Source organism: Lepisosteus platostomus, chromosome 18 (genome assembly GCF_059453375.1).
Source record: "Lepisosteus platostomus isolate fLepPlt1 chromosome 18, fLepPlt1.hap1, whole genome shotgun sequence".
NCBI lineage: Eukaryota > Metazoa > Chordata > Actinopteri > Semionotiformes > Lepisosteidae > Lepisosteus > Lepisosteus platostomus.
In genome coordinates, this window is record NC_142628.1 from 1,274,417 (window position 1) to 1,534,825 (window position 260,409).

The 260,409-nt window shown below is 40.6% G+C and overlaps 6 protein-coding genes and 4 long non-coding RNA genes across 15 annotated transcripts; 7 read left to right on the top strand and 3 right to left on the bottom strand.

The window, feature by feature from the left end:
• The first annotated feature begins 6,659 nt into the window (after positions 1-6,659).
• Positions 6,660-68,047, top strand: LOC148645427 (uncharacterized). 4 transcript variants are annotated; one of them, XR_015928077.1, is made up of 9 exons: positions 6,660-6,912; positions 7,193-9,119; positions 14,372-14,488; positions 46,982-47,102; positions 57,768-57,849; positions 61,116-61,197; positions 63,403-63,475; positions 64,947-64,999; positions 67,614-68,047. It is a non-coding gene; the product is annotated as an uncharacterized LOC148645427 (long non-coding RNA). The 4 variants fall into 4 exon arrangements; XR_015928078.1 differs by having other exon boundaries at positions 67,742-68,047; XR_015928075.1 differs by lacking the exon at positions 63,403-63,475 and having other exon boundaries at positions 67,614-68,046.
• An 889-nt stretch (positions 68,048-68,936) lies between these two features.
• On the top strand, positions 68,937-119,009 carry hsd17b12a (hydroxysteroid (17-beta) dehydrogenase 12a). Its single transcript, XM_088611204.1, has 11 exons — positions 68,937-69,261; positions 90,392-90,438; positions 91,259-91,334; positions 99,953-100,063; positions 101,629-101,693; positions 102,361-102,405; positions 105,570-105,604; positions 111,798-111,879; positions 112,787-112,852; positions 114,483-114,632; positions 117,104-119,009. The coding sequence occupies exons 1-11, from the start codon at positions 69,087-69,089 to the stop codon at positions 117,209-117,211; spliced, it is 960 nt and encodes a 319-aa protein (XP_088467330.1). The 5' UTR covers positions 68,937-69,086; the 3' UTR covers positions 117,212-119,009.
• Positions 119,010-120,183: 1,174 nt separating this feature from the next.
• Positions 120,184-135,101, top strand: alkbh3 (alkB homolog 3, alpha-ketoglutarate dependent dioxygenase). 2 transcript variants are annotated; one of them, XM_088611122.1, is made up of 10 exons: positions 120,184-120,419; positions 121,489-121,581; positions 121,877-121,965; positions 123,445-123,479; positions 126,202-126,249; positions 126,534-126,637; positions 128,337-128,425; positions 129,979-130,188; positions 130,655-130,753; positions 134,743-135,101. In XM_088611122.1, exons 2-10 carry the CDS (start codon positions 121,491-121,493, stop codon positions 134,905-134,907), a joined length of 930 nt encoding a protein of 309 aa, XP_088467248.1. In that variant the 5' UTR covers positions 120,184-120,419; positions 121,489-121,490; the 3' UTR covers positions 134,908-135,101. The 2 variants fall into 2 exon arrangements, with proteins under 2 accessions (XP_088467248.1, XP_088467246.1); XM_088611120.1 differs by lacking the exon at positions 120,184-120,419 and adding an exon at positions 120,632-120,683.
• A 4,278-nt stretch (positions 135,102-139,379) lies between these two features.
• Positions 139,380-150,965, bottom strand: LOC148645430 (uncharacterized). The gene is made up of 3 exons (XR_015928080.1): positions 150,605-150,965; positions 145,656-145,733; positions 139,380-139,651 (listed from the first exon to the last, which is right to left on the bottom strand). It is a non-coding gene; the product is annotated as an uncharacterized LOC148645430 (long non-coding RNA).
• A 1,914-nt stretch (positions 150,966-152,879) lies between these two features.
• Positions 152,880-154,586, top strand: c18h11orf96 (chromosome 18 C11orf96 homolog). Its single transcript, XM_088611208.1, has one exon. The coding sequence runs from the start codon at positions 153,249-153,251 to the stop codon at positions 153,612-153,614; it is 366 nt and encodes a 121-aa protein (XP_088467334.1). The 5' UTR covers positions 152,880-153,248; the 3' UTR covers positions 153,615-154,586.
• A 2,111-nt stretch (positions 154,587-156,697) lies between these two features.
• On the bottom strand, positions 156,698-166,771 carry LOC148645432 (uncharacterized). Its single transcript, XR_015928079.1, has 2 exons — positions 166,633-166,771; positions 156,698-158,390 (listed from the first exon to the last, which is right to left on the bottom strand). It is a non-coding gene; the product is annotated as an uncharacterized LOC148645432 (long non-coding RNA).
• A 321-nt stretch (positions 166,772-167,092) lies between these two features.
• On the top strand, positions 167,093-184,692 carry accs (1-aminocyclopropane-1-carboxylate synthase homolog (inactive)). The gene is made up of 15 exons (XM_088611203.1): positions 167,093-167,750; positions 169,387-169,931; positions 170,634-170,693; positions 172,124-172,194; positions 174,569-174,638; positions 175,128-175,194; positions 176,199-176,296; positions 176,477-176,554; positions 177,256-177,356; positions 177,962-178,051; positions 179,655-179,700; positions 180,336-180,477; positions 181,088-181,230; positions 181,460-181,613; positions 182,532-184,692. The coding sequence occupies exons 1-15, from the start codon at positions 167,093-167,095 to the stop codon at positions 182,885-182,887; spliced, it is 2,679 nt and encodes an 892-aa protein (XP_088467329.1). The 3' UTR covers positions 182,888-184,692.
• Positions 184,693-187,335: 2,643 nt separating this feature from the next.
• LOC148645434 (uncharacterized) lies at positions 187,336-192,962 on the top strand. Of its 2 annotated transcripts, none has more exons than XM_088611207.1 (4): positions 187,336-187,727; positions 187,827-188,123; positions 190,914-191,105; positions 191,720-192,962. In XM_088611207.1, the coding sequence occupies exons 2-4, from the start codon at positions 187,913-187,915 to the stop codon at positions 192,022-192,024; spliced, it is 708 nt and encodes a 235-aa protein (XP_088467333.1). In that variant the 5' UTR covers positions 187,336-187,727; positions 187,827-187,912; the 3' UTR covers positions 192,025-192,962. The 2 variants fall into 2 exon arrangements, with proteins under 2 accessions (XP_088467333.1, XP_088467332.1); XM_088611206.1 differs by having other exon boundaries at positions 187,872-188,123.
• Positions 192,963-194,774: 1,812 nt separating this feature from the next.
• On the bottom strand, positions 194,775-198,612 carry LOC148645435 (uncharacterized). Its single transcript, XR_015928184.1, has 3 exons — positions 198,441-198,612; positions 198,043-198,067; positions 194,775-195,168 (listed from the first exon to the last, which is right to left on the bottom strand). It is a non-coding gene; the product is annotated as an uncharacterized LOC148645435 (long non-coding RNA).
• Positions 198,613-250,019: 51,407 nt separating this feature from the next.
• On the top strand, positions 250,020-255,033 carry rag1 (recombination activating 1). The gene is made up of 2 exons (XM_088611494.1): positions 250,020-251,417; positions 252,295-255,033. Exons 1-2 carry the CDS (start codon positions 250,028-250,030, stop codon positions 254,034-254,036), a joined length of 3,132 nt encoding a protein of 1,043 aa, XP_088467620.1. The 5' UTR covers positions 250,020-250,027; the 3' UTR covers positions 254,037-255,033.
• The last annotated feature ends 5,376 nt before the right edge of the window (positions 255,034-260,409 follow it).

Sequence of the window (260,409 nt, forward strand, 5' to 3'; positions counted from 1 at the left end):
TTACTGCACTAACATTCTAATGAGAATACTTCAAGTAAACCGCAACGCTAGTCTTTTATACGGAAAATGCCTCTTAGAAATCCGACGATGTGTATGCGAGAATGAATGTGCTGTTTGGGAATATGCTCTCGTCTTTTGTTTTCAAACTCACAGGCAAGCAAGGACATAGCAGAGAGACGCATTGGAATCGGTCAAAATGTAAAATGTTTTCCTCGCGTTTTTCAGCACGATCCAGCAGCGAGTTGTAACATTGCGTGGGTGTAATCAAGGACTGGGGTTCCTTTCCACACTGTTGTTAAGATGAGTATAAGAAATACTAGACACGAGCTTTTCTGGTATAATTTTATATGATATGGAAACCCTCTTCCTTTTGAGACACGACATGCCTTTTTTTGTAAAGCCCTGGTGTAGAGAAATCGTGTAACGAAGCTTACTGCTTTGGTCCCCACCTGTTGTGCTTTGAAGGATCTGCAATGGTTTGATTTCCCTTTCAAGAACAACACATCCATACGGCGCAACGCTGCAGATAACAGCGCATAACATCTCTCACCGTCAACCTCATCTCCTCGAATAGCTCCAGTATCACACGAAAGCCGGTTTTGTGGAAACAGGGGTGCTACAGTTTCCTTACAAAGAAACAAAAAGTTTTTGCTTTGCTGTATAGGGACTTCTTGGTGCTGTAACTTCAGCTATTTTACAGCAGAGCTTAACCTTCAGCACCGCGGACAGCGACTACCATTTAGCAGTAACTAGTTTGTCATAAATCCTAGGCAAAGACAAGTCATCTCAGGCCAGAGGGATTCCCTTAGCTCAGTCCAGTTATCCATGTAAAGAGAGTAAGTAAAGCTCTTTTTCTGTGATGATAGGTTATAGTGAGTCCAGACAAGAAAAGCATTCGTCTTAGGGACTCAATCCACCTTTTTTTTTTTACCAAGTTCTTTATCCTAGTTTCCTATTTAAACTTTGTTTAGCACAGAATAGAAGGCATATCTGACAGACGTGCAGCAATTGTAAGTGTTCTTATTCACCACACCAGAATTTATTTGATGTTTGTTAACAGGTAGTGGGTGTGAATCTGTAATAACTAAGTGTGAATATGTGCGGATATGTTCTTACTGGTCAGAGAGCATTCACAAAGTACTTGTTTAGTTTATCATTTCTAAGCACACATCTTGTCATGAGATTTAGATTGTTCTTCTTAAAGAGCAAATAAAACAGCTATATACATCTAGATATACAATCCACATATATTTGACCAGAAATCAGTGTATTCTTGAAGACGGAATAAAAGTCTTAGTCATATGCACGGCTTGAGAAACAGATTTTTTATCATCTCTCCTCCCAGTCAATGCACACACAAAGTGTCAGGCATTAGTGTGTTGTCATACTCAATAGTATATATCAATCTTTTAACCTCCCTTTTTCTGAGGTCCTTTCCATTCATTTATACATAATATATACTCAACATTCTAGTTTCATTTGGATGAATAAGGGCTACAAGGCACAGTTAGATATTTGGGACCTCAAAGCCACCCATCGATTTTCTAGTGGCTTTATTCAATACTGTGTCTCACAGAGGCTGGAGCCTGTCCAGACAGGCACAGGGGTGAAAGGCAGGATACACCCTGGATAGGACGCCAGTCCATCACAGTAGACACACAGACACGCACACTCACTCCAGGACCAACCTTCTCAAAAGCCAATTAACCTATCAGTATGTCTTTGGACCGTAGGAGGAAACCACGGTCACATGAACGCAGGAAGAACAAACAAACTCCACTCAACCCAGGGCCCAGGCTCTGCAAGGCTGCCACCACTGCACCACCATACCAACTCTGGGACATCAAATCACCAAGACTCATTCAAAGGTTCTTACCAGAGTTAGAATGTAAAAGCACAAGACAGAACAGGACATGATATGGATCCTTTATTGATCAATAGGATTGTTTAATGTTAATAGATCATCCCTACATATGAATGTCTTTGCTGCCTCCAACATTCATGACATCATTCCAGGTCTCCTGCCTTAACTCTAGTACTGCACACCAGTACTAGTCCCAGACTTTCGGGGACTGAAGTGTCTTCGGGTCCTGTGTCATACGCCAGTCAGCTCAGGTTTATTTTATCATCCGCACAGGAAACATAGTAACTCTGCGCTTCTGCTCGGAAAACGGTAAATGATCCACTCCTTTCCTCTCTTTGATCCAGGTGTGTACGATATATATCGGCAAGACTTTATTTTAAAAGTGGCCAGAATTCTCCGTTTCTAAAGTGAATTTTGTTGTTGCTGTTGCTCCCAATCTCAGGGTGTATTCGCAAGCTCAATTACCCTGGTGAGAGGAAGCCGGCGGGTATGCCGTTCATCTCTTCTCTGTACACTAACTCCTCTTTAGCGCTCAAATTCAGAAGAAATATCCCGTTCTGATCATGACGTTTTCCCATTAGCCTTCAGTTTGTTTTCATGCATTCAAAGGCGTTCGGGTTTTAGCAGGAAATATGAATGGGAGAGTAGGTGGTGGAGTTCAGTCTAACCTCGCGGGGTATTTGCCATTGGAAAAAGAAACAACCTTGTACAAGAGAACGAATTCCATTTTTTTTCATCTCATCACACAACGAGGAAATTGTATTTGGGTTTTACGTTTGTCTGTCACACCACCTGATATGCGCTCTTGGGAACAAACAGATCCCCCACAGAAAACAGAATGTCCACAAAAAAAGAACAAATAAGGTGAACACGTAATGTTTGATATCGAGTACTGAAAGAAGGAGCTTCAATGGGGGCAATACAACATCTATGTTATTGTGGTTATCGGAAAACGTTGTCGAATAAGGATAAAACAAATCAATTGTACAAAAGCCGAAATGGGCACAATGATTCAAAATTGCACTAAATGTCGTTTTTAATAGAAGATTATTATACATCTAAGCTTCCAAACCTGTATAATAATGAGAAGGAGATACATTGACAGCAGCAGTAATCAGGGGTGTGCTACTAATGTAAGTCTAGCTGGGCTTAGTGAGTGAATGACTGTAAAGTAAGCTACACACAGTACATTACAACGCCTAGTGCGTAATAACGTAAACTCGGAGTGAAGCCCGGGCAAGGGCTTCTGTTCCTGACGTCCATTAATTCACCCGGAGTCCCACGCCTGTCGATTTGCGCATATAACGCCTGATTTTCGACAAAGAAATGGCTTCTGAGTCAGTTTGGGGGGTTTGCTGTCTTTTGACCACAATTACACACCCAATGCACAGGAAAACCCACCTCATTTTACAAGAGGGCTACTTATCAAAAGAAGAAACCCGAGCAACTGGAATGAGGCTCATTTAATTCTTTGATTTTAGTAAAAAGAATTGCATATCTGTCGAAAGCATACTCGGTAATGGGACTTCAGACAATGTACTGGGTTCTTCACTCTGAAGCACCGTTTTCAAGGAAACACACCCATTGGAGATCCAAACAACCTCCTTTTAATAGGAATGCATTCTATTCTGTGCCCCATTAAAGCTCATTTGAGATTTGATTACATTAGGTCACATATGTACGATTAATGTATAACCCTGGGAGTCCTACGAGTGTTTATACGGTTTTCTCTAAGGTCGAATGTCAGGTTTCACTGGAGAGAAACGAAGAAATTACTCTTCTTTCATGCAGACTGATCTCCACGTTGGGCCTTTTTCAATAATACTCTTAGGCTTAAAACGCCATCTTTAGTTTGTAAAATATGTAAAATATCACCTTCCAGTTTTGATCAATACAACAGTATTGAAAGAAACCTTCTGAAGTCGAGTTTTTAAATGTTGTTAATAGGTTCAGCGCGCGGGAAGTGCTGGGAAAGACTTGAGTATACAGTAGCTTTTGGACGTGACGTTGTCACTTTACTTTCAATATATTTAAAGGTTTAATGGTTTATAGACATAAGATACACTACGAGATTATATGGTGTATCCTGTATATGATGCTCTGGGCAAGACTGATACAGATACAGACTGATGATTTTATGAAAGCGATTTTTAAGAACATGAAGTGCATTATGTTTTATTATTATTTTGACGTGTAATGTGCTTTTTTTTATTTTGGCACCTTCGCGGATTCAATGAAAATATTAATGATGTAAACAAGTCAAATTACAATGGTGTGGTTTCGTTTCCATTGTGTGATCGTGACAACTAAAATTGGATAAGGAATATCTCCCAGTTTATTTTTAGCTTTCTCCTGCCGATATCTCGCAGACGAGAACTGGCACGACTGACGCGATGGCATGATCTAGCAGCAAGATTTTCTGAAAGAACTATGCAATGTGACGTGTCGAATCTCCTGTAAACCCCCTAAGATAAAGCGATGTCTTGCCCTTCTGAAAAAACAGCCTTTTGCATTTGGAACTGTGTGCTGATCCAAACGCGACCGCCGCACGCTCAGAAAATACCCAGTTTCATTGTGAAAACTGGAGTACGGTTTCCGTGTGAATGGGAGATACTGCCTCTTTAAAAAGAATGCTCCTGCTGACATTTTCATTAATCCAAAGAAAGCTCCATTGAAACTCATAGAAGCTGTTGGGGATTTTCACTGAGTCTCCAGCTGCATCTGGCGACCCCATGCGATGAATTACCCTCATTGCAAGTACCGTAGGCGCCCCTCATTGATATTTGTTACCGCTGTTCTGACTGAAAGGTTCGCCACTGCAGTGTTAATGACACGCGGACCCAGACAGAAGGACGTCAAATGCACACATACCCTGTTCTTAACACAGCCGACCGTGAAGTCTATTCATCTGTTGCTCTTCATTAGAGGTTTCGTGAAGGTATCAAATAAGATATTGGGGGGGGAAACAACATTGGTATAATCGGCTGCCCGTTTGAGACAACGCCTTGTTAGATTTGCACGCTCCATAAAACTGGTCAAATACAGTATTTAGCAACTGGCAATTTATCTCGATATATCAACAATAATACATACATTAATTGAGTTTTCTTGGTTTATACTTTTTTCTACTAATACAAAGTAAAACACCGACGAAGATTTTCCAAACATTAGATACGTGTTTTATATTCATAATGATTAACAGCAGTGTAGCAATCTGATGTTATTCTTCTTTCAAACTATGCTCACTAGCAATTCTGATTTTTCTTCTCTGCCAGCGGTTGTGTGCATTCATTCAGCATTGTTCAGCCTGCAGAGCTGGGCATATAAAACAGTCGTGCATATACTGTAGGTTAAAAATAGCAACAACCTATTGCGACAGGCGCTGCCCTTTTTCTAAAACGTCTATTTCAAGAAAACGTTTTCCCCTGTGTGCAGAGAAATCGTGCTTTCTAAATAAAGTACTGTAATCACACTGCTCGTGACTGCCGAGGACGACTCGAAGAATGCAAATAGTGTAGAAATACAGACTATATTTGAAAAAAGGAGAATCTTCACTCAGGTTTCGTACATAGTTCTTGTGTGATATTTGGCCATTTTCTATGTAATCACCCGTAAGATACAAATAGTGATATCCAAATTGCTCATTATTATTATTATTATTATTATTATTATTATTATTGTTGTTGTTGTTGTTGCTGTTTCTATCTCCGATGCAATACGGATACTCTGTGGGAAGCTCTTCTGAGTCGATTCCGTGGGAGAGCGCGGCTCGTGCGTGGGCACAGGCAGCAGAAAAGCCAGTGCAATAGCTTCTTCTGTTATTGTCACTTCGGGAAACGAGACTCTTTGCCTGACAAATATACAGAATGAGCCCTAAGGTTTATCAATACCGCTTTGCCTTCGTGCAGAGAACAGCTGCCCAGACAGAGAGAAAACAGAGGGATGTGATCTCGCGTTCTTTCAGCTGTATAAGGCTTGGGGGAATAAACGTTGCATTCATAAATTAGAAAATAAACGCATTGTCTTAATTTTTATAATTACGCAGTGGAACAACATGTCAGTATGTACCGACCCTTGTCTTCTCGTTTCACCTGCAGTGTTTTGGGGGGCAAATTTCATAACAGCTGGAAAAGCAGCGAGTCCAGTAGAGACGTCTTTTATGATCAACTATAGGCTGTAAAGTGGGAGAATCTAAACGTGACGTCAATGCCTAGTAACTGACGCAGCCCTGAGCAGAAAAAGATCTTTTTTTTCCTAGGCAGCAAGCTTTAATTATTGCATTTTACTGAATCTTCTGTAAGCTAAATGTATCACGCCATAAAATGCACAATATAAACGGACACGTAACCGTACGATTTGAAATGACATTTCAAGATAAATGTATTATTGAAAAATACAAATAAAGGGTTTTGCGTGGGAATGTCTATTGTTGTTTTAACGTGTTCCTTGCAAACCAGCACAACAAAGGCTCCCTTATTCTCTTTCTCCCATACCGGTCTTATGCTCACTGAAGCGGCAACTGTTTAATCGTTTCGCGGTATGATTTCGGACGGGACAGCATCCAGACTTAAACCGGCAAAAAAGAGAGAGGACGAGATCACTGAAGTCAAGTAGTCTGGCTTGAGAAACGAGACCCAGAGTGAGAGAAAATAGAAGGCGTTCGGTTTAAAAAAATCTCTGCAATGATGCAACGAAGGGAAGTCAGATGCTGTAGTGCAGTTAGAGAAGGAAAATTAATGTACATTTAATGCTTTTCACGTAACGTTCCTGCGAGATGCCTTTGTGAGTGTTTTTTTTTCCCTGCGTACTAAAAATAGCACCAGGATTTGATCGTGGTCCAGAAATAGATAGAGGGTTGCACTTGTATAAAAGGAGCGCGACTCTAAGAAAACTTGGACAGGCATGCGATGTTTGCAACAGTAACAGGGGATGAATTGCTTACTTTTCACACACTCATATTTTCATACACATGCAGACATGCGTTCGCATACATATATGAGTTTATTATTTCTTGTGTTTTCCTGTTTGCAGCTCGTCTTCTCACACCGGTAAGTAATCCGTGCACGTGCAAGGTTCCTAGGAAATAATTTGAGTGTTTAGCGTTCTGCATGATCTCTCCGTCTCCTTCCTTTACCAGTGTGCGTGTTGTCGTGTTATGCATGTCTTTATTGGGGCGGTTGTTTTTATGCATGTGTATAAAATCAAACCAGCCTTTCTTGCAGATGGGGAATCACCATGACGGTAAATCCGTGAATCAATAGCGGCTGCAAACTCCTTTGTCTGTCGGCGCTGTTGAGTCCCTTTTCACATTTTTTTTTCCCCCGCAAGAATTTTAAAGCTTCCTCATGGAAACCCCTCTGATGGGCGCAAAAGAGCACTCGACCTTTTCAGTCCGAAACGGAACAGTAACATAACACGCAAAGCGCTGTCGGAAAAGGGGGAACACGCCAGCTTCGAATCAAGGGGGACCCGAGAGCTGTCCAGAGTGGAGGTGCTGAAAATAACTGAAACGGCGGGTAGTGATTCCGCGTAGTCCCCGCAGAACAACGCGTTTGGAAACTATCAAATTCCACTTCGGTGAAATTCCAAGGCTGCAATTCAATAGACTGTCACCAGAGGAGCTGTCCAGCGGCACAGTATTAGAAACTCCTTATTAACGGCTGTTAAACTGTGTCTACAAATTAAAAGTAGGCTTATCTTACGCTTAAAAGTCTGCTTTGCAGATTCTTCCCGCTTGCGTCTTTTTGAAGAGATTCTGCCTGGTGATGTTGATTTTCAAAAACAGGAGGCTATAGGCAGCACTGTTCGGATTAATCTCCCACCCACGTCATCATTTTTTGTTTTCTGTAAGTACTCCAATCTTTGGCATACCACAGCATTTTATATCCCTTTCGTTTGAAATTCTTAGTCATAGCCTTACTGCCTGAGTTGGTGGCGAGGTTAAACTGCCGTCTGTCCCTTTCATTCAGCGATGCTGTTGTTGTAGCTATGGAATTTGCTGTGTTAAATCGATAGTGCTACACTAAGAATGACCCTATGGTCTTCCTTAAACCAAGGACAATTTCCCCGATGAGCGAGAAACAACTGCATTTCTTTGAAAGTATATATATATAAATATATAATCATTAAGCAAGAAAAGTAATTGCACAATGTTCGCGGGAGAAAGAACAAATTCAACCAGTCTGTAGACCTCTTTATTATTAGTGTTTTGTGCACTGTGTGAACTGGTAACTTTATACTGAGTATTAGAGTACAGCAATGTAAAACAACACACGCAGGCAAATCACATCCGTGAGCTAGTTCCACATCTCAGCATTTATACTATAACAGCTACTGCATTAAAAAGCAGGGGCTGTGAAACAGCAGGATTTTAAAAGAAACGGAAACATCTATATCGATGTTGGTCTTAGAAATCAAATTCAATCTGTAATGCAGTGTGATCGTTTTTGTTCTGCTAAATGGAGACTGGTACGCTATCTTCGTAAAATTTGCTTTATGTATTTGCATTTTGCAATGTAAAAATGACCATTTCCCCCCGTGATATTTGCTTGTCTTTAATCCCGTGCTTCTTGGTCGTATTTACAGCCTCGTCAAATTAAGACAAGGGTGGGAATCTGTTGCTGTCGCTATTTTTCCACGTTCTCAAATCACAACAGTTGTCACAATCGTTATCTATGCCTTTTTTGTGTGTCCCAGTGGTGTTGTCGGTGCGTGCATTTTTGTGTGTTGACTGCGAAAATACATTTTTATCTGTTTTCACCTCTCATAAACTCCTTGCCATTCTGCCAAAACGCATAATCCAGACAGGGCAGGATCCTCTTAAATAATTCAATGCTGGCGGTGTAATTTTAGTGGAAACAGCGCGGATTTCCAAGTCGTGACTGCGAGAGTGAGTAATGCGCGTTGGCTGCTGCATCAGGGGCTCCAGTCACTGTACATTCGAAACAGAGGGGAAATCGTGACTTACTTGAGACGTCCGTAAATGAAAAGACCACCCAATCAAAACAACACCAGGGTGGTATCGGGGCTGGATCTTTTTTTTTCCTCTACTGCCCTTGCACCAAGTTGTAGAAGGGGAGTTGGGTGATCCAGAAATACAGAATTACCAAGATCGTGACCCTCCCACTCAGTACAGTAACTTATATACAATTCCAGAGAAAGGGATACCGGGCTTTGTAATGTTTTCTGACTAAAAGAAAACACAAAACTATAGCATGGCCTTGCAAGGAAAAGGACTAGGAAATGGATCAAAATGGTAAGTGGGATTTAAATAAAACCCTTTGACTCATTTGGAAGACGCGTATTAATTGTTCTGCGCCAACTTGGACGTGGGGTGCACTTTTGAAGGAGTTCATTGACGTTGAATGATTGCATTTTCGAAGTTTGGATTTGCTTCTAGGTTATCAGTATCCCAAAATTTACATTGTAATTTTCCTTATTGTTATTGTTATGGAAAACAAAACAAAAACAATAACATCTGTTTATAGTGATAAATGCAAACTCTTGTACCTAATGTAGTCACATTGCATCTCTTTATATCATATTATAGTTATTTTTTTTTTAAAAAACGAACTGTTGCATTGTCCTGTATTACCAGTCTCTTGTTCTTAATGAATCTTGGACAGGGATTTTGGACTTTTGACTGAGATGCTTCTGATGTAGTTTATATTTGTGTCTGAGCTTTGCGTAACGTTGCTATACATTCCTTTTAAGGTCGTTGTAAAGTAATCTCTTGGTTTATGAGCTCTGTATCCTTCTGTATGTCTATTATTACTGTTTTTTTTGTTGTGTTGGAAGACTGATGTATATGGTATGGCTTTCACAAGATGATTTGCATGGCGATGTAGAATAATCTGCACAGTCTCTCGTGGTCTTATTGGTGGGGATAAAAGTAAGAGAAATCAATTGGTCAACCGTAAATAATTTTATCTTTTTTCATATAATCAGTATCGCAAATTGTGGGATACAATTTAGTGTTTTTTTTTTCAAAAAGGGGGGTCCTGATGTGAGAAGGGCCCTGATTGGTGGGTGACGATTTTTTGTGTGAACCAATGAGACGCCGTGCTGGTCTCTATTTATTCAGTGTGGAAGGGGGGGCGCGTCTCTTCACGCAGAGCTCACAGGGCTGCAGCAGCAGCTCCTGCAGCCTCCAGCGACACATCAAGAGGATGTTATACTGAGATCAACTAGAACAGTGGTGTTCATTTTTTAAAAAAATCACTGTTAAAAAAAAGTCAAGCACTTTTAAAACGGCCGCATCGTCGTCCGTAACAAAATGAAAGAAACTAACGCGAAGGAGTAAAACACCGTGGACACCAGCGCTTAGTTACCGGGACTCGGATATGGCCTTTTTGGAAAACCCCTGTATCTAGTAGACCGCGCTGAGTTGGAGAAAGACTTGAGCGCAAAAAAAAGGCTCCAACATCTCACTTGCCGTTTGCTGGACAGAATGAAGTCTGGGGCGTTTGGAAGAATTCGGGACTCCCGTGCCCTCTGGATGTTTTGTGGGGGTTGACTGGATAAGGAATGTCAATGTCCTTCGCGAATCTTTTTGCGGTCTGGGCTTGCTGTTTATAACTATCAAGCCGGGAAGCCCTTACCCCAAAAAGCATTTGCGGAGGGCGCATTCGCCGACTCGAACGTGAAACCGAAGAGTGATCGCTTCGCTGGCTTCTTGGATTTTTTAACCCCTTCGTGTTGTTATTATTGTTAAACCCCTCAGATTTCCAATTTTTCCAAATTCCCCAAAACGATCCACTCTACCTTTTCCCCTCCCAGCCTCGAGTATCCGCCCGACTGCTTGTTTTTTTTTTAAGTTCCCAACTTTCTTAAGAGTCCACTTTGTATCCTCCTTTGAAAATTATGTTTCCAAATTGTCAAAAGAAAAGACGTAAATCCCGTACTTTCCTAAGAAAAATAAAATGTCAGAATTTAAAAAGCAACCATCACCACAACAACAATAATAAAAGTAATAGACACATACACAGATGACCCCACGCTGACGGGATGTTTCAGTTGCACATGGGAATACGGGAGATAGCCGGGGTGAGAGTGCTAAGACTCACTTTAGAAAACACAGCACAGCAAAAATAACACGGTTAAAGTTTGAGGCACGACAATCCAACAACTATGTTAGCCCAGCAAAAAAATATACATAGGAATAAACAATTCGACACGAGCCGTTAATCTCCATACATTCATATGCACACGACATTGACAATTTGATCTAAAATAAATGCTCAACAAGGCAAAGAAGCAGTTCCTCTTAATAATGTCGTACGAAGCAGACAGCGCAGTCACCTGCTGTGTGGCCACTGTCTGACACACACTATATTTCACTACACTACGGCATCTCCCCCTCACGCAGGTCTGTAGGCACATTTTCTATACCTACACGTGTCTTTCTTTCTCTCCTTTTCTGATGTGATTATTTCATCTATTTAATCGAGTTTCATTTCTTAGAATCTTCCACACTTAGGTTCTGGAAAACTTGCGCAGCTGACTCTCAAAAGCTGACGTTCAAACAGAACAGCAGTCAGCCGTGTGTGAAGAGGAGTATAACGGGGTAAACATGCTAATTGATTAGAAATACAAAACATATTTTTCCCTGTGCAAAAATAACGTCAGATCAAATGGTCAGGTATTTACTCCTCAATTTTCCAGCCCTGATGCATTTTTGTATTGTCACATCAACCTAGCCACGTAACACCCCCCTCTCCTGCAAAAGACAAAACAGATTGAAACTCAATTGAGGTACTGTTCAGAAGAGTAAAATGATAACAAGCTAATGACACTATATTTACCGCGAAAGCAAAAACAAGCCTTTTTTTTAAGAAAGGCAAAACACCATTCCACACTGAGCTGTGACTGACTACGTATGGAAACCTGTTAACGTTATGCTGATGTCTGCTTGTTTACTTTCTTGATCAATTATTTTATTTCAAGCAGAACTGTATATTTTTAATAAACCCACGAACAGCTTTAATACTTTTTCTTAGCATAATCATTGTATTAATAATCAATTTGTTGCTATTTATTAAACAAGAGGTAAGGAGCGTTAGGCCAGAAATAAATACGACTTCCATCGTAATATTAACTTATCTTTGAGTGTATCCAATCACACACACAAGCACACACAGTCACACACACAACCACACAGTGCTATATATAAGACCCTAACACTCTACACAATTGAAAAGTATGATGAGCATTACTGAAGTTTACACACACCCTAACATCAGCTCATACCCAGGGAAATATAAATAGAGACGTACTTAACTTCTATATGAATCTGAGGGGAAAAAACAGACTTGTACCGAGAAGCATAACTGGATCTGAGGATGGCACGTGTCATCAGGTTGTGACAATGAAAACTATAAATATTGTTACTTTGTTGGGAGGAAGAACGTATTTATTTGAAAGGAATACGTCTGTAAAAATTGACCTCCACAGAGGTGTGGTGTTTTCTTTTAAGTTATTTCATAGTGGATACAATTGAACACCACTGAATGGACAAACAGCCCGGTGGTCTACAAAGTAAAAGACGTCCCTTTAAAAGGCCCAGGTTGGTGGGGATTTTGAAATCCAGCATGCTAGTAGACACGCAACAGTGTGATCCTATTTAAATCATAACGTTCAAATCACTTAGTTCAAGCAGAGTTGAAAAACGTGAGTTTCATTTTATGACACTCCACGTTAGTCACAAAGGGTGATGACTGTGTTATTTAAAAACAACAAAGTGCATACATAATTTATGTGACTGACCGTTCCTCATCTTAAAAAAAATACAATAATAAAAATCTTTGAGGCTTCATAATAGTGACTTCCCCAAAAATACACAATTATTCTCCTAATTAATTAATTAGCCCCTACTCTCTTGTCCCCTCCCGACCCCCACACAACACGCAAGAGTTGCTGGGGAGAGCCGTAGCCTGTAACTGAAACTGGCCGAGTTAGTGACAAGCACTGTGGCACTGGACGTCAGTCTTCATAAGACCATACTCACTGACAGGAATAGAAATGATTATGATGTTATCAATAATAATAATTATAACAATAACCTCACAATAAATTACCTTCTGTAAATCAATCTCCACTGATCACCCACTGACTCAATTGCAGGGTTAATACTTGCAATTGTCCATAGCCTTTAACATGTTTTAGAATCACCAGTAACTCCATTATTATTATTATTTTTACAGTCTGTATACGGACTTCAGCATGTTCTTCTGATAGATCAACCGAAAAGTATTTTTTTCTCTCGAGTGGCGTAGATTCAATGGTAAAAAGATAACCCCCCCCCCCCCCCCCTTAAACCATTTAACAGGACATAAGGAATGCAAACTAACCTGTTTCCATTCCTCCTTTCCTCTACGTGCTCGGAAGAAATCCGATTTTGTTCTTTGGTTCACGAGAATAAAGATAACTTGTTTTAAATGTGGAGAAACGTAGGAAGAAACATAACTTTTGTCTAGGCTCACTTTTTATTTTTTCAGTTGAGTGATACATCACGATATTTAAGTTTAAAAAGATTACTTCAGTACCAAACCCTCAACTTTTATCGCTTACTATTTGCTCTTGTTCCCAAGTTGACTGGCCTCCTGCTGTTACCAATATCAGAAGCTATTCATACAGACGGGTCTAATCTTGAAAATTTAAATATGAGAGCTTAACTTCATGCCTACGAAGTGACTTTGTACGGAGTTAATTATAGGATATAGTGTGATGCTCGCAAAGATGTGTAAAGTATGATGATTCACATGTAACAAACAACCGGTCAGTTTTAATGGAAACAGAAATGTTAAACTGCGAATATTGAATTTGTTGATGTGAAACCCGACACAACGTGGAAGGAGGGTAAAACAACATACTTTTTTAGCATATAGGTGGAGAAAAAAACAATTACATTTTACCTGTTTCACTCTTTGTTTCGCCTTAAGAATATTAATTCCTAAAGCTATTGATATAAGTTGTGTGGTTCTGTTGTTGCTTTTATCTTTTTTTCTGGCTGTTAATGTAGTTTCCTCTTTTGTCATGCTGTGAAATTATTTCAGTGCCCCTTGTTGGGCAACTTTTTCTTGTTTTCTCCTCCAAGTATCACGTTGTGCAGTTTTTTTTTGTTTCCCAAAGGACTCAGTTCAGGGATCATTTGAGCAGGCAGATCTATAATGATGTACGCGAGTAGGCATTTTAGGAACCTGGAGCAGCGAGTTTTTAACCCTAGAGCCGCCGAGCTGTAGCACCTTTCCACGCGCTTTGTGCAGGTGTGCAGGACTTGTTACGGCGTGGGTGACTTTACGCGCTAGTCCTCAGCCGGTGAGTAGCTGGTTCCCCTAACCCGCAGAAGATAAACGTGTTACTTTACGAACTTTAGAGTCAGTTCTGGGCTGTTCAGGGTAACTATTTAAAAACGAAAAAGTACAGCATTTCCTCGCGAACGTATCGCTTCATCTCTTCGCGAGAAAAGCACGTTTTCAGATTTCTCACTTCACCCTTACTTTCCTTTAGGCTACAACAGCATTGCTGTTCGTGTGGTTGGTGTCCCCGGAGCTCCCCAGAAGTTCAGCGGTAAAGACAGAAAGGATTCCAGGATCCTATATATCCACAGCTTTCTCCAGGACACAGGTGAGTGCTCCCTCTAATGTTCTTTTCCAAGGACAGGCATTGTTGCAAAATTACTATAAAGGATAATGCTGTTTTAAGAGACCTTGTTTTTAATGTTTAAGTGAAGCGAATTTCTTTGGTCAGGTTTATCTAGATAAGCATAGATGAATTGAGATACACATGACTAAGCCTGTACTGTACATTCAGTGTGTGTACAGCTTTTCAAAAGTTAAGGACAGCAATCATAGGCTAACACAGACTAATCAAAGCCAACAGATTTACACATAACCAATGTTCTAAAGCCCGAAGGCTAGAAGCCCAAAAGCCAATCCTTAAAAACTGGCAAAGAGAAAGTACACAGAGAGAAACTCTTCAAAGTTAATTCAGCTTTTGTAGTTGTGCTATAATTTGAAGGAGACAAAGAGAGATTAATTGATTGATTTCTTGTGAAGGTGGCAGTGTTTTAAAGTGGTAAGTCAAAAATATATGTTTGCATTTCAAAGTGCAAGCATGAAATTGTAAATGAGCTCTTATTACGTTTCAGAAAAGATACCAAAAGTTATCTTCTACTCGTCCACTCAGATACGTTGCAAAACTGGAATGTGTTTTCCACCCAAAAAGTCCAGTGAGTGTTTCAAGGCAACTTCTTCAGTTTGGAACTTAGCTTTTGGTAAATCGCTCCTGTGAAATCACTGGCCATGTAGATGTTGAAAGTCTTCTATCTCGCTCGTAAAATTAGACTGAGTTCAGCTGTAATCATTGGAAACTAGGGCTGGAATTTGTGAATCTCTGCAAAAACGCTCCAAAGGATAGCAGCTATCTTTCATGACATGACTAATTAATTTATTTAATGTGCACTCAAAAGCAGAATTTTGACTTTTTATTTTGTTTCTAAGAAAATCCCACATGCCTTGAGCCTTAACGTTTCATTAGTAGGACAGGAGATTGAATGGTGGGCCTTCAGTACAAGAAGTGTGAAAGAGATTCAATCAGGCTCAAACTGATTTGTTTAGCAGCCACACATGCTGTTGGAAAATGTGTTATTTCTTGGATGCTAGAAACTGGAAGATGAAAATTGTTGGTGCAGATTGTTAATTGTGTTTTCTTCAGTGTGCATAGACTGCGTGTATTTGTGTATGGAGTAGGCTATAGGGCATTAATACTCGTTCTCTTCCTACTTTGTCTTCACTTACTTAACTTGTATCCGTTACGACAGGAGTTTCGTAGATTAGGCACAATAACGAGTACTAAATTTCAACCGTGTTACAAGCTACAGCATGAGATAAGACGATGAGTCACATTATGTCTCCCAAAGTATATATATAGAAGAGCTCTCATTCTGAGTCTACGTCTGCTCCAGATGGACTATAATTTCATATTAATGGCCAGTGTAAACAAAACCCTTAAATGACGAAAAGGAAATCAAAGACAGGGATCAACAATTTATCCCGCATATTTATATTGACAGTTAGTTTTTGACATTAATTTCCTCAGCAACAGAGGATTTATGTTTTCATGTGAAAACTAAGTAATACAAGTTTGTAGGCAACAAGTGTAACAACTCGAAGGATGTATTGAGTTTCCGCAAATTCCACCATACGATTTCAAGGCTCAGAGATGGAGTGATGATTAGGTTACTGAAGCAGATGGAGCTAAGATGCTACATCGCCACCTTACTGGGTCTAGTATAGAAATTCTCTAATTTGTGGCCTTCTGTTTAATGTTTGTGAGGAGCAGGCCCGTAGTGTACCACAGTGCTGAGGGGCATCAGTTTCACCAGTCTGGCATGGATTTCAGATGGTGTTTAAAGATGTGATTGTTACTCCTTGTTTTTGAAACTGGTACTCTGGCTTTTCAGGAAATAGCAGGATGAGGTCCTTGGATCAATTAAATACTAACTTGGAAAAGAGCTAGATAGGCCCAAGGGCCTCCTCTTGTTTGAAACCTTCAAAGCTGTGCTTAACGCAGGTGTTCTGGAAACTGACTCTGATTTTCTAGGTCTATGAGAGTTACACAGGACAGAGAACTTGGGCTGCTAAAAGACACATTAGTTTTTGGCAGGTTGAAGGTAGATTACAGAAATAAGGGTTTACAGAATAAGCACTTTCTTGCTGTCTAAGGTATAAACAACTTGCTTTTTAAGATGTGAAAGGCCGACAAATTTGTTCTGTTAAGTAATTATTCTATTGTAGTGAAATCCTGTGCAAGTCTTGTTGTGGTAAAACAGGCCTGCTTCTTCACTCTCTTTAGTGTCCCATATAAAGATAGTATAGAACATAAATATGTTTTTGAAAAAACAGTGAAAGGCATTCTAAAAACGATTAACTATTTTGTATTAGCATTGTAATCTACAGCTGCAAACAAAAGCTCTTGTTTTAAAAAATTACATTCATGGCATTTATATTGATAACATCCTTGTAATTTCCAGTGAATTTATTTTTTTTATCATTTCAAAATTAAAATGTATATTGCCAGTAACTTGCAAATATGGCTATTTTCAGATAAAATTAAAACAATAATTATGAAATCCGCTAATAATAACACCTTTAAAGTGAAATTCAGTCATAGTATCGTAGTAAAGGAGATATGTGGAAGGTAAATGTAGAATAGAAAAATTGGACTTTTATTTTTCTTGTTTATGGAGTCTCAAACCTTCTGTGAAACTAGAGGGTCCCTATTATACAAGCAAGTACTTTAAAATGTGAACAAAATAATGGAAGATAAGGTTGCTGCAATTAGCTTTTTTATTCTCCAGCATTTATTTTTCTAGTTTGTAAATAAATCTGCTTACTTAGAGGTAAAGAGCCGCTCCTACTACAGCATAAATTGCAATTAATAGAAACTGCCAGAAATGCAACAAAGGTGAAAATTGAAATCTAAACAAAAAGCAGAAACATAAAAAGCTAAAACTAGCAGGAGGAAGAATCCAAAAATATAATTTTCCTTGTGTTTATGTATATATAAATACATACATGTGCATTATATGTATTTGCCTTGTAGATTTACGTACGTTAATTTTTACCATTTCATTTACTATGTTTTAATATTAGCACTTTTCAGTACATATAAACACATAAAAATATTAAACTGAAGAACAAATCTTCAAGAAACTGCACAAAAGTAAAATGCTACCACATGTCCCAAGAGCACTGATCACACGTCACGTTCTGGCTGCTGTATCGGGAACACAGAGACACCTTTACTGCACCTTAGGTGGACACTTTAGGAGCAGAAATACCCCCAAATATTGAGGCAGACATACAGAAGCAGTTGACTGCTGAAAATAGCATTGAGCCATTGGCTGTCCAGAAATGCAAATGTGATAACTAACGTATTCCAAACTGTGCTTTAGAAACTAAATGCACATACGTCAAAATCGAAGAAAAAAAAATGCATGAAACAGGATGCACGTCTGAAGTGAAACAAAATAAATGTCACCAGTTTAGGGAAAAAATGTTGATAAAAAGACTGTAGTGCATGACTTACAGTTGTCTGTATTTTGTTTTTTACTCCTTACTGTTGCACTTGTATAGAGGAGCCACTATGCCAGTGCAGAAGCTGGTCATTTTTGGAGATCAGAGGGTGGGACCCCAGTATTCAATAAAAGAGCTGTTCCTGCAGGGAAGTCACTCACAGAATGCAAACAAAATTGATACATATCAGGCTCTCTCTGAGCACACGAGAAAAAGTAACATGGCCAGCTATAGATACCCTCTCGTCTAGAGCTGGCGAGTCACAGTATACATGTGGAACTTAACGTGTCTTTGTTTGAATTTTGTTTAACTTTTGCTTCAGTGCAGTTCTACATCTAGACAAAAAACATACTGTATGTGTTGTGATTCTATTCTCTTAATTTTAAATATCACGTTCGCAGCCTTAGATGGATTCTATCATTTGAGGGAGTGTAGGTGCTTCAGGGAGAGGTCTGGGTGGTGCAAAATGTTTAATTGTACTGTGTATAAATCCACTTGGTATTGTAGTTATTATTACTGTTGCTATTATATATTAATTAGCACTAATAAACATTACACTTAATAATACCATTTCATTGCATTTACTGTAGGTAAATTGGCACAAAGTAGTATATCAAAACCAGTATGTTACAGAGTGCAATACGAAGAAAAAGGATTTAACAATTTACCAGCTGCAGACAGAATTAAACATAATATAACAATATTCAGATATGGATTTCAGTAAGTTACACAGTGTTTTAGAAATGCAATGCAGGGTACAGTGCAGGTAGCTACGTTAGGTAAGATACTAGCCTGGTTTGCAATACAACACTATTACACTGCACTATAGAACAGAGTCATAAAACTGACAGGTGCTGAGACTGTTCTGCTAATTAAAAACCTATGGAATTTTAGGAACTATTTCTGTTTTATGCAGTATTTTCAAAAGCTTGTTACATGAAGCAAGTGCTGTTTTGATTGGGAAGTTGAAAGAGGTTTAATAGATTAATTGCACATTTGCACCTTGAAGATAGATAACAAAAATAAACTATGATGAAGTTTTGTTAAAGGTCTTTGAGGAAATGACAGACTTACATATTAGAAAAGGCTGTTTTGCCCAAAGAGCCATAAACTGCATCTGAGCAAAGGTGTTCATAGAGAACAGAGGCAGATGAGCTCTTTTGTTCAAAAACAGGTTTGTCAAAATGACATGAAAAAGCAAACTTAATAAATATCTTAACTGTAAATGTAGGAAGTTTTTAAATTTTGTTCTAAATGATGCTAACAGTAAGATGCATTAGAATGATACAACAGCCACTTATAGAATATACAGTATGTCATTTAATAACTGTTGTGACGTGTTAAAAAACATACTGTACAAACACAAAAGAATAGATTTGGAGTTCTGGCATTATATTTTTATAGTTTCTTTTTGGGGGGCTCAACACACGCATTAAAAATAATTGCTTGAAACTGCTTTAGTTATTTCCTTTAACATGTTAAAACACTACACTTAAACTAATGTAAGGTATTAAAATTAAAGTAAGGTAATGATAAAGGATTAACCAAAGGACATTTTGGAAGGTTTTCTTTAGTTTAATTTATACATTAATTCATCAACTGCTATGTATTTGGAAATACGGGTGTTAACTTTCCTTAACTGTCTGATACATTTTATTTAATATTTTAAAACCATTCATATATTTAAACATAATTTGATCAATAGTAAGAACAGTGTATATAGGTTTTGTATTTTATTTGTGTGTATTAATTGTAGGCTTGTCAGGGTTAAAAGTACGGTCAGCTCTGTGACCTCAATAGGCTTATGATCATTTTGCAACCTGTAACTTTTCTTAAGCTGATAGTCACCCAAAACTTAAATGCATCTCTGAGAGGGTCTAACTAGTCAAAGAAGGTGTTCACACCTACTTGCTAAAACACAGAATGAGGTACAAAACCTGTGTCCAATTGCACAGATAGAAAAAATATAATTTTGTGTATCTCTTCTGAGTTTTGGTGTTGTTTATCTCAAACTCTGTCTATGGGATCATGAGTTATACAGTATGTGGTCAGGGAGCTTTTTTCAACAAGTTGTAGCAAGAACATACAAAAAATGTTTTTTTTTTTTTATATGGAGAAATGTGTTTAAAACACATGTATTTGTGGGCTTCAAAAACTCTGGATGCTTTCTAAAGTATAAATTGTGGTTTTTCCTTCCATTAATCTTAAATTGTCCCTTTGGTCACGTTTTAAGAGTCTGAGTGAAAGCAACCTGTAATTTTAACTATTGTGCTCTGTCTTTTTATAATTTAGATTATAAAATGTCCCACAACTGTGAAGCAGTTACTAAGAGCACTATGGGTCCAAATTACAAAATGCTTTGTATTATTTTATTGGAAAAAAGCAAGAAAAAAAAGTTAGCATTTTATCTGAATAAATGTGTACATTTATGAAAATAAATAAAATATGACTGAAAATTGAAAATGAAGAAGCCAGAAATAAAGTGGAGGTTTAGACTAACAGACACCCTGTGAATCTGCCGTCAGTGTCATAGACCCACACACTCCGGGTTGTTGCCGTTGCTGTTGTGTGGGGAATTTCACAGTGACTCCTATTGTATATCTCAATGTACGACTTCTGGAGATGCACAAATCAAATTTCTTATGGTCTGGAGTTAGACAACTTGTATTACGGCACCTAAAAGAACTGAAAACTTAAACAAATGTTTTCTTAAATGAACTGCTTTTGAAGTTGAAATATCATTCAGTTATTGTTTTCTAGTATATTTTTCTTATATTTAGCAGAACCTGGTCACATGTTGCACATATACCATGTGTGACACAAATTACAGCCGACAGACTAAGAGCATTTTGCTCATTTCCTTCTCAGGGGGCTCCCTGTCCAGAGCCCCTCCACCTCTCTCAGGAACACTGCCCCGCAAGTTTAACACAAGCCCTTCACTCCGTGGGAAGGGCTTAATGCTCTCCCGATAAATTAGCTTATGTACGTTTTTTAGAAAATAGCAGATTGCACTAAGTAGGTGACCAGTCTGTGTAAATCTTTTATAATGAACATTTTTTTACGATTCCAGAAGTGTTCAACATTACTGACGCATTTGCTTTTAATATTAACCATCCACCCCATCTTCCCAAAAAAGTGTTTCTCAATTAAAAGGTGCTGTCATGAGTGATATCTGCACTGATAGGTCATTGAACATGTCTTACGCATTATGACATTAGCAATTTTAATTTGCTGTTTTTTTCTTAAATGTGATATAGTGATCTGGGAAGAAAAAACAAAATATAGCTTTTTAATAGTTAATTTGTCAGGAAACAGAAATAGTCTCCACAGTCGAACAGCTTGCACAGAAAAAGAGGTAGTTTCTGTTTAGTATTATTTGCAAGAGATTACAGTTCCTTTAGCATATTTGACTGAAGATTGTAATCTCTTAAAGGAATCCAGTGCATTTATTAAACCAGAAGGTGAGTGTATATTTTATTTCACAGAGTTCATCGTTATAATGCCTTCACACAACACTCTTTACTGAAACCAGTGCATGAACATTACAGATAAAACTGGTTCAGATCCTGCCAAAGACATTTGACAATGAAGGTATGACAGCTCGGGACAGGCTCTGTGGATCTCAACATTTTTTGCTTCATTCTTCTACTACTTTTGAGGTCCTCAAATGACTTATTACCAGTGTAGTTTACACTTTAAATATTATTGCTCACATGCAGTGATATTAGTGCAAGAACACATTATTATTTGTAGGGAACACGAAAGAGTCAAAAGGCTTTATATATCATTATCGACAGAAAGTCCACTTGCTCTGACAGCGGTGTAAGACCATGAGAGATAGATCTGATACAGCTTTTGCCCAAAAAAACTTTCAAAGCAGTCTTTTGTTTTTTTTTACTGAGAGATTAAAAAAAAAGATTTAATAAACAAATGTTGGGATTTCTGTGGCCAACACTGTGTTGCCAAGGCCAGCAGTGCTCTTCTGGTCTCCGATGTCGTTTTTTGGCGGAGTCTGCATGTTCTTCCTTTAATGGCATGGGTTTTCTTTGGAAGCTCCAGCTTCCTCCCGCCTCCCTAACACATGTTGGCAGCTGAGCTTGTCTCTTCCCCTGTGGCCCTGCGCTGGACTGCCCTGTTCAGGGAGCCCAGTTCCACCATGCGGCCCTTATTTCCAGGACAGCCTCCAGCTCGCCATCGCCCTCACAAGGACAAGCTGCCCTTGTGACAAAGGGGAGCTGGGTGGATTTATTTCCATGCACCTGTCTCTTAGTTCTTCTCATGACTAGTCAACTTTATTACTGCTGGTTGTGGTCATAGTGTAAAGATCATTGTCCCTTTGAAGCATTGACACGGGTAGATCAGGTGGACAGATTGAGGTGTTGCTGGCATCACTTTTCCCTTTTATAAACACTGGTCCCTGTATGAGGGACCCAAAGGCCTGCTGTCTATATCGATCGGCATGCGATAAAATGTTGAACAGACCTTACTGTGGATTTGCAAGCACAGAAAAGTGTTAGGATGACAAAAGAAAATGTTACAGGAACATTACTTAAAGAGCTGTGCTGGATGTATAATCCTGTTTTCTTTGCTCATTTTCTTTATGATCTGGAATTTGAGAATCATGGAAATGGAGTGAAGCAGTCGGGTACTCTAATTTTTTTTTGACCAATGTCCACAACTTGTCCTGGGTTGTTTATTGTCCTCAGTGTATGAAGCTCAAGACAGTGTTCGCTGTCAGACATTTTAGAAATACCATGTTATGCTATGTGATTTTTTTTTCAATTATATTTTCTGTAAATGGTACCAGTTATGTCCCGAAACCCTGTATTTCCATGAATCGCCATGGATGTAAGATCATTTAAAAAATAAGGGCATTTAGAAATTCTGTGTCAAAGATTTCCCTTATAAACTATACTAGGTAATTAAATTAAGTGGTGAGTAAAGAGCTAAAACAACAGCTATAAAACTTTCTCTCTGTGAAATCAAGCAGAAACATGTGGATTTCTGTTTTGACTGAGTGAGTCTTTCCCCATTCCTGGATGTGAGCGTTAAAGATTACAGGGAATATTGGTCATGGACCTTTACTGACTGAGCAAGGGGCAGTCCAGAAAGAGGCTTCCTTCTTCGTAGGACCTAGCCTGACTCCAGTTTGTGGTTTTGACTTTTAAAGTAGAGTCTGCTGAGAAAGAGGACTCACTTGTGCCCTGATATCTGTTCATCCCAGTGTTGGGTTTCGTAAGACCAGGCCTCTTTCTGTGTGATCATCTCATGGAGAAGAGTGTTCTGTGATAGGAGAAGCCTCCCTTGTTCACATTTGGTGTTTTCTTATCCTAAGAGAAATTATTTGAGTTGATAGGACAGCCCATCCTTCACACATATACAGAACATGTTTCCAAAAGACAGGCATGGAAATAAATAGTGACTCTACAGAAACACTCCACACCACAACTGCTTATAAAAAGAATGTTCACACAATTTGTTATTCTTGTCGGATATCTTTGTTTTGAGTGTCTTCATCATGTTGGACCATATTGCAATAGTACATTGTCCTTTAAGTTACCAAGTGAAAGGAACATGATTATTATTTATTATAGCATGACCTTACTGTAGTGTAACAGCTAAAACTGGCAGCACACACAATCATCTACATTTTAAGTTTCAGGCAAATAAAAAATACCCGCAGGCCAGCCTTTAGACAAAAAGTCACTTAGACAAAGAGTCGTCATAGAATCACAAGTAGTTATAATATTCTAAGTGTGCCAGTAAGAAAAAAAAACACTAGGTGACAAAGCTGTGACAAAATATCTGTCACATGGTCCATAAGACAAAGGCTTTGTTCTTGTCGACACAGTTCAACAACAAACGACCTTGCTGGACAGCTACAGGACAGGACTCCCGAAACCAGGACAGCCGCCTAGCAAAGAGGAGAGTGTAGCCTGTGTAATTTTGCCTCACGCCTTTAGAAATCAGATGCCAGTCATGAGGATGTATGTGAATGACTGTACAGATTTTTAATTAATAATTATATTAAGTTACTAGTATTTAATTAAACATTATTCTTAGTCCTCCTTGAAGAAGTGGTGTAGGTTTGTGCTGGCCTTTAGGGATACAGTGTATTTGGTTTCGTAGTGCTTCTAAGCAGTTAGATGTGCCAACAGCTCAGTGACTGCCTCTGTGGACTGTAACTCTACGTACAGTATATACAGTACTATGTGTATGTGTGAGAGAGCGAAGAGAAAGCAAGAGGTGGGTGAGACTTAATTAAGAGAGGTTGGGACTCCTGTGTGCTGGGGAGATTAAAACTAAATTCTCTCGTGTTCAGACTGCAGGAGAAGAGTCTAACTTTCCATGTTTGTGTCTTAGTTGTCTTTGCTGTAGCTCTATCTTATCATTAAGCATGTGTGAAACAAGAAAGCATTAAATCTAAGATAGGATGCAAAAAACTAAATTTGAAACATGGATTCCATACATCCGAAAAGCCAGACACACGTCAAATTATTTTCAGATTCCCTTGTTTTTGGTGGGAGTTTAACATGTCCGAAGCTGAGACAATACTGGGAAACATTCTAATGTGGGGGCAGGGACAGCACTTTCTTCAGCGGTCCTCAGGATTTGGGAAAGCAGGGGCTTTCTCCGTCTCTGGGGTTGAAACAGAGGAAGTTGAGGGAAAATGCCAGGATGCCTTTAATCACACTCACAGCAGAGGTCGTTCATCTTTTCCTACTTGATCAGAACATATTCATTCGAGAGTTGAAGCAAACTGTTCCTGACGTCCTGAAGAAAGATTACAGAACAACATTAAATTCTAGTTTTTAAAGTATAGTAGTTGTAAGTTAACGTAAAATGCTTATTGTGGTTAAAACTAACACCTGGATTTCAATCACACAATAATGACCTCGTGTGAGGAACAGAATACACGTCTGTTTTCAGTACATAAAACATTAGAAAACAAAGTAGATCCATATATGAGTCACCACATTCTGGAAAGCTCATTTATTTATTTTTGTTTGTGAAGTACTTATTATTTCCTTATTTCAAGTGCAATTTTATCTTTATGACGAACAGTATTACCATGTATGCTATACTGAAAATCAATTTGAGAAATAAGAAAGCATTAAAACAGATTGAGAAAAATCTAAATGTGATATGTAGGAAATAATTGTATTGTTTTGTGGTATGAATAATCCTCATTCTAAGAGCACTGCAAACTAAGATTACGGAAACCTTTTCAATCATTTACAAGTCGATTCTTTTCAGCTGTGCACTTAGACAAACTATATTTTTAAAAGTACATTGGTTTCTACTCAAACAATGTCTCCTTTATAGCTTGACCAGTTTGTAACATCTAATCACATTCAGGTTAACTTTATTAGTTAGTTTCACAGTTTCATCTGCAAAGTGTACAGTGCTATAGAAATTATGTATAATACTGTTCTTGTTTATATTGAAGGCAAGAAGTGCAGTTTTCTTAAAATTGAAATTGAAATGAAACTTACAGTTGATCTTTTTCTGTATTTTGTGTGATCGGCACATTTGAGCATTTTATGTTTAGTTGTGAACTCGTCGATGTGTCGCTAGTGTCTGTCTTTTGTCTTTGTGTCAGTTCAGCCCATTTTAACTTTGGAACATTTTGTTATCTATTTGGAAAACCTATACCCACTGTCATTTAAAAATAGCAAATTGCCTGAAATCGGTTAAATATTATTTAAAAGGTCTGTGTTTTTATTTAAAGTGATATGCTAAGTGTGTAGAATTGTGTGGATGAAAGATTTAAATTTAAAATTAATTTAATTTTTAATTTAAAGAACATTCCATGATTCTAAACAACATTGTTGCACATTTTTCCATTCTTATTACTGATTTTAATTAATGATAAAATCAATAGTATAGTGCCCTGGAAAAAAGATTCAAGGTTTTAACCATTGTGTGGAAAATTCAGTTTTAACAAAACAAGACACCTTTTAAGAAATTAAAAGTTATCATTACCTAGCTATACTTAAGACAAACATAAAGTTTTGCCCATAAATTAATGAACTGTTACTAATTGCAGAAAGGCAGGTTTTTAAGCAAGTGTCTTAGTTGCTATCAGTCTATATTTTCACAACTAAAACGTTTCTTTTATAAATAAGAATGACTTGGATTTAAAAAATATATATATACTGTACTCTGTTTTAAATGGTAAAGAGTAAGAGCTGAAAAGACATATCAAAGAATAGGTTCCAAGTTATCTTTATATAATTTATTGGCTAGGTAAGTTTAAATATTAACATAAAACACAAACTATCAATTGGAATTGTGTATGTATTTGGCATGCCTTTACTTATGTCATTTTGCTACTGAAAATATTCAATTGTTTCTTTTAAATGAGAAATTTTAATTAGTGACCTGTCTTGATCTTAAAAATCACAATCTTAATATATAATATTTCAATAGGGAAAATAAAGCTATTGTCCCATAATTTAGGTCTAAATTTTGAAAATAAGTGATTTGTGCTCCAAAAAAAGTACTAAATCAACATTTAAAAATAATTAAAAAAATGAAATAATAATTTCTAGCAGACTGGCTCAATTTTTTATTTTAAGTGAACAAAAATTCTCAACAGGCCAAATGTTTAAAAATACATTCTTGTCTAGTTTAAGCTCATCCAGAGCAGACATTCAGGGTTCAGATGTGTTTTTTTTAACACATTTACTCAATGGGTAGGATAAATTTCTGAATCCTACAGTACATAGCAATATCAGTATTCCTGGAATCTAAATATCAAGATGAGTTTCCTGACAGTAGCTTTTGCTGTTTAAACTCTCTAATTTCTGAATCATCACGTGATTAATTGGGTATCTAGACTTATAAGTCCGCAGTAACACGAAATGACTCATTTTACATTGCATTTAATTATTTTAAGTGGCATTAACCTTTGTGGTAACAGTCATGAACAGTTATAGCTTATAGTTCAAAGACTTTGTATTGGACCGTGGATCTGTGTTTTAGAATTTAGCTTCTCTCAGTTTGCTCCTCGCGGTTTCAAAAGGAGTGTTTGAGTGTGCACAATGCCTACTGAACTGCAACAGCTATTCGTAATGTCCACAGGATGAGAGGTCGGCCTGCACTCTCAGAGCTCTCGATGGAGGTGCCTGGCACAATACAAGTTTTACTGAGACTTGCTTAGCATATAACCATGTCCGATGATTCAGACTCAGTGAATGTCTTCACTTGCCAGCTGTCATGCTAGAAATTGTAACTGTTAGGTACTAAACCCTCTGTAAGGGATTGCGGGTCTCATGATGACTTGGCTTCATGGTATTTTCTTATATGCCTCTTAAGTGGAGATGGAAGAAGTCCTGAGAGTCCAGCGGGTTGGCATTGCTATGTAGAAATAGGGTAGAAATATGCATTACAGATGTAGGTCAGAACGTTCTGCAGCCAAAACAGACAATTAGATCCAGTAAATGAGATAAGTGTGATTGGGTGTTCACAACTGTACAAGTCTGTAAAATTAAATTCATGTTTTATAAAGTCTTAACTACTCATCATCAAAATGAACGAATCTATGACATGTACATATGATAAGTGCAGAAGAGATATCATTGACATACAAGTGTAGCTGAAGACACAGTATTTGTTCAACGTGGCCATGTGTTAAATTGTTTCTATTAATTTCCTGTGATCTAGTGAGAACAAAAAGAGGAATACTTTTCAATCTGGTGGAAAAGTCTAGCTGTAAGGCAGACAAACTAAACCTCAGTGTGGTTTTCATGAAAGTTCAAATGACAACGTAATAGTGGGATCCTGTAAACTGGGGGCATCTTCTCTATTACAATACAATATATTATAGCGAAACGCAGGATTGGATTTAGTGAGCTAAGATTTGGTTTTAATCTGTTCTCCAGTAACGGCAAATTTTTATTTTTATCTGCTCATTAAATGTCTTCTGTGTTTTCATTAATTTGAAGCTTTGTGGTGAAAAGCTTTATATAAATTTAGAATGCTGGTAAATAGTTACTTTTGTGAAAAATTGTTTCCTAGGTAGGTGTAGATGCCTATATTTACAAAATGAGAGAAATGTGGGAAGTTAGCAAAAGGTAACTACACTGTCCCAGAATGTTCTGTTTATTTTTTTAAAATTACTGTCTGGTTGTGTGTAATTGACAGTATTAGAGTCAAACACCTAAAATTGCCGGAAAAAGGCACTGGGAAAAATATAAGAATGTTTATATTAAGAGTTAGTGGAAGCATTTGGTTGGTAGTGACTTGTTTGGGACCCCAACACAAATCAGAATGGAATCTTTAAAAGCGTCTATATCAAGTTTGACTGGATTTTTCAGAAAACCACCACTTGCTCTTTTAAAACACATTGATTAACGGTAACGAAGGTATTTTTTCCTGCTGCTTATTTTCTTTCCTTAGAAGTTGTAAAACTCAAGTAGACATTGTGGTTCAATCTCTGATTTGTTGATTTCTGTTAGGTCATTCCCCTAACAATCGAATGATCTCAGGACAGAGTTGAAGTTAGTGAGTCTGGCGATATTATTGGTGCAAAAAGAAGTGCAAAATTGAAGTGCACTGCCAAAGCTCTTAACACTGAGGCCTGTGCAATCCATATGTTCCCATTTTGGTTCAGCACATTCCTTATTCTAAGAAAAATTAGCATCAAATAAACCATGTGCTTGGAGACTGTGTTGCTGGAGAATTATTTTTTCTGTTGTATGCTTTAAAACAATTGGAGAAACATTTAGACAGGACAGGCTCAAAATTATTAGTTATGTATTGGGTTGCATGCAGTCGCTAATCCTTTGGGTCCAAAGCAGTGATTTTACTTAATTCACATCACCTGCTTTTTAAATGCGGACTTTAAAAAAAATCAATATAATCAAGGTAACATAATCACAAAACTGTCTATAGTCCCGTTTCTGCTTGTCTGTGTTTTTCTTTATCATGAAGTCTCTTAAGGATGTTGTTTGTTTCACTGAGTAGTTCACTATATTTCTTTCAGCTTTGGACCTGTTTTCATCGGGTGTGGGGACCTAACATTGTCCTGGGGAAAATTTGAATGCAGTAATAGAGAAAAAAGGGGAATTCATTGAGAGATCAGCCAGTTCTAGTATGTCATGAGGGTTTAAGTGAACCGTGGAAACTTTAGGAAATTATATAACTGGTTGACAGTACTTAAATTAAAGACATACTAAAGAATAAGATTTTAATTGAGGGAGATTGTAGTGCATGTAAGTGCTTTTTACATGTTTATGTTGGTCAGCATCATTCATGATCATCATCAGTGTCATATTGGCCAAAGAACTTATTTTCGCAAAGACAGCGTCCAGAATGTCCACAATGATATGGAAATCTATACAGCCACCAACAGCTGTGACGTTAGGCCCTTAGCAGCGCAGAAGAGTTAGCCTGGCACTTAGGATATTGTCACAGAATTTTATGTTGCCACACTAACGTGTTTCAACATGTATGTTCTCCAAACTGACACAATGTACACCAGGTATATGAGACAAGCTGCTGTTTGTATGGGCTTAATTATGTGTGTTTTATAAGTGTTTTCAACACCCCAGGAGTGACCAGTGGTTTTTAGAACGATATCAGAATGAACATCCAAAATCCCCCGTTTTATTTTTTGAAAGACAGTTTCTGTCAACGGCATCTGTATATCACCTCATCTCACGAACGTGCTTCGCAAGAGAACCTGGTATTTTTACTCAACAAACTAACCTGTGGCGCCAATCACAAGTCACTGGGAAAGTCATTGTTTAACTTGACACAGTTTACTATATGGATACTCTAACTGACGTTAACTGCTTGGATCTTTAAAGCTGAAGGCCCGTCACCTGCTGCTCTCTGCCCCCTTGGTCTGGAGACATGTGTGTGTTGATGATTCTCAGCTGTCTTTTGGAGGACTTGCTCTGGACTAAGTGTAGAAGAGGGCAAATATCTAAACAAACACAAAGTTTTAAAAGTACGCTCCAAACTAGCCTGCATTTGGCTGTCCCCAGTTTCTTTCTGAAGCTCTGGAATGACAGTATTATGAGTCACATGTAACGCACTGACAGACACGTGCACAGAGAAGGATTTCTCCGTTGACTTGCCTTACATAATCAGCCTGCCTCTCTTTAGTGTAAAGGAGACTGCCTAGGCAGACCGATACATCAAATTAAAACAAAACAACAATTTAAAGAATTTGTACCCCTTTCCTTCTGAAGCAGTATGTCATGTAGATATAGAGTACTGTATTTTTTTCCTGTTTTGCACATATTAATGGATTAAAGAATTTGTCTTGATAAATTTAATAATGTCTTGAATTTTAAACATTTCTCAGCATATTTTAAAACTTGAATTTAATTGATTTTTACTGTAGCTCCCTATACCGTACTGTGTGTATTTTAACGTAAACATTTCTTTAATAGACACATTCGTAGTATACAAAAAAATTGTATTTTGGAATGAATATTCAATCAAAGTAATTTTTTTTTGCATGTGACTTCTGCTTGTAGTGTATTTCACAACAACTTTCAAAGTCTCTAAAATTCTTTCTGATGATTCTGTTTAAATGTGGAGAATGTCATACGTTGTTAATTTACGTTGTTGACTTATGATGGCTTTACTCTTCTGTAGTTTTAAGATGTTTTTTCAGCACAATGGCAAACAAGGAATATGTAAACCCAAAAGATTGTGTTAGTGGCCAATTAGGATGGAAACAAAAAATGTAAATGCAAGTGATTTAATTTTATAAGGGAGAGTGGTTACTTTTTGGGGAATCTTGCATTAAAAAAATCTGTTTGGATCTTTATAGAGCATTTTAATATTAGATTTTTAGATTAAATTGTAAAAACAATTGCAAATGATGATAAGACCAACAAGGAAATGCCAATAAAAATACAAATTATAAGAACAACCTGTACTGATCTACTACTTAAATTGTGCTTTATGTTACGGAAACCTATGTAATATTTTTGACAACACAAGGACATCTGTGAATTTGTTTATATCACAAATCTAATAGCGATGATCTTCTCAAGACGATGCAAGACAGTGCTGGAAGAAGAAATACACAAATGTTTTGTTTTCAGTTTCAGCATGGTGCATTTTCCACTCTGTAAGAGGAGAGGAAATTTTTGTTTTCGGGAAGAAAAGAATAATCAAGTTTAAACGGGAAATTTTCAAGATGATTCAGGAATGAATTAAACAAGAAGCTGCAAAAAAATGTTTGAGATTATGTACTCAGCAAGAAGAGCCCTCCAGATTATCAAAAATAAATAGCAGAAAATAAGTGAAACATAGTGTATCAATCTAAAACTATGTGCAAATACTTACACGCCCGTACAAAGGAGGACAAAAGCACGTGCAACATAATTGTAAGACTAAGAGTACGGTTTGTTTCTCCAAAAGAACAGAAAAGTGGAGGTAGCTGAAACTTTAATTACAGTATGTACACACACTAGTCACCAAGTTGTAATGACTGAGGCAACAGGTTGACACTTGACACTGTTCTGAGAAAAGCATTATAGTCTAGTGCAAATTAATATAAATTAAAAACATCCACAAAATATAAATGAGATTGATGTAGCAGCTATAGAGGCCAAGAGCCTATTTTGGATTTTAATAACAAATGACTCTGCTTCCCTTCTCTATTCCATATGAATTTGATGAGACAATATCACACTGATTGTTGATAAAAGTAAAAAATAACCAAAGTGATTTTCTGGAGTTTTATGCAAGATGCTTTTTTTAATATATATATAACTTTTTGATTGAAAGAAAGCTCTGTGTTGAGGATCGAAAGGGAATTCTAAAACATGGAATCTGGCTTTTTCATTTTAGAAAATATTACATGTATCAGTATCTTAACAGACAGTACCACAAAAATATTATTAAAATACTGTTACAGTATATACTAAAATACCATACTAGTCAATAAGAAAAAGCATGTTTCCACTCTCATTGTTTGATTATCATGCTTTTAGAGATGCTTAAATATGAAATGAGAATGGATCCTTTTGAAAAGTATCGAAAAGAATGTACTAGCATGTATATTAATAAACACACATTATTTTCTTTTAGAAAGAATAATGCAAATTCTGTTCAGGATGCATACATAATTGTAGCTCCTTTTCTTGTTATTTTTTATATCTTGTATCGAAAATGAAGGGCCATTTTCACAGGACAGTCATCTATGGATCTGAGCCCCTCATATTGCAAAAACTGCAGGAAATTTAAAACACTTCTGATTGTGGGGAATAGTAAGGAAAAGACAAGACAAGTCTTCATAATGACCAGGAACTTTAAGTATTTAATCACACATACTGTATTAACCCTTTGAATCCCATGGTTTTCTGTAGAGAGGTTGGAAAGGTGTAATTCAGTATCACAGCCTTTATACCTAGTTGTGAAATAAACAAATTGTACCTCCTTTCACTTTGACTTGGGCTTCATTCATTGCCCTTCCTGTCTCCACTTATGACCTTGAACACTGATTGGCCTTCTGAACTTTATCAGACTCCTGAGTGAGTCTGATAGATCAATAATTGAGTAAGAGTCAATATCTAAGAAAGAAAAGTTTGCAGATTTTTGTTGGCATTTAGACAATGGATAGTTAGCTAGTGCACACATGTAATCATAAAACCAACAGCAGATTTTAATTTATGGAACAATTTGTAATTCAAAATAATCTCTGTGTTAACTTTCTATTCTTTATTTTTCATTTAATATTTTGGATTTATCCTCAGCTCCTGAAATATGCAAGGTAATGCAGTCTTTTGGGCTTTTTAGACAGGGAGAGTAGTTGTACAGTATACTTATATGACCAGCTGTGCTATTTTTTTGGCAAAACATTTGATGTCACCGATTATTTTTATGCCATGATAATGTGGCATCGCTGTTTGTGTGTGGTTGGGTGTCACCACTGCAACGCCTGTACTGCACACAGGAGAAGGAGGCCTGTAGATTCACTCATCTGACTTGCCCACCAGCGTAGCCATTCATCTTCTGACATGCTGCAAGCTGCCAACTGGAGAAGCAGCACTGCATCTCTCAGCCTGCAGTCATGGCGTGAGCTGTGTGTGTCTCTGTCTGCTGGAAAGTCCAGGCTGCCCTCACCAGCTCAGGGATGGTCCACCTGAAATAATCCAAGCAAAGAGAAATGACTGCATTGACAACACATTATGTTTTCCAGCAACTTTAGCAATCTGTTTCTAGATATTGGCCTTGGAGCCTAGAAGTAACCATCAGAGAATGATGGGTGAGAGGATTACCAAGCAAAGCCACTTGTTTGGAGAGCATTTTATACCTCTAGAGCACATGGACCTCTATAGACTATTACTAATCCCAGTCCTGGTGACGCAGACCCTGGCTGGTGTTCATTCCATCCCACCATCATGAGATCATTGAAGCCTTACTTGATCTAAGAAGTTTCTTCAATCCAATATTTGCAATATTGTTTCATGTTACAGTTCAGGATTTTATTTCAAAATACAGTGGATAAAGCTCCAGCGTGTTTAAGAGCTGGAAACAAACAGTTCACATTTTTATTATTATTATTATTATTATTATTTTAAATCAATGATGGTTTTCATTGTATAACTGAGGCTGAAATTAAAAACAACAGGTGTGTGGCTCACCAAGACCAGGATTAGGAACTGCTGATGTGGAGCCTATAACCTCTAGACAGTACAGCTTTGAGCTTGGGTTATCCAGCAGGCAAACTGTGACAGATGTTCCCCAAAGGTTGAGACACAGTGTTGACTTGGGAAGACTAGAGTCACCCAGGTTATCCTGGCTTTGCAACAAAGACCCCTGCGATGTGCTGGCTGTCCTGCTGCGTTGTCACTGAGACATGGATGGCTCCTCCAGTCAGTACCAGTGATAGGCTGTAGGTCGTCTGTGTTTGTAATGGATGCCCCTGGCAGGTGAGCCTTTCCGAGGAAGCGTGGACAGACCTCACTGCCCTGAGGCCCATTTTAGCACCAGCACCAGCACCAGCACCAGCACCAGCACCAGCACCAGCACCAGCACCAGCACCAGCACCAGGCTGATTAACTAGAGGCAATTCCATACTGGAAAATTGGGGATACAAAAAAAAATAACAGATGATTGCACTTTTGTTTAAAGAAAGGTTAACTCCTGTTAAAATGGCTTAATATCATGATTGAGGTTGTACTGTGAAGAACAAGCTGCAGACAACTGCAGCAGAGAGGTAGAGGAAGCAATTCTTGATTGACCTAGCCCAAAGCAGCTAAACATGTCTAATGTTTCTAATCACATTTAATGCCAGGTGCATGAATCATAAAGATACCTCTTTTCTCTGAAATGGCATCAGAAACTTGTTTGCTCATGCATTTCTGTTGCTCTGTGACGCAGATCTCCTAGTTAGAGTCTGAGAAGAAACGGTTCATGTTTGGTCACAAGTGGCCTCGAGTCTGTGTGCACAGGTTTGGTGAATCTAAAAGGACAAATGTGCCCACCTTGTGGTGAGACCTGAGACTCTATCTCACGTCTCCTGTCTCAGGTCTTATCTCACTGGCTGTAATGGTCTTTTACCTCTAAAAACTAGTAAATAGCACTAGCAATCTCAAAACCTGCAGAAGAACTTGTGATTTTCTTTTTTTCACCCATGACTATGATGGGTTAATTACAATAGAGCTGGGATTTGGTTCAGAAAAAAGATTTCAGTTCAGTGTTGCTTTCTCTATCCAAGACCTGACTTATAAAACTCCTATATCCTGCAGAAGAATTGTGGGGCTGTATTATTTCTATCTTTTAGAAGAACAACAAAGCCATGATATACCTGAAGCTGCTGTATCTGTTCCATGCAAAATGCCATTGCGTTTCATATTGTAATATGAGCTTTATTTTCACGACAATTTATACTGTAATATGAGCTTTCTCAATATGTATTTATTTTTAAGGGAAACTAAATGCATGGATTGCGTTTACATCACATTGGAAGACATTGGAAGATTGTCACACTATGTAATACTTCTTTCTTTTCTTTTTGCTCTTCCCTGTACTACACACTTATCTGACAGTTAGTATTTGTATCTTTCTGCCCCTTCTGATCAAACGTTTCACAAGTTAACTACCTGATGACAAACTCTGCACTACTCTGCCTACTCAGATGTCAGTTATCAGGTGTGATAAATTTATCATCATGGAAAACATTATTAATAGAAAATATTGTACTGTGTATCAATTAATATGTTACCTAATATGAGGTGGACGTTTTGGTAGAATCATGAAGATGATGACAACTGCCCTTTCTCAAAGATCACAGCCGGCTTCATTCCTGTTAATTCAATCTGTGTGCTTTCACTGCTCTGTAAAGTCAAATCTGAGCAGAGCAAAGCAAAGCAAATGATCTCCAGCTCAAAAACGGCATGGTAATTCAGCACAATAAACTACTGACCCTTCATAAAATTATAACCAAAATACATGAAAAACTGACTGGAATTCAAAATGTTTTTATTTTTTACTCAATGTATTGCTTTAATTGCCAATTGAAAAGTGAAATTTGAAGGAATCCCACATGAGAAAATTGCTGAAAGAAATAGTACTAATACCAATGCTAATAATTACAGCAGTGATCATGTTAGAAGAGAGAAGAGTTTTAAAATGTGAATATCCTATGGTTGTCATATGATGATTGGGATGGAGATGATAAAATGGAAATCAATAACAAACTTTTGCATAGTCTAAGAGTAATGCCAGACGAATGTTTAACAAAGGAGAGGCAGCTTCAGCTCCTTTAACTATTCCTCCACCTTCAATTTGAACAGGAACTATAAAAATCAAACCCAGGACCGGTGCTGAACACCTCCAGCTGGCTTGGTCAAGACTACATGCTCACAGTTGTGTCAATGGAAATACGTGGCCTCATTGCAGTGATTTAAGCTACAAAAAGGCAGTTTTACTTTAAGTGGATGAATTGGGGATGGCACAGTGGTCAGCACTGCTGCCTTGCAGTGCTGGGCCCTGGGATCAGTTCCAGACCTGGGGATAGGGTGCTGTCTTGTGTGGAGGTTTGTACTTTCTCATCATATTGACATGGGTTTCTTCTGGATGCTCCTGTTTCCTCTCACAGTGCAAAAACATACTGGAAGGTTAGTTGGCTTTAAGGAAAGCTGGCCCTAGGTGTGGATGCATGCCTGTATGTGGTGTGCTGGGTGTACTCCTCCTTGTGCTTGTTGCTTGCCAGTTTAAGATCAAACTCCTCCCAATATCCTGCATTTGAAGAAGCAGTCAGAAAATAGATCGACAGACTACTTGGTACAATGTTAACTACGACTAGCCTATCTCCTTTTTAATTGTTTCCGCATATTAATCCTGCTCATGGTATTAAAACCAGTCTTGACATTGAACAGTTACTGTATTTGTACTAAAACCCAAGGTTTGGTCATAGTACGTTGTTCAGTCGTACAATATGGGGTCACAGATTGAGACAATTCTTTTGATCAATTTGACCCCTTCCCAAGGGTACAGAAGGGTAACGACAAATAGAATCAAAGGTTAGGTGTTTATATCTGCATTATTCTGTTTGGACTCTATCATAGATTTAAGCATTCATCTGCAATATGATGCTACAGTAACACTACTTGCTGTTCAAGAATTAAAGAAAGCAAATTTTAGAGATGCTGAAAGATTCATTCAGTTTTTGATTAAATTAATTGTGATTTTCAATAATTTAAAAAAATGTCTTATTTTAAGGCATTGAAGTACCATCCATTATTCAACAACTTGAAAACTCTTTGAAAGTATTGAAAACATCACATTGTTATTTAGAAATTTAGCATTGCAGTCAACTGTGAATACATTTTGTTCTTTTGTAGCTTTTTTCCGATCAGTTTTAATTCCTAAGCATTGTGCTGCTGTAAGCCAGTCACTGTTATTATTGGTGCATACATAGTGTAACAGGAGTTGGTCCAGGCTCCCGTGAAGCATAGTTCAGGACCCTATGCAGACAGTATAATCCGGAAGTAAGTGGAGAAGGACATCAGGGGAGGAGACGAAGAGGATCAGGACGGGTTGACAGACAGGGGGGCATGACTATGGTGATCCGGTGCTCGGGGTGCGTGGCGATGGCAAACAAGTTCAGGCAGTCCAAGGGGGGAGTCCGAGTCGCAGTCCAGAGTCCAAAACCGGGGGATCCATCCAAGACGATACAAACACAGTTAAAATCTTGAACGGTATCTGGGACAGGGACAGGGAATAAAACCAGGGTAACGAGGCCAGGCGCTCCGAGCCCCGGACTCAGACGATCAGGACGCAGTGATGAAGCCGATGCCGTCGGGTCTCTCCTGGACCCACTGGTAGGTGGGCTTCTGGGCGTCCATCTCCCAGTGCCAGGAACAGCAAGAGAGCCAGGCTTAAATAGTGAAACAAAACAGGAGGCAGGTGCACATAATCAACTAAAATACAAGAGTCGGAGCTCTCTTAAGAGGATGGAGATGGAGAGTGGCAGCACTCCTAACTCTTAAGAACAGTGTTGTAAACTAAATTTTACTTATGGAATAGTTATGTTTGTAGTAATTACAGCTTTAATACTGAGACAGACAAGATCATTAGCAGTGGTAGACCTTTTCTTCACTGTTTTATTATCTAGAACATTGAAATATCTTTCTATAGTGTAACTTTACAATTGCTTATTGTGTTCTCTACCGAAGGCTTGAAGGTCCAGTTCATTTAATACACCTACTGGTCCCATCTACAATGTACTATACGGGGAACTTCCATACTCAAGAATTAATGCATTGCAGTGTTTATTGACCATTTAGTCATTGTAAAATTTGATCAACCTGCTTGGCTGAGTGTCAGCCCCCTGACCATAGGAAACCTGTTTAAGCTTTTGGATGCCATGTTTGGTAGCTGTGACACAATAATATATTCATGTACATTTAAAAAACAGCAACACTGTTTTTCTTTTTTTATTAGATTTTCAGAGCATACGTAACCGAGCATAAAAATATACGTAATAGAGAAAAACCCGGAATTGAAAGACAAGGAGCGAGAGGAAAGAGACAAAGGAAATACGTTTTTTAAAAGGTGGCGTTTCAGAGGGGCTCTCAGCTGAAGTTGAAAATCACGCCATCCGAACTCCAGCCAGTCATCTCCTGGGTGTATGAGTCAGCTTCCACTCCAGAGAGCAGGCCCGCTCGCTCATCAGGCTTCTACCACTGCTGGCTCAGGCATTATGACTACACTGCAGCCTTCAGCTGAAGTGACGTTAAGCTGTGTCCCCCTTCAAGTGCACTTCACATGCATGAGAAACAGCCAAATACGTCCATCTTATTCCGTATGTATACAGTACCAATTTCCATGAATTCCTTAAAGATTAAGAGTGATCTGTTACAAAAAAAGAAAACAGCTTTTGAAAGAAATATTGCCATAATATTTGGTAATAAAAGATATCAGACAGCTAATGATAGGATTGATGTAAACAAGGTTCCTTTCATCTTTGATTCCAGTGTGCTGACTTCTCACAGAATCGCAGGACTATAGTACAATATTTTCCCACATCTTGAAATGGAGCTGCTGCTCCAAGACAGAGCTCATATCTGAACTCGAGTCCTCTAGGCTTCGGTGAATGCACTCCCACCCTGCCATACGAGCCCTGTTGATTATACTCCCCGATGGTGTCAGAGAGACCTCATGCTTGAGCTGTGCATCAGACCCTTCCCAGAGTTCCCTGACTCTGCCTGAAGGTTGCACATAGATGCATCGTGCTGCATGAGAGGCACTTGGTGCTTGTCCGTGCCACTACCGGTGCCCTCCAATAATCTGCATTGTGCTCTGAACAGGATCCAGACCCATGTCCTTCACACTTCAGGAAAAAAGTGCAGCTTCCAAAAGAGGCTGCGTTCTTTGGAAGCACTTGCTTTGAGCTCTATTTCCACAAGTCATCTTCGATTGGTGGTGTAGTTCTATGCTTTCACAGCTCTTTCCTGCTCTGTAAACTCTACCAGACCCACATACTGTATGACTCGGGTTCACTGTAAGCTGCGAGGGTCACACCCAGCCTAGTGCCCAGCAAATTTCCAACCTTTCCACTCAATGTTTTCAGCATGGCCTTGTGTATACCCTGTATAACTCTAGGATCTGCACTGCAGTTTGAAATGGTACATACTTGTAACTTTGAAGACATAAAATAAAAAGGTGTTCTGTATTAAAAGCTTAGTGCAGATCACGACAAACATGGATGCATTTTAGCCATATCTTCTATGTATTATTTTGTGAAGGTCCACTTTTTCACAGCACTCAATCAATTAGTTCCCAGATGTGTCCCATGACATTTATGTCAGCTTTAAGCCAATACATGAAACCAAAAAGTGGAGCTATGACACAGGCAAAATTATACAGATGTGAAGTGATGAGCACCACTCCCTGCCTTCATGTTTGATGTTGTTTTTGAGAGACTCAAGTGAAAAATTCAAAATGAAATGTTTTCTTAGGAGTTGTGGTGGCTAGAGTTTGAACCTGTAAATCCTGCAACTACATATTTTCATGGGAATGACATGGGAAACATATTGTTTCCTGTAGATAACAGCCACTTACATAAATCTATATGACTGCAGGGATGTCTCCATGGAGAGTACTGCATGTTATGTACTTGCTTTGTGATATATATATATAACAAGTATTTTAAGTGTGGGGTTACACAAAATAGAGAACAAGCAGGAAATTGATCAAGCATATTAGTCAATAATTAAAATAAATATTCATAACCCTTAACTTGAAAGAATTTTGTCCAAGAATATACCCAAGTGGTTGGTATAGTTAGAGGCATTTGAATTCTCTGGCACAGTTTTGGTAAAAATGGTAATAATTTAGGCACAATTGGTTAAACAAATATTTACTAACAATGACCATACGCACATTACATGAACATACAACACCTAGGTTTCCCTATGTACAGTACAAGTTTACAGACAAGGCATCCTAGAGACCTAATGTCCTAACCACCCAAAAAACTCCCAGACTCTTGCCAAGTATTCAACTCTTAATGCCTACAAAGGCCAGATTAAGGTAAAGCTGCTTTCTAAACTAAATTTTAACCTGTGGTTAAAACTCTCTCTCTACAAACCCAGATGCCACAAAATAAATGGGAGCCTATCTCCCTATTCTAAATGCACTCACTTACCAAAAGAGGTTGTTTTTAACCTAGGGATTCTTCACTCTGGAAATCAGAGTTCCCTAACAAACACAGAACAGTAGGCTTTCTTAGCGAGGCTCAAATAATTAGCTATAATCTGGTCTTTATGGATGTACCTCTTGCCTGGCACACACTTCATTTTATGTGTCCTTCTGTCTCTCTGCTCTCTCCTTGTCCTCTTTTCTGATCTCTCTGTCTCTGGCTACACGTTTGACACTCTTAATCATTTACCCAGAATTTAGCTAATTTAAACAAACTTTTTGATCAGTGTCTCACACCCAGCACAATTAAGTAAACATCCCTTAGTCTGAAGCTCTAAGAAGAGGAAATGTTATCACTAGTTAAAAGTTACCCATTGTCTCTAGATTCTTAGAGACACTTCTATAGTCACCTATCATAGCCTGTAACAGTGTATTAAAACACATGTACATATTTTGTCGAGGTCTACCTGAATATATTTTTTAAATGTTTTTCAAGATTTTGATTATTTTTTATTATACAAAATAATATTATCCACAGCCAAAACGTTGTGTTACTTTTCTTTTCAGCATGAGAAAACCTTTGCCTGTTCCTTATTTTGTATGATATTTTCTACAGTATTTTGTGAATTACAATGAAAAACTGCTTTAGGATATCACAAAGGGCCTTCCAGTTGTTATTTTGTTTTGTTTTGCTGTGTTGACCCCCAGTAGCTTCCTGCTTTTTTCACTCTTCACTGACACACAGGACTGTACATCCTACACCAGAATAACGAGGCATTTCGCCTGCAGCTCGGATGCTTCCTCCTCAGAACGCTGTCATCGCGCAGTTCCGTCGGTTTGTCGTCTTGGAGCATGTTGCTGTTGTTGTCAGTGAAGGGACCAGTGCTCCACAAACCAGTGTGTGCTTCAGAGCAGATGCAGGGGTCTGCTATTCACCTGTACATCAGTATTAGAGCCAATTAAATCACGCAATTAAACTGAGTGCTCCTGTGTCCCTGTTTACCTTCAAGCTTCAGCTGTTTCTACATGTACACTCCAGCTTTGAATATCAGTACTGATGCCCTTGTAGCTTGGAGACTCTTAACGTCAATAAGAGATTCTCCACAGGACAATGTATAGCCTTACCTAACCTTTTCAATTTGTGCTTCAGGCTTCTGATTACAAAAAACTCTTTTAATGATTTTCCTGCATTAGTCAAAAGCCAGCAAAAATTGGTACATTCCATTACCAAAATTATTTTCCAGATCGACATCTGCGTCCAGCCTCATGTAACATAAGTTTTTGCTATGTTACTAATGTTTTCATAAAACAGTTTGATGTTGGCCTGAAAGTACCCCAACACTTGTGAGATTCAGTTTGGGATTATTTTAAATTTGGTTTAGTTGTTCGAAACAGAACAACAACAAATGCAAAAACAAACACAAAGAAAGGCATACTGAAAAGGGAACTCACACTGGTGATGTAAGAATGTTTGGAAGAAAACAACAAAACAACAAAATGTGGGCATGCTGTTATAGTCTGTAGCAAAATGTAACCTAACTGTACATATTTCAAAAACTTTGCCAATGAAAGCCAACAAGCGTAAAAATATATCTAATTGATATTACAATAGGAGATCTCAATAACATGCACCATGTTATAGAACAAACTCCAACAGTATTAGGTAATTTTAGCATAATTCAAATAGTGTATCTTGAGGGGCTGGGTATTTATTTAGAGTTGTGCCCTGGTGATGTTTTTGCAAAGTTATTTAAACAGATGAGGAATGTTGTTCATGGAGTCCAGGTTAGGATATTTCCAGCACTCATTTAGACTAGAGACTTTTTCAGTGGGTAGGTTTTGTACCCACCTAAGAAGTGTAGAAGTGTGAGTAGAGGTTTTGAAAAAAGATATTGACCAGTTCAGAATCTGAGCATACAATATCCTTGGTCACCTCAAGTAGAAGCTAGACTCTTGTTTTGTTTTTCTCTTAGCCTCAGTAATTATTAGGGTTCTCAGCATGCTCATGGTAGAGCTGCCTTTTCTTTTTTATTAGTAGTTGTGCTCTAACATTAGTGAGGTTCTGAAATGTGCTTTTCAGAAAGGCCAGGTATCTCGCCTTGCTCTCTAGGAAGTTTCATGTGTTCAGTTACCAATTACAGAACTTGCAGTTTCTATCAGAGAAATCTATTTGTTATGGGTTTTTTTTGTCAGATTTGAAGCAAAAAAAAAATACAACAGTGCCTAATAGAGCATTTAATCATCTCCCATATGTAATGAAGGCTGGTTTACTTTTGTTCAGTTCTAAAATTATTTCTACTAAGCCAGAGACATGGTTTACAAAGTGGTGTTTTTGTTTCTAAACCAAAATGTAAAATAACACCCTCAGAGGCCCTTACGTCCAGGATGAATAAAATAAAAATGGCGCCACAAGAATTTCTCTAAAACAGGACATACTGTAATAGCACCCCTCTTCCACAGTACAAGGGAAACTCACACATGTCATTGAATCAGATCTGCTTTATAAGGAATCTGAATACACTATGACCACTGGACATGCCACTAAACACAGACAGGAAAAAAATGGATGTCACAGTGGGAGAGCAGGGGCAGTACTCAAGCTGGACATTGCTTTCGTGAAGCCCCCAGACACCGTGCACTGTCGTACAGACTGGGGTGAGTTCTGAAGAACATGGTAAAAACAGGCAGCTCCTCACACCAAGATGGTGAAGGGACTTCTGCATGGGGAGACGCTTTTTCCAACCTCTTCTCTGATAGCCTAAAGGATGAGGCGTCGGTTTTCAGAGAGGCTGTGAAGCAGACCTCAGGAAAATCCCTGGGTGCAGAGACCGGTGCCTCAGAGACCTTGGTAGTTCCTCTAGTGACTCATCACAGTAAAGCACAGTGTCTGTAATTGCATGCTGTGAGGTAAGAAGCGGATTCCTGTTTTCATCTCTTGGGTTTTGGGGGAGGGGGTTCTCTGTGGCCTGCGCAACAGAGAATAGCCATGAAAACTGCCCTCAGATGAGACCCAGTTTGATTTTTAAAATCCTATCAAATCAATCAGGTAAAGGGGTGCGGAGTGTGACAGCCTCTTGATTAAGCCACCAATCTGGCAGTGAGCCACCACCACTCCACGTTTTATTTTTGAAAGAAAAACACAATGTCTTTTAAATGACAATTTGACATGAGGCTTAATACTTTGATATCATGAAAAACAAACTCCTTGTCCTTTATGGTTGTTTTTCACCTGCCATATGCCGGGGCGGGAGTCTTTAACTCTCAGATTGGTACAAGACTGAGATGTAGCCAGATTCCCACCCACACGAGCATAAATAAGGAACAACAGTGCACTGGCAGCTACCTGATCGGCAGAAGTCACAGGGTCCTAGAGGCACAATAGCTGAGTATCATTATATGAGATGCTGCTGTAGCTTTCTTCTGCTCCTTCAGATCCACATTTTAAGTTCTGCAGTTCATGGAACGTTGACATTCGGATGACACGCAGATGACGTCAGATTGTCTGCACTGCAGATGGCAGACATTTATAATTCTGAGAGTAAAAAATGATACATTTGCAGTCATTGTTTCTACAAACCCAAGGTGCCACACATAGCCAATGTGTAATATGTGAGTACCCCAATATAACAAAGAATGTCAACAGTCACAAACAGTCACGGTCACAGACGTGGTGCAGCACCCAGGCAGGCTCTATCACAGGGTGTGACCCTGTGCTTCAGCAGAGTCCGAAGGCTTTTTCACTCCCTGTGTGGAGACTGGTCTTCAGTAGAATGAGAAGACTAAAATCATCAGATCTCTGATTAAGAGATCTGACGTACACTTGCAATAAGTTCTTAATATCCCTTCCTTAAATTCACTTTAAATTTTTCAAATCCTATTTGGTCATTTCTGGCAACCCAAGGTGCTCTGTTTAATGTGGTGAAATGCTACTTATAAGAGGTAAAGATGAAATATTATTAGTGTAAAGCAGCCTGTAAATTATTTCATGGTGAAGAGCAGTACTTGGTGTCATTTATGAAGAATAGTCAAAGCCACTTATTTGCTTTGCTCACCTTATGAAAGCAACTTGCATGAGTAAATGAGGACTGTATCTTCTGTCTCTGAGGAATGTCAGAGCTTAAACTCCACGGCAAACCACAGAGTACATTGAAGCTTTGAGGTGTTAACTATAATGACAATCAAAACTAAACAAAAAAAAAACTTTGGATTAACAGCAGTAGGTGGTGTTGCAGAGGCTGGATGGCATACGAAGGAGGTTCAGATATACCTGAAGCATTTGAAAGAAGTAGTGAAGTTTAGACTACATACAAATACCTTAGGGAACATAATCCCTTGGATGGCAGAGAGACTGATATCACTGTATGATGCTGCTTATAAAATCATCGGCACACCAGCTTGCATTCAGCTAATCAGTGTGTTCCCCATCACCCTTTTCAAATATCTCGGACCCGGTTTGTGCATGGTTTCCCCAAAACATTTTTTGACGTAGCAGGTTGACATTCTTAACACTCTGTGCATGTGGAATATGGTGATTCACAAATGGACTCTGTGTGGGATGCTTTTTCATCTTCATGTCAGGAAGTATTTTATTAAGAAATGCACCTTAATTTCTGTCAGAGTGAAGGCTGACGCAAGCTCTCGAGCTCAAGAGTAAACGAAGCTCAGGTCCAGCTCTCCGCTTTGCAGGACTCCAATTTGATGGAAACTCTTCAAGTATCTTCCTGATGATGTACCTAACGATTGCAGGTTCTCAAAGTAAATCAAGTTTTTCATCTACTCAGTTTTCATTCTGGAACTGGAGATGCTGTCAATGGTTCAGCCTCAGTTCTCTTTGTTTGCTCAATTCCTCTTCCTCAATGTTGTGCTTCATCGGTATTTGTCTCTCTGAGTGGAGAATCTGTTGGGAAACTTTGGTTGAAGGACGAATGACTTTTTTAGAAATCTATTTGTAACCTAAACTATTCTGATAGCCAGCAAAGCAAGTTTTTGTTTAATTGTTTGTCTGGAACTCTATGTAGACTGTCATTTTCTGAACGAGAAACCCCTGTTTTGGATGATGGCAAGCAAAGGCAGCTACACTTTTCTGTCCATCTGATCTCTTACAAGAGAACACGTCATGTTGGGGCATCCAAAATATTGGAGGTGGAAAGGTGTGTAAGAAACAATACAGCCTGATTTTTTAAAAAAAGAATTTGTTGTTGACAGAAGAAAGAATTGTTTTATTCATTCCAAGTTGAGAGATTGTTTTGTGGCTCATTTTTGTTGAGGTGCATTTGATTCCACTTGATGGGAGGCCACATACTGTATAAAGACAGTCAAAAGTGTTGAATTAGAAGTCGTGAAATGTATGTGTATTTTACGGAAACGCATCGCTGCCACCAAGGAAAAATAAATCCTCACCCTTATCTTGTAATTACAAGAAACGTATCACAGAATTATGAGGAAATTATCTCATAATTACAAGAAAATTATCTTGTAATTATGACTTAGTAATTCTCGCGTACTTTATGTGCTCACGCGATAGCACAATTGTTGTATAATACCTTTATCAAGTAGGGAGCTACTGTACTTCAGCATGCGTAGGCTGCAAGGAACACGTTAAAGGTTTATTCCATGATGAAAAGAGAAGAAAAGAAACAACGTTTTGGCTGTGAAGCCCTCACCCGGGTCCCCGGCGTCACTCAACAGGGAACAGGCCAGCTGAGCTAAAGGGAGATCTCCTCTCAGCCCGACGGCTGAGGTCCCTGCTATTCACAGGGAAGGGTGGTGACGTCACCGCGCTGGCAACTGGCTCGCACAACCTGTAATGTCGGCGGTGTCCGTTACAATACCTATATCACTATGTCCAGACTTTTTTAAGCAGTGGAAGTGATTGCACCTGTAACTGTTCATAACGGAACCATCATTGCTTTGAACTCTAAATCACACAATACTGGTCTTAATGCTTGTAATGAGATTTCATTATGACTAAACCCCAGTTGAAATCTGTACAAATTCTGCAGTGCTGGACACGATCATTAAACCGAAAGTGCCAGCCAAGTTCACCGTAGCTTCTACATGCGTTCAGTGCACAACGTAACAGGTTGTACATACACTGACGTAAGCTTTGCTATCTCGTAATCATGAGATAAGGGGGCAAATTGTTTTTTCCCCTTAGTGGCCATGCGCTTCCGTAGTATATATATACTTAACGTTATAAATTAGGTAATGCTTTTCTAAAGAGTGTGGGGTTCCTGAAAGAAAAGAAACATAATGATAAAACTCACTTAGCAGATGTGTGTTCCGGTGGAGATACTATATATACCCATTACTCAGAAACTCAGTACGTAATGTATATACCCATAACCAAACTCAGAAAGCAAACATATGCATAACATAGTGTTAAAAAATTCCAGAACTGCTAGCAATATAAAGACTAGTAAGGTATATTAAAATATATTTCAACATATCACAGCAGACTGCACATTCCCCCTTGCAAAGCTCTGCTCGCAGTCAGTGCATGTTATGTACAGAAGATTGTGTTTAACCCAACGATCTGTGAGCTGTGATCAGCGCCCACCCACGGGTGGAAGGTGCAGGGTGGGTTTTAAAACAGACCAGGGTATTTAACTTGTGTTTTGTCTGGTCCTGAATCAGATCGGTCTAATTTCACTGCTGTCCTCCGGTCTCCTGACTTCCAATGTGTTTAGCTGTTGTAGACCTCAGCAGACCGTGGCTGGGAATGATTCGGTATGACAAGACACTACAAAGGCTGTTGAGCTATGGTACATTATAATGTGTAATTTTCATACTCAAGACGTCTGTTTATTTTAAAAATAACTCCCTGCCTACACCCATACCCCTCCAATTAAAAAATGACATTTCTACAAAAACTATTTTGTGCTTGTTGGTATGCCTACACCTCTCTTATTCTTTGCAGGTAATCTGATCAGCTCTGGACATCACAGTGCAGTTCTCACCCTTGGCTGAATGAGAGGGTATTTCCTACTGACTTCCTGTCCTGCATGCTGGGATGACAAAAACAACAGACCCCATTGCAAGTAAGTTCCAGACTATTCTCAGATGTTATCCTGTTAAAATATCTGTATATCACATCAATTAAGACTAGAGGCATATACTGTAATCTATTTACTGAACAAAGTATCTGTTGAAGTTTGTCCTATTCTTTCAAGGTGAAGAGTTTCCTAGTGTAAGTTACTAAATGTCAGCTGTATGAATCTTATCCCCTTCCAAGACAAACCTGGTGACAAACCTGGTGAATAAATGGCATATAGTGCCTATTTGTTGGTTTTGTACAGTATATATCCTTAGTGCTTGATGCTTTCTACAGGAATTCCCCCTGTACTCTCAATAGCTGTAATCAAATATAGGAATGATTCCAATAATGATAGAGTGATAGGAGTTTAAAAATGTACCGTGTTGTTTCATTGGAAATGTGCAGTGCATGTATTTTTCTCATTAAATTCAAAGATTCATATTCGCATGTTGAAACACCATCAGGAAAAGATGTCTTGTCCACATATTACATTGTTTAATGAGAATGCCACACTTCTTTAGTGTTATTTTAGGGTACCACACCAGTATCTTTAGGGATACTTCACATTTCCTCAAGGAGTGTGAATGATCATCTATTTGAGAAAATCTGTATTATTTTCCATTCATTAAAAAACTTTTTCATTTTCTTTATTTGAATTGCAGCGTTCCAGTAAGTCTACACAGGAGGTTAATCATGTACTGTAGAATGAAATAAAAGATTATCCATAGATATGAGGGCCACAAAGATGTACAGTACACTGTTGCAAAGACATCCAGGTCAGGTTTTACATATCACATATTTTTTTTAAACAACAGTTTTTCACCTTTTCTTTCTGCATTGTTTTGTTTATGTAAACCACTGAAAGACACACACTTTTCTCACACTTTCTACCTTCAGTTCCTCGAAGGAAGTAGTATAGGAAAGGGCCTTCCAAACGACCACACACTGAGAGGAGGTTAATTCAGCTTCACTGCGAATGGTTTTTCTCTAATGACTTGGTGTTTAGGGTTACAATTTAGGCAAAGGTTTGTATGTTGAAATGGGTCTCTCTCTTGGTACCCAAAGTCAATTTTACGGGAGAGTTAAGATCTGAGAGGTTTGAAGGCCTGATTCTAGGTGACTCATCCCCTTCTCCTTCCTTGCTCTAGCCAGCTGCTCTCTGTGAGGTGTGACTGTGAGGAGATGAATCTTAGTCCCGAAACCAAAGTCAAAAGAACACAAGAGAGGTTACCAATGACATATCCCATAAGCCCCAGAAAGTATCCAGTGGAGTGATTCCAGAGCAGCAATTTATTTTCTGCACTGTAGAGGCCAAAACCAAGCACAGTATTCTAAATAAGGCTGTATGATAACACCCCTTAGTTGAAATTAATTTTAAGTCAAACACTTTGCCTTTTTAGCTGCTTCCACACATTGCCTGCATGATATTGATGACGCGTCGATATAAACACATACTGGATGCCAACATGTGCGATAACCCCAGGTTCAGACTCACAGAGCTGTTGGGCCAGAGCAAGCCTCAGCTAACAGCTCCTACAGTTACAGTACCACACGGAGGACTGGAGCCCTCCAAGCTGAAAGCGCTTGCTCTGGCCTGGTTCCCTCTAAATCACATTTAACTGGTTTCAAATTTTTACTTTTTTATTTTTCACCAGATTTTATCCAAAATATATATAAGTTTGGAGATTCTAAAATGACAACACCCCCCACCATCATTTTTTGCTCTGATATTCCAAAACTTTTCAATATATCCTGAAGACAATGTGGTATTCACGTAGTATTTAACAGGTACTTGTCACTTTCTTTGTTTCTTTGTGAAAATGGTGCTAATAACAGTGGAACACATTTTCTTCCCACACCAAATGAGTATCTCCCTTGCTGCTAGCATGGCATTCAGATAAAAATAAACCCTACAGAAAGAAAAATCAGGGCTACACTTCTGACAAGGTGTTTCAAACTTCAACGCACCGGTAATACTAGAAACTGTAGACTTAAATCCACACAGAGACCATTTAGATGTAACAAAATCAGTAAATGAACTGGAGTTTACCTGAGTAAACACAAGATTCCTGCTGCTTTTCAGTTAATTCATTCACCTGATTAAGAAGCAGACTATTTAAGAACTGATAAAAGGAGGCCGGTGAATCAATAGCATTTAACTCCAACATATAGGGGCTGCATGTGAAAAAAAGGTGTATCATAATGCAATAGTTGTACAATCTAGGCTGCTGTGTTGGGGAACACAATTGATACTACTATCCTATGAATACAGCAAATGTCTAAAATAGAGAGTGAAAACTTGTTAGTCTCTGGATTTTCAGATAGACTTAAGGGAGAATGAGGGGAAATTGTTTTTTTTTAATGCCACGTTGATTTAGATATGCAAGAACAATTAACGGGCAAAAACAGACAAAAAGATTCAACAGCTTGAAACAATTCTATGAGCAATACTATGCTCTTGTATGAGATTATGTTATAAATGGTTGTGTCAAAGAAAATGAAAATATTATCTAAGGTAAGTTGAGAGGCAAAAGACAGCACGTCCTGCCAACATTTTACTTCTCAGATGTTCAGAAGTACTTTAGAGAACGGGTTCTTCTGTGACCTGAGACTTGTACCTTAAAATATACAGTTTTTCTTATTTTTCTAACCTTAAACTGCAAAAGAGTTTGTGAATGTATTTTAGTTCAGTTGTCTTTCTGGCAGGTTGCTTCAGAACTGTTAATATTCTATTTGCATATTTAAATTTGATATTGTTTATGTTCAAGCATTTCCCTTGAAACTGGAAAGTTAAATGTTGTATTATTTTCAATGTGACAGAATTCATTCAATATTATTCTCTTGTTCCAGTTTCTGTTTTCCTAGCCTTCTTTAATTTACTGAGACTTTATTGTCTCTGTACTGTACATATCAAACATTGCTTTGTGAGGAAGGCATGTTGACAGTGACAGTACAGTGAATTCAGTTTTTTGCTTTTTATGATCTGCTAAATTCTATCTACTGTATATGCATCTTAAATGGTGAGGCTCTGTCATTTCAGCACATTATAAACATACTGTATGTTTTTGGATTCTCATTTATAAAAGCAGATTTTCAGGAATTCCCTAAGAAACATTCACAAAAATGTATAGATAAATGCTGAACGCCTAGACTATGTTTCAACACAAATTATTTTTTAAAGTTTTAAGGTTAAACAATTAATTATTAAGTGTAATTAGGATGGGATACTGAAATACAATATTAGTAGTTTAGAAACAACAAATTGTTTTAAAGGTGCTAGTGTTCTATCTTCTGTCTTATCTGCATCTTTAAGACTGATATTTTATATATTCCTTTTATATTTCAAATTATTTTCTGTGTGACAGAATTCATACAACATTGTTCTCTTGTTGCAGTTTCTGTTTTCTCAACCCTCTTTTAGAAACGCAGCTTAACATGGTGTCAGGTTTATTTTGATCTTTTTCTTCCTCTGTACATACGGAGCACTGCTTTGTTAGAAAAGGATGATGAAATTTTCAGTAAATTCATTTTTTTTCTTTTTATTATCTGCTTAATGCTATCTACTAAATGCATCATCACAAACTTCTGTTCCAATAACTATTTGTGGTTTCTCACTCATAAAAGTACATTTTCAGTCATTTACTAAGAAACATTCACAAAAATGTACAGATAAATGTTCAATGCCTAGACTACTAACACAGATATTTTTAAAGGTTTAAGGTTAAAAATTAATTTTTAAGTGTAAAAATTACGAGATGCTAAAAACAATGTAAGCAGGTTTCAAATGACAAGTTATTTTTAAACTGCTAAAATTCTTATTGTATATTTAAGCTTGGGATTGTATATGTTCAAGAATTATCCTTTAAACTGGAAATTATGTATATATTTTCTACAGTGTATGACAGAATTTATTCAGTATTATTCTCATGTTGCAGTTTCTGTTTTTTTAATACTCATTTCTGAAATTTAGCTTAAAATGGTGTCAGATCATATTTACTGAGACTTTTATTACTCTGTACATTTCAAACATTGTTTTTTTAGAAAGCATGGTGAAATGTACAGTCAATTCATTTTTTTGCCTTTTATTATATATTAAATTTTATCTACATGCGTCCAGAATGGTGAAGGCTCTGTCATTTCATCATTTTATAAACTTCTGTTTCAATGAACATTTTGGTTTCTCATTCATAAAAGGAAATTTCAGTAATTTACATTCACAAATATGTGTAGATAAATGCTTAATGCCTAGACTGTCAAAACAAATATTTACAAAAAAATCTGTGCTTAAAAATAAATTTTTAACGAAATAATGACAGGATACTTAAAATCCACAACTTCAGATGTAAGAATGATTAATAATAAGAACTAAAAATATATTTATGCCCGTAAAAGCTATTAATGTAATGGGGATTTATAATATATCATACTCACTTATTGCAAAACAAATTAAAATTACAAAGCTACAAATGAAAGCAAGGCAAACACAAAACATAAACATACAAAAGCTTCTGTAAAAGCAGGGTTTCAGAATAGTTTCAAATCTTTTTGGGATAGTGCACCAGAGCTTTGGGGTACAAGGTGTAGACAAATGTTGGGGCCACATGGCATGTCAGTATCAACAGAGCCATTTTTTGCTTGTTTACAAAAATCAGTCATTCAGATTTTAAGATCAAAACCTTAACCGCAAAAAGGATGTGGATCCTACTAGAAAGAAGAAGGATTTTTAAATGAACTGAAAGCCTCACGGGAAGCTGGTGCGAGGACTCCAGCACAGAAGTGATGTGATTGGCTGCATATGAATTAGGCAGGATCACAGCTGCTGAATTCCGAGCACACTACATGGTTACTTTTTTAAATGTAGCTCTTTTTAAAAGACTCCTGCAAATAGGGTGTTACATGAACCAATCTGTGAAAAATCAAATAAGAATCAGTTTTCCACTGTAGACACAGTCAACGTAGGACACAGACACAGTACTTCAAAGATGAAGAACTGGTACATTGACTTTGTCTGGCATTTGCGATCCGGGGTTGAAAAACACACCTGCAGTCCTGATTTTGGAAAGATGTGGATTACAGCTGTCTTTTAACGTAATGTTGTATTTGACAACAACAATATTAAATAATAATTGTAAAGAACCTCAAAGTTACATTAAAAACACTTAAATGTAGAAAAGAATTACCTTTCATTCAGAAAATTAATCTTGCATGAAAAACGCTCAGGCAATCATATGAAACATTAAAATATACTGTAGATAAGTGGAGTAAAAGTTGTTTCATGTTTTATTAAAGATTATCATTTCTTGCACATAAAGAAATTGTCAACACATTTCCTTGCCCCTTTCAAATGAAAAGTGGTGTTTTTATCTAAACCTTTACAAGTGGACTCAAAAACCATAGAAAAGGCACCAGAAAGAGTAAACCTCGTAGTTATTTTTTCAGAATTACTCAAATTGACATTTTTTCCTAGTCAGAATATGTTGTATGAAGAAGGCATTTTTATATTCCTCTCTTGAAAATATACAGATCAGGAGGAAAACAATCAGGTTCAGATTCTCTTAGTTCAGCAGCCTCCTGTTAACAGGAGACAAAATTAAACTTGTGGTCAATTTAGTTTCTGAACAAAAATATTCTGCAAAACTGTTCAAGTAAGAACCTGCATAAATCAGTTCAAGGTTATATTATTTGTTGACCACATATGGCTGAGACATTTCTGCTTCCTAAAAACAGAATTCTGAAACGGATGAAGGAAGAGGCAGTTCAGGTCTCGCCACACAACTGTCTAAGCAACAGGCACTACCTACACTGAGCAATAGTTAAAACCTTTACACTGCCATTTTAAACTCTGTCCTGCCCTTTACTAAACTAAATATACTTTGTCATTATTAAAAGTATGAAGGATTCCAGGTTGTGTTATTTTTTTAAATTAACAAGCCATTTTTCCATTTCAAATTAACACATTCAATATTCCAACAATTTATTAACTACAGTTAACACATTGTAGGAATGGAATGGTTGTACAGCATATGTACTACTGTATATACAGTATATGCAACGTCCAACTAAATGCTACACTGTACAATTCTAGTTGTATTTGCTTCTAGGGACTCTGAATACAACAGCAAACAGTGGATCAAACTGACGCTGATGAACTTTAACACAAGTACACCCAGTGTAAAAAACTCACGATACAAAATTGTTTAGTTTGATTTTAATTCCCATCGGGACATCTGCAGAACTATTGACCCTGTCCACAACCTGTTATTTTGGTTAGAATACGTTATATGTATTGATATGTCAAAATGTTAGAAACTAATGATCATTAAAATATCTCCTCCAAAATGTTTTTTGTGTACTACATAACAAGACCTCACTCCTTATAAATCTATCACACCCCCTGAGCTAAACCAGTCTCATCTCAGTTGAAGCATTTGTAGAAAAAAACTCCACCTGGGATTTGGATCTTCACAGTCAAAGCCATATAGTGAAATAACAGGGCATCAAATTCTGAAGTTATAACATTGTTCCCTTTTTGGTTACAGTCAGTTAAAGCGCTTATTTTGAATATTAAAGACTTTATTGAAAGATATTGCTGAGTAAAATATCCTACTCGTCCTGTTGTACCTGGGTAGGCATTTGGTCTTCAGAAATGTTCTTACAGGAACAGTGTCAATAGGCCCTCCTGAGGATTTCTATTATAATAATGTACAGTATGGAATGACTCAACTTCACCTGAGCACTTGAAGACAGAGTAAGGAATTGCTTTCAGTACACAAGTGCACAGTAAATATAGAACTTAAAGTATGTACAATAATTGTTAGCCTTTACCTGTTACCCACAAGAGCAAAGTTAAACAGTCTTAAATTTATTAGTAATATCACCTGCATCACTTTTTCAGAGAGCCATATATATATATTATGATGACAGAATAATATTCTAGGACTCAAGATGTCTTTTTTTCCTAAAAGATGTTAAGACTGTTTTGTCAAAATGCACTGCCACAATTGTTGTGTTTTTGTCTCTAAGCAGTAGAGCTCTTTGGTACTGTATCTTTCCATTCTCCTTTAATAAGACTTAGCTTAATCCAAATCATACTAATGTCTGTTGGACCTCCTGACCAGCTTGTGGCTTGTTACTGGGGACAGGGTTTGAGTGGGGAGTGTTGTGAAGATGGTGTTGTACAAGGATCTCAGATTCCAAATACTAAAATCAATTTCCACTATTGTAAGTGAAGGGTTTACAAATGTATATGTATATATTATTGTATCAACTTATCGATACAAAGAGATCTAATATGTTGTACCGCGGTCCATATTTCTCCCAGAGGGCATGTCTTTTTTTTTTCGGAATAATGGAATACAGTAACTGTGATGGATGTTTCAATGCTCTTTTTTCTCATCATTATTTTTTTCTCATTTTTTTTATTCATGATGATTCAATTTTAATTTAGCGGCGATGCAGGTTTTTTTTTGGTGCAGTGTTAAGCATTCAGCTTACAGGATGTTTGAAAATATGTTTATTTATCTAAAAATATTCTGCCTTTTTTTTCACGCTGTAAAAAGGAACACTATTTAAAGTGAAAAAAACCCTCCCTGACCCGTTAACCACTGAGGGGGGCTTGATGTGAATAATCTGAAGCACGGCAGCACATTAAATACTTGCTAAAGTTTTTCTGTACAAATGAAGGGGATAGCTAATGTGCAGAAGAAAAGATGGCATGGGCTTATTCTGAATGCTTATTTTCCTGTAACCCTTGATATAGGTAATTATTTTGGCAAGATTATTTTGCATTTAGATTTTTTATCATGTACCTTTTTAAAATAAAAATATAGTAGATTCAGTTTGTTTGTTTACAGTACTATACAGTATATCGCAAAGGAACAAGTAATAGGTTTATTCCATGCTGAAAAAAAGAAGAAAGAGAACACAACGTTTCGGCCGTGGAGCCTTCTTCAGGTGACAGATATACAGTATATCTATATATCTATTTATCCAGGGTATCTTAATGAATTGTAAATCGCAGTTTCTGGAGACACATGAGTTTGAAAACCGAAAAGGTATTGGATGTAATGTTTTAAAATGTTTTCTGTCCAGGTGAAAACTTTTGACATCGTCCCCACCGTATCAGATGCTAAACTAAATGTTTTTATCAATATTCTTCCAGAATCACGTTGTAGAGAGCTGACAGTCTCTCTCTCTCTCTCCCAGTTTTTTTAATGTTAAAACCAGGAAATAAAACTATTGAATGGAGTCAGTGATGTAAAGTCATAACACTGCTAGATCTACTGTAGTTTTTTTAACTTTAGTTATTACTTTCGCAACACATTAACATTAGTGTTAGTAAGATATGAGAGAACCAGTCTTTAACTGTTTAATTTCAGTATTATTTCTGCGATAAGGTATAATAAATAATGGAAACCTGAATATTTTCTGGACTATGACATTTCTGGAGGGAAAAAAACATAGAGATGTACAGTATATTTAATATATCTGGCTAATGTTCTGATCAGAGGCACTGAATTTGTGATAGTATATTGCCATGGGAAACCTTATGCTATGTATCTTCTACTACCATGTGAAAGAGCTTAATGTGAACACAGCAAGTAGAGTATATCCACTTACACAGTAATGAACAAATGAACAGTAATATGGAAATTAAGAACTGTTTACATAGTAAATAAAAGCTTGTAATATTGTTCTTTAATTCTGTTTATAACACAGTGTTAATTTTCACATAGAGTGGGCTGTTTGGTACACATTTATCAAGAAAGTCTGATATATACTGTACTGCTATATATGTAATTCACTATAATAATACTGTATTGAGAAGACTTAACAAAGCAACAGTGGATATTCAGAAATTTAGCTTTTTGTCATTTTGGAGATACTGTATGCGCTATCACATGCTTTTTTAATTCTATCTTTTAAACAATTTACTTCTAACATATTTTTATGAAGTACTGAGCTGCATCACATTCAGGGCTTTTAGTGCATGAACTAAATAGCGCATGTTTCTTGTCTGTCTCTGCCGACGAGCCCCACTCCAGGTACATGTTATGTTTTGCTTTTCATCAACATTGAAATCAGTTCTGAAATGGCTCGTTAATTACTAATCAGAGCTTTAACCAAGATTGCATGTAAGATGTTCGTTTGTACAGTAAATGCTCCCTTTTGTCCTATAAAGGTAAAAAACACTTAGGGTAGAATGTAGCTAAATGAACAAGCACGTCTGTTTTTTAAAAAATAAGCTCTTGTTTTTTAAAATAATGGTTTACTTATTATAGAGCCAATGATCAATAAAAACAGAAGGATGTATACTTTGTATACTGTCTGACTTAGGAAATCTTCATAAAGTGGACTAAAGCTGATCAAAATCACCAAGCTTTTTCCAATTCTTCTTTGTGTTTTAGTGTCTCTTTAATTTTGGCATTTTTCTGCTAAACATATCAAGAATCTGCTTTAAATTTGATAGAAAGGTTTCCATTTTTTATTTTGAGGCAAGATCATCTGTTGATCCTGCACATCAATTCCTTGCAATGAATACATTGACAATGGTATTTTAGAATTTGTGATTCAAGAAGTTGGGTAAAGAGAATGACAGTGTGTTGGAACATGAGAAGCTGTTGATCCTTACTAGGACTACAAGACACTGGAGACCAGATAAGTGAGTAAAATAACAATGACAAAAACAAGTTCACAGTCCAGCAGATTGCACCTTTCCTAAAGGGTATATCAGAGGATTCTTTGCACTTACCCACTTTTTAAAGCAATTAGATGTCAGGAAGAACATAATGTAAATTAAGAAGGAAAAGGCTACGACTTTGTCTGAATGCAGAAATATTCTTCCACACAACCAAGAAGATCTGTCTTAACCTTTTTTTTTTCAATGTGATGGACAAACTCCCTGACAAGGAGTGGGACTGGTACAGAGATCTAATGTACTCTTATTTAAATATAAGGTCACCTGTCGGGTAAGTATGAAAACAATCACACAACTTGTAAAACTGTGATAGTTCTGTCAATTTTGTCCCATCTTATTATAAATTCTGTTTATAATATTATTAATAATATATGTGTAGAATACAAATCATCTAAGCTTACACTATATATATATAATTTAGTTATAAAATAATTTGTATAAAAATAGGTAACCTTTTTAACAGTTGGAATTACATTGTATAGTTTTTTGATAGTGCATCTATCTTACATTTTCTAAAACATTTTACTCCTTACCTGCTAGGAATTTCTTTCAGCCAGTGTTAAAGTAAACTCAATTCATTTTACTCTGTGGTTCACCATGCAAAGCTGGGTGTTTACAAAGCTTGTCATTCAAAAGTGTCATTTAAACTCCTTTCTTTAGAAGAGAGTAAAGAGCACCCATTAAAGATAAAAAGAAAATGACAGTATAAAATCTGATGAAAGGCAATGATGGCTGATATCCATTTTCTTTGGGTTTTTTTCCAGGTCAATAACTTGTGTATTAACATGTCAAAATATGACAAGTGTCATTTTGGAAATTAAAAGTCTGTGTTAATCCTTCATTGCAACAGGCAAAGTATCATTTATATTTTATACAAATTAGTATTTGTCTTAAAATTGCAAATGTTCTTCTTATTAAGATTAAATCAATGAAAAGTATTTCTGACTTTTCTTGTCTCCACATATTTTTCAGTAGAAAGTTAGGAAGAGATCCTCACTGGCTTCGGGGACACCAGACTCCACCTGTCTGGAGAAAGGAGACTGCCATCTTGCAGGTAGTTTCAGTAACTTTGTTTCCTTATTGATTAAATAGGTAAATATAATGACAAAAATCTCTCTCTATATCCCCACATTATTGCTTTTTGTCTGTTCGCATGTATGATTTTTATTTGTATCTCCCAAACTATAAAAAGGGAAATGAGCAACAGGTCTTTCTAAAATTCTTAATGAAGCATCCCTATTGCAGGGACAGCATTGAAATTAATGCAATTCTAAATTGTTTTGAAATCTCTTCATTGAGGGCAGAACTTCAGGTATGATTCCCCTGCTGTAATGTTATTAATCTGGAAAAGCTGATGCACATAAATACTGACATTCAAATACAAAAATAAAAATAGGAAAAGACATTAATGTACAGTAGTAAATAAAATAGGGCATTTTTTCTTTGGGAATTACTAAAAACATATTTGTATTGCTTATTTTACCGTTTTATTCCCAATTTCACAACAAGGCATAAAAACATAAAAACACATAAGAACAAAGATTGTGAACAAGAAAGAGGAGGCCGCAGGCCTGTCTCGGCCCAGTCTAGTCTTTCAGGAGCTAAGTTAATCTTAAAACATCGGTCTGTCACTTCTTGAAGGAGATCTATTGTAGAAAATATAAATACAAAGAAATTCAACAGATAAATACACAAGAACCAGCAGACAAAATGTGTGATTTTCTTAAGCAACAAAGTATTTCAGAAGGCTGCTGGGCAAAGAATGAAAACCCTCCAGACCATAATAATGTTCTTCAAAGTGTAACATTATGGTTTTCTTTTCTTGATATTTCTGTCTCCAAGCTCCTTAAATGGCAAACAACCAAACAAAAAAACATGCTTCTATTATAACATTGCCAGAACATTGTCCTGTGTCCCAAGTTATTGTTTTGCTAAACTGAATTAAGAAAGGAGTTGTTCGGAACACTTAGCATTTATATGCTACTTAATGATAACGTCAGAAAGAGTGTACTGGTAGTTTCTCCAGCAAGGGACAGCTAATTTTAAACGCGAAAACAAAAATGACTGGCAGGAACTCTGCTGGCCAATAAAGAGGAATCTATTTATAGGGGACTAATGGTAAATTTAAGTTGTAAACAACTCTAATGATCAAATTATTGATGGTCCAAAGGATTGGGTGAGTAACCTTCTGTATATTAGGTAGAACTATAGAACATCTGGATTCAAGTTTAATTTACTAGCCAGTCATGAACAACAGGAAATGATTGTTAAGGTAGATAAACTACTCTTCATGTAAAATAACTGCATACCTTTTCTAGAATGTATATTTATTAAGATATTGCTTCAGTATAAAGCATTTTAAAGCTGTACTTAAAGGGTATTTCTGATGTACTGTATCAATACGTGTTAAATTTCTTTTGAAGTACTCTATTATGTGATATAATAATCCACTAAAAAATCAGAAATACTTTTACCCAATTTTTTATATGTGCAGATCTACAGTTTTGTGGAAAACTACAAATACCTCTGCAGGAGCATGTGAATCTTTAGTTTATTGTGAATAAATGATTTTTTATTAAATGTAAAAAACATGAATGAATAAAGTCTCACAGCGCAGCTGTGACTCAACCAGTGAATTGACAGGATTGAAGGAAAACGAAAACGGGCATTAATTAATAAACGAGAGAAACTTATTTTTCACTTCCTTCGCTAACTGATGAGTCAAATCAGTCTAGAGAACTGTAAGCTGGTTCCTTAGAGTAAACTTTTTAAACACAGACTGGTAGACCAAAAGACAGATGGAGTTTGTTGTTGCATTCTCCTCGAATAACGTGGGTAGGAACAGGAGAAAGTGCTGATACACAGCTGCAATCTGAGCAAGGTATTCCAAATCACAAAAATGTACAGTACTGTATGTGAGCATCTTAAAGCCTCTCTCCTGTTTAAAGGGAAATGATAAGTCTTCCGGTGGTGAGGACCTGTGTTGCAGTTTTTAAGATAGAAAGAGCCATTTTCCCCCCTACCAGAACCAATGCATCTGATGTGGTTTTAGTGAAGGCAGCAAAGGCTGAAGAGTCCAGTCCTGTCCCTGTTTGTGCTGCAACAGCACAGCTCCATCACAAAGGCTCAGTGACAGCAGGGCAGTGCCCACAGGGAGTGTAGCAAAGTGTGTTTAACTGAAAAATTCAGATCCAGGCACATGTACCAATCACTGCTGCCCTCGCCCTGCTGTCTCCTGCTGATTTTACACCTTAAAACATTTCTTTAAAATTTTAAAGGTGAAAAAAAAGCCAGAAGGGCCAGGAGCAATGAAAACAAAGACTGGATCTCAAAACATGTGATGGTACTCGACGCCAAATTGCAGATCTAGAGTCCTTAATTGAATCTGAATAAAATTGGCTCCTCTAAGCCAATATTCTGAAGTATGGCAAACAGGGGTGATACAATTCCAACTTCATTAAAGACCAATGTATTGTTAGAAATGGGGAAAAAGCAAACCATGCTCATGTTGAGAAAGACCTGCAGTTACTGAAACAGCCAGTGCAAAATGAACACGCAATTTTACAGTGTCTTAAAATACTACTGTAACTATTGGAGCAGCATGATCTCTGCCCACCTTATAGTCATTGTTTTGCACAGTGAGTTAAAATGTTTGAAATCCCATTAGGAGAAGGCCTGTCATGTTTTTTCATGTCTTAAAAAATACCTATGATTTTAAAAATGTATCTTAAATTGTCACCCTTGCAGTATTTCATTCACAGTTATGAAAAAATGTTTGGACCAAATTTCGAATACTTTAACAATAAAAATCATAAGAGCCGTCAGCTATCAGTCTGTGTTTGTTTTACACTGCAGCATATTTTGGTCGTGACCACCACATCGTGAGTATATGAAAGTGTTGTATGACAACAGAGGCGCTGTATGACAGCAGGCTACAATAGATCCTAGTCACTGCACAGCACTGGAGTAGCATATCACGAGTGATGTAACAAGCTATCAAGTTCAAGTCTTTAAATACTAGGAAAGACAACCAATTTGCATTTAGGCTATCAGCTATTGATCTGATATTGACAATATTGATATGACACTTATAATGCACTGAATTAAGAATTTCAATCATATGGTTATTCAATAACACCCTAGAATGTAGAATTTCAATACACTTCAATATACGTTAATACAAGTACAAAAAGTAATCTTTTTGAGCTCATTTAGTGTTTAGAAAAAATCTGTAAAACTTAAAGTGTTTAAGCTGAATTTTTGTACTTTCTTAAATGAAGGAGTAATTTTTTCTGGTCTTTGATTTCGTTTTGTTTGCAGGAGATGTATGTGGCCCAGTCAGGGGTTGAAAAGACAAAAACATGACACTCTCTGGTGAAATAAACCCAGATGCCAGCATCAGGTAAATAGCAAGGGGGAATTCTTCACGTTTCAGACAACAGGCCATGCTAAACATCTGACAACTATATGTGATTATATGTCAGTGCTGATATTGTCATTCTGGTTAAAATAATATATAATGTAATTATGATCTTCAATATGGTCTTCAATACTCCACTTCAAGTATTGTATGGTAGATGAAACAGGGTTCAAAATAGTATTTTCTCTTTTTGTGAAAGGTCTTTATAATTTGACAAATTAAGTCAAGTCACTTTTCTTCTAGAAGTTAAAGTTTTTACATAAAAAAAGATATTTGACATTTTAGGCAAAATGCCCTTTTTATCATGATTCCAATGAGAAAATAATAACATTTCATATGAAATAATTTGCCCCAATTTCCTAATGATAAGCAAATACTGAAGACATACCAAAGTAAATGCCCGGTGAATTATACATCTGTAAAGACTATTTGGTAAAGTGACTAAGAAAAGAAACAGAATAACTTTGCCATTAGGGAAAGGTAAGAATATACCCTATAACACAAACCTTTGGGTTTGCTCAGTATGTTGGGTAACTGATAACACATCTTCTCTTCTTTTAAAAAGACTTTACAATATTAAATGACTTATAGACAAGCTTGTTATTGAACAACTGAATGTGTTTTAAAAAAGACACAAAATATCTTTATAATTCGTATTGCCAGGAGTTCACTATAAGGTACCAAAATTGTGTTGATTACAGTAAAACTTTGGTGAACATCAAATAAATTCAAAAATGATAATCTTCTGTCAAAGATATAAGATTGTTTTGCATATTTAGCATGCCATCTCTGTAGTGATTCATCATAAAAAGACCTACATTTAGAAACGTTGTTCCGTATTAGGTAATGCAGACTTTCCACAATGCTTTCAGACAGAGTTCAAGTTCACAGGTACCACTGTAATAAGTAACAACCAGAAAAGCAGTCATAAAACTCTATAGTCTTAAATTTTCCATTAACAACATGCAGACAGAATATCCAGAGGGTGTGTAGTTTTCACTATGTTTCTGGGTTTTTGTGAAGACTGTTCAGTTGCTTTGTGTAGATGTTATTATTAATATTTAGATAATTTAGTTGTTTATATAGCTGTGGTCTTAACCAGATGGTGTCCATTCAAAACAATTACTGACATTTACAGCAATATTTACAAAGTGCAAAATGTATGTGCAGTAGTGGAAAATTAAAGTTTAAAATAAAACTAACATAAAAGTATTAAGAAAAACAATATGAAGTACAGTAATTATTTTAGTTAATTCAAACAAAACCTTCATAGTTCTTCACAGAGACACTTGGAGTAGATGGCATGCTTCTTCTTCAAATTAAAATGGTTTATTTTTGTTTTCTGCACATTTATTTGGAGAAAAGATGTCAGGATTATAGAGAATGCTGATACTGTACTTAGTGTATGTGATTTTGAACCCATTACAATATAACATTTTTGTTCTAATAAAAAATTGGATGGTACTGATGTCAGATATATTGATCTTACAACTATATATATCAGTCTCTATTTTTATTTTAAGTTATAAGAAAAAAACGTTACTGAGGATAATAGTTGCTCTTTTATATATAGTATTCTTTTAGCAGACAGAATTAATTTGCTTAAAACACTTTTTTTTAATTGCAGGGAAAAAAATCTCAAAAAAACAACCTTCAGTGTTGTTGGGATGATTTTATAAAGGAAAATAGATATTATAACTGTTTCTCTACAGCTCTCCTACTTCAAAAGTAACTTTTAACCACTTAAACACTAGGGACCATTAAAATTAGTGTCAGGTTATTATTTGTAACTTTGATGCTGGTAGTAGCTTCTATCCAGTCATGTAGCATTTGGGATATTCATATGCTGGATCTATTCTGGGGCCCTGCCTGTGGTGTTGGTACTGTACATGTTTAAACAGACATGTTACACAAGTTCTGCAAAACATTGAGATGAAACGAGCAGAATGGAACCCAGAGAAATTAACGGGCATGTTATATAAGTTTAAAACAAGAGTCACGGAAGGAGAGTGAAAAGTGGAGGCTGAGAAGTCCAGCAAATTGTGTACAGCTAGTTAGCAGAACCAGCTCTGCACAGCCACGTGTAAAATGCTCATTGATGGAGGGGTCTCAGTGCTTGTTTCTGGGTGCTTTTCATGTAGGAGGTGCTAGGGCTTCTAACACTAATTTCTTATTTCTTTGCATCAGTGTTTGTGCAGGAGGGCCTAGGACTGCTATGAACTGCAGTGAGAGGCACAGAGAGAGAAAGAAGCTGCAGAAGGTTTAGAACTATTCTTCAGCAAAAACTATGCAAACGCAGTTTACATGTCTTTCAGTATACTGTACTGTATGTAATTATTTTCTTATTTTGTTGATTTTGAAGAATACATTCAAGGGGTAACATAATTTAAGCATGCAGTAAAAGATTTTAGCATGAGAGCATTTTAATGTAGGCATATGAGACATGGCATCTCCTTTTTATTTTATTAATGGGATCCCTGTTGTTCAGATTTAGTCTGCAGCTGAATTACCTGACATGACATGAATTTTGTAAGGGGTGCTGTATATTTTCCGGCCTCCAAGTTCGGGCTGTAGTTAATGAAAGAAAAGCATGCAGTTGATATAGAGGGTTAGCCACGTGATAGACAAATGCATGAAGTGAAACATGGAAGATTTCACTTAGTGCATTACATTGTGTATTATTATGTGTGCATTTACAGTACATACAGTAAGTATGTTGTCATATACTGTACCATAAGGGGTTGATCCCTGGCCCAGCACAGTTGCTAAGCGGCACGTCTGATCAGATGAGCAGTTTGTAAAGACTTGGAACACATGGGTTTTGTTCTGCTTAATAAATTAATTGGTTTCATGTAAGTCGGAAATGGCCAGCTCTGGTCCTTGAAACCAAAGCTGGATCCCCCAAACTGCTTCATTGAACAAATAACCTCTTTCAGTGGTCAAAATGAACTTGCTCCTGGTGTTTCGAAGAGTGTAGTTTATGGGGGACCTGTGAAACGTGAGAGAGCAGGACTCTCCAGATCCAGAGTGGTCCAGCCCTCGTGTATATTAAATCACAGGGCTGGTAGAAAAGACAAGGGCAAAGTCCAGCATAAGGAAAGGACAGTAGGGCAGATATTTTCACCACTTAAAAGTAACCCCAATCTGAACCCTTAGAAACTTTTCATGGGTCATTCTTGTTTGTATGACTTTTACTGAATGGAGAGCTATAATGTCCATAGACAGTGCATTGTTTTATGTTTTGAAAATACCATAAATATGAAAACAATAGGTTTTTGCCTGAACCTTGTTGAAGTTACAATTCAAAATGAGACTTGTCCTAGTTAATATATGAATGATTTAAAAAAAAAGAACTGCATACAGACTAATCTACAGTCTACTTACCAATAATATTCAATATATATTTTTGAAAAGATATGTCTCCTGGTAGCTTTAGATACTTCTGCTCAAGTAAAAGTCTGTCGTTTTAATTAATAAGAAAAAGGGAGGGAATTAGGGGTTCAATTAATGTTCTGTTTCATGTTTATGCGAAAACTGGTACTGTGTTTAATGTATGCAATAAACGCTGTAGAAACATAACCCTTTAAAAATGACCTTACGTAAAAATTACTATACTGTATAATATATACATTTAAAAAATCAGATCTTAAATTAAAATGTGATATTTTGCCTTATAATTGTAATGTTTTTGAAAATTGTCCTATTACCAATACGTTATACTTTCCTTTCAGAGAAAACTTTCCAGCGATGCAGTCCTTATTGGAAGGTGATATCTGACTGTCAGGTAATTTTATTTTTACAGATTTATTTCAAAGGGTTTAACATTACAAAACAGTTTAATTGCTTCTTAGCTCCCTAGTCTGTTTCTTCAACTTACCTGAATCAGGTAGCGATATTATATACAGTATTTCCTCAATATAATATTTTTACAAAGACTTTACAAAAACATTAAATTACTGAATTGACAGGCTTGAATGAAAGAACAACTCCTAAAATAGAATTATTTTCTCTCAACAACACAATTCTAAAAAAAGACCGTCTCTTACGACAACAACCTTACAGTCTGTAAAGCAGGCCGACAAATTAAGAAAAATATGTGTCAGCTAAGGTACAGTAGCTACATTTTTAAGACTCTGTTTACAGTTAAAATAACTGTTGAATTAATTTGTTTCAGACAAACATTGGCTGTCATTTTTAAAATTTGAACGTATCCGCCTGCTTTAAAATCGCCTCAGAATGTGTAACTTGCCTGGATTCTTCAAATAAAAGTTGCTGTTTTAAAAGATTTTTTAATAGAAAAGGAAAGAGATTGAAGAGGGTAAAAAATTTATTTGAAAAATATATTGTTTAAGCGTAGACAAATAATACAGTTTGGTTTGACTTTATTATGCAGACATTTTAATTAAAGGAAAAAAATGTCGTATTGCTTACAGACGAGAAATAAGAAAGTAGAATAAAGATGGGCTGTAATGAATGTAGTTAAAACCACACACTGCAGAAGGTGGTCTGTCAAACTATATAAGAAAAAGCTTACTAAATAGTGCGCACATAAAGATAAGTTTTTTACCAGAATTTTGTTCGGGTTTCAGTAATGCTTTATTCAATTCTATTATACAATATACTATTTGTAATAACTGTGAGAGGGCTGTCTTACTAATCAAACCCGGATCATATAATTGCACGCACTGAAGACACTCGAATAAACGTCAGAGGTTGACGCCAAGTCATATCCACAACTTTGGGCTGTTTTGCTTTTCGTGTTGGAAGAACTTGTATCCCAGAAAAAGTGAAACATAATGAATTCGCTTTCCAGTGTGTGTGAGTGCTGATCCGACTACAGGACGGAGCGTCACAGAGCAACATCAATGCATCAATACTAATAGTGACGTGGATTTAAAAAATGGATCATTTACGTTGGAATCCACCGTCTGAATTTAGAAATGTCGATCTGTGGGGTCTTCTGGCCTGTTGTGGAATGGATGGCGAAAAAACATTGAAATCAAAAGTCTGACATGCTGTAACATGCGCCGACTTTAAAAAAAAAATCTATATATTTTGATTATATGCATAGTTTTGCCTTTCATTTTTAAATTTGTTCCTCTAAGGCTTTATTAGGTCTTGCATAAAACTGAATTTTATTGTCTCTAGTATGTTGGAGGAGTAGCTCAAAATGTTCAGTGCTAACAGGCTTTTGCAATTTTGAACGCAGAATGTTTTATTGAAAAAACGTTACTTTGGGAGTTCTTTACGTGTAATAAGTCTCATACCTATTCTGTAAAACTGTGAAAGAAATGTATTTTTTTGCAAAAGGGTGAATGTGTTGTTTGTGCATTTGGATTATTTTTCATGAATTCTAAAAAAAAAGACAAATGTTGGTTCCTGAAAAAGCGTTTACTGCCATGCTTCTCAAAATTAATAGCGAATTGCGATGTTCTATATTAAAATACAATTGTAAATGAATATAAAAGTGAAGTGAAGAAGTTTATTTAAAAAGTAAAATTATGCAACTGTTTGATTAAACATTAAGCATTTGAACAACATAGAATTGTACTAAGCATTGCTCGAGGCATTACATAAAAAGAGGTAAAATGTCGTTTTTACAATGTTAGGTTTAATTTAACCTTTATTAATACTAGATATCCTTTTCTACTATTTTAATATACAAATGCATTGTGCAAAATTATATTTGTGCTTTACAATACAGTTATGAAATGCTAAAAGAATGCAGGTGTAAGAAACTGAAAAATATATTTGACCAATATTTTGCTATTATTGTATTTGTGAAATCTTAATTCTTAATGCAGTGTTCTTCAATTATCCCTGTGTGAGAATGTAACCATCTAGGCAGAAAAACGAATAGCTTATGTATGAATACTAAAACCTATCTTGCAATAAATATTTACTCACAACATCCTAAAAACATGCATTTTGCTTTTTAAGAGGATTACACAATACACTGTACAGTTATGTTTTTAACATATTGCCTTTTTTCTGCATTAGACAGGCTGTAAAATTAGGTGTGTTCCTCGTGAATCAGAGCAGTGAGGAAACGTGTGCGGTGCTGTGTGAGTGTGTTCGAGTGTGTGTGTGTCTCTCTGTGTATATATGTAGTGCATATACAGTACATTGCATATTTTTAACTCGGATATTTTGGAAAAACGTGGTATACAATCTGAAGGCTTTAATTTAGTATTGAATTAAGTTCTGGACCTTTTCTGTGATCTTGATGACATATTAAAATTAAATCATACTGTAATACTCTGACATCGATTCAGCTAGGGCATCTTACTTCTTGTTGTTGTTGTTGTTGTTTTTTAAAAAAAAAACGTACATCATATATTCCAGATGAAGTATGTTGGGGGTAAAAGTAAAGTTCCTTAAATAAAGTTATTTTTCAGCTCTGATGAATTGTTACAGTCGAGGGAAGGATCTTCACGCTAACAGGCATAATTGTTCCAAGATCAAGCTCTCAAGACTGATGTTTGTTTTAATATGATGTATAAATTATCCGTCTGTCTTTTGACAGAAAGCAGCATCCTCGTGTGTTCTGGATCTGTCATGTTTGTTTGTATTGAAACAAGAAAATATGTGAACATTTCTTTGACAAAGTTGTTTTTTAAACTCAGCTATCAAGAATAAACGGCTCCATTGTGTTCTGGTTTTAAAATGACTTGTGGTTTGCCAATATTTTGTGTTTTAATTCCATGCACACTCTGGTCAGCTTGCTCGGTCAGGAATGGGTTAATGGCGTTGGTACTGTATACAGCTTGCACTCAGACAAAATTCTCAGACACCTTGCAGTTCTTAACAAGCGCCAATAAACCGAAATCATAGATTTGTTTGCTTTTTAATACATACAACACTATTTATTCCATATTCTCTGAATGCTGTTTATGTAACTACGATGCTTCCGCCTTTGAAACGTGTTGCTGTTTTCGCGAGAGTTTGAGAGAGACGGCACCAATCAGGCGATTTGGCTCTGCTTTATGGGAATTATAGTCTTTTTCCAGCCTTTTTTTTTTCAGAAGACGCAGCTACACCCGCTGACAGGAAAGGAATGCTTTAAAGGAGCGACACGGTAAGGTTTCGCAACAGAAACCGCAAGCCCTTCCATCTGTGTCGAAATGTGAGGTTTAGCAACAAAAACACACAGTGCAAACCATGAAACAGAAGGATATATTGTCCATGGGTGAAACTCACTTCTGTGGGCGGGACAAAGAGAGTGCCTGATCTCCACAGATCACACTGGTTGGCGGTGGCACCTCGGTCGTTAATGATTGGCGTGTCTGCGAGCCTGTAATCTCTTTGAAAAGGCGCGCAAGGGGGCGGGGATAGAGTGGACTTTCCGGGGACCAATCATATCAGCGTTCCATTAATGACAGCTCCCCATTCATAAAGTGGCGTGGGCAGAGCAGCACAGCGCGTGGGTTCGAAGGCTCAGTCCTGCGCTCTAGAACGGCTGGGGGGGGGAGCGCGGCCAATCGCGGGGCTGCGGCGCAGGCTGCTGTCATTGTCATCCAATCACCGGCCGCCCCAGCGCAGCCCTGCTCCCTCCCCTTCCCCGCTCTTGAAAGAGAACCGTATGAATGAGCGCGTCCTTTCGGAAATTGACAGTTGAGTCGAGCAATGTCCGGGCGGATTTCCTTGACGGACGTGCGGCTCGTCCAATCATAAGCGGAGGTGGGCGGGCCCGAAGTATAGGAGTAGGAGGGGGCGTAGCCTTGTCGCTTCTGCTAGACGGTGGAGAGAGAGAGTGTGTGTGTAGGTACTGCAACCTGCGCTTCGCTGGGTCTGGCCGCGGTTTTTCTTCCTGCTCCACGTTCCCCAGTCTGAATCCCTCCGGCACGGTAGTGGACCCCAGAGCCGCCGCCATGCAGTCCTCGCTGGAAGCCTTCCTGCGCCTGTCCGAGGCGCCCCTGTACTGGGTCGGGGCGCTGACCGCGGCCTGGGTGTCTCTGCGGCTCGCCTGCCGGTTGCTCGCCGGGTTCCGTGTGTGGGTGGTGGGCAACGGACAGCAGGTGGGGCCTCGGCTCGGGAAATGGGCAGGTGAGCGCCTTCCTTCGCGGGACCCCCCCCCCGTTCAACCCCCCTGCCCGCGTGTAGAGAAACAGGTAGAAGCGTGCCGCTGTGTTGCGCAGCAGCGGCTGTGGGCGCACCGAGTCGGCTTCTGTCCCTGCCGGTGAAGGGTGTTGGACACCGACGCGCCGGGGGGAGTGCCGCTGGTTCCGGGGCTTTTGAAATCCGGTGCCAGCTCATTACAGCAGCAGCAGCCGCCCCGGCGCGCAAGGCACTGGGTCAGAGGTGATGGTCTCAACGGCGAGTCGGGCGCGCTCCGGGCTGTGCGTGGACGCGCAGCCGGCCGAGGGCGGGGGCTCCTCTGCGGCCCGGGCCGGTGACCTGTGTGCCTCGGCTGATGCGGTGCCGACGCCGCTGTTCAGCTCTCGTCCGGCACGGCGGACTTCGCCGCTGAAACGCATGTGCTCGGGGGGGGTGGGTGCTGGTGGCCACTGACTGTTTTCCGCGGTGTTGAGAGCCGCTGGCAAGTATACCGTGTGAACTGCACGTCAGAAGCCGAAAGAGGACGGTCCAGCATGGGTTCGTGGCGGACGAGAGTGAAGTTAGACGAAGTTGGATAGTAAGCTGAGTTGTCTTCGCAGGGGGTGGACGGTGATCCGTCTGAAACGCCCGTGTGCTCAGTGCTTGGAAGGCAGGTTAGGTGGTGCCGGGGGTCGCCAGCCAGCCCCTGCGGTGTGGGAGCTGCTGGGGGCCCGTGTACAGCGCGCCAAACCCCGGGACCCTCCGCGTCCTTCTCGCTGAAGGAATGCGTGACGCAAATCCAGGCCAAGGAGTTCATCCCTTTCAAGCGCACCTCTGATTCACTGCTCAGGAAGCTCCCCAGCAGCGTGCTTGCTCAATATTGGGGGGGAGGGAAGTGACGTGAAGGGTGTGTTTTGTCTTGAGTGTCAGCCTTAGAAAGAGGTTAAGGGACATTCACCTGAAACTGCTTTCATGTTCCTGGTATCTCCTGGGGGGGGTCATGCAGAGGCCTGTGAAGTGTATAAGGTCTGACAAGGCAGGCGCGACCAATCTCAGACCTCTGGAGCTGCATTCTTGCAAGCGGCTTTGCTCCTAAAACTTTGAGTCCCTCCCTGTGGTCTCTTTTGTTTCTAGAAAGATTTCATTTCTAATGCGGCACTGCTATTTGTTAGGAAAGAACAGTATGAAACCGCCCAATCATTTCTTCTCCACATTCAAACAAAGTACAAGAAGAGCCCACCAGGCTGCCCTGAGACTTCAGTGTGTTCAAAGCCACTTACAATCGGCTGGTGTACTGCGTTTTGTAATGGGCTTGGCTCGCAGTGTGATTTGTCATCCTGCTCCAGCTTGTTGTGCCTGTCCTGGCTCAACTGGGCTGTTTGGTTTTTGGAATCAGTTGATAATTCTGCATTGCAAACCTGTACTGCAGAGAAATCGCAGCGTCTGAGGCAAGATGGAAACAGAATTTAGTTTTGGAATCAGCATAACATTACAAAAAAAAAAAAAGATTTGAGTGTCATCCTTAAGTTAATTCCAGGTTTAAAAAAAACTTATCGTGCCTTATAAGAAGGAAAACGGATCTTGCCGTAAGTCGTCGAGGATGATGTCACGAGCGTGCAGGGAGCCGCCCTCTGGAAGGGGCCTCTGCTGCAGCGGGGGGCAGGTGTGGCCGTCGCGCTCCGGGAGGACCTGAAGTTCCTGCAGCGCAGGTCCCTCTGGCTTGGGCAAGCGGAGAGGAACCCGATGGGACAAAGTGGCATCTGTGCGAACTATGGCAGGAATGCGGGAACTCATCTCGAGAAGAACCGTTCAAGGATATGGACACAGGTCGCCGCTGCCGGCTTTTCCAGCTTAGGAATGCCCCTCTTAAGAAATAGTTCTTGAATCTGGAGAAAGGACAAAGCCCTGATGCTCGTCCTGTTAAATCCTCTAGCCCACCTTTCTGTTTACTGTGCCTATACTGTATATGCAGTTGTATGCCAGTATGCAGCGTTGATGACGAGGGACGTTGTCATGTGGGCCTGTTGATCTCTTCAGGGCTCTGCAGTAAAACGAGCAGCTTTGGTACCAAGGTAGCGCCCCAAGCATGAAATGAAGCTGATAGTTCTGCCCGTCACTGTCCATTGACTGAAGCAGTTGTCAGAGGCAATGGGAATGTAGGATTGATGAGGGGAAAAGCTCAGTGGCTTTATACTTCCTTTGGCAGTTTGCTATGGCAGTGCCTTCGATCATGCATTTCGTAATCGGGAGTCTGGTTAGAGTTCACTGATCTCCAGGAGACCAGTGCCCAGTGAGTGCTAGTTGTGGCCGAGACCCCGACGCTGAACCCTGCTCCCCTGGAACACCGTAGTCTTCATTGCAGTCGCTTTCATGATGTAACACTCGCGTGAGGGTACAGAGTGCTTCTCAACTGATATCTCGCGGAAATAAAAATCCTAGTTTTTTTTTTAACAGGTAAATGGGTTATGAAGTGCAACAAACAGGAATATTGTATGGTATTGCATGGAATATCCTTATGGAAGGATAACTGATTATTTGTTGACTTTTTTTAAAACCTCCTAAAATAGAGCAATATCTTTCAAAGGCAGCCAGCTTGGCCTAGGAGTTTTCATTAGGCCCCAAGAGCTCTCTACCAAGCCTGTTCTTTCTCACATTCTTAGTCTCTGCTATCGAGAGTAGGTGTTTCCAGTCTTTGAAGATTGTGAAATGTCCTCATTCCTTTAATTCAGCTCTTAATTACTTCAGTTGTAAGCAGGTTCTGTCTGAAATTCAACTTTGAGTTTGAAAGAGCCTGCAGAGAGCCTCTGTTCTCCAGGGAGTTACCAGTCCCTCACTGAGCAAATGCAGGATTAACAAGCAAGCAAGACTCTAGAAGAACACTAAACACTAAACTGTTTTACTGTAGTTTAATTCAAGAACTAAATTTAAGTCTGTTTTCATATTTTTTGTGGCATTTCCAGTAGTAATCCTGAAGCGTTCATGCCTTAATTTTCCCATGTGTTTTGTAGTCCTTAACATGTTCAAACTGCAACAGTATCTTTTTATTTAATCATAACAGCTTTCAGTGTTTGAGTAAAGTCAGTAGACCTTTTATCTCTTCTCTTTCTCTCCCTGTGCCTGAAGACGTTCACAAATCGGAAAAGTCCCTAAAGGGGCGGAAAAAACAAAACTCTGCTATTGGGCACAGATGTTGAGAAACGGAAAAATTCATAGCATCATGGGAAAGGAGCTATAAATGGGAGTTCAACCTCGTGGCAATGGCTACTGTCCTGTGAGCATTGCTGAATGTGGGCACGCTCTTCAGAGCGATTGTCCTGTGGTTTTTGGCCTAGACGCGGGTGTAGTCTGGATCTGGATTGTAGGCCCGTGATCAATTTTGAAACTGGTTTGTTCCAAAATTTAACATTTTTGTTTTCAAGATTTTGTTTTTGCAAGCTTCAAGATGGTCTTGGTCCTGGGGTTGGAAACAGCTTGTGATTTTTCACGCGAACGTGAGCGTGGAGAGGGAAAGGGCAGTCTGCCTCCCTGCATGCGCGTGCAGTCGGAGTGCGCCTCTTTGCTCAAGCCTCGCTCGAACAGCTGTGTGAGGGTGCTGCTAAAGCAGTGGTTCTGCCGGGTGGGCGTGTCCCCAGCGCCTGGGACCGTGAAGGTTAGGAATGAGAGGAGGCCCTACAGCCCCTCTGGCCGGTTTGGTAGTTGGCAGTGAATTGATCTGAGTGTCTCATGCAGGCGTTGCTTGAGGAAACCGGGACAGGCTTGAACAGCATGGCTGGGTAGCCCGTTCCCTCAACCCACAGCCCTGTGGGTAACTTCCTCCCCCCCCACCAGCTTGCTGTGGGCATGTGAGGCAAATACGAGCGCTGCCGGACGTACTGTATACTGTTCTTCAAGTAGGTGTTTATTCAAGCTGTCTGTATGACTGGAGTAAGAGCCTGTCTTGAAGGTTGCTACATGACTGAAAGAATTCCTCCTGTTGAAAGGATAACTTTTTCCTTTTCAAAAAAAGGAGAGTGATGCTCCAGTCGTTGTCATGGTGCAGGTACTTCGGTATCCTGAGTGTCCTGACATCTCTGCCCTGGTGATTGCATTAAATCATCACGGAATTGGAACTTGTGATCTCCGCACCCTAGAACAAACAAATTAGCTGGTAGCTCTGTGAAATCATCCCAGAACACAAAAACCTTAGAGGCTGCATTCATTAAGGCAGGAGTCTATCCCACTTTGAATGGTGTTGACTGTGCAAAGACATCACCTGATCTGTGGTAGGAATAGCTGTGGGTTGGGGTTTAAATGCTGGAGAGTGCACTTAATAAAATAGGACAGAATTGATCAGGGACTCTAGGTTTCTTCACAGGCTGCTTCGGGTTGAAAGAAAAAATGGTTTGGGCACTTTTCTACCAATGGACACAGTATACTGTATGTGCTAACAATTCTAGGTCACTATTCCACTTTATTAGTGATCTTACAGATGTCTGTGTGCAGAAGAAGAAAAACAAAATCTCCAAGAATACAGGTTTGCGCACAAACTGTTAGAATTCAGTGGAGAGGAAAGATTTTAGTAACGGGATGGCCAGCCCTCATCTGGGATAGTCTCAATCCAGCTGGCTGCCTTAAACTTCAATTTCTGCGCACTGGCAGCAGCCTGGTTTCAAGCAGTAATGTGGCTGCATAGGTAGGTGATTTCTTCATTAAACAGCAAACACTCGAAATGAAAATCCCAGCACACTGTAGCTCTTGAGGTTCGGCCATTCCTGATTTAATTGAACTATCACACTAATTTGTTCACGTGATCCAAGTGTTTAAAAATTGATGATTCAACGAGTCACCCCTCATGGCGGCTCGGGCCCGAGGTGGACACCCCTGCTTCCTGCAGCTGGGTAACTGTGATGGTCTTTGCCCTGGTCTCCCTATATACAAGCTTCAGGTGATCTAAAACGTAGCTACTTGGCTTCTAATGCATTCAAGGCTCTTTTGCCACGTTACCCCAGTTCTGACGTCTTTGCTGGCTTCCCATTCCCCAGTGCCTTCACTTCAGAATCTTACTTTTAGCATCCAAAGGCCAAATCCCTCTGGCATGTCCTTGGTGTCCATGTGCTGAGGCACATCCTACAGGTACGGTAATTAAAAGGAACAGTAGTACCTTCTTATACAGTAGTACAGGCGTCTTTGGCTGTGTGCTTTCAGCTCCCTTGATCCACAGTTCCAGTGCTCCCTCCCTAGCGCTCGGAGAAGTGTGAACTCCTTTATATCTTTTAAATCGAGACTCAGGACACCTGTTTTGTCAGGTCTTTAATTAGTGTCTGCCTTTTCCCGCTTATATTTCTTTGTTTTAGTTTAACGTTATTTAGATTTTATTTTTCTCTAATAATACTAATCGACTAATAACTTCTCTCAAGTCACAGAAACTTGCTTATTTGTTTCCTTATTGTGTTTTCATTCTGTAAATTGTTATTGGTCTGTCTGGTCATCATGACCTGTATTTTAGCCAGATTAAGATTAATCCAGTTCTGGTTCACACAGAAAAGACTTTAGGATATTGCTTATTTTTATGTAGACACTAAACTAAACTAAATCCTTCATCTCTTCTGAATTACTCCCTGGTAATGAGTGCAAATTCACCAAACTTGAATTGATCTCTAGGAGCGGAAACAATCGCTAACGAGCTACTGTAGACACCTTTAGAGCTGTTGCTCTGAAGGAGTTGTTTTCAGAAATGAAGGATAAGGTTGACATGGTGGTCAGCACTGCTTCCTCATAGGTATTGAGTTCTGGATTTGACTTTGGGATGGGTCACTTTTTACATGAGGTTTACAGGTTGTTAGGGGCTCTACTTTCTTCTCTTCTTCCAAAGACCTGTTAGTCTACTGTTGTTCCTGCTCTCCGTGTGTTCCCAGCAGCGAGCGGGTGTTCAGTCGAGGGTGCAATCCTGCCTGTGCTCTGTGTGGGATGGTCTCTGTGTTGCTTCAGATTTTGTCAGGACAAAGTGCTTTGCAATAAAGGATGGGTGGATTTTGATTTAGAAACTTTGGAAATCACGGAGCTCTTTTTCTGATAAACTGAAATTTGTGTTTTTTCACTGACATTTTACGATAAGTAGGTTTCTCGTCTTGCCATTAATGGGTAAGTCCAGGTGTTGCATATATTTATAACAAACTATAATCTCAAAATGGGAAATGCAGAGCAAGAAGAGGCTACTTATGGGGGGGAAAAAGGCTTATATTTTTTAGACAATAGGGGGAAGCAATTATAGGCAAACAATATGAGGATATACAGTAAAGGACAGAGTTTAAATCAATTTATATTATGTTAAAACTGTAACTCCCTAACAGGGTCTTATTTAGAGCATTGTGTACAACTTGTCACCCTGTTATAGAAACAGTGTTGCTATTCTGCAGTCCGTCTGCCAAAGAGCAACCTAACACACATTCCAGGGCACAAGGAAGTGTCCTGTGCCGATGGGCAGGAGGAACTGTTCCTTGAACAGACAAGAGGGGACCCGGTCTGTCCCCGGACGGGACCCTGAGAGGGGGCTCAGCCTGCATGCATCTTCAACACCCACAGAAACAGTCTCCAGGAATATGCAGTACCAAAATGGATTTTTCTTTGCAGAATTCATTCCACATGTTTTGCAATCATTATTTTGGTAGAAGCTACACAGTGACAGAGTTTTTTCATGCTTTCAAAACCAGAAGGTAAATTAAGTAAAGATACTGGGGTTTGTTTTTTTGTAGGGTTTGTTTTTTCCCAAATTATTAATTTCTGCAGTATCTCGTTTAATTTGCTCAGTGGCTGTCCTGCACAGACACTTCTTCAGATAAAATATCAACTGCTTTTAATTATGATTTCATTTTCATATAGCTCATTAAACGACAAATCAAGTGAATCAAGTTTAATGAGGAGGTATTGTGTAGGACGTCTGCCACCTTGTAGACTTTCCTTCTTGAAAACTGAGCGCTTGGTTTTAAAGAGCAAGCAGTACCCCGAGGGGTCCTGCATTTTACATAGAACAGCAATCAGATTAACACCTGTGGTTTGGAGTTAGGAGTTTCAGCTGGATTTATAGAGCCTAAACTGTGGAGTAATGGCATTCCCCTTGGTACAGTACAAGAAACATCTCCTTGATGGAAGAAGCTTCTCTCGTTTAGCAATTAGAACTGTGGACAGTCATTCCCTAATTGACAATGACTCTGTTGATGGAGAACTGGTGATACGTGAAGGGAAAATCTAGACCATAAATAACAGGTGTTCTAAATTCAGAAGGGATAAAAACAGATAAAATTCAAATGGAGAACCCTCTTGCTTATCTGGTTGCTTACTGATCCCATCCTTCGGATGAGACGTAAAACGGAGGTCCTGACTCCTTGTGGTCAATAAACATCCTCAAAGTTTTCATGGGGTGTTACCCCGGCGTCCTGACCAAATTTCCCCCTGGCCTTTCCCAATCATGGCCTCCTAATAATCACCATGTATGAACTGGCTCCATTCCTCTGGTCTCCTCCCCACTGAGAGCTGGTGTGTGGTGAGCGTTCTGGCGCACTCTGGCTGCCGTCACATCATCCAGGTGGGGCTGCACATTGGTGGTGGTGGAGGGGATCCCCATTACCCAAGATAAGATCATTTTATTGGGCATATACAATTTCTTGTATTAGAAATTTATTTTCACATCTTTTTGCAAGGTTAAGGGCCTTGCTCAGGGGCCCAACGGAGTAGGATTCCTCTGCCGGCCGCGGAATACAAACCAGCAGCCTTCCAGCCACAGGTGCAGATCCTGAGCCACAGAGCCACCGCCCTGCCCCCCTTTACCTGTCAAGTGCTTTGAGTGGAGTGTTTCAGAAAAGCGCTTTGTAAGGGAGTCGGCTTCAACTGCATGGCCAGTTTGTTCTGTACCCCAACAACTCGTTGAGATGAGCTCACCCCTCACCACATCCCTGGTTAGATCTTTCAACCCACTTGTGCTCTTCAGTGGAGGCTTGTTTGAGTCATCTTCCTCAGCCAGCAAGTCCCGACAGTGATTTACTTTGGCGGGGCAGTCAAAGGTTTTGATTAATGTTGATCGTTGTGTGCTGAAAACGTCCTCTTCAGCTCCATTAGCGGTGGTGTGTCTTGTGTGTCCTGTCTTATCACACAGTGGGTCATGTTCAGGAAGGGCTGTTTACTGCCAGGAGGTAAGGCCTGTGTTCATGGAAGAGTGAAACATCGGTCAAAACGGAGTTCCTTAAGCCAGCATCCTGGCAAGTTTCGTGTGAAGCTTTACAGATCCATGCCTTGCAATGACCGTGTTGTGGTTCATGAGGAAGTGGAGATAAATCCCTGCGGTGGAATGTCACCCTGTCCAGGTCTTTCCCCGCCTTATGCATCTTGCTTGCTGGGATAGGCTCAGGCCCCCCCACGACCCTGAATTGGAAGAAGCAGTTAGATGGGTTTTTTTTTTACACAGCCCTCTATGTCTCTGATGCTCAAGTTCACATTTGTCAGACCAGCCATGTACAAGCATACAGAGGAGTGAGATATCGTTCTCCAGGTCTACTGTGCGAATACAGACAGATACTGACAAGGCAATGTAGATATAGACATTTCTGACAGGGTACAGGGTAAATAAAGTGCAATGTGCAGAGTACAATTTACTTTACGTACTGCTCTGGTGGTATTTGGTCAGTTTCTATCTAGTGATGTATCAAGACCTTAAAGTGCGTTGGATTGTGGGAGAAGTAAATGTTCACAACATGTAGGTTCTGCCCCCAGTCAGGTGCTGTACTAATTCTCACCCTGGTAATGCATTATCGCAGCAGATGGCCAAACTGCGTGTTCATCATGTTTCAGGACCAGCAGCTAACATTTATCACTGGTGGATATGGATTTACGTCCAAACAATATTCAGTCATAAAGACTTCACATGCCTTTGCTGAGCCATTCGCTTGCACAGTTTTGAACTCCAATTACCCGGTGTTGTCTAAAACATTGTAGTGTAAGAAGGATGTGCTTCGGTAGCAACTTGCTCGATGTTTTTCTCTACTTGTATACAGTCCTTTTTTCAAAACCATTTAATTCTCAAGAAGTGATGGTGAGACAGCAGGTCAGTGAATGAGCTAGACCAGTTCTGTATGGATGTTAACAGTAATCGCCCCACTAATCAATGCAGTTGATCGTATAGGTCGGGTACCCTCAAGGTCAAGCACCTTGTACTGCAGATACAGTAAGTAGACTTGCGACAGCTTTGTCCACAATCAACAAACCAGTTAGCCTTGGATGTGTTCGAGGGAAGGTTATTCTTGGATTTTAGGGTAGTTAGCTTTTTAGCATGATTGTGATTTTGTCACCTGAGGGATTTTTTTTATGGGCATCCACCAGTCCTATACATTTAAATAGAATGCAAACAAAAAAAAGGTAATGTGGTTTTCTGGTGTTTTGAAGTAAATTCACTGGAAAAAAATGCAGCAAACTTGAAACCTGTTGCACAAGCCTTTTGAGTATATAGATCATTACCCTTCTCTCATGCGCCCTGCTCCCTGCTCTTGTCTATGAGAGACACCTTCTGGAGAGCTGGGGTACTGCATCTATCACCTCCAGTTTTTTTTTTCTCAGTCCTAGTAGCGTTTTTCACCTCTTGATTTTAAGCTTTTAATTCATTTGAGACTGTCTTAATATTAGAGCAGCCGTGAAAACACTTCAAAGTAAATGCAAATCTCAAGCAACTGTTTAATTTAAAAATTGAATATTTAATTCTAAAGATCAATTGCATTTTGTGATTTTTGTGAGCTCGCAGAAAATACATTTCATTGCCAGCAACTACTACTGCACGCTGTACTGTTGTGCATTTGATAAATAAACTTTGATTTGATTTGAAATTACTTGACCACAATGCTAATTTTCCCATACATCTCTATTGTACTCCACTTTATTCTAGTGTTACCTCTATTTCTATATGAAAGCTGAAATTCTACAATAAAATTGTAGATTTGAATATTTCTAATCAGCTGTGCTTTATTCCCTGTGTTCCATTCTATGCTCTCGGATAAAGGAAGATCCTGTGTGTGATGTACTATGATGCTATTTAGGATGCCAACATCTGTTTCGATAACAAATGGCCAATTCTTTCAGGCCCACATGTGATTGAATGGAAATGGAACTTTACAGATTTTATCGCGGTCTTAAAACAAATCTTGGAATGGAAGAAATAATTCAGATTTATTAATCCGATTTATGGTTGGTGTTACTTTTGTAAAAATTATTTGATGTCTTTGGTCCTACATTTTGCACAGCTTGGATATATATTAAATCAAGAACATTGACCTTTTCTTCTCGGTCTCGGTGAACACTTAAGGTGGACTATTCCTCCTTCGTTAGCCCCTGTTGAAAGGCAGGATTATATAAGAGTGCCAGAGAGTGCTGTTGCATTGCTGCAGCTGATGTGTCTCCTTGTAGGGTGGGGGCTGGTTCTTGATGTTTCCCAAGGGCTGACCTCGTGTTCATTGGCGACTGTGCCCTTCCTTGCTCAGTGTTCAGTAATATAGCAAGTCTTTTGGATGAGGACAGACGAACAGGCACAGTGTAATGGTGATATTCAGTGATGCAGAAGGATAAAAGAACCCACACCGTGCCTTCACAGTCGATCTGGGACAGTGTCGTCCTCTTCAGGACACGGGGTTTGCTTTTCAGCAGGGTTGAATGTACCTCTGTGCCTTGGAGTGTGTTTTTCTTATTGCTAATGAACGTGAGGTTGGTGTAGTCAGGTTATTCACAAGCGCCCAGAACTTCCCATGAAAAATGTGTGCACCAAGGGGTTAATGCAGCTTTTCTTGCTTCGTCCCTTTGGAAAGAACGGCCTGTAGCCTTTCACAAACTTCTAGGGATGAACCGGGGATAGAGAGCCAGGAGGCACAGCTTGCACGGGGATTCAGTCATTCTTCTTGAGGTTTTTTTCCTTTTTATTTTGTGAATTAGTTGGGGAGTGCCATTCATGCGGAGCGGTTCAGTGGGATGAATGTAATGTGGCCCTGTGTGTGTGTGTGCGTGCGCGCCCCCTGCACTGTGAATGGTGTCGTGACGTGACTGGAGCTCCTCAGTGGGGCTGGGGGGGCGGGGGGTTAGATGCTGTTTTCCACGTGACGGAGACACGGTCTGGGACACGTGCCGTGTCTGGGCCTGCTAGATGGAGTGAATCGCTCACATCCGTCCCTTTCCCTCCGGCGATTCCTATCCCCTCTCCCCCTCCCCTCTCCCTCCTGTTTGTGTCACGACTCTCTTTATTTATTTTTTAAAAAATCTCCCATCGAGTCAATCCTCTTTCTCGTTCTCCTTTTTATATCTTCCCCTTGTAACTTAATCTATAGCTCAGGTTCCACTTTTCTCCCGTTTAAAAGGCCTCTTGCCTTCAATCTTTTATTTTTGCAGCTTTAGAAATTGCTATTCTGATGCCCTTTATTGTCACTGGAGCGGTACAGTCAGCTCAGGCTGGAATCAGCCAATCATGCTGTAAGCTCGCTCTTTATTTATTCCACAACAAGGGCATACGTGAAGCTCAGCTGTGTTAATGCCAGGCTACATATGCACAAATATTGCAAGCAGACCCAAGTCCTGTCTGAATGTGAAGGGAAATTAAATCACGCAGGTTAGTGTGCACTGTCATGATGTAGTCTGTTGATCAAGGTAAATGTCAACTATATTCCAGTCTCATTATGCAAGAAGGTGATTCTAAAGATTTTTCAGGGAACAAAAATCTTAAAATATTTCGGTGCTTCATTATTGTTGTTGCTGTACATGGGGTGTGCATATAGCAATACCTCTGATCTTAAACCAGCGGGGGCCTGCTGTGTACAAGAGTGATGTAGGGTGATTTTGCAAAACTGTTTCCTACTGGCTTGTCCAGATTCCATTGTAACTGGAACCACAGAGTTGGAGATGTTCTGTTCCTGAGCATCTCCTTGTCACAGCACACACACCTATTGAGTGCACACTTTCCTGGTTGTGCAATAATAAAGATAGGAAACAAGACTGAAGGTGGGTCAACGAACAAAATGTTTCTTCTCTCTGCTGGTAGAATTCACCCTGTATTTGTTCGAACATCAGAGCCTATTCTGCTTTTTCTGTCAGAAGTTGTTGGAAATAGACTAATTCACAGACTAAATATATTGTCTGGACATCTTGGTATGAACTGGCCGGTCATTAGTTTTTGTTTGTGTTCCTTAATAGCATATTTTTAGTTTCCCTGTATAATTCATAATAACACGATATAAGCATTCTATCACAGTGACAAGATCTTAAAAATGTGTAAACATTTTTCAAAGATCTTTTCTGCTCAATGTGAAGCGTTTTTTTCCTTTGGTGTTATTTTAAGTCATGCCTATAGAGGGCGATGTTTAATGGCATATCATGCTATATCTAGCCCTCCTGTATCTTTTTTTCAAGATCTGTTATGAATTAAAATTTTGCTGTCCAAATTGTTTTATATGGTTCTTCAAAGCATCCATCTTTGATTTTTCTGCTTGAGACTATGAAGTCCAGTCTTGTCCTTTTTGTCAGAACTTGCCGCGAGTGCAGTTCACTCGGACGTGTGGCTCGGCGTGCTGTATACAAGCCTAGTACTGTGCGATACTGTATAGTCATGTATAGAACGACTGCATCGGTCACACTCCAATTTCATGACACGTGACAACAGAATGCTCACGTTAAAGAAATATGGATAAAGTATTTGGATCCAACATCTCGTGACCTTATACATTTATTAATCCTTTTTTCTATGGAAAACATCTAGAAGTTTTCAATTCTAAATGTGTTGAGGCCTCTGAGGATACTTCCTTCATTACCCTGTCTCTTGTCTCTGGAGATAAGCAGGCATGGTCTCCAGTCCACCTCTGACGGGGCTCCTCCACTTGAGCCCTGTGTGGGGTGCGCTTAGCGGCAGGACAGTGGGACCACTCTTCTCTTCAGGTGGCAGACCCCAAACCTGCAGCTCACTGGGCCTTGCTGGGTGGTTGGGAGGCGGTGGGCGTCGCCTGGAAGATGCCGAGGTGAAACTGGATTGGCAGGAATGTGCAGCTAGTGCAGAAGCATAGAGGGAGGCAAGCTGAGTCTGAGGCTGTCGGCATGGTCTCCAGGGCTTCTCAGAGGGCTCCTGTCCCACGCCAGGAGCCCAGCCTTTCGGCACAGTGTGCAGGTCTCTTGCTTGAAACTCCTGGGAGACCGCACTTACAAACTGGGGATCTGACCACCCATGCATCAAGTCCTCAAGTCCTCCAACTGGCAGTTATGACAAAACCTGAATCTTTTCGGTAGATGGCGCAGTAAGAGTTGGCCAGTTTCACTGTGCCACAGGGCTCCTCGTTTCCGATCCTTCCTGTAGTTCTTTTTGTGTCTCCCAAAGTCTCACGCGCCGAACACACAACCATGTATCCGATCTAGGTATAAGCAGATTGTAGGATACTTCTCTGGGGTAGAAGAGCAGCCAGGCTGTTCCAGGACAGCACAGCACACATGGGCCTAAAACATCAGAGAAATGTAGGCGGCTTACTGTATGTATTTATTGGTCCTGAGTCTGTCAAAAAAGCAATCTATCCCTATTTTAAGGGGTGTCATAATAATTCAGTATTCATAAGCATACTGATTGTATGTACAAGTAATTATACTGGATGAACCAAAGTAAATCTCCCTAATTCACACTGCTAAAGGTTTCATCACTGAATTCATGGTTAGCATCCCACAGCTGAAGTCATTCTGGTTTAAGAAAATCTTGAAAAGGCTAGTGCAATCAGAAATGAGTACTGTTTTCAGAATGATGAGTTGGGTGGGTCATACCTGTGTATTTTAGAAGAATGTTTTTAAACTGAGCTGTGGTCAGGGCATTGCTGCATGCCTCTGGTTTAATTTTGACCACTAATTTGAACTGATTTGGTTCAGAAGTAATTTGACATGCTTTTTTAGGTATTGAATGTTTGATGATTGAAAAGTAATTCTTAAAGCCTTTAGAACCCACACCCTTGGAATTTAATCTGTTCCTGACATTGATGGGTTTGGAGGATTCAGATATTTTAGCGTGTTTTGTTAGCAGTGTAATTTAACCCTTTGTTTTAACGATAAATATAGAAAAACATCCCTTTCAAGTGTGGTTGGCCACAGATTTATGCAGCTTCTGGTTTCTACTGAGCAATAGTTGAAAAAGATTCTTAAACCATTATACAATGGCCATTTGTTTGGCTTACCACCTGTTTATTAGTATTTTCAGAGCCTAAATCTTTATTCAAACCAGACTCCCTGATGGCTACAATTGAAGGTTAAGTAAAGATAATTGCTTTGCTTGCCTTTTAATTGGGGGTAAAGGTAATTTCTTAAATTTAAGTACACCTGTAGAAATGACTTTTTATTTTGCTGTCTGAAGCTACTAGGAATTGAGGGGTGATACAATGGTTTCCTGTGGCATGTTAGTCTTAATTTCACTCCAGCTTTGCCTTTAATAGCAGTTAAGGCGGGGCGGGGAGGTTTGATGCCTTGTGTGTCTGCAGCAGACTGTATGGATCCCGTTTTCATTCTGAAATAAAAGCTGCATCTGTCTGAGCGGAGCCCTGCTCCTCCCGCAGGCAGCGCCATTGAGCGCCGTGCTTGTGTGCTCCTCTATGGCCGTTTCAGCAGAGCTTTGCTGAGGCGGTGCTTTGTGAAGCTCCTGAATGTTTAATGCCAGGAAGCTGAGTAGCTAGTTTGTATTCAAGTGCTGTAGCTGCACCAGACAAGACTGCAGCAGTGAGCTGCTATTTTTAATCTCTCCCATTCTTTTTTTAGCCCGTAGAATATTTAGTAGCAGAGTTTGTGGTGTCAGGATGTCAATATTTCTGAACGTGATGGTACACGCTTTTTTTTCTCCTTTCCAGTTCTTTTTTTTTTTAAACTTAAAAAAAAAACAACACACTTTGGGTTTGAGATTCGTGCGTCTGCCTGGCTCGATCCGTGGATCCTTCACGCAGCGTCTCATTCACGCGCTTGCTTACGCATCTGATTATCGTCGTGTGTCACGGGTACCTTGGCGTCACGCACGAGTAGGGATTAACCGTCGCTGCAGCGCGTGTGTCTGCGCGGGGAGGAGGGGACCCCCTCCACCTGCCTCCCACGCCATTAAACAGCAGGGATTAGGGGTCTTTTCCCCCCCAGTGCTCACTTTCGTGCCTTAGCGAGCTCTCGCACTCTACAGCACACACTGGTTTCTTCAGTCCCAGTTTAGTTGACCTGACCAACCAGCACCCCCCTGTCTTGGAGAGCTGCAGAATTGGGGTGTCCTGTCTCTGTGCCAGCTCGGATGGGAAGGGTGAAAGTACTGCAGTGTGTATAAATGCTTAGCTCCCTCCCCCCCCCCCAGTAGGATTTGTGACAGGATTGTAAAATGCCAACCCTGTCCACTTCATTGGCTGTGGGACAGTCCCAGAAGCCTGGACAGGTGTCGTGCGTTGAAGGCGTTGTTCTAAACTGCATTATGCGGCAGTGCAGACATTTCTGTTGAGCAGACAGTGGCTTCATTGGGGGGCTGACGCAAAGGGCTCGCGCGAGGCAGCTGGAGCGCCGTGCTGGCGATGGGCGTCCGGAGGGCGATCGGTGCACATAGACCAGCAAGCCCAGACAGGCACACCGAAACTGAGACCTGTGTCCGACACCTTTTCCAACTGGATAGAAGTATTAACTAGATGCCAAGTTGGTTGTTTGTAGGGTGACTTTTTTTTTTCCTCTCTTGGATAATGAACGGGACTTACACCTTACATGTGAACTTCACCAAATGGCTCTGCAAACTGTCAGCTGTTTTTTTTTATCCAGTTGTTGTGGTTGTGATGCCTTTGTTGCAGTACTTCCATTTTATCCTCCTCTGTAGTGATGGCCTCCATTTTGTGGTGGTGATGTCCTGGTATTTCCCAGTATTGCAGTATGTTTGTGTTATACAGAAAGCTGTTGATTATGAGCTTAGAGTATCAGGGCATACACTGTGGCATTGGTCGTCATTTTTTAAGTGTCAAGATTACCTTCCTGTGTGTTCAGGTTGCACGACCCCCTGACTCTCCAAGTAGAGCTGTTAGGCTCCTACATGGGAATGACTTTGCCAGTGCAAACTGGCTCAGAGCATGTTGGCAGTGAATAATTTATTTAACCAGTTTGTGGTCCATATTGCAGAATGTTTTGGTTGGGTGTGTGTGAGTCCTCTTGAAGGTTTTGTAAGCCCAGAGCAACACTTAAGACAAAAAGCATGGAGTCAGTGCAGTCGTCTTAGTGCATTGTGATCCTTCAGACCTTCATTCATGATTTCATGCTTTTGTCACTTTCCTTCTCTTATTTGTAAAGATTCATCTTTGTAAGACATTTTCTGTCTCAGTAGTGCCTGAAAGTGTTCTGTGATCTGAAGCTATGATTCCACAAACAGCAGTCTTTTGCAATACACTTTTGTAGTATCTTTTGAGGATATCCCTGATCTTTTTTTTTCTTCTGTGCAATAGTTGAAAATAAACCAATATATGGTGTTGATGTCCAAGTAGTGTTCATTCAGAACTAGTTTGTAGCATTCATCCATTAGAGGTGGGAGCTGAGAAAGGATGTTAATGACAGGCCCAACACCTGTGGGACTGTGCAATACCAGTAGGATTGTTTTTCCTTGGCTTTGAGAAAAAATGGAACTTGAAACTCTATTTGCATTCCTCGATTGTAGCAGCAGAAAAAGCAGTTGATTGTGCTTTAGGGCTTGACTGTGTTCTTTTCATCCCTTTCAGGCTGTCTTGGGGATTTGTAGTGGTAAATAGAGTTGAATAACAATGGCCAATCCCAAAAAACAAGGACGAAAATTCCACATTTCATAATCTGAACACTAAATCAGTCTCTGATCTGCTACGTGGTTGCAACTAAGCTGATCAGAGTCCAGAACTTGTGTTCAAGCCAGGTGAGGGAAAGACTGCTTGGCATTAATAACACCAAAATTTCCGCTTGTTTAGTTTGTCCACATGAGTAATTGTTTACTGCGTCCACAGGGTTTCGTGCAGATCTGCTATGGACAGATGTACATAATCAGAAGACCTTCAGTTTCAAATGAATATTTTTAGCTCTGTTCTAATTCATACTACAAGTTGAGCTGAAATGTGATGCATTGTAAACAGGCAAAAACAAGTAATCTCCTTGTCTTGCTTATCCTCCAACTTCAGCAGTGTTATTACCATCTGTTTACCAGTGAGTTTTGGATCCGTGCTCAACACGGAAGCGTTGAGGTTTTTCCAACTCTTTCCAGGCCTGTTCAAGGACCCAAGACCTTTGCCGTTTTCCTTTCTCTGGGACTGGGAATCGGTGGTAGTCTGCGTTCCTTGTGCACCCTGCCTCTCGCACAGCTCCACCCACTCCCTCTGCCTCATCAATATTCCCCCTCACGCGCTGCTCTCCCGCCCACGCGCACTCTGGGACCCGGGAGCATTTCTAAATAAAGCGCGCGGTGGCCCAGGTCCTGCTCCCTCTCCTGCTGGCCCTCTTTCCTCCCCACATCCTGTACGAGCTGCTGCTCACTGCCCGCGGCCAAAAGCGCAGCTCCCGCGATCTCGAAGAGCGGGCCGGCGGGCGATGCTCCGCTCACGAGTGTGCCAGTCCTGTGCCAGCGTGCGTGTTGGGTCGTAAGAAGAAAAGGAATTCTGTGAAAGAATCCAGAATGCAAAGCTGTAAGCCCGTTTCCCTGTTTCACATGGGATGCCTATTTATGTTGGGAGCTTCGACGTTGAGGGATACAGTCTGGAATTAGTTTAAGTCCTATAGCTTTTACATCGGGCTATCTTATCACGCACTAGAAGTCTCACGATTATCCTGGTGTGCGCAGGTGGTTCAGATATGTTTCAGCCGTTTTTCCGTCATCCATATCAGTCTGCTAATATTTTAGCCCTTTGCCTAGGAAAGTTAATGTGAGTATGGTTAAGGGCAATGTGGTTTAAAACCACTTGAACCTTCTTTGGTACAATTTCAAAATGTTGTTACCAAATCTTCTGAGCAGATCACAATTCAGAATTTGTGACCCGGAGGTGTTTTTTTTAAATGTTTTTAAAACGGCTGTATATAGAGCACTCTAAAGAAAGGAAACAGCCAGTATATGATGTCCACCATAGAGAGTCTTGGCTCCTGCTGTCCAGTGGGCAGCTGCTCAGCTCGAGGATCAGCACTGGTATAGCAATCCCAGCATGCCCTGGTTTTCACCTGTCCTGCCCCTGCTGTTCTTGCCTGCTTTCCAGCTGCCCAGGAGGGTCCTGCCAACATGGGTGTGAACTTTTCAAGCGTGGGAGGTCATCAGAGCCCGCTATTTTCCCTCTCAGCTGTTTAGTTTTCACCGCACTACTGGCCGTCGCAAAATACAGGTCTTAACCTAAAATGCTAAAAATGAGTTTTGTACAGCAAACATGCAGATATGCTTGAAGTAGGTTCAGCGTCAGCCATTAGAATTGTCTGGTTATTTGGTTGCAAAAGTGAATTCAGGCGTGTGGTGGGACACTAAATGATGGGGAGCACAAGGTGAGAGGAGGCCTGTCAGGAATTCAGTGGCAGGGCAGAAGAAAATGAGCTCCCGTTTTCCTATGGCTGTGAAGGGGTGGTGTCTTGCAGCAAAGCCGAATGAGGAGAGTGATCTCCTTGCCTAAAACACTGCTTGCCTCGCCTGCAGTGAACAACACGCTTTGTCATCTGTCCATAGAGGTTTTTAGGCAACCGATTCATTTTTTTGGGGGGGGATACATTTTTGATTTATTCTCTCTCATCTTCACTTCAAGCTTTCCCTCTGCTCACGGCTTGCCTTTCATTCTCCCCTTTCTATTTTTAGCCAACCTCAGGATTCTTGCTCACTCCCTTCAATCCTATTGTTCGTCACCAGCCCCCCCCCGCCCCCCGCCCCCCTCCAGCGCAGCTCCACTGCATTGTGACTGCTGATGTTAATCTTTAATCAGCACTGAGGCGAGCAGAGGTCAGGAGGGTCTGCCTTGAATACTGAGATGGGAGAGTGCAAGAAGAAAAGGCATTTTTTCCCCTTTCTTTCTATAAATACACGCCTGCTTCTGGCTCTCTATTTTTAGATGTGAGAACTGAAACGGGGGTGATTGGGTACTGGCTTAAAATAGCCTGCTGTCTTAGCAAGGTGAGGACAAACGAAGCAAGCACATCAGAAAGCAGCCGGGCAGGATGGAATCTACTTTAACCCTTTCAGTGAGGGGCATTTCTTGTGGGTTTAGTTTGTCATTCCCCTGCTTGCTGCTGCATAGCAGCTGCCTTTTTACTGGGGTGGCTCTTTTACCAGTCTGTGGTATACATCCTCACACTCCTGGTGACCACACCCCATCTCGTGGGCAGCTGGTCAGCTTTAAGGACAGAAGTGATCTTGCAGTCCAGCATGAGTTGGGACTAGTTTTTACTTGCCCAGTGTCTGCTGTTCTTGGCCAACATTGGTGTGAACTTTCAAATACGTGGGAGATCATCACAGCCCACCCTTTTATGCCCAACTGTGAAATATTAGCAACACTATTGACGTTTCTCCCAGTCACAGCTCTTTTTTTGGTCTTGGTGATGTGTAGGTGCCAGCCCTTCATGATTGCCAACAACTTTGTTTTTGCAGTCCCTATTAAATGAATACTAATAAGTCAATGTAATGGGCATCTTTCCAGTTTAAATGATTCTATTTCATAATTGAATCATTTAAGCAAAACCTAAATCTTGCAAAAAAGTGGGACTCATTGCTTAACAAATGTCTTGTCATGTGTGTTCTTTTGGGTGCCTTAGTAAAGGGGCAGGTCTAATGACTGTCCTGAATGCAGATCCTGACCAGTTATTGACCTTTAACAACTCCTATGTATCCTGAAAATGTCATTTACTTTTTTTAGAGATCTCCACAGGAGAGCAATTAGTGGAGTCAAGTTGCTGCATTTCCCCAGAACTAATTCTACACACTGCAGTTGGTGTCGCACTAATGTCCTGAAAATTTAAAACTCACTTTTGTGCATATGTTTGCCGCAGTATGGGATAGTGGAAGGACGTGTAGTTTTCAGTCGGAAGCACTTGAATGAGGGCAGCATGGTGATGGCACAAGGTCACCTTGCGCTACATTCAGTTCTGGACTGGGGCGTCTTCAGGATGCAACCGTTTGATTACAGAGGCTTTTAGCTCATAATAACGAGGTTTCACTTTCAGGAATTGAAGCCATAATATAAGTGTGAAAAAAAGATCGTGCCACTTTCACAGAAGAACACTTGGGACAGGGTCAGTGGACAAGCAGATATGATGAGTGCTTTTGTCCTTTTCCAGGATGGGTGTGAATTGGCTTGGTCGCGTCCTGTCGTATAGTACACCCACTGCGTTAAGGGCTCTCCGGCAGTCTTTGCCTCTGTAATGCGCAGAGCGAAGCTGTTTCATGAATGGTCTGTGCTCTCAGAAATGCTCTGCACTCGTGCTGTAAGAACCAATTTTTGTTTAGTGGCCTCAAAGATTTTTTGGATACCACAGAAAGAGCCTCATGTTCCTTCAGCTTCTACAAGTTCTAATACCCTTTAGCTGAAATTGTCTATGTAATCAGACTTATGTACTGTAGTTGTGAAGTTTTAACTGAGATGGGACTCCCACTGTAAAAGAGTTTGATCTGTTTCAGGTTTTTCAAGCTGCAGACTCTTGCATAAGTCAACAGCTGTTTAGACTTGTTACCTTGTTTTGACTCCGTCTGGCATAGACTGATGTTGGTATTTTCTATCGTGGAGCTGCTGAAATGGATCAAGCCGCATCGCAGTGGGAGTCTTGGTTTCTCCGCTTTAGTCAGGCGGTGTCCCTATTAATCGTGGCATTAGGAAGCCGCAGTGCTTTAATTATTCTCAGAAAATTCTGTATTTTAATATTCTCAAAACTATTATTCTCTTTCTACTAAAATTAACTGCTCATGGTTGATTAGGCACTTTAGCCACACTAAAATGGATTCCTGGCATTTGGAAGCTAATTCTACTACTTTGGCCTTAGATTATTCTGGTACACAAAACAAGCTCCTGTTTGATGATCCAGTGGATTTGCTTTTGATTTACTAAAGTGAAACTGTGCTAAATGTACTTATCTGGGCCCTTAAAGACGCAGTGTACTCCCCCTGTACTTTTCTGCACACTGACTCTTTTCTTTGTTGCCCCTGGTCTAGTTGTCACCGGAGCCACAGACGGAATAGGGAAAGCCTACGCGGAGGAGGTAGGACTTCACTGCTTTGCCCTCCAGTCACAAGGCTTACGGGGGTTTTAGTGCTCAGAGAGTCAAGGGTGGTGGGTGTCATAAGGGTGTTGTACATGGAAGCTATTTTTGTTTTAGAAGCATGGATCACTTAAGTTTCAGAAAATCCTGTGCCATTTGGGAATTACCCATTTTCTGTTAATCTGGAGTGTTCAATCCCTGATGTGCCTCAGATCTACTAACAGCAGAATCTGGGTGAGCATCCTTCCACCTCAACAGACAACAGGCCCCCCTCTGTCCTCTCCATCTTGGGCTGAGCTACTGCAATCCTGTTTCTACTCAGAGAACATTACCCCCGTGACTCAGAAGTTTAACCTGGGACAAGCTTGAAAATCCCAAGAGTGAAAACGGCAGTTAATTACATATTGTTGATAAGGTCCAAAATATGACATCCTAGATAGACATGTAGTTTCATGTGTTCAGATGGTCTTTAATATAATATTGGTGTATGAAACAATAAATTCAGTGATGGTAAATGGTGATTAAAAACACTGTTGCAGTATCAACAAGGATGTGCATTTCCAATTTAAAGAGTTTTGAAGTGTCCTGTATACAGTATATTGATGTTCCTTTTTATTAAGAACCTTTAGGGTTTTTTTGGTACTAAATCCTTCAGACACATATGATCAGTCTTTAACTGAAGAATACTGAATTTGATTTAACAGGACCTTGAGGAACATTGTTTAGAGGAGAAGTACCTCTATCTGAGTGTGCTGGTATTCTGTGTTCTATGACTGCTTTTGGCAACAGGCAAATAATCTTCTTGTGCTTTTTCTTTCAGCTGGCTCGACGGGGTTTTTTCATCTTTCTCATCAGTAGATCTCAGGAAAAACTGGACCTGGTTTCCAAATCTCTCGGTGAGTCTGAATCTTGTATGTAATCCTCTGGGTGAGGGCAGCACAGTGAGGGCTCACAGTCGCCTTGTGCTACATGCAGTCCTGGGTGGGGTTTGCTTGGGCTTTCTCCAGCTGCTTGTTTCTACCTTCCAAATTCCAAAGATAATGCTGGCTGGGTTTGTGTTTTTTACCTGTGCCCTGGGATAGCTCCTGGCTTGCCGTGTCTCTCCTTAGTGCAGCAGCTATGATGAATGAATAGTCAGTCTGTAGGATATAAAAGTCTTGGAATTCTTTATGAAGATTTGGGTTGCAATACGGGATAATGGATGAAAAGGTATTGAAGCATTTCTGTATATGTCAGACAAATTACTGACAGGTGTAAAGAACCCGGTTTACAATTTTAAACATTTAGAAGCATTTACAAACAAAACATTTAATTGCAAGAATTGTTTTCAAGTAGCTTCTCGTTGAAAGTGATTTGGTGTGGATAGTTATCTGAGAATAAAGCTCGATTGGAGGCTTTTTTAAAGGCTTGCAGCCAATCAGCCTCTTTCACATTGTGAGCTAGACTTTCAAAATGCCCCCAGCTTTATGAAGGCTTTCCCAGACTTTCTAGTAGTTAGCTACCATTTTATTTTCAGTTTGCATTTCTGGCAAGAATTCTGGACAGCTCTATTATGATCTCATCTTAAATCTCCTAACTTTTTCAGTCCGCGTTAGCTCTCCTTATTAAGATGGTTTGATTCTTTCACTTAATATTCCTCTTGGTTTACATGCAGATTTTGATACTTTCAATAGCAGCACCATGCTGGATCATGTGAGAAATTATACAAGAATGGCTGTTACTTCTCTTCGTTGGTTTGTCTACTGTTTGGGTAATGGGAGCTAATTCTGGATGTTTTAAATATCTAGTCCAACTCATCTTCCGCATAGTTCTGTGCTGAGACCCTAAGTGTTTGACTCTTAATCAGATTATATATGAAACTGCAGCAAGACTGTGGTCATGTTCACAGACATCCAACATCCACTTCAAGCTCCATGAATTCAGTGTTGCTGCTGATGGTTCTGAAATCAAGTCCTTGACAGAAGTTAGAAACTTTTGATCTTGTTGTCAGTCAAGCTGTCACATGAAGAACGTTATATTGCTCAGTAAAGGCTCTATCTGAGGTTACAATAATAGTCATGTATAAGTAAGCTCAGAGGGTTGCAACACCTTACTTACCCAGGAGTATCAGATAAGGCTAACGTCTTCTAACCTATTCAGGTTTTCAAACCATCGTCAATTACTGTGATAGATTATACACTGTCTGAAGACGAACATAAGATGTTTTTGTTGAATTTGTAGATCTCCTTTCAGTCTGCCTCTGAGAGGGAACAAACCTTAACAATCGACCTTCTTTTCATCCAGTTTAAAGATGAAACCCAGGGCTTGCAGTCTCATTAATTTGTAGGATCTTTAAATCACTCTATGTTTAGGTAATAACATGACCTAAAAATCTCTAGCTCCAGAATTTGAGAAAATGGGAGCAGAGTGCATTTTCTTCAATTTTCTGTTTTCAGAGTATCCAAGATGGTCAGACATGATGCAGCCTTTTCTTAAGAGGTGTGCAAATGAAGCCCCCTTATAAGCATGCTCTGAATTGTTCACAAATGTGTGGTTCCATTAATTAGACTCTGAAGGGCCGGGGCCTAGGAAGCTGTTAGGACGGTGGGTGTTCTGTTTTTGGCTGCAGCCTTTCTTCTGCCCTGGAGTGAAAGCTGGGAAGAAGCTTCTAGCAAAGAGATTTCCTCCCTGGCATTTACCTTTTGAAAGGCCCTTGCGGAGGCCTGGCTCGTGTGCGTGTGATCGAGTCGGCGAGCGTGTGCCCCGCGCGTCGTGATGCGACGGCACAGCGCTCGTGTGCGAGTCGGCTCCTGAATGAATGTCACTCAGGCTGATGCAAATGAGCCGCAGCTATTTTTAGCGCTGTTGAAAGGCAGGCGTTCAGCCAGCTGTGTATCCTGCCTGCCACAGGCCCGCTGGAGAGCGCAGAAGTGGTATTTCGGATCCAGAGCTCTGGGAGCGGCGTGCCGGCATGTCCGCACGCGTGCCGCGCCAGCAGTCACGACCGTTCCAGCGGGAGGCTGCTTCAGGAGTGCTGCCAAAATGCTGGACCACTAATAAAGGGAAAAATAAAACAAGTAGCATGCCTGTTACACGCCTGTTGTGTTTGCAGACGGTTGAATTCCAGACCTTTTTAAATGTCAGTTGTGATCTTTTAATACAGTTTGCCCTGTTTTTCATATAAAATCTTCGTTGTGCAGTTCCAGTCTCTTTGAAATCTTTTTAGAGGTATACAAAGGTGAAGGTTTTACTTCAGAGTGTAGTTAATTTTTTGGAAGCCGAAAAAAACTTCCATTGCTTAAAATCAGTTGAGTATTGGGGGAAAAAATAGATTTAAAAGGCCCAATTTGTTTGGTTAGAGGTGCAGTTTACATGTTAGCAGTGATGGAACGCAGAATTTCATCTAGTGACACGGGTGTGGTCATTCACGTCTCTTAACGGCTCATGCAGAGTCAGGATTTAGTTTTATTTTGGTATTAAACTGGAGGTTGCTGGTAGCCTCATAATATATGTTGGGTACATTAAATTAGCAATCCAGTTTTGATCAAAGCTGTATGAAAAAGGATTAGAAAAGACCGAAAAGATATTTGAACATCTTACGTCTGTGGTTATCATTTGCTGTGCATCTGAAATTATTTCGCTGTGAAAGAAATTGAATTATGTAGAAAATTAGACAAATGATTGTTGTTTTGTTGATTTAAGTGATATGCATACAATTTAAGAGGGCAATTCACAGCTGGAAATGGGTATAGTTGCCTATTGAGCTATACCATCAGACACGATTGTATTCTTACACCACTGATCCCAGTATTCAGTTTTCAGAAATGTCAAACTTCGTGTGCAAATGCATAATGAAACTTAGTCTTAGAAGTCTGTACTCTACAGGACCAAGGTTAATTAGGCAGCATTTCTCATTATAAGAATATTTTGACTTTATAGATTGTGGAAAAACCTATGACTTATATTGTAGTTTCCCCACTCATCCCAGTCTACAGCAGGTTCTGGTGTACAGGCACTTGCTTGTCCAGTTTCTTCAAGAGGAATAGGTCTGAATCCCTTAAGGCACATCATGGCTTGTGTGGCTTCCAGGGGTGGTCTCACACACTGCTTGCCTGGGGCTATCACAGTTGAGACAAGCAACACTGATCACAAATGTTAATGAAAATAAGGGCTCTACACAGGTCATGTGTAAATGTCATTGCATCTGCTACAAAGACAAAATGCAGCACAATCTCAATCACAAAAGTATTGTGGATATATAAATGCTATAAATAGTTTCTTCCGATGCTTAGTATGATTTAGGTTTGGATTTGCACTTGTTTGTAGACTGTTGACTTTTCTATTAATACAGTAAGTACTGCTGAGTGACAAGTGCAGCTCAACTGAGTCAAGTGCAGTTAGTTCTTAAGTTGTTTCTGGGTCACAACCAAGCATTAGAATCCTAGTGCTGTTCTGAATTGTGCAGCACCTGACTCAGGGGGAAGATTCTGCCTGGAGAGCAAACAGTAGAGGCCTGTGCTGCTGCTGCAGATCACTGGCGAGGGCAGTGAGGGAACACCCGGATTGAATCAGATCTCAATCACTTGATTTCACTCCTGCCTTTTCTGCTTCAGACATCAGACAATTGGATGAACAGTCTTAGTGACACAGGACCTGGAACTGTTACATGGCAAACGTCACTGTACACTCATGTCCCACAGACCTGCTGCTTGCCTGGCCATAGGTTAGGGGCGGGGCGGTGGCTCTGTGGCTCAGGATCTGCGCCTGTGGCTGGAAGGTTGTTGGTTCGTATCCAGCGGCCAGCAGAGGAATCCTACTCCGTTGGGCCCCTGAGTAAGGCCCTTAACCCCAACTGCTCCAGAGGCGCTGTACAATGGCTGACCCTGCGCTCTGACCCCAAGCTTCTCTCTGTCTGTGTGCCTCATGGAGAGCAAGTTGGGGTATGTGGAAAGACAAATTCCTAAAACAAGAAATTGTATACGGCCAATAAACTGATCTTATCTTAAGGGTTTCAGTGCATAGCTGGCCCACTCATGAAATTAGTGAAGGAAGCAAGCATTGGTGAGTCACCCAGGCCACTAAATTACTGCTTGATCAAAGCAGGTGTCTGAGGATCTGTCTGTATGGGCTGCTGGGTCCTTATTCATATAAGAGACAGAGTGCCCAGACCTGTCACAGCCAAGACATACTGTACACTTAGCCCTAATGCCACAGTGCTTGAAAGGCTTGGTATCTTTCTCTTTTCAGGTTCCTGCTAGGAACAAACTTCAAGCCATTTTGACTACATATTGTTTGCCTACACCCATTTAACTGCACTCTGTAAACAATCACAATGACCAGTTTCCAGGCACTTGAAAACAGACAGCCCTGTTGATGTGTAAACTTCCAGATGGAATCAACTGCTTTTTTTTCCCCCACTTTAAAATTTGGAATTGGTGTTAAAATCAACACATTTTGCAGGAATTTGATTTTGGAAAATCTGCCAATTTTACATTTTGTCGGCACAATATGAAATGACAGTGTGTTTATCAGTCTGAATACATCACGGCACATTATTCATCACATTTGACTGTTGTCCTTGAAAAGTGTTCGAATTACAATCTGCTGCTGTTTATTTGATTTTATGGTGCAATTAATGTTTTAGTAGGATTGTGCCCATTTCAGGTATCAAACAGTTTTGCTGAGAACTCCTGAAAACGCAATATTAAGAGAATCCTTTGACTGATTTCCAGTCCTGCCGTTGCCTGTTTGCAAACTGCAAAGCTATGCTCTCCTCCTTCACAGCTGCCCGCTGACGTGTTTGTGATTCCAGCCCTTAAAATCTAGTGGGTTTTAAATCATGGTGTTGGTACGAGTGCATCCTTAAATGGCATGAAAGTGTTGTCGATCGCCAGCAGGACTACATGTGCTCAGGCACGGTACACTGTGCTTTGAGCCAGGGATTTGTTCGTGCCAATCCCCCCCCCGCATAGAAGCTCAGAATCCCTCCGACGGTTTGATCGTCATGGAAAGACTTTGGTAAGAGGAGGATCTCGGCTCATTCCTCGCCGGGGGTTCAGTGTCGGAGGCCTTTCCCCCGAGGGGCGCGCTCGCCCGGAGCGAGAGAGGGCAAGGTGATGCGCTGAGATGGCCGTGTTTGCACGACTCGCTTTTTTTTTTCTCTCCGCCTGTGACATTTACGCCCCCCCCACCCCCCCCTCTTTTTTTTGTACGCAGCCACCTCCCCTCAGCCTTCTCCTTCCATTTACCTCCGCTTTCCCGGTTGTCATTCTCTCCCCCTCTGCCTCGCTTTGTCAGAAGCACCGCGCTCCCTGCTGGCTCCAGCAGTCTGCCTGAATGGGCACAGTGGGAAGGGGCTGCGGCGCTCGGTTTCCTCAATGGAGCAGGGGCTGCTGGGAAAGAAGCTTCTGGATCGCTTTTGCCATGAATGGGATTTTCCTTCTGCCTTCAGTGTCTCTTGTATGAACAGGAAGTAGTCCTTTATACGTTGTTGCTGCATTCTGCGGATAACTACAGGCCACTTTTAATCTATGCTAGTATCCAGGGAGCTTCTGTAATTACAGCTGATAAGGGATTTCATTTGTAGTCTGTGCTTCCTCTTCCCCCCCCCCCCCCCCTCAGTTTACTTTAAATAAGGAAACCTGGAAGCTGTGTGGTCAAATGTTAATAAAATGCTAATAACCGAGAGATGGACCAGTTGTGTAGAAAACAGGCATGAGAGAATTTCGGGGATGCTAGGTTGGTTGGAAATGGTGTGAATCAGGTTCAGTCACTGGCTTCTTCCTTGTTTCTTTGTGCGTTTGTAACTGAGAACAAAATGCACTTCTTAACGTAAAGGTTTATCGAACAAATTCCCTAGCTAAATCATTTAAGCCAGTACCCTGGCATCTTTTAAGAAATATCTGGATAAGATCCTTGGATCAGTTATCTGTTAACTACCAAACAGGCTGGATGTTTCCGAATGGCTGCTTCTCATATGTAACTTCCTATGGTATTATTTTGTAATTATTTCAACAAGTTTTGTTTTCAAGGAGAGAGGACTGTGCAAGTCGATACAATTAAGAAGCTTTCCATAAAACCGTCCCCTGTCACAGGAACCAAGCCATCTCAAACTATTACTCCCATGACAGTGACAAGGTTTATAATTGCACTGCAAGACAAATCTCCACAATAAACCGAGTCTAATTTATTGAGACATGTCGGAGATGCAGTGGAGTGGACAGTGTCAGCATATTCAAGAGCAGGAAGCTGCAGTTGTAATGAGTTTCTTATCCATATGTCCCCTTTGAGCATGGCTCTTTTTCCTGTGTAATATATCCGGGGTCTGTAGGGTTTCATGCATGTGTCATTATTAAAACTGCAGACCTGTTTGTTCCTTAGTCTAATGACCCACAAAATATCACATGCTTACTCAGAGGTTCCAAAGTCATATTAATCTGCAAGTTGTTTTTTTTTCTCCATTTTTCGTTCTCCTTTTAAAGCATTGTATAACCTCAGATTCTGATGAGCTGCTGGTGTTAGTCCACTGTGACATACAGAGGCATGAGCCATCATGGTGCTGCTTCCCACTAGTCAGTCCAGTCATTTCTGGCATTAAAAAGTTGAGCCTGTAGTCCTCCAGCCTCATGTCTCAGTACCGTATGTGTGCTGTAGCCAGAATCCATGTTCTGTTCACAGGTCTTTGCTCTGGACCTACATATTGGAAAGCTGCACATGGGCTTAATGGTCTAGTCATAAGGCATTTATGTGCCACAAACCAGCCCCCCCTGCTGGTCAATATAGGTAATTTTGTATCAAGGTTTAGCATCATCCAAGTCCCATCTTGTTGCAGGTTCATGTATATCATAACAGTTGCACATTAAGCAATTTCCTTTCCTCCCTGAGTGAAATGTTACGCTTCCTTATTAAACTATTGGTCAGACTGCCCCAGCATTTCATCAGTCAATGAATCAGAATCTTTTTTCAGGCCCATCGATGTGATTTGAATATTGAAGGAGCTAACGGCTTCCACATGTATTTTAGTATAGTGACTTTGTCCCCATATGGGCATCTTCACTTTGGTTTTAATTTTGAGTCTCTGTTTAGTCACCAATCTTGAGGGTACAGCAAAGAGTTCATGCGTTACTTTAATAAACAGATCAGTCATGGTTATGTAGGAAAGCAATCTCTGTAATGGGTTAGTGTTGGTTTTATACCTTACAAAACTGATGGGTGTGCAGCATTTCTCCTTTTTCCAAATGTATAGCCCAAATTGGGGAATGGGTAATAAAGGTAGAGAAGCCTTTTTTTCCCCACCAGCAGAAGTCTGTTGAATCCTCATTTGTATAACTGAGAAATGCTCCCAGTTCATGCAGTGTCATTAAGACACAAGGCTTCTAAAAATTGTAATTCCAGACAACACGCTGACGGGTCTGGACAGTGTTTGTGTGAAACACTGCCATCTACTGGAGGCTTGCCTGCATTCACTCCAGTGGCACTGCTCAAAACCTGAGCAGTATCATATACCCCCTGGTTTGAGGATCACTTGCCCCATGTTCAACTGGCTTTCTGCTGTTCTACATGCACAATCTCCTATGAGGCCAAACAGTCGCTAGACTGCAGGACCACAATGTTTGTAGTGTGCACACCAGCCTCTTTTAGATTTCCCGATCGAACTAAAAACAATTTCATCTGTAACTGCTGCACACGTTGGGAAGATTTTTAATGATCACATTTTCCTGTAATTAGTGAAAGGAACCTGCTTTAACTGCAAAACATTACAGAACTGGTCCCTATTTGTGTCACACAAGCAGTGCAACCTCTTTTCTTAAGTGAGGGACATTGGTGGAACAGTTCCCCTTCTGAGCTGCAGACGTCCTTCCCATGCAGTAATAACAGTTAGGGATATTCCAGTTTTATTTTTTTACCCAATTCTACGTTAATCAATGAATAATAAAATCTGTTTTGTTTTCTCCTTTGTCCTGAAGGTGTGTTGTCAAAGGGCAAACTTGTACATGAACTATTCTCAGAATTGCTATTTGGGTACAGAGGGTGTTTTTACTGCAAAACGAAGACTAATAACCCAGTAAGCATGGGTTAGTATAGGCCGCAGGTGCCTTAATGATCCTTACAGATGTGACCAAATAGAGCTGTCCACAACAAGACGCTGAAAGTTGACAAATAGTAAAGTCCTTAGAGTCTCAGTTTTTGTCTCCACTGTTGTCTTATTTTTATTTTGTATTGAGCTCATCAGGTTATATACAGTATATGTATAACAGATTAACTCCCTGGGAGCTACCTCAATTGACTATCATTTGTTTTGAAAGGCTTCTCCTTGTCTTTACCATGAATCTTTTAGACCAAGAACTAGAACTAGATCTAGTTTTTTTTAATGCTACTTTAAACCATATCAAAACTGTAACAGGCTACAATTGACTGGTTAACAGACCATTCAGTTGTACTTTCTCAGGGAGGAAATGTTAGACATCAGGCCAGGTTGCCAAGATGAGTTGACTTTCTGAGTGCTTACACCCTTTTGCTTTTATGGTTTTCTCAGAAAGCCAATTCGGCGTTGAGACGAAAACAATCGCTGTGGATTTTGGGGAAGGACGTGAGATTTACCGCAAGATTGAGCTGGGTCTGACTGGTTTGGACATCGGGGTGTTGGGTGAGTAAGACTCCTCATTGTGCAAAATGATTCAGAGACCATTTCATTACCTCACGTGTGTGGGAAATGGACAAATGGCAGATAGTAAAAAATGAAGAGTGAAATAGTTTTATACAGTAAATATTCATCTTTCTCATTAATTTCTATATTGATGCATGATCTTTTATGACTTATCAGCTGAATATATTTACTGTAAATACTATGTTTTGGAAATGTACAATAGAATCTAATCTGTGTCCTCAATTGATCTGATGCCCATTGGTAATGAAGAACATGCTCTTGATCTCAATGTATTGAAATGGTAGCACAATGTGGAAATTAAAACTCAAAACATTGTGTGGAGTAACATGAAACTTGTATAATTAGATTTCTGAGGAGGACACAATTACAATCACCCGGACTGACGGCACAAGTCGTTTTCATTGCGGTACTTGTCATTGGCAGAAGTTGGAAGGTGTTTTTTGCAGCATGTAAATATTCAAATACAGCAAGCATTATTTTTTATTAAGGTGGTTAATGGTTTGCCGTCTGTTTCACACCAGGTGACAATTTTTTTAAGAAGCCCGTCTTAAAATGGAATAAATAGCTCCTGCTTTCAATTTTTTTAGTAAAAATGTAATTCTTTCAATTTAAGACTAATGTGATGGGGTCTCTGTCTGTATCAGGAATAGCTAAGCCTTCTGTAATTAACTACGTGCTTTGTTACAAAAGGAGATACAATGAAAACCGATCTTTATTGAATTCTTTTTCTTTTGCATATTAATTGTAAAACAGTGTAAAAACATATTAAAATGCTTATTCTTTGCTGCTTAGGTGTGGTTTCCCTCTATGAAAACTAGTCTTGGTATAGGCAAAGGGAGTGTGGCGATTTCATACTTAATGCACTGGTGCCATCTTGTGGTTAAAAAAGGAGTCTACGTTTCTCAATATTTTTGGAAGGGGTCATTTACTGACGGCTAAAACAGAAGTTGTCAGTGCTGACCTTTAGGTTTTGAAAGTATAAGTCATTAAAACATTTCATTAAACAAGGATGTTGACAATGTAACTATTTTAGGTAATTGTAAATCTTTCAACACTACGCACTGCTTAGTAGTCCACTAGTGACAATCTAGAGATGCTTGTACTACACTTATATTCATGCACACTGCATTTTTTCTGCTGTCACCCATAAGAGTCCATAAGAATCCATTCTTTCTATACCAGAAAGTTATTACAAAAAAAGTGAGGAATAAAAATTCTAAAACATTCATCAGTGTCTTTCAAAATTAGATGCTTATTTTTATACCCCCCCTAAAAGTAGACCTTCTTACCCTTATCCTTCCCCAAGCAAACACCCAACAATTTCAATCCGCTTATCATAGAACCAGCTGCACCCAAGGGTGGGAGTTACCCGTCTAGCAGAACAAATTCTTGATGTTCCCGTCCTTCTGAAAAGAGATTTAGGGAGATGTGTAAGAAACACTAGATCATTGCTCTTCAGGACCAGAGTTGCCTTAGGAGCTGCCATAGCTTGGCATGACTTAATGTGCAATTATAGGATTGACTTGCTTTTCTCTCTTGGGCAGTAAATAATGTGGGCGTTTCCTACACTTATCCTGAATTCTTCCTCAACATCCCTGATGCAGAAAATGTAAGTGCTCTATTTGTTTTCCTACTTCAAAACTAAATAATTTGCTTAAAATGTCAAGATGCAGGTTTCAGAGCAGTGCTCATCCATCCTTTAATTTTTTATGCTGACGATCAGACCTTATAAAATCATTCCGCCTGCTTTTGTTTCAGAACAACCAGCAATGAGCTGAGGGGGTGAAGTTGGGATTCATACAAAGTTTAAGAAATTATTTATAATGGGTTCTGCGGTAAAAATACAAAAATATACTGCCTCTGGACAATGTGTGTTTTTTGAAGTTTAAAAGGACCGTCTGCAAATTCCCAATACAGTGGTACAACTTTGACTTCATCTGCATTAATGTAAAAAAACAAAGCAGTCTCGATTTTGTAAGAAAAGGCTATTTCTGTTTTCCTGTATTTATTCATATTATTCTGATTTTCTTATACAATATCAAATGACTGCTGATTAAATGCTTCACTGATCTTCAGAGGAAAAGCATGTCCTCAACCACTAGGAAAGTTATCTGAATCTGTGATATTTTGGTGTTACTCGAGTCTCTGACTGCTTGGAGTTAAGATTAAAAGTTCAGTTAATGAAAAGAATCGTCATCACCTGTTTTTCATGTGGTCTTTGTGGTGGTTGCTCTAAATCTAAATTCATAAACTGTTGGTTTCATTGTGTTTTTCAGGTCATCAACAAAATGATTAACGTCAATATTACGTCTGTTTGCCAGGTAATACACTGCATTTTTATTTGCAGTTGCTCAAAACATTTGTCCCCCCTTTATTTTTTTTTAGAAATGTAGAGGAAGTTCCACATACATAATAGTATTGGACAGATGAAGGCTCCGTATTGAAAATCTGTTCTCTTAGATGGGATGCCGTTCCAAGTGTGATGTGTTCTGTGATGGGGATTCCCAGCCCTGGTCTCTCATTCCAACTTTACTTCATTAAATCCTGAACTGACATCACTGTCAAATTCTAACACTTTCAAGGGTCTCTTCTCCTTAAAGGTTGGGGACTTTAACTGAATGGATAATAGTAAAATTAATAATTTGTTGCATTTATATATTGCTTTTTGTCCCCAAGAATGAGGTGCTGTGCCTATAGGAGAAGCCCTGCTGACATACGGCACCCACCTGGGTGATGCATGACGGCCGATATGCACCAACAGCCCCATTATATAACAGAGGAAGCAGAGAAGGGAGAAATTTTCACCTGCTGAATTAAGGGGGTCTTTGGGTAGGCCAGATTGTACAGGCCCGGCGTGACTTTAGCCAGATACCTGCCCGTGATATGTGTCCTGGGCTTTCTTAAAATCCGAAGGACAGCACGGCCCACCGCAATGTGTCCCTGATCTCCAGATCATGGCAACGGTTTGGAATTTCTGGTCCAGACGAAATAGTGCCACCTACAGGTCCACCAATGGGACTTGCACCCATAGCATTCAGTTTTTTCTTTAAAGCTCTCCCATTCCATCCCAGAATATTGTTGTAGTTATGGGCTTGGGTGGAAATCAACTGGTAATGGCATCATCAATAGCTTTTATTGTTCTTTGCGTGTGTCCACCCGCTAATCTCTAATAATGGAAGGAGAGGGGATTAGCGCCTGGTGAAACTTTCCTAACGCCTTTTGTGGTCGTCCTGCCAGATCTTTGACTGAACAATAAGCTCTGACACCCTGTGTAACGAGCCATCCCTCACTGAGAGCCCTTTCAGCAGGCACCTGAGCTCCTGGAATCTGTTATTGCTCGGTGCTGTGGCTGATTTTCGGATACGGGCACCTTTGTTTGCCAACGTGTTGCAGCGCTGATTCTCCCTTGCTGTCTGGCTTTACGTGGCTGGTGTCGCGTGCCGCTGGCTCGTGGGGAAAATTTGTGCTGGGAAGTTGGGGGCGGTTTGTGCTTTGCGCACGCGAGCCCGGCTGTGCGCCGGAGCGAGCACACGGACACGGAGAGGGAGGTGGGTGTCTCCGCTCCCCCCCTCCCCCGCACTTGCTATTGTACCTGCAGTTCCTGTGGTTCCCAGAGCAACAGTGAACTACACCCACGCTGTCTGTTCTTTGCCACCCACGCAGTCCCTCTCACTCCTGCTCTCGCTCTCCATTCCTCTTTTTCCCTCTCCCCTCTTGTCCACAAGTCCGCCCACTCCTCTGTGCTCCAACACCTGCAGTTCTTCAAACTTTATAACGAAGAAAGACCGGCCTGCACTGTCCTGCCTCGCTCCCTGCCACCTCCTAAATTTAATTCATGGATTTCTTCAGCTTCTTATAATGACAGCATTCATTTGTCAGACTGCAGAGAGGGACTCTTCTCCTTGCAGGTGTTGGCAGTTGAGGAGTGTGTGAAGGAGTCTGGCACTAGAGGCTTGGAGACGGGGTTGTAGTGATGTATTTGGATGCATCAGAGCTGGACAAGGTTTTGACTTGTTAGCGTAGGCTGCCCAATAGCATGGCCATAGGTGCTGGTGCTTTGTGACTCCGGGTGTTGGTCTGGGCCTGGTTTCTGTGGAGTTTGCATGTTCTGCTTGTTCTGATAAGGTTTTGCTGGATGCTCCAGTTTCCTCCTGCCTTCCGAAGAAGAGCCGTCTAGGTTTAGTCATCTGTTCCGTAGAATTCCTTTCTCCGTATCCATGGTGTCCCATCTAGGGGGGAGAGTGGCTGTGTTTTGTGCCCCCATGCTCCCATCTGGACTCGGGAATTTCTTTAGTTTGCCACAACACCTGTCAGGATCCAACCACTCTTTGATAGCAGATGGGTGGATGGTGACAACTGTGTGACATAATGTGAGGTCGAGGTACTGTAGTTGGATGACTGGGGAGACCATTTTTATCATTTTAGTGGTGTGGGAGTGAGGCTCACTACTTAATGATCACATTTTTCCCCGATTTATTTATTCCTTGTTTTCTTTAAAGCACAGGGCCATCTTCAAAAATGCCACTATTAAGTACCTTAAATGCCTAAATGGGAAAGCCTAATGCGTTTAGCCAGTGGTGTTCAACTTTATGAGCTCCCATGGGGTCTTGCTGGATGTCAGATGTCCTGTTAGTGATGCCTTCATGTCTGCTTGGACTTCTTATGCAGGACAGTTCCAGTGTGCATGTCAATTATTTTTAGCTGAAGCAAGCCATATATTTGGGCTATTTTCATTTCGAAATGAGAAGGTGCCAGGTTCACTTTGCTGCAAATCCTGAGAAGTCCACAGTTCTTATTGGCTGTTAGTTTCTGGTTCCCAGATTATATGAAGCTCAACTTGATAGAAAAGCTTTGGCATTTAATTTTTTATTTGCTGCTTATGTGAGAAGTTAATTTTACTCCCGCTTTTTAATTCTGATGAAGACGGTCATCAATGATCTCATATCTCATTGGCATAAAATTAAGAAAATTGCCATCTGCCACTGATGAGTTCAGAAGCATCCCATTGTATTTCTTTGTGGTGCTGGGAATTATTTGGGAACGCTGAGTCAAGTTTGTAGATGTACAATCCCCACACAAGGGAGAATTTTCAAGTTCAAGATTTAAACTTTTTGGCTTCAGTGTTTTTTACAGACCAAAGTAACTGTGTGAGGGGGATCCGTTCCAAATTAATCTTGCAACCCTTTTGTACAGAAAGTGTTAACAGGCATTTCGAAAATGCCACTAATACAGACTGTCAAACATATTTCTTGAGCTCTCTGGTGCCTTACCTGAAAAAGAAAGTTTTCCTATTTTCCACGAAAACAAAAAATGCAATTCATCTCTCAGAATACTGCTTATACAGCTGACTGATTGGAACTTAAATAGCAGGAAAAAGGCAGGTATAATATTCAAGCATATTCTCCTATTTTCTGTGACGCAGCGAGATTGTTGTGCATGGTGTCCATTAGCACTTGTCTAAACCTGTTTTGTTTTCTTCCCCCAGATGACGAGGCTGGTGCTCCCGGGTATGGTCGAAAGGTGAGATGCTCTTCCTGACACATACCTTGATTGCAGAACTGCAGGATTCAGGTTGCAACCTCCTCTCCATCTGGGAGTTTTTGTGCAAAATAAGACTGGTTCATGGCTGAAAGTCTTGTCGAAGGATTCAGTCAGTTTCTGTACATCACAATTTTGAGGTCTGTGCTTAAGTTTGTATGATCTTTTGGAAAATCATGTTCACTGGCTCTGAAGATTTTTACCTTTCTAGATTTGTCCACTCAACTGAAACAGACCATTTTTTATCAGTGTCAGTTTCCCCAGAAGCCCATCAAATTGGTCACCCAACACTGCTGCCATTCAAGAAATGTAGTTGTTACAGGTTATTGGTTTTCAATGGGCTCCATTACCAGGAGAGGGTGACAAGCAGCTGACTAACTTGGGGTAGGGAGTCATGTGGAATGGCTAGAGCATGAGGGGATATGTACTTAAAGGTCCAGCTTATAGGTACAGTATATGCAGTCCCAGTGCTTTACTGTCGACTCTTATGTGGTTCCAAGAACATCTTCAGGATCAGGGCAGACATGTTGGTCCAGATGGACAGCACAACAACGGCGGCTTTTTTAAAGCCTGGACATGTGTGGCAGGAGGCCAGGCCACTGAAGAGACACTTGCCATGACAAATGGAAATAGTTAAGTAAACCTTACGTGCAGAAGGCAACTTGCCATCCACAGAAAGGTCTCCAGGAAAATGCAAATTGGGGGGCATGGGTCAAGCTCACACTTATATGTGCGCCTGGTGTGTAGGGCTGGCCCTGGCACTCCAGAAGGAAAAACCCAGTTCTTCAGACAGACAGACCCTGTACAGAGGGCCAGACAGTCTTCTGCATGGGGGTGCCCTGCTCCAGAAGGTGCCGAACTGACAATCAGGCAGCTTCCACAGGCACTACGTTCCATGTGCCGGCAGGTGGACTGAGACCTTGTCCAGCCCAGCAGGGGCCCGCAGGTGTGCGGCAGGGTTTGCAGCCATATGCGGATGAGGACTTCACCCATTTCCATCCAGAGACACTCGTACAGTGCGTGTTGGAAGTAATGCCAGTGTTCTGGGTCTTCCTCTGTTTTACTAATGTAAGAGAGAGGCTTGTACTTGATTTTGGCTCTGCCTTTTTAAGACATGTGCAGACTTAATTTCTTTTGTCAGTGGAGCTTTCTTCCGGTCTTTATTCAGATTTTGGAATCACATCCTGTGTGCACTCAACCCAGCACAGCTTTCTTGAGGAGGAACTTAAACCAGCTGGTTTGAAATGCTAAGTTCAAGCAATCTCTGGACACCCCCACATCTCATTGCTTTGTTGACATGATCAAGGTTATACAGTATTTCCGTTCATCATCCACATGGCATCAGTTCAAGACTGCTGTAATGAAGCCTGCTGCAGCATGGTCTTCACTGGTTGAAGCGACCACCTCCACTGGTGGAATTATGGTAGACATTAACAAGATGTCTTGCAGTATCAGAGCTTTGGAAATCACGTCTCAGCCAGACCTGGGATTTTGTTACCTTTGTAGTCAAGAATGACAGACATACCCTGTCTCTCCTGGACTTCAGGGGCTCCTGAGGGGGTCGTCAGGATAGAACCCATAAGGGGGAGGTCATTATACTACAAGATACCTAACAATGATTTTGGCTTGGAAACAGGGTTGAGAGAACCTCATGCTATGATGTATAAAATATAAATTACAGTAAGGTAGAAGGCATTAGCACTCACCCCCAGAATACTGGAACAACACTTGTATTTGTTTCATGGAGATTCATGAACAATTTCAAGCACATTCTCGAACAGAACTGTCCGCAGAATAAAGAACAGTTTAAAAAAACATCCAGCGCTGCTGTAGAGCAGTAAAGTAGCAGGAGACAGCTAGACGTTGCACTGCTGTTCTGTAGGTCCAAGACTCCTCTTTGTGCTTCTTGTGGTATGAAAAATAGACTAGGCTGACCAGGTACAGCAGGAGGCACCACACCTGAAGTGGAAGTCCACTGGGGGGGCTTCCAGTGCAGCCAGTCCTCTGATCACCCGACGGATGAGGTGTTAACGTGCGCAGTGGAGAAACCTTAAGGTACAAGGCCTGATACTCCTTGCATTGGAACGGTCAGAAAAAACTTTCACTTAAAACAGGTGGGCCCTGAGTGTAGAGCTTTATTTTTTCATGTGGAGCTTCTTGGGGTGAGGCATTAGACAAAGTCCCCTTATGAAAAGGCTTCTGAGCACCAGTAAAGAAATTCATCCTTGTTTGAAATGGGCTAAGGCACAGTTTAACTCTGTTCTTCTATTTGTTTCTACTGCATTATGTATGCATTTTTTTTGTTTCTCACTGACAGAGCTTTTAGTGTTTTAATGCTGAAAACCTCTTTCAATAATAAATTTAATTTCAGTCTGCCTTACTGGTGTGAATATAAAAGGTTGAAAGTGTCCTTTATGGGTGAAAGCCCCCCATACTGCCCCCACTCAAGAGCTGCTCGATGTTGCACATTGAAGTCAGTCAGTCCTTGGGATGTACAGTATACAGTACAGCTGATTGTGAAGGGTAAAGTCCTGGCATTTTCTAAAGGATTGTGTAGAGAAACCTATTGTTAGGATTGAAAATGCGATTACTATAGGATCTGAAACTGTTAATGCACATTTTTCTTCAATAAATTCTGTACAGTATAGCAGTGGATTGTACAACACTAAATATCAGGATATACTCTGACAGAGAGCCATGTGGTAATTAGTAGGTAGCCCTGCCTTCTTAAAAAAGGGAAATATTTAAGTTTAAAGGCTTTATAGACAGTGTAGAAGGGCATGTCCTGACCACCCTTCAGAAATGATGCATGCAGTTTTTAAAATGCTGCCAGCGACTTACCAGTGCTTTTGGTGCAATTTTTTTACTCGGCGGTATCACGCCGTCGATCTCATGAGTCATCCTTGTGTGTGTATTATAAGGTGGCACTCCTACCAGAGAGCGTGAGGGGTGCTTTCCTGCACTGCGAGGGAGGGAGGGAGATCCTGGTCGAGCCCCTATGACTAACACTGTGTATGAGAGAGAGAGCATGCCATACAGAAGAGAGGTGGGAATGCCTTTGACTGGCGGCTGAATCATCCCTTGCACAGGTTCCCCTTGCCTGTGCTGCTTGCAGGCTCTTATGTAATGGAATTAAGAAGATTGTCGTTGAATCGTGGTGACTAACGCTCGGCCGAAGAAGGGGGTCGGTGGTGGTTGGGGGGGGGATTCTACCCATATCGTCCTCTTTCTGCCATCCTCTCCCAAGGAGGTCCGTGATGCTGGGGGCTGCCCTGTTCTTGCAGAGCATGGGCTGGAAAACCTACTGACTGGTCAGCCCTGGGTGATGGGTGTGTCAGCAGTACAGAGATCAAGGGAAGGCCACCTAGAGACGTGTGCTGAGCAGGCGCAGTGTGCGCGGCTGTAGATGAAGTGATGTGCTCCTGGGTGCTCTCACTGGCAGATCAATGGCTTTCTCCGTGTACAAATGAGAACTGCCAAAAGCTCTGTGGACTGTACTGCACATGTAGAAAAAAAAGATGTGCTGTAGGTTTGCTCCTAATTACAATGTAATCACAGTGGCCACTATTTTATTTCAAAGCGTTTAGGTTCTGTAAAATTAAGATATCTAGAATGAGCTACAGGTCCTCCAGGTGTTTTGTTCAATCTAATTGTCATCTTAAAAAAATTAGGACACTTTAAGTTTTTTTTTCCCCCGTTTGCTACTGTACATGTTGAGTAACGTTTTCCTTGGGAAGCTAGGATAACCATAGAAGATGTATAGGAATGATTGCAATAATTCCTGGTTTTTATTAAATTAGTCCACTAGTTTCCCCAATGGGGTTCCTCAGGATAGGGCTCATCTTGGGCAGTTGATCCCTGGTTAAGGATTGCAAATGTACTGTAATGTGGACGTTGGACGTCTTCTGCACAGTCAGTAGCTCTTCCTGATAAGCTTTCAGCAGCAGGTAGATGCAAATATCTCAAACTCTTTTTCACCTTCTTGGGAAGCGGTGTCTGTGCACTCCCTGTGTCATTCTTTCAATGCTATGAGCTAGTGTGCCTACCCCAAGAGATTTGTGTATTCATTTCAGCCACTCTGGTGCAGGAGAAGACATGGAAGATGTGAAAGAAATTACAGATCATGCACATACAAAAACATTTCTGTTGTGGAGACGCGTTCCCTGTGATGTACCTTTTGTCACAGCACACTTGAGGGAATCCTTTTGGAATTTTTTAAAGTGACTGTTAAACAACAAATTCCTAACATATTGAATTTCAAAGCGAGAAACTGTTATTGCATAAATTCTGTCCCTCACCTCACAAATGGCTTGAGATTAAGGCAATTTGTACTAAAGTTTCTTATATTAAAGCTAAAGGAATTTGATTATCTTGAACCCAGGGAGTTACCAAGAAAGCTTCAGTTCTTTAAGTTCCTTAAATGGCAAAACTAAGTGTCTTTCTAATTTCAACATTGTGGCGTTTAATAACTAAAATCACATAGCAACAGAACTTGTTGCAGTAATGCTTTTGAGGCAGACCCATACTGCTGCTCTAGGTAATATTCACTCTTGGCTGCAATTTGGGCTTGCTCAATTATTGCCTATTATAAAGATCCCTTTGAGATCGCCTAGTCAGAATGCTGGGCTCTCCAAAGTTCCACACGACGGAGACACCGAAAGCAAAGTGGTATCTGATTGGAACACTATAAATAGATTGTTCTCACCAATGTAATTGGTTCACTGGACTGATGAGAGAGGGATCTCTTTGTTTCTGTCCCTCTCTCTCTGTCTCTATGCTCTAACAGATATCTGATGCCTCAGAACCATATTCTGTAGGTCGTGCACGGGGAAGCGGTTGCCATAGTAACACAGAAGGTAGCTGCAATGAATAGAGCATGCTGTGCTGCTGTGTGTCAGCGTGGGTGGGTGTGTGCGTGCCAGTTTGGAGCCGCGTGTGCCTGTCATCACTGCTTGAAAGGGATTCTTTCAGACAGCTGAATATTCTAAATCTGTGCGTCACATTGAGCAAGACTTCATCGTTCATGGGTGCCAGGGAAGCAAACTTCATCTTTTGAATTTCAGACCTTTGTGGTGGGTTTTCTTTTGTTTTCCTTTGTTGGAGATAGTCAGGTGCAAAGATTAAAGCTAAATCACACTCTTAAAGTAGATGGCCAGTGTTACAATGGATAACAAGCACTTCTATTGTCCCAGACACCATCTTTCACTAGAAAAGGATGCTAAACTTTAACCCCAGTTATGACTTTTGGGTTCTTGGATGACCTCAACAGATGAGAAAAAGTTAGATTGAATCTTTTTTTTTACAACTGGATAGGGTAATTCTCAACAGACTTTTCTTGAATGAAAACCTTTCTGCCCTCCCCTTTGTACTCGGTTAAGCACTGCTTCAGTAGAGTTATTCAGTCAACGACTGGTCATCGTCTTGGAATAAGTGACATTTTGTTTAAGTAATGTGCTAGCATGCATGCATTTTCGAAACGGAATGAGAGAGGCTCGTCTGGATACACAATCTTTTCTTATACAATATTTCATTTTTGAAAGGGAAAATCCCACATTGTCGGTGGTATGGTGGCTCAGTGGTGAACATTGCTGCCTCACAATTCAGTTTCCAGAGTGCTGTGTGGAGTTTGTATGTTCTCCTCCTCTTGATGTGAGTTTGCGAACATCGTGTCCAAGTCTGTGTGCCCTGCGGTAGACTGACATCCTGTCCAGGGTGTACCCTGCCTTGTACCTGCTGCTTGATAGACTCCATCTCCCCATGACCCTCAACAGGAAAAAGTGGTTAGGAAATTGACAGATGAAAGTTGTTTACTTTTCCAGATTTTTTCAGTGTACAGCTGTTCGTGCATTTCAGTCCCAAACTCTCCTTTTAGAACTTGGTCTTGTTGCTTTGGTGGCATTTACACGCAGGGAACCTGGTCATCAGTCTCTGTGTGGGCAGTTGTGGAATGCATGCTTTGCTTTTTTTTTTTAAATTTGCAATTTTTTAAATAATATTCCTACCCATTTTGGGTTTCCTTGAAACTTGGCTTTACACATCCATCTTGTGCCGTGTGAGAGTAAATGACGTGGAGACGTTGCCAGAGACGCTGCAGACACCCTGGTCTCGCCCGCGACGCGACCGTCTGCCTGCTTCTGGGCCGGGGCGGCTCGTTAATGTACGTGTTGTTTTCCAGGTCAAAGGGTGTGATCCTGAACATCTCCTCAGCCAGTGGCATGTACCCTATCCCCTTGCTCACACTCTACTCTGCCACCAAGGTAGGTTCCCTTTCCTTCAGCTTGATCCTCTCTGGACCTTGAGCTGGGCACTGCTCTTGGCTGTGCTCTTCCCCTTGGTCCCATGTCTCCAATAGCTGAAGGCGGCAGACGATTCCAATGAGTGTGTTGACCTTGGAGGGGCACAGGCTTGTTGAGTCACCCAGGAAAAGCAGCGGAGTAACCCAGTATATACCCCCTGTGCTTTCATGCCCATGGCATAAATATCTGCCTACTGGCCCCACATGGCACACAGTGCAGTGGACATTTTGATTCAGCAGTCTTCATGATTGAAATGATTTTCATGTCAGGGAATTTTGGAGCACTGGATAAAATTAAAGGCCCAGCTGGTAAAGCCCAAGTGGAGACGTGGGTCTTGCAATATACAGAAAAAAGTTTGTGACTGTTGTAGGTGTGCTGTATTGCCGTCAAGCTGAACATGTTCCAGATCGTCTGTATCCTGGCTGCTTGTTTTAGTATTGCATCATTCTGTGAGAGATGGAGCCGTTGAAATACATTACATCTTATTGGCTTTATAAATGCTATAAATCTGACCTCGCAGGACATGGATTAGTTACATGTGCTCTTTTACAGTAGTATGAAACACTTTTCAGCCTCGTATACTGTGTTCACTGTGATGCAAAGCCTGTCCACTGTGGTGGTGTACAGAGTTTGCAGCGCTTCCACAGTACCTGCGTGTGCTATAGTAATGTCTTCGTGTGGGGAAAATTAGTTCCTGGTCCTCTTTAGGAAAAGAGGGTTAAAAACTGAAAAGAACCAGCTTGTTTCAAGTAGTGAGGGCTATTCATTTGAATATGCAGTACTGCTGTTTTGGGCTGTTAGCCGAAGTCCAAAATGTTTGCTTGCGGTCCGTTTAGTTAACGTTCTCATCATCTCCTGCTCTGTTCAGGCTTTTGTGGATTTCTTCTCTCGAGGGCTGCACGCGGAGTACAAGAGCCGGGGGATCATTGTTCAGGTAATGCACTGCTCTACCAGTAAAGAGCCCCGATCCTCCTCTCTCATTGTATATTGTTCCCATGGTAACCCTCCACCAGCCTAGCAACAGCATCCACTCGCACACACACACACACACACACACACACACACACACACACACACACACACACACACACCTAGGGCTGTGACGCCACTCGGCCTTAAAGGCACAGCCCGCTTCATCACGCTTCTCCCGTCTTGAGGGACGAATGCTGAAGTAGCTCTTGGAGACAAATTCACTGCCTTTCTAAGCTCAGCCGCTTAAAGCTGGCACATTCCTACCTATTCTAATGTTTGTTTTTTGACAGGACAATAATTATCTTCTAGTAATCATACCAAATTGTTCTGAGGTTATAGCTGGTGAAAAGCCTGCAGTTGACTGCAAAATTAATTGCAGATCTCTTTGTTGGTGCACTGTGAAATAAGTTAGTAAAGGATCGGATTGAAAACATATATCAAGGAAAGCTATGAATTTTGAACAGAATTGAAGGGAATGGTAAGGCTACAAGGATTTTTGATAAATGTGCTAAAGACTGGTTGAGGTCTTGGTTAAAAATACCCCAGTAGAAGCTCCAGGGTGTGCCTTGCGCTTTGTATCTGGAGTTCAGTGCAGCTCTGGGTGTTTTGTTGAGTTGTGTTATAGCCCCACCATGTGGCTATCTTGAACGATATAAGAATTCTTATTGTCTGACCTTCAGTGTTTCCCTTTTAAAACTTGGTGGCTGGTAGTCTGTAAATGTATTTTTTTTTTCAGTAAAACTCTTGTCACCTGGGGAAGCACCGGTCTTTCTGGTTTGGACCAGTGTGATGACGGTACTGACTTTGAATGTGTAACGTCAACGTCGGTACCGTCAAGGTATGCAGTCTTTGCTGTACCATATGTTACAGGCTGTTTCACTTATTTTCTCGTTTAAGTTTGTTGCACACAGTAAAAGAGAACATTCACCAAGTGCAATCAGTTGTGTTGCATAGTCACTCATGTTATGTAATGAAATGTATTGCTGCAGAAATATTTACATCACTGAACAAACAGCACTTCTGTGAAGTACAAAAATCCATTCAACAGTAAACATAACCTAATACAGAAGGTAAGAGTAGACATTTTGACATGCTGCAGGCTTAAAGACGGGTCCAAGGTTCTCTTTATGCCGGACAGTTTTTGCTCTGTGCAGCCAAACTGCAGGCTTAAAGACTTGGTGGTACACAGCCTAGGGCCACTGTTACAGTAACTAATGTTACAGGATGTGGACGCGTGTAAACTGTTGATTTCATAGTGTCCAAAGCACACCGATATTTCCTGCCTTCATCAAGGGTGATAAAATGTGTTGTGCTAGGTTGAAAAATGAGGGGTTTTCTTTAAAAAAATGGAGGTGTGGCCTGTACCATCTACTCGGCAAAATGTCCAGATATTTGGAACCTGAATGTTCTCCAGCTCAGCATGTGGAATTGCATTTACAGCAACGGGCTCAGATCTCCCTGTCACTCACACCCGGGACCTACAGTATAGCAGTTTTCACTTGGCCAGTGGAGTTCATTCCTTCCCCAACTTGTAAGACAACACTGTTTTTACAGTGGATTAATTGTTCAGTCTTTCTCTCCTTCACACCTAGAGCGTGTTGCCTTTCTTTGTGGCCACCAAGATGACTAAGATCCGCAAGCCCACCCTGGACAAGCCCAGTCCGGAGACCTACGTCAGGGCTGAGCTGAACACAGTGGGGCTGGAGGACCAGACCAATGGATATCTACCTCACGCAGTGATGGTGAGAGGGCAGGCGGTGCAGACTGCAGTCACAACCCTGTCTGGCTGATGGGCCAGTAACTCCGCCTTTGTGCTGGTCCCTTTTTCAAAACTTGTTCCTCTTCTGTTCAGAACTCCGAATTACTGTTTTTCTCTTCACATTTGAAACGAGTAACACCAGAGACCTAATCCTCTCTTCATCTGATTACGCTAATCATTCCCTATTTCTTCAAAAGTTGCCTTTTGGTAAAAAGTCAAAATGCCATGTCCTCATATTTAAAGCTTTAAAACATTAGGCCCGCTACACAGAGATTCTGCAAATCCCTAAAATTCCTATTTGTATTGCTACTTTTTTCATTCGTATTCCATGAGTTTGTCAGAGCCAATTCGTTGGACGTCGGGGGTGGAGTTCATTGTCTTTGATAGATGGTGCACGAGCACAGTTACATGTATGAGTGAGGGATCAGATATTTGGCTGCTAGCCCTTTCTTGCTCGGTCCTTTCTTGAGAGATCCCATGGCTTAATCGGTTTAATTAACATGGCTGATACTTTTTTCAGAAAACCTCAATCCTTTTTAATAGGTAGTCTCCTGTTATCAGAATCTAATGCACTTCCTCTTTTTCATGTTTCCCTGTCTTTTTTTTTACCTAGTGATCTGTTAATTTGATTTTAATCTATAACCCTTTTTTTGCAACTCTTTATCAATTAATTTAAACATTGAAGTTACCAGGATTTTTTGGCAGCAGGTGCACTGACATTATATTGAACAGTTGTGTTATAGCTAAGCTCATTGCGCTGATTGTCAACAACACAGTTGATCAACAATGAGTTAAGAGTGAATGTTACTCTGGGGTAGTAGTGTGTGGGACCACTGTTAGAAGCAATACTTGCTGTACATCTGTGTCACAAGCTTTGTTCTAGATTCCGTGCTGTCTGGTGGGATTCATGAGTTACCACATGATGTCCCAGCGTACCCTACAGATGTTCAGTGGGGCCTTCAAGCCATTTTATTACTCGAGCAGCCTGAAGATTTGTCATCTTGCTGGAATGTTGTCTCATCAGGATGCGCCTGATGGGCATTGTGTAAAATCCTGGGATTTTGATTAACATAGTGCTGTACAGTCTGCCACAGGTCACTACATGTGGAATTCTGTAACAGCTGAACACTCCTGACCACACCTTTACACTTAGACCACCACATCGATTGATTGGTCTTTTGTACACAACTAGAGTATAGTTCTACACATCTGTGCCGTGCTCAGTGATGTGCATCAATGTTGTGTAATGTAAAACCTTGATTCGTTGCTAAAGAGGCCATGTCTGGTGATATTACTCACTCCACCTCATACCGATGCACTGATGAACATTCATAAGCAGTGGGCTTCTGAGTGGTCGTCTTTTTTTCAAGCTGACTGTTGAGCTGTCTCCTCACAGGTGAATTGCTCGCACACGTGATGGCTCTTTACTGATTCTGGCGCAGTGGAGATGCTGGCAGTGCAAATAGGATCGGGATGATAGAGCATGATGTCAGGCTTGGTGTTATGATTCATGTTTTCCCAAATAGTGTAGCATCATGCCAGATTAGAAATTGTTAGCTGTGAAGAATCCAGATGGCAAGTGACAGTGCGTCAACTTAGCCCTCCAGCACAATGCCACAAAGGTGTTGTGCTCTTGATAAGTGAAGAGTAGTGTTTTTCTTCTTTCTTGCACTTCAGCAGGCTGGACGTTCAGCGGGTTAAAATACTTCATCACCTGTGCATATTGACTTCCTAAAGAAGTGATTTAGTGCTTTTGCAAAAGTTACTCACGAGCATTATGATCATTCATGAATGATCAAACCAAATGACGCCAAAAACATTTAATCAATATTAAGAATCTATTTACTTTTTCTACAAAACTTAATGCATCGAGGAAGAATTTTCTTTTGGTCTCCAGTAAGTGGAGGGTGCAATGTCTTTAATGTAATGAGAAAAGGTGTACACAAAGAATACTTTTAATTACTGCAATGTGTAACTTCATATTTCTTGTCTTAAATTTCATATTCCTTGTTTCAACACTTTCCTTGTTTCCACCCATCCATCCTTTTTCAGAGTCCTGCTCCTGGTGATGATTGAGGGAAATTCTACACTTGTCACAATATAACCTAGATTTACATCTATACGTGTACAGTACAGGAAAATAATTGTTCTCTAAAACTGTACAATACCAGAAATGGCTTAAAGCAGAATTAAAGTTAGAACTTGAGTTGCGGTGTGATCTTCAATACCATTTGCATAGGACGTTTTTAAGATCTTTAAATGGAACTGGACTGTGTTTGGCATCCTGCAAACTAAGTACAGCGTCAACCCTGCACGCTCCAGGTATAGACCCTACAAATCTGTGCACATTCAGGTAGCTTGAGTGACTTATTTTCCAGTGGTCCCATATGACAGAATGACTTCCAAACCGGGGCTGCGACACCGCTCTGACGTCTTTTGTTCTGGTTCCCTCAGGGCTGGGTGACCACGTGCCTGGTGCCCGTGCAGGTGGTGATCCACGTGTCCATGAACATGAACAAGAGGCTGCGCGCTCGCTACCTGAAGAGGCAGAAGGAGCAATAGAGGCAGAGCTGCATGTGGGAGCTCCTCCGGCCTTTTCGCTTGTCTAGGGGAGAGGCCTCAGGCAGGGGCAGGGGCCTTTCCTCTCTCCTGCTGGAGGAGCTCAGTCGAGGACCAAAGCTAGTCTGACACGCGTGGCTTCGAGAATTTTTTTTTTTAGTTTTTAACTATGCTTTGAGAACCTGTCTCTCGGTGTTTGAGAGCGTGCGTCTAGGGTGTGGGATTTGTTAGGGTAATGTCTTTGCACAAGTCTGGTACTATGATAGGGTTCTGTCTGAAGTACAGAGCACACAGGAGTTGCTTATTTAAATCCTCTAATGGACTTGCTGAAGTTATTGATGACAATGTAGAAGTGGAGGCTGCAATAATTGACTATAAGGTGTAATTCCTATCCATACAGAAATTTGTTAAATCAGCTGAAGTTTAGGGAAAAAATTGCATTAAGGTGAAATTAATCTTTACCATTTGCTTGAAGAAAAATGGTTCTTTGAATCCCATACTCCCTGCAGTCTGTCAAACATGAGGATTGAATGATTTTTCACTGATGGCCACTGGAATCAGGATTTGACATTTAGGTGATCAAATTGATTCCTGCTGAGTCTCAGCTTTCAGGTGACAGAATCCTGCCAGATTCTGGATTTGGCAGGGGGAAGGTGGTTAAGCAGCACATTGGCAGGGAGAGTTAGACAACCTCTTCTGTCAAGTTTAGAGTAAAATCAAATGTTATTCTTTTCTCAGATGGGCAAAACTAGGGTGGCTTTAGCCTAGAAGTACCTCTGTTTTTTTGTTAACTTCATGTCTGACCATAAAACTTCTGTAATGGGGTCAACTTTGGTGCCTTATCTTCAGTTCTGATGAGCATTGTACCTTCATAATAAGAACTTTGTCAGGTTGCTGAAGTATATGAAGGCTAACGTACCAGCAGTATTGCCGGGGTGCAAATACAGCACTATGCAGTCTTCTTGTGTATTAGACAGTGCTGCTCTGTGTACATACCGTATGTTGTCTGGAAGTCAAAGGCTGTCTTTGAATGTCGATATGGTGATTCTCAGAAGATTGTCTGCATGTGTTTGAGGTTAGAGAGAGAGGGATTGTAAGGCACATATAAACCTGGCATCTATTTAAATGTATTAGAAGCCATATTCAAAGTTCAGGTGAACTTAGGACCCATCTCATTCACAGTTAAACACTCAGTCCCAGTCCTACACTATGAATCATAAAAGTTTAAAAGTACTTGTCTAACTTGTAACTTGAAATAATGTAGGATTATTTCTTTAACGGTTTGAACTAAGATAAAATATTTTTTTACAACTTGCCGATACTGATATTCCATGTCTTTGAAATCAAATGACTACACATCTAAATGGACTGCAGCCACATGTTCCAACTTCACTTACCCCAACTGTGTGGAAAATACTGTTTGTAGGATGTTGTAGCCTTAAACTGAATTGTTAATCAAATGCGAGTCTTATTTCTTGCTAATTCTTTGTGCTCTGCTTCCTTCTTGTCCTGGTATAAATTAACTTTAAAAATTAAATTTAACTTTTGAAAAGAATGAAGTCCAGTGCTAATGATTTGCTTTGAAAACTCTAGTCTTCCCGTCCAGTTTTCTTTCCCAACAGGGAACCTTCACTGTGAAAAAGCAACATAACATTTGTTTAAGGTAATGAGCTGTTGATCTTTTTTAGCGATTGTTGGCTATCACAGGGACTACACCCATGGCCTGTGATGGTTTCTCATGACTTGATTTGACAAACTGGTGTCGACCTGAGTATTTCTAACAATAAAAGCCTCTACTAAAGACTGAGCCTGGTGTGTTTTTTCTTACTTTAACTTCACATTATTTTCATCATGTTTCTCAGAAAGTCATCTTTTAATTATTGTAAATCTGCAACAGGTTTTCAGAAGAAAAGGTCTGGCCCATTTTTCCTGCCTGTCGATTAATAGATAATTTCATTATGGAACTAAACCCTGAGATATAGAAAAGTCTTACAATAGCATTAAATAGAAAGTCGCCTACAATTCATATAGCGATTTTTTACTTCTAAAAATGTCTGGTTTTTAGCAGATGTAGACCTGGAAGTCACCAGCAATGAGTTTTAAGGAAGATTGACTTGGTCTGTTCACTGAAAGTATTACTTGTTCATGTTTCGGTTTCAAGCCATTGTGGAAAAAGACTTGGAGGAAGCATGAATTCAGCAGTTTGAATTCTCACACAGTAATATTTTATTCTTTAAGCATGCAGAATAAATGACATAGAAACAGAATAGAGAATGAAGAACACTAATAAGAATGTTCATCTTGTAAAGTAGATGTCTTTTTTTTTTCCACCCTGTTACCACTGTCTTGTAATGCACATTCTTAGAGCTTGTTCATGATTTTGAAAATCCTCACATTACATAAGGCAGGGTTACCTATTCTAATCAAAACAGAATTCTGTTAAACATGGGTACATGAGCATAGAAACGACTTGCTTTGGGGAAAGGACTGAAGCACCTGATTGTAGCTAAGCAACCTCCCTTTGCGAACTCTTGTATCAGCAACTATAAAAGCTCTTACACTTTTTCAAAGTCTTAAACTTGATCGTTGGTAATCAAAGGAGATCCTTAAAACATCCATAGTATGGTCCTCGATGACCAGAAATGTAGCCTTGTGTTGGAGTAGTTCCCATTCTCCTTAAGGACACACTGTACATTGCAGCCTGACTGCTGTGGTTCCTCCTAAGGCAAATGCAGACCAAAGCCCAACCATACGCGTCTCGGAAGCAGCCTGAGGAATTGCCCTGCTCTTCTGTAATGCATGTGGGGGAGTGGAGAACGGTCCTGCCACACAGGTGTCCTTTTCCCCTTTCCCTCAGCTGTGCGAGAGAGGTTTACCAGGTTTCTCGCAGGCTAAGCAGAGCTGGTGCTGGGAGACCTCCGTGAACAAGCAGCCTGTAAGCGGCGCTTTTGCTTGTGTCCCGAGTATCCAAACCAGCTCCACAGGCCGGTAACGGGACAAACTGCAGTGCTGAGTAGGATATACTGTAGGAGGTGCCATCTTCATGATAACTCTCTACCTGGTCCTTGCCGTAGCTCTATGTAAGAGTGGGAGTAACAGTCCTGGTGTCCTGACTACATTTCACCTCGGGCTAGTTTAGCCTCAAGTCTGGGAGAGCACGTTTATTCGTCGCAATAAACCAACGACTGAGCCACTCCCATTGTGCTAACTGGTAAACGGTGATTTTTTTATATTGTAAAAATTGAATTAAAATGACTCGAACAATATCAGGAAAGTATTATCAGTATCACGAATGTGAGACCATTTCGAACACGTCTATATTACTGCTATTGTGTATACATGAGTATTTACACGAACATGTAATAATTAGCCGGAATATATATTTATAGGTAGGAACCTTTGATTTGTGGGACTCGTTTTCCCTCCCGTATTGTTTCTTGCAACACCTCAATAACACGGCAATGTGATATTCCAGGTTTGAATACAAATCTTTGCTTTTTAGAAAAACATATTTACAATATCATTAGCGATGTTATCAAATGTATCATTTGAAATTTTATTTTCCGCACGTACCGCTCGTCGCGTCGTCATTATGTAAATTGCGCAAAAAAATACTCCAAATTAGCATGTCAAGCTTTAAAATAATTGGATACATATTTGTGGTGGGTATTTGTAGTGCTGTGATTGTTTAACACTGAAATAGACTCGGACTCTGCTGTTAGAAGCAGTTTTGCTTTCAGGTTCGTGTTCTTATCAGCTATGGGAATGAGTGCTTTCCATAATTGTAATGATTTCTTGATCGCTGATTATCTTGCCTTTGCCTTGCGCCTTGCTGTAGTTTCTACGGAGTGCACCCGAAGACTTTAAATCATTTCAGAACCAAGAAAATTTAAAACGAAGTGGGTCTGCTTCGGTACTTTATCTGTAGGTGTCAGTAAAAAGCTGTTACTGAACGACAGGCGTTGAAGCAGCTCTTTCGGTCTGAGATCCTGACCAGCGGCCAAGATGTATTGGTGTGACTTGTGCACTAATGTGGATCCGCAAGGTGTTTTCACAGACTACCTGCCTGAATGATGCTCGAATTGCCAGTAATTACTTTTAACCACCTTCTCTCGCACCGCCCAAACCTGTAATCACTTGTCTTTCTCAATCACTTTGCTGTGTGTCCATAAAAAACTCCCTCAGGAGACAATAAAATCTTTAATCAGGGTACCTTTACTACAACGACCATTTCTTGGGGGGTGGAATACCAGATCCATTTTTTTGTACTCCACTGGTAGCAATGATCAGCCAGAAGATGGGAGACAAGAGACAGCGTGCAAGAGTCCAAGGAGCCTGGGCCAGAGCTCTGCCAAAGGCCCCTAACCCTAGAGGTATGTGAAATTATCCAGTTACCTGTTTATTTGTTTTTCTGTTATCACTAAAATACATATCATCAGAAACCCTTGATCACTTCTAAATGTAAGGTGTTATTATAATAAATCAGAATATACTGTACGAACAGCCAGTAACTCAGCATGACTCACGACAGTAGGTGACCAAACCTACCACAGCACTAAAAGGCTAATTAAATGCATCTGTGGAACAAAGGATTTTTTGTTTTGTTTCAGAGGGATATCTTGTTAACCCCTTTGTTTTGTTTATTTAACATGTTGGGTGCTGTTTCAGAAACCCCAGGTGTAATAAGCTCGCCTTCTACAGCCCCAAATTGCTGGGGTCCGGAAGAGGCGAAATTTGAGTTCCAACAGCCAACACAGGTGAGAGCTGAGGAATGAATGTATCAGCAGGATAGTTCTTCGTGGGGATTTTTTGAGCACGTCCCAAAAATGAAAACCCTTAATATCTAAAAACTGTCAATGAAGAAACAATTGCAAGAAATATGTATGATGCACACAGGCTATTTGGCTCATTGGTCTCTTACACATTAAGTAGTTCTGTTATTAATAATTAGGCTCATTGTGCACCATTTAACCTTCTCTTCAAAATGTTTTGAGACCCTTAAATTCTGGGGTGTAACTGTAACTTGTTCTTCTCAGACCTGATCTAACACTTCAATCCACAGTTTGTTCCTGAGGCTACAGTTATCTGATTTATGCCACGAGAGACTATAGAGCAGGGTTTGCCGGAGCAGTCTGAGTAAGGGTCTTTAAAAGCACAGCAGTAGTGTCCCCACCTGGGATTGAATCCACAAGCAGGATTCCAGAGCCCCAGAGCCCTAACCACTATGCCACACTGGTGCCATTGCAGGGTCTGCTGTAGTTTTGAATGATCCCACAGTCAAAACCTTCATTGTGTAGCCTAGTGTATCTTCCAGTCATTATGTTTTCTGTCATAGGTGTGAAATTGATTGTAAATTTGTTTAGTCTGTGTACCACAACTTATTGGTCAGATGACTGCACTGTCCAGCAACAAAGCACAAGTTCTGCCTGGTGTGAATCAGACAGCAGGTGGTGCCAGATCACACATTAGAGCTGCTGGCCAGAGAACCTGAGATGACTTGTTGGGAACTGTAATAATCATCATCATCACTTTCAGTACCTGCTTATCCAATTCAGGGTCACAGTGGACCAGAGCCTATCCTGGGAAGAGCTGGGCACAAGGGGAGATACATCCCGGACAGGATGCCTATCTGTTGCTCAACACACATGGATATAGATACAGACACACACACTCCACTCCAGTTATACAGCAGCCAATTAACCTACCATATATTGTGGGAGGAAACCCCCATAAAGGGAACTGCAGTCTAAATCCTGCAGAAAGAGTTGAGTTAAAGTGGTACAGATTTCTTAATCTTCATCTTTATTTGGACATTCATTTAAAAAATAGGACAAACTTGATTTTACTGAGTAACTTTTGTGACATCAGATATATGAAAGTAACCTAACACCTAGTCCTCTGCAGGGTTGTTTTACAGTTAAAACGGGGCTTGTAACTGCATCGTAACCCTGAGAATTACAACAAAAACTAATGATTGTGTGGCAAATCATTGTGCACTGTTTTACCCTCTCTCTAAAACTAAAATGTTAGCACAGTTCTCTGACTGCTCAGTGAGGGGTCTATGGCAAGACATTGGCTGATACGGACTTGGACTAGGGATAAAAACAGTGACAGTGGTTTGCCACTTCTTTCTGAAAGGGATCAATTTGTGTCAAATTCTGAGTTCTGGAGTGTGACTTTATTGTGCTCTTCTAAGGATATAGGCCTGATCTAGTCTTTCTTCTCTCTGTCAACAGCTCAGGAGGGAAATCCCAGCAGAGAAAGTCATTGAGTGAGTATGCTTGGCTCATTTTTCCCTTTTTACATGTAAATCTTTTTACTTTTTGCTGCTGAGTAGTTAACAAGTGTACTGTGTTCAGATAGATTGAAAATTAATCAAAAAGACTGTAGTTATAGCAAACTAAGGGACACTAAGGAGCATTCCAGTGATGAACACCCTAGCAATAATTTTCAATACTTTATATATTTAAGGGTAAAAAAGTCTGTTTAGAGATGATGTTCCATTTTACAGTATCGAGTTTTGGAGTAACTTTTTTAAAGAATGTTTTAAATATGTTCAAAATCATTTATGTTGTGCTCTTGTCTAAAAGGGTCACACTCTTTTAGACTGTTAAGCAGTCAATCACATTGGTTAATAGTCAAAATTTATTTTTCTAAACTTCCTTTAACAGAGAGAAAAGATTGAATATACATGTAGTTGTTAGATAGACGTAGTACCAGGATCAGACTGCCTGCATCTGTTTTATACATTCAGCAATGGCATCAACATCTTCCGCAGTCATCAGAGATGTCAGCCTCTCCTGACCTAGATAGGTTGGAATGGGTTTGATTCCCAAGATCGTTTTCAGCACTATGAAAAAATCTCAGTGAACTCAAAACTCACATGATCTCCTGCTGTGAGCCAAAAGGCCCAAGTCTACTACACAAACCCTACATTGACAGAACCATGTTGAAAGAGGTGGATTAAAACCAACAGAATACTCTCTTCATAAGGAATGTAGTTAAGTGGGGTCAAAATCCATCATGATTTATGATTGTTTAATTGCCTTTACTGCAACATAAAGTATTTTTTTCTTACTTGTATCACACCGTCTGCAAGTACTTTCAGATGCGACACTGGCAATAAAAGTAATTTACACGCGTGTTCCTGCTTTTAATGCTTAAATTAAGTTAAGTATTATTTAATGTAACTTCTTTATTGCAGGCTAAATATAATTTAGAAAATGTTTTCATCTAATTTTCTGCGGGTGCTTTAGTCATTCTATCCTCATTCTGTATTAGCATTGTTTTTGTAAAACAATTTTTTTATTGCTGGGGGTCTTCAAGATTTTGTTCAAGATTACATTTAATGTTTTTTTTTGGGGGGGATAAGAAGACATGTCTGCACAACACTCATTGGTGTCAGAGTTTTTCACACATGTGAGGCTGTGTTGGCAATGTCTTTTAGCTTAATCTTAACCTTAAGAGCTCTCCAATCCTTTAAAACAGAAAGTTCAGGCATAAGCTGAGGCTGTTTATGTAATAGAGAGCCTATGTTTGTCATGAGAGAAGCACAGCCTGCTTGGCACAGTTCTCTGACTCTGCACAGTGAGGGTCTGTGGCAAGGAACTGGCTGATACACACCTGGACTAGGGATGTAGAGAGTGACAGTGGCTTTCAAGAGCTTATGGAGAAGAGGACTGGTGTGCCACTTCTTCCTGGAAAGGATCAATTTTTGTCAGTTCCTCGCTGCAAGTGAAGCATGAATCCTAGTTGAGATAAAATCTGAGTGTTCTAAATTCCTCAGATAACCACTGAGGCAAAAACAGACGTACTGTATTTGGCATTCTTACTATAAGTGGAATGAGAAGAAGACATTGTGAGTTTGGTTATATTCACATCTTGTTACAGTAGAAGTGTGAATAAAATTAAACCGAGAACAGTGTGTTGTAGTTAGTAAAGCAGTTCCTGGCATTTCTAAATCCATGCCACATTTGTCTGAACTGCGTTACATTGATTTAACTGTTTTATGCACCCGAAAATACAGCGCCTTGCAAAAGTACTCAGACCATATTCAGAGCCTTGCTGTAATGTTTGTTTTCATGACTTCTAAAGCTAAGATAGGTTACAGTAGGTGTCAGCCAAAACTAAAGAGAATGGAAATATGTGGTTTGCATCAGTATTCAGACACATGAACTGGAACTGGATATTCAGTGGCAACATCTTTAGAAGCAAGTGCAGCTGCAAGCCTGGAAAATCTAAGATAGAGGAGATTTTATTCTGCGATCATATGGATCACTGTTATTGCACACAAAGGCAACTTGGCTATCTCTGAAGCTTGTTGAGGTTATTTTGTGCACCTACATTATTTAGGTTTGCCACAGAAAACGGTTTGAATACTTATGCAGTAATGCTTTTCAATTTTGCCTTCATTGTATCATTTCTGTTATTTCATTGTTTTTTTTTTGCTGTGGGTGTGCAGCACCGTGTTTCAATCAAAGGAGCAATTTGCTATTTCCATTAACCATTTTCTGATTGCTTCATCTAACATAGACACACAGACACAAACACGCTCGCACTGACACCAGAGCCAGTTATCCCAGAAGCCCCCAGTGAACATACCAGTCTGTATTTGGTCTCTGGGAGGAAACTGGAACACAAGGAGGACACCCACACAAACACGGGGAGCACAAACTAACTCCATGCAGACAGCACCCCAGGTCCGGAGCTGCGAGGCAGCGAGGCAGCAGTGCTGAGGACTATGCCACCAGGCCCGTAACGCCCTGGTATCTGGTGAAGGTTACAGCCCCATCAGGAGCAGGAGCTCAAGGGCCTGGGACTGCAGTGCAGTGCCTCTGCAGTGCAGAGGGAGGAAGGTCTTCGCCTCTCTGGACTGCTGGTTGAAAGAAAAGGAGGCCACAGTTGATGCCCACAGTACGGTTTCATCCAGATAGTTTGCAGCAGGAGAGCGGGCCCGGTTTTGAGATATTTCTCTTTTTTCTGCCCATGCCCAGGAAAGAGGGAGAGTTTGTGATCAGCCAAGGCCCCACAGGCATTTCCAGGTGAGGACGAGGGCTATGTGAAGCTTCGCAGCCCAGTTTCTTGCTCTTGCTCACCACAGTGAGAACTGATGGTAAAGCTGGTAAAATGGATGGATGGAAGTATTGGGGTCTTTATACTTTCCAGAGACAGGAAAAATGCATAAAAACTATTCTTGGGTTATGTAACTGGTAAAAAAGTAAGGAACCTTTAGTATTTTAATTGGTCTGTTTCTTTAATGGGAGAAGACTTATGGAGCATCAGGCTTGCTTGGGGAGTTGCTCATTCATGTGGTTTGTGCCCACAGGCTGCGCCTGTTTCCCTCTTTCCTCTCTGTTGGTGAGGCTGACTGGATGTTCGCAAGACTCCTGGAGGAGCTTCCCTGGCAGCAGAAGTCCAACATGCATCAGGGTACGAAGTCTTCTCTTCCTGCACCTCGCTCTCCTGCCCTTGCAGGGAAACTGACGTGCAGTAACTCCCGTTCTGTGGCAGGATGTTCCATTTTGGGATTTGCCAGCTGCAGGCTTTTAAATGCTGGACCTTTCAAGTGTGTAATACCTTCAATTGGTTCCATTTGCACAGAGCAAGCAAATGAAAGAGGAACATAGCTCAGCAGATCTCTGACCAAGCCTGATAGGCAGATGTTGATGTGCTTTAATATTTTTTTTCTTTTAGAGTGTTGTACTAGTTTTTGTTTCTAAAATTGCCTTGGCAGATGAAAGCTCAAAATAATTTTGAAGTTTACTGCTGCCCTGCTTCATCATGCTGGAAAAAAAAAACAATTCATAGGCTGTGGATACTGGGTTTAAAATCCGGGGCATATATTTTAGCTTTTCATCTTTTATCGAAAGAAAATTCGGTGACTTTAGTTGGATCTCGTTACTCTGCGAGATGTCTGCTAGTATCCCAGCTTTCCTGTAGGCGCCAGCCTGTTCTTGCAGTTGTCCGTAATTGCTTTCCTGAATATGCAACAAATCCAACTGTAATGTGTACTTTGGAACCTTTGCCAGTCTGATGGGAGCTGTGGCTTTTTCCGTGATGCTTTGTTTATAGACTTGCGAATGTTTCGTTCCATAAAGTCTGTGCACTTCTTAATTTAAGAAGAGTACTTTGTGGCCGTTTTGGTCCATTTCATTTCAGCCTGTCAGGCTCTGATGCAGATGCCAACATGAGTGGGCAGCACTTTTTAGCAGCTATGTTAAATGGCAGAAATTTATCCAAAATGTGAAAAGGGGAACTGTGTATATTCTTCTTGCTTGCATTCTGTATTTATATATTTAGTGTCCACCAGATACCATGATATAATGATCACATTTAAATCACAAGGGTTCATGTTAAAAAAAAAACAATTTATTTTGTCAAAACAACTGAGTTTCACTAATCTGTGCTTATCAAAAACATGCATGCTTAGCAATTCACAGTGCTTGGCACCTTTTTAAAACTTGAAACACTGCCATAATGCATGAAGATTTGCAAATTAAGCATTTCCAGAAAATGTGAGAATTTGATGACTGACCCAGCTACAACCACTACAATAATTTTTTCACAGGCTAGTAAGACATCTCTCTCTACTACTAAAATAAACGATTTGTAGCAATTTTAGCATTTATATGGGAAAATTAGCACCTAAATCAGCTTAAACAGTGACAGAAACAAATGGTAAATGTAAAACAAAAAAACGAAAAAAAATATTTTCTAGACTCAAAAACTTCTATTAAATACTGCCTTCCACTTTGGTCAGTGGCTGATCGTTGTGCCTGAGTGTTTTCTGGTACTCTGCTTTAGCACACGTGAGAAACTGTTCATCTTATTTTTTTTATCTTCCCTATTTTTTACATTGAATTTGGAGAAGCTATTTATTATTCTCAGTATTTTTAGAGAGCTAGAATTTCACCTGTTCTTATGGCATCTGTCGGATGGCTTCTTTGACCATGCTGTGTAAGATCACTTTTGACCCAGTAATTGATCTCATCCTGCCTTAGATAATTGAATGGATAGTGTTGTTTTCCTGCGATTCAATTGACAGGTTAGACAGTGCCATTGTTTCGGTCACATGCGGAGGGGGCTGTCGGTGAACTGCGGCCTGAGTTTGTGCTCTGTGTGGTTGCAGGGGTTTTATATGATGAGCCCAGGCTGACGTGCTGGTTTGGAGAGCTGCCCTACACCTATTCAAATTCCACCCTGCAGGCAAACCCGGAGGTATAGTAGACTTCTGATCTGGGAACGTGGTGAGAGACCACTTTGGCTAACAAAAAACTTTTTCAGTGCAACACAATTTCTCGGTGCAAGAGCTCTGCCTCGCAGAACAGGAACCTCATATGCTCAGAGAATATCTGTTTCTCAATGCCAATCTTGGCCCAAAATGACATTGATTTGTAATTTGATACTATGACTCTATGACTGCTGCCAGCACCCAGGTTCTTAGGGCTGTGAGTGCTGGAGTGTTGCAGAACCTGGTGGCTCTGTTTCAATGTCCATCTATTAAGACTCTATCACACTTGTCTCTTAGTCTGTGGTAGGAGGGCTGGTAATGTTAGTGATGTTTGTTGTCTTGGTGATTCCTCAATAGCTGTCACAACAAGAAGGGACTAGAGCATTCATCTTAAACACCCATGCGACTAGAGCTTCAGCTTGAAAAGGGCAAGTTGGTGATGGAATAGTCAGATGAATACTAGGGAGACTATGGGTTGTGGTACTGAAGGCATTGTCATGGTCAAAGGCTTTCTCATTAACATTGACTTGCTCAGCAGAATACGGAGGTAGTCTTGGTTACAAAAGATATGACTTGAGTTTTTGAGGTTTGCTGCTGGCGGACTCCATGCCTTTTAACACCAGGGGAAGATATTTGCAGAGAGCTGTGTGGAATGTGATGTGTTTAGTGGTGAAACAGCAATGGTTTGGGGTACAATTAATACCCTGTTTCAACTTGAACTCATTTTTGTGCTTGGAAGTTTCAACATAGATGATTTATTGTGGCCAGGGCTCCTTTAATTAATTCCTGTAACTCTCCTAGGAGCCTGAGATTTTTTTCAGTTTTCAATATCTTAGCTCATCATCACTACAGCAGAAACATTATCCAGCACTCTTGAACACTGATTTTGGTAAAGAACTTGGCTTCTGAATTGTTTTTCTTTTTAATCTACTGTCTGTTTCATTTATTATTCTTGCAAAATAATGAGCTCTAGATATTTATTTTCTTCATGTTATGTGTAGAAATCTGTTCTGAGCCAAGTGCATCGCCTGCCTCTCGCGGGTTTGCTCTCATATGTGAAGAGCTCTGCCTGGTGCTTCCCCCCGTTTCTGTATCAGCGTAAGGAAAAAAGGCCTCCACTGCAAAACGGTTTCCTCCGTTCTGGATTATGGGCAGAATGTATGAAGTGAAGGGTATATGCATGTTTAATATTATTTTTAACTTCACATTCATGTGAGATGAAATGAGCCCAATGTAGCTGCAGATCGCTTTGCTTCACAATGGGAGACTTAGCTCGGAAACGGATGAATCAGGAAATCAAAGTCAGAGGCCGCCCCCGTTTTCAGAGTTATCCCCTTAAAAACACAAAGAGGGTGATTTTCTGTGGTGTGACCTGCAGGTGTCGCTCTTGCCGTCCCACTTTACTGCAGAGTAATGAACCTTTTGATAGGCGGCAGAGCTCATCGCGTGCCTGAATCCTGCTGTCGGTGTGGTTCTGGAGAGCAGGAGGAAGTCAGCGGAGACAACGGTGACGACTCTTTTGTTTGTGTGCTCACGGCAGTGGCACCCCGTCCTGCTGGAGCTGAAAGGGCAGGTGGAGCTGGCATCCGGTCACGCCTTCAACTCCCTGCTGTGCAATCTGTACCGGGACGGCAAGGACAGCATCGCCTGGCACAGCGACTCGGAGCCCTCCCTGGGGGCGCGGCCCACCATCGCCTCGCTCAGCCTCGGGGACACGCGCACCTTCCAGATGCGCAAGCAGCCCGCCGCGGTGAGAGAGAGCGCCTCCGCTGGCGCGTTTGACGCCACAGAGTGGGTTCCTTGGCATTACAGTGGGGGGCTCATCCTGCTGTCTCGCCCTGCAGCGCCGGCTGTGTCTGAGCCGGGCTGAACTGTGCTCAAACCAGAGAGGAAGTCTTTCACTTCTGCTGTGCAGACTCACTGTGGGCGAAGACAGCACCAGATCTCCTAAGATCTGCTCTAATCAGAAACCTCCTCCTCATGAGCTTTCTGATCTAACAAAACCAGAAAACTGCTTATTTCTGGCTATTCCTTTTTTGCATAAATTTGCATTTACAGCGTAGAAGTGCTTCTTAAAAACATTGGATTGGACAAGTGGAAATGGTTCAGACAGATGCGGAATCGTTTCTTCTGTCTGCTCCCTGCACCGAGCAGCCAGAGGAGCTAATGGGCCGTGGGACTAACCTGTCTTCTGCTCCCCCTGTGCTGTGTGGCAGGAGGATCGCGGTGACCACACGTATGTGGAGCGGCTCCGGGTTCCGCTGGCTCATGGGACGCTCCTGCTGATGGAGGGGGCGGTGCAGGAGGACTGGCAGGTAAATGCAGGCTCTTGCCTCTCCAGCCCACGCCATGTAGGCTGGCTGCCTGTGTGTTTTTACTCCCCCCCCGAGTCCTGCGGTGTGCTCTCCCGTTCGTCAGCATACCTGGCTGGCAGAGAAGAGGTCCCACAAACAAGGGATCTACAAGAACGCGAATGGGTTTCCCTTGTTCTTTCAACTCTAGATTTTCTTTTAAAAATCATCAGGTCTTTGGAAGGTGATTCCAGTGCCCTGGTCAACTCATTCCTCTTGTTTTTTGCCCCACTCAGTTGACTTTAAAAAATTGTAGTGTGTTGCTGTATTTTTAGCTAATATCCTGTTCATTTTTCCTTCTACGCAAACAGCATAAGCCAGTATTTTAAAAGAACCAGGATTTGAATGAGGCTCTGCTCTGTTTAACTGGTTTTGACTGCACTGAGCTGGTAGATCCAGTAAACAACTTTAGTTATTCTGTCCTTTTCTACTGCTATTTTGAGAAACAAAGGGCACTAGGGGAATGGCAGACCTATTTTTAGGAACATTTTTTCCACATGATCTATTAAAGGAGATTGGACCTTTCAGCCCCAAAATACACTGATTTGCTAAGGAGGAACAATGAGCAGCCTCTGTGAGGAATATCAAAATGAAAGAAATGACGCGTTTTTTAGGTCATCAAACTGTCGTATGCATGTCAAAACCCTCTCCAGTAAACAAGTTCTGCCAAAGGCATAGAGAATGGAGGATTCTGAATCCCTAATATTCTAGTCTTTCACGATCAGAAATGGCCATCAGGTAGAGCTCTTTTCCTTAGTTTAGAGGATTAAGTCTAAGCAAAGGATCCTTTGCAAAGATGCCAAGTGACAGGCATCTGACTATAGAAGTTGACAAGTGCGTCTTTGAAGATGTTTGTGCAGTTTTGTCCTTCTCTAATGCTACATAAAGATGCCTTCAGTTTCCAGGTGATACCCACATAAGAACAAAAAACTGTAGCAGCAGCAAAGCAGACTTGATGTTTGCTGTGGGCAGTGGAAGAGCATTACGTGCAGGGAGAGAAAACAAGTCTAGATCGAAAATGGGAAAACTGAGCTTGAAGAAGCTGTAGAACAGTCTTACTGTAGGTTTTTATGTTTGACTAATTTAGAAAAACAATGCTAGAACATAAAATGTCTATCAAAATTATGAATCCCCTTGGACTTTTTCCACGTTATTGGTACCATACGGAATCATGGTATGTTTAAGATTTCTTGCCATTGGTTGACAAAACACCCTATAATGTCGAAGTGAAAATAACTAATTGCATAAGTGTTCATTCCCCTTGAGTTATTTTTTTCACATTTCTTTGATGATTTAAATGATTTAATGATCTTTGCTTTATTTACTCCTCCAGCAATTTTTCCTTTTCTCCAAACTGTCACATCCCTGCTCCAATACATAAACATTTCACTTTATATAACATATGGTATTGATTTTAAACCCATGTAAGGTATGCTAAGGCTTTACAGCACACTAGTAGCACCTCATCTAGAATATATCTAATAGCTTTATAAGGCATGCAATGAAAAGCAATAAGAATGGTTTCTGGTCTCAGGGGGCAGCCATTTACAAACAGGTTAAGGGAGATAAATCTCTTCAGTCTAGAACAAAGCAGATGCAGAGGAAATTTTATTGAATATCCAAAATATTATGGAAATGCATAAGACCTTCCCAGGAGACTTTTTCATACTCAGCAGTGAAATAAGTACTGGGGGGCAGCATGATTGGAAACTTATAAAAACGCCTTTAAGATGGAGAACGGGAGACAATTCCTTACGCTGAGGGGCGTCTGTAACAGGTTTCACCAACCTGAGGCCCAAACTGTTGGATTGTTTAATAAAGGACTAGTTAAAATTAAATGTCACTTATCTGCTAAACTGTCAGTCATGCCAGATAAGCTAATGGCCTTCTTTTTTTTTATATCCTTTCCAAAAAGACAGTCAACTGTAATTGTCTGCTCATAAAGTGAAGTGAGTTCGAATGTCACAGAAACACGCAGCTTTCTTCAACACCTCGCAGAACCTTCCTGGAATTATAACAAAGCCTCTCTGAGAGCTTTACAATTGCATCTGTCAGGTCGCGGTGCAAATTGTCAAGTTCAGACCACATAAAAGTTGGGTCCAGGGTGTATCAAACTTTTAATGGCTTGTAGCTCATAGAACAATGCCTGATAATTACATTGCAACCATTTTAACATGTTTGAAAAGTTGTCAACATTAAAGGTGATCAAGGATTTTGGCAATTGATTTCATACAACATGAGCACACAAAAGTCTATGTATTGATTATTATGAAGTATTGATGTTGTACACAGTGGTAAAAGCAGCCATAAGTCACTGTGATCCAAAACATGTTCCTGCATTAACAGCCTTGTTGGGAAGTTTGATGACTGCATTTTTAGCCAAAAGGTTTTTGGCTAAAAATGATAGTTATGATTAAACAAGCCCCCACCTCCCCCCATTCAGAGTCATGTTGTTACATATTTGGTTCATTTTGATAATGTTTGAAAACGTCTGTGAATTCCATTAGTTATTTTTAGTCAAACTTGTTTTCTTTGGCTCCAAAAATTTAACAAACGAATGTTCCCTTTTGTGCAACCAATGCCTAATAAGGAAGATAAGATGTAATAAGTGTCAAGGTCTTATTTTCCTTAATTTTAAGAACAGACATTGTGCAAATATACACAACAGACAACAGTGCAAATATAGAAAAACTACGGTTTGTTGTAACTGTATTCTAAGCAAAGCTATATAGCTCCACCTTCTTTAAAAAAATAAGTATTTTCTTTCGTTTTATAAACAACCTTCCATCCCTCAGGACCAGAGGCTTCTACATCTATACACAGAATGTTTTAAGAGGAATCGTTGCTTCTTATAAAGCCGGAGGTCCTCTCCCTGGGGCTCCCGGTCCTGGTCTCCTGTTTTTAGTTGCAGCCGAGCTCTTAGACACACAGCTGTACCCTTAAATGATTAAGAGCATTAATAAGGATTTAATAACAAGACCAGTTTGAGCCGTTTGACTGTTTTCACCTCTTTAACATGTTGGAAGTTGCCTTTTAATTATTGCAAGTCAGAAGTAAAACAAAATCCCAGATGTCTGAGAAGGAAGAAAAAACTTTCAAATTTTTCAACCATGTGACTTGTTAGTTCACTCGTTAGGTTTCAGTAAGGTAACTGGGCCGGGCTGGAGTGAAAAGCAGCAGGGGTTCGAGCCCCTGCCCTGTGCAACAGCAGCCTGGCTCCATGAGCAGGGGCTCTGGCCCGGCCTGGCCTGTCACCAGGCTGGTGAGCTTCCCTAGAGCACATTCTGCTGCACCAAGGGCTGGTTCAGCCGTCCAATCCAACGTATCCGTGCCTTATGCCCAAGGGCAGCACACCCAAAGAATTAACATTAGAACGGTTCAATAAAAATGAACCTTTTGAAAATAAATACAATAAACATTGACTTAAAGCTTTTTAATATTTTTAATTTGTTTTTGGCTGATTGCCTATTTGTATTTTTATGCATCCACCAGATTTTGCAAGTTGACAAATTCCAGCGGTTCTATATTTCCAATCTTAGCTCTTTGAGACGCATAAGCAATTTTAACAGCAGTCAACCAATTCTGGTTTTACAGAAGCTCTTTAATTTGGAAACATGTCAAACAGTCTACAGTCACATTCTAAATCCCATTTTATTTTTCGTGCTCTGAAATATTTTTTTGTATACTCAATTTAACAAATACAAGCCTTAAAGGAACATATGAGATGTAAACTGTAAGTCAAATGACTTTGTACTGCAAGAAAAAAATGTTATGGTCTCTTACATGGAACATATTCAGGCAGATACTGCAAAATTCTTTCACTGGTCTTCTGTACTGTCGATGCCCAACCTGGCAAGTATCCCTGATCTGTGTTTCTGCTGCACTGGATCTTTGCTGGGCTAAGTACCCATTAATTACAGCAGAAAAACTGATTTTCTTAATTGCTTTGGCAGCACCGGGTTCCTAAAGAATACCACGACAGAGGTGCTCGAATCAATCTGACCTTCCGCACAGTCTACCCAGAGCCGGGCTTCGGCAGGCACAGATGGGCGGAGGGGAAGGCCCACAGAGCTTCTGTGCAGAAGAGGACCGGCTCTTCAAGAAACAGTCTGCATTGAAACTGACTGAACGCACATGCACTGCAAAAAATTTATTGCAGATTTTTTTTTTTCCTTTCTAACTGGGAGTCATTGTTGGACGTCTTAGTTTAAATCAATGTATGATAAATGTAAATACTGGTTAATTGTCAAATAATTAAATCAGGAGGGTGGTTTACTAAACACACAATAAAATGTTAGATCACCTCTACAAAGTGTGTCTGCGGAGCTCTCTTCGCCATGTTTTTGAAGGTTTAGTATGTTTTTTTGCTTTGTCTGTTTTATGAGAACAAGAAACCAATTACAAAACTTCCCCATGGTAATCTTTGAGTCCAGAGTGAGTGTCACAGTGCCATTAGAAAGAACCACAGTTTTCTTCTGCATTCAATGAAGATTTGAAGCTTCATTAGACATAAAGTCAACTTTATTTTAAATTAGCAGAAAAAATACTAGGGAGACATCCTCCTCAGATGAGGAGTGTTGACTGGATTTGGATGATCTGTGGTCATGACTGTGAATCACAGTGGTTTTCAATAGTGAACAACACACTCTGGACTTTCTCAAACTGAGTGATTCAGAGTCATGTGGTCTTTATTCTGCAGTATTATGTTATGATGGCATTCTGTCTTGTAGGCCTCGGAAATGTTTCACCTGCAAGACGACCAGTTACTTACAGTGTGTACTTGGTCCCTGCCTAGGAGGACCTTAGTTTACTGTGTATGTAGCTGCATTAAAGAAATACGAGTATAGACGAGCATTTAGAATGATGGGAATGATGTTTCACTTCATAATATGCCCTTCATTTTGAATGGATAAAAAAATACATTTTTAATTGCATATGAAAATGTCTCCGAAGCAGATTTGTCCTGAATGCTGTTTAAAGAATACATTAAAACGTAAATATAGAATATAGTGTGCACTGAAGATGGGATAATACAATTTTTCATCCTCTGTGATATGCATTAGAAAGCTGGAAGGTGAAGGCCAAAAACAAATGACATCCTGTATGTGACCTGAGAATCAGCTCCTATAGCGAAACAGTAATTGGTTCAGTAGCGATTCAAGATCTTAATCCTACAGGAACATTTAAATGAGATAAGCAGATAAAAGAGTAAAAGTCTCACACGATGGCCAGTACGGCTTGGAGTTCTTTTCCATTTCAGAGGAGCAAGTATCAGTTCCAACCAGAGAAATACCAAAGCCAAAAGGCAGGATTTACTAGGAAAAGAAGATGTTTTGCTTCATTATCTGTTGCATTAAGTGAATAATTGTGAACACCGTGTACTGGCGTGAGGTATGTACACGTTGGATTTCTCTCGGATGAAGAATGCTCTGCAATGCGTCAACGGGAGCACATGATCACCTTACTGAGAACTCGTTAGCAGTCGCAGTCTGCTCTGATATCTATTTTTAAATGTTTGTACGACACCTGATATTATACTTAAACTCGATCCCGGCATGCACACAAATACACTACTGTCCTCTTAGATACTCCATGAGGGACATCCTGGGGGAACCCCAAGGAGTTTTCTTGCTTGTCTCTGGCATTGAGGGTTTTGAGTCATGACCGTGGTCTGCCCAGCAGATGCTAGCTCTCAGGGTGTCCCCAAGACCTGACTGCTTACTGCAGGAGGCAGTGACCATGGAGTTGTTTTGCTGCAGTGCATTCTGGGCCCTAAGTCAGCATCTACTATAAATGTGGCGATCCGGTGTGGAAAGACTGGCTCACACAAGGGTCCTTTGCCCTATTGTATACTTGGTTTTGGGTAGACCTTGGTTTATTGTCCAACACCTTGTAAGTCTCATTATGAAAGATGTTGATGTTGAGCACTTTATGTGCATGGACAGATGGACAGAACATCTCAGAAAACTTGTGAGGAACCCAAAGAAACCTTAATTCCATACTGCAAGGTTTTTTTGTGCTTTAGGCTTTGTGTTATTAAAGGTCATAGATTTGAATAAGAATATTTACGGCATAAATATCACCAATCGACTTTCATAGGAGATGCGTCATGCCTTTTTGGACAGATGTTTTTAACACACTGTGTTGGCATGAGAGGTGGCTCCTTGAGGAAGTCACCATCTGGGCTGAAAACCTGGGCCGCCACAGAAGAAAGCAGCAGAGTAGACACCACGGAGCAAATCATCATGAACACTCTGGGTCATAAGAGCTGTATGAGCCACCTGAGAGAGGTAGAGGAGCACCATGAGAGTTTGGCAGACCTGCACAAAAGTCAGAGAGAAATTGGAGACAAGCCTGTAGGCCTCATCCATAGATGTGGACAGAATTTTTTTAGTTATAGGAAAGAAAGAAAAGCTAAACATCACACATGCTAAACAGTTTTATCATTGTACAGGCTTCAGTTTCAGTTAGCCTTTATGGCATGTAATTCAGCTGAGGACTTCATGGGACCGGTAATGATGCTGCTAAGGCTCTCTGGGAATCTATTTTTAAAGTTACTTTCAGAACAGCCACAAATATTTTTATTAGGCAGCGGGGAATCCTTCTGCATAACAATAAGTGCCTGACATCGTTAAAAAGAGAAATACAGTGTTTATTGATTGTCAGACGGATTTCCAAATCTCATCCTTCTGTAATCTTTAACTTTAATTAGGTGTTGTTAGTGCCACTGTGAGGGGGGAGATGTCATGATTTAGAGACGACCAGCTTTTCCATTTAAGACATTAAATTCAATTCCTTATCCTTATATTTAGCCAATATATCTTAATATTTATCAATGTGTACTTTTACACCAAAAATTACAATTAAATTAAATTGCAATCACTCTATGGCAGCCTAGCTTAAAATGGGGTTATATGTACTGCTGACCTTCCACTTGGGGCAGCTGTACAATCTCTGTTTCCTGTAAATAGTCACACTGGGTGTTCATAGGGTGATTTGATTAGATTAGTGGTGAAGGGTGATCTTGCACATTCCCACATAAGTGTAATTAGGCATGTGTTTCAGTACAGTGCTGTTTTCTGTATTGGAAATGACTGACAAGGTCTACAGCAAAGTCTCCTGGACTTTATTTCAGCCCTCATGAATTTCTGTTTGTGCAGATCCTTGGGACAGCTTTGGTTGAAGATAGGGGCTGTCACATATCCTGCCACAAAAGTCTTCAACAGTTTTATATGATCTGTGTTGCTTTTGAAAGAATGTTGTGTCCTGAGGTCAATCGTTTTGATTATATACAGTACCGTAGAAATGTATGTGATTTGCTCAAGAAAGTTATGCAGTGCCTTCAATACTTTGCATCTCAGGAGTACTCCTAATCTGTGCAAGCCAGAACACAGAGGACATTCAGTACAGCTGGCGTCTCTGCTGAGAGTTCAGTTGTCAAGGCCGATGTGGTGCATTTATACATTTATAAATCCAGAGCTGCCTCAGTCAGAGTTACAGATGATATTTAATTTATTTTGTCCAGGGAGAAGGGGGTGGCAAGACCTTTACATGAGAAGCTGCTCTAGGTATGCTTGACTCTGATTTCTGTTGCTACTCAATCCTCAGAAGAGGACAGAATGCCCTCATGATAAAGTTACGTAACCGGCTGTAACGCTGGGGCGTGCTGACTAATGCGTTGGAGTGGGAGTGCAGCCTGTAGCAGACACTCCTGCAGCCCTGTGCTCTGTGTTCTGAAATGTTCCTGCTCTGGCTGGGTCAGAGCCAGGACATTGGTTCCCTCTGGGGCACCTGTCAGTATTGAACACATGGCCGAGCTCTGCAGTGGCAATACTGGGAAGTTTACTCTGAATTTTACTGCCAAGCATTAAATCACAAGAAACAAACTCTCCCCCAAACAGAGGTAACAGTCATTTTTTCATAGCAGTACAGTGTCCAAATTGTGTACAAAATTGGACACAAATTAGCTAATTTGCTGAACTAGAACAGTTTGAGCTGACTTTTTATAGTTTGCCAGACAGTTTGTGTTTAGTTCTGCAGGATTCCCAGAAGAAACTTTTCTGTGAGATTTTTCTCTGTCATGCTGAAGTCAAGGGCTAGTGGACAGAAAGGCTCTTGAATATAGTGTTTTATTAAAATGTAAATGTATTATGCATTCTTTATCTCTGGTTTCTTCCCACAGTCCAAATACATGCTGGAAGATTAATTGGATATTGGGAAAACTGGCCCTGGTGTGTTTGGCTATGTTTGTGTGTGTCTTCCCTGTGATGGACTGGTGTCCTGTCCAGGGTGTGTGAGTGTGTGTGTCTGTGTGTGCCCTGTGATGGACTGGTGACCTCCCAGCTGAACAATCATTCCTCCCATCTGTCAGTCACTGGGCACGAGTGGAAGAGTTCATTTTAGCATGTTTATTATGCTGCCATTTGTGAAATTGGATGGAATGGTAAAAAATATTTTTTCCAAACTGATATTTTTTTATCTTTTATCTTTGCTCTACTTCCATGTAAGGAGAACATACCAGCTGAAGAGAGGAGGCCAGTGATTGTAGCTCCTTGGTGGCCAAATTCTCTGCAAAGCGTACACCACTTTTGTTTTGGTGTTGTTGAAAGCTCCTACAGGTAAACTCATTACTAATGTATCAGAAAGGCTGTGGTTCCCCTGTGACCCTTTATTGGATAAAGTGGTTAGAAAATGGATGGAGGAATGGATGCATCAGATAACTTATTCAGCTGAGGGAACGGTATACAGAAATGTTAAAAATAAGGTTTTTTCTTGTCGCTACTCTCTTCGGCCAGAGAGGGCAGTTTCCAGCCCCTGGCCCCTCTGGCTCCAGCAGAGTGCTGGGTTCGGTCCTTCACCGGCCTGCGAGAGTTGGAGGCCTTCAAGACTGCACTCAGTCCAGGCATTCAATCACATTGTAATATTTCTAAACCATCTGAGCACAGAATGTACCAAAGAGACAAGAACAGGAGCTTTTAAATCAGCTGAGGTACTTGATATGTTAGCAATAACATTTAGTTTCTTTGCAGTGTATCTGTAAGACTGAGCCAAGGTCAGGAGGACACCATTTCTCTCGTGAAGACCTCAGTTATGACAGCACCTTGCACTTCTTAAAATCCTATACTAGGCTCAACTTTCTAGCAAGAAAAGCTGGTTGAGCACAGGTGCCTCTGTTCTTTATTAACTATAGCACTGCTTGACATATTAAAAACATTACTTACTGCACTTTGCAGAAGGCATTTTAGTAACTCTACGTCAGTTTTATTATGATTAATCTAATTGGCTGTTGCCTTTCTCACAAATCACTTGCATTTCCCAGTCTCATCACGTGACATTGTATTGTCAGGATATAGATACAGTATGTTTAAAAATATGGTCAAAATGTCTAACAAATTGCAGAATAATTTGTTAGTGTCAGTGATATAGAAATCGAAGTGTAACATACATTATTCATGACCACAATAAGCTGGCACAGCTGTAAGTTCACATTGCTTATGTCATCTGGAAATCTTTTAGTTGTTCATTTAATCATCCTGACATCCCACCACCAGACTGCTACACTTAAATACTAACACAAAAAGCAGTCAGAATAGGGTAGTTGGCTTTAAATCATTGATTCTTTCCAAAATGCATACAGTAGTGTGCAAAATGTATACAAGTTTTGCTCTTTTTTCTCTTGTCAGATTTACAGCAGGTTTATGTTCTCAGGTGTTTATCTCTATAAACACCTTTGTGTAGATCCTGAATCAGTTTGTAGTGATTTTGTAAGCCTAGCACTCATGGTGATGAGCTATATACTATACTGTATGTCCTGCTGTCTGCCTGAAGGTTATATCTGGCATGAAAAACTCCTGAATAAGGCCTTGGACATCGAAACACCTACAGTACAGTACAATGTGGAGAGGAGTGTAAATGTAAAAAAGAGTTAAAGCTCTCATTATTTTTAATGGAATATACTGGATGTGCCCTTCTCGCATAATGGTGTTCTTGATTATTATTTTGCACAGATAAAATCACTCTAATATGTGCAGTTATTCAAGCCAACAGTCTGCTCAGAACATTGTGTTCATGATGTGTACTCCCAGCCAGTCCAGCTGCTAGTTTACTTCTTTCAGGTTGTATGTTCATCTAAATAAAGTGGAGAGCCTACTGGGCATAAGAAAGCACAATGAGTCTGTTGTCTGACATTTTAACTGCTATTGGAAAATGGCTGGCTTTCAAAACTCAGAGAGATTGAGAGTGCCAACAGTGTAGTGTAATTAAACCCCCAACTACAGACATGGAAGGATTCCCTCGTTTCGGCCCCCTGAAGTTAAACGATCAGTCCTCAGTGTAGGAATGTTGTACCAGTAGCTGCAGCAGTGAGAAGGATCCCATTCTAATGGTTTTTTGTGTATTTGTTCCATTTCTATCCTGCGGCATTCAGCTCCAGACTTGTTCCACAATGGTTTTATACAGGGATGCTGCAGCATCCCAGACATCTTCACTAAGGCTCACCAGTCTCCTTGGAAGAGCTCCCAAAATATCTGTGTCACCCTTTGGCAGACACCCAAAGTCAATCCATCACAGGCCTTTCAATATAGCCCAACTCATATGATAAATAATACTCAACTGAAATGGAAAAGCTTTTCTTTTTGACCATACTGGTTTGATTTATTAGTATGTTATTGTCCTAAAGAAAAGTATCCTTTTAACACACAGCACTTTAAATTTGTTTTTCAGCAAACACATTTTTAGTTGTTATGAAGGTGTACTTCTGCTATTTAAAATGACTTTACTTGCAATCAGTCTGTGGAAGCCCAGCTTAAGACGGGGCTATAATTACAGCTGACCTGCCACTATTAGTCAGTGCAACTCTCTGTTTCTTTTAAATACTCACACTGGGTGCTAATTGGTAATCTGATTAAATTAGTGGTGGTCACATTCTCACATGGGTGTAATTAGATATGTGTTCAGTATATTTTAAGTGTTGTTTTTTTAATTGAGAATATCTGCTAAGGTATAGAATAAAGCCTCCTGGACTTCACTTCAGCCATCAGGAGTGTATGTTGGTCCTTGGAACTGTCCTTGCTGAAAGTCTTACACTGTTCAGTGATGTGAGTTTGGGAGATTTTTATTCCAATTGAATTTTCTCTAGTGCTTGCTAGTGTGGATGAACTTGCTTTGGTTAATCCTAAATATCAAAAAATGGTTTCCAACTTCAACATACAGGGCTATATGCAACCTCTTTTCAACATCCTTTCTGATATTTCTAAGAAAATTGCTCTTACTAGTGGTTCAATTTATGATGGACTGCCATGTCCACAATGAGCATATTTTTTTCCTTCCGCAGAAACCTAAAATACAACAAAATGGACAACACCTGTATGAGGGCAGTTCTAAAACTCGGGTTTTGCACCTATTAAAATGTCAAATTGGATTTATAAAAGCTGAAAGCAAATCTCAGATTAGCCTATGATCTCAGCTGGAGCCAACACCACAAGACCCAGTGTTCCTCTAGGACCAGTACTGGGAACCACTGAAATTGTTTATTAAAATGATTTATTAGAAATTGTAGAAAAGCCAAGGCTATAGGGATTGAATGACATTAGTTTTCTGTAATAGCCTTGACCTATTGGGTAATGCTTTGATAAACCTTACCCAGTTTTAAAATTGTGCAGTAAGAGATTAAATGTGCATTTGAGTAAACTTTTCTGTGTTTTTGAAAGTACTTACTTGCATAAGCAAGTGCCCTTACATGAAGGTTGTCTTCAGGTCATGTGCTGCTAACTGGAGCAGAAGTGAGGTAATCAGATTAGCTGTACAATACTCTCCTCTCCCAATCCCAAGTGCAAATCAAATTCAAATCCCATAGAATGCAGAGATGCAGTAATTGTGTAAACCATGAGTTAAATCCAGAGACTAATCCAATTTTGCTTGAAATGTCCCATTTTGTAATAGTGCAGCATTACAATTTCTAACTGGGTTGGGGCTCATCAGCACAAATCTGTCCACATTGCCATGATGCTGTGACAGCAAGCAGTGTGTTGGCATTGTACCACATATAAAAGAGCTGGGGAGGCAAAAATATAGTTGCCTCTGGATTAAAAGTAAATTCTTTAACCACCTTGCTGAATTCTTATTAGAAAATCTACAGACCTGTTGGTGTGTTAAGATGAGACCCAAGTATATAGTGGGAGAAGGTTACCTGCATACGGTCAAGGAGGAATAAATGAGTTGAAGAATAAAGTACACTTTTATTAGCAGCTGCCGAGTGAGATAGGGAAAGGCTGACAGTGACAGAAATGAAATCTCGATGTTCTAAATGTCCTCTGACAGTATGCAGAGGAAGTTTATATTCAAACACTTTGGGCGAATCGCAGCCTACAGAAGAGCAGTCACCATATTTTCTGTGTGCCTGTTTGTTTTCAAGAATCCAGCAGATAATCTCGCTCAGTTTCCTCTAGGAATGCACAATGTGGATATTGATTGATTGGGAGCTGTGTGACCAATGATGCTTGGTTTGTTCACTTGAGGGCAGGTTCAATTTCAGTCTCAGTTGCTGAATAGTTGCCATCTGGCAGTTTAAGTCCTGTTGTTTCTCCATTGTATAACTGACATCATGAGCTGGGTGGCCATTTTAGTTGTTTTAGAAGAATCACATTCTTTGAGAAGGAAGAAGGCAGAAAACAAAACATGGCTTTGACCCCCCGATGTCTCAAATGGCTCACTAACAGAAAAAAATGATAAAATGCAAATTAGTGACAAGCAGCTAAAGTTCTCTGAACTGCTTTCCTGGCACACAGTCATGTGACTTCTCACGATTCTCCAGAACATTGTGGGGTGGATATGCCAGGCCTTTCCTGGGAAGGTGTTGCTGACATAGTACACAAGTACTGCGCTTAATTGGAACAGAACCGTGAAGCTAGATGGCTGATGCATTATTGATTTCAAGTAAACTTGGGAACGTCTGAAGCAGTTTTTTCCGTGGCAGTTTGTTCTTCTGTTTTAGTTAGGGTTTCTGCCCAGAATCCAAGGCAAAGTGCAGATAAAACTTGTATTTAAGAAAACTGAAAGCTGTGTTGATTCTACTGAAAGTGCATCAACAGATAACTCATTGTTTTTTCTACTAGGATTCTGGTTGATGGTTTTGAACGATCAATCTATGAGGCAATACAACATTCTGTTGTCAGATTTTACAGAGCTATCTCAGATTATTTCTGTACAGGACACCCATAACACAGCAGCTCTTGTTCTGTTTCCCCTCCTCTTTTTAAGGGAAGAAGAAAGCATTTTGCTCAAGTCCTGTTTCTCTTCTGCTGGCAGCTCCACCTGCTAGCACTCTGCATGGCTTTCAGGTCAGGCCACTCAGTCAGCAGAGCTTTCCTCCTAATGCAGCAGCACACACTTTCCTTTGGCAAGCTGCTGTACAAAAACCAGCTGAGTGGAACAGGTTTACCTCTATTTCAGTTTTGATCTACCAGGAGAAATCCTAAAGCTGTGAGATATAAGGACTTAGAGAGGATCTTGTTTCTTGTATGAAGGCACCAAGGAGATGGTGCTCTGATCACGCCTAATCCTCAGAAATCTTAATTCTGAATGAAAAATGTTAGAACTGTGAAAAACTGTGTATTTTTAAAAAATATTTTCCGATTCTTTCTCATGGGTTTTCAATATTGCACAATGACTTATTTCTATATAGCAGAAAGTAGGTGCTACTGTAGGGAATTAAATTATGTGATTATTAGTACAAGTTATTTTAAAAGTTATTAAACCTCGCTAGCATATTGGCAGAACGTCTTGATCTTGAAAGACATTGACAGTCCAAAAGAAGTAAACAGCGTTAAAAGTGCTACAGCTGGAGGAGTTGGATGGAACGAACATTTTAAAACTCCATTGCTAAACTTGTGAAGGAATAAAAAAGTTGTATATTCTATAGTTGCAATTACTTTCATGAGACACTGTAGTTTATTCACTCCTTTCCAGTGATATCCTATTTTGCTGAACTGGAATAATATCTACACTTTTTAAAGTGAATATTTTTAGAGCATGACTTGACTGGTCAAACTGAATACTTTTATAGTTTAAATGTCTTCCAACTTTGGATAAAAAATCTAAAATGTTGATTTGATCATTGTTTATCAAGCTTTTTTGATTAAGTCTACATGCTTCACACATCAAGACGGTACAATTTTCACCTATTTTTTTGCAAACTTGCTCAAGTTCTGTCAAGTCAGGTGGGGATTGATGATGGAGAGTTATGTACAAGTTTTGCCACAGATTTCTTTTTTTATTGGACTTTGCTTAGGCCACTTAGTTTAATTCTGTTCCTTTTTTATGTTCAAAGTTCTGAGACCATACTTTTTTCTCCTCTTTATCCCTCTTTGGAAACACACAGTATTTTGGAAACTAAGCATGCATTGTTCTACAGAGATTGACATTGGACTGAGTTCTCCCATTAAGGAGTGCACTTAGCTCTGACAAGAGTGTTTGGTATTTCAGTGGTATGAACATCCTGGTAGCTACAGTAACTGTGCTGAAATAGCAAGACTTGTCTGTCAGCATGCCCAGGAAGCCCTGTCATTTATATCCACAATACCAGTATGTCTGACTTTGTACCAAACAGCCCTGACGCAAGTTCCAGTCAATATGGGCACTGAACTCTCTTACCCTAGATTGGGTTTTTAGTCACCTCCGTCCACCCCTCTACTTTGCAAAAGAGGTTCAATTTATATTAGAATGTGGGAGATCTATATGATTTTTAATTGAAATGAAACATCAGTTATTATAGCCTTCGGATTTGGAATTGCCAGCTGTTATCAATTCCCCGTCCTGTGCATGAAGGGTGGTTAAAAGATGTGTTCATGCCCCTCTCTAACACGCTCACCTGGTTTGGTGTCACTTGTGGTTTTCACCGACTGTCATGGTGTTCTCGCAGGCATCTAAGGTGTCATAGGTGTCACTGCTGTACAAAAAGTAAAGAATTTTAAGCTGCAGTACTAAGGATCATGTGTCTTTGACACAGCTTGGCCAGTTGTGCACTACTCTTCTGAGTGTGTTTGAGCTCCGATTTGAAATATAATCGGATGATGCTGTGTTCCTAAGACTACAAAGTACACGTAAGCATACAGTGAGTCTGACAGGCATGTATAATAAAGTTAAGGAACTGGGCATGGAGGATAAGGTCATATTTTAGAAAAAGCATAACTACTATAATTCACCATATACTTCCACAGGGTTTTGGAGACGTTTCATTTAGGTGTTTGTAAATCATTCTGCACTTCTCTTTGAAGGCCACTGTACATAAGCAAAAGGTGCTCTGGATCTGAGGAAGAAAGGACCTTTGAATCCCTTTAGGGGATGGGGGATGGGGCTGGCGCTGTAAGACAGTGACAGGTACTTCAGGACTAGATGGCCACTTGGACTCCCATGAGCTTGCAGACCGGGGACGTCGCGAGAGGGTGACCCCTCCACCAGCCAGTAGAGCAAAATAGCAGTGCGTCTTCAGGGCTGTCTGAGTCCCTGTGAGCGACTGGGAAAATCCAGCTCTCCCTTGCAGGCGTGCTGCCAGGCAGTACGTGACTGACAAGTCTCTTGTTTACAGTGGCTGAGATGGTCTGAGGCAACCTCTTAGACAGACTCTAGACTAATGCTGGCTGTTTTAGGCTGAGGGTCCTATTCTTTGCTGCAGAGGATGGCAGATTTAGAGTGAAAAAATTTAGAGAAAAACACAAAGGTATTTGTGGGTTAGTCGGGATTAATGTGCATCATTTAATATCCAGGCATGGTTTTACTTGAACATGGATCCTCAGATTCAACATAAACACACAGGCTAATAGATCATTTGAACTGAGGTACTTGAACAGCAGATGTACCTAGAGTTGAGAGTAACAATGTTTAGTTGTTCCCCACAATATAAACATTTCTTATGTTTGTCTCTCTTTAGTTACATATTCTACTGCTTTTAAAAATTGCCTTGAGGGGTGTAGTGTTGACTGATCTGTAAATATGCAAATATATCAGTTTGGAAAAGTACTTACTGTATACAGAACACATTAACATCTGCAGAGCTCTGAGTGAGCCTCAGGACTGTGTTGTCTGGGAGGAGTACCAGTGTGGATGTGATGCTTAAGTCTCTTAATCTATTTCAGTGTTGACACTGCTCTCTTACTTTTCCTAAAACATATATACCTTCACACTTTTTAGTATTGAAAACTGTAACCCAGAAGAAAAAAAAATGTTTGCAACACACAATGGGAGATGAAAACATATTGAAATAAAACAAGACAAGTGAAAGTTCATTGGGTGTTCATGTTTGGGGGCGTGGGGCCCCTATAACAAAGTCCATGTTTTCGTTGAATTCATTGCTATTTATTTCTTTTGAAGAAGTGGACGGGGTGAGATTGATTCATATTTAAATTAATAGATTCAGATTTTTGTAACAACCTTTATTTATGTAACTTTATACTCGGCTCCCATGATCATCATACACCTCACTTTTTTATCTTTATTGCTTGTCTTGAAAACTCTTATCTGAAAGTCTCTTGCTCCCTATAAATAAAGATGTTCACCAACCGATTTGGAAGGAATTTTCTATGTATACAGTACAGTAAAGACCAAGCGAGATGCCCAGGCTATTTTTTGTGTTGTCTCGCCACAAAGCAACCTTATATGTGTATGTATTCTGTTTCCGTGTTTGTGTTTACAGATTGCAGTCTGAGAATTTTTTCTCTGACATTTCTGGTTGTTATGGCAACCCCTCCCCAGCTGGTGGGCAGGCCACTATTATCCCTGGATTAGCTCTTTTTCTGTTGCTGAAATATGTCAGTCTCTCATTGGTTGAATTCTTTTTGCTTCCCTAAAATAATGTTCTTTGTCCTTTGTAACATAAAAGCATAAGGTAACAGTGAAATGTCAGTAGTAATGTTCATTAGCTGCAAAGCCTTTTTTTTTCCTTTGCATTTTGTTTGTTCCATTTTAGCTTTGACTTGAGTACAAAGGCAGAGAAGCACATCTCCAAGTGCACAAACTGTTGTGCTCTCCCATAAAACTAAAAGCCTTATTAGATTGAATGAGGTGAGGCTGTATCAACAAACCTTTATTTTATAGTAATAAGATCAAGAGCAATGGAAAAGGCAATTTTATATAGTGCCTTTACTTTCCAACATCTCAAAGCACTTCACAGACCAGGACACAAGTCGTGGATGAATTGAGCTTGAATGCAGAATCTTTAGAATACAGTAGAGTACATTCCCAAAGTTTGGAGATTTGGCGATGGAGAATCTTATTGTTTATTGCTGCTGACAAAAATTTCATGTGCCGAGGTCCTGACTACTTACTCTTTGAAGATCCCATGAGGCTGTTTGAAGATGGGGTGTCCTGGCTGAATTGCACTCTAAGTCGGCACGATGGGTTCGACCTGTATATATTTGCTACTTAATTCCAGTTCTTAACTGATTTGCTGAGTCATAGTCGTCGTCGTGTGACGACAGCCCTGTCTCACACAGCTGTGGTGGATGAACATGGTGCCGTTCTGTATGTGCGGTGCTTTGGGATCCTAATGTGGGAAAAGTGCTATCTGAAATGATGCATAAACACCAGTTTCATTCTGTAGGGGATATTCTCTGTAACTGCGAAATGAGTTTTGCACCCTTTTAAGACTGTCTGAATTAGTACGTCCCTCCACTTCTACGCAAGTTATGGTTTTGTTTCTTTTGTAAACAGACCAAGAAAAGTCCTGATCCTTAAACTTGTATGGATCAACAGTACAAATTTAGAATGAATAGATCGATCTGATTGCAAATCAATGTTCCAGAAAATTATCGAGATTCTAGGCATTGACAAGGCCAACCCCCAGATCTTCTTCAGAACCGACAAACATAAGCACTAGTGGAAATTACACAGAAGTATATTGAGAATTGAGAACAGAGGACTTTTTTTTTTTCCCAAAGGCTTATGAGTCTCTCTGACAATGTACCCAGCTATGCTATCTGAGCTTATATCCAGATGTTTTTTATCAAGAAACGGCTGCATAAGAACATTAGCATACTGGTATTTTATTAATCCACAGTAGATTAACAGAATGGCCAGTTCTGGTTGGTAACCAATTTTTATTTCCTCTCAGGCAGGAGTTAAAAACTTTAGATTTTAAACAGTGTTTTTAAGCAAAGTTGCATTCAGTTTCCAGTCTTCAGACATGTTTAAATGAGACACATCTTAAATGAATTAAGTCTGAATGCATACAGGATCATCAGAAAACATCCCCAGAGTTTGCAGATTTTAGCAATGAAGGGTGTGATTGTTAATTTCTGTAGACATTTAAGTGGCATAATCACCAGTGTGATTATTAATCTTTTATTCAGGGATTTCAACCATAGGAACATGTGCCCAAGAGCAGATCCTGTTTGTAGATACAGAGGACTCTTACAGAGTGGCAAACTGGGCATATCAGGTACTTCAGGAAAAGAAGTACAGAGTGTTTAAAATCTGGACCAGAAAGTGTCCAACATTAACATTACTTAGAGCTGTTAAATATATAACTCGCATATTATATATTTGATTGTATATTGCAAAATGTTCACTTCATCATAATCATTTTTGTAGAAAATACAGTATAAACTGGTGAGCAGTCTGGGTCTTAAGCATACTTTGAATTGTTGTTTGTTTCTACTGTAGTAGTTTGTGGTGCCTACAAAAGGAAATGTGAGTTTATGGAAGTTCTGTAACTTGAACTCTTTTCCTTGGAATCCAGAATCCAGCAGTTTTCCATTAACGGCTCTTCATCTCAGAGTGTTAAACTGATTCAATTAAAATTTAACTGGACAGGTTTATCCCATCTTCGTTGCCTTAAGCTGCTGCTGATTTAAAGAGATGCGGTGAAGAATGAAATTTAATACTTGACACAGAAGATCCTTTCTGCAGCAGAAATCCCTGCTTGTTGCCATGTCTTACTAACCTCTAAATAGATGTGAAGTAATCACTCAAGACATTTTAGATGACAAACTTTGTGCAGCTATGAATGCCTCAGATTCTGACTTCATGAAGACATCACCTCCCATATACTGTAGGTCATCCTAACTTGTAATGCAGCAGAATGTATCACCAATAACTCCTCAACCCTATTAAAGGTTATGATTCAGCACTGACTATGCTGTTGGAGTTTAAGTGGACGTTCTTTGTTTCGAGACATTTCTATGTGATTTTGCTGTTTTCTAAGCATTCTAAGTGGTTTTTAGAAAATATATGGTCTTTTCTGTAAGTGTTGGGCTCCACGTAATACTAAATATTATACTATTATAATTTAGCAGGTTCATACAGTACTAAATCTTATATAAGTAATACATTTTTTTACACTTATGACTGATAAGTCTGACTTTTATTCGATACATTGTTGCTCCTCTCTGATTGTGACTCTATAGGTCCCCAAAACACATTGCTTGTCACAGTTTCTTGCTAAACTTGCTGTTTAATTCTTAGGGATTATGCTACCAAATTCTGACAAATTGGTAGTGAGGAGGGTAAATCAGTTGACTCAGAAAAGAGTGCTCATCGTTTGCCTTAGCTCTCCTCCTGTGATCAATTTAAAATGAGAAAGCCTTAAAACTGGCAGCTTTGTCACCGACATTAATATGTGTGCTACACAACACCGATCACAAAGTAGAGCAGACACCAACACAGCAGTATTCAGTAGCTTGGCCTTGTGCTACATTCTAGAGCTGATTTTGAATTGTATGACATTCTGCAGCTGAGATTGAAGAATACATGTTGTGCACAATCTGGCTGTACTTGCTAATGCTCTGCTCTTCAGGCCTGTTATATAATAACAATATAACTCACCCTGTGTCCTTGCCTGTCTCCCCCAATTAGATGAGAAAGAAACCTTGTGCTATTTGACCCAGGTAGTGATTCTTCCAGCTGCTTTACTTTCTCAATTCTGTGGTATCTGGGTTAGAATCTGACCCAGGTCATGTCAAATAAGACTGGTGGTCTCTGGTTACCTCATAATTGGTGAGCTAATTGAGGTGTTGCCTCTAACATTTAATGATCCCAAAACCACCTCAGCAACCGCTGAGTATAAAAACAGAATGTGTGAGGATTATCCTTTAAATATAGGACTTGTGAAGATGATTCCAGTCTCGCTAATCATAGCCTCTTTCTGTTGTTTAGCCGTCCCTTTTCTGTAAGGCTACATCAGCCTAAGCTGGGAAGCTGCGATGTGTTTGTGCCCGTTTTGTACCCAGAATAGAAGGGGCTGCGCCGCTGTCCTTGGCTCACGCCCAGGCCACCTGTTACCGAGTCGGGAAACCGAAACGAAATCGGCACGTCATGCGCTGACACACGAACCTGGAATGACGGAGAGACCCCGGTCCCAAATATAGAACAGATGATCTCCCCACCTAGGACTCCCTGCCCTAGCAACATGACTGCGGCTTGAGGAAAGGGGGTTTCTGAGGGTTTGATGAGTTTCTTAACGAAGAGTTCTGACGGGTTCAGTGGAGTGTGACCAGTCACTGGTCATCCGTTTTTTTTGTCAACCACTTTGTTTTGGTTGAAAAAGAGCTGATTTGTTGTAAAAAAAAAAAACAACAAAAAATCCTTCTGTGTAAAAACCTGAAATTCTAGCTTGACTGGGTCAGGGTGGATGTTCAATACACAGATGCTGTAGCTGTTTTTGTTTTGAACTTCTGCAAAGTGTTGACTACATGGATCTGCAATACTATATTCGGACTTCCAGTAAGTATCACATTAGGATAGGACAGATTGTGATGCAATTGAATCTGCGGTTGCTTTTGCCAAAGAGTATCAACAGTAGGTTTCAGATTGTGCTGTGTATTTAACAGTCTGTATTATTCCCTGTGAACTGAGGCTTTAGTATTTCTCCTCTATTCTGTTGTAATGAACACTACACAAATGCTGACTAAGTATTCAAGAACAAAAGTTAGTTTCTCAAATTACAGTACATGAACAATTTGTTCTGTAGACACTCACCTGATCCTGTAACCCTAAAACATCCCAATCATGAACCTCAGAACCATGTCTTCGATATTTTAAAACTGTTACTGTTAAAAAGCTGTTGATTTTAAGATTTTAATAAGCAGAAGTCTCCTAACAAATAACATCAGCTGCTTTTATTTAGTAGATTAACCCGTTCAATAACAGAAGTAACAATTAGGAGTTTGGATTACATGAAAGACAGAGCTCACTGGGATCAATAGGCCCCACTCCAAAAGCCCAGTTTTCCCAAGTTCTTGAGCACACAGTCTGAGATCTTCAATGTTCGCATTTCTCATGTCACTGCTGTCTGTGAGGCTTCCAGGTCTGGTCTTCAGCCAAATGTTTGTGTGCTTGAACCAGGCACCTGTGTATTCATTTGAAAACGATCACTGCATATAAAACACTCCAAAGTCCTCATTTTTATTTGAAGTATTTTGATTGAAAGATGGAAATGTTTTATATGTAGGGTGCTTCTGTGTACATTTGCATATGCAATTATCATGACAACCGTACTGTGGAGGATGAAGTTCAGTCAATATGCAAACAGGATGATGGGGGCATGAGAGCATGTCCTCAGTTTTCAGTAGACTGAGGAAGCAGCAGGTTCCCCAGCTGGGCAGCCTGTTGTGCACTCTCATCGTCCATGGAACCTGTGCACGATAGTCTCCTTTGTATGTGTGCACCCCTTACACAATATAGCTGTTTGAATAAGCCAGCTAACTTAGGAAACTCACTGCATTAAATCTTGTTTGCATCTTGACCGTGCTGGTGTGTGCTTCTTCAGTATTGGCTATAAGCATGCAGCTTCTCTCAGTTCCTTGGCTTTAGCCGGAAGTCAGCAGCTCCTGCTTCTTGAAGCAGCACACCCACGCCTCTCATCCGATTTCCCAGTTTGTCTGAAAGTGTGTGTGAGCTGGTGTATTCACGAGGGGAGTTTCTGCTGCAGTGCTGGGGGGTGACTCCTAGTCACGGTCTCTCAGCTCTCATCATCACAGCCGACTATTTCAGGGGCTGATTCCGGAGGATTGGTATGGAAGCCGGAACTGTGACTGCGGAGAGGGAGTGGCAAAGGGAGCCTGCTCTTGAGTGGGCAGCAGAGGGCTATATAAATCTCCTCTTGCCTGCCCGAGTTCAGAACGAGACGGAGACGGGGAGAGAGAGAGAGAGAGACAGACGGAGATCTGAGCCAGCAGCAATCTGATCTCACAACACATCCACAGTGCTTCAGCAGCGCAGCTGACAGACAAGCTCACGGAGAGGTGCTGCAGCCGGGAGAGGAGCTGATCCACGTGTGCCAGGACCTTCAAGTCGGAGCGCTGCCTGGGATTGGAATTTAAAACAGGGGCTGTCAGAATCCAAGCTCCTTTCTGCTGCAGGCCAGGCTGAACTGTCTCCTGCTTTCTCAGCTTGCGGATAGCTCTGGGTTCGGAGGAGCTCTGAAGCTGGTGAAGCTGTAACCGAGGAGTCTGAGCGTCCAGTACAGACCATGGCAACCAGGCACCTGGAAGTCGGCGGGTTCCAGACAATGATTCCCGCTCACCTGCTGGCAGCGACCATGGAGGAGTTCCCCCAGCAGCTGCCCGTGCCCAAAGCCCCAGCCCGGGGCAAGAGCCGCCTGCGGCGCCCCCGCCAGTCACGCTTCAAGACCCAGCCGGTGACGTTCGCGGAGATCGCCGAGGTGGAGGAGGAAGGCGCCTCGCCGCTGGAGGAGGAGAAGGCGCGCAAGTCCTTCCTGCAGTCGCTGGAGAGCCTGCGGCGCAGCACCCAGAACCTGCAGGGTGCGCGCGGCTGGGTGGCGGCCTCGGCCATGCAGGGCAGCCTGGACTCCAGCGACTCGGACTCCGCGCAGTGAAGCCCGGCCAGCGCCCCGTCTGGCCCTGGGGCTCACTGCTGCTTCATACTGAAGCCTGACTCCACTTGAACTTTTCTTTGCCAAATATCTAGAACAAAACTGCTCTATGTATGTATATGCATTCGTATTTATTTCTAATTTATATATATAAACACAATTATATATATGTAGCTCTGTATGCATTTGATGCATTATAAACTTCCTGAGGTTTAGTATAGGCTGGTAGAAAGCATAGGGAGCACAGTGTAGAGAATTGAACTCATGACAAAGTGCAGCACATCGCTATAGCATGGAGGAAGGACACTGCAAGCCTTTCTTTAATGGTGATGGGAAAGGTTTAATTCCATAGTTGCTTTCTTTTATAAGAGTTAAAGAAAAATGTCTTTTTTTATATGAAAGATAGTCACAGGACTGTCCAGCAGGATGCGTCCTGCGACGAGCAGTAGGTTGTTGAAGCCACTGGGAAGACTGAAGGAGTAGACGCCACACGAGCAAGTTATCAGTGGCCCAGAGGACTCGAGACTTGAATTGTGTAGTGTGTTTTAAGCAACGTCTTGCTTATTTATGAAGGGGTTTAATATAGGTTACAGCTGTTTAATGCTCAGAAAGCAGAGAGGGATACATGCCAGCAAGGCAAATTCAATCCTTCTAGGCAAAGGGACTTTCACTTCCAAACACAGAACAGAACTGGCAGGGGTCCAGCTCTCTGCAGCGAAGCGTTTAACCCCATCTCCTTATTTTTGTATCTGAGAGAAGAAAACTGAACTGCAAGTTTACTGTGTATGCTTGTCAAATTCTACAATTATTTATTTAATAGAGGAACTTTTTGATATGGAAATGGAAGAAATATCTTTTTTTGTTTCTAAATCACTTGTAGGTTAAGAACTTTTTACTGTTTTTCACAAATGAAATTCTGAGAGATTTGTAAAGCTGGAGCTTTCTTATTTACTGTAATAAATAACTGAAAACAAATGAAGTTGTCTGGCATATTGATTGTAGCTTGCTTTAACATTTTGTCTGGGTGAGGCTTGGTCACACAACCAAGTACTTGGTGATGAGACAGTATTGAAGTGAATGTGTCCATAAAAGAAGTATTTTCACTTTTCCTCTTGGGCAATTAAAGTTTTCTTAAATTTCAATAAAATTGTTTTAATACAAATAAATACAAAGTGCTTTACATTCACTTCCACACTCTGTTCTTGAGGTCTGGAAATTCTGGCCCTACACCGACCCTTCCAGTGTTTCGGGAGGGACGTGATACAGTAAATGCTGCATGTGGTACAAATAACATTCAACCACAAACTGGGAACATGATCAACTTTCTGTGTTCAGACAGACCCAGGAGAGACTGGTTGGTGGTGCTTTGTTTCTCTGTGGGGAAAAATGTGTATTTTTTTCAGTCTTTCTCTTAAACATCTCTGCCTCACATGTGGATCCTGAGGTTTACCATTTGTCAGTAACCTTGAGGGCTGCAGAACTTGAGAAATGAGTGAATGAATGCTCCTGACCTGCATTCCCCACAGCGCAGGCCTACAAATGAAATCTACAATGTTCATTGTTCTCTGTGGTGATCGATTAATCTCAAGTCCACCACGTCTTACAGAGAAGTGACTTTGAAATTTAAGAAGCTAAACTTTCTTGTGGTTTGGAGAAAGTTATTGCAAAATGCCTGCTGCAGTTTTTCTTGCATGTATCAAGTGAATACACACACCCATAGAGTAGATTACATTTTAAAATATTGAGCAATGTATTCAAATCAAAAGCAGTGTTGACAAATTTTGAGTATTATTAAATTTACTCTGAACCATAAAATATTTTTGGACTCTGTGTAAACAGGCTCATATTTTTAAAGTGCCAAGAGGTGCGAAAGTAAAAGATTTTCAGGCCTTTCCATAAGTTCCAATTTTCAGTTCCAGAGTATGAAATGCATTTAGAAATACATTTCTACAAAGTACTTTTATGTTCGGTATTTATCTTGCTAGAGGTAGGCCTTTCTGCATTTCATGTCCGTGTGTGAATCATGTTTTAATCCTCCGTTTTTAGTCCGTTTAGGCAGTTAGTCTCTCTCCCAGTCTGTGCCAGGCAGGGGAAGAAATAACAGAATAGAATACCTTAATGCCTCTGTGCTCGAGATTCTGGGGTAGGTAAGAATGGATTTCACCTCTTATCCTCTTGAGTGCTGCCACTGCTATCCATCACGGCCTAAAACACATTCGAGTTCTTTCTAGCTCACGTGTGAATCACTCTCCCTGAAATGGGAAGAGATAAACTACTGCCAATTGCCTAAAAGGAATGAAAGCATTTTAATGGAATCCAGATAATATTACCGATTGCCGTTCTCCAGGAGATTTGTGCCATTTGTCACCACTTGAAAACCCGTGCCTCATCCTTCTTTAAAAATTGCTCAAAATCATTATGTTCTGTAATTTCTTATTTCCCAAATCTCTGGGGTTTCACTGGAAAACATGTTTTAACCTATTTTTTATATTGTTGCCTTGGTAACTGCAGTCCTACAATCTGATTTTTTTTAGATTGTGTGGGTCAGAAACGCTTTTCTGACTTTCCTTTCATTCCTGGGTAGGGCTCAAAGTAGTGATGATGATGATGATGGTTATTAGTTTTTGAAACGGATGCTGTTACATGTCGTTTTGATTAACTCGGTCTCATTTAGCCCACCCTGGTGAGGAACGTGCTGATCTGAAGCCAGGTTGTTCCTTCCAAGTGGGAGTTTGGAGAAGTTAGCAGAATAAAGTGGTCTGAAACGCACACTGTACACTATTTTACAACACAATTAAAGACTACTTTACAGCTGTAGTTGAAAGAGAAGTAGAGCTACGTTTGGTTTTTCCTTTACATTTAAGTTTTTCAAGAGTTTTCAAACTTTAAAACAAATGGGAAATTATCCCATAAAGAAGCAGTGTATGAATAATGAATGCACAATTTAGGCATACTACAATAAATGTAAACATTTTAATCAAATTAATTTTCATCTTCACGTGTTTCAGGCAAATGTTGGTAGGTAACATGGCTTTAAATTCATCACATACTTTATTTTACTGTAGTATTAATAAATGCTTCAATGCTTTGTTTGTTTGTGATTTTGTTTAATTATATTAATAAAATACAATCCCATTAAGCACAGTTACCAACACACAATAAATAAACAAGCTGAGCTGTTTGCCGACAGAAGATTTTATTTTGTTTTGACCCAGCTGCTACGCACTTTTATTTAATATTCCCGTCCAAAATATTTGTTCACAATATTCAATGTGTCCAGTGGATATACAAAACAGCTGTGAGGACTTTGGTGAAGTATAGGAAGAAGAGCTGAAATAACATGTTGAATTTTTCCAGTCAACCTTTATACTCCCTTATAAGGAACCAGAGAGGTCAGAATACTTTCTCTTAAACTAGAAAAGGGAACTCGACAGTGTGGTAAAAGCACTAGGGTTCACTGCAATTTCTGGATAAGAGGGCTGTTACTTCTCAATTGCGAGCTTCCTGTTATTCCAAAACATAGAAAACAAAACAGCACAACAGTATGAAAAGCTCTGTAGATGCATAGTGGCTCAGAGCACCGAGGAGAAAATCTGCTATCTTGGAGACTGGGTGCCTGTACAGAGGGAAATGTTCAGGAAAATCTAGGTGGTTGCTATGAAATTTTCATTACATAAGTGAAACATGGCAAACAGGAAAAAAAATCTGGGATCCGTGTATCCATTATGAGAAAGCAGTTCGTTTCTGGTAGGGCTGATGACAACACTGAAACCTCTCCCGGAAAAACAGATCTCAGGAGAGGACTATAACCTGTAAAGAATGCCCAGCTGTTGCAGGGCATGCACAGGGACAATCTAGAGATGCCAGCACATCTCTGGGGGTGGGAGCAAACGGGAACACTGAGATAAAACCCATGAAGGGAACCTGTGAGCTCCACACGGAAGGACACCCCGTCTGGAATTCAGCCATGAGCTGTGAGGCTGCTGCACAAACCTACGCTCTACGCTTCAGTCATTAACTCCAGTCTTTGCTTTTATGAGCCTGCCAAACAGTGGCTACCCATAGTGATTGGAAAGACTTTTCTTTTACTTTCAAGTTAACCAAGATGGCCGTCCAGCCGCAACGCTCTTGTAATCTGACTCAAATTCTAGACCCAAGAGCTGTGAGACAGCAATGCGTCTGCCAAGCCACAGAAGGACCGTTGCAGGCCTGCTTATCCTACCTGCAGTGTCAATATGTCTATCGTGCTTTCAGCAATTTCACTTGTTATGGTTTTGCAAAAAAAGATTAGAGTCAGGAGGTGACACACAAAGACCGACTGCGAACCACCACTGAGAAATAGGTCAGAAAACTACAGTGACTATTCTCATTTAGCATGCTTGTCCAATTTCAATTAGTACAACTCATTAAGTAATGAGCAAAAATGAAAAGTAGAGAGGTAGTTTTTTTTTTGTCTGGTTTCTACTTTCATTCCTCTTTATATGTGCTGGAATCTGCAAAGCATTCACAGCAGCCCTATTTATAGAGACTGGAGTTATCAAGTCTATTAATTTAGTGCCATGGCCCTCAGGGATTCATACACTGCTGTTAAAATCTTTTAATTTATATGTTAATTTATCTGGAAAAAAAACCTCTTCATTAAGTCTCATAAGTAACTTCTTTGAGTGAAATCTGTATTGTTAGGTATTTTGATTTATTATCAGAAAGTCGCTTCTCTTGCTGAGGAGCGAGGCCTTGAGGACTTGGAGCACGGCACTGCTGTCACTCTGGGACATCAGCCTGTCACACAGACAGAGAGAAAGAGACCCGTTAGAATAGCCAGTCATACTTAGCCAGCATATCATTACGAGGTGCAAGGATCCAAGAGCACCAAAGCAAAACCCAGGCAGGCTCAGGAGGACATTCAAGCTCCACACAGAAGGCACTTCAGGGCAGGACCGAACACAGGACCCAAGAGCAGTGTGGCAGCAGCTCTTCCCTCCCTGTCACCCAGCGTGTGTTTTTTAAAATAAAATCTTCCAAGACTCCAAGCTGCTGAAGAGTCAAAGTAAAACATTAATTTCTGTGTAAGCATTTTGATATTCTAAACCATGTTATTCTAATAAATATTTTAGTTAGCTAGCTTGGCAAGTTAATCAAAATGAACTAATAATATAAGAGTTAATTACACCAACTCTTTTCTGTAAACAGCTCATTGAGAACTGAACTCACAACGACATAAATTCTGAGCTTGTATCTGAGATGAACTTTGAACTTTCCAGAGCTGATGGTACATTTTCATTCTCATCCAGGTCTGCTCATCCTAAATTGATCAGAAATGAACAGTTTTTTTTATTCAGAAATAAGTTGATATACAGTAATAATAAGAGAAAGCTCTTTATTAGCAAGTTAAGGAGAGACTGCATGAGGTATGTTGGACATGATGCACTTTTTAAACTAAGGACTAAGTGCAGAATATAAATTCTACAGAAGCAAGCAGATCAATTAGACATTTCAGTTAGCACCAGAAATTAAAGGTCCAGTTGGAACGAGACACAGCAGTCCCTCAGGACCAGAGCTGAGAGCCACAGCACTGAACATCTGTGAAGTAAAAGCACAGTTCTTTTTATTGTCAAGGGTCTCAGACTGTTACCATCGTAACAACATTTCCAATACATTGTTTTGGTTGCATTGGACACATTTTAGCAATAGATAAGGTACTTATCTACTTAAGGTAATTTCAAGCAGAAGGACATTGAGGTGTACCCTCTCGGTCTGTCGAGTCACCCTTTTTATTGAGACCCTGTAAAGAAGGCAGCAGGTAGAAAAGAAGACTATTTCATGAAAGCAGGAGACACAGGACAGAGCGGCTTTGTGTTTGGGCACTTGTAAAACACAGGATGTAAACAGAGTATGATGGAAAAACAAACTGTAGGGGGGAGTGTGACTAACAATTATAAATATCCATTCATTCCTCATAGCACACTAATGCCGAATCTCTGTGTGGTGTCCTAATTAACAATAAGACTGCAGACATTCAGGTTGTTTCAAAGGCCTTAATTAAAGGGGCCCATTAGAATCATTGTGTGAGCTGAAGGACAGGGGGCTTGACCAGGCCTTTTTGAAATGAAAATGATGGCACTCAGAATACAGACGAGGGCACTTCATCGCTGGGGGAGGTTTTTGTGTGGGCAATGGCCCTTTTTGTAAATTGCTCTGTACCTCTTCAGCTGAGCTGAGAACTGGTCAAAATGTATTTAATCGTGCATGGTAGGGCTCATTTTCATGTTCTGGTGTCTTCAAACAAAAGAATCAAGTAAGATCCTGGCTCTAGTCTTTATTATATAATTGGGCTGTATCATTACAAAAACACTCCTGTTCTAAAGACAGACTCTTCTGTTTGTTGTCTGAAAGTAACAGCTCAGAGTTTTGAAGACATCCATCCATCTTCTAACCACTTTACCCCGTACAGGGTCACAGAAGAGCTGGGGCCTATTCCAGCTCTCAGCAAGCAATGGGTCCAAGGCAGGATACACCCTGGACAGGACACCAGTCCATTGCAGGACACAAAGACAGACATGCATACGCTCACTCAAGCCAAGTGACCCAGTATGTTTTTGAACTGTAGGTCGAACCTAGAGCACCTGGCAAAACCCCACACAAACACAGGGAGAACAGGCAAGCTCCACGCAGACAGCAGCCCAGGTCTGGAATTGAACCCAGGGCCTCAGTGCTCTTTCTGATAAAGGATAGAGTTCTAGTGCTATCTGCCCCTTTTTGATACATCCGTCTTTTTCACCAAGTGACTTAACTTCAGACTATTTGAAGGTTTGCGACTGAAACATATGCTGATTCACTCTGAGGTGAGCAGGAAATGGAACAGAAAACATAAGCACATTTCAAAAGGTTACAGATGAGAGGCTGGGCACCTTATTTCATACTCCCACCACTGTTAGGGTAAAGATGTCCCCCTTGTTCCTTCTTTTACAGTAAATGCACTTCCACAAATTTTCCACCTTTGTGCTCTGAATGCATTCACAACTTCCTTTCCTTTATATTTTGCTTGTTTGCTGTAAACTCCCCCCACCGCCTGGCTGATCCTGTCCTCTCTGCTGCTGTGACTGGTGGTATTTTTACTGCAGCACTTTGTTAGGACAAACGCTTGGCTTCAATTCCTGTAACCCTCAGTAAATGTACGTCAAGCAACTTCTAAATCACTCTAGGAAACAATTTTGCTTAGATCTAAGGGTCAAGTGAACACAGACCATCTGTCTGTAAAAAGCAAAGTCTGTAAACTGAAATGCACGGGTCACTTTTTGAATTCAAAATATACACACAGTGTGTGCAACAGGGCACGTTGACACAAGCAAGGGTACAAACACAACCTAAAGCTGTTAATGTAGATTATACTCTTGACTCCTAACCTACAAGGCCTGCTTCATTTGATTTAGAGAGTTTTAAGTGTCATTTCATAGACAAATTATGAGGCCTTTAATTTAATGGGCTTAAGAGTATAAACTTTTCAACTTCCTTTTTTTGCTGTCTTTCTGGAGCAAGATAATGTTTTGGAAGGACTGGTCTGAGACAAAATTGACCAAAGCTACCATCAGTGCTAGGACTGAAAATAAGCAAATGCCAAAAATTGTTTCACATGATTAAATTTACTGATAGTTCGGCTTTCAGTTAAACCTGTGGTTCGGAACACAGTGTACAGTAGTTTTAAAGTCTTCTCCAACAGAGCACCTGAAGTTCATACTGACATATGATAACACTGGCTATTAAAAACGTAAATGTTAATCCGTCGAATTCCTCAGGTGTTGCAGGGAAATTGCCAGTGTCAAATGCCTGGGCATCTAAACTCCCCTGACACTCTGCATGACCTAGATTCTGGCAGGCAATAGATGCAATTTCCTACACATCAAGAAATTCTGGGAGATGTTGTCTGTGTGAGGACACCAACTTCTAATTCACACAGACCAACAGGGACACCTCTGTTAAGACACTAAATAAAGATGAAAAACCATAGGTCCCACACATGAGGCAAACCATTTTCACCTGTGTGCTCTTCTTAGCCCTTTCGAGTGGCCAAGCACTCTGCGTGGGTGGGAATTATAAATGACGCTGTTAAAAGGCATTTTATTGCGCTTTGTAAAGGGGTTTACGCTCACGATGAAGGGGGCTTTGGCAGACAGTCCAATTTGGCCCTGTCACAGTGGAAACTCTTAGTCCATGCATATCTGGTTCTTTAAGGGCTATTGGGGGTGGGAATTTATGTTTCAGTGTCGTAATGGAAAATGAGGAGGGCTCACTGCACTTCCCTAAACAGGAAATCAATGCTTTCTTGCTGTTTGCTCAGTCTGTATTTACTGATGGCCGGTCTGTAGCTGACAAGGAGAAAGGCAAACTGCAGTAAGGGACTGGGGTTGGGATGGATTCTAATTAACCTCCTTTCTTATGTAATTACAAAAACTTTTTTCTAAAGTTTTTCCTTACTGTTTAGGAAATGAGTGTGATGTATAGTGGGCAACCTGCTTCTTTCTCTGGTCATTAACAACAGAGTTTTCAAGCACAAAGTCAGATGTCTGTAAGTCAGTTTTAAGGGCTGGCCAGTTGTTGAATCTGGCCAGCTGGGAACAAGATGTAAGTCAGTTAGCACATGTCTCAGATTGCCTCTGGATCTGCAATTAAGCGCTAATGGATTTCAGAAGGGGAATTACAGTAAGAGTGGCAAGGAAATTATTCTAAGGTGTGATTTAAAACTAAAAAAGTTATAAAGACTGAAAGAAATGTGCATGTAATGTAAATGAGGGTCTGTCTTGTTTTCTCTCATTTATAATACTTTCTGTCAAAACAAAGCCAAAAACATGTTACAGCACAAGAAGTGGTGAATTTCTGCCACTCCAGTCACTGTTCTGCTCTGAGATGTAATTATTAAGAAACAGACAAGAACTCTTAATGAAGAATTCCCATAGATAGTTTTTCATTTCAACTCTCTTGTTTCAACTCTCAATGTGTTAAATCTCCTAGAATAATGGTGAAGAAGTTTGAAGTCATTAAAATTTATTCCAGTGAAGTATTCTGGAGAGGAAATTTGGTTCAGGCACTCATCGGATACACACCCTGAAGAGGAGATATGACCTATAATACTTTCATCAACCATCCATCCATTGTCTAACCTCTTTATCCTTTACAGGTGTGTCTACCCTGGCACACAGCAGGCACAAGGCAGGATTCCCCCTGGACTGGAGGCCAGTCCATCACAGGACACATAGAAACAAACACACACACACACATTACTCTCACATCAAGACCGCTTTCCGAGAGCCAGGTTACCTCCCAGCATGTCTTTGGACTTTGGGAGGGAAACCAGCATACCCAGAGCAAACCCACACGAACACTGGGAGAACATGAGAACTCCCAGCTCCGAGCTTGAACCCAGGGCCCAGTGCCGAGAGGCAGCGGTACTGCACTGTGCCGCCCTGCTAGGAACTCAACCAGGAGAGTTAAATAGCGAAAGGCTGCTCGATAGTTATAAAGTGGAGAGCAAAGCAAAGTCAAAGCAGCCAGGGTTACACAATACAGTCATTGTATACCTTTCTGTCAGGCCTGCAATGGTACCAATTTACTTGAAGCCCTTTAGTCTAGTTGAGCTGTTTTGGTAAAATGACTTGGCTGAGGATAGGAACATCTGTGTTTGCTTAAAAACATTCTGATGGAAAAACAAAACAGGCCTGAAGGGACACGTGTGGCTCCCCCACGCAGTCACGGGAGGGAATGGGGGGGAGTGTAGTGCTGGATTTGCTGTTTTCTGTGGTTTGATGCTTTGCTGTCAGACACTAAGCATTACTAAGTGGTTTGCAATCTCTTGAGATTGGGAACTAGTGTAATCCATAGGCTTTGAAAAGATGGACCTGTGGCTTGTTTAGCAGCAGTTACATAAACTCACACACAACCATCAAACAATCTGCTTTTCTGGGGGCACAAAGAATGAGTGTTCCTAATATTATGTGTTGGGTCTGTTGGGTAATATTTATTCTGCCAGGGTCTAGTGTTCATGGGGAAAAAGGGAACAGGGCGTCTCATCTTCTTCACTACCTAACAGTTAAACATTTCTGGTTCCCGTCTCTGTGGTGACGAGCAAAGGTTAAGGGACTGAACATGTGCATAAAAACAAGACTTTTTGTTGTAGTTCTGAGAGTATAACTTTGAGAATGCTAAATAAACAATTAAAGACAAATTGCATTTTGCAGTTGGCACCTTTTTTTCCCCAAGAGCATGGACTCCTTGCTAATCTGGGAGAAAAGGGAAGAGGTTTTTCTGAGCAGGAGAAGGCTGAGGCGCAGGGCAAGGCAGAGCTGCACTGCAGCCCTCACTGCGCCTCGCTGTGCTGCCCGCTCCTGTGCCAACGGCCCGGCCTCATGCGCCCCCGGCACAGCCCGAGGGCAGCCGAGTGTGGCTGACTGGACTCGACCAGAGCAGTCATGGAAAACTCCCGATTCTTCCACTGACACTGAGGCCTATTATCTGTTAATGCTGTTCACATTCTGGATTCATTTTAACACAGTTGAAGAGGATGCAGAACTGCAGACCTCGTCTCTCTGCTTACCCAGTGAGCTGTGAGGAGAATTATGAGGTGACTAGGTGAAGAATCCTCTTGGACCAGACTCGTTTGCCCTTTTTATTTTAGGCTCTTCTATGGTGAGCCTCATCTGGGAGACCTTAGCAAAATCAGTTCTTACAGGACAGGGATGTCTGGCTCCAGTCCCTCAGACCCACACTGTCCTTTAGGTTTTCGTTCCACCTCTGATCTTAAGGACTTAACTCATTGTGTTTTTAGGTCTTTAAACACCTGCTTTTGCCCTGATCTGCTGGTTTGGGAATCTGAATCTGAGGAGTAAGTCTTGTCAAACTATGTCAAAGGTCATTAACCCTATCCCAAGCCTGTAAGTTGTACAAAAGCATATTCCATCCTAAATAACTCATCGCACGCCTTGTTTAATGTATTCCAGTTTAAACATGAACGGCTTCAGGTTCTCATTTATGCCTTGGCCAGAACCCTGCTCAACAGCTGATACTCTTGCTCATGCTTATGTGTATTGTTTGTGTATTTGTCTTCAGTGTCTGCTGCTGTAAAACAAATTGCCTCTTGGGAATAATAAAGACATTCCCCGTCTCAAGTACAAGAATCTGGCCATGGGGAATGCAGCTACGCTTTCATGGTCCACAATAAAAGCGATATTTAGAACAGTCTGAACAAGGAAGAGCCAATACAAAGGTCTACAGCTCTGGTCCTAAAAAGCCATATTCTTGCAGAGTAGGCATCTGAAGAACATGGTCAAATCTTCTGATTAAGGCTGCAGAACCTGGCCCCATGAGAAAGAAAAGTCCATGTTAGGCTTGTCCAACACAGGTCTTTCGCCTGTGTCATCCAGCTAATGCAGCTCTTAATGACAGTAATCCGCTCATTGCTCGGATTTGTTTGGCCAATGCAACAGCTTCTTGCAGCTCTTCAGGTGCTGGTGCTTTAAAAGGAAGCCAGCAGACACATCGACTCTTCCAGGACCAGGACTGGACGCTCATGGTGTTCATTCAGATACAGAGACCCAGCAATAAGGATAAAAAAATTGCCTTTCTGTTGCACTCTGGTTATTTGTACAATGTGCACTGAAAAAAGGACAGAAACATGGCTCCCAGCGTTCCCACAAAAAGTCATTAGAGGATTCGCTTTTAATGCTTTATGTAAGACCATAATTATTTGTGTTTTTTACTCCTACTGTACAGTACTTTAGATTATTTTATATAAGCTGCTAGGCATGGGTCTAGGTAAAAATAAATAAAAGCATGTTTTTTAACTGAAAAGATTTTATTAAATGTACAATTCCTAGGTTTTGTTTGATTGTCAGTTCCTAAAGTTACTGATGATCTTGCTACAGTAGTTCATTACTCAGGAAACCGATAAGATGAACACAACAACAATATGAGGTTTGAATGGGTTTCCATAGGCATTTTAGTTTGATTTGTCCAGATGTGAGTGCATCTGATATGTGATTTATTTTTCCTGCCTCAAAAGTCTTACGGCTTTGGGACAGTTACTTAGGATTTTATTTCTATACTACCCATACAGTTAGCCTTTGATTAGTATGACTGTGTCTAACCTGGTCCTGGACATCTGGTTTCTATTCCTGTTAAACACTGTATTTTCAATGGCTTGATTGGATGTTTATGACTTGTATAATCAAGTAAAGGTTTATTCCAGGCTGAAAACAGAAGAAAAGAAACACAATGTTTTGGCTGTGGAGACTTCTTCAGGTGTGACACCCGAAGCATCACACCTGAAGAAGGCTCCACAGCTGAAACGCTGTTTTTTTTCTTCTGTTTTCAGCAGGAATAAACCTTTACTTGATCCTTTGCAGCCTACACATGATGACACAGCTCCCTACTTGAACTACTTGTATAAGCAGCATATTAGCTGTAATTAGTTCAGTCTAAGCTGTTAGTATTTAACCAGGTGATTACTGAGGTAGAAATGTTTAAAAAAGTATTTGGTCACTTGTTAAATAATTAACTACTTATTTATGTCCAAGTTATTTCTATTTTAAAAAAGTTTTGACTTTCTATTCACAACAGTCAACACTGTAAATTCTTCTGATTTAGGCTGCAGTTAGAGTTAGAGATAGTTAATTGATTCTGCAGAGCAAAGAAGTGTAATTTCTTCAGTTTATGTTTTTATTTAAATGCTGAAGAAGTCTACTGGCTTGCTGAGCTTGTCTGAGGTTGTCTGTGCTGTACTGAGCCCTTTCAGAGTATTCAATAGCACGCAGCTTCCACAAGAGGGCGCCGGCGGGCTGCGCTGCGGCTATCTCGCCTGCTGTCTCTGTTTTGCTCTTTTCCTGTGAAATGCCCCTTTGCTAGCTTGTGCAGAATGACTGACACGGACCAAAGTTATCCCGGAATAAGGACAGCACGCATGTGCCGTCAACCCGGATGTAAAATGTACGCTTCTTCCCCCATTTTATTGTGTGGCCAAAATAACCAGTCTTACCGTTTCGGGAGACTTGTCACCTCCAGCCCCTGCAAGCCGAGCGAGCTGTCCCGGGCCAGTCCGGGCCGGGGGCTCGCAGCTCGTAATAGGGAGTTCGGGCGACAGCCGCAACACCAGCAGTGCACAGACCTGCAGCGTTTCACTCGGGCTGAAATGAAACAGATAAGTGCTAAAGAAAACCCGGGGTAAATAATTGGCTATTCGTATAGCCCGATGCACACCAGCTGTAATTAGTTCAGTCTAAGTTGCTAGCATTTAACCAGGTGGTTACTGGGGTAGAAAAAAAAACCAGTAAGCGTTACGTTCTTGCAAAGAACGGGTTCCCCCCCTCTTAATACACTTGAAGAACTGGCCCTTGACACCGAACCAGTGTAGAGGCTGGCTGGTCAGAACCACCGGCCGGTTTGAAGTCCAGCTCGGTTCCGAGCGCAGACGGGTCCCTGGGCGGGCCGGGTCAGGGATGGATTTTCGGGGCAAGAAGTACGAGAGGGGCAGCAACTGGTCGGACCCCGAGGTGGTGGAGCTGCTGCAGCTCTGGGCGGACGAGTCGGTCCAAATGGAGCTGGAGAGCTGCCTCCGGAACCAGCACGTTTTCAACCGCATCGCCGAGGTGCTCCGGGACAAGGGCATCCACCGCACCGGGGACCAGTGTCGGGAGAAGATCAAGAAGATGAAGCTGGAGTACCGGCGCATCAAGGACAACCAGAAAACCGTGCGCGGGGGACGCACCTGGAAGTTTTACGAGGTGATGGACCGGGTGCTGACCAACCGGCCGTCCATCTCCTACGGCTCGCTGGGCGGCAGTGTGATCGCCCAGCAGGTGCTGCAGGGCGTGCCCGGCGTGGAGAGCGGCTACCACCTGCACGCCTTCGCCCCGCCCCCGCCCGGCGCCTTCATCTTTGGCCACCCCCCGAAGGCCGGCGAGCTGATGGAGATCAAGTGCGAGGAGGTGGACTCCGACGACCCCTGCCTGACCCCGGACCCGCCGCCTGAGATGCTGTATCCGATCGGCTCCGGGGACGAGCCGGAGGCGGACAGGCCGCTGGGGCTGGAGAGAGAGGGGTCGGTCGGGGGAGGGCGTGAGGACGGGCTCCTGGAGGCCAGCATCTCCCCCTCAGGTAATGCCGAACCCGGAGACCCGGGCCGCTGTCGTGGCCTCCCGGGGTGTCTCAGAAGTTACCAGGCAGGCTGTGCTCCGGGACCGGCACCTCTCGGACGCGTCTCTCTGGTGAGACAGCAGGAATGCATCCACCATGCATGTTTTTAAAGAAGCGTACTACACTTCAAATAGATGGTATTAAGCAGCTGTATCCCACTCCAATGCAGTTTGGCGACGGTACCGCGGAGTTCTGCGTAATAACGGGCAGCAGACCCCGGTCTAGCGGCTAGAGGGGAAGCAACACGTTATAATTTTCGAACATCTTACGTTTCTCATTTGTAGCATTGTAAAGTGCAAAGTTACGGTCGCCTGATTTCGAGGAAGTGAAAATCAGTTCGCGCAGATCTGCTTTTAGGCGTTCTGGTCAAAGCGAAGCTATGGAGCTGGCAGGTTAACGCCGATACTGGAAATGTAGGCGTTTAATAACTTGAAAATGCAGCAAGTATTACTTGTAGTTGGATTAAATATTTCCTCGTTCGCTTTGGAAAAGACGCTGCTCTCCAGAGCAAGATATCTGGCAGGCAGAGATACAGTATCTTCCCAGCTGTCCGAGTGCGCTTAGATCAGAGGTTTTCCCGGGACGATCAGATCAGATCACTTTTAGTTACAAAACTCATCCTTGTGGGAGAGAAACATGGGGGTTTTAGACATGTATTTTATTGTGAAAAATCGCAGAAAAAAAACAATTTGAAAACGCAGTGACATGTAAAATAACTGTTCTTTATTTAAACTGATATGGGGACACATCTGTATATTGGTAGCACACGGTTTCCTTTGGCGTTCATGTGACGATTATAATTTTTTAGATATCATTCTTCGCACAACGAGAGCTGCACATAACTAAAACCGAACAATATAACATTTATCAAAAGCAAAATCACCGGGCACTGTTTATCTGAACTCCTCAATTGATCACGAGGTTAACATGAATTGTTCACTGGTGTGTGCAAACACTGTGCATATACGAGTGCGTTTTAGAATTCATTTAATAATATTTTCAAATGCCTTTCATCTCTCCCTCCTAAGCCATCTTGTGTTTGTAACTATACATTTGTCTTTTATTTTGTTTTTAATATATTGACCCAATTTGGCTTACAGTGAAGACCCAGTCCACCCACAGCACTGAATATCTGCAGACGTGGAGTATAAGAGTATAACCGTTACCAGTGTATTGCTGAGAGTAATATGTTTTATTGAGAAGAATGAACCACATCTTTCCCTTTCGAGTATCTGAGAAGACCCTGCTGGGTTGTGTCATTCAGAATCATGCTTTGTGTTGCTGTGTACCTGGCCCCTGACACAATGCAGGATGTAGTTCCACATCCAGCACTGTATGTGCCAGAGTTTTCTACAGACACTGGCCTTGTGCACGGTAATGCCATCCACAAGCCTCTGGCTTCCTTCCAGGTTAACCGTTATACACTCATGCCTCACTATAGGAGCACAGTGGGTTCCAGCATTTCTGCTCATAGGCGAAAACACAAAAGTGACAAATTCTCAGTAAAACCCCTGTAATTGTAAACGGCTGAGCTGTGAGCTTGGAGCTCGTCTTAGTGTCTCCGTTACCCGCCTCAGCGCTGGTCTCTTTCTTCCAGGCTTCAGCGAGCAGAACGCGGCCTGCTCGTCGGGGACCGGGGGCTCGGGCGCGGCGGGGGACGCGGGGCGCCCGGCCGCCCGCTGCCCCTCCTCGCTGGGCGCGGCGCCGCGGCTGCGCAAGCGGCGCAAGGCGGGGCGCGGGCGGGAGTCCCTGGACGAGGCGCTGGTGCGCTTCCTGAGCTCGCAGCGGGCGGCGGAGGAGCGCTTCCTGGCGCTGGAGGAGTGCCGGCTGCAGCGGGAGGCCGAGGCGGAGCAGCGCCGGGCCCGGCTGGAGCAGCGGCGGGCCGAGCTGGAGCGCCAGCACGAGCTCCGCATGTTCGGCGTCTTCGCGGGCCTGGTGAGCGCCCTGCGGCCCGGGGGGGCCCCCACGTGCGCCGCCGGGGCCCCCGTGCCCGAGCCAGAGCCGGAGGGAAGCCCCCGCCCCCTCCGCGCCAGCCGCTACCTCTCCCGGCGCGGGAATCTCATCCGAGGCCACGACGGCATCCTGCAGGAGGGCTACGCCCAGTACCGTGCCGACAAGCACGACGAGGACGAGAACCCCCACGTACGTGCCCCCCGCCCCCACGCGCAGAGAGCGGGGTGACCTCTGGCCACTCCGAGCGCCGGCTTGCCGCCGATGAGGGAGGACAGGGGGTGTTTTGCTTAAGAGGACTCTGACCCCTCTTCTTCTCTTCCGGCTGCCATTTTCCCCACCTTGCAGGATTCTTCCTGCAAGGATTTGTAGTTGGGAGCCAAGCCTCTAATAAGGGGGTAGATCGGAGTGAGAGTTCGGAGTGAGTACCTGTGGCTAAAGGAGTGACGCTGTGCAGAAATAAGTGTGTGTGTGCCTTCGTACAGGTGTTGGGATTTACAAAAGAAAGTTGAAACCGCACAGGTGATCCTTTATCTTCTGCGCGGTTTCCTTGGCGACTTGGAAGGCAGGACGTCTAGCAGCAACGGAAAAGTTTCGCTCCTCAGCGCAGTGCTTGTCTTGGCTACACCCACGGCGTAGTTTCTTTTGGTTTCCGTCACCTTAAATGAGGGAGAGGTTTGGGCCTGTCTAGTACGTGATAAGAGCTTATTTATAGGAATCACAACATGCTTGAACAGCTAATGCTGTTTCAGTTGCATTCTTGCAGCTAAGGGACGCCAATTTATCAAATTGTCTCACTCCTTTAGCTGCTTTTGGGTAAGAGGAAGTTTGAAGTGGTTTGTGTTTCATTCAGCTGTTTGCACTACATCAATTTCCCTCTTTTTTACATTTCAGGGTATCATTAACTTTGGTGTCAGTGAGAACAAGCTATGCTTTGACCTGCTGTCCAAACGGGTAAGTAGGACTCGCTACTGCAGAGACACTGTGGTACAGAACTCAAACAACACCTCAGAGATACTTTAACTGCACTCCAGTTCGCCTGCCGCTTGGGTCCAGTGTCTGTCAAGGATGAACACGAGGCAAGTGTGACACCTGCAGGGCACCAGTGGCAGTGAAAAGACAGCATAGCTTTCAGCATAGGAAAACAAAAGGCATAGCAATAATAATTGCTTACACTTATATAACCCTTTTCTGGACACTCCACTCAAAGCGCTTTACAGGTAAAGCACCAGTGTGCAGCCCCACCTGGATGATGTGACGGCAGCCAAAGTGCGCCAGAACGCTCCCCACACACCAGCTCTCAGTGGGGATGAGAACAGAGTGATGAAGCCAGTTCAGAGATGGGGATTATTAGGAGGCCATGATTGGTAAAGGCCAATGGGAAATTGAGCCAGGATGCCAGGGTAACACTCCTACCATTTTTGAGAAACTCCTTGGGATTTTTAATGACCGTGGAGAGTCAGATGAGAGACGGTTTTACGTCTCATCCAAAGGATGGTGCCTTTTTACAGTATAGTGTCCCTGTCACTATACTGGGGCATTGGGACCAACACAGACTGCAGGGTGAGCGCCCCCTACTGGCCCCACTAACACCAGAGGCAACCTTAGTTTTTCCCAGGAGGTCTTCCATCCAGGTACTGGCTGGGCTCACACTGGCTGGGCTCCAGCGGGTTGTCAGTTGTGAGCTGCAGGATGACAAGCTGGTAGCAGGGTTGGACTCTGTTGTGAAGGTCTCAGATTGATATATATATAATATTATAAATTAATATATATCCAGTCCAGCAAGATTGATCAAGTCACGTCATGTCTGTCTCATTTGGAATAAAGAAGCTTCAGCTTTCAAGGACTAGTTTAACTGTACTTGAACAGATTAGGTGCTTATTGCATCAGTAACTTCCAAAACGTTTCAGATCTTCGGAATCAAGTGAGAGTTCTGCTCTACACAGCTGTAAGTTTAGTTATTTCTAGTCTTCGATTAGACATCAACATTTTATATCATATCCATTTAAATCAAGGGATGTCCATGGTCTTTTTATATCTTACTGTGCCAGTTTGTGTTTAGAGCTTTGAAATTCCAGCATTGGCACTTGGTTTAGGAATGTCCTTTCTAATCTGGCTGCGTACTTCATCTCCTGCGCCACCGCCGAGTCTTTGGAGCTGAACCAGGTCCTGATGAGTGTTGCTGACGTCAGCTCTTCATGTCAGTTTTCATAGTTCTAATATCTGATCCAGGGATGTTTCCCTGAGTGTGTTCCCACAGTTTGGGATGCATGTGCTCAGTTAGGCTTCTCCCGAATGTTTTTTGGAATTCGCTTTGATTGCAGCTCCCAGCTCAGCAGTGCAGTTTGTGGTTCTTACTTTCTCTGTTTCCGGTCACTCCTCAGCTCACGCAGTCGGACATGTTTCAGATCGACGCCCCTCTGCTGCGCTATCCTGACTGGAAAGGGCATCCCTTGTAAGTACCCACCTGGCGCTGGAGAAGCTGGGAGCACTGGGACACTGTGGGACTGGTGCTGGTTGGTATCTCTGGGAAGGAGACGTGCTAAGGTACCAATATGGTCCAAAACCGTGAACCCAATGTATTCACAATACAAGAAACCAGTTCACTTGGCACGCAGGTACAAAACAAAAGTCTAACAAAGGCCACGCCTGCATTGCAAATACTTAACCTTTATCATGGCGCAGTTCCTTGTGTTTGTGTGCAGCTGGAGATCTGGTCCCTTCTGCAGGCAGCAGTTCGCTGCAGGATGGGTTTGCTTGCTGGTTGTATTTGGCCACCTGACTGTTTGTTATTGCTGGGCAGGTGAGGGCGGATGGTAGGTCACCTCCCCCAAAAGGATTTGGGGGTTTCTAGCAGGGGCAAACCCCACTGTCTGGCTGCCTTACTGCCATGCTGCCAAGCAACATGACCAAGAAGTGCTTGATGCGTACTGTACATTAAGTCATCAGAGTTAATCAGGATAAACGGTGACGGCTCTTCCTGTGATACTGCTTTTCTGTGCTGCAGTGTGGTTTTGTATAATGTAGCATTTTAAAATGAAACTCCAGAAGGACTTCTGTTTGTGGTTTTATGCTAAAAAGCTTAACATCTGGCAGAAGATAAATTGTAGTCTACAGTTTCTGTCAGGTGCAGACCTGCAAAACTGGTCATCATCAAGGACCTGAGTTGTTTGGGGACTTGTGAGATTTGATCTCAGCTTCAACACGCTCCTTGCCCCAAAGATCTGTGGGGTTTCTAAGCTTGGGAATGGTTTCCAGAATTTTTCAAGGGGATTTATTTCATCTCTTTCAGGAGACTAGGATATGGCAGATCTCTGATAATGCTAAATTTTCTGAACTATAGCCTATGAAAATTTAAAAATAAAAGCAAGACCAAACAGCCTAGCCCATTCATTTGCTGCTAGTTTACAGATCGAAGAGTATCTTCCAGGGGGTGATAAGTGGTTCAAGACTTTTTGTTTTTGTTACGCTATCTCTGTCATTCCTGATAAACACAGTGTTGTGCAGCATCTTGGTTTAACATTGCTCGCACGTTCTTGTCCTTTATCATGCATGGAAAAGCTGAGTAGTACCAGATCAGGGATGAGTACAGAACAGCTTGTCCGAAACTCCATCCCATCTACAGACCCAGCCTGTGGCCACAGCCAATGCCATCTTATCTTGACAGCTGTTTACGTAGGAAGCTTTATCGTGTTGATATCATGGGTTTTGTACTCCAGCAGGATCATGCTGTACTGCTGACAAAGCCAGACGCTGAACGGGGGTTGTACAGTTTTCAGTGCCTCTTATCTGTAAAGTCGCTTAGTACAGTATTTTGCTTCAGATTGTATGACATTTCCAGGAACAAGGCACTTGATGCAGCAGCATTGAGGCCAGCAGGGGGAGCTGTTTATAATTTCCAGCCTGCAAGCACATTAGAAATTACTAAGTAATAGGTTTATTCCATGCTGAAAATAAGAAGAAAGAAAACACAACGTTTCGTTTCACCTGAAGAAGGCTCCATGGCCGAAACGTTGTGTTTTCTTTTTTTCAGCATCGAATAAACCTATTACTTGTTCCTTTGCAGCCTACGCATGCCTATGCAGCTACCCACCTGAACTACATTAGAAATTACTGTTCCATTTGCATATTGGATACAAGTTTGAGTATTTATCATCACATTATGCTGTTGGATTCCAGCTCCTCCCTTTTCTCTTTTAATGCAAGCATGCCTTATGGCTAAACCTTGAGGGAATTACCTGTGCTATTGTGGTTTTTTGCATGGCCAGCCTTTAAGTGAAGTATAACTATGTATTTAAAGAAAATAGTTATCAGATTACAGCTCTCATTTACAGAAAATCCGTAGACTTCTGAACAATGTTAGTTTAGTTATTTTGTGTCAGATATAGGGTGGCACCCTGTCTATACATACAGGATGGCTGTACAATGTCCCATCCAGTGTATGTGACCGCTTTGCAGCCTGCATCTGCCAAGCCTGGCTCTGGCTCACCATGGGCCTGTAGGGAATAAAGCCATTACTAAGACCGCTTCAATGTAAATAGGCACGCGGAGGGAGCTGCGTCGGCTGGTGTTGGCTGCAAAGCAACAAGTAAAGATTTAAAATTTACGATTTACGACAAGCCAGGCCTTGGCGTTAGTCGCACTGTAAAAGTTTGATGGATCCATTGTTTTTGAATCCCCCTTGTTAGAGTTTGGGCCTGTAAAAGGATCAAACCTGATCGTTTTGTGTTGACTTGATTCTCCGCAAGAGAGGTGTTGTTGTCAGCCGGGGCGGAGGGCTGCTGCTGGAGGGCCCTGCGGCCTGGTCTCTCACCCCCTTGTCTCCACAGCCTGCGGAAGGAGGTCGCCAGCTTCCTGTCCCGTTACTGCACGGCCCCCTCGCCTCTCAGTCCGGACAACGTGAGTCGCCTCGTGCGTGTGCCACAGGTGTCCAAGTCGCGGTGGGCTCCTCCCCGCCTGCCTTACCGCGAAACACAAGAGCTTGCGGGGCTTCTCGATGTAAACAGTGTCAAGTTCTCTTGTGTTCAACTCCTTTGATGATAATAAGACTGCGTAAGGACAGGCAGAAGCCTCAGAGCATTCTGATGTTGTGTGAAAGGCAAAAAGGCACACTACTTTACTCACGTAATACACACAAAATAAATGGCAATAATAAACAATAAAAATTCTGTGCATTTGGAAAATAGGGAAGCCCCTGAGGGCCAGGTCTTTCACTATTTATTGATAGCTGTAATCCATTGTTGTGGCCAACTTATTATTGCAGACACATGGTGGACCAAAGACTCAGAGCACTGCAGCTGCAGAGGAGTCGAGTATAAACGAGCTGTGTGCTGTTTCCCAGCTATTACATCCCAGGAAGGACGTGTTTCTGCTTTCCTCTCCCTTCAGGTGGTGGTGATGAACGGCTGTGGGTCCCTGTTCTCCTGTCTTGCTGCAGTGTTGTGTGATCATGAAGGTAAGCCAGCACATCGCTGGAAGGAGGCAACTCCAGAAAACCAGGCTGCTGGCATTAGTGTTGGTAATTAGAGATCCACTCTCGACGAACAACCAATGTAACGACAAAAACACTCCCAAAAACTACCATTCAGTGCATCTCATTTTTGTATCTGCAAAATCACACTGTTAAAAGCCAGTTAAAGAGCGATGGCTGAAAGTGCTGTCTGCTGCAGGTGTTGGAAACAACATGGGCGCTGGTGTTTTGGAAGCTCAGGACTGAGTGCAGAAACAAGTAAACCCTCAGTCTGAACATGCAGTCTGGTCAATAAGTCTCCCAGCGCTGGTGATTTAGAGTTTGTCTGGGACACACAGCAGACACAGTGGTGCCCTGGGAGTAGGGCTGGGAACCACCCTGTCAGACACGGTCAGTGCCACCAGCACAAGTGGTGCTGCAGCCGGCAGCCCCGCCTGACTGACTGCTGTGGTGAAATGGCAGGTGCAGTGACGAATAGTGGCCACAAGAGGCTGTCAGCTGTCAGGAAAGACCTGCAGCACGCACAGGCTGATAGGATAAAGCCTTTCTAAAACACTACAATGTCAGTGTCTGTATGCTTACAACTGGAGTTCATTATCAGGAAAGGCTTTCAGCTCCTGAAACACGCACAGAAGATGTCTGTGGCTCATTTGTCTTGTTTTAGACCAAATAAAACAATTTCCAGTTATTTGCTGAAGTCTCAGCTCCTCAGCGACAGCCCCTGGAAGAAATGAGGATGGGGAAGACTAGCATGCTCACCCAACTCTTCTTCCCTGCCGTTGTGCCTGTCTCCTCTTCAGTACTGTTGGCACCTAGTGACATCATTACAAGGCTGCAGGAAACTGCAGGAGTCACTGTTTGCCCGAAACCCAAGAGAATACTGGGAGAGTGATGCCAACTAGTTCTTAGCTTCATCGACATCTGTATTGCGCATGAGAACAGTGGGCAGTGTCCGGGTCAGTTTTGGCTCAGGCTGTGTGTGTTTTCAGATGCCATCCTCATTCCGACGCCCTTCTACGGAGTGATTACTGAAGACGTCAGGCTGTACAGCGGGGTCAGGATGGTCCACGCCCATCTCGACTGCCAGGTACCCGGTGCATAGGCCACTCGCGCTCTCTGACCAGGACAGCCCTCGCGTGACACCCTTCTTCCGTCCTGCTCGATCAGTTTCTGCAGATCGTCCTCTTTGTTCATTTACCTTTCGGGGTTAGTTAGCGTTTCCGCCGAGACCTGAGCTGAAGCGAGTCTCTTCTTGGTTGTGTCCCAGCCGAGGTACAGCGGAGACCGTCCCTTCCAGCTGACGGTGGAGAAGCTGGAGAAGGCCCTGGAGGAGGCCAGGCTGGAGGTGAGTGACCGCGTGCCTGGCAGACTCAAATTCGGCTTACTGACTCAACCACAGCTTGATGAGAGGACCTGGCTTCAGATAGAACAGTCATTTCCTTCCACAGAATAGTGCAGGACAGAGAGGGTTCACACGGAAGGCCAGTGTCATAATTAGAAGAGGCCTCCCAGCCTGGTCTGGGCCTGTTTTTAGATGACTGTTGGTATAACCAGCGAGTGCTACAGAAGTGACTTAGCAGTGCTGTGGGTGAATGGTCTTGGTGCTCACTCGACTTGTGATATGACAGTGTCCCCTGATGACTGGATGGGTGAGTGCGACACATTGGCCTTTGGTGTTGGCCCACAGCCTGAACAAAAGCCGACAGTGGGATGATACAAGATTTTCTTTTATTTGTTTCTCCAGTACCTACATGATTTTTGCATTGGTGAACCTGTTTGATCAGTAATAAGATCGTTAACCATTAACGGTTTACTATCTTGATTCCGAAATTTAAAATTGATATGGAAATTGGATATAAAGTGGATAATGGGAGCTGTACATTCATATCCTGTACCTGTCGTTTGTATTGTTCAATGGACTGCTTACACCTTGTGTATCTGTTTTTACTTCATGAACAGAAGATCATAAGACTGCTAATTCTTCACAGAATTTTGGAATGCTATAGCCTTGGGTTTCTGCTTAGTCTTTGTGTTCATACCGCACAGGGTATCAATGTCAGAGCACTTATCCTGGTCAACCCTCATAATCCCCTGGGAGACATCTACTCTCCAAGTGAGATGAAGGAATTCCTTGAATTTGCAAAGAGGTGGGTTATCGGCTTCTGAAGATCTGTGGTCTTCCATAATGGTTTCAAATGGATGAAACAGTCTCAATGGTAAATATATTCTCAACAAGAGGGAAGATTTGCCTCCCTAACTGATCTACTTGCAGGCCAAGATGTTAGAAATTACACGCCAGGACAAGATGACACGACTGAAACTGAAACAACTTCTTTATACTCTTAAGCATGGAATTAGCCTCTCTTGTTTCTTCCTTTGGGAAGTCTGATTCATGTTCTATGCTTTTCCATAATTATAAATATCAACCTGGCTCCTAAAGTAAAAAAAAAACAAACAAACAGTGAGTACTCCAAAAAATTGAAATCACATTCTCACCTGTGACATTTCTCCAGTATTTCAGTTGTATTTTAAAAACTCATTATGATGAGTAAATACATGTTCAACAAGAAGTTCATCTTGTCCACTCTTTGTTGCCTGGTCCTGTATCCCGTGGTCTCGAACCTTACAAAACATTAATTTGGAAATGAATTAATATTCGTGCTCCTGTGTGTGGCTCTATGATAGACCTGATGCCCTGCAAGCTGCTCATCTCGGACTCCCTGTCAGTGTCTCATTGTTGTCCCTCTTTCAGGCACGAGCTCCACAGCATTGTTGATGAAGTCTACATGCTTTCAGTGTTTGACGACAGTGTCAGCTTTCACAGTGTTCTCAGTTTCAGCAAGTAAGTTCAGCTCGTACCCCATGGGGCTTCAGCCAAACGTTCTCGAGTCTTCTGGTTGTTTTTGTCCAACAGTCCAGATCAGCCGAATGACTCAATCCCAGCTGTGTCCAAGGCTAGACTCCAGCTCAGTACTTCTCAAACTGTGGCCTCTCCAGTGCAGTATTTTCGTAAAGCCAGCTCCTTATGTGCTGTATTGATCCCACTGTTTATCCTTTAAATACTTATGAAGATGGTTGTTGTAGTATTTTTTTCCCCTGAAGTTGCTTCATGGATTAGTTTAGTGAGTCTTCCAGTTCTGTAACCCTGCTCTAGCTAAAGGGTGGAATTTTGACAGAAACAAAATTTGAGTTAAAAAATCCAAAGAAATTGAAAATTTGCTAAACTACATTTCCATGTTTTATTGCATTAAGTGTTTCATATTAAGTTGAACATCAAGCAGAAATGTACATGATCTGTTTTATAAATTAATGACATGACAGCAAATGAATGTGTGACAAATGAATGACCGCAAATCACTAAAACTTGGAACGTCTAGGAGCTGGATTGTGGCTTTGGGGTACAGTAAGTGGCACTGAGTGCCGGGCTCTGCTCAGAGTTTTTTGGGGGATTTTGATGTTTGCCACCATGCAGAAGAAACACTGTTTCTGGGCTGAGAAAGTCTACCTTCCACCACGTTCAGCTACTGATTTTCACAGATTGGGGGGATATTAGTAACGTGAAATTTAAAGCAATTGAGTCAGACTCCATGTGCAGGACAGTACCGTACTGTATTTAGCACCGTACTAATTTTCCACATTAAGAAGGAATGTTATTTTTGTCATAAATAAAAAAATGCACTGCTTAGAAATCCAGAAAAGCACTGTGCTTTTCATGTTTTAAGTTGATATCACCCTATGATAGGAAATGCTATTTAAGAGAGTTCTTAAATAGTCTTTTGACTTTTTAACTTGCTCCTTTTTAAATGTGGAAAATTAAAAGTTAATTGACACCCTTCTTATCTTATTATAAAGACTCATAGATCCAATCTAAATCATACTTATTACACTAATCATTTGGTATAGACTAAGCCAATTGTGTAACTTGCGAATTTGACATTATAATACATTATATTTCAGTACATCATAGACCCTCAAAGAACATTTGAATCAGAGCTTCAGTGACTTGCTTTTTCTTCTGCCTAAACGCACTTCATCCCTTTGAACCCATTTGCTAAATTGAGGAAATGCAAGGGCAGCACGGCTACCTTGCAGCACTGGAGCTCTGGGTTCAGTTCCAGACTTGGGGTTCTGTCTGTGTGGAGTGTATGTTCTCCCCATGTTCGTGTGGGTTTCCTCCAGGTGCTCCCACCAGACAGCTGGCCTTGGTGTATCTGTATCTGAGTCCTCCAAGCGATGGCATTCCATCCAGGTGTATCCCACATTGCTCCTTCTGCTGGCTGGGAAAGGCTTGAGATCCTCTGTGACCCTGAATTGGAAGAAGTGATTAGAAAATGGAGGGCGGATGGATTAAATCCAGTGTTGATTAAAACTTTCAAGGCGCTGTTGGAAAGATTGGAACTGTTGAGGGGGTACTCATGACTGAAAGGTCGCTTATGTGTTTCCAGACTGCCAGACCCGCAGAGGACTCATGTGCTGTGGGGGCTCAGTAAGGTAAGTTTCGCCTTTTCTGTGTACTTGGAGAAAGAAACCTGTCCTGCAGCTTTCAGGCTCTAGAAACGCAATACTGCTCACTTATGAGCTTCTGCTTGGTGATACATTTTATGTCATTCTTTGGACAGAAATTAAGCATAGAGTGTAGTAAAATCCCCCCTTTTCTTTTTTTGTGTTATAAGTGTGAGGAATTTACTGTTTTACATTGTGTTGGTACAAAAGGAAACGGCAGATCTGATTGCAGGCACGCGTAATAAAATGATAATAGTGGTTAGGAAGGTGCTGAACACAAGAGCGGTGATCAAAGTGAAATCAAGCGTACAGGTATGTCGGAGCAGTTCATGCAGGTACGCTGGTGACTGGTATTTCGCGTTTCCAGCTATTCAAGATTGGCAAGTGGATTGCTTTAAAAACATGTAGTCCTACAGCGTTGGAGCTACTGCGGGTGTACTGTAGGTGAGAGCCGAGTGGTGTTGAGCAGGTGTGGAGCGCTGGTCCCTGAGCTGTGAGAGGGGCTGGGCAGCGAGTGGGCTCGTTCTAATTCTGCATGACATGTTGCCTTACAAGAGTGGAGGTGTTTGGCAGCGGGACGTCTCCAACCTTCCGTGTTTCCTGTCTTGCTTCGTGTTGCGCAGGATTTCTCCGCGTCCGGGATCCGCGTGGGCACGCTGTACTCGGAGAACCGCGAGGTGGTGGAGGCTCTGGAGAAGCTGGCTAGTTTCCATGGTGTGCCGGGACCAACACAGCACCAGGTGGCCCGGCTCCTAAGCGACAGGGGTATACCTCTCCCAGGGCCCACAGCAGCCCCATGACACACGCCTGTCCCCCCCGCCTCACAGCGCCCCCAAATCTAGCCTCCCTTTGAGCAAACTAAACCCACTCAGCTGTCTTCCTTAAAGTACTGCTGCTGTGCAGTTTGTTTTGTCTTGAATTGCACTGGCTTCAGTTCAGTTCATCTTGACCAAAGTGCTGAGAAATGTTTTAAGGTCAAATTTACCAATCTTTGAAGTTTGTGAGTAAACACTTAATGAGGTTAGTCTCAAAGCTTTCTGCAGCAATACAATAATCAGCTTACAGTGCAGTCTTGAAACAGAATAATCAAATACAGATATGCAGGGAAGGTGGAACAGTGGGTACAAGGCAGGAGACACCTTGGACGGGACACCAGGGCGCACACGCACACACACCTCAGGGCCAGTTTTCCCAGAAGTCAGTTAACCTAGAAGCATGTCTTTGGACTGTGAGAGGAAACCCATGTGAACATGGGGAGAGCACACAAACTCCATGCAGAGAGCGTCCCTGCAAAAACAATCCCTGTGCAGATTGCACAGAAGCTGTGTGTCCAGACGAGGCCTTAAGAACTGTTAACCCTCCTGTTTCTCTGCAGACTGGATCGATCGGGTCTATCTGCAGGCCAATCGGACTCGTTTGAAGACTGCCCACCAGTACATAGTCAGTGAGCTGAAGGCCCTCAATGTTCCCTTTCTCAACCGATCAGCAGGGCTCTACATCTGGGTTGACTTCAGAAAGGTGGGCGTCGCCAGCGCTGTCTGTTTAACGATTCCAGCCCGCTGAGTTACTGATATCACCTTGTTGCCTTGTTGTCTGGTCTCTTGGGAAGCAGTTCAGTATTTTCCTGATCCTGACAAAACGATAGCTTGTAGATTAACCCATTCATTTCTCCATCCCAGGGGGTGATGAGATGGCATGTTGATTTCATGTTTTCACGGTTATTGGTCTGGTCTCGTTTTTTTTGTAGTACCTCAGAGAAGAGACGTTTGAGGAGGAGCTGACCCTCTGGCGTCAGTTTCTCAACAACAAGGTCTTGGTCAGCTGTGGGAAGGCTTTTCATTGCAGCACGCCGGGGTGGTTCAGAATTGTATTCGCTGACAAGACGCATCGGCTTCAGCTAGGTGAGTGTCTGCTCTGTCTTCTTCCATCCTCCCAGGTGTCAATGTGTCTCAGCCTTCCTACCATTAGAAACAATGGAGAAGCCCAGTCCCTCCCCAGTCAGCCATAGCAGGCCAGAGAGAAAGAGGCCTTCATCCAGTTCTACTGGTGGATCTTAATTTGGACACCCATATATTCTAGTTTCTGATACATTTGCATTTTTATTAACAGAGTTCACCAATTAAAAAGGAACTAGCAGAAATTGTCTGGTCCCAGAGTACAATGGAGAACAGTTCATTGTTGGCACTGAAAATTGGATGCATTCTGGCTATTACCCAGGGCAGTGTATTGGGAGCTGAACAGCCTTGATCAAAGTGCTCCCTGTTTCCTGTTCTTTTACTGTTCTTCTGAAAGGTTTGCACTTGTGACTTCACAGCTGTAAGCAGGTACTCTTTTCAAAATGGGATGCATACCTGAATAGAGACCCTTATGCGAACATCTGTTTATTATGAGTGTATTATAATAATACTATTAGATTATAATATCTAATTATTGATGATAAGCAATGATGCTGTATTATATTAATGTAATATTATTAATGATGTAAAAGTGGAATAAAAGTAACATATATTAAAATATAAAGAGTAATTTCCATTTATAAAGGTGTAATTCTGTAACATAAATGTAACCCTAAATGTAAATGTGATTGTGTGTTTTATAACAATAGTAACAGACTAATCAGATGTAATTTTGTTCAAGAATCAGACATTTAAATTAAATTAATTGTAAATAAATAATACGTTTCTATTATTTAACAGTTCAGTTTAAGAGCTGCAGCTTACAATTAAAGCTGAGAGGTGTAAAAGGCTAATTCGGTTATCATTTCTGGCTTTCGCGTGTCAGTGTGAGAGAATCTCGGTAACACTGCTGTTCCACTCCAGGAATGCAGAGACTTAGGAGAACCCTGGAAGAACTGGACCAAGGGACCGTGCTGGAGGACAGCAAGGCGAAACCTGGCACTTCTGGGGGCAGGACGAAGCTAGCCCAGTCGGAGCTGAGAAAGAGGCAGTCCTGTCCGGGTTCTGAAGTCTCACTGGGCCGTGATGCTGACGACGACGTCCAGGTCTCGCTACAGTCGGGCCCCCCGGCCTCAGGGTTGGACAGCTTGATCGGCGTCCTGTGGCAACAGATCCGCACCTCGGACTGGCTGGAGAAGAACACCCCAGAGTCATTTGCCCAGGAAAACCCCGAGGTGTTCGAAGTATTCAGTAAGCTGGTAGAGAGACCCAAGGAGTGATGGGAGATCCGGTTCTTAGATTCAGCAACTGCTACAAGAAACTCTTTGGTTCTTGAAGTGAAACGCCTCATTTTTCTCGTTTCATGTCGCTGGTACATACAGTATAGTACATGAATCTGCACAACCTCTCCACATAACAATCAGCCTTACTGGCATTTTGAAATTATATTTGATCATTACTAAAAGATCAACACTTGGGCAGCCCTCAATTTCAAGAACTGTACTCTTACTCTGTTTAGGTAAATGAATAAAGAACAATGAGATTTTCAAAAGTCGTGCTTAAAGAAAAAAAGCTAGTATTACTATTAACTGTATATACATATTTTCTTAACACAGAACATGACTGTGTTACAACCATGAATAAGAAGCAAAGGGATTTGTTTCACTTGGTTGTTTTAGTGACTGTAAGTTATCAGCAGGAGTCAGAGTTTTTCAGACTTCTGCTGTTTGCCAATGATATTTTGAGGTAGGAGGATCTGAAAATTCCCTTTCTTTTCAATTCGTTTTGAACTGACATTTGAGATTTCAGCTGTTACTGTTAATATAAGTCTTATATGTTCATCTATTTGCACTAAACTCTAAGTCCGTCTGATTTTGCAGTAGATTTCTTGACATTTGACAGACAGATTACATTATGAATGTAGAAAGTTTCTAATGAAAGAGGTATTATGGGTTTAATTAAAGGTATGGGATGGATTAAAAACACTGGGATTCAGACAGGAATTATTAAGCAATGCAAGCAAGAAGGGCTACTTCGACCCTACTATCCTACTCTTCTGTCTAGAAATGATATGTATTTTTTTTCTTCAGTTACTCTTGCACTTTTTAATATTAGTAGTCACCAAACTGTCAAATTCACATTTTTTTTCCATCTTTAAATTTATTTAAACTTGTGGGCATATTAGAATTGTAAATGTTCCGTCTGGTATTTCGTGTAAATTTATGTATTTATGGTAAAAAAATTTAAGCTTCCGAATCACTATATCACAGGAATGTAGGATACACAGCATACGTGACAGGGCTCAGTGGTGCTGGGCCTGTCACAGATGGTAATGTCAGCTCTTGGGGAGCTGGACAGCCCTGAATTCTCCACAGCAGGAGAGGCAGTATTGTGGTGTGTTGTGATGTAGCGACTTGCTCTACTGCCTGTGGACTGTTGGTTCAGAAACTGGGGTGAAAAATACATTCAGATATTTTAAAGTTCTTAGAATTGCTTTTTAAATAATGCCCTGCCATATTAAAGAAGCTATTTATTTTGAAGTTATTACAAAATCACAATTGCCATAACTTGTGAATTATTTCGTTGCGACAGTTGATATCAGATGTCTCCTTTTTGTGTTTTGTGTGGTCCGTAATATAGCTATTGAAAAGGACCTCGTGTTTCAGTGAAACTTTCAGTTTTACACAGAACTATTTTAAGGAACCCACACCCCTCACACACACTTGAACCAGGGCCAGGGCAAGACAGGGTCTTTACCAAAGATGAATGAGGTCATCGCGGACTGTTTTTCTCTCTGGGGTTGTAGCTGTTAGGGAAGTGAAACAGTGCAGCGATACAGGGGATTTTACATGGTAATACAGTTGTGTCAGAGAGAAGTGGAGGTTCATTTTGACATCCATCAGTCTAAGTCTGGAATGACTTGTTAGAAAATCACAGCCTTCTGTGGTAATGAGAAACCAGACCATCTGAAGGACACGGCTCTAGATAATGAACTATTCAAAATATTTTGAGACCGTGTTACTGGAGCCAGACATTTAAATTCTAGACTGTAAGCACTGACTTCAGCAAATCCTTTTAAATGAAGTATATATCGATATAGTATTCATAAAGTGACAAATGTGATGATTATCAGCTTCTGGTGTAGGTTAGTTGCAGGTTAGCAACAAACCCTAGTCCTGATCATACTGTATCTCGTAAATAGCCTTAACATACGTTATGGATTAATAATGTACATAACCGTATATGTACATATGATATATTTTTAGATTAAAAAAATGATGAATATATAAATGGGGGGGATGGAAGTTAAAAAAAGACTTTTCGACAGTGAAGAATTAACTGACAAGAATTATTGACCATCTGTTACAAATGAAAACAACATTGTTTAACTGGAACATTGAACCTCTCTAATTTAGGTGTGAGGGATGCCTTGTAATTTTCTCTTTTCTGCTTTGATGCATCTAGTTATTAACTGTAGTATTGGTTTCTTTCCTAAGTTGCCAACTAAAGAAAGTTTTGGGACATTCCTCATATCTAGCTCATTTGGTTTTTAGTACTTTTTAATAACTTTTTTTCAAGATTTCATCTAGCCTTTTTCCTGAAAGAAGTGAAGGTTTTAGCATCAAGACATGATGGGTTTGAGGTTGGAAAGACTCTGGCAAACCCTTTGGCTGGAAAAGTGCCTCCTGTTCTCTGTTCCCCTAAGCTTCTGTTTGTGTCCTGTGATTCGTGATTCTGATGTTTTCATGTTTTTGTTGAGGCTGAAGATATCCACTGGCTTATGTTTGTCAGTGTCTTTGAGGATTTTTGAGTACTTGAATTGGGTCTCCTTATCGTCTTCCCTGTTCAGGCTTCAAAAGATCTTGAACGTGTGCATGTACAGCATTCCTTTAATTCTGTAATGGTTCATGTAAACAGGTTACAGAAATCAAGATATTTTAACCTTATATCCCTTGATTTAAATTCTACAGTCCTTCTTGTGTATCAGCACTTTTTGCCCCTTTTCACTGCTTCCCCACAATATCTCCAAGATGAAACTTGTGTGTCATCATGAAACAAGGCAAAGCCCAGAGCACAGTGGCTCATACAGGTTACTAGAGTTTAAATGGATGGAGATCACATGACCCCACCCCCTTGGGGGGTTAGGAGACTGGTGGGTCTCGCAACTCCCCACCCACCAGTTATGACCCAGTTCTCTTCTTGTGCTCCCCCCAACATAAACCACCTACAGTAGGGCATTTTCACAGGCGTCTCAGTGTTTCTTATTTGTGCGTTTATAGTTTATACTGTATTTTTGCTAATTACATGTAACATCCTGTTGTTAACTACAATAAATGTCATCTGCCCAGTGTCTTGAATTGTATCTCCATCTTTTTCACCTAATTAAGCCATTTGGGTTGCTTTCTAGCTTTTCATTTAATTACTCTTGGAATGTATCATGTAGCTTCATGCAGAATGTTTAAAGCTGTTGTCATCCATCCTCTATGATTGTATGGATCCTATTTTAATACCTTTAAACTCTCTTTCGCAGTCTACTTTCCTACAATTCTAAACGGTTGTAGAGTTTCAAAATATCCTTAAAAATATAAAATTTGTATTCACGGTTCCCTACTGGTTTCATCAGCTCTGTTTTGCTCACTTTATCTTGATTACACAAGGACAATACAGTCAGTCCCTGTTGAAAGTATTCTGACAAGCTCAGTAAGTGTCCAACAATAGCCCTTGAGTATGTGCAATGCTGTAGTTTCATGTAGTTAACTTTAGTTTAAGTTGTTTGCCAGAATAATACATAACATCTCTTAACCTTCTTGTTATTTACATGTAAGAATGGATATCCAATAAACTATGAGTGATGTCATTATTCTTCTGCAACAGGAGGTGCCTACTGCCCTGTAATTTCACTTTAAGCAGTACTGAGCCTGTGGTAATTCATTTAGTCACTAATAAAGCAGGTTTTTTTTTCTTCCATCACATTTAAACTGGTTAAGAATTAGTAAGAAAATATATGGGATTAAATAGTTATTTGGTAGTTATAGTTAATTCACATGAATCCTCCACATCCTCCAGGTATTTTTCTGTTTGAATTCAGGGAAAACTTGCAAAGGAAAGGTAGTACAGTTAACAGCTTTTTATTACAAGACCTCTCTTCTGGCCGGCCAGTGCAAATCGCATCAGGATTTGTTCACAGGAGTGTGAAGTGCGCCGTCGGCATCACCTGTGGGAGGGCAATGAAATCTTGACTGCGTAGAAAATTCCGTTCCGAAGCCCACATGGTCACTGTGGCTGGAGAGAGGTTACTATGGCAGCCGCGCTCCATGTGGGCCTGGACAAGTCATCCTCGCCGCTAAATGCCAGCCCTCCAGTGAACTTTTAGTGTTGCTGAGGGGCTTCGCTAGAGCTGTTTTTTTCCAGCACGCGCGCGCGCCCCCTTCCTAGAGCTCCCCACACATGCCCCCCACTGCTGGTTTCCGACGTGCCGGGGGTTTCTGACGTGTCACCCTTCCCCTGACGGGGCCGTGAGAGTTTCCCTTCCACGGCGTTTGCGAGCTGCCATGTAGGGACTTCCTCGCTCGGCACTCTTTCACTTTCAGAGCAGTAGGCCGGTCTCTTTTCCTGCTGGGTCTTTTGCTTTTACTTGGTGAGCCAGTCATCAGCAGAACGTGCAGGGGGCTGGCTCTGCTGGCGGGAGGGGAGGGGGAGGTTAGCTGACGTTTGTGGGGGGGGGGGGGATTTTTTTGCTGTAGGGGTTTTCTGTCTCAGGGGTTAACTACTGTACAAAGAATGGAAAACAGTACTGCTCGCTCCTGTACACAGAGTGATAACGTACTGTACATCACCTAGAAGTCACTAGTGCTTTGTGCGGCACTCTGATTACGTGTCAGCGACAAACCTGAACTCTCTGTATATGGTGGTGTCTTTCTAGAAAACAACTTTTTATTCTCCCACTTCTGTGAAGAAACCAGAAACACGATTGAATCAGTCGGAATTTAGTTTCCTCCATAATTTTTTAACTGTCTCAAGCCAAAACGCTACTCTTTAACATTGTTTTTGTCCTTATCCTTTAACTGGAGAACGTGTGCCTGAATTGAAGGTTTTTCTGAAGTGAAAGAAGAAAAGCGGGTAAGCAAAGTGAATTTTCTCTCCCTCATCTCTTGTTCCGCTGCTTGATGTATTTGTCATCCTTGCCAGCTTCTTCTCATGAGTGTGTTTTTCTTTCAGCCGGCAGGGTTCCCTGCCTGCGCTCCACACCTCCCTCTCTCGCAGCTCGCAGCTCGTGTGCAGGTAGACGCCTTCCTCCACAGAAGATGACCGTGTTTGAGCTGGACATCCTAACCAGCAGATTTCGCTTCATCGAGTCCGTGCTGGGTCTCGCGGGCTGCGTGTGTGTGATGTACGCAGTGTGGACACCTGACTGGCTGGGGGGTGTGGGTCTCTGGACTGGAGAAGAAGAAAATGACACCAACTCAGACAGTTACCTCAGGGACATGGATTCCTCAGGAGTGCAAATCTTTAAAGGTGAGGCCGGCTTTCTTCACACGTGCCACGTTACTAGTCCTTCAAACTAGACACGGGGAATGACTTTGACCACAGTAAGCCCATCATCGAAGAAGCTTTTTTCTTTCTTTCATTCATTGATTCCCTGTTAAATGCAGTATATTCATTCTTTTTCTTCAACTACAATTTTTGCTTCCTCCAACTTCCGAGCTATAGATGGATCAGCTGACGTCAGGCTGCACAGAAAGATCAGGAGTATTGCTAGAACAGAGCTATTAATGGTCTTAGTCACATTGGTTCTCATTTCAGAACAACGGGGCAGGAAAAAAGGGGATTTTAATTAAAATGGGATTTTTCGTGCTTTAGATTAAAACTGATTACAGGCTGTAATGTGCCATTGTAGATTGTTGGTAATAAAAAGTGAAGTGAATGTAACTGTTACTTTTATCATTTCGACAGTTTAAAGATTCGGAAGATACAGTTTTATGTACTTCTGGGACCTGTCTGCCTTTTTTATTGCAAACTTATGTTTATCATTTTTATTCACCATTTCTATTTTTTAAATATCATATTATCATAATCTAATAACATTAGAGGTTAAGATATGATCTCTGAGTACAGGTATGTGTGTTTCTGTTCAGCAAGCTTTATTCTGAGAGTGGAGTCCAGGAAAGACTGAGAAAGCAGTGTGATAGATGAGGCTATGATGAATGTTTGCTGTGAGAATCGAGCACTGTGGCTGAGACTGTGGCTGCAAAGCACTTGGAGGTCTGTGTAAGCAAGTTCCATCATGCTTTCCAGCAGTGCACAGAGACATGACACCAGCTGCCGCTTCCAAATCTACTGTACGTGGAGTTCAGATCAATGAATGCAAACATACTTCATGATGGCATCAGTCACATACAGGAATAGCTTTCTGGTGATAAAATATTCTTCTTGTTTATAGAACACGAAAAGGCCTTGCAGAAGTACATGGCGGTCTTTTGGGTTTCAAATATCATCAAATATAGGCCACATGACCTGTTTTTCTGATGGTAGTTAAGAAAATCATATTTCTCCAAACCAGTGAAGGCTGTAATCTACTCCTAAAACATACTCATTGTCATTTAATCTCATCATAGCTCAGGACCACTTGACTTCAAGTCAGTCGTGTAAATATCAGACTACATCATCTCCTATTAGCATATTGGTGTCTCACTGTATTTTCTTTGCAAACTATCACATCCATCTTCACAGACCTTGCACTACCAATGTTATTTCTTTGTAACGAGTATTTCATAATTCTAAATATACAGTACCTTTAAAGTCCCCTTTAAGAATTGATAAATGCTGCTATGAAGTTTGTGACACTTGCTTTCATTTACTGTAAAACATTTAATCAGTGATAACTGTAACAGGCAAATATTTACACCTGTTTAAGAAATTAATAATAAAGAGAAAGATATTGAGCACAGGAAGGCTTTTATGTTGTGGTTTGATTCGTACAGTATATGTGGACAGTCCCTATATCCTTAACAAAAGAAAATGGGCATTCCAAAGAAATTTCGGTACTATATTATAAATAACAAATTGCAAAATATGTACAATAATTAAATAGTCGTTTTCCCCCACAATAAGAATGTTTTGCATAAAAAATAATGTGTTGTACTGTATGTTAGGGAGGAGAGAGTCTACATTTGAGATAATTGGATAATAATTCAAAATCTCTGTTCTGAACTGTTACTTACCGTTCACAAACTTTGATTTCAGTTACAGTGTAGTAAGTTTCACTGCATGGCTTAAATATAAATCCCTGAACTTTCCAGGGATATAATGTACAATCTGTTGCAAGGTTCTGGATTTTAAGGAATTCAGCTGTGGATGCCTTGGTTGCAGGTCTTGGCTTGTTAAAAATAACCAGCTTAGGGTGAAATTAAGCCTTGCTGTTGCGTGTTATAAAAGGTTTGTACTGTTTTTGTGTGGCTTTTTCATCTCATGTTTGTGTTTTCAATTAGTACTCTAGTTGTGAACATACTGTATAGATTTGTGTGAGTTTATAAATGTTGACAGATTTTTTGTTAAAGAGTGATGTGAAAGCTGTGGTAGAAAATATATTCACAGAAACATACTTGTTTTCCTCAGTTAAAGAAAATGTGTAAAATCTGATATTAGGATTCAAAACCACTGTAACAGGTCTTTTTTACTCCAAAGTAAAACCCTATTTTTTCTTCTTTGTGAAACTAAATGCAGAAACAGTAGTAAGAGGCTTGGGAGGCAGGTTCTGACTTGAAAATGTAACTGAGAATATGCTGCCCATGAATACAAATTTCCACTTTGTCAAGTTAAAAAAAAATCAATCCATCAACGTGTTTTATACTTAGGGGCACACACCACCTCAAATTCAAATTTTCCAAGACATGTTCATAAAACAGGGCATTGCTGTACTGTTTACATGAAATGCTGTGCAGAACGCTTCCTGAACCTGTATCTACAGTACTCTACAGGGCTGGCTGAGCAGAATGGTCAGCCTTGCTCTGGCTCTGGAGTGACCAGTTAATGTGAGGTTAAAATAGTGGTCATGTCTCTTTACCCCAAATTCCTATCCAGGCTGATTTTGCATGGTTTTATTGTGGTCTGCCAAGGTTCAGATTGTGAAATAGTTCTTCAGTTAAGCTTCTGTTTATTTTACCCAAGTGTTTGTGAAGTGTTCCTGAGGCTTGGCCACATAAGGCAGGAGGCTCCAGCAGGTAGCAAACGAATTCACTCAATCGGAGGAAGTGCACAAGGGGGGGAGGACGCCAGGTATTAACGCTGGCTGCCGTGTGCTTGCAGTGCTGGAGGTGGAGCGCGTGTTTGCAGTGCTGGCGTTTCTCATGGCCTTCAGCGGCGCCAGTCTCTGCCTCATCTTCACCTTCTGCTGGTCTTCCCGCACAACCCGCTCCTACGCCAACATCAGATCCCTCCTCTTGGCCGGGCAGGCTCTCTACCCCACCACCCTGCTGCTCGTCGTTCTCGTACCCACAGGTAGGGGAGTGCGGTTCCACGTCCTGCTCATGCTGGGGGGGGCTTTGGTGCTTCGGCACACTGTGATAGGCTGGCTAGGATAGGTATGGGGCATCATGGGATCGGACAGACCGTTCTCCATGTAAACCTTCAGTGCTCAGTGTTATAATACAGTACATCAGTCTGAGCCTGCATGAAACACAAGACCGAGGTCCAAGATACTATTCCCCAGATTCTCTCTTGATGTTGTTAATATACATTAACATTATTCTGTAGTTTATGAAATAGCAAATGTAATTTAAATCTGAAATGGATTAATTAATATGCTGTAAACCTGCAATAATTACATTGATGTTTTGGAAAATTTCTTGACTTGCAACAGATCTGATATTCCTCCCATATTCTCCCATAATCTCTGCAAACAAATAAACCATACTGGTTACCAGCACCAGGAAAAACTAGCAATGAAAAGGGAACAAAAAATTCCACTTTCATACTTTGCTGCCTACGTGGCACTTCACACACTTCAGTTATGCTTGTCTTGTTTTGAGAGAGGGTCTCAGCTTAAAGTCTTGCTGAACCTCATGATGATTGAACAGCCAGCCCAGTCACCCTCATGTCTCGCTCTCTTCCAGGGTTCTTCTTTGTCATGTGCTGGTCCTTCTTCACCAAGCACCATCTGGGCGAGATCAACAGTGACTTCTCCCGCCTGGGCTCCTCCTATTGGCTGGGGGCCCTGGGCTGGGTTCTACTCCTGGGGGTCCTGCCTCTGACTTTCGTTGTGGAGCAGTATGTCTGCCCTGACCTCATGGCAGATGTCAGCTCCTTGTTGAAGGAAACAGAAGCCATGCAGCACAAGACAGGGCTAGGCTCCTACAATGAAGGAATGGAGTACTCGGGCTCATTAAGCAGGGACATGAGCTACAGATCACTGCCCTAACAGGATTTCATTGTGAATGAAAGGAGAAATGCACACTACTGTAAAACACAACAATGCACCGAATACAACTAGTTGAAGACTACTTGATGCTTACCTACAAAAATGTTACTGCTTACAAACAGTTTCATAACCATCTCCCAGTAGACGGCAACCAATCTGTTCCTTTCTGTCGGGCCATGCTTGGAAACACAGGAACACCTTCGATGGATACAAAGGCTTTGTTCCCTTCCAATTAAAAAAAATTATCATGCAAAAGGAAAATTGGGAAGAAAGAGAACAAAAGACTGTGTGAAGAGCTTTAGCATGCCAAGGATTGTTTGAATACCTCACAAGAGGATCGTAAAGTCCAAACTGTGGATCAATTAAACTGTTTACAAACGTGATGTGTAAGCCAACTTTTAAGCACTGCTATTGAGTACTTAACTCATTGTAATTTTCCTAGCAGCAGTGCATGATTGTGGTTTAGATTTTATATAGTGCCCTGAACATGCAATGCATTTCACTTTCTGTCAGAGTTCGAAATGTGTTACACTATAATTATATTAGTATGTCATTTAAATAATGTACATTCTTGGAATAACTTTCAGAGATATTGGATATAACCATTACTGTTACAGTGACTTTTGACTTCCTGTAAAATGAAACTATAAGGAGCTGTAGGTGCTATACAGGTGACAACACTAATAGTTCTCAACAATAAGGCAGTAAGAAACAGGGTGATAGTAAACTATGTGCTTTTTAGAAAGGGTACAGTAGTGGAATGACCCACTGCACAAATCTCTTTATGGAAATACAGAATAAATATTCTGTAACACTGGAGTTTTAATTCTTCAGGACCATTGTATATTTTACACGATTAAGGCTTTATCTTATAGTGAATTATATAAAAACAATGCTACTATATTTGTAATAAAACACATTTTTTAAATGGGTAATAATTTAGGGTTTTTTTGCAATATTGATCTCTGTATATCGACATTTCCAATCATGGCAAGTTTTGTTTTGTGGAGACTGGTTTTCCTCAGAATTCATCTTTAAAGCTGTAAAAGCTTAAACATTTCTGAGTTTTAACTTGTCTAGTAATTGTCTAGTAGGAAGTCCTTTTAGAAGCTTGGACAAAGTGAATGGTCTTTCAAGGGAACACATTTTCATATATTTAAAAATGGACACCATTTCATCAGCCCCCACCTTTTATTTTTCACTGCCCTGGTGCAGGTGCAGAATCCAGAGTCTTGTTCTGAAGCACGGGCGAAAGGCACCCCAATGTGACCCCAGTCCGTCACAGAGCACTCACACATGCCTACAGGGACAGTACAGAGCCACCAGCCAACCCCACTAGCATGTCTATAGAAGCTGGGTGAAAACCAGGACATCTGGCAAAAACCCACATGAACACAAACGGCACACTCCAGTCCGGAGACAGCTGTTCTACTCTTCACACCACGGTAGAAGTTAGTACTTTTCAGCACAACATGTTATTCACGTCTGCTGAATAACGTTTGCTGATTAAGGAAAACCAAAACTGTCCTATTTTGCTTTCAAATTGCCAAGGTACCCTCTTACTATGAGCACAAGGAATACTGCTGCAAGCTTGAAAATGAGGTTTTCTTGTGCTTTCACATCTTTCACCGCTGGTGATAGAGTTAATGGTTTTCAAATCAATTTAAATCATTGTGGGGCAAGCTAATGAAAGTTTTTCTTATAGTCCAAGGGGGCACTAGGTAAAAACATGGTTCTGTTTAACACTTGCAATGCTATTTGTTCCAACAAAAGTGCACAGTGGCGTCCAGACTGGCCTGTTCCTGTTCAACAGGGTCCAGTCTGAAAAGGGTCCTCACAGTGGGACAGGAGAAAAAAATAAAACGAAGGAAAAACACAGCCTTAACGCTCTCCCGTTGCTGGAAGGTTCTCCCCTTGCGAGGAGGAGCTCAGTGTGCCTTAAAGGGCTCCACAACTGTAGCTCGTCCTTAATCAGCCAGGGTTGCTAAGGCAACATGTAGCCCTTGACCCAGGACTCCGCCTCCATACTGAACACGCCCCCGCATTATGCCACAAATAATAATTATGAGCAAATAGAGGTTAATTCTTTTTAAAGTAAAAAGAAAGATGAGAAATGCAAAAAATCTGCTGTAAAACTTCTTGTAGTGTGTGAGGGGAATGGGAGAACTGGAAATGAGCCTAAGCAGAACAAAAAAAGACAATTTGATCATGGGTAGAGATGGTTTCACTCTTTCTTTTGACTTTCAGTTTGGAATAAACCTCTGCTTGTTCCTTGCAACTCGTCAATTGAACTTCTTCGACATTGTTTCACAGCTTTGTCTACTACAGGATCCTAAAAGGTCTCATCCAAACCCACAGCTGAGGTGCAGTGGCCACAGAGGTGACATGCAGTAGACAATCTGCGCCTGCATCCTGACTGCGCAGGAGATCAGATGGATGAGCAGGACATTGCTTCAACAATTAAACTGATGCAGGAAGAACTTTTAGATAGGCTAGACTGTCCAGGCCTAGAGTGAACTGCAGCAGGAGAGCAGGGTTAACACCCGTCTTATGAACAGAGCCAAGAGGCCTGTAATGACCAAGCAGTCAGGACCTCAGTTTAAAAGCTGAAAGGATATGAAGAGCATTTCATGTTAAATGGCCTTGAACATCACATCCCTGTCACATGAATTAAAAGTAGCTTTTGGTATTCTTGAAAGTGAGTTTATTTTAATGCTTTTCAAATGGAAAAGAAGAACTAGACAACAAAGTATTTATTGCTGTTAATTTAATAGTTCACCTTTCCATTACATTCCATTCCAAGAACAATAAGGTTTTTTTAAGAAGAACAGGAAACATTTTGATAGAACAAAACATATTTTTAGAATAGCTCATTATGTGTTGCAAAGCATAATGCTTTGAATACAGTGAAAGAAACTGACCAAAACACGAAATGCGCCGAATTAGTTTTGTTGATGATGTAAGACAGTTTATCCAGCAGAAGGTCACTTGCTCTGACAGGGCAGGGGTGGGTGACGATGTGATGTCACTGACCCTTGGTTTTCACAGTTTTCGTGTTCGGAGGGACCACCTCCTCCATCAGGCCAAAGCCTGATGCTTCTTCAGCTTGCAGGAGGAGCCCTCCATCAGCTGAATATTCCTCTTCTGTGGAATTGAAAAAGGAATGGCATTAAATCTGTCTATATGTCAGTATAGATATTATAGTACTGAACCCCCTTTATAACATCTCCAGACAATTGTACTCTTTCCCATCATGAGTGTTGTGTGATTTGTGCTGCCGTATTGCAAGCTGATGCGAATTTGTACTGTACGTTTTAAATGGATTGTGTAGGAGTGGTGATGTTATAGACTAATGTAAAAGTTGGAGCATTAGTGGGACCCTTGAACTGGACTTGGGAACTACTGCTTTCCAGTCCTGATCAGGGATGGGCAGTCTAGCGAGTCCTGTAGGTCAGCCTCTAAATCACCAGCACCTGAAGAGCTGGGAAAAGCCGTTAAACTGGTCCAAATAATTGAATTGGGAAAACAACTGCTGCACTGGGTGGAAGCCTGAGAGCACAGCTTCCACCCAGGGAAGACCCTCTTCCGTCTTCCCTCCCATACTGACCTGGGGAGATGGGAGATGAACAGACTGGCCTGGGACTCACTGTTTCGATGGTCTCACCCTGTCCTGTCAACCACAATGAAAACAGGTGAGCTCACGTGGCTCGATGGTGGAGGCACCTGAACTTCACCACGGAAACAGAGAAGCCTAAAACCCAAAGGGCGGCCATGATTGGTCCACCCGGAGGTGTTGCTGTTCAAATGAACTAGTTGCCTTCTTGATTGGTCATGATTATGATCTGGACCAGGTCGTTATCAGGTGGCCAATATACAAACTGATGAAGCCTCAGGGGATGGAGGGTCTGGAGGTGCCATTCCTCTTAGCTCCTAGGCTAGGAAATGATCTCCCTGCCGATATCACAAGTCACTTTCACATCCCGTTAATTCTGTGGAATTCACAGTTTTAATGTGTGTGGATCTGTCTTATTTGTTTGATTGTCTTAACAGCTTTGTTAAGTGCCATGGGGCAACCTTGTGGTGCAAGGCGCTACATAAAAATAAATTGAACTAAATTGAATTGAATTATTAATTATAATATATTCAATGAGAAGAGGGTGTAAGCTGAAACCTAGTTCTTGAGCCAGACTCCAGAGATGGATAAAAAAAAAATAAGCTAAGAATCCACTTATGCTGTGTCATTGCCCTGCCCTGTTTTGTGTCTGACAGTGTCTGACACTGGAGATGAACTGCTTATTCTATTCTGATGAGTCTCTGCAGAAGTACCTTTTTTTTTTCAGGTAGGCTTTCAATTCCTAACCTTTAAGTTTGAATTCCGGCAAAGCCTTTTCTGTTGTTATTTATAACTGTGATGGGCAATTTGAGATAGTTTTTTGGACCAAAAGACTCATGGTTAATGTTTTTAATTCGAATATCCCATGAAAGAGCTACAGTGTTACTGAAAACTCCCATGTGGAAGGGCTGCAGGAGCCAGGGATCCTTTCTCGCCTGTGTGTGAATTTGACATTTTTGTATCAGCAGCGCCCTCTCCTGGACAAACGTACATTTACTGCTGAACTCAGGTTGTAAAACTCCTGTTCACTATTTTTGGACAGTTGAGAAGGCCTCACTGTAACATAACATAGTTGCTGGAAGTAGACTTTTGTCCTAAAAATCAAGATATGTGCTGCCGTCCATTGAGAATTTATTTGCCTGACGCATTTTCCCCCCTCAAAATCCCTTATATTCGTATCGATTCAACAGACGGAAATTTTCTGCGAGCTGTTGGAGAGAACTGCCTTTACTTAAGGGGATGACAGCACTGCCCCACCAGGATTTAAAACCACAGCCACCGCGGTCTTGCACGCTTCATATGCGCGTTTCTGCTCAAGTCTGCAAGGGCTCAGGGTGCCCCATTTCTGACTGTTTCACAAGGGTGCTGATGTGGCCCTCTCTGCAGTCCGCATCAGTGCCGACTGCGCTGGAGGGAATTACCCGCAGTTCCTCGCGGAACAGAGGTACCCCTTTCTAACCTATCAAAGTGGACAGAAGTTGGCATGGAGAATACAATATTCACGTGTTAGAAAAATGTTTTTTTTTACAGTTTTAAAACACATTTTATGTAAAAACAAAATTTCGTGAGATTCAAGTACTGTAGGTAGCTGCGTCTGCATGCGTAGTCTGCAAAGGAACAAGTAAAGGTTTATTATGTATTCTACATATGAGCCCCTGCCCGGTGTTTCACATTGTGGTTTGTAGCGCCTTTAGCATAAACCGGCTGTTCTGCTGCGAAAGTCGCCGTGCCTGCTCAGACAGTCTGGGAGATTGCACTAAAGATCAGTGTACACTTCACTGTGTCATTCCCAGGGGAAGCCTGGGTTTGACAGTCCAGTGTACCTGTTGGTTGCCTTGTGTGTGTCTATCCTACCCTGAGACGTTCCTGCGTAGGGCAACACACTGGCTGACACACCAGTGCAGTGGTCGTATGGATCACAGGTTTTAGGTCTGACATCCACCTTCCTCTAGTGCTTGAGTACAGTATGTCCTCCCATCTAGCTCCTCTGTACACATTTCCTGGACTGGAGAATATAGCACTGTAACTGCTGTGTATTGTCTCTGTAGTGTTACCATGGCACAGTCCTACGATATAACAATCAGCTACCTTTACACATCGAAAAGCTGATTCTTCTGGTCTGTTGCCTGTAACAGGCTGAAAACATGTCTTTATATAGCAAGTAACAATCCATTACTAACAGAGAAAGGCTTTCCCCAGTACATCTCGGTATAGAGCATACTGTATGTGCCCCTGTGTCCACTTGACAAGACAACATGAGATTGCATAATGCTTTTGTAGGCTGATGGAAATGAAAGAGGCTGATTTTGAATTGCTTTCATCCCGTTCACTGCAGAACCTGATAGAAAGACAAAGCAGCAAACTGCGCAAGTCTATTGGACAGAAAAGCAAAGATCAGAAATTACCTTGCAGGAGGCCAGTTGATGAGTCCTGGAAGAGAGAGAGAGCGATTCAATGATACTGGATCTCTTTTAACATTTTTTCTGTTTAAAGAATGCATCTAATAGTGTACATTGTGATGTGATTTGAAATGAAAATGCAGACAGAGAATGGTCAATTTGATTGCCAGTTGTAGTAAGAGTTTCTGTGCAATTGGAAAAGGTTTTAATGCTGTCCATGTATCATCCATTATATATTATTTAAAATAAGAAAATAAATGGAAGCAACTGTGTTTTCTTGAGTGCACTCTATCTACTCTGTTCTATCCAGATATCCATGTCTAGAATTGTGGAAATGTAATGCATGTTGTGGCTTGCTTAATCTTTCTTTCTTCTTCAGTATAAAGAACAGTTCTCATACTTACAGATGCTGCAGCACACAGGAGAAAGCTTGCAAAAACTACCCCTAGAAGCAGATGGAATTTCGTGGAGGGTCTTAAAGCTGTGGTTCTCATTTTGCCTGATACCAATGTGAGATCTTCGGGTCACATCAACTATTCCTTTACAAGTCAAGTAAAGGTAACCTGTAGGTAAGAGTATTTATACTTCTGTGCTCCATGTGAAGGCTATAAGAATACATTTGGTGTGAATGCATGCATGACTTCCTAAAGCACACCCCTTCTTTAAAGAGAGGGGCCCTGTGTTTGTTCTTAAGCTTTTGTGAAACCATTTAAACCAAAATGTGCACTTCAGTTCATAATATAAAGGCTTGTATACAGTATACACCCTGTTTCCATATACAGTACATCCTGTGTACACTTGTCATATTGTGCTAGGGTTACTTTTGCTGCATTTAGCATTAATGATCAGAGACTTCTTTTCTGTGTCATGTTTATCTTTAAATTGTCTCTAATCTTGGCCTATACCTGATTAATGCTACATAGCTATTACACAGTTTGAGGAAGAGGAGAATCAGCAACAAACATTGACTTCACTTAACCTCCTGGATTGATGAATGACTGACTCTAAGACACTTGGAACATTTTAAAATCACAGGCATTAAAACTGTTTAACCAACTGTGTGTTAGTTAACAATCTCAAAATGGAAATCTAGGTGCACTCGTTAATGCATTGTTGGTGGTATGGTGATCTGATTCTAATTTCTGTTTTTTTTCAGTAATAATTTTCTCAATAATTAAATAAGAGAGAGCAATAACCTATACTTATGAAGTTATTTTTTATACCTAAATGAAAATAATTAATTTGATATCAACTTTCTAATTAGGTATTAATTACAGGCTAGTTCCACCCCAATAGCAAATCTTAATTGAATTCATTATTAAATTTAATGAGAATTATTTTCAATTTATCAATAGTGCAGAGCTTAATTAGCAATCAAATGAGCTTTAGACCTTCTTGAAAGACATGTCAATAATCACCCTGAGCCAGGATGATAACAAAAAAGTCAAGTAATCCAGAGAAAGAACCTAACTTAACTTTTAAACAACTGGGGGCAAGCTAAACAATATTTAATTAGTCAATTGACCTAGACTAAAAGCTTGCTATGTTTTTATGTAAGAGATGACTATGGTGTTCATAACCACTGCTGTTACCCATCACTTCTTGACTACCATGAAAGTGAAGGCTACCATATCCCAGCAGGCTTTGCAATGTAAACCACAGGTCTTGGTTTCCTTAGCAGTTGTACCAAGACCCTTGAGCAACCTACCATTTCCATACTGTTAAACTGTAAACTAGGCTAGCCCCTACACACCCCTTCCAACCAAAACTAACATACTGAGCTACTCACTGTACAGTTCATCCAATCAGCTCCACTCCAGTACATTGATTCTGTTCATAAGCAATTGAATAATTAAGGAGTCAGATTTAGTAAAAGTATGTAAGGGAGCAGACTGGAGAAGTCCCAGGTTGAGTTACCCTATCCTAAACCTAGATAGGCTTCTTGATTGTCACATACAGTATCAGACAAATGGATGTAGAAAAGTCCCCAGTTCAATCGTACACAGTACCAGCGGTGCAGACCTTGACACGATCAGAGTGCAGTCCTGTATTCATGAGATGTGTTTTTTGCACTGCTGCACTGTCTACCTGATAGTGAGAACTGTGGCCCTGCTCAGCAAACAGTCGCTGTTATTTAAGACACAGTCCAGGGTATATTTTCACACAAGGCCTCTCCGTCTCTGCTCAATGCACTCTCCACAAGAGGCCATGGAGCCTCTGCATTGATCAGTGCAGCACTGTTGCTCAGATTCCTTTGCTATGGAGAATGCAGCACATTTACTTGTAACCCCTAAGGTTTGAACATTAGAGGCCTCATCTGCCTTTTATTCTCTCAGTCTGCAGTATCTTCCAATCCCTCTATTCCAGAAACACCGTTTCTGGGAGATCACAACCAGGATAACACCACATCAGTTTTTTAACCAAAACTCCAGATGAGTTAGAAACTCAGAAAGATATGGTCTCAGTTTTCTTAACAGAGACTTTATTCTGTTACTCGAGGGTTTACAGTTTAATTTGTGATTGTTAAGTGGATTGAAGTTTTACTTCCAACTCATTTCCGTAGTTGAATTACAGTATTTTGGTGTAAAATGCATCTTTAAAAAAATATTTTACCCCTGAAACATTGTGATTACCCCAGTAACGTAAAAACAGTGACGGATAAACTCTTGGAGTTTATAATAGTTTAATAAAAATAATAGTTTAATCAAAATAAGACAAGACCTAAAGAAACAGATTTCCACTTCAATTATGGGTTTAATTAAGAACGCAGTTGGGATGTACAGTAAATGAGTGTCTACTGAGGACTGGACTTTGGAAGTGGTGCTCTCACTTGTGGCTAAATGTGGTCTCTCTACCGAAGTTACATTGCAAAGCTGTCTCGGCTCGCGGTAAACAGAGCAAACGCCGGCACCTGACCTAATCAGCTGATCACACTCCTCGGTCACCACCACACCTCCCTGCTCCCAGTATATTTCATGGCTCCTCACTTTCCTCACGGTGTTCAGTATTTGGTATACCAGTGGAGCGCCTGCCCGCATTTCCCTTGCTACCAGACTACTGGTATATTCTCTGATCTCCCGGCTATCTGACCTGCGCTTTCCAACGACATTGTTTTGGGATCTGGCGGTTTGGCGAAGTACACCTGGCCTTCTCTTTTACTCATCAACTCCGTGCTTATTATCTGTTCAGCTACTGCATAGGGTCTAACTTCAATCTTGGCTCCATGCCATTAGAAAAGCTGTACATTTCTTTGTCATTAAGTATTTAGTCCCTTTGTCAGCCAGTTCCTAATCCCTAATTGCAAGACTGTACTCTCCCCCAGTTACTCAACATGAAGTAAACAGTGACTTGCCCGGATCTCTTCGCCTCAGCTGTGTGGTCTAGTACCTCCCCAAACATTCATGCATCTGTTTTCTCACAGCTTTATCCATTCGGCTGCAGATTGTTATTGCTATTATTTCAGTAAAGGCTCATGGAGCTGGAGCCCATCCCTGCAAGCAACTGGGGAAAGACAGGATACCCCCTGGGAGGGAAACCAGTCCACCACAGGGCACACACAAACACCGACACACACACTCACAAGGCCCAAGTTATTCCACCAGGTTGTCTTTGGATTGTGGGGGGAAACTAGAGGAGACCCATCTGAACATGGGGAGAACATACAAACTTCACACAGATAGCACCCCATAAATTAAAAACATTTCTCCAGCACTGTAAGGCAGCAATGCTAAATAAAAATTTAATTGTGTCCACCCTAGTACTGTATGTAAAATATCGGAAGGTAATAATAACATACTTAATATAAATGAATGCTCAATAAGAGTACATGTCGGCATAATTGCACTGCATTCCGGGAACTGCATGTAAATTGTTGCCAAAATTAATTTCCTTTAATCACATTGCACAACTGTACATTGGCAGCGCAGTTTAAAAAAGATAAAAATGAACAGCTTCGTATCATTTTAGCCTTTTGGTGGCACTGTTGTATCGCGTGCACGTTTTTTAACTTTCACGAAAAAAACTCAGTTAAGGTCTTACTTTCTCTTTTGCCTCCGCTTGATACCTGCAAGAAGCACGCAATGTAAAATAAACACCTGTCATGAGCGGTTATGTATGGATGTGTGTATTTCATTCTGTGACCCAGAGACAGTGGAACGGCAGATCTGAGCAGTCACTTTCTTTAAATCGCAAGCTGAAGAAAAACGGCAAAAAATAGCTAATAATAACTGGTGCTGAAACATCTTTCTGGGTATGGACACACAGCACTTCAGGAATTTCACAACTGAATTTTTAATTGCGTTTCCTATTGTGTACCGCGCAAAATGAGCTGTCAGTATTTTGTATTAAAGTAGCACAACAAAAGTATACGAGGATAACAGTACTAGAGCTCAGTTTGCTGTTTGTTTTCTGGTGATATTGTCCATTGGGAATTAAAATGAAAATATCTTTGCAAATTTGAGGGAGGCGAACCTGTCGTGTAAATCTTGCTGGCTGTATCTAGTTTAGGTGATATTCTCAGACAGCGTGATATTGGAATATCCATTCTGTTCATTCTTAAATATATTTATATACCATACTTTTACATTATGCAGTTCTGTTCTTGTCTTGATATTTGTGGTTACACAACAGATTGGCCAGAGATGTGCTTAGTTTCTAAAAAGGCCATGGAAAATGATTGTATTTAAAGCATGTTTTTGCTGTGCTCTCCAGAAGGGCCCGTCTATTAAATAAATGCATGTCAAAACTTCGCTGAACTTCTTTATAGTCTAGGTGAAAGATTGAAAGATACTGTATTTATGTATAGAGACATGAGCAGCCCAGTAGAATGCAGACTGTCTTCAGTATCCTGAGCTCTGGGTTCGAGTCCAGACAGAGGCACGCTGTGTGGAGTTTGCATGCTCTTCCTGGCCTCTTCAGAATGTATCCTGCCCTACGCCCTTTGTCTGCTGGGTTAGGCTCCAGCTCCCCACAACCTTATATTGGACTAAGTGATTTCTGAAAATGCAAGGATGAAAAAAGACAGAAATTCCCTGTATTATTCTTACAGGTTGAAGCGAACAGAGCTGGTTGTGCCTTAAGATCAAGGTGATCTTTTGAAAGTGGTCAGGATAACTTTTCCTTTAGTCCTGTCTATGTTTGCTGTTTCCATCTCCCTGGGCAACAGCTGGCATAGCTCCTTCTGAGGCAAGTGTCAACAGTTCTATTTTAAAAAGCTTTTGCATTTTCCTAATGAACCCAACTCTAAAATGCACATCTCATTTCTTCAAAGTGTTTTTTAACTGTAGTATAATGTCATAAATGGGACCAAGATACAGTACTTGTTGCATAGATGGTGCTAAGTGCTGGACTTTCTATGTGCTTGTGACTTTAGTATCAAGCATTTATGCACATAAAGTTAAATTAATATCAATTATCATGATGTTTTCGTAAATGTTTTATGTTTTGGTCAGCTTTTGTTAACCCCATATTAAAAAACATTTTTTAAATATAATGATTTAAAAAAAAACAAAAATGTTGTGTACTCCTGCATTATCTCCTGCTAGGCTTCAACCTTTACGTTTTGTGATTACTTTTATTGCATGCAACGAGTACTTAGAATTCAGCTTCACTGATGAAATTTGAATGGGATCCTGCAGTTTGTAAAAACTGAATTAGCTCAACAGTATTTTTACTCTGAAACAGAGAGTTTGCAAACATTTTCCTGCAAATTGTTACACTGGCAGTGATGTATGAGCAGTTTTCTCTGGCTGGAGTGCCAGCTGTGTGTGAGCTCTCACATGTTCAGTGGGATTGGACAGTGGTTTTTCACCAGGGGTTGGGCTGGAATTGAACCCAAGGCTCCAGTAGTGCAAAGAAACAATGCTAACCACTGCACCACTATTCCACCCTACTATACAGTATGTACATGCCTTACTCAAAAACAAGAGCATATTTCAGGAGAGAGCAACCTTCCTGCCCTTTCTCACTGCGACACAGTGCCCTGGGCTGCCTGAGGTCGGCCTTTTGCAGAGCCATCAGGCTGATGATGTGTTTGGTATTGGCCACTCAAGCACTACATTTGAGAGATCTTTAACGGTGCTTCCCTGTCACTTCTCATCACCAGCTGGGGCCCCTCAAGGGCATTGTTATTTTATTTCATCACAGCATTTATTCCACTAGCTCACACCCACTTAATTGTCATGTGTCAGGAAAGCTGCATTTTTACTTTCTTTGAGGTGTTCTCTGCACCAAAAACCAGTGACCATTCTGTTTACTTGCTTTAAATACCATACACGTACTGCACTTAGCCTTCAACATGAACACTGGGAACCGTGAAGCACAAGTGTTCTATCCTCATCAGTATGTGCCATGCAAGCAAATCTGGCCACAGTTGGTCCCTTTCAGCCCAGTGCCCACTGGGGAGCTGTGATTCTGTATCTTCATGTGCTCCCTGTGATCTCATTCTATGTGCGTTTAATTTATTTGCTCCGACTTGCACAATTTTCCCAATAGAAGTGTTTGAATAGGCCACCTTATTTCATCAGTGCATTGTATGGCAATGAATATCAATTAGCTCTGGTTGTTTCACAATGCTGAGAGGGTGGAGCCATCTAAATAGATTTCTAATTAATCTTTTTGCATATATAATGTCAAAATGAGCTGCCTTGGACAGCTGCTAAGAGCAGTTCCTTGGCTGCTCCCTTCAGCACTGTGAAACAACCAGAGCTATTTAATATTCATTCTCATTATTCATTATGACTGTGTGGTCTTAAAACACACCACAGACCTAAAAGGTCTGCTTCGATGATGCATAGTGTTAGCAGGAGCCTTATGTGTTTTTAGGTCACCTTTAATCATAAATCTAGAAGTTTTGGCAGAAACACAAGATTTTTTTTATGATTCAATCAGTAACGGTCGTTCCTTGTGCAGGAAGGCTGCAAGTCAGGCCAAGTAAGTAACTTGTCACACTCGTGTTCAAAATGACGGTGTTCCATGGATATGCCATGCATTATTGGTGCCACAAATTGAAAGTGTTACTAGATTTCAGAGGAATGGTTATAGGAAATCAGCCGTTGAGAGAATCTAAAAATAAATAGTCCAGTCAATAAGACATACTGTATGAGCTTAAATGAAGCAACTCAATAAGTATTAAGGGATTTGCTTTGAATAGGGCAATAACTTGACCCCATGTTGTTTAGACCTTTTTCTTGGAAACTTAGCAAGCAATACCAGACGTCCCTGAGACTGCTTTTCCTCACAGTAAAATCAGCTCTGAATTGTTGATGATGCTCGTAATGTTGCCTTGGCATCGCTTCAGCTCCCTTCAACTCAAATGAATGTATAAAAAGAAAATCCAGTGCAGTGTTAGTCCTTAATGGTCTTAATGGATACTCCTGGGGAATTTTAAATATCTGTTCTTCTTTGTTCTGTGCGCAGTGTATGGTTAGAGCAGGAATAATATGACTTTGACTGGAGATTGATAGACAGTGAGTGAGGGCTTGAATGAGTGACTGGTACGCTGCACAGATCTTTTCCTGGTGTGTCTTGTCAAGAAAGGGATTTATTAAAGTAATCCTTTGGTGCAGGGCGTATTTGTAAGACTCCACAGCACATCTTTCTTCTACAGAATGCCATGGTTCAACAATTGATCTTTATCAGCTATAAAATCCAACCTTCAGGCTTTTTAACAATTGCAACCTAAACTTCAAGCATGCTAACATGCATATTTAAAGCTATGCAGCTAACAGCAGAATGGGTTGTAAATCCAACTTGTTGTTGAAGAAATTTTCTCCCACAGCAAAATGAGAAAGAAGATTAACAAACAAATCATTGCATATCTTATGTCTGTATGTACAGTGTTCTGTGTGACAGAATACGGGGTAAAGTTATATGGACATAGTGAATAAAAAGTGGGTTGGTGGGTGGGTGTTTGTGAATCCTAAACAGAATAAGTAACAAGTTTGTTTTGGAGAGTGTTTTCTGAAGACTCAAAACAGGATGCTTTTTTCTGTTTCTGAGATTAAGATCTGTGGAAAAGTTAAGTTAAAACTTCAAATATAGTATTTTTCTGGGATTATTAGAGGTGTATTTTGTTTCAGGTGAGATTGTACCTGGGTTTGTGCTGGAGAAAAGTGCAGACGCTGACCAGCAACTCCCCCAAACTGTCACAACTGTCTGCATGTACAGATCTAAATGCTCTGAACTCTGAATAGCCAACATGATTGACAACTGGTAGCATGCAGAACTCTCTGTATTGTAATAAGATCGATTAAAACTCAGTGGTTAGCTCTGCATTAATGCAAACTTACAGCCCAAATCTACAGAGATTTGATACAGAAAGCTTATTCCTGTAAGAAGCCACCACCTACAGTACATTTGAGATGCGAGTCCTTTAAATAGTCATTTTGTGTGCTCTGAGGTCATGCTGGAAATCAAGGGCTTTGGTCCGTTTTGCTCTCTGCTTGTTTTCATACTATGGGGAATCTTTGTAACCCACTTGCTGCATATCCTTTTTTTTTCCTTCATTTATCACATCATTTATCACTACAGAAAACGGCATCAGCTAAAGATGCTTAAAGTAGTCAAATGGGTTTAGTCATTCCTAGCTTTCACTTGTCCCTAAATGACCATTCTGGCCCCGGGCAGCGGAGGCAGCCGATCTGCTTGGCTGGTATCTGCATCCGGCTGGCTGTGTCGTATCTGTGGAGCGCTGTCCTGCTGAAGGAGGGGTGCTGCCGAGATGCTCAAGTCATGGAGGTGCGGCGCTTTTTGTCAAGACAGCGTGATTCTAGTTTGGAGGTCCCTCGCCTAGTTGATGTCATTGTTTTGTTTTCATCCCAAACTGACCATATAAATGGTAAACATTTGTTTTTTTGAGTCTTTCACCCAGAAAGGATCTCAAAGTCCTTCAGCCACTGACACACAGCACTCACATGCACCAGCAGTCCTAATACACCACAAGAAGCAGTTCAGGGGGACAAAATATGCCACAGCCTGCAGGCCAATGCCAGCACACCAAGGATTAAAAGCCCCTGCTCTTAAGAGCAGTGCCACGGCACCTCATCAAGGATAGCACCTCCTACCACAGTGTCCACTGTCCTCAGATCTGAGGAAGAGTGCCACCTGCTGGTCTAACAGTGCTACTTACAGCAGCAACTTGGTTTTCCTTAGAAGTTTTGCATCCTAATACTGTCCATATTTAAAACAAATCAGTTACTACTGCTTCAGACCGCATTCTAGTGTACAGTTGTAAATGGTTCAGATTAAGTTTAGCTTTTGATGGCTGTTACTCTGAGCTCATCTTCAGGTACGTCTGTCTGTCAGGAGTGTGTCTGGAATCTGTGGAACTCAGTAGTGCCATCATGAGACTGGTCAGTACACTTCTGTGAGGTCTGTTTGATCTCCTTTGATCTCCTGCTACAAGCTTTTTTTAAGTATTTCTAATGACAATTCAGTGAGCACCCCTGTTATTTCTTCAGTTTCATTCTCATGACTGAAGCAATTGGAAATGTCGAAAAAGGCAAAGACACTTTGGTGCAAGAAACCCAATGTCCCTTTAGAGCTTTATTTTGCAAAACAAATAATTTCTGAATGCTCTTTGATCACACCATGAGCAAAAATTGATCTCCAAAAGTGATACTTGTGTTTTTTAAATGAGGGGCCTAATCAATTATAAACCTGCTCCAGCCCTGATCCTACCAGCCTGCACGTCCCTCGTCTGACTGCTGCTATTCAGAGTGTACGTACATCTGGATAGGAGCAACCCAAATAAGCCTTCTCACTGCTCTTATCATTTCTGTAACCTAGGAAATTAAATTACAAATGGAATCACACAGGACTGAAGTTACCTCAACTGCATGAATCTGCTTTGCATATAGAGTACATCAGTATTACAAAGATGTACAGCGTATAGTTACTTATCCCATTTTTAATAGGATCCACTTTTACATGTGAAAGAAATTCACACAAGCTTTCAGAATAACAATTGCAGCTTCAACTGGAAAAGAAGCCTACTATTGATGCCAAAGATTGTGTACATTTCATCTTTGTGTGCAAAAGACGGCTCACACACTGTACTCAGCAGCCATACTACCACGAAGCTGCATCTGTTTTTTAATTTCTAATATTAACAGAGATATTGCAACAAAATGGGGGCAATACAACTGGAAGAGCAAATATATTTTTTTCCCTGTCAGTTCCTGTTACTGATTTGTATAATTTTGAGTACACACAGCAAAATTAAAAATGCATGGAACACTTCTGTCACAGGTGGTCTTGGCTGCTGTGTTCTTCAGAAGGTAATCACACTGATCTTTTAAGTGGAGGTACATTAAAAAGAAAAGATAAGATCAAGATTATATTTTAGACATTTGAGAAAAATGATTATTGGTCATTGCTAATATATAAACATTTATATACAGTATAAATGTGAGGACATCAAATATTGATGAAGAGCAAACTCCGTCCCACTCCATCCTCCCAGAAGCTTTTTACAGATCATTTCACACTTTGGCACCTTTGGCCCCTAGTGCGACTGTATATGCCTGTTTCTAGAAACATTGTGTTGGAAGAAATAACATGAAATACCTACTGTACAGCTGATGATGATTAATGAATTCAGCGGTCTGTAATTAGATTTGCTTTGTTTTCTGCAGGGCTCTGACAAGTTGAGCTTCACATTGTTGTGATTTTCAGATGTAAATGATTTATTGACTTCTAGGGGGTGTCAAGCTTGATTGGTAAGATGATTATGTAGAGAGAAACAAACTGTTGTGCACATTGTGACTTTGCAACAAATGAAACAAAAGCAGCCTTTTGCTTATTTCATTGCTATTCAAAAATGTGGCTTGCATTAGCTGTGAACCCCAAGGTTTATGATTCAGAAATGGCTGTTACCCTCATTTCTACCTGTGCTGAGGATATCCTGAACATTCATGAAGCCCATTCATCCATTTCTTAACCACTTCATCCACGTCAGGGTTGCGGGAGACCCACAGCCTATCCTGACAAACTCTTTTTCATGGGAGAGGCGGGAGATCAGGCAAAGCAAAAGGCAGAGAGACCAAGTTGCTTCATGGCTCCTGTGTCTTTGTGCATCTCACCCCGGGTGGGGCAAAAGGAAAGGCTGTGCCCACTGACAGACAGAAGAAATCAGATCAGGACACTAGCTGGCGTGACCAGGGAAATGGAGGCTCGTGTGAGGAGGATCTGGTAAGTGATAGGATCACTCTTGAGCCTTCTAAACTGCCAAAGCAAAGCAGCACTCCTACACTTAATAGCAGCCTTTGGGTTCCCAGGTTTGCATAAGTGTTAACAAGTTAATGCTATTTTGAGTGTTTTTTTAAAAAGGTAGGTGGTGGCACAATACTGTTTGTCCTATAGAGTGAAAAGTACTGTACCTTAAGAAGGAAAAGCTTTTTTTTTTAGCCCTTTCAACACACACAAGTCACAATGAACAAGTCACTTCTGTATAGCTCAACAAATGCACTGTGAGCCAATCCTTCACTCATCTGTGTTAGCAAAATAAAGAATCTAAACATTATTTTGAAAGATGAATGGCAGAATAAATAGATCCATATTTCAGAGGTTTTTGTGCCAGTGCTTTTAAGTATATTAATGTGGACTTCGTGAATATAATGTGAATATAATCGTCCCAGGGGAGAATATGTTGTGTTCTGTGTGTTGGAAAAGCCTGTTTGCATAGAGGGATGAGTGTGAAGTCAGGCCATGGGAAAGACTCACCACCTCAGACATGAGATGTGACACCTGGGTTTCCGTTTAATTTTAGAAGCACCTTGATTTATATTGATTAAACGAGTAATGGTGAGGAGGAAGGATAAAAAATGGGTCTCCTCTAGGAAAATGACCTCCCACACTGTCTCACTGGCGTACTGTACATGATGATAAATAGCAGACAGTCGAGAGAGTTTTCTGCGAGTTGAATGACACTCAAATAAAACCTACAAACCTCTGAGCCCAGCCTGCTGTATGCTGTATGGATTTGTGATAATACAGAGGGGAACAGGGAGATAAATGAGAATAAGATCTGAGCTTGTGTTCTGAATTCCCCTCAACACTAAGAGTTATAGTTGCTATAGAAACTAAGGTGCTACTTGAACAGCCGTTAGAGAATCTGTCTATCTAATCTGTCTGTCTATCTAGTTTTGAAGGAGATTAAGCAGTGAGAAATTGGCAGGGAGCTTATTAATGCTTATTTATATTCATACCCATGGTTCCTGTCTGCCTGTCTGTCTATTTCATAATTTTTAAATGAGAAAAGTTCAGTTAACCTTCGTAATACTTTGGTTATATTACAATTTAACATAAAATATATAACCATATAATACATACCACTTTTCATTCCTTTTTATCAAAACGCTTTCCATTTAAAAACAAGCTGAATGAAAATATCCAAGCAGTTTATACTGTTAAACCATTTAGATCTCCCCAGAAAGTTGCTGTTGTAACATTATTAGTTTTGCATTTTTCAATGTATTTACATTCTTCCATTACACAAATGTTCATTGCAGCAATACCAGGTTTACTGCTAGTGTCTGTGCACTTCAAAGTTCAAAGTACAATCCAGATCGCAAAGTAGTTTTGAAGGTATCAAACCCAACACAACTAGTTTCACTTGCTCTCCCTATATGAAAACAATATTTTCAGAAGGAACCGCTCCTTTAAGATATCATCTTATTGACAATCTAATAAAGAAAACTTTAGAGGTGCTATTACCAACATTTTTGTGTGGGCTATGGAGATACAATCTTAAAAAGTCTGCCATGTGAAAGAATAAAGTAGACATAATCTAATCATGAGCAGAATCCCTATCTTAGAGGGAAAAGGTTACAAAACAAAAGCAGTTTTGTAAGAAGGAACCACTTTTGTGGAAAAGCTGAATACAATGTTGGGATCACCTGCATTGTTAGACTGAAAAAAATACTTTACCTTTGACAGAGAGAGTACAGGGAGCGACCAAGGAGCAAAGTGATAATACAGTGTTTTGTAGTGGACATTCTCTTTTTCATGTGCCCTGATACCAGTGGATTAGGCCTTTCCCTGTGATTGTGCTCTTTCAGATTTACTGTGGTAAGAAATTGATATTGTGGCTCTGAACATAATCCAAAGATTAGCTATTTAGTACATTACCTACACTCACAGAACAAAATCATTGAATCTCTTTAGTCTTGAACACAGAAGGCTATTAAAGGATATGATGCAAGTACCATATTCTATGTTTAATATTGACCAAATTGCTTAACACCTTCAGGATCACCAGTGAGCTACTGTACATGTCCAGACACTAATGGGAAAAGTAAGTGGAAATGTATGTTAGACTGGGAATTGTAGGCCTTGCTGTTTGGTAGAGGAACTTGTCTGGAACAAGCTTCCTAGGCTTTTCTGAAGCCAATACCTTGTCTTTCCTCAAGAAATGATTAAATGAAATGATATCTTATTAATTACCTACTAGCAACCATTGGTAAATCATATGCCATTCCCTCTTCTGTGACTTTTACTAATTTCATATGTTGAATAATGGACACTGTCATCCATTAGAGTTGATTTGAGATTAAGGAAACATTCTATCAGGCTGGTGCAACTGAGTTTTAGAGGTGAGAGATGGACAATGGTTCAATTACGTTTTCTATTATAAATTAAACTTTAAATGCAGTTCATCTGGTGCAATGAACGTTTCTAGATGGAAACCGTAAAATAACCAAAGATTTTTTTTCCTTTTCCTTTTATTTTTGCACTGTATTTTTCAACTCTTGGAGCTGGATGTTGAGAATGCTTCATACAATATCTACATTCTGTGTTCTAAAAGAAAATTCATGCATCTTTGGCTTTCAGTGCCTGACAGACACGGATGTCCTAGCTTAGACCCGACCACATAAAGAACACCCTGCTAATGAAGAGGCTGAGCGAGAGGCAAAAGGTCAGATGTGTCCATTAGAAGGAACAGTGCAGCGGCAAAAAAGGAGACTAAAAAAAAACATAAAAATGACAAGTAAAGGTTCTTTGCTGAAAAGTAGAAAGAAGAAACTGTTTTGGTTTCTGAGCCTTATTCTGGTGTCAGTGAACATGTACAGTAAGGGTTAATTCAATACTGAAACATGCTGTTTCAGCCAAAACATGTCTTCTTCTCCAGGTGTGCTTAAGATGAACTGCTGTTTCTTCTTACTTCTTAGCCTGGAATTAACCTGGTTTCTCTGCAGCTGACACAGCTCCCACTCGAGCCACACAGACTGGAGCACCATTAAACCGCAATCTAGTGGCTTTAGTTTTGCAGCTTGTACATGGCAGCTGCATTGTATTTTCATACAATAACATTTTCTTATAATTTCTGCTGCTATTGAGAGAGCGATGGCAACTAAGAAACTCACAGCTGAAGCAAGACTGTTCCTGTGAACTCAGGTGAGGAAGGGTGCTTGGTGCAGTGCTATCGGACCACTGCAGAAAGATTCAAAATAGACACACAGTGACCGTTATGCTAGGAGCCCCTATCCAAGTGAGTCAGGGGGATGCAACACATTGTTGGCTTGAAATGAAGGGGACTGCAAAAAGCCCTCAACATCAAATGTATTAACTACTGGTGGTTGCGAATTTAATATGAAGTCCATTCCCACATACCATTATCCTCATCACAACCGCAGCTGAAATCGATCTTCTGAGAAAAACAGGGTGGTACTGAACTAAAACCACAAGTTCAAAACCTTGTGGAAAATAATACTTGCCATGCTCGCAGATGTAGTACACGTTCGTAATATTTCAGTCACTGCAAGGAATTCCCAAAAGAAGACTAGCACCTGGTCAGGTGGATCCTGAGTTTGAACTTTTATAGAACATTGCTTTATCTGCCCCAGTTGCTTTACAGAGATCCCTGTTGGCTCTTTGGAACTGATATATGTGCCTGATTATAGGACCCAATGTGTAGATGACTTTTTGCAATCCTGGTTTCTGACGCTTAATGGTTGTTAATGGGTGCAGTGATCCTTTAATTATGCCATTTTATTCTCTTTTCCTTCTATGAGGTTTGTGATGGATTGCTGCACTTGCCTCTGGCTTGGCTGCATCAGTCACTATATTTTGTTATAGTGATTGTAGTTGGTAAGGTCTCCTGGAAACATTGTAAGATAAAGAGCCCTGCCTCTCTGAAATGAGTGGCGCTGCCTGAAGTACCTCAGGAGACAGAGCAATAAACACAAAAGAGAGGAGACATGAGCTCCCCTGAACTTGTGTCAGCCTTTGTAGTGTACACAGGGCCTGATGCTGATGGGGTGGTCACACAGAAGGCTGATATTTATACTACACGAACGGGTTTTGGGAAACTGCATAATTTGATCATGTGGGGTGACGTTGATATGGCAAGCGAGTGTTTTTCCTTTTTTTTATAACGAGGGATTTTCAAATGAATATAGTGTGTTGTAATTAGGTCCCGTTTTTCATTCAGATTTGATGGATTGTTGCTAAATGCAGGTCAGCATGAGATGCTAACAACAGGCGATGTTTTCAAGGAAGTTACAATGAACATGGGAGGGGAATGATTGCAGCCAAGCTCAATGTGCCTCAGCTGTCCCAAACTAGTCATTCCTGACATCATTACCTCAATTAAAACCCACTAAATACCAGGAGTAAACCCTCTCTTTCACATCCATCCTCCCCTTCACTTCTCACTCTGGGGTCCCAGCATCTGTCTTCTATAGTCAGGAGGATGACACTGAGCCATGTGGGTGATGTCATTTTTACCATGCCCTAATCATGCAATATTTTTATGCTTTATTATTAAATGATTTATGCTTAAATCTTTGATGTCTTTCCTCATGAACCCCATAACAGCTCTGCTGCAAGGTGAGTCTCTTTGTGCAAATACTCTGGGGTTCATTTTCTGGTATTTTAATGTGCATCCAATGCTCCGCATCTGCACTTTGGGAAGCAAAATCCCATGTTTCCTACCTGTAATTGCCTTTATTTCAACATGAACTGTACAGCACTTGTTGTTGTTCTGCTCAAGAGAGGATTAGATAATATTCAGATCAGCTGTAATTTATGCAAATATCTAACTCTACTGAATTTCTAATGCTAAAACTCCAGCAGCACTCATGGTGCACGTTCTTGTGGTCTCACTAAATTGAGACCCGAATGTTATTGAAGCAGGTTTCGTTGCAACATGCAGTCTCATTCTCTGTAGATCTGTTCTTTTTCACTTTGATTTTCAAGAACCTGAACTTATACACAAATATGGAATGTATTAATGGCTTCACTACACACAGGGGAAAAATGGAGATTGGATATACAGTGTAGGTAATTTATTTTGGGGAGAAAACATTTAAAAGCGTTCTTAAAAATTGTCTTTGAATATTTGAGCAACCATTTACTGCTGCGTTGCATGGCTGCCTCGTTTTAAAAAATATGAACAATGAATATAAATCTGGCAGCACTGACCCCTGAATTTCATATTGCCAGAAGAAAGATAAAGCATAACAATCACACAATAGGATCTCGGTTAGCATTTACTATATCCTACCTATTCACTTGGTGGGTGGAGGGCTGGCTGAGGTTCTCTTGCACCTTGTGGTTGATAAAAACTAGGCTGTTTGTTTTGAAAAAGGGCCAGAGAGCTGGAGGAAGCATATGGTCACATCCCTTCCCTGCCCCTCCTCAGGAGAGACATTACAGGTCAGACATGGAGACTTTTCAGGCAACTGTGGTGGTTTCTGTGGAGTAGTGGGTGTAGCTGCAAGTTTGTGGTCAGCAGAGTTTTGTCCTGTTCAACAACAGCAATGCTGCTAATGGCCAAGGAAGAGCAGATTATTCCTACAAGTGGTGTTGATGGCATTTTCCCTCCTGAACCAGGATTTCAGTTTATCCTTCAGATGAGATGTTAAGCCACTTGGAAACTGAAACTACAGGTCCCGTGGTACTGCTTGCAAGATTAAGGGCTTTTATCCTGGTGACTCGGCTAAATGCCTCTCACATGACAGTTTCTCACTTCTCTATGTGAGCTGCCAAGCAGTGGGGCTGCAGACACAGAATGGGTGCTGCAATTTGCTGGTGGAAGCAGTGCGTCCCCTCCTGTAATTTGGGCAATTTGTGATCCTTTGCGCTGAAAAGCACTACATAAATACAGTACATCATCATCACTCACTTTCAATCAGCACTTACCCAATTCCGGGTCACGGTGGCCCCGAGCTTATCCCAGGAAGCAACGAGCGCAAGGCAGGATGCTGTCAGTCTATCGCAGGACACACACACTCAGACACGGAGACATGCACACACTCACAATTCACCTACCGGTTCTCCACGGGGAGAACATACAAACTCCATGCAGACAGCACCCCAGGACTGTGAGGCAGGGATGCTAACCACTGTGCCACCGTGCTGCCCTACATAAATACAATTCAATATTGTTCTTTGTCATATTATTGAGTGATAGTTGTTTGTGCCAGTGTTGTCATCTTTTAATACATAGACATTTTATGCATTGCAGGCACAGAGATGTTGCTTCTAATTTCCTACTGCTGTGGCATCAGTATTTCAGATGAGCCTCACATTGAGATGTCGGCAATCTCTAACTTTTCATGGTTGGGAAGGAAAATGGGTTTTTATTAATGGCTCTTTGCTGCTCCACTGCACTTATTCCAACAAGCTATAATCTTCTCTGCAAAGAAAAGGACTGCAGAAGAGCAAATAGACTTTTCAATACTTTGCTGTCCTTCCTGTACTCTTGTGCAAGTAATAAAAGAAAGGCATTTTGTGCCATTTTTATACAGTTGTCATTTGTATCTCTCATTCTACGCTGCAAGTATTAACTGTTTCAGGGTCTTACATCTGATTATTATTTTTGGCCAAGAATATATAAATGTGAATATTCTCTCATGCACAACAGAATGAAAGTGGAACACGGTGGGGCACAGTGGTGCAGTGTAGGAGCCCTAGGTTCAGTTCCAGACTTGGGGTGCTGTCTGGGGGTGTGGAGCTTGTATGGTCTCCCCATGTTTGTGTGGGCTTCCTCCCACAATCCAAAGACATGCTGGTGGGTTAATTAGCTTCTGGAAAAGCTGTCCCTGGTGTGTGTGTGTCTGCCCTTTGACGGATGTCCCCTGCATTGTGCCTGTCGCTCCTGCTCTCCAGAGACCCTAAGGTGGATGATGTGGTTAGAAAAAGGATGGATGGATAATAGAATGAGTTCATGTCGGGACAATACAGATACAACACTGTGAAGAGAAAATGCTTGTTAGTCATGTTGCTTTTGACCTGACCCAGATGCAGATATGCTGCAACTGAGAGCACAACCCTTAGTACCTGCTCTGCTATTCCATGTTGCCCTGATTCAATTTACTGTTTTACCTTCAATCATCCTTTACATTATACTGCTTTTTGCACCCTTATTTCTGTCCTTAACAGAGAAGGTTTTAAAGTACTTGAGATTATACTGAAATTTAAATGCTCTTATATTAAATTAAGTTTATACTGTACATTTCCTTTCAACACAATGTTTATTTTTAAATTCACGTGATATATTTATCCTTGATATGTCTGACATGTAGCCCAGTGGAGTTGCGTCCAAGTGCACAGCTATTTCATTACAATAAAACTATAAAAATCAATCTCATTCTCGCACAGTAACTTAAATTATAGTTTTGCATGACCTTGCAGCTTTCTGCAGTAAACTTAATAAGCCTCCTTAAACCTTCTGCTCTCACTGCAAGTCTTCTGGGGCTCGTTTAGAGGTTTACTGTAGTGTTTATTATTTTTGAGGATGTGTGGTACAAAACTCAGCTGACCCAGCTTGACATATTTTTGTTAGTACTGTATAATAGAGAAGCAGAGGTGATTTACATAGGCAGCGACCACATTTGACATCAGAATATGGAGTGTGGACTGCAGATGTCACACCATTTAACCCGGATGTCAAACAGAAGCTCTTTTGCCTTCCCTTAAACATTCAAACTAACCGAGCGAAATCATCCTTTGAAAAAAGAAGAGACAGAAAGGAAGAAAGAGACAATTGGCTGGAGAGTTTCACCAGCGGTCAGTCTGCAAACAGAAGACGAGAAATAAATAGGGATAAAGCCTTGAAAGGGCTGTAATTCTGGGTAGGTGTTCAAATCTAAATACACAGGCAAAAAGGAAGAGATGCCAGGCGGAATGTTTTCTATAGATCAGGATACATTGTATTTCCTGTGAGCTACAGTAGATAACTGAAATTTTTTAAAAATGACATACATGTGGATAATGCTTATTTCTTTTGACAGTGCAATGGAATGGTAACCAGCTGTTGAATAGTGCATTAAGTATGCAGCTTTTATATTGCTAAAAAGTCTCAGAGGGATATTGCACCAGATGTAGGCTGTATAAATGCAGACAGGCCACATAAACTAGGAATGGATGAGAGCTCTTTTTCAATTCAGTCTTCAGTGTGCTAAGCTTAGCTAACTCTCTGCTCAGTTTGTACCCCTTAACCCTGAACAAAAGCCTCTAGTTCTACTCAATTAAAATAATTAAAACTAAGCACAGATTTAAAAATAACATTCATAGCTTTGTGACATTTACAGTATTTTTGCACATATACTGTACACAGATCTACTGAACATCAGGCAAAAGAGTATAAGTGCAAAATGACCACACATATAAAATGGAACAAGATTATGTAAGAATCCACTTATAGAACTCACCCTATTGTGTATTTTACTGGACACTGATTTCAAATGATGAGTGACAAGAAACCTGACAAGAGTATTTGGAGTAGTGAAGTGAAAATCTCAGACTTGTACATGGAGCAATCTGAGGCTAAGAACCAACTAAACATAACCTCTGATTTATTATATACAGTATATTTTGGTACATTTATGTTTCATATCCTGGTAGCTTTATGTAAGAAAAGGCAGTACTGTTTAAGTATTTGAACAAAAGAAATATTTGACTTAACAGTAACATATACAGTAGATGACAACAAGAGTGGAGCCAGTACAGACTCATGAGGCACACCAGTACAATTATTGTGGAAAAAGTACAATAACCGGGTGATACAAGTGTGTCCCACTACATAAATAAGACTCAAACCATTAGAGTGTGTCAGGAGTGCTGATCAGATCTATGGACATTTAAAGAGGATGTTGTGATTCATCATACAATATGGAGCTCTAAGAGCACGCAACATATGAATGACCAATAAACTATAATCATCAGCCATTAACAGATCATTTGCAACCCTAAAAAGGTTGTTTCTGTGCTGTAGGTTGAATGAAATGCAGATTGAAATATTTCCTGGAAATCACTTCTTGCTACATGCCTTTTGTGAATGGGTGACTGTAGACTGTAGAGGGATACGTCATGTAAGGGTTTAGCAATACTGTGCTTTAAAGCTGGAGGAATCACACCAGCAGACAAAGAAGTACTTATCACCCTTCAAAGAAAAGAGATGATACTCTCAGACTGTGAACATAGCAAACATTGTAGGTAGGGGATCAAAGCAAAGATTTGTTGACCTCAATAAAAACATTAAAATCAAACAACTCGGACTGAAATCCTAAAAAAAATGGTACCTGTATAATCACCAGGTTCTAAAGACATTTTCTCAAATTCAATAACAACATTATTTGATGGAAGGAATATTATGCTGAAAAAGGTTCATGACATCATTACATTTTCAGTTGTGTCTTTAGTAACATGAGCAGGAACAGAATGCTGACACCAGCTATTTACAATCTTGGATTGCTTGTGAGTTGTATGATCAAATACTGTACCTTACTGTATTTACTGTGTTGGGCACTTACCATTTTAACATTTATATTCTACCACTAGCCTCAGAACTGAACCATGTCTTATCCCCTACTGACATTTCATAAAAGATGTGCATCTTCAGACCTTATTTTTTTCACTGTACCTCAAAATAATATCCATCCTATGATGTCTCTCCCTTGCTACCTGCAAACAGCAAGAGTAATGCTCTAAAACACTTCCAATAGAGAAATGTCAAATCACATCTTTTTTATTCAACCGTGTTTTGCTTTGTTTATTGTACCTTACATACTGTGATCGTACTGTTCTTTCACAGCGTATCTATTTTACTTATCAATATATTGCTTTTGTGTTTTCACATTTCCTTGAGACCATATCATGATTTTTATTAAGAATTTTTATTGACAACTGTAAGTAAATATGGATAAAAGCATAATCTCACTTAAAGAATTACGTATATAAAACGTGATTCTGAATGACTACACAGAGCTTCAATATCTATTACTTTCATACAGCAACAAATCACACAGAGTTGGTTTTACATGGTTGTTGTAAGTCCAACACTGTAAAACAAATTGCCGTGCAAAATAAACTGCAGATACATTCCAAGACAGTGGATGACAGAAAATTTAAACAGATATTTTAAGGGGGAAATTAAATTAGCCATCTGTCCCAGTAGCAATGCAGCCTTTTGATTCAGGTACTGGGCTGCACAATACCATGTAGCAAAATATATTGATTTTAAACAACACTGCACAAGGAATATGAGCAGGCTGCCAGAAAACATAAAAGTGTTTTGCTGTTGGAAATGAATACTGTATCATGATGGCCTTCAATCTAAATTACGTAAACCGTAAAAAACTCAATTCTAGTTTTTCAGTTTTTCAGGAGGGACAAATCTATGTGCATGTTTGTACTGCTGTCCTGTTCAATGGTATTCTGATCCCAAGGGACTGCTTGGTTAAATAATTACACACTTTATTTAGTGCAAAAATTGATGACTAAAAAATAATCCTGGAACTGAAATTATCATCTCGTCCCATCATTTCACTACAGAGATCAGACTTAAGTTTGTTTTTAGGCACAAATGATTAATCTGTGCTGTAAAATGTTCATGCGTTGCTCAGATCACCAAAGTACCATTTCTATTGCACTGTGGTGGGAGTTTCTCAAATATCTCTTATCCAGACAGATTATATATCGTCATCAATTCACAAGCTATCTTGTCTTTGGGATGCAAGAGGAAACAGGAACACATGAAAAAACCCCGCAAGAAACACCCCTCCCCAGGGGACCACGCAAACTCCACATGTTTGAGGCTGTGAGGTCACTATGCTACTGAGCCACTTTCCCCAGAAAATCAAACATGTATCGGGTCCTTAAATATGTACTGTATGTCAGGTAGCAAATAGACAAAATTGGAGCATGAAAGAATGAAGTTTACTCATATTATGATGAGTCTCTCCATAGCTTTACAGCGGCTGGTCAAACATTGTAGAACAATATCCACTACATTGAGACCACTACATTGTCAGGATTTTGAACAACATACAGACAGGGAATGGCATGGGCAGGAGGTCTCTTTTGGCATCATGGTTTCATCCAGAGATTCGTGTTGAATCTTGTTCTTTTCGAACTCAGTCTGGGATCTCAGGGCTTGCCCTCGTTCCCAGGCTGGCCACCCAGCACAAAGTCATCATGCAGGTGATTCCACTCAGGTGTAAAGCTTTCATGTGGCTGAGAGACCCAGGTGCTACTGATTGTTCAGTTACCCCAGCCAGCAAGATCAGGAAAGAGAGCACATTACCAGAATCAAGTGATAGAAAAACAATAAACAACAAAAGCCTCAGAACTCAAAACACATTAGAAACAAATTAGGCCAAGACTTCAGTTTAACATTTTTTTACAAGCTTAGGCTGCAAGCGGCATTAAATGAAGATGCAGCGGAGCCAAAGTTGAAAAACCAAAAACTTACTTAAAAAATAATTAGCTTCCTAAAGTAAGCCGTTAAACTTACGGTTAAACCTGTGAGGTGCATTTTCCACAGCTTTTTTTCAGAAAAATGATAAAGCTCTTCTTTTCTCATGAGCTGCTGTCAAATCCATGTGCTCCCAAGGGCTAGACAAATCAAATCTGTTCATGCTACATTATTAAAGAATCTTATTGACTAAACAGTGGATTTTTTATCAAGTGGTTTGAGCGAGAGAGAATAAAAAGCCTTTTCTATTAGAAAGCTTTGTTCCCTTAGGGTCTGCTGGGAGATTGCAAGGGCAGGTTTATTCTGAGTAGCTCATTTGCAAACTGGTTTTTCAGTCTGCTTTATTCCTCCCCCCCAGTGTTTATTATTTATTTACCCACTCCATTTAGGATTGTATTATGAGTGCTCATTGATATTCCACAGCCCTGTCTCCTTGAGCAACATTTTCATCAAGGTCACGGCGCGGTTCAAGATGAACTCTGGGCTCCCATGTTGACACTCTTTCTCTACGTCTCTCCTTGGTTTGGATTTAGGTGACAGACCTGATCCCCTGTTCACTCCAGAGCTCCTGGAGGTTAATTTGCGGAGCTCTGCCACTGCCGGCTCTGGCTTGTGTTCAAGGACAGGATTACTGAATGAAGCTGGTTTCGTCTCTGCTGTTCACCCACAGTTATTGGCAAGCATGCACGCCCGTCCACAGCCCCCTCCCCCCTTCCCACTCTCATGAACACAATTTCACATGTACACGAGAGGTGTGTGCGCACATATACTGTATAATATTTAAATACATCAGAAATATTCAAGGGTGGCAGAGTGGCGCAGGGGTCAATATTGCTGCCTGGCAATGCCATGGCCCTGGGTTCAACTCCAGACTTGGGGTGATGTCTGTGTGGAGTTGGTATGGTCTCCCCATGTTTTTGTGGGTTTCCTCCTACAGTCCAAAGTCATACTGGTGGGTTAATTGGCTTCTGTAAAACTGGCGCTGGTGTGTGTGTCTGTCTATGCCCTGTGGAGGACTGGCATCCCATCCAGGGTGTGCCCACTGTTTTCTTGGACAGTCTCTGGCTGTATTGGAAAAAGTGGTTCGAGGATGAATTATATTATGACACTCCATTACATCACTGTTGACAATCTTCTTGTTTTTATACATATTCAGAATTCATTAACATTGTCTTTTTTTTAATTACTTGGCCTGATTTTTGTCTCCCCAGATTTCAAAACAGTTTCTCCTGGCTTTCAGATTTGGGAAACATTTTTGCTTCTTTGAGAAGTTTAACTGGGGTTTAATTCTAATGCAGCCTGCTTGTCTTCCTATAGTTTAAAAAAACTTCCACTTTTCTGAAGTTTCTTTCTGTGACAACACAAGTTTTTTACCTTGCACTGCATGGCACGCTGATAGCCTGTTTTTTAATAATTACATTTTCGATGATTTAAGGGTATGAGGCACTAAATCAGCTCTAAATCATCCAATATCAGAAAACCCATTGTCCTGTTACTGACAGCGACTTCACAGAGATATTATATTGGCGCTGCTAAAAGGGCACAGGCATCCTGGCATTTAAAATAATAGACTTTAGTTAAAGGACAAGTGAAAAAAACTAAATATTTGAAAAGGTCTGTTGTTTATCTTCACTGTACCCAGAGAGAAGGGGTGGGGAATTGACAGGGCTGTTGTCTGAACAGCATCTTTTCTTATTTTATTTATTCAAGTGCCATTACCTTATCCGATGACTTGACCCTCTCACCCCTGAGCAAGTGCCTTTGAAAGGTCAGAAATACGAGTTTGTCTTGTGCGTTTATGCCTTTATGTGATAACGTGCTGTGCTGTCCTGACTGGTAAGATTCCTGCTTCCACAGGACACAGTGTTTTTTTTTTTTTAACTTTTAAGAAACAAGGTAAAATCTAAGGACTGGTAGCTCTGCCGTTGAGCCCAGTATGACTTTAAGCAAGTTTGGTTTCACAAAAAACATTTATAGATACTGCAACAAAAGAAAGGAAGTCACAAATTCCAGCCCTGCCTTTTATGTGATTAGGGAGTGAGTTCCTGGTACATTAATTCTGAACATCACTCCTTGTTTTCTTTGTATTGTTTTTGATTTTGCTTTTCTATTCCTAAGTACTTAGAGGAAGGTGTTTCACATAATTGCATCTGTGATGTTGATTAATTATGCTCTTCAAACTAAGTACAGAACAGCGCTATGGCTACATTTCCCTTCACATAAAGCCTACAAAGCAGAAAATAGGAACCACTATAATACATGAGGGGGAAAGGACATTAGGGGGAAAATAAACACACTGCATATTAATTTCAGCATATCAACAGCCATCACATTTGTCCAAATTAATTTAGAAAGTAATAAAGACAGCCCCCATGTCTTCCATGAATGGGAGTTTAATCAAAAGTCTTACAGAAAGTTTTTGTCTAAGGCCTTTACAAAACCATTAAATTGTTATATTTCTAAAAGGTATGACTGTACTGTACATTAGGCAAATGCAGGGAGAAGCTACAGAGTCCCCAGAGACAGCACCCTATGTCTTGAATTGAACACAGGCCCCAGCGCTGTGAGTCAGCAATTCTAACTACTGCTCCACCATGCCAACCATAAATCCCCAAATCCCTAAAATAAATTTGTAACCAGGGATCTCAGCAATGCATGTCCTTATTCAGGAAAGACCGCTGACTCAGTCTTCTTGTCCCCAAGAAAGAGCCTTTGCAAGGTCAGAAAAGTGCTGTGTGACTGGCGAGTATCTCCAATGTGCAGTGTAATGTGGTGTCAAAACATCAGAACAATAACAAATCACCCATCTTGTCCGTTTAGTAGTTTGTAGTTAATTGAGGATTAATCCAACCGTGTCGTGAAAGATGCCAAGGTATTTGCTTCAATGGCATGACTGTATATCTTGTTCCCTACTTCCGCATCCCTTTGGGTAAAGAAGTGTTTCTTGTTCTCTGTACTTATTTCACTCTACATTGTTCAATAGTAGCCTATGTAGAGTGTATGTTGATGGCAGATGATGAACTGCAGCACAATTTGTGCAACGGAGAGTGGAGATGTGAGGGCAATCCTAGTGCTAGCAGTCTCAGAATGGATGTAAGGGAGACTGTGAAAGAAGAGATGTGGGTGAAAGAGACTGCTCTATGTCTGCATTGCTCTTGTTTTGTTTTTATTCTTTAACATTGCATGATTGTAATAACATTGATGCCGTGGTTAGCATTGCTGCCTCACAGCACTAGGGCTCTGGCTTCAGATCCTTGGGTGCTGTCTGTGTGCGTATTTGTATGTTGAAAATTGGCTCTGGGTGTGAGTGTGTGGCGTGTCTCTTTACTGTATGTGTCCTGCAATGGACTGGCACCTTGCCTTGTGCCCATTGCTTGCTGGGACAGACCCCGGTTCTCTGTGACCCTGAACTAGAAGTGGTGGTTAGAAAACGGATAGATGGACTATTCTGAATTCTTGTAATTTGCAGTTTGTTCATGCTGTAGCTCTCAGAGTTCAAACCATGGAACTTCTCCCACAATTAACCTCATTCTCAACTCTGCTCCATAAAAAAAAGTAATAAGTTGTCAAGAGCTAGGTAAATCTATTAAAAAGACATGTTGCAGAATGACATCCATAAAGACAGATTTCTACATATTGAAAAAAGGACAGAAATAAAAAGAAGTAACACAGGCGTTCAGCCTGGGGCTGTGGGAGGAATACAGGTGGGATATAAGTCATGAGCCTCATCCTTGGTGCTTGCTTTATTGAAATTGGTATCCATGTTTGCAATGAACCAGAAATTTCAATCACTTCTCGCTATTACTTCCTGTTGATAGTGAGAGATAAGAGGCAGGCAGGAGGATGTTGGCAGTGGTGAGACAATGAAGTATGGCAGATTGCTCCCTTCAAGGCTGATTCTCTCCCTGTCTCTACAGGCTGATCTGCGTTATGTATGCCAAGTGTTCTTATCATGGAATGTGTTTAAAGCAAGCATCACTGCTCAAGGACCTCTTAGGCAACTGCTGAAGCCTGAAGCCTGGACTCTTGTGATCTGAGAAGGTGAGACCGAGACTGTTTCATGTAGTGTCTGGGAGTCTTTTGGAAAATACTGTACTAGGTTTTCTGCTGGGTACATTTGGACCGGTGAAGATGCCATTATTTCCTTTGGTCTCGAAAATACAATCCAATATCACTGTACAGTGGCAGGAGGCTTTGCACTACAAAACTCAAAAAAAATTGTCAGTAGGGCATGTGGCATGTTTCTATGGTGTACCCCTTGACCACTTCTACAGACTAAGAATTACTTTTGGGATATTGATTTCACTGGTGCTTTTTTCCCCCAAAGTAACTATGATCACATACTGTAGTGATCAAATGTAATCCATGTTGTGATGCATAGAAGAGAAACATCAGAAGTCACAGAAGACAGAGAAAAAATATATCCATCCATTTTCTAAGCACTTTATCCAATCCAACACTGTGGAGGAGCTAGAGCCTTTCCAGGCAAGCAACAGGCGAAGGCAGGGTACACCCTGGACAGAATGCCAGTCCATAGCAGAACACACAAACACAGCAAGGCCGATTTTGCCAGGAGCCAATAGCTTACCAGAATGTCTTTAGACTATGGGAGGAAACCCACGCAGTCACTGGGAGAACATACAATCTCCAGGTAGCAATGCTCACCACTGTGCCACTGTGCTGCCCCGCAAAAATAGTGGTGCAATATTCCAGGTATGATGCAGCAGAAGCCTCTCACATGCAGATGAAAAGAGAATATAACACACATAAGAAAGATGATCAGCGGCAGTATCATAAAAACATGACCCAGCCCTGACAATTCTGACTTGAAAGGGAGAATGTGACTTACAACAGTGAAAGGCTCTACTCTACAGAATGCCAGTGTCCAGGGATTTTGTTTGGCTTTGGATTCTGTTTGTTTGGCATGTCTGGGGCTGCATTCACTTTGTTGCTTGAGGTTCAAATGATCAGTGACTTTCCAGCTGCTCATTATCTTCACTGTGTTCTGTGAAAGGAAGACTGTTGGGGCAGCCAGGCAAGCCCATTTCCAGGTCACACAGATCCATACTATTCTTACAGGAAATTGAGCAGCATGATTTACACTTGGCTTGTGAACTTCCAACCTTGGTAGAGATATACTGTATTCTAGTCTTTTTTTCTTCTCCTTTGCAACCCTGACAAGAACTGAAGTAGTGTGGGAGTTGTCTCTTGTGATTTTTCGCATATTCACAAATAACAGCCATCCTTCTTGTGCTTCGATTCTGCCTGCAGAGGAGCTCTTTTGTTTAGAGGGATCCAAGAGGGCTAATGGTGATACCAAGTATCATTTCAGAAGGGAAGCTCTGTTTGAATTGATGTGGCAGAATGAGCAACTGAGTTGGAAAGTGTTTGACATGGGTGATGAAAAATATGCAAAAGATGACAGTTTCAAAATCTTTTCTGCTTTTATAGCTATCAGAGCAGAGCCCATTTGTTAAACACATGTGGTTGTATTAGCAATAGTTTAGGTGACATATGTCAAAACACTCTGTTCCGCCCTCATTCCCTTAATTCTTCAAAATGTGATGGATTGTTTTCATAAAAGCTTTCCTGCTCTTCATCAGCTTTAAATAAAAAATGCACACAATAAAAAAGAAGAGAAGTGAACGTGTTTTTTGTGTTATTAGTTTTTGACAAATAGACACTGAATTAATGAATATTTCAGATCTGTTAGTAATGGGTTTTTAAATGTTTCCTACTCAGCTCTGAGCCTTGGCTTTTCAGATGAAACTGCAGACATCAGGCTTGATAGCAGGCAATTGCTAAAATACAGCCCTGATGCCATTACTGATAAAATGCATGCTTGTGAGTCTGGGCTACAGGGGAAAGCAACGGAAATGTATGTGTGGGGGGGTGTTACACTCCCATTAACCCCTGTTACAGTGAGTGTGTCAGAATTACAATAGCTTGCATTGAATTTTAGTACAGTACATTCAATTAATTCCTGCAAAGAAGAATGAAGTAGTGGATACAGGTGAGAGGACACTCTTTATGCCTAGATGAATACATGCTGCTGTGTGCGTTAATGCTACCCAGCTGCATCTGCACTTTAAATTTTATCTGTTGGCTTTTAGAATATTTATGCTTTTTATATTACCAAATTATGAAAGAAAGGTCTAGTCTATTTTAATGTTCTCCCAAGCTCCTGGCTTCCTCCATTTTTATGCTCCTTGTTTGCTAGCTGTGAGAAAATGAACCCCTGGAGAAAGACGCAAGTTGTGCACTGCTTCACGGTCCTGTTTCTGTACCGGTTGAGTCTGTATGTCTCTGTGAGGTTTACTTATCACACACTGCCACTGCCATGGCCTGGGCTTTTGCTGTGTGTTGCTCTTTTTCAACTTCCCTGTCACTCCCTGATGGACTGTAACCTTTTATTTTGTACGGTGAGCAGGGGAATTTCAAGTCGCATTATATATTTTTTTGTCTGTGCTTGTTAAATTCCAGATTAAAAAAATCCATCCTTGACAATGAATTATCTGAGAGGTATGCGTGAGAGGTCACTTTTGAGGTTCCAGATATACAACTTTTAAATCAAGATCTTAACAACACATACATTTTTTATGCTGTTTACATACTGTTCATCCAAATGATTAGTGTGGATGATAAAATGACTGGATTGGTTCTGTTTTAGGAACGCTACGTTTTTACAAACCACCTTTGGAATATAAGTATTGTTTCTTATGTCTCTGTTTCCTAATTTCTCCATCTCTCTGTTTTGCTCATGCCCTTTCTCTGTCCTCACTCTGTGTGACGCTTTGCTTTAAATTATTTCCAAATACCAATACACAAGATATGTATTGGAATGTGTCTTGTGAAAGTGACAGAATTTTGTACGTTTTCTTGATCGTTGTGATTTTGGATCAGAGCAGAGGTGGTCAGATTCCCATGAATCTCCCTATCCATGGACAGGATGCCAAGTCTTTGGAAAAAAGAATAATAGATTTTTACTGAAACATCAAAGTGACTGAAACATGGTGAGTATAATAACTGTGACTATAAAAGCAAATGTTGCACATTTACATTGCATTATCTGAAGGTAAAACTGGAGATTTTAAAACAAAAAAAGAAATAGATGAGCACAGTCAATCAGGCATTTTCTCTAGTATTATCTAGGGGGCTTGTCAAGTGACTGACTGACAAGGGTTGGGGAAAATGCGGCTGCCTGGGCTTTCCACGTTCTGCAGTTTCTCTTTCTAACTCCATGAAAGAGGGCTGGAAGGGCACGAATGCTGAATGACAGGCTATCAGCTCAGAGATCTGCAACACAGCGCCTACACATTCAGAGAGACTGGGAAGGAAGGAAACATTTATTTCCTGCTTTTTCTGAACAGATGAGTCTTGGTGATTCGTTTCTTTTACCTACAGTAGATATAATGGCACTAATGGCACTAGAGTAACAAGCTGTCCGTCAGAACAGCGCCCTGCTTGGCTGTCTTCAGCAGGTTTTCACAGCCTCAGCTTGGCTTTGTAATTAGGCTCCATTCAGAAATGGCTTGGAGCAGCTCTCCTGTTAATTGGCCAGTCAGTATGCTGATAAAATGGGGGCTGTTTCCCTTAGTTTTTCCAAGCACGCAGCCTGCAAATCTCTGCCTGTTTTTCACTTGCTTATCCAGTGGCTGGAAGACTATTCAGGTTACCCCTTCCCATAGCTAGTAGCTGTTAATTGTATTAGTGACTAGCCTCCACAGAGTGTACAGGATACCGTTGCATGTGGCACAGTACACGGGGGGGATGAAGAGGTTAAATAACGTGTTCGAGAGATTCTGTTTTTGCTTTCTCTTTCCTCAGAACTAGGTGTCAACCTTGTGAAATATGGTTCAATTACTCTTACCTTTTGCTTGTTCCAGTTTTGCCATGCATCACTTTTTCTCAGCCTTTTCCACCCCCTACAGTAATTTGCTTTCGCAAGCATGGGGCAGAGGCTGTAATTTAGGCACAAGGTTACCACTCTCTGGGGACTGGCGCCCAGAGAGAGCGGCAAGAGTTCTGTTCTTTATATGGGAGTGGAGGTGTTTTAAGACTTGGAGCTTCAATGATTCAGGTAAAGAGCTCTGTGACTGGAGACTCCATTTCCAGATCACCTGGCGCTCGTGAGGGATCCACATGTACAGGCAAATACGCAAGCAATTCACTATTTAAACAAAGGCAACAAATCTAGTTTCAAACAAACTTGAATTAATCTGGAATTCCAGCGATAGCTTTGCTTGCTTTGTGGGTGTACACAGAGAGTAAAGTAAGGTCGTTTACGTATGATCAAAACTCAACATTAACTCAAGCCAAACACCTGTTAACTTAGTTTTTATAAGTGAAATTAACTGAATGTATATGGATAAATTGGTGTTGAACTCACGTGTTTCTAATAAATGACTTGTTTTGTTTTCTTAATGGCAAAATGGTTCCCCCCCCCCCCCCCGCAACCTGCAGGACCCAAACCATGACAACAGGGGCTGGCTTAGAAGTGCCTGTTCCAGAGCTGCGTGGATCAATGTGAAAGAAAATACCATTCTGAGGCGGTAGTATTTTCTTTAAAATATTTGTGTGCATACACTGTAAAAGGATTAATGGCATTTTATTTTTGTTAATACTATGTTGTTAAATTTTGTATTTATTGGAGAAAGGTGTATATCAGAATTCTGATTATTATTTTGTAGATTTTTTGCTATGTAGTGGAATATTCTAGGGGGAGGAGTTTTACCTAGGAAAGGAGCTCTTCAGGAAAAGAGAGATAGGAGGAATTTTGTAACAGTGTAGAGTAGGAGCTGGCTACAATAATCTTTTTTTAAAAATCAATTAATATATATATATATTTGTACTTTAGTTTTGTGGGTTTTTTTTTTGCCTTTGGTTAGTTTGTATTCTCTGCAGTGTTTTTTTGGGTGTGGACTTTGGGAACACAGTTTCACACAATAAACACCTTTGCACTTCTTTGCAATTGTGTCTGTGCCATCATTATTGCTGTATCCCACCTGCGCTTCTAAACTTTTGAAGGGCGAGACTGTGACAAGCTCATTGCCAGGTGTTTCTCATTTAATGAATGTTTTTTTCACTGACTCTATGTGTGTTACCCTGGTCAAGTTGCTCCATTCCTGAAGTCTGATATTAAGTGATAGAAAATATAGAAATTGATTGAATGTTTTACCAACTATAGAAAATTGTTGATTGATTGATTGATACAGGTTGATTGTTGAGAGACACCAGATCATAATTTGATGATATTTTGTTTCTCCATGGTGTGACCATTGACAACACTTCATCATGATCGCATGTTAAACCTTAAGCTGAAAGCAGCTGATATTTGACAAAAATATGTTCACTGGTAAATGAGATTGATAATCTCTAGTGCCTTTTGAATTGTCACATTTTTCTTAATTTACCTGTTGATTGCTTACCCGTGTTGATCAAATTGTATACACTAACTTTGCACATTGAGCTGTGTTGATATTCTAAACATAAAAGAGATTAATCGTATACAGTGCAGTCGTCAACAGATAATTCCCAATAGTGTAGGCTTCTGAAAAAAGAGAACAGCATATGTCTTGATTAACAAACTACGATGGATTTAAATCTGTACTGCAGTTAGTTTGCTTGATCCATTTCACATCACATGTCACAAACTGTACAGGTAAAATACACAGCACTCTTGTAAATTTTTAGTTTTGCTGAGGTTGTCTGTGAAACCAGGACAATGTTCATCATGAACAACGTATTACAAAAATCAGTGTCCACAGGCATGAAAGACAATGATGAAGGGATTACATCGTGCCATCTCCTTGAACGCATCTTGTCAGAGGAAAGACTGTTTGTCCTTGCTCTCTCTGTAGTGTCAGAGATCAGAAGGGCTCTGGGCCATTGTCCTATTGCATTTTTCTTCATTTATAAGCTGTTGACCTACACTGTACCTCCAGCAATGCCAAGATCGATTTCAATAGATACATATCCCTACAATTAAGACAAGGAGGTTTATTAAAGAAAGTACACATCTGGGAGACTGAGAAAAAGCAGATTATTTCTCATCAGGTCTCCCTGTTCCCAATTGATTCATTTCCATTCCCTCTGAGCATCCTGAAGAGAGTGTGGAGTGATTAATGGCCATAATTGTTAAGCATCAAGGCTGCTTTGTAATGGTTATGTGAAGCCACATTGATTGAGCACTGTGTTTGTCTAATTACGTTTTTGAACTGAGCCTGATAATGATGGACGGGCTTTGTTATCCCGTTTTAAGAAATGCTCTCAGAGAAGGTTTAAATAAAAACACAGGGGCTGTGTGGTTGCAGGAGGGAGAGATGAGTTCTCTGGAGAGGGCTGCACAGTAGCCTGATTGGGGTAAGTGAGATTTAATTAACACTAAGTTATAGTGAATCATTATATTGATTTAAAAAGCAAAACTACTCCCCCTTATCCAGCCTTCCAAACCGTCTTGCTGGAATTTCATCAAGTCTGGGAGGTGTCATGTGTCCTGATTATCTAGTGTGAATTCTGTCATTTTATCCAACCACTTTCCCTCCTTTCCGCTTAGGAAAAGTGGCTGAACATACAGTACCTTAAAGATGGTGCTAAGCCTTGCAGATCAATATACTGGAAACTCTGTGATGAAATATCAGTAACAAGTTTGGGAGACATCTGCTTTGATTTAATTTATGATCAGACTGTGGCAAGATTTCATTACGTATTCAAAACCTTGATCCCCAAAGTCCTAGTTACTCCCACAAATCCACTCAACATACAGTGAAAGAGTAATCTCAGATATCATAAAAATGCTGATGTGCTCTAGCAGTTCTAAACATAATCTTTTGACACTGTTATCTGCTTTGTGAGCTTCGCTTCAAAAGCAAATCCAAAGCTAAGTTTGATATAAGCTTATTTCTGTACCTCCTTAATTATTTTGTAGATTAAACTGGCATCGAACCCTCAATAGAGTGGCAAATTATGTTCTGATTAATCCTTATTTTACAGATATTTTACAGACTGATGGCAGAGTCTTGTTTGAGTATAGTCTGTTTCTCGTTAATTTGCATCAACCAGACATTTCTTTGTGTATGTTCTTTTTACCCAGTTTTACCAACACTGCCTGGCTTTGATCCAACCCCATTCTTATAGGATGCTAAGATCTAAATTCATGACTCTAAGAACATAAGACCAGTTACAAGAGCCCATTTGGAGCATCTAGACCAGTTGCTAGTTGTTGATTGATCCAAGGATCTGATTCAGCTGTTTCTTGAAAGATGACAGGGTACCGGCTACAGTCTGGTTCATGTTTCATAGGTGTGTCTGAAGAAGTCGGCTAACACAGAATTCATCAATGCCTCTGAGGTTTTTAAATAATTCAAACATCTTATAGTTATCCCTGCTGAAGACTGTAATTGTAGGACCTTCGTTTTAAAACAGGTAACGTACAGTATCTGGTTGCTCTTTTCTATAGATCCAAGAAACTGCAATATTTGTTTTTGCAGTGTGGTAACCAAAACTGTACAATATATTTTACACTAAAGCTGCTTCAACATTAGTTAGCTTCACAGGAACACATAAAGGTTAGTACCACACTGAAAAATATAAAGGAGAAATTAGGTTCTAAGTTGGGTCTAACGAGTACACTATACAAATTTAATGTAGTAGCTCTTAATTTAAATTTCATGTCCTAGAATTAATTTCTGTTTTAGTACTTTCCAACAGTGTCAAGAGATGAAACTGATATCTCAGTGTGAACACATAAGTCTTTTTCATATTTACATGTTTTTTAGGGTCTTCTTCTGGCCAAAGCTCAGATACTAGAATTGTAATCACATCTTCATCCTACACACACTGGAGAGTGACTGGATAGTGATTGTGGAGTGCTGAGTTGCCCTAAAGCAAAGTAATATACTGTAAAATGGGTGATACTGTATAACCTTTAATAGTAAAGCATATAAACTGTAGAATGCCCTACCAATTACAGTTAGGGACTCGGGGTCTCCGTCAGTCTTTACAAGTTGTTTTAAAATACTTCTTTTTAAACCTCCTTTTCCTGATGTTTAGATTTGACTGAGGTCTCCAATTCTGGTGCTGGAGGCAGCTGAAAGTACTGTAATGGAGAGTTACTTACTACCTGAAGAGCTGTGAGCTGGTGTTGAACTGGAAAGTAACTGAGCTGCTTAACAGGAAGACCATAGCTGGACTGAACATCGACATACAACTTCACCAAACCCAGAGTCTAACACCACAGGATTAGACTGTGCTTAGATGTGTTTATTGTAGCTATCTTCAGTTTACTGCTTTCTTGTAAAGCATTTTGGAGTGTTTTAAAGTTGCCTTAAACTGTTTTTGTGAGGTTTACACTCACAAAAACAGTAATGAAGGGTCTGTACAGCAATAGTGATCAGCCTTGAGGTGATTTGGGGGCAGAATGTATCTTCCAAATAATATCATACCATGGACAGAAGTGCAAGGTGGAGCTTAAAACCTATTCAAGTAGACCATTCAGAAGACCAAAAGCACCACAATTTGTATCAAATTGCACTGTACATGATTATTAAATCAATGTAATTGATGACAAATTCTAAGCAGGTGGCATATGACTAATACCAAAAACACTTGTTACTTCAATATACTGTATTATATTTCAATACAGTAGCATACAAACACTTTTATGCTGCATGCTTAATTATGAGTTTCATGGGAAAAAATATAATGGCAATTTTTCATATGTAACCTTTTGTACTGTGCTGGATGGTGCATGGACATTTTTGTTCATTCCCTGGTGAATGTAGTCAATGAAATTGCCTGGTTGTTAATGTTTATGCCCCTTTTGTTTAATGTGTAAATATATTAGCTGTTTTCAATATGTTAAGCAAAATATGCCCACATAACTCAGGTTTAATGAGGGTGTATTATATTATTTTTTATTTCAATTTGATCCACATAAATAGCTGTTAAGGTGCTATTTAAGACAGATTAATATGGTTAGGATCTTTGCAAAAACAGCAAGTGAGTATATGACTGTATATCAAAGACCATAACCACCACATTTAAGACGGTGCATAATGAGTGAATATCTAGTCACTCATTATCCACCATTTTAAATGAGGTTCTACCAAAATCCTGGTTTCTAGATTTCAAGGTTTATGCAAAGTTATTATATTAAATGCAGGAAAGGTTTTGAATTCAGAAGTTGTTGAAATAATATTGGCAGATTATATTAACATCAGTTAAATAATCCTAAAACTGGGACTCTGTCACCAGTTTTTAAGTCTGTTAGATTTATTTGTATTACATTGTGTCTACCTGTCTCTGTTGGTTTAGCTTTGTCATTTTTTTTTTCTTTAAAGCACCTTGACACAGCTTTTTGCTATTTGTATAAGGGTTTCATGCTTCCTGCCTCCCATTCCCTGTACAGTAAATCATTGGAAACATTTAATGTTGCAGACAATAATATTCTGAAAAAGATTAAGTTCATTGAGCATTTAATACAATTATCTTAAGTCATAAAATGTGCCACGTGTTTTTCACTTGTGTAAAAGGCTGGTCGCTTTGATGGTATTTTGCTTTGTCAGGTTCTTTTGTCAGTAAAATTGTGACATTTCAATTTAGTTTTTGCCCTGGTCACAGGAATAAGATTTGCTCTTTGCCACACTCTCAGTGGCTTCAGTGGTAACCCACAGATTCTACTTAAATGAACAAGATCTCTGTGGGGTTTGCAGAAATGATCTGGGAAAGGATTTGTTTTGGTCCATTCAGCATCATTCTGTTTAATCAGGGTAACATACTGAATGTTTGCCTTGGCATACTACAGTAAGAGCAGTAAGCTGTAGGAAACAGACTCATGGCCAAGCATTGTGAGGTTATATGAACTGTGGGTAACAATGGCAAGATGAGCATGGTAAAAGAAAAATGTCAATTTTACAAGTGTGACATGTCTTGCTTTTGTTGTCATTTGTTTAGAGAGGTACAGATGTACACTATGTGGTCTTGATGGTACACATGTTTTAAGTTAAAGGGCATTTCCTGAAATTGGTTTACTAGATGTTTATGGTTCATACAGTATTATCAAGGTTAATTAGCAAGCATATATGTGTTTGCGTCTTAGAGTTTGAAGTGATGAGCCCTTTATAATAATGTGATATTGCTTAAAGCATTAGTTACACAGAGCATTTTAAAACTTTTGAGTAGCAAGTGTCATAAATATCATCTTATCTCACATTGAATATCAATCTATTTCTAATCGCCTAAAAATATATACAGCCTGCCGCAGTGTTTTCCTCCATTTTGTAGATGAATTGGAAAACATACAGTTATCATTTCTCTGATCTGCAGTTCATAACATTAATTAAATTAAGTAATGTGTGTCTGTGCTCAGGTTATATCTCGTAAAAAAACCCAACACAATTGTTTTACTTACCTAATGTGAAATGCTGAATTGTGCTCGTAAGATGCTAAATAAGCCTATTTTATTTTGTGCCTTGCTGGGTTTTTCATTACCTAATTCAATTTCATGGAATGCTATTGTTGCCTCTAAATTATATATCTCATTAATGCTTTTCTGTTCATTAAATGTTGCTGCAGCAACTCTGGTCATCTAAAACACCTCAAAGCAGTTGCAAGTCTGTAAACTCAGCATATTTATTTGAAAACAGCAGGAGGGAATTTGCCAAAATAAAGACGAATGGCCAGAAAGTTGTCATCAATTGTATTTATTTTCTGAAATGGATAAGATTATAAGCATTTTATACTGTCACACAAACAACACTCAATTAGCACAGAGATAACACTTTACTCCCAGTTCTGCCACAAATCAAATTCTGACTGATTAGAAAACCCACTGAACCATGTCCAGTTCTCAGTAAACTGTGTGCCACGTCATCATCATTGCATTTTACTTTTTCAGCAATTGTTTTGGCGCTTTTAATCCCAAAGGATACTGAATTGCTTTTTTTACAGTATAAGAATGGACTCACTTCATTCACCCCTGATGCTACACAGCATCCATTTTCCACTATACTGCAGATCAGGTGGAAACGTGAAAAACTGTCAGCAGTTCAATTCAATGGGAAATCTTAGGTAGCACAAACCCGAGATACATATTCCAAACTTGGAGTAGACATCTCAGGTTTATAGTGCTCAACTGGTGCTAGTAAGTGGAAGCATGTGTTGGTTAGGGTATTGTCAAAAAATCCTTTAAAAACATGAAATATTTCTGTAGTACAGCACACTTTACGATCACCATTTACAAAACAGAAGTTTACTTCTGACCATATAGTCAGTGATTTTAATTAGCAATATCTTTCAACCTCAGACAAAGAAAAATGGAATGTTTAGCACTTCATCTAACAATCATATTAATAACAAAAATAACAATTAGGATAATAACAAAGGCAGGCAAGCAAATAAGACTGATGTGAATCTGATGATCCATAGAGGCATTTAATTAATCTTGTGTTTAGTTTTAACAAACAGGCAGAGACAGGGAAAGCACCCCAATAGTATTAATTATCTGAGCCAGGACCGTGAAGAGTGATGAAATTAATTTCAGTGTAAAGACACAAAGACTATTTCCTAATGTATAATAAAACAACACCATTAGTATGTGATTTAATTAGAGTCCATGAGAACTTGGTTGCTGTGTTTTTGTAAGAATCTCACACTGTTTGTGCTCCTGTCCTGTATCATTTTACTGGCTTCCTCTAATTGTGTTTAATTCAGATTATTATGTACTGAATAGAACACTGCTTCCAAGCTGGAAAAACACACAACAGTAAGAAAATTTTTCAGTTTTGAACTACTGCAGATTTGGCTTACCCTGGGGCTTAGAGATTTTATTATATGGATTTTTAGTTTTTGTCACCTGCCTGCTAAACCTTGCACTTGTCTTTATGAAAGATATCTACCCAGAGTTTGCCTAGTCTCATTGAGATTTTTTATAATTCCATTTTCTGTTTCTACAGTGTTTGCTTATTTGCTTATTTTTTTTGTATCATCTGCAAACTTGACTACTGTAGTTTACTAACTGTAGTGGAAACAAGATGACTGATATAAATTAGGAAAGGCAATGATCCTACTCCTGTGGAAGAAAACTGGAGCATCCAGAGAAAACCCACACATCCACAGGGAGAACATACAAAATCCACACAGATAGTGCCCAAGTTCCAGAACTGAAACCTGGGCCAAAGTGCTGCTAGGCAGCAATGTAAACATGGCTCCAATGTGCCTCTCACTGAGAACATATTACTTAAAAAAAGAAAAAGCTTCAATAGTATATGAGGAGTTGACATTTTAATACAGTGAACAGGAGTAGTAGGTTATGAAGAAAAGAAATCTCTGAGCGGGCTAACAGTGAAAAGACACTCTACGGTCTGGATTTGTTCATTTTGAGTTCTGAAAAATGTACTGTAGTGCAGAACAGTAAAAGTACATTATCCACAATGTGACTGTAATTTTGTATCATGGTTTCATTACTCCCTTATATCTAGCAAAAAAAACCTGTCTTAATAGAGTTGATCACATGGTTAATTACGGTTAATTATTGTGCAAATTACCATAAAGACTCTCAAGTGAGACAAGGGGGAGACTCTGAAAACACTGTTGGCCCACTGTCTCTAAAACGGGACTGTGAGTGCTGACAGTGTTAAATAGGTACACTCAAACACGAGTGAACCCTAGTTCAGTATTGCTCAGTCGGCCGTTTTTTAATAACTTAATTACTTCTTCAGATGTAAAACTTTGGATGTAAAGCAATACTTTAATTACGGGAGTCAGGATGTAGGTCTTCTTTATTGATGGTGAACATGGCCAATTACATTCCAATGCAATAATTATAATACTGCTGTCCCCTTAGTTTAAGAGGACATCATGCAGATCACTCTTATTAAAGCTCCACAGGGAAATACCATGAGAGCCCCCCCCCCCTGCAGATTGACTTGCCATTAAAACTGGTGCTGTAATGCACATCTTGTGCTAGGCAGGAAGTGTGTTCCAAGACAAAGTGAGATGGAAAAGAAGGCTTCCCATTTCTCATTCTGGTCAAACCAGGTGTTATCTAGCTTAATTCTCTGTTATTTAATTGTTTATGTACAGTAACTAAGAATTTGATTCATTTTAAACTTTGACTGTAAATAGTTCTAAGCTCATAACATACAAGAGATTTTAAGTTAACTATGAGATTTTAAGTTAACTATTAGAAATGCAAAATCTGCAACTTTTTAGCAACTGAAAATGGTGCCAAAAGGTTAATTAAGCAAATTATTAGCTTAGCGATAAGAGTTTAATTAAATGACTGAGAGTTCAGCTGGCATGAATACTGGCAGACCGGTTTGGAGAGCCAGGAATGGTAAGAACGTCCAGAAGTAATGGACATCTGAACCTGAGATTTAGTGATACTGGGAAAAATTAAAGTATGCCGCTAGAAGTGTGATGAGGACTTGTATTGCAGCAGAGTAAGACCCACTAATGGAGTCTTTAGGACACTTGTTCTATTGGATGGGTGAGCAATGACATTCTCAGAGCAGAGAATGAGTGGCTTAGATATGAGAACGGTAAAAGGAATTCCAGCAACGAAATACAGCACGTCCTCACAAGAAATGAAACATTGTGATAAAAATATATCCCTTGCTTTTCAGATCTAATTAATTCCAAAAATTTGTCCAGATAGCAAAATTCCTTTTAGCAAATTTCCATTTCCATTACCATTTCCATTATTCCTCATGGGAAAATTCCAATTTGTTCTGTAACCGCCCCAAAAGTCACCACGTGAAAGGTTTGAGTGTCAAATCTTGGCCATAATGTAATGAAAACTAAATGTAAAAACAGTACTCCTTACACTGGACCAGCATGGCGCTCAGTGTTCTGCGCTGTCTGTGGCTGTCGATCCAGTGGAATAAAAGATTTTCAGTTTTTTCAAACACTAGTTGTCTCGCCCTGGATATAGGTCTTCACTTCGCACCAACAACCACTCTCTGCACTTTGATTGATTTTCTGCTTATTTTGAAATATGTTATGTACTGAAGATGAAGCTGAATTTTGGCTAAACAAATACTGTACCTTCATCAATTCTTCTTAAAACTTCTAATTTGACACTTAAGGGTATTGATTTCCTTTCCCTTTTTACCCTAGTAACATCAACAGACACAACTTTCATCTTTTTGTGCTCTTTTGGACCCATGATTACAGAAAAAAAGTACAAAAATCTCAGATAATAACACCACGGCAGCTAGTTAATAATGTGTGATTTCAAACAACAGCGGTGCACTTGGAGAGGAGTCTGGGATGCTGTAAACTGTGTTTTTCCCTGCCACAAGTCGTCTGCTATTCTCTGAGAAGCAGTCCGCAAAAAATATTTATTAATTGGTCTGTAGCATTTATGGTGGATTGTCTGACAAAACAAGAGTTCATATTTACAGTATAATGAGTTTTGGGTATTAATTACTGGTATCCGCTGATGCAAATTTCCAGATAGTGAGAGTCCGTCTGGCGAGGGACAGGTGTATATGGCAGTGCAGGTCAGTTCTGTGAAAACCTCCGTTAAGCAGGTTCATACAGGGTACGTGCACGGACAGCGATGCGACTGAGCCCGCAGGGTCGGCGGCCGCGAGGGCGGCCCAAGAAGCGGCGGATGGATCGGATCACTGAAGACATGCGGAAAGTGAACGTTGCTCCGGAAGACACCTATGACCGCGCCAACTGGAGACAAGCGGACCCTGCCGAGGCGGAGTTAACGCTAGGATGAAGAAGAAGAAGATACAGGGTACATGCAGTATGCTTAATTCCTCTATGAATGCAGTTCAGGGAAACGGGTTATTTCACGCTGTGATGAATGGTGGCCACACTCCACCTTATACAGTACAAGCTTGCACATCGCACCACTGCCAGTGTGCTGCTTCACTCTCACTTTTTGCCCTTTCCTGTTCTTTCTACCCCCCTCTGGAATTCTAACGTTGGTCCCCTCCTGGGAAATGTTCCTCTTCCTTCTGCTGATCTTCCCTTTGCTCTACACACATGCCCATCACACTCACTAGATCTTTTCATTAACTCTTTACTTTCTGTCTTCAGTAATCATTAGACACTGGAGCATTACACTGGTGTTGACCCGCTCTCAGTCTTCACATTACAGAAGTTGCTAACTACAAGTCAACTCTTTATTAACTTTGCTGGCTGATCCTGTTTGGTCAGGGACTCGTCCCTATAACCAACACTCGAGCCCCTGACACAGCAGCAGTAGTTTTCTCTTTCTCTCTTACTCTACAAGACTGCCAGTCTGCTGATTGTAAGGCCAAGGGACTACTCAGGGCTGAATCTGTGTCTTCTAGATTCTTATCTCTCTGTGTGGAGGAGATATGCTACTGCTTTTCCAGGCAAACCCAGACACAGCCTGAAAACCTTTAAGACCCAACTGTCCTTAAAAAGTACTAGCTGCACTTTCTTTCTTTATCACTAAATAAAATGAAGTATGAAGAGCTAAGGTACAATGTGCATATAATACATATAACACTTAATAATAATTGCCTGATAGAAATGGACCATAAATAGAAGAAGTACAGTATGTTTACTGCACAAACGTGTATAATTTCATGATGCCCTATGCTCATGAATATCTCCATTTGATTGGACATGTTGTTAGTCTAATAACATTTCTTATTTAAAACTAGTTAAAAGATTTTAAAAAAAAATAGAACGACCAATTATTGTCATCCCCACTCCTTTAGGTTATTACATGTTGCTGCCTGGTGGACCCTGTTCCCTGTCAGATAGTGACATACTGTACAGCCTTTAACCTGCAACACCCAGATTACGGAGCTCGGTCTGTGTTTGAGGCAGCTCCTTTACCAGTGCAGCCACGATCACTCGTCAGAGTCTAGGGAGGTCACGCACTTCTGTTCAATGCAGTCAATAAAGGAGATTAACAAGCTTTTTATATGTGCAGCTAAGTGATCAGACAGGAGGGCAGGACCTAAACGCTGTGTGGCAGCAGCCCTAACTGCTATGCAAGCATGCTGCTCACATGCAATGTGAAGAACAAAAACAGGTTCGAGTGGAGAGCTGTGTCAGCACGTGAGCTGCAACGGAAACAGCAGAGGGGTGGTTTCCATGCTGAACAATAAAAGGAAAGAAGAAAATCCACCATGTGCCTGAAACAGAGGATAGTGTTTTCAGTTCTTCACAATGCAAAGATAAGCTAGCACTTCCTTAAAGAATATATTTATTTGTAGAAAACAGTGGGGACAGGATCAAGGCGTATACGGAGCGAACACCAGTGGGATTGACAGAATTGTTAATTTGGCAGGACACCTCATACCGAGATTACCTCTAAGCACTGTGATATCTTTGCCTTTGAGAGCGTATGGAGCCAAACAAAAGGCTGTAAAACTTGTTGAAACATAGTGCAGCAAATTAAACAGCTTGTTAATGATGGCATTGAGCAAGTGGACTCTGAAAGCTGGCAGAATTAAACAAAGCACACCATGAGAGAACAAATAAAGCTGTGAGAAAGGGATAGCTACATAGATATTGTACATGAAGCAGTAGTTATTGCAACATTAACTGGAATGTAATGACCAGATAGGTGCTATTCGTCATTTGATGGAGTTTAAAATGAGTGTGAATTACTGCATGGTGTTATAGTATACTGGAAGTCATGGTTGGCTTATGTACAGTACTAAGGCACAGGATGTACAGTGTCATAAAAATCTTGAACTTTAAATTGAAGCCAGTGTGAATGAAAGAACTGAGATGTTTCCACTGCTCTGCTCTCATGGAGACAGCCATGACATTAAACATCATTAGGAAAAGTAAGGCACTTAAAATACAGTAACTTCTCTTCTGTTTGCATTTGGTGGATGAAAGTTGTGACTCATTTAATTTTTTTAAGCCAGGCATTTGTAGTGGACCAGCAATGAGACCTGGAGGTAATGAGAGTTTTAGTAAAACTAGTGCTTTCACTGTGAAGGCAGAATTCAATCTTTTGTTCTTTCCTTGTACAAAAGGAAATATGTCTGAAAACTGAAGCATAACCTTGGCCTCAGTGGCATTCAGTAAGATATTATGACTCTGTAACATTGGTATTCTTACAGTTCATAAACTAAAAACAAGTTAAAATTAACTGTAACCTAAAAGAGCCTAAAGCATCAGAAGCAAAAAAACTTTTTACACGCCATGAGGATAAAGTCAGGATTGGTCCATTGTTAAAATATACTAAATCAAAATCCAAATTGTTCTGTGGAGAGAGAATTATTTTGCATAACACTCTATGTCCACTTAATAGACATGCAGATTATTCAACACTCAAAGAGTAGGAGCTGCATATACTGTAGAACTTTTAGGATCACCATGAAAATATCACTTGCATTTACAACCTGGATGTGAGGTGAGGATTTACAACATTCCAGCAGAATAATGCAAATTGTGAATTAAACTAAAAATGAATGACAGGGGAGAGTCAACCAAATCACTGAGACACACAAAAAATAAAAAGCTAAGCTCACGGAGGTTCCTCTGCCACACTGTTCAGCTACTGGAGAAGGTGCATGGCCCGCTGCAGTGCAGGCAGTTCCCAGGAAGACTGTGACACTGGTACCGTTGCAGGCCTACAGGCGTTATTGGTGTTTGTAAATCTTTAACTGTTTAAAATTCCAGATAAAATAATAAACTAGTCCAGTTAAGACAGTGGCACCCATCTTAGATGGCCTGAAAATCACAAGGATCCAGGTGTGCTTCTGATGAGAGGAATGAGAGTGAAACCATATCGGACACACCAAGAGCTCTTAAAACGTAAGCCCTGTGGTTCTCACACCAAAAAGTATAATATCTGAATATGAATATATACTGTATGAATATGAATATCTGCGGTAGGCCTTGTTGGCAATCCCATAAACCCGAAGAAACTAAGGTAATATGAAGACATCCCTGTCCTCAGAACAGTGACAAATGAGGAAGGGGCTCCCCAGACCCCTAGGGAGTGAAAAATGAGCTAAGGAAACCCATCTCCCATGCCCCACACCTGGCAACAAACCCTAACGTTCTCCTGGCTTTGTGAACTCCTGACATGGATTTAGAATGCCCGGCACAACATGGTTCTGAGCAGTTCATTGGCTGTTTCAGACAAATATAGTGTGTTTTTCTAAAAAGCCTGGAAAGAGTTAAAATGTTTTTTTTTTCAGAAATAAAATGCTATAAAAGCTCTGCTTCATTTTTTCCCCCTTTGGTTAAAAACAAATGCTTCAAGCATAGTAGACAGAATAGAATTTTGTTTTTTTCACTTTCCTGCTGAGACTTAATTAGGAGAACAATCTTTTCATAAGTCCTAAGTGTTCTAGCAAATGGCAAAATAAGGTGTTAGTAAAGGCAGTGTGTTAATAAAAGCACTGAGGCAAAATAAAAGGTAGAAATTTGGATTAGTGCCCCTGTACCTGGCACAGAGATAGCCCCAGTAAAAAGACTTCCCATGCCAGTCACGTTTTGTTTGTACGAAGTGGAGAGAGACATGAGCACAATCTTCCTTGGTCCCACCATCTGACAGCTCCGTCACCTTAAAGACCATCTCCATTAGCTCAGTCCCATGTGTGTGTCTCTTGGGCTCTTGCACTATAGAGGGGTCTCACTGTCTCTTCATGTTTCATAGAAAACTCAAAAAGATTTAAATGCAATTAAAGATTGGGTAAACACCCAGCAACTGACACTTAGTGTAGACAACAGCAGAATATTGCATGCAAATAGCAAAAACAAAACCTATAATTCTAAACTTTAGGAGACCAATTAGCTTCAAGAAGCTATGTATGAAAAATACTTTTGTATCTATATTCACACATCCCATCTTCTAGACAATGTAGAGAATGTAGAGAAGGCTGAAAGGAATATCCTTTGTCTAAAAGGCTGAAAGTGTTTAATTTTTTGTCTTGACTGAGGAGACTGTGATGGGATCTGACTCAAGTATTAAAAATATTTAAAGATATTGACAAATCCAACCGAATGGACTCCTTCAGAATCTACAATGAAACACAAGCCAGAGGACACAGATATAAAATAAGGAGGAAAGCATTTAACATTAGATCAGAAGGCACTTTTTTGTACATGCGGGAGTCTGGATCCTGGTATTACGATTAACTTGTAACAGCAATACCACTGTTTCTTTCAGGAAAAGGTGGGTTAAATTTCTTGGATCAATTAGCTGCTGGCAAGCAAATGAGCTACATGGGCTGAATCATCTCCTGCTATTTGTAACCTTTCATATGTTCTTATATTCCTTCTGGATGGTCCGTAGGCAAATAAAAAGTATAGAAATTAATTAGTAGTCTCTTTCACTAGGTGCTCACTAGCACTATAATATCCATAATAAGTGGTAGCAACAAGATCCTTAAGGCAAGAGTCTATTTGCTGTTCTTAGTTTTTGTCATCAACTATACAGTAGCACTGATTAGTTTGACCTTAAATGGACCACTGCAGCAGCAAATTAAAAGTTGAGAAAGGGTGGAACTGACTCAGGTCACTGATCTTTTGTCATCCCTGAGGTGAAGAGGTGTGTGGTGGGAGGTGTATTTATCCATTCCTGGCACACAAATCCTTTCTTGCTAAGAGCATGCTTGTAAAACCCAGATTTGTTTCAGTTCAAAGGAACATTGCTGAAGCTACAGAGCTTAATGGGGGCGATTAATTTTAATTATTTTCTTTTATGCATGAGCCTTGTGTAATCCATTCCAAATTATGATAATCTTGTAATTCTGCCTGTGTCTCCTGTGAGTTTCTGCATCTTAATGGACTTTTTTAGCTCTTAGTTCATTTGTTTTAACTCTGGCATACAGAAGGATGTGCATGTGTGTTTGGGTAAGGATTGTTAAGTCAGGCAGGATCAACGTTCTGAGCCCAGATCACGTTTACCTTTGTAAAGCTCCAATGACCAGCTGGGATCTGTTCCTTTTCACAGTTTGAATTCCAAATGCCCCTTTTATCTTTCCCTTTTAGTCCACTCAGATATGACCATTTTGCTCTGTGTAAGCAAATCTTACTGCAGCTGTGGTTGCACATGCTGAGACCATGAAGGTGTGCTTTTGAGGTGTGCTTTTAATTCAACTTCAATCATATTTTATTTAAGAATACTATTCTGTAATTATCTGCACATTCTTTACTTAATACTTGTAGAATATCTGCACTTCTGAAAAACAGAAAAGGAGCATATAAAACGGTAGGAATGGGTTAGCTCTCGTAATTCATCCAATATGATAGTTAGCATTCCTTGTTCATTGTCTCCGTGTGTCCCTGCTAGGGATTTAGTTCTACACCACATGAATTATATCGATCTGTGGTTGTCATACTGTTATGTGGCTAGGGAATTATTATATGTATATTTAGTTCTTGACATTCTAAAACTGCATTTCCTTTGGGCATGGTGTGTGATTTGGAAGCTGTAGTCCTGAGTGATTTTGGTAAATATTATTCTAACGATGGATTAAAAAAAAAAAACATGTGGTGCAAAAACCTCATTATGTTGGCATTGAAAAACACAATATGCCAGATGGTTTATATGACAGTTCCCAACTTCCACAACTGCCATTAGTTTATCAATAACAAATAAATTTGAGAGAATCAGCATGTCTCCAGGGTAAGTCTTATAACAGATCAGACACCTGCAGCTTCCAGCATTCTGTACCTCCAGCAGAAAGTCAGTTACTGTAGATAATACCAGAACTTTTGAGCAAATAAGCTTCTGCTCAACTGTGAAAGTACCAGTGGTACCTGTAAATTATGCATTCACAAAATCCCAGCAAAGCACCCCTTGGACAACAAATACATTTTTTTTTTAATCTTCACTTATTCTCAGTGTTCATTCTTGCAGAGCTCCCTGTTTCATCATTAAAACAAAGCTTAGATCAATCTTTCAGCAGAAATTAACATTTTCTACCTTTCATTCTTACTGTATGTCTTTCACTACAGATGGTTACAGATATCATCCAAACTGCAGGCCCAGTGTCACGATTGTCATCCCTCCTCTTAAGGGCGCTCAGGACCTTTCGTATTTTAGTTGATTACGTGCACCTGTCCCGTTTGTCCATCATTATTTAAGCCTGGTGCTCCCGCTATTCCTGGCTCAGCATTGGAAGATGGACGTCCGGAAACCAGGAGACATCCAGGAGAGACCCGATGGCATAGGCTTCATCACAGCAAATCTATTATCCTCTTTGTTTTACTTTTACAGGGTTCAGAAATGTAAAAGAGATTACCGTTCATGTGTAGACAGACAAAGATAACCCAGTGCTGGGCTCTTCAGGTGATTTGGGAAATGGGGTGAAGTGTCTATTTACGGTAGCTTTTGCAATGCTCCATGCTTTAGATGGTCTGTGTTCTAATGTGTTTGCTAGTTGAGGTATTTTAATTCAGATTGACTAGACTTATAGGCTCATTACTTGATTACAATCCAACATGCTGGGAAAGGGGTCACCATAGTAGCCTGTTGGGAACCATCCATGGGCACTACATGCCTATTGATGCTTTAAATGATCAATAAACAGAGACATCATTTCCACACCTAGAGGATAAATACCATCTTCTGAAGGAGCGGCTGCATCAGGCCCTGCATTGTACCCAAGTCACCAGTTGCTGCTCTGCTTGCGTCTGCCTGGGTCTGTGCTTGCCGCTGGCAGCGCTACAGGCTAATTCTGGTGCTAGGACTAATTGTATAAATTGCTGCTTTGACACCACAATTCTTCATCTTGACTAACCTGCTGAGATCAGTGAAGCAAGAAAAGAAATTTGTGGACGAGTAAATGTTGAATTTGGGAACAAACATCAGGTGTACATACAGTACTTCCAACTTACAATAGACTTCCTAGTGTTCACGTTGTGTGAGATCCTCTCAATAAAGTAAAGCTGTTTGGATACCAGGAACTTTTTCTTTAACTGTACCATTAATTGCAGTGTTTTCAAGTAAAACATGTTTCAATAGTTTTTCTGCTCCTAATACTAACATTCCTGTTTCACCCACAGCTTCAGAAAGGGGTAGCCTCAGCGGACAGACATCTTCGTTTTGAAACACCTGTTTGGGGTGAACCAAACTTTTACCCCACCACCAAGTTAAACCGACACAAAGACAGCAGCTGATGGTTGGAGGAGTTATCTGCACTCTCATCTCTTGCACATGATCAGGTGCCTGCTCCTGGCTGTTGGAGACAGAGGTCCTTGAGGTCCTCTGGAAGTATAAATATGAGGAGGGAGATGTCTGTGTCTACTGTTACACCCTGGTCCCAATCTACAGAGACAGCAAGAGATACACCACAGCTTCTTCGTGGCTCTGTGTTCTCATGCAGAACCAGCACTGACAACAGATGCAAACTTTCTTCGCAGAAACAAAAACAAGGTAAGAGAGAGCAGAACTGGTTTGTTTTTAATAAAGAGTGGTACACACTGTATGGAGACTTGAGTTATTGTCCTCTGGGCTAAGCAGAATATCTATTCAAACTGATCAGAAGAGTGACAGTCGAACGCCATTATGAACATACTGTGGGAAAACCAAGATAATGGTAAGCATTTGTAATTTTCATTAAAATTATTGAATCTTTACTATTGTAGAGTTCTTCCTTGTAGATGACCCCTCTTTAATACTGTTTCAGAGCTAAATAAATTACATTACAACTAAATACATTGGACTATTAGGCCATCTGAGGCAACTGGATTAATATTAACAAATGAATCCAAGGATCTCTTACAGCTTTCTTGAAAGAGATTCCAAGGTATCAGTTTCAATCAAGAAGTGGTGGATTGAGATGCTTGGTAACTGACAGTCTTACATAAGTTGATTAACACTAGATGTTTTATCAAAATGAATCTGGCACTGACAGTGCAACACTCTGAAGGAGAGACACTTTCTGGTGGTATCAAAGTGTTCTCAGACTAGGCAAAGAAAATCAACTCAGCTCTTTATTCACCAGCAGAGGAATTCTAATTCAACTGCAGATGTTTTCAGTTTTGTGTCAACAATGTATGCAAGTGTTTTACAATGCACAAAGAAATACCTGATTCATTTGTTCTCCTTTCTCCTTTGTTTAATCAAAGACTTTCCATTCCTACAGTATATGTAAATACTGCTTTTACACCTTAAACAAAAAACTTCACAAAAATTATGTAGTGATTGCACTGGAGGAGTATAATCTGTCCAGGGAAATAGGGTTATTTGTTAAGTAAAGTGTCTTGACCAAGCACTGGAAGGGTTAACAATGAGAGCTGTGAATTTTCTGTGTGTTTTATTTACAAAGGATCTACAACTCATTAACTGGCAAAATGCACAAATATAGCCAGAGCAGAGCCATGGTGTGTTAAACCTTATTGAGGATGCAGGTACAACAATAAAACAACAATAAATGTTAATAATAAAATAAGGTTAATATTAAAAAGGGTGTAACATATTATTGATTACTAAATATTATAAAGTACAGTAGTAATAATTATTTTCAATGGCTCCTTACTACCACCATGTACTATATAAAATAAATATATGTATGTATTTAATAAGTAAAACCGTACACATTCTTTATTCAAAATGAATTTAAATATGAAAAAAAGTATTAATAAAATATAAATGAAGCATTTATATGATGTGTCACTGTATAAACATGTCAGTGAAAAGAGAAGTGTTTGGTTATCCACATGACACATTTTAGACTAATGTCTCAAAAATGGATTTCTTTAATTGTGAAATGGTTTGTCAGCCAATGCCTGTCTCTAAGGAATCAAATACCATAGTGTGTCATTGATATTAAGGGAAACAGGTGTTCCACTTAGATTTAATTGCAACTATGAAACAGATTTAATGTGCTACAAATAATATGGAATGCTTGATTTTAGATCCTTAAAAAACTACAAGAAAGTTTGCAAACACTTTGATAGTCTTCTTTAGAAGGAGAACAGATGACAATGTTATTGATGTACACAATGGCTTTACCACTAAACTTTCAGTGAATGTTTAGTTTACTTCGGTGTGCTTTTTTTTTTTGCTGAACATTGATGAATAATGATTGAGGGTATTCAAAGATTTAAGCGTGTTTTGCAGTCAGCCTGAGACGGTTGCTTCAGATTCCAGAATTCTCAAATAATATACTGCCTTGAGCTCATGAAGAAAGTGCAGCAGAAAGCTGGGATCTGTCATGATGTATACAGTATCTCTACATAATGATGACTTTGAAACAGTTTCAGATTGTAAAAAAACTGGATGCATTACTTAGATGTACAAATATTATTCTACACCTCTGTCTCGCACACATCTAGGCTTGTTTCTTGTCCACATCTTGACCTACAGTATATCTTCCACACATCTTCAGCAGAGTGGTGGCTCTGTGTCTGAGGATCTGCGCCTGTGGGTGGAAGGTTGCCAGTTCAAATCCCGCAGCCAGCAGAGGAATCCTAATCCGTTAGGCCCCTGAGCAAGGCCCTTAACCCCAACTGCTCCAGGGGCGCTGTACAATGGCTGACCCCACGCTCTGACCCCAGGCTTCTCTCCCTGCCTGTGTGTCTGTGTCTCATGGAGAGCAAGCTGGGGTATGCGAAAAGACAAATTCGTAATAAAAGAAATTGTATAGGGCTAATAAAGTGATGTTATGTTAGTCCATATTACTGCTACATGCTGAACTTATTTTAAACTAAAATAGTTGCTGTCAGTTCCAAGATCCTCTTGCTAAGAGGTGAACCACATCTTTGAAACACTCTGCTTTCTTTGAACCTTCACACAGTCTTTCATATTGAAACTAAAGGTGTCAATAACTTAGCACAAATAAGGTTCACAATACACATGAGCATGGCATAATTGCAGAAATACAAAATTTGAAAATTTCATGTAATTAAACTAAAGCTGTGTAGGGTCCTATGTTGCTGAGTGCTGAGCTTTTTTTTATGAAACTTATCATTTCTGAACAATATTCAGTCTAGTTATGATTGTATGGTGTAATGAAAAAGACAAAAATCTAGTGAGTTACCATGGAAACATAAACCTTTAATAAAACTGAAAATTAAAACCTTCATGGCAGTTTCACTCATACAGACAGAATCTAAGAGTCTATAACTTTTGGGTGTTGATTTGCACTGTGGTATTGAACATGACTGACACACTGACACTGAATTTGAACAGTTTGAGACACTGAAATTCTAAGAAAATGACAAAGTTTTTTGTCATGATTATGAGAAAAAGTTTAGAGAAGTTACAGTATTCTAAATTATAAATGAGCTAGTTTTTATAGATGTAGAAATATAAAACATTCTATAATATTTACATGGCTTTTCTTGTTTTCTTCCTGTAGGAACTGAACAATTGCAAGTATGGCAGTGCCACTGGCAGAAACCCCTTGGCGCTCGATGCCAGATGAGATCCAGCATCCCTATTCCAAGTTCTCCGACTGGAAGTTCAAGCTGTTCCGTATCAAGTCCATTGAGAAGGCTCCACTTCCCCGGGAACAAGAGACCCAAACTGCCCAGATTATTTTATCAGAACCTTCAAAAGATGAAGAAATGATGGGGGTTAAAAGTCCCTCAATGGGTGTCATGAAGCTCTGCTTGGGAGCAAAGACCAAGGAGACTGTGGAGAGCAGTCGAGTGGATCTGAAGATTGTGGAGATAGAAACCCACATGGCGCGACTGGGGTCTCTCTGCAGGCTCTGTGGTGGGGCTCTGAAAAGAGGCAAGACCAACCTGGAGCATGAGGTCCAGGGCCCTTTGGATGACACGAGCCGAGATGCGCTAAGGAAGATGGGGTGCAAGGCCCGAGGCTGGCCGGAGGTCATTCTGAAAGTCTTCAAGGTGGATGTGACAAGTGACCTAGAAACAGTTCACCCCACCTTCTTCTGCCACCGCTGCTGGAAGGTGGCTATGCGAGGGGGAGGCTTCTGCTGCTTCTCTAACACTCGAGTTCCCCAGTGGAAACCGCATTCAGCGTACTGCAGGCTCTGCTCCCAGACAGGCGTGTCTCTCAAAAGGAAGTACAAGGCTCCCAGCTCCCACATAGCCAAGAAGACCAGGTTAGACCTTCATGATCGAGGTGTCAGGGGCCGGAAACCCAAAAGTCTGGGCAACGGCAAGGCGTGGGCCAAACCTCATGCTCAAAGAAGCTTATGGGTCAAAAAGATCACAGGCTGCAAAAACATCCACCTCAGCGCTAATCTCCTTCTTGGGGACTACCCAGCTGATTTTGTCCGTTCCGTCAGCTGCCAAGTGTGTGATCACCTGCTTGCTGACCCTGTCCAGTCATCATGCAAGCACCTCTTCTGCCGATCGTGCATCCTGAAGTACATTCGTGCTCTTGGAACCCAATGCCCTGCCTGCAGGCAGCCCTGCATCCCATCTGACCTGGTCACTCCAGCTAAAGCTTTTATGGTCATTCTCCACTCCCTCGTGATCAGGTGCCCAGCGCAGGACTGTGACGAGCATGTGCGGTTAGAGGACTATGGGGCGCATACCCTGAGCCACCAAGAAGGCCAAAGCAACGACAATTACTTGCCCGTGAATAAAGGAGGGAGACCACGTCAGCACCTGCTCTCACTGACCCGCAGAGCCCAGAAGCACCGACTGAGAGGGCTGAAGCACCAGGTGAAGGTGTTTGCAGAGAAGGAAGAAGGGGGAGACATCAAGTCCGTCTGTCTCACCCTCTTTTTGCTGGCCCTGAGAGCAGGCAATGAGCACCGACAGGCGGACGAGCTGGAGGCCATGATGCAAGGTCACTGTTGTTACGATCTCTGATCTAAAATTTGCAAAAATTATAATTGAAGGATTAATTGATGAAGAAATTCAGTAAGAGTTATTTAACTGAATATAATGCTGCTGCTGAATTCCTGCTGAGAAATAAATTGTAACCAGAGGCTATTTTTATTCATATAATTTCAAGCTAAATGAAAGGCAGGAAAATTGTTCTCTTACTCATATGCAATGAATGTGTGCAGATAAAAATACCATAAGCACACATAATTCACTTTAACCATAGTCCATCTCTCTAAGGAATAAAACCAGATGGCCTTTATTTTCATCTCAAACCACAAGATTAATCTAATCCTTTTATTGTTATTAATTACCTTTATTACTAAACATTTAACACAAGAAAATCACTTATTTTGGAACTAAAATCATGTTTACAGTTAGATAGTTTTAAAAGCTTTTTCTCTGTGATTCAGACTCTCTTGGAAGTCAAGATTGCAATATATTTATCCATGAATGTGTTTTACCACTTATTCTCTTATTGGAGTGGTTTGGATATCTTTTTAATTTCTCTGTTGAATGCTTCCATTCAAAACAAAAATGCATTATGTGTTTAATTTAGCATTAAAAATAATGCCTTGGGGAATGATTGTCATTGCAGGACACCTTAAAAATGTAAAAAACAATGTACTGTTACTTTATATACATAAATAATCTTACAGCCAGTGCAAATAATTATAATCAGAGGGCAGGTGAAAATGTTAGTTTATTCAATATGAATACAAAATGAGCTACAGTAACAGTATATTAATCTTAACCTAACACATAGGTTTTAGTTGTGGTAATGTTTATGTAGTGGTTAAATTTGATTAATTTGACAGAGCAATTTCTTGTATTTTCAGGAAGAGGATATGGGCTACATCCTGCTGTTTGCCTTGCCATCCGAGTCAACACCTTCCTGAGCTGTAGCCAGTATCACAAGATGTACCGCACTGTCAAAGCAACCAGCGGGAGGCAGATCTTCCAGCCTTTGCACACCCTCCGTAATGCAGAGAAAGCCCTGCTCCCAGGATACCACCACTTTGAGTGGCAGCCAGCACTGAAGAACGTCTCCACCAGCACAGATGTAGGGATAATAGATGGGCTTTCGGGCTGGACGCCTTCTGTGGATGACCAACAGATGGACACCATCACTCGGAGGTTTCGCTACGATGTGGCTCTTGTTGCAGCTTTGAAAGACTTGGAAGAGGACATTCTGGAGGGCATGAAGGAACAGGGGTTGGATGATAGCTCCACTGAGGGCTTCACTGTTGTGGTCAAGGAGTCCTGTGATGGCATGGGAGATGTCAGTGAGAAACACGGGAGTGGCCCAGCAGTTCCTGAGAAAGCCGTCCGCTTCTCCTTCACCATTATGTCCATTTTGGCTCGGAATGAAGAAGGGGAAAATGTGAAAGTCTTCCATGAGCTGAAACCGAACTCTGAGCTCTGCTGCAAACCCCTGTGCCTGATGTTTGCAGATGAATCTGACCATGAAACACTAACCGCTATCCTGGGGCCTGTGATGGCCGAACGGGAAGACATGAAAGAAAGCCGTCTAATCCTTTCCATCGGAGGTCTCCTGAGGTCCTTTCGATTTATTTTTAGGGGAACAGGGTATGATGAAAAACTGGTTAGGGACGTAGAAGGACTTGAGGCATCTGGCTCAACTTACATCTGCACCCTCTGTGATTCGACAAGGGCAGAAGCTTCCAAGAACAAGGTGCTCCATGCAATAACTAGGAGCCATGAGGAGAACCTGGAGAGGTATGAGATCTGGAGAACCAACCCCTACTCAGAGTCTGCAGATGACCTGCGCGATCGGGTCAAAGGAATCTCGGCAAAACCCTTTATGGAGACCCAGGCATGCATCGACGCATTGCACTGCGACATCGGGAATGCCACTGAGTTCTACAAAATATTCCAGGATGAAATCGGAGAAGTCCACCTGAACAGCAGCCCCACCAAGGAGGAGAGGAAACGGTGGCAATCTGCTCTTGACAAACAGCTGAGGAAGAAAATGAACCTCAAGCCAGTCATGAGAATGAATGGCAACTTTTCACGAAAGCTGATGACCAGAGAGACAGTGGAGGCAGTCTGCGAGTTGGTCCCCTCCAAGGAGCGGCAGGAGGCCCTCAGGGAGCTCATGCATCTCTACATGCAGATGAAGCCTGTTTGGCGCTCCACCTGTCCTGCCAAAGAGTGTCCTGACCTGCTCTGTCGTTACAGCTTCAACTCCCAGCGCTTTGCTGAGCTCCTGTCTACCACCTTCAAGTACCGCTACGATGGAAAAATCACCAACTACCTCCACAAGACCCTCGCCCACGTGCCTGAGATCATCGAGAGAGACGGGTCCATCGGGGCTTGGGCAAGCGAAGGGAACGAGTCCGGGAACAAGCTCTTCCGCAGATTCCGCAAGATGAATGCCAGGCAGTCCAAAAGCTACGAGTTGGAAGATATTCTCAAACACCACTGGCTCTATACTTCCAAATACCTCCAGAAGTTCATGGAGGCGCACAAGAATTCAGCCAAAGCACTGGAAGCCACCATCAATCCAGCGGAGACCCAAGACGAAGATATCGATGTCATGGACTCACTTGAATTTTGAGCAAGCCAAGGCAGTGCTGTTGTTTTCCTAAAAACTGGTTCTTGTTTAGAACTAAGGCTGTTGGCCAGGAAGACCGAGGAAAAAAACAGTCTTCAAATTAGCTGCGACAGCCGAATGGCTTGAGTTCGGCCACTTACTGTACTGTATATGATCTAATTCAGGCTGATTGATGGAAGGGAGGAAGTAAGACTTTCTTTAAGGCCTATATCATGCTACAGCAGACAGTTCGGTCATAAGAGAAGAGAAAGAAGCATATGACTTTTTAACAAAGATCTGCAAATTACTATATGCTTATGTGGCTTTGAGGATTTAGGAAGTATATTGTTTTTGTGAGGCAAAAGTGTTATTTTATTTGAGAGTCTCAAGGAATTATTAGTAGTGAGAATTATATTTATATACTGTACATAATCTACAGTACAGTATATCTATTTTGAATCACATATTTTTTACTTTGTTCAGCGCTCCGTGGAGACAACACTAAAATTGGAGCATTTCATTACTTTAAAACTAACAAAAAACGTGCACAATCCATTCCACTAATGCTCTGCTTTTGAGAATATAGTGTTAATTGCTTCATTTTAAAAGACATTTTTGTTGTCGGTGTAGGAGAGACTGTCTTTTGAAGGTTTTAGTTTCAATCAGAAAACTGGAGATAAATGTAATTTATGGAGATGAAAATATTCTACCTCACATTGGGAGACCAACAATATTAGTAAATATAATTATTATAAAACTTTAGAATAATAACAGAACTAAGTGCATATTGTAGCACTATAACAGGCTGTACTGTATATGTATTTGACTTTTGTGGGCAGGAGTCAATATTTTGGTGATATGGAAAATACACTTGATAGGGTAAGAAAACTAGATTTATTTTGCAAGATTCACAGAAAGACAGTAAATTTGAGTTCAGCAAAGGCTTAATTTTTACCTTGCTTCTTACAAAACCATTAAAATATACAAACTAACCAGTTTACCTCACAGCAATATTGTGCACAATATTAATCTCAATTGAACTTTCAATTAGTTATTTTTAATTTTAAACATTTAATAATGTTTACTGTTTTATATAATTTTGTTTCTTAGTTTAATCGCTTAGTTTGTAAAGTTTAAGTCTGGAGAAAATATTATTTTTTAATGTTTATATTGTGATTTGTTTTTAAAAAAAAAAAACTTTTATCTCCATGAAAATCACTCACCACTGGCTAATGTCAAAACCAAGATAAATGTCAACTAATTTAGATAAAAAGAATCACAGTAAAACTTAAAGTAATCAATAAGACATTTTGAATATGCTGTTAAAATTTTGGTTGAATTAAAAAAAAAAATCTGAATCTTTGTCTTTATATATTTAGAGTAGCGTGAAGCATTATATTCTTAGTCATTAAAGGCATATTGCAGTGAAATAGCAATTAATATGCTTCATGCCTAATAGCATATTGCAATGAATCATTGACCTAATGCAAAAAAGACAAGATTGTACTGTATCCCTTTTTTTCTGCTGAGGACAAAAAAAAATGTCAAATGAGATCATTTCTAATCCAATTCCCTTTCCAGAAAATGGGAAAGGACATCTTTCCAAATATTTTTGTCTCCTCTGTCCAGATCACCCAGTAAATCCCAACTAAAATCAAACATAATGTCAGAATTTAAATAATATAGGAAAAAGTAATAGGTTTATTCCATGCTGAAAAGAGAAGAAAGAAAACACAACGTTTCGGCTGTGGAGCCTTCTTCAGGTGTGAGAAAAACAGGGTAGCAAAACCTCCTGAACTACTTTAAGTAATATATTTTTGATCTGCTTATTTTATTGCGTGTTGAATAATATTCTAATGTTATTATAAAGTAGGACTAAGATACATCTTAATATAAATTGAGTACATGCTATCTGGTATTGATCTCTCTCACACACACTCATATCAATAAAGTATAATATTGTAGACATACTGTATATTGGCAGCAAAGTGAATCACTGATGCAGAACATGTACAGTATTAAAGCATTGTTGGCACAACTAAACAAAGTAGCCTAAAGTCATCCATTGAGGTGCAGAAATGCATACAAGATAAATGAGCATTTAAATACATTTCAAAGACGTACAAACGGCAAGTAAGGACAGCTTCTCAAACCATATTACATTAAACAAGAAGGATGGGAAATATCAGGTATGCAAGTACAAAAAGATAAGATTAATGAGTCTGAACCAGGAATCTGTGAACAGAGGAAGGTCTTTGCATGATGCCCTTCTGTTATTTATTTCAGGTTTATACAAATATCTTCAAGAGAGGTGGTCTATAGGTCAGTTTCTCTATAAACAGTAAAATTATCTTTTAAAGCAGACAAAAACGCTGGAGTTCTGGGCAGCCTTTCGGGTAAGCCTGTTGTTACCGTTCCTCACTTCCGCATTTACCAATAGCGTGGGTTCCGCCGCAAACGAGCAGAAAACAAAACTCTTAAGAGCAATTCAGTTTGTCACTGTCTGCTGTCAAAGAGCATTTCTTTGCAGATAACCTATTATAAATGATCTAGCACCGATTTTCAATTTAACGATACGGGATTTATCTGCATACGTTGTTTATTGAGATGCATGTTTACGAGTAGGTTTTGCGAGCTGGAAAAGGACATAGAAATGAAATATTTTACAGCCTAAAAATATAACTTTTCTTTATTTCTTACTTTTGTTACTTTTTTAAATCTTTTTCAGTTTAGTACTGTCTTGTATTAACTATGTGTTATTGCTGATATAAATATTTGATAATGTTGTCCTACAGTATATTGTAGTACAATGCGAAGACAAAGCAGTTGTCTACCCCAGTCATTTAGAGGAGTGTGTTAAGAGCATACAGTATGTTATCCAGCAGCTTTTAAAGCTCAATTGATAATCAGTTGATAATCAATAAGTATTACATATAGTCTTGTGGACTTCCATAACCATCAATAAGCAACCCTTTCGATTAGTTAAATATAATAGTAGGACATACAGCAATAGTAAGACATACAGAAGATTTACATACACATTATTTAAGTACCTATTATAAAATGCATTATCTTTAGTTTGGTTTGTGAAACATTCAATGCCTTATACTGAGGTTAAATTTTCAGTCCAGTTGAGAACTTTGTTTATTATGTTATTACACTAATTTTCCTATCAGTGTAAAGTGGGAGTGATGAATTTTTACTTTAGGAAAAAAGTTGGTATGTTGAATATTTTTTTGAATTATTCATTCATTTCTTTTGTTTATTGACTTATTATTGGTATATTTTATTATACTGTTGTTTTATTAAATTTGATTTATTCCTAGGGGAGTAATCATTTTTTTTTGCAGTTTACACATTTTACTGCTATTGGGGTATAGCTCAGTCTTGGAGATTATTTCTGCATGTTTAAAAAAAATACACTATTTTGTTACAGTTAAAGCACTTTCATTCATATGACGTATGACCACATCACTTGACTGAGATGCGATGTTGCCACTTGTGAATTATCAATGCACACTTGTTTGCAAAGCAACATCTCTGTTTATTTAATTGTTTTACTTTTTGTTATTTCATATTGTTGTTTTAATTATAATAATGAATAATAATTATGTTATGTAGAAAGGAAATTAATAAAGGTATTGAAAAAAATCAGTGCTGGTCCTATGTTTAATTACATGTTATTAGTAGTCAACTGAAATTTATACTCTGGGCCTCATTTTAAATCTTAAAAAAAATGCGAGAATTCTTTTAATTCTTATAAACTTTACAGATGTTTCCAAAATCCAATATTCAGTGTTGTTGATTCACCAGAATAAATACTGTACAGTTTCATACATGTGAGTTCTTCCAAAGAACAAAGACTTTAATACTGCAGAAGGCAGTCAATTAACTGTAGCCATAACTGCAAAATTGCTTTATATTAAAATTTGACTTATAGGTTTGGGGATTTGGGATTTTGCAGTGTTGATGTCTACCAATTTTGTTTTGCTTTGTAATTTGATAAGAAATAAAATAGAGTTCATGCAGCTTGATTTTAAACTCTTTTGCACCTGAAAGTTATCTGGAAAAGCAGGAAACTGAACACAAAAGTTTTCTAGTTCCATACATAGTCTTGAACACAAGTTTAAGCTCTTACTGTATGTGATTTGCAGTAATAAAATTAATATTGGAGACACCTTTTGTCATTGAGAAGTTTGAAATCAATCCCAAATTGATTTCAATCAATCCCAATCTGATATGAAGAGTAATCTGCCTCACAGTTCGTATGCATCGGCTTTGGTTTAGCACTGGGTTGCCTTCTGTGAGGAATGTGCTTCTTTCTGCGTTCACATGGGGCTTTGTCATGGACTCTGGTTTCCTCCTGCACATCAAAGACATGCTGATTATTTTAATTGGCCAAGCTAATTGTCCCTGTGCCGCGACCCCTAATAGAATTAATTGGCTTTCTGGCAATGGATGGATGGCTAAGGAAAAACACCTGCATGCTTACACGGTGTAAGATGTTTATAGCTTTTAAAAACCTTGTGCTTAAAACCCTCCACTGCCCTTGCTCCATCATTCTTCATAATAGATGACATGAAATCTGTCACTGGGTTAGGAAAGGCAGGCTGTGATTTCCAGTCTGTGAACTGAGCGCTGCATCACGACAGGCCTCCAATGCAAAGATATTTCCAAGATACAGTACATGGCATCAAAGAAACAAGTCGTTTCATTGCTTCATTTTAGTTTTTTGTTCTAAACTATAATGACCAGATCTCTGGCACCGCTTAACACTAAAGAGAAGCCCCAGCTGGGATTTTGTTTTGTGATTTTTTTGGCTGGTTTCCTGTGCAAGTTCTGTTTTTGAAGAGGTTGATTCAATCCCTCTTGGCGAGGGAATGGATTAAATCCTGGAGCCCAGCACAACGTTATCTAAGAAGAACAGGAAAACAAGAGCAGCTGGGTACTGCAATAGGGTGTACTGTAAAGCAGTGCAGTGTATCCTTGTCTGATTCAACACTAATAGTTTCCACTTCTTGGTTTCAAAAGAGGACATCAATTAATGCATTGCGTTTCCTGTATAATCATTATTTTATTCCAAACAATTCTGAAATACTTGATATATTGTATTGTATAGGTGACCCACTGAAGTGTAGTGCCCATACAGTTATCCTATATGAACCAGCAGCCCAACCACACGGCCACTGAGGTGAATATGTGTGAAATTAAGTCACTAAGGAAAGAAGAACTTGAGGAAAGCCAGGTAGTTCAGTACCACAGTGAAATTCAGCCAGGATGATGGGGTTATCAATTCAACTGCGTGAAAAGTGCCAAGGGGATGTTTAACAACCAAGTCACCAGGATCCAGGTTTAGCATCTCACCTGAAAGACACCACCTACAATCCCCAGTGCCACTGTCACCACACTGTGAAAAGTCTGGTCCAAAAGGCCCACAATGTGCCTTTTAGCAGTATCCTGGTTTTCCTAAGAGGTCTTTCATGACAGTATTAATGAGGCCCAACTATGCTTAGCTTCTGAGTTGTGATAAAAATCACTTTACAATGTTGAAGCGCTGGACTCACACAATACAAATGTATTTGAAACATGCCCTCCTTCTAGGCATTTTAGGACTCCTGTGTGTCAAATTTTCATGTGCTCCACAGCTGGTGGAGCATCAACTCACGTCTCTGATTGATCATGTCATAGAATTTTGAGTACTTGAGTTAAGTCCATTATATGCAGTATATAATCTCCAATCTTCACCTTCCAAGCCAGTAGTCCATGATATTTGGATTAATTGGACCATGGATGTTGGAAACACAGTAGTGCAGTGTTGTAATGGAGTTATAGCCGTTGGAATTCAAGTGTGTTTTTCACAACTTTCAACTGCACTTGCCAAACAAATAAAATGTTCCTTTTTTTGCGGACTCCTGCCTTCTTCTGTTGCAGACACCATAAAAATAAACGTTGCGTCAACTCTGAGTATCAGTCTTGATGAGAGACGCTTCTTTGAGGTAAATAGAGTGAAATAAACCTGGCGTTATTGCGTTCCTCTGAGAAACATGACTTTTGAATGGCTGACCTTCAGTGGACTCAGTTAAAAGAATATTGGTCTCCTGAAAACAAAAAGGCCGGGAGCCAATTTAAAAGACCATTGGTTTTGAGTGGTTTGTCAGAAAAGGAAAGCAGAAAGTTCACAGTGACCCATGTAGGGGGAATGATTGGTTATTGTCTTGACACTTTCTCAGTTCTTTCTTTATTCTCCTTGTTTTATTTATGTCACATTTTCAGAGGCAGATTTCCTCTAGGGTAGCAGGAAAAAGTACTGTCCTGTGAAACCAGGGGATGCAGGGAAAACAGGAAAGCCAGTTAGCAGTGTATGGTAGGCAAAGAATGCAAAGATAATTGATCAATT

Coding starts and splice junctions, on each gene's coding strand:
- hsd17b12a (XM_088611204.1), top strand. CDS start 69,087: ATGCAGTCCTCGCTGGAAGCCTTCCTGCGCCTGTCCGAGGCGCCCCTG. Junction 91,335..99,952: donor CCTGGTTTCCAAATCTCTCG/GTGAGTCTGAAT, acceptor TGGTTTTCTCAG/AAAGCCAATTCGGCGTTGAG. Junction 114,633..117,103: donor ATCTACCTCACGCAGTGATG/GTGAGAGGGCAG, acceptor TGGTTCCCTCAG/GGCTGGGTGACCACGTGCCT.
- rag1 (XM_088611494.1), top strand. CDS start 250,028: ATGGCAGTGCCACTGGCAGAAACCCCTTGGCGCTCGATGCCAGATGAG. Junction 251,418..252,294: donor GCTGGAGGCCATGATGCAAG/GTCACTGTTGTT, acceptor TTGTATTTTCAG/GAAGAGGATATGGGCTACAT.
- c18h11orf96 (XM_088611208.1), top strand. CDS start 153,249: ATGGCAACCAGGCACCTGGAAGTCGGCGGGTTCCAGACAATGATTCCC.
- LOC148645434 (XM_088611207.1), top strand. CDS start 187,913: ATGACCGTGTTTGAGCTGGACATCCTAACCAGCAGATTTCGCTTCATC. Junction 188,124..190,913: donor AGGAGTGCAAATCTTTAAAG/GTGAGGCCGGCT, acceptor GTGTGCTTGCAG/TGCTGGAGGTGGAGCGCGTG. Junction 191,106..191,719: donor CGTCGTTCTCGTACCCACAG/GTAGGGGAGTGC, acceptor GCTCTCTTCCAG/GGTTCTTCTTTGTCATGTGC.
- accs (XM_088611203.1), top strand. CDS start 167,093: ATGGATTTTCGGGGCAAGAAGTACGAGAGGGGCAGCAACTGGTCGGAC. Junction 176,297..176,476: donor ACGCCCATCTCGACTGCCAG/GTACCCGGTGCA, acceptor GTTGTGTCCCAG/CCGAGGTACAGCGGAGACCG. Junction 178,052..179,654: donor AGTGTTCTCAGTTTCAGCAA/GTAAGTTCAGCT, acceptor ATGTGTTTCCAG/ACTGCCAGACCCGCAGAGGA.
- alkbh3 (XM_088611122.1), top strand. CDS start 121,491: ATGATCAGCCAGAAGATGGGAGACAAGAGACAGCGTGCAAGAGTCCAA. Junction 121,966..123,444: donor AGTTCCAACAGCCAACACAG/GTGAGAGCTGAG, acceptor CTCTGTCAACAG/CTCAGGAGGGAAATCCCAGC. Junction 126,250..126,533: donor GGCCCCACAGGCATTTCCAG/GTGAGGACGAGG, acceptor TTGTGCCCACAG/GCTGCGCCTGTTTCCCTCTT.